The 266,633-nt window shown below is 38.6% G+C and overlaps 2 protein-coding genes and 3 pseudogenes across 15 annotated transcripts; 1 reads left to right on the top strand and 4 right to left on the bottom strand.

The window, feature by feature from the left end:
• Nucleotides 1-28,458: 28,458 nt before the first annotated feature.
• Nucleotides 28,459-29,518, bottom strand: LOC100425827 (beta-glucuronidase pseudogene; annotated as a pseudogene).
• Nucleotides 29,519-35,154: 5,636 nt separating this feature from the next.
• Nucleotides 35,155-75,695, bottom strand: SMARCA5 (SWI/SNF related, matrix associated, actin dependent regulator of chromatin, subfamily a, member 5). Its single transcript, NM_001266324.1, is given in 24 exon segments — nucleotides 35,155-35,439; nucleotides 39,066-39,173; nucleotides 40,987-41,199; nucleotides 41,666-41,784; nucleotides 42,259-42,391; nucleotides 43,134-43,256; nucleotides 43,594-43,707; nucleotides 44,323-44,433; nucleotides 45,002-45,121; nucleotides 45,318-45,466; nucleotides 48,436-48,568; nucleotides 49,966-50,118; nucleotides 50,191-50,312; nucleotides 52,514-52,740; nucleotides 54,233-54,342; nucleotides 58,309-58,377; nucleotides 60,135-60,266; nucleotides 60,831-60,986; nucleotides 62,405-62,584; nucleotides 63,319-63,419; nucleotides 64,405-64,505; nucleotides 67,220-67,386; nucleotides 71,673-71,747; nucleotides 75,051-75,695. Coding segments are annotated over 24 exon segments (3,159 nt in total). The 5' UTR covers nucleotides 75,228-75,695; the 3' UTR covers nucleotides 35,155-35,373.
• Nucleotides 75,696-116,174: 40,479 nt separating this feature from the next.
• Nucleotides 116,175-248,011, bottom strand: GAB1 (GRB2 associated binding protein 1). 14 transcript variants are annotated; one of them, XM_078001618.1, is made up of 14 exons: nucleotides 247,577-247,959; nucleotides 239,720-239,788; nucleotides 169,141-169,435; nucleotides 152,197-152,422; nucleotides 151,741-151,821; nucleotides 147,128-147,729; nucleotides 145,827-145,912; nucleotides 145,332-145,635; nucleotides 132,157-132,246; nucleotides 130,464-130,557; nucleotides 129,077-129,200; nucleotides 128,079-128,240; nucleotides 121,648-121,770; nucleotides 116,175-120,480 (listed from the first exon to the last, which is right to left on the bottom strand). In XM_078001618.1, the coding sequence occupies exons 3-14, from the start codon at nucleotides 169,196-169,198 to the stop codon at nucleotides 120,322-120,324; spliced, it is 2,109 nt and encodes a 702-aa protein (XP_077857744.1). In that variant the 5' UTR covers nucleotides 169,199-169,435; nucleotides 239,720-239,788; nucleotides 247,577-247,959; the 3' UTR covers nucleotides 116,175-120,321.
• Nucleotides 158,983-160,077, bottom strand: LOC144340846 (small ribosomal subunit protein uS2B pseudogene; annotated as a pseudogene).
• On the top strand, nucleotides 247,647-248,546 carry LOC106998520 (uncharacterized; annotated as a pseudogene).
• Nucleotides 248,547-266,633: the final 18,087 nt, after the last annotated feature.

The raw sequence follows: 266,633 nt of genomic DNA, 5'->3' as shown, positions 1-266,633 counted from the left end.
AAAATCACTCTTTTTCTTTCTCACTGTATTTTTTGTTACTTAGGTACATTCAGATGAATGCAGTGTTTAGGCATTCATATTTTTGGAGGGAGGATATCACAAACAGTGCTTTTTATAAAGTCTGTTTCATTCCCAGTTTCTACCCATTAAGACGTGCCAGAGAAGCAAAATTACATTTTTTAGGCTTCTAGGATAAAACCTGGTATATTCTAGTTATGACTTACAGCATATTCTACAGTTCAGTAATGAAAGTAATCTAGTGTCCTGAAAGAGTGAAAAAATACCTGATTTCCTACCAAGAATGGAATTGCACACTATTGAAAATTGGGCTCATTTGTCATCCCTTATATACTCTTCCCTAGGCTAACATTTTTATAGAAAAATTAAATATTTTTTTCTCACTTAATATTTTAGTTTTCTCAGAGCTGGCAAGTGTAATGGAGATATACTAGATGTTGCTATTCTTGTGTAAACTTTAAATGGAAAGGTGTTGTATATTTTATTTCAGTACCCAGGGCCCAATTTAAGGGGTCCACTGACAGGGTGAATGAAAGAGGCAGCTAAGGGCCATCATTTACTGGAGCAGAGACACCAGCCATAGGTCCTTGGTGAAATGCTGTACCCACCAGGGCTCAGCCCAGGAGACTGAACTATGGGGAGCAACCCAACACTGATGACTCCACAGTTGGTTTTCTGCCAACTAAGCATTCAAAAATGTGTTCGTCACTAAGGCAGCACAATGTTGCTGCTCCTAACCTTATTTATAATAATAAATAATTATAAGCAGCCCAGTACTCAGGAAATGGTTAACTGAATTATAGGATATCTACGTGATAGAATAGTATGAATTCTAGAGTATCCGCAACCATGTGGCTATTGCAATCCTTAAACATATGGAAAACACTAAAAGAAAATGCCTGGAAATGGTAATAACTTTCTATTAGGGTAATGAGATTATCAGTCATTTTTTTTGTGAATGTACTCTAAAGTTATTTAATCGGTAAATATATGTGCTCATTAGGAAGTTGTTGCTATTTATGAAATTAAGGAAATTAAACAGATTATAATGACCTCATTCTGTTATTATTATCACAATTTGCGATGAAGTCTCATAGAGTCCCTGCAGGAATGTTTAGTGCTGACTTGTCCTAATCCCTGGAACCTATGGATTTTACCTTATATAGAAAAAGCATCTTTGCACGTGTAATTAAGGATCTTGAGATAGGAAGATTATCCTGAATGGGCCCTAAATGTAATCACAAGAGTCCTCATAAGAGGACGTGAGATGGAGGTTACATACAGAAGAGGAGGATGCAATGTGACTATGAAAGGCAGAGATTGGAGTGAGGGGGCTACAAGCCATGGAAGGCCAGCAGCCATTGGAAGCTGGCAGGCAAGAAGTAGATTCTCCTGCTGGAGGCAGCACAGCCCTGCCAACACCTAGGCTTTGTTCCAGTAATACTGATTTTGGACTTCTAAACTCCAGAACTAGGAGAAATTTCTGTTTTTTTTAAGCCATCAAGTTTATAGTAATTTGTTTTAGCAGCCATAGGAAACTAGTACCACAGGCAGGGAGAGATCAGGAGAGTTTGCTGGTATTGGCAACGAAGTAAAATGAAGAACACTAGAAAGCACGCTCAGAGAATACAGACAGAGGCGACACTCAGTGTCTGCTGTGAGGGGATCTTTCTGTACAGATTCAAGGCCCTGTCCTGAAGACATAATGCGGTTCATCTAACAGAGGTAATACTTGGAAGCAGCATCAGCAAATATACAATGTCCTGAAAGCAATGGGAATTCCAATCTGAGGCTTTAGTAGACCTATATTTAGAAAGAAGCTGTAGGCAGTCCGGCATTAGCCTAATCTACCAATAATGTAATAATTAAGAAATCTAATGAAATAAAAAGTATTCCTTGCCTGGGCATGGTGGCTCACACATTGCTGGTGTAATCTCAGCACACTGGGAGGCCAATGCGAGAAGACTGCGTGAGCCCAGGAGTTTGAGACAAGCCACTGCAACACGGTGAGACCCTGTCCCTATAGAAAACAAAAAATTAGCCAGGTGTGATGGCCTGAGCCTGTAGTCCCTGCTTCTTGTGAGGCTGAGGTGAGAGGATTACTTGAACCCAGAAGTTTGAGGCTGCAGTGAGCCACTGCACTCCAGCCTGGGCAGCAGAGCAAGACCCTGTCTCAAACAAAACAAAACAACAAAACAAAGATAAAACTCTGATTCTATTCCTCTATTCACAACATTTCTTACATGAAATGTGTGGGTTCTTCCCACACCAATAACCAATTCTCCCACTCTTGGGATACCAACTGGGTACCCTACGATTCCTACCTGGAGTTAGCATCAGACCCCACAGGCGAAGGGCTCTGTCCCTCAAGACTGCCCCACTTCAGACACCATACTTCTGAACAACTTGGCTGCAAATTGGAGATGCCCATAATCACCTGTCAGCTTTGATAATTTGCAATAACAGCACAGAGCTCAGGGAAACACTTTACTATTACTGGTTTATTATAAAGGATATTACAATAGATAGAAATGAACAATCAGATGGGCCAGGCTCAATGTCTTACACCTGTAATCCCAGAACTTTGGGAGGCCAAGGTGGGTAGACCACTTGAGGTTAGAAGCTTGAGACCAGCCTGGCCAACACAGTGAAACCCTGTCTCTAGTAAAAATACAAAAATTAGCCGGGTGTGGTAGCATGTGCCTGTAATCCCAGCTATGTGGGAAGCTGAGGCAGGAGAATCATTTGAACCCAGGAGACAGAGGGTGCAGTGAGCCAACATTGCGCCACTGCACTCTAGCTTGTGTGAGAGAGCAAGAGTCCATCTCAAAAAAAGAAAAAGGAAAAAAAAGAAAAGAAATGAACAGCCAGATGAAGAGGTACATAGGGCAAGGTCCCAAAGAGTCCTGAGCACAGGAGCTTCTGTCCCCTGGAGTTTGGGATGCACCACCCTCCTACCATGTGGATGCATTCACTGACTTGGAATCTCTCAAAACCCTGTCATTTAGGGTTTTTATGGAGACTCTATTTTATAGGCATGATTTATTAAATCATTGGTCATTGGTGATTGACTTAATCTCCAGCTCTTCTTGCCTCCCTCGAAGTTGGGAAGTGGAACTGAAATTTCCAGCCCTGTAATCACATGGCTGGCTCCTCGGGCAAGCAGCCCATCCTTCACCTCATAGGGCATGCCCAAGATGGCCAAATAAGAACAGCTCCAGCCTCCAGCTCCCAGCGTGAGTGACACAGAAGACGGGTGATTTCTGCATTTTCAACTGAGGTACTGGGTTCATCTCACTGGGGAGTGCTGGACAATCGGTGCTGGTCAGCTGGTACAGCTCAACTAGCGAGAGCTGAAGCAGGGCAAGGCGTCACCTCACCTGGGAAGCACAAGGGGGAAGGGAATCCCTTTTCCTAGCCGAGGGAAATTGAGACACACAACACCTGGAAAATCGGGTAACTCCCACCCTAATACTGTGCTTTACCAAGAGTCTTAGCAAACGGCACATCAGGAGATTATATCCCACACCTGGCCCAGAGGGTCCCACGCCCACAGAGCCTCCCTCATTGCTAGCACAGCAGTCTGAGATCTGACTGCAAGGCGGCAGTGAGGCTGGGGGAGGGGCGCCCGCCATTGCTGAGGCTTAAGTGGGTAAACAAAGCCACTGGGAAGCTCGAATTGGGTGGAGCCCACCGCAGCTCAAGGAGGCCAGCCTGCCTCTGTAGACTCCTCCTCTGGGGACAGGGCATAGCTAAACAAAAAGCAGCAGAAACCTTGGCAGAGGTAAATGCCCCTGTCTGATAGCTTTGAAGAGAGCAGTAGATCTCCCAGCACAGAGGCTGGGATCTGAGAACGGACAGACTGCCTGCTCAAGTGGGTCCCTGACCCCTGAGTAGCCTAACTGGGAGACATCCCCCACTAGGTACAGACCGACACCTCACACCTCACACAGCGAGGTACACCCCTGAGACAAAGCTTCCAGAGCAAGAATCAGACAGCAACACTTATTTGGGTAGCAATATTCTATCTTCTGCAGCCTCCTCTGCTGACACCCAGGCAAACAGGGTCTGGAGTGGACCTCAAGCAAACTGCAACAGATGTACAGCTGAGAGTCCTGACTGTTAAAAGGAAAACTAACACACAGAAAGGACACCCACACCAAAACCCCATCAGTATGTCACCATCATCAAAGAGCAAAGGCAGATAAAACCACAAAGATGGGGGAAAAGCAGTGCAGAAAAGCTGGAAATTCAAAAAATCAGAGCACATCTCCCCCTCCAAAGGAATGCAGCTCATCGCCAGCAAGGGAACAAAGCTGGACGGAGAATGACTTTAATGAGTTGAGAGAAGAAGGCTTCAGTTGATCAAACTTCTCAGAGCTAAAGGAGGAATTACGTAACCAGCACAAAGAAACTAAAAACCTTGAAAAAAGAATGGATGAATGGATAACTAGAATAATCATTGCAGAGATGACATTAAAAGAACTGATAGAGATGAAAACCATAACACGAGAAATACGTGACAAATGCACAAGCTTCAGTAACCGACTCGATCAACTGGAAGAAAGAGTATCAGCGATTGAAGATCAAATGAATGAAATGAAGCATGAAGAGAAGTGTGGAGAAAAAAGAGTAAAAAGAAATAAACAAAGCCTCCAAGAAGTATGGCACTATGTGAAAAGACCAAATCTACATCTGATTGGTGTACCTGAAAGAGATGGGGAGAATGGAACCAACTTGGAAAACATTCTTCAGGATATTACTGGAGAACTTCCCCAACCTAGCAAGGCAGGCCAACATTCAAATTCAGGAAATACCAAGAATGCCACAAAGATAGTCCTAGAGAAGAGCAACTCCAAGACACATAATTGTCAGATTCACCAAAGATGAAATGAAGGAAAAAATGTTAAGGGCAGCCAGAGAGAAAGGTCGGGTTATCCACAAAGGGAAGCCCATCAAACTAACAGCGGATCTCCCAGCAGAAACTCTACCAGCCAGAAAAGAGTAGGGGCCAATATTCAACATTCTTAAAGAAAAGAATTTTAAACCCAGAATTTCATATCCAGCCAAACTAAGCTTCAGAAGTGAAGGAGAAATAAAATCCTTTACAGACAAGCAAATGCTGAGAGATTTTGTCACCACCAGGCCTGCACTACAAGAGATCCTGAAGGAAGCACTAAACATGGAAAGGAACAACAGGTACCAGCCATTGCAAAAACATGTCAAAATGTAAAGTCCATCGATGCTAGGAAGAAACTGTATCAACTAGCGAGCAAAGTAACCAGCTAATATCATAATGACAGGATCAAGTTCACACATAACAATATTAACCTTAAAAATAAATGGACTAAATGGTTCAATTAAAAGACACAGACTGGCAAATTGGATAAAGAGTCAAGACCCATCAGTTTGCTGTATTGAGAAGACCCATCTCATATGCAGAGACACACATAGGCTCAAAACAAAGGGATGGAGGAAGATCTACCAAGCAAATGGAAAACAAAAAAAAGCAGGGGTTGCAATCCTAGTCTCTGATAAAACAGACTTTAGACCATCAAAGATCAAAAGAGACAAAGAAGGCCACTACATAATGGTAAAGGTATCAATTCATCAGAAAGAGCTAACTATCCTAAATATATATGTACCCAATACAGGAGCACCCAGATTCATAAAGCAAGTCCTTAGAGACTTATAAAGAGACTTAGACTCCCATACAATAATAATAGGAGACTTTAACACCCCTCTGTCAACGTTAGACAGATCAACAAGACAGAAAGTTAATAAGGATATCCAGGATTTGAACTCAACTCTGCACCAGGCAGACCTAACAGACATCTACAGAACTCTCCACCCGAAATCAACAGAATATGCATTCTTCTCAGCACCACATCGCACTATTTCCAAAATTGACCACATGGTTGGAAGTAAAGCACTCCTCAGCAAATGTACAAGAACAGAAATTATAACAAACTGTCTCTCAGACCACAGTGCAATTAAACTAGAACTCAGGATTAAGAAACTCAACCAAAACCGCTCAAGTACATGGAAACTGAACAACCTGCTCCTGAATGACTACTGGGTACATAACAAAATGAAGGCAGAAATAAAGATGTTCTTTGAAACCAATGAGAACAAAGATACAACATACCAGAATCTCTGGGACACATTTAAAGCAGTGTGTAGAGGGAAATTTATAGCACTAAATGCCCACAAGAGAAAGCAGGAAAGATCTAACACTGACACTCTAACATCACAATTAAAAGAACAAGAGAAGCAAGAGCAAACACATTCAAAAGATAGCAGAAGGTAAGAAATAACTAAGATCCGAACAGAACTGAAGGAAATAGAGACACAAAAAAACCCTCCAAAAAATCAGTGAATCCAGGAGCTGATTTTTTGAAAAGATCAACAAAATTGACAGACTACTAGCAAGACTAATAAAGAAGAAAAGAGAGAAGAATCAAATAGATGTAATAAAAAATGATAAAGGGGATATCACCATCGACCCACAGAAATACAAACTACCATCAGAGAATACTATAAACACCTCTATGCAAATAAACTACAAAACCTAGAAGAAATGGATAATTTCCTGGACACTTACACTCTCCCAAGACTAAACCAGGAAGAAGTTGAATCCCTGAATAGACCAATAACAGGCTCTGAAATTGAGGCAATAATTAATAGCCTACCAACCAAAAAAAGTCCAGGACCAGATTGATTCACAGCCGAATTTTACCAGAGGTACAAGGAGGAGCTGGTACCATTCCTTCTGAAACTATTCCAATCAATAGAAAAAGAAGGAATCCTCCCACCTCATTTTACGAGGCCAACATCATCCTGATACCAAAGCCTGACAGAGATACAAAAAAAAAAAGAGAATTTTAGACCAATATCCCTGATGAACATCGATGCAAAAATCCTCAATAAAATACTGACAAACCGAATCCAGCAGCACATCAAAAAGCTTATCCACCATGATCAAGTGGGCTTAATCCCTGGGATGCAAGGCTGGTTGAACACATGCAAATCAATAAACGTAATCCAGCATATAAACAGAACCAAAGACAAAAACCACATGATTCTCTCAATAGATGCAGAAAAGGTCTTGATAAAATTCAACATTCCTTCATGTTAAAAACGCTCAATAAATTTGGTATTGATGGAAAGTATCTCAAAATAATAAGAGCTATTTATGACAAACCCACAGCCAATATCATACTGAATGGGTAAAAACTGGAAGCATTCCCTTTGAAAACTGGAACAAGACAGGGATACCCTCTCTTACCACTCCGATTCAACATAGTGTTGGAAGTTCTGGCTAGGGCAATGAGGCAAGAGAAAGAAATCAAGGGTATTCTGTTAGGAAAAGATGAAGTCATATTGCCCCTGTTTGCAGATGACATGATTGTATATTTAGAAAACCCCATTGTCTCAGCCCAAAATCTCCTTAAGTTGATAAGCAACTTCAGCAAAGTCTCAGGATACAAAATCAATGTGCAAAAATCACAAGCATTCTTATACACCAGTAACAGACAAACAGAGAGCCAAATCATGAATGAACTCCCATTCACAATAGCTTCAAAGAGAATAAAATACCTAGGAATCCAACTTACAAGGGATGTAAAGGACCTCTTCAAGGAGAACTACAAACCACTGCTCAGTGAAATAAAAGAGGACACAAACAAATGGAAGAACATACCATGCTCATGGATAGGAAGAACCAATATCGTGAAAATGGCCATACTGCCCAAGGTAATTTATAGATTCAATGCCATCCCCATTAAACTACCAATGACTTTCTTCACAGAATTGGAAAAAACTGCTTTAAAGTTCATATGGAACCAAAAAAGAGCCCGCATTGCCAAGAGAATCCTAAGTCAAAAGAACGAAGCTGGAGGCATCATGCTACCTGACTTCAAACTATACTACAAGGCTACAGTAACCAAAACAGCATGGTACTAGTACCAAAACAGAGATATAGACCAATGGAACAGAACAGAGCCCTCAGAAATAATACCAAACATCTACAGCCATCTGATCTTTGACAAACCTGAGAGAAACAAGAAATGGGGAAAGGATCCCCTATTTAATAAATGGTGCTGGGAAAAATGGCTAGCCATAAGTAGAAAGCTGAAACTGGATCCTTTCCTTACTCCTTATACGAAAATTTAATTCAAGATGGATTAGAGACTTAAATGTTAGATCTAAAACCATAAAACTCCTATAAGAAAACCTAGGTAATACCATTCAGGACATAGTCATGGGCAAGGACTTCATGTCTAAAACACCAAAAGCAACAGCAACAAAAGCCAAAATTGACAAATGGGATCTCATTAAACTAAAGAGCTTCTGCACAGCAAAAGAAACTACCATCAGAGTGAACAGGCAACCTACAGACAGGGAGAAAATTTTTGCAATCTACATATCTGACAAAGGGCTAATATCCAGAACCTATAAAGAACTCAGTCAAATTTACAAGAAAAAAACAAACAATCCCATCAAAAAGTGGGCAAAGGATATGAACAGACACTTCTCAAAAGAAGACATTCATACAGCCAACAGACACATGAAAAAATGCTCATCATCACTGGCCATCAGAGAAATGCAAATCAAAACCACAATGAGATACCATCTCACACCAGTTAGAATGGCGATCATTAAAAAGTCAGGAAACAACAGGTGCTGGAGAGGATGTGGAGAAATAGAAACACTTTTACACTGTTGGTGGGACTGTAAACTAGTTCATCCATTGTGGAAAACAGTGTGGCGATTCCTCAAGAATGTAGAACTAGAAATATCATTTGACCCAGCCATCCCATTACTGGGGATATACCCAAAGGATTATAAGTCATGCTGCTATAAAGACACATGCACATGTATGTTAATTGTGGTACTATTCACAATAGCAAAGACTTGGAATCAACCCAAATGTCCATCAGTGACAGACTGGATTAAGAAAATGTGGCACATGGTATGTGTGCAAGATGGCCGAATAGGAACAGCTCCAGTCTCCAACTCCCAGCGCGAGCGACACAGAAGACCAGTGATTTCTGCATTTTCAACTGAGGTACTGGGTTCATCTCACTGGGGAGTGCCGGACGATCGGTGCTGGTCAGCTGCTGCAGCCCGACCAGCGAGAGCTGAAGCAGGGCGAGGCATTGCCTCACCTGGGAAGCGCAAGGGGGAAGGGAATCCCTTTTCCTAGCCAGGGGAACTGAGACACACAACACCTGGAAAATCGGGTAACTCCCACCCCAATACTGTGCTTTAAGCAAACAGGCACACCAGGAGATCATATCCCACACCTGGCCAGGAGGGTCCTACACCCACGGAGCCTCCCTCATTGCTAGCACAGCAGTCTGTGATCTACCGGCAAGGCAGCAGCGAGGCTGGGGGAGGGGCGCCTGCCATTGCTGAGGCTTAAGTAGGTAAACAAAGCCGCTGGGAAGCTCGAACTGGGTGGAGCTCACAGCAGCTCAAGGAAACCTGCCTGTCTCTGTAGACTCCACCTCTGGGGACAGGGCACAGTAAACAATAACAAATGTAGCAGAAACCTCTGCAGACGCAAACGACTCTGTCTGACAGCTTTGAAGAGAGCAGTGGATCTCCCAACACGGAGGTTGAGATCTGAGAAGGGACAGACTCCCTGCTCAAGTGGGTCCCTGACCCCTGAGTAGCCTAACTGGGAGACATCCCCCACTAGGGGCAGTCTGACACCCCACACCTCACAGGGTGGAGTACACCCCTGAGAGGAAGCTCCCAAAGCAAGAATCAGACAGGTACACTCGCTGTTCAGAAATATTCTATCTTCTGCAGCCTCTGCTGCTGATACCCAGGCAAACAGGGTCTGGAGTGGACCTCAAGCAATGTCCAACAGACCTACAGCTGAGGGTCCTGACTGTTAGAAGGAAAACTATCAAACAGGAAGGACACCTACACCAAAACCCCATCAGTACATCACCATCATCAAAGACCAGAGGCAGATAAAACCACAAAGATGGGGAAAAAGCAGGGCAGAAAAGCTGGAAATTCAAAAAATAAGAGCGCATCTCCCCAGGCAAAGGAGCGCAGCTCATCGCCAGCAACCGATCAAAGCTGGACGGAGAATGACTTTGACGAGATGAGAGAAGAAGGCTTCAGTCCATCAAATTTCTCAGAGCTAAAGGAGGAATTACGTACCCAGCGCAAAGAAACTAAAAATCTTGAAAAAAAAGTGGAAGAATTGATGGCTAGAGTAATTAATGCAGAGAAGGTCCTAAACGAAATGAAAGAGATGAAAACCATGACACGAGAAATACGTGACAAATGCACAAGCTTCAGTAACCGACTCGATCAACTGGAAGAAAGAGTATCAGCGATTGAGGATCAAATGAATGAAATGAAGCGAGAAGAGAAACCAAAAGAAAAAAGAAGAAAAAGAAATGAACAAAGCCTGCAAGAAGTACGGGATTATGTAAAAAGACCAAATCTACGTCTGATTGGGGTGCCTGAAAGTGAGGGGGAAAATGGAACCAAGTTGGAAAACACTCTTCAGGATATCATCCAGGAGAACTTCCCCAACCTAGTAGGGCAGGCCAACATTCAAATCCAGGAAATACAGAGAACGCCACGAAGATACTCCTCGAGAAGAGCAACTCCAAGACACATAATTGCCAGATTCACCAAAGTTGAAATGAAGGAAAAAATCTTAAGGGCAGCCAGAGAGAAAGCTCGGGTTACCCACAAAGGGAAGCCCATCAGACTAACAGCAGATCTCTCAGCAGAAACTCTCCAAGCCAGAAGAGAGTGGGGGCCAATATTCAACATTCTTAAAGAAAAGAATTTTCAACCCAGAATTTCATATCCAGCCAAACTAAGTTTCATAAGTGAAGGAGAAATAAAATCCTTTCAGATAAGCAAATGCTTAGAGATTTTGTCACCACTAGGCCTGCCTTACAAGAGACCCTGAAGGAAGCACTAAACATGGAAAGGAACAACCGGTACCAGCCATTGCAAAAACATGCCAAAATGTAAAGACCATCGAGGCTAGGAAGAAACTGCATCAACTAACGAGCAAAATAACCAGTTAATATCATAATGGCAGGATCAAGTTCACACATAACAATATTAACCTTAAATGTAAATGGACTAAATGCTCCAATTAAAGACACAGACTGGCAAACTGGATAAAGAGTCAAGACCCATCAGTCTGCTGTATTCAGGAGACCCATCTCACATGCAGAGACATACATAGGCTCAAAATAAAGGGATGGAGGAAGATTTACCAAGCAAATGGAGATCAAAAAAAAGCAGGGGTTGCAATACTAGTCTCTGATAAAACAAACTTTAAACCATCAAAGATCAAAAGAGACAAAGAAGGCCATTACATAATGGTAAAGGGATCAATTCAACAGGAAGAGCTAACTATCCTAAATATATATGCACCCAATACAGGAGCACCCAGATTCATAAAGCAAGTCCTTAGAGACTTACAAAGAGACTTAGACTCCGATACAATAATAATGGGAGACTTCAACACTCCACTGTCAACATTAGACAGATCAACGAGACAGAAAGTTAACAAGGATATCCAGGAATTGAACTCATCTCTGCAGCAAGCAGACCTAATAGACATCTATAGAACTCTCCACCCCAAATCAACAGAATATACATTCTTCTCAGCACCACATCGTACTTACTCCAAAATTGACCACGTAATTGGAAGTAAAGCACTCCTCAGCAAAGGTACAAGAACAGAAATTATAACAAACTGTCTCTCAGACCACAGTGCAATCAAACTAGAACTCAGGACTAAGAAACTCAATCAAAACCGCTCAACTACATGGAAACTGAACAACCTGCTCCTGAATGACTACTGGGTACATAACAAAATGAAGGCAGAAATAAAGATGTTCTTTGAAACCAATGAGAACAAAGATACAACATACCAGAATCTCTGGGACACATTTAAAGCAGTGTGTAGAGGGAAATTTATAGCACTAAATGCCCACAAGAGAAAGCAGGAAAGATCTAAAATTGACACTCTAACATCACAATTAAAAGAACTAGAGAAGCAAGAGCAAACACATTCGAAAGCTAGCAGAAGGCAAGAAATAACTAAGATCAGAGCAGAACTGAAGGAGATAGAGACACAAAAAACCCTCCAAAAAATCAATGAATCCAGGAGTTGGTTTTTTGAAAAGATCAACAAAATTGACAGACCGCTAGCTAGACTAATAAAGAAGAAAAGAGAGAAGAATCAAATCGACGCAATTAAAAATGATAAAGGGGATATCACCACCGACCCCACAGAAATACAAACTACCATCAGAGAATACTATAAACACCTCTACGCAAATAAACTGGAAAATCTAGAAGAAATGGATAATTTCCTGGACACTTACACTCTCCCAAGACTAAACCAGGAAGAAGTTGAATCCCTGAATAGACCAATAGCAGGCTCTGAAATTGAGGCAACAATTAATAGCCTACCAACCAAAAAAAGTCCAGGACCAGATGGATTCACAGCTGAATTCTACCAGAGGTACAAGGAGGAGTTGGTACCATTCCTTCTGAAACTATTCCAATCAATAGAAAAAGAGGGAATCCTTCCTAACTCATTTTATGAGGCCAACATCATCCTGATACCAAAGCCTGGCAGAGATACAACAAAAAAAGAGAATTTTAGACCAATATCCCTGATGAACATCGATGCATAAATCCTCAATAAAATACTTTCAAACCGGATTCAGCAACACATCAAAAAGCTTATCCACCATGATCAAGTGGGCTTCATCCCTGGGATGCAAGGCTGGTTCAACATTCGCAAATCAATACACATAATCCAGCATATAAACAGAACCAAAGACAAGAACCACATGATTATCTCAATAGATGCAGAAAAGGCTTTTGACAAAATTCAACAGCCCTTCATGCTAAAAACGCTCAATAAATTCGGTATTGATGGAACGTACCTCAAAATAATAAGAGCTATTCATAAACCCACAGCCAATATCATACTGAATGGGCAAAAACTGGAAGCATTCCCTTTGAAAACTGGCACAAGACAGGGATGCCCTCTCTCACCACTCCTATTCAACATAGTGTTGGAAGTTCTGGCTAGGGCAATTAGGCAAGAGAAAGAAATCAAGGGTATTCAGTTAGGAAAAGAAGAAGTCAAATTGTCCCTGTTTGCAGATGACATGATTGTATATTTAGAAAACCCCATTGTCTCAGCCCAAAATCTCCTTAAGCTGATAAGCAACTTCAGCAAAGTCTCAGGATACAAAATTAATGTGCAAAAATCACAAGCATTCTTATACACCAGTAACAGACAAACAGAGAGCCAAATCAGGAATGAATTTCCATTCACAATTGCCTCAAAGAGAATAGGAATCCAACTTACAAGGGATGTAGAGGACCTCTTCAAGGAGAACTACAAACCACTGCTCAGTGAAATAAAAGAGGACACAAACAAATGGAAGAACATACCATGCTCATGGATAGGAAGAATCAATATCGTGAAAATGGCCATACTGCCCAAGGTAATTTATAGATTCAATGCCATCCACATCAAGCTACCAATGAGTTTCTTCACAGAATTGGAAAAAACTGCTTTAAAGTTCATATGGAACCAAAAAAGAGCCCGTGTCTCCAAGACAATCCTAAGTCAAAAGAACAAAGCTGGAGGCATCACACTACCTGACTTCAAACTATACTACAAGGCTACAGTAACCAAAACAGCATGGTACTGGTACCAAAACAGAGATATAGACCAATGGAACAGAACAGAGTCCTCAGAAATAATACCACACTTCTACAGCCATCTGATCTTTGACAAACCTGAGAGAAACAAGAAATGGGGAAAGGATTCCCTATTTAATAAATGGTGCTGGGAAAATTGGCTAGCCATAAGTAGAAAGCTGAAACTGGATCCTTTCCTTACTCCTTATACGAAAATTTAATTCAAGATGGATTAGAGACTTAAATGTTAGATCTAAAACCATAAAACTCCTATAAGAAAACCTAGGTAATACCATTCAGGACATAGTCATGGGCAAGGACTTCATGTCTAAAACACCAAAAGCAACAGCAGCAAAAGCCAAAATTGACAAATGGGATCTCATTAAACTAAAGAGCTTCTGCACAGCAAAAGAAACTACCATCAGAGTGAACAGGCAACCTACAGAATGGGAGAAAATTTTTGCAATCTACATATCTGACAAAGGGCTAATATCCAGAACCTATAAAGAACCCAGTCAAATTTACAAGAAAAAAACAAACAACCCCATCAAAAAGTGGGCAAAGGATATGAACAGACACTTCTCAAAAGAAGACATTCATACAGCCAACAGACACATGAAAAAATGCTCATCATCACTGGCCATCAGAGAAATGCAAATCAAAACCACAATGAGATACCATCTCACACCAGTTAGAATGGCGATCATTCAAAAGTCAGGAAACAACAGGTGCTGGAGAGGATGTGGAGAAATAGGAACACTTTTACACTGTTGGTGGGATTGTAAACTAGTTCAACCATTATGGAAAACAGTATGGCGATTCCTCAAGGATCTAGAACTAGATGTACCATATGACCCAGCCATCCCATTACTGGGTATATACCCAAAGGATTATAAATTATGCTGCTATAAAGACACATGCACACGTATGTTTATTGCAGCACTATTCACAATAGCAAAGACTTGGAATCAACCCAAATGTCCATCAGTGACAGATTGGATTAAGAAAATGTGGCACATATACACCATGGAATACTATGCAGCCATAAAAAAGGATGAGTTTGTGTCCTTTGTAGGGACATGGATGCAGCTGGAAACCATCATTCTCAGCAAACTATCACAAGAACAGAAAACCAAACACCGCATGTTCTCACTCATAGGTGGGAACTGAACAATGAGATCACTTGGACTCAGGAAGGGGAACATCACACACCGGGGCCTATCATGGGGAGGGGGGAGGGGGGAGGGATTGCATTGGGAGTTATACCTGATGTAAATGACGAGTTGATGGGTGCAGCATACCAACATGGCACAAGTATACATATGTAACAAACCTGCACGTTATGCACATGTACCCTACAACTTAAAGCATAATAATAATAAATAAATTTAAAAAAAAAAAAAAGAAAGAAAATGTGGCACATATACACCATGGAATACTATGCAGCCATAAAAAAGGATGAGTTCATGTCCTTTGTAGGGACACGGATGCAGCTGGAAACCATCATTCTCAGCAAACTATCGCAAGAACAGAAAACCAAATACCGCATGTTCTCACTCATAGATGGGAACTGAACAATGAGATCACTTGCACACAGGAAGGGGAGCATCACACACCGGGTCCTATTGTGGGGAGGGAGTTGGGGGGAGGGATAGCATTAAGAGATATACCTAATGTAAATGATGAGTTAATGGGTGCAGCACACCAACATGGCACATGTATACATATGTAACAAACCTGCATGTTGTGCACATGTACCCTAGAACTTAAAGTATAAAAAAAAGAAAAAATAAGAGTCACCTCATTAGCATAAACTCATATATGGTTAACAGGGGTGTATTAGGAATAGCAAAAGACTCTCCACTTACTTCTATCACTCAGAAATTCCAAAGGTTTTACTAGCTCTATGACAGGAATCAGGAACAAAGACCTTAAATGATATTTCTTATTATATCACAATATCGCACTAATAATTTCAAGACTATAGAAAAAGACTCCAAATTTGGAGCATGACTAGAGAATATATATATATTCTCTCTCTATATATATATATACACACACACACACACATATATATTTATATATACACACATAAGCGTGTGTGTCTTTATAGATAGATATCCCCCTCTATATATTCCTCTATAAATCAAAATAAAATAATGATCAGATAAAGAACAAATAAAATTTGTTAATAAGAATCTTTATACCTTTAAAGAGTATTTTCAGAGCAGGGTCCATATATGCAGCTGTATCTCCAATTTTCCTTTTGTCTTCACTTATTCACCAATCTCACTTCTTGACGTGAAGTTCACGCCGTCAGTTGATGGACCAGGGCCTCAGACTCCTCCATTCTCGGTATTATGGCATATATTGACACTACAGTAGATCAAATGAATTTTAATTCAGAGCAAGCACAAATATGTTGGACTTTTTACAAAGCTATGTCCTTTGATTCTACAATAGAGCATCGACAAGAAAAAAGTATGATAGGAAGTTATGAATCATCACAAGAGCTTACCTTCTCCACCATACCCCCATTAATTTCATACATTTTAAATATTTTAAATGTAACAAAATGTAATAAAAATCATATATATATACTTCCCTGGATTAAGCACCGTGACCATTTTATCACATTGGATTTGTCTCATTCTAAAGCTCCAGTTCTTTCCAGATCACTCTGGTCCTCGATATTGTATTGTGCCATAATAAAAAGCAAATGTAATGATGTCCCCCAAGTACTGTAAGATCCATAAGTGCCTTCTTATGGATAATTTTTATTGCTCTTACAATATCTGAATCAATATATATCTCATGTATATTTTAATATATTACATAATATATAATATGCATATTAAGAGGCATCTTGAATTGTAAAAGTATCTGTTTTGAACAGAAGTGCTTAACTTACATAGACATAATGCTACAAGAAATATACTAACTAAGGAAGAACTTTGAAATTAAGCAACTCTTATACTCATTCAAAGAATGTTAAAGCAAAGGTATAGGCACATCCCCTCATAGAATGCACTCCTAGTGTCGCTGAGTGAGGTCGACAGCAACCTTTTCTAAGACAGAACACCCCACTGGTGAGACAGGGCCCAAGTCAGAGCAGAATGGAGTGGGGCTCCCAGTGAGGAGGAAGCCTGTGCTAACATTCATTAGCCCTAATGAATGTTTTTCACTGGGTCCAGACCCCGCCTCAGCTCTCCCCGGCTGGCTGGCCATGGTAGACACTAAGTATACTTGAGCTTCCACTTCTTTATTTTCTTAGGCCATTCTGAATAAGTAAAAATGTATTGTATTTTTTAACATAATAGTTAACAAATATGAAGTAATTTCACTAAATATGTGTTGTGTGCATGTGTGTGTGTTTATGATTTTTTATGTCCACAATTACATCTTCCAAGGACTAAAATAAATCTCATCAGAGGGTCTCCTAAGCACAACCATTGAAGGAAGAGCTCCATATGTTTTCACCTTGTTGAAGCAACAAGAAATTAGGCCACATTTGAACAAGGAGCTTTTTGAGAGAAGTACATTGATATCTCAAAAATCAGTAATTGATTATTATTAATCAATTTATTCCAAGTCTTTTTCCCTTATAATATAGAAGTCAATAATTTACAGAGATAATTGTGTCAAGGACTCAGTTTTTCGCCTGCAAAATGAGAATATCTCCTTCACAGGATTATTGAGAATCAATATGATGATATATGTACACTAGTGTTCACTAGGCACTCAGCCAACTGTAATTACTGTTCCTTGTTTTATTCTTATTATCCTGGAATGGCCAGTCCCTTATGTTTTCATTAGCATCTGTTCTCCCAGGTTTCTGTCAGTCTCATCTGTCTGACACAGTGGGAGCTGAGCCTTTCTCAGCCAAGATTCAATATATGGTGCCCGATGATACTGTTTACCTCAATTTTATCAAAATCACTGTGATGATACCACACATGAATGATAGGTGTTACCACAAGACAAAAGGCACAAGCATGCATTCTCTGTGAGGAGAAGGGGGACCTCAGGGCCATGCCTCAGGCCACTGTAACAACTGAAGATACAAGTAGGACCCAGTCACCCCATCCCTAAGCTCTGCCTTAGGCAGCTTGTCTCCCTGGGTTCCCAGAATGCTGCCTGTCATGTCCGCATGGCCTCTTGCCAATTTTGAGCTCCCTCTCAGCCCTGATGGCAGGCCATGGTAGACACTAAATATACCTGAGCTTCCTTCTCTTGGGCAGACACTAAGTATATTTGAGATTCCTCCCATGTGGGCAAACCCAGTGCTCCAATCTTCTGGTGACAGCAAGCTCCACACCAAGGATGGCTTCACCACAAAGCACGCCAAGCACCTGGAAGTGCCCAGGCAGAGCCCCCCACAACAGTGCAGTACCTCCCTAAGACCTGATGGCACCCTTTGCTTTCACTAGAACCTCAACCTGGAGGCCTGCCCCTGTGAATTCAGCAGATATTATGACATGCCCAAACTGCTGACTGAGTGTGCTCCAGTGGCTCCTTTGGCACTGATGGCCAGGTATGCTTCTGACAGGAGGACTGATAGGGATGGATGGTGGGGGACAGCTGGAGCAGAGCAGCAATCTATACTCATTAACTGGGGACAGAATAATCCATTAAAGGCTTAGAGCAATCCTAAATGTGAGTGTAAATGTGAATGAACTCCAGATAAATCAAGTAATTGAAGAGGCAGCTCCACATCTGAAATTTCAAATGGAGCTTTAGATACCATCATATTCACTGTCAACAGTTTCCTTACTTGGAATTTACAAGATGCCTTCATATCCTTTTCTCATTTAATCATCCTTTGTCCAATATGAGCTGTTTATTAATATCCCATAATAGAAACAAAAATACTCCTGAGTCATTCAGGTATCAAGGGGTGGAGCTAAGATTTGAGCCCACATCACCTGACTCCTAATTTTACATTTCTTCCACATCTTGCCATAAAAGCGTGAATTGAAGTACCTGTGATTTGTTGATGTGCTTATACTCATAGCTGGTAAGTATAGAATTATACAAAGAATCATGGAACCTGAGGAAACAGAGGCTTGAGTTGATTCAACTGAAATGTACAAGCAAAAGTGCTTTAAAATGATGAGCCCCTAGCTGAGTGTTGTGATTCACACTTGTAATCCCAGCACCTTGGGAGGCCAAGGGAGAAGGATGGCTTGAAGCCAGGAGTTCAGTAACAGCCAGGGCTACAAACCAAGACCCCATCTCTACAAAAAAAATGTAAAAATTAGCTGAGTGTGGTGTTGTACACCTGTAGTCCTGGCTACTTGGGAGGCTGAGGCAAGAGCATCTCTTGAGCCTGGGAGTTCAAGACTGCAGTGAGTTATGATTGTGTCATTGCACTCCAGCCAGCCTAGTTGAGACCCTGTCTCAAAAAAAAAAAAAAAAAAAAAAATAGATGAGCTCCTGTTCCATGCAGCAAATTATTTTTCCCAGCATCACATTGGCTGTGATAGGGCTGAGACGATAACTCTATTCTCCTGGCTGCTAGCTAGCCCCGTGCTTACTCCACCTAATGGAGGGTGATTTGAAAGATTTTTCCTAAAGCCTTTTTAGACTTCTTATCCTCTTCTTTTAAATGTAAAGCAAAGTATCAGATTTCTTGGCACCTTTTTAAAAGTGATTTAATGTTGATAGTTGCTATGGATTGGCTGTGTTCCCACTCAAATCTCACTTTGAATTGTAGTAATCCCCATGTGTCAAGGGCGATTACTTTGGACTGTGGACTTTTGAGTTAATGCTGAAGGGAGCTAAGATTTTGGGGGATTGTTGGTAAGGCATGATTGTTTTTCAAATGTGAGGACATGAGATTTGGGAGGGGCCATGGGTAGAATGACACGGTTTGGCTGTGTCCCCACCCACATCTCATCATGAATTGTAATGATCCTCATGTGTCAAGGACGGGGCCAGGTGGAGATAATTAAATCATGGGGGCAGTTTCCCCCAACTATTCTCACGGTAGTGAATAAGTCTTACAAGATCTGGTGGGTTTATAAATGGGAGTTCCCTTGTACAAGTTCTCTTGCCTGTTGCCATGTAAGACATGAATTTGCTCCTCATTCGCCTTACACCATGATTGTTAGGCCTTCCCAGACATGTGGAACATGAGTCCATTAAACTCCTTCCTTCATAAATTACCCAGTCTCAGGTATGTCTTCATTAGCAGCATGAGAATGGACTAACACAGTAGTAAAGCTTTCTGATGGGTTCAAGTGTAAAAGTCAATGGATAGCCTCACCTGATCCAGAAGTATCATTACTGACATGTACCTATGAGCATTAACATGAGCCCAAAGTTTCTCTATATCTTCCTTTGGGGCAAATAAGAAGCAGGTTAGACAGCTATAGAAGAGAAAACAGACATACAACCAAATGTATAAAGCTTTGAAAATTGCTGTCTTATTCCATTTGTGTTGCTCTAAAGGAATACCCGAAGCTGGGTAATTTATAAAGAAAAGTTTATTTGGCTCACAATTCTGCAGGCTGTACAGGAAGCATGGTACCAGCATCTGTTTCTGGTGAGGCCTCAGGAAGCTTTCAACCATGGCAGGAGGTGAAGGGGAGCTGGTGTGTCACATGGCAAGAAAGGAACAAAGGGGATGGAGGTGCCACACTCTTTTAAACAACCAGCTCTCCTGTGAAAAAACAGAACAAGAACTCATTCATTCTGTAAGAAATGCACCAAGCCACTCTTGAAGTATCCGCCCCATAACCCAGACACCTTCAACCAAACCCTGCCTTCAGCACTGGAGACCAAATTTAAACATGAGATTTGGAGGGAACCAATATCCAAACTATATCATTCTACCCCTTCCCTCCCAAATCTAATGACCTTCTCACACTGCAAAAAAGAATCATCCCTTCCCAATAGTCCCCCAAAATTTTAACTCACTCCAAGCATCAGCTTAAAAGTCCAATCTGAGACTGAGCATGGTGGCTCACAACTGTATTTCCAGCACTTTGAGAGGTCAAGGTGGGCAGAACACTTGAGGTCAGGAGTTCGAGACCAGCCTGGGCAACATGGTGAAATCTGTCTCTACTAAAAATATAAAAATTAGTGAGGTATGGTGGCATACACCTGTAATTCCAGCTACTTGGGAGGCTGAGGCAAGAGTATCACTTGCAACTAGGAGGAAGAAGCTTCAATGAGCTGAGATCGTGCCACTGCATTCCAGCCTGGGAGACCAAGTGAGACCCTTTCTCAAAAAATAATAATAATAATAATAATAATAAATTTTAAAAGTCCAATCTGAGACTCAAGGAAAGTTCCTTCCATCTATAAGCCTGTACGATCAAAAACAAGTTATGAGAAATAAAAACAAAAATCATGTGATCATCTCAACAGATGCAGAAAAAGCATTTGACAAAACCCAGCATCCCTTTATGATCAAAACCCTCCGCAAAATCGGTATGAAAGGGACATACCTCAAAGTAATAAAAGCCATCTATTATAAACCCACAGCCAACATTATACTGAATGGGGAAAAGTTGAAATCATTCCACCTGAGAACTGGAACAAGACAAAGATGACTACTTTCACCATTTCTGTCCCATTTCTATTCAACATAGTACTGTAAGTCTAGCCAGAGGAATCAGACAAGAGAAATAAATAAAGGGCAACCAAATCGGTAAAGAGGAAGTCAAGCTGTCACTGTTCACCAATGATATGATCATATACCTAAAAAACCCTAGAGACTCATGCAAAAACCTCCTAGATCTGATCAATGAATTCAGTAAAGTTTCAGGATAGAAAATCAATATACACAAATCAGTACCACTGCTATTATACACCAACAATGACCAAGCTGAGAATCAAATCAAGAACTCAACCCCCTTTACAATAGCCACAAAAAAAAAAAAAAAAAAAATCATAAAATACTTAGGAATATACCTACCAAGGAGATGAAAGATCTCTACAAGGAAAACTACAAAACACTGCTAAAAGAAATTGTAGATGATACAAACAAATAGAAACACATTCCATGCTCATGGATTTGAAGAATCAATATTGTGAAAATGATCATACTGCCAAAAGCAACTTACAAATTCAATGCAATTCCCATAGAAATACCATCATCATTCCTCACAGAACTAGAAAAAACAATCCTAAAATTCATATGGAACCAAAAAAGAGCCCACATAGTCAAAGCAAGACTAAGCAAAAAGAACAGATCTGGACATATCACATTACCTGATTTTAAACTATAGTACAAGGATATAGTTACCAAAACAGCATGGTAGTGGTATAAAAATAGGCTTGAAGACCAATGGAACAGAATAGAGAACCCAGAAATAAAGCCAAATACTTACAGCCAACTGATTTTCAACAAAGCAAACAAAAACGAAGTGGGGAAAGGACACCCTATTCAACAAATGGTGCTAGGATAATTGACAAGCCACAAGTAGGAGAATGAAACTGGATCCTTATCTCTCACCTTATGCAAAAATTAACTCAAGATTGATCAAGAACTTAAATCTGGCTGGGCGTGGTGGCTCATGCCTGTAATCTCAGCACTTTGGGAGGCCAAGGCGGGTGGATCATGAGGTCAGGAGATTGAGACCATCCTGGCCAACACGGTGAAACCTCATCTCTACTAAAAAAAAATACAAAAAATTAGCTGGGCGTGGTGTCAGGCACCTATAGTCCCAGCTACTAGGGAGGCTGAGGCAGGAGAATGGCATGAACCTGGGAGGTGGAGCTTGCAGTGAGCTGAGATCGTGCCACTGCACTCCAACCTGGGTGACAAAGCGAGACTCTGTCTCAAGAAAAAAAACAACAACAAAAAGAAAAACAGGAAAAGAACTTAAATCTAAGACCTGAAATCATAAAAATTCTAGAAAATAACATCAAAAAAACTCTTCCAGACATTGGCTTAAGCCAAAAACCCAAAAGCAAATGCAACAAATAGAAAGATAAATAGGTAGGACCTAATTAAACTAAAAAACTTCTGCAGAGCAAAGAAATAGCAGAGTAAACAGCCCCAAGGGAAAAAAAAATACTACTGTCAAAAAGTGGACTAAGGACATGAATAGACAATTCTCAAAAGAAGATATACAAATGGCCAACATGGGAAAAAATGCTCAACATCACTAATGATCAGGCAAATGCAAATCAAAACCACAATGCGATACCACCTTACTCCCACAAGAATGGCCATAATTAAAAAATCAAAAAATAACAGATGTTGGTGTGGATGTGGTGAAAAGTAGAACTACTGTTTGATTCAGCAATCCCAGTCTTGGGTATCTACTTAGAGGAAAAGAAATCATTATATGAAAAAGACACTTGAACATGCATGTTTATAGCAGCACAATTCACAATTGCAAAAATATGGAACTTGCCTAAATGCCCATCAACCAATGAGTGGATAAAGAAAATGTGGTATACAGATACCATGGAATACTGCTCAGCCCTAAAAAAGAATGAAATTATGGCATTCACAGCAACCTGGATAGAATTGGAGACCATAATTCTAAGTGAAGTAACTCAGGAATGGAAAACCAAACATCATATGTTCTCACTTGTAAATGAGAGCTAAGCTATGAGGATGCAAAGGCATATATAAGAGTGACATAATGGACTCTGGGGACTTAGGGGAAGGGTGGGAAGGGGGGTGAGGGATAAAAGAGTACACCTTGGGTACAGTGTACACTGCTTGGGTGACAGGTGCACAAAAATCTCAGAAATCATCACTAAAGAACTTTTTCATCCAACCAACCAGCACCTGTTCCTCCAAAACTATTGAAATAAGAAAACAAAAACGACCTGAGCATGGTGACTCACACCTGTAATCCCAGCGCTGTGGGAGGCCAAGGTGGGCGGATCACGAGGTCAGGAGTTCGAAACCAGCCTGATCAACATGATCAAACCCTGTCTCTACAAAAACAAAAAACAAACAAACAAACAAACAAAAACAAGTAGTATCTGTTGATATTGTAAAGAGCAAATCAAACTACTGTTATAGCACATCTGGTTTTCTAATGAGAAAATGCTTATAAAGTATGTCTAGAGGGGGAAATCCTGCTCACTTAAATAGGATAAATTATATCTTCCAGAGGTCCTAGTAAGAGTGAGTGAAGAACAATGAGTCAGGGACCTAAAGAAAATACTGAGTTATAATTACAATGTCCACATTAACAACATAAAAGAACACTTATAATTTCAATGACTAATAAGGCCTTTCATTCTCTCCTACCACTTTCCTGTTTCTCTTACTGTTTCTGGGGTGATAGTGTTGAAAATAATGATTCCTAGGTACTTTTACAGAATAGCAATATTTAGTAACCACGATTTGGTATAAAAGGATTATCAGGTTAATTTATATACAATTTTGCAAGAAAAGTGTGGTAACTTACTGATCTTTTTCTGAAGCATACACCAGCCACAAGAACTGCTAACAATTCTGTATAGTATAGCAGTTCGCCTCTCAGTTGTGTCTTATGCACTGCCATGTTTATACATGGGATCCTAACCTTTTAGACTGAAATACATTTAAAAAGTTATAATCTTCAGGTCTCAGAAACTATATATTTAGTTTACATATTTTCATTCCATTAAGAAAAGGTTTAGCATTTGAGTAAGAACATGACACATTGTGCTTTCTTAATATCATATTGTCTTTAGCATATAACCACCTTTAGATTAAAAACCTGGAGGAAAATGGTTATCTGCCAAAAAGTAATTTTCTTCCCTCAATATTTAGGTGAAAACAGAAGGGACAAAGTGAAATACAGCCTGGAAGAATATAGGTTATCTTCAGTAATTAACTACACAAATATCAAATATCTATCTATCTTGAACCTGTGTAGACATGGCTTTAGATAAATTTAATCTTTCATCTGATATGAAAGATAGAATTGTATAGCAAGGGATACAAAGACAGGTATAGAAAGACAGAATTGCCTGACATAAAAATTATTCTAGAATATAAAACATAATTTTAGAAAATGATAAATATGATGGGGTATTATTTATTCATAATTCTGGAAAAGTAATAAAAATACATTCACTATAATATTTAACCAAAAGCATAAACATTCTTTTTAAAAGTAGTACTTGTTATTCATTATGTGCCTTTTTAAATTAATTCAGTTATCTTTACTGTATATGATTTTCTCTATATAGATTTCTATTTTGTATGTTACATTCTATTTTTTACTTATAAGCAAATCATTTTTTAAACTTAAATGTGTTAACTCTCTTGAAGTCATGTGCTATCAATAAATAATAAATAATATTGAGAATATTACCTTGAAAAATAAAAAAAAAGTTATGTTCTTCCAAGATACGATGATGAAATAAAGATTGATAAATATTTCCATTCCAAAATCGAGAAATAGGCCAAAAATAAGGGGCAACAGGTTCCACAGAAATCTGCAATCCAGTAGAGCAGACATTAAACCTTAAAGCTCCAAAATAATCTCCCTTGGCTCCATGTCCCACATCCAGGCCACACTGGTGCGAGGGATGTGCCCCCAAGGTCTTGGGCAGCCCCACCCCTATGACCCTGCTGGGTGCAGCTCACACGGCTGCCTTCATGGGTTGGAGTCGAATGCCTGCGGCTTTTCAAGGCTGAAGGTATAGCTGGCTCTTCCATCCTGGGATCTGGAAGGTAGTGGCCTGTTCCTACAGCTCCACTAGTAGTGCCTCGGTGAGGACTCTCCATGGGGGGCTTCAACCCCATATTTCACCTCAGCACTGCCCTATCGAGTCTTTCTACAGGGCCTCGACTCCTGCAGGAGGCTTTTTCCTGGGCACCCAGTCTTTCTACTATATCCTCTGCAATCTACAGGAAAGTTGCCAAGGCTCCACCACTCTTGCCTTCTGCCCGCCTGCAGAACTAACACCATGTGGAAGCCTACAAGGCTTATGGCTTGTGCCCTCCAGAGCAGTTGCCCAAGCAGTATCTGGGGCCCTTTGAGCTGAGGCTGGAGCCAAAGCAGCTAGGATTCGGGGAACAGTGTCCTGACTCTGTACAGGGTAATGAGGGGCTCCAGGCTTGGTTCCCGAAATCATCTTTCCTCCTAGACCTCTGGACTTGTGAAGGGAGAGGCTACCTTGAAGATTACCTTCAATAATGTATAATATAAACAGGATTCAAATTTCTTATTACCTTTCTTCATGGGTTTTCTGGCCTCTAAAATGGAAAAAAGATTAATTCTGTTCCTAAAGATATGTATCTAACAAGAAGATCTGTAACAAGTCAGATACCAAGCAGAGTTAACCACACAGTAGAAAAATGTATCCGTACATGCTGTCATTGGGTGCCAACATCAAGCTCTAAGGTGAAATTTAAGTAATAGAAAGAGGAAAAGTATTTATTTAAAGGTACCAAAACATGAAACGTTTTATTGACTGGCAGAGGTAAAGTTATAGACTTACCAGAAGGTAGGAATACTAGTTGAGGGTGTTGTTTCCCCCACCCTCCTACAAAATGCTGCTTCCACAGTTTCTCCAGAATTTGCAGTTACATTCTGACTCCACATATTCCCTACTCCCTGGTTTCAGAGGAGGGTCCAAATCTCTTTATTTTCCAAATTGATCACTTTGAACCCTGACATTTTTGGGTCCCAGACTTTAACAATAAGCCTCAGTCCTCTTTACTAGCTCAATCATTTCTGCCTGCCATCTTTCATTCTTCTCAGAAAAAGCTCACTTTATGGGCTGATACCTGAAATCCTAGTGGTCATCAGAAAATGGGTTTTAATACTTGGCAGTCACATGCATGCTTGATATTTCCCAATCTCAATGCCTAGGATGACATATGCCCTCTGTCTTGTAACCAGAAAAATGTCATTTGTCCTCAGACCAAAGAGATCATGGAGAACTGTTTCAGCAATAGATATGGAGGAAGGAAGCATTATTCTTTCCTATGCCTGCATGGAACAGCAACTGAAGTTACAGATAATACTCCCCTGTTTTCAATCTTTCGATGGCTTTCTATCATAAACTATTTTGTGGATTTAGGGAAAAATCAAAACATATTTCCTGTCTACAGGATTGCAAAAGCTCTATTCACATGATGTGGCCCTCACTAAGTCTCCATTATTATTTCCCACCTCTCTCTCCCTCCCCCACTACACTCCAGCCATGGTGTCTTACTGCTGTTCTTCAAACATAACAAGCACTTTCCCATCACAGGGCTTTTGCACTTGCTGTTCCCCCACTCCTCCTAAAGATCTTCACACAGATACTTGATGGTTAACTCTCTTACATTATTCGGTTTTTCATCCAAATGTCACTTCCCTGGAAACAATTTTGCTGACCACCCTAAGGCAACAACCCAATATCAGTATCTGCTTACTCTGTGTTGTTTGTCTTCACAGCAGTAATGACTTTCTGGATTTTTATATGTGTTTGTTTATGCATATGTGTTAGCATATAAACTCCATGAAGGCTGAGGTTTTGTCAATTCTCTTTATTGTTGTATCTATGGTACCTAGAATGGTGCCTGACAGAAAGGTTCTATATAAATGTATGTTAAATGAAGGATTTGACCAAGTAGTATCATCAAAATTCCTGTTGCCTGAGGTCAGCCAGTAGCTGACTTCTCTGTTGCCCCTTGCTTTCAAGCAGCTGGTTGAGTAATTGCATTATACACATTGGGTGGCCAAGTGCCATTCTGAGAACTAATTTTCTAGTTTTAAAGAAACTATAAAATTGATCTGAAGAAACTGCTAGAGCCAACAGTGATTCAGGAATTCATCCCACCAGCTGAGCACTAATTTATTGACTTTCCTCTAAAGATGGGTGCTAGACCTTTGGCAAACAATGGCAGCAAATCACAGCAAGAGTTAAGACCTATCTTGCCTTAGCACTGCTATATTCCTATGGTCAAAAGTGTTTCATAGTATAATCACATCCTCTTGTTTAAGTGGCATATATTTAGGATTGTTATTTTTCTTTGGCATACACATAAACAGGGGCCAAAATTGAACTCAACTGCTGTATATTGGCTACATCAAAGAATGGACAAACTATATTACAATTTTCCTCTGATATTTTACAAATAAACTTTTCCATCGATGAGTCTACACACACTGGTTCTACATTTTTTTACCATCAAATTCTGTTTTGAACATTACCATGCCATTGAAGAAAACTGTTCTCTCCAAGGTCATTCTTCACTCACCTGTATCAGTCATTAAAACCAATGCCTCTTTCCAAATTTTCCACAACAGCTTTCAAAACTTGTGACATTCTGGGTCTCCTCCCATAACTGACTGCCACTTTACAGGCAGTACAATGTAGAATAAAATGCATGGAAAATAAAGTCATACCATTCTGGATCAAGCAAATCTGTTCCAGTTTTGAATTCTCACTCAGCCACCTATTCGCTACACAACTTCAAACTAGTGGGTTCACAAACCTCTAAGCTTTACTTTCCTAACCTATATAATGGAAGTCATCATATCCACCACATGTTGTGGTTATAAAAACTAAATAATAATATTGTCTTTGGCATATGGTAGACATTAAATGAATGTAAGTTTTCATCTTTCTTTTGTATCCTCTATCACTTCCTTGACTATTTTGTCTTCTTTCAACAAAGTCACTCCTGTTATTTTCATTTATTCTATTAACTATCACTTTTTGAAGGGTTCATGTAAATATTCAGCTCCATACTTCTCACTGAAAATGTCTTAATTACTTACAAAATTTGTAAGTCACTGATATGTTCTTACATTACCCTAATGTAATGCCCCACGGGATGGGGCAGGAAGGTGGGCGCCTGCGGTGGAGGCAGAATGGTACCCACGTGGAGGTGTCGGCCATGTCGAGGATGGTCCCTGGTGGCAGGGTGGAGGGGGTGAGCATATTGTTTATGGTGATAGTGATGCGGAGGTGGGAGGGCAGCGGCCCCACCTGGAACAAGCTGCTGATGTCGGTGTCGAAGGAGAGGTAGACCCCTCATGCTCTAGCGTGTCGACCCCATTCACCCACGCAATGGCATAGGAGTGGGCACTGCCAATCCTCAGCACCACTCTTGTGTGCAGGTCCTGGGTCCATTGCTCTGGCAGGGTCACCTCCCGTTCGTACCACGTCTGGCCTAGAAAATGCCGCAGCCGCCAGTCCTGGCCAATGTCATTGAAGCTGGAGGGAACCGGCATGTCCAGGATGGGGTCCGACTCTCGCAGCAGACGCGGATACCACTGCTCCTAGAAGCCACGGCACCGGTTGTCGAAGAAGTCGGCGCAGAAGCTCCTCCAGAGGCCGTCCAGCTTCTTGCGCTCCTGCGACGGCCTCTCTAGGGGACACAGCATCCCGCCCTGCAGCGCCAGCACGCAGCCCCACAACAGTGGCCAGAGCGCCGACCAGGCGTCCGCCGCCCCCCAGACCATGCTTTCCGCTCCTCCGCTGGGCCGCCGTCTGCCGGGCTATGAGCAGCGCAGGAGGAGCCCTGCGGACTGGTCGCGCGCGACGTGATGCACCGGTCGCGCCGAGGAAAAGTATTTTTTAAAAACCAAGAGATTTGAACTGAGGAACAATTACAAATACCCAAAGGGATGATTTGTTCCCCTGTGTTTAAAAGTCTTGGTGCTAGACAATCAAGGATGTTTCCAACACATACCTAGAAGACTCTGACCTTCTAGCACCACTGTTCAGGTTAAACCCGGCCCCGTCCTAAGTGACTGCCTGTGCCTCTCTGTATTCTAGTCTTTCACTCCCAGCTGCAGCTGGTAGCTGGCAGCGTTTGACCTGCAGTGGGAGCTGCAGCTCACCTTTGTTCATAACACCGCCATTCGTCTGCAGCCTCCAATCAGAGCTTCAAGGTGAGCCTGGGGAGACCTCTACAGGTGCCTGTGGTTTCACTGTAACTACCTAAACTATTCATTCTCTTATCAAGCACCCAGTCCCAGTACTGTCCAGGTACAATAAGGAGCCCAAAGATAATTTTTTTAAGATTAATTCCTGCTATGAAGAAACTAAACTCAGCGTGCTCTTGAAGGAGCTCCCTCTAACTTATGACTATTATGGGTAAGAAAGCACTGTGGCATCTGCAGCACTTAGATTGGTAGGAGTATTCTGCAAGACCTGTGCCATTAATTTTCTCAAGTTTGCTCCCAGGGAAAGAGGTGACTGGGGAAGAGGGGGAGCACAAAAAATAGGGGGCTGGGGGAAAGCCAGTAACCAGAGAAAAGACCTTTCTACAACTGGAAAGCATACTAGGAAAGCAGACCTATCCATCTACTGGGATTAAAGGGAATACAAAATGAAAGAAAAAAAAAAAGTTATTCCTTGCAAAGCTAGGATGACCAGATGGCCCCTCGCCACCTTGTAGAAAGGAGTCTGAAAGTCAGCTAATCACCAGCCTGTTTGTGAGGAAGAGCCGGTAAGAACTCCGCCTTTGCACAGTAAATCTGTATCATCTATATTCTTCTTTTTCCCTCCACTCAGCATCCCTACACCCAGCCAGCATGCGCATCAAGGAAAGCAGGCTGGTGGTAAACTTCAGGGCAGAGATCCTCTTCTGAAGGCAGCTAGTACTGTCTCACCCAGCTAAGTCTTGCTTCTAGACAACAGCACTGCCTCGCTCAAGAAATTATCCCTCTGCATCAGGCCAGATGCAGTGGCTCACACCTGTAATCTCAACATTTGGGAGGTCGAGGCAGGCAGATCATTTGAGGCCAGGAGTTCGAGACCAGCCTGGCCAACATAGTGAAACCCTCTCTCTACTAAAAATGCAATAAGTAGCCAGGTGTGGTGGTGCATGCCTGTAGTCCCAGCTATCCAGAAGGCTGAGCCAGAATTGCTTGAACCCGGGTGGCGGAGGTTGCAGAAGTTGTGGTGAGCCTAGATCGCACCACTGCACTCCAACCTGGGTGACAAGAGTAAGATTCTGTCTCAAAAGTCACTAGTCTGCATGAGACACAGAAGCTTTCCCCAAAATTCAAACAGCCATGGAGAAATACCCATGGTCTACAGAAGCAGTGCTTAGTCCACGCTAGAATTCTCTAGAGTTTTGAAATACGGGAAGAAGTAGAACTTACAGTGTGTCTGATGAGTAACCGTGGTGTTTATTGCAACTGAGCTCTAGAAAGAGGCTGCTGTTGTCTATGATCTATCCTTTCCCCAGCCGCCCAGGCATCTCTTTGTCCACTCCAGTGATGTCTGCAGACCACCCTAATGTCACCTCTTGAGGGGTCAACCAACCTTCCACTGGCCAGCATAATAGCCCTGGGGTTTCATCTCAGATTTCACAGTGAATTCTGCTTTCAGGGCAGGATTTAGTTAGGGATGAAAAAGTGTTTCCATTAAGTATTGTATTTGAATCCTGGGTTCTTCAATGATTGAGGAAGACTAATAAAGAAAAATTTACAAATAATCACATGAACTAAATTAGGACTTCAAAAGTTTAACGAAATGAAATAATCTCTGCTTATCTCTATTTCTTTTCCCAATTTATTCACCATCTCTATACATAAAAACTCCTTTGGGTTGTATCCAACATCAAAAACAAGAATTTCTATAGTAAGCAAACTATATGCATAATTATTAATATTTTTGTCAATGTAGTGTTTACATTGTTTGTATTACAAAGTTTCCAACATTAACTAAATTCTGATAAACTTTCTTCTCGTACTGGAGATACATGATATGCAACATTAAAAATATTGGTGTCCTAGAGATAAGAGCGACACACCTTTATGCTGTAGAATTAGAGGCAAGCACCTAGATCCTCAATCTTCTCATAGCCTCATTACCCGCCCCCCCCCCCCTCAAAATCTGTCATTAGAGCTAGGGAATCTCTCAGGACACAACCTCAGTGATAACAAAGAATGAAGACCCATGTTGCCAGTCTTGAGTATCTCAGGTGAGGTGCCAGTCCACTTCTGAAACAATGCTTTGCCTCCTATGCCTTTGGAGAAACTATTCCACTTCTTTATTTTTTTCATTTAGAATCATATCATTTCGGTCTTTGTTCTTCAGTTTTCATTCTTGTAGCATAGCCTTTTCTGGTAACTACTGTGAAGTTAATCCTGCAAAAGCCTATTAAATCATTCTAATAAAAACCTTAGCAGATCCAAAATGATTCTGGGATGTACACAGGGAAGTTAATTCGGCAGCACTGCTCCACACCAAGAATATATTTTGCCCATTATCTGTCATCTGTGGGATGCCATCACCTTTGATCTTCACGTCAGATTCCAACAAGCAAGGATATATTTTGGTAACAGCTATGTACCTCAAAGTTTCTACTGTTAATACATGTCTTCTAGCATTCCATTCATTAGGATTTATGAGTTCATCAATCCTTGTGTCATTAATCTACTTTGTTTAAATTACCCTCCTTAGTACCTGTTTTTTTAGCAATGTTCTACTCCAAAACAACTGGCTTGAAATATAGTAGCACATTCTTTCAAAAAGATTTGTTTTTAGATTAAAAGGGATAGAACAAGATGAAATTTCTTTTTCACTCAATTTTTTCTGAAAAACCACAGGGGTGTTTCATAATGCTTTTTAAAATTGAAATTTTTAAGAAAGGCACTAAGCCAAAGATCATTTATGTAATTAAATCTTGATCAGTTTAAACAATCAGCATATATTAAATACTCAAAGGGCAAATTGAGCAATCCTTATCTGAAATGCTTGGAACCAGCAGTTTTTAGCATTGTCCAGACTTTAGAATACTTGCATTATACTTATCAGTTCAGCATCCCTAATCCAAAAATCAGAAATGCCCTAAATAAGGATTTCCTTTGAGCATTCCAATTTTGGAGCATTTCCGATTTTCGATTTTTTGATTAGGGATGCTCAACCTGTACTCTATGCTTAGGATTTGCTTCTCTCAACTTCATGAAAAAATTAAAATGTAGGCCAGGTGTGGTGTAGGCTCACACCTGTGATCCCAGCACTTCCGAATGTAGGCTCACACCTGTAATCCCAGCACTTTGGGAGGGAGAGGCAAGAGGGAGAGGCAAGAGGGAGGAGTGCCTGAGGTCGGCATTTGAGACGTGACCGGGCAACATAGCAAGGCCCCATCTCTACAAAAACTAAAAAAACTTAGCTGGGCATGGTGGTGCACATCTGTAGTCCTAGCTACTTGGGAAGCTGAGGTGGGAGGATCACTTGGGCCCTAAAGTTTGAGGTTGCAGTGAGCTGTGATCGCACCACTGCACTCCAGCCTGGGTGACAGAGCAAGACCCTGTCTCTTAAAAGGTAGTAATAGTAATTATACTTTATAAGAGCCACCAGCACTTTGTCAGATGTACAATTAAGCAATCTTTCATGCTTTGTTAAATTAAAAAAAAAAGACATTTATTCAGTATCATGACTAGACTATTAAAACATTTAGCAATCAACAGCATGGGTACAAAACAAAACAAAAAATTCTGCATTGAAGCCGTGTGTTGGAATGCTTTATACTTTCCACAGAACAGAGACTAATCTATTATATAATTAGTCACAAATACAGCCATCAAGTTCTGTGATCGTGGTAGCTTTGGTGGCAGCCATGGTGGTCGTGGTGGATATGGTGGCAGTGGGGATTGCTATAATACATATGGTAATGATGGAAGCAATTTTTGAGGTGGTGGAAGCTACAATGATTTTGGCAATGGCAACAATCAGTCTTCAAATTTTGGACCCATGAAGGGAGGAAACTTTGGAGGCAGAAGCCCTGGCCCCTATGGTGGTAGAGGCCAATACCTTGCCAAACCATGATACCAAGGTGGCTATGGCAGTTCCAGCAGCAGTAGTAGCTGTGGCACTGACAGAAGATTTTAATCACTGCCAGGAAACAAAGCTTAGCAGGAGAGGAAAGCCAGAGGTGACAGGGAAGCGACAGGTTAAAACAGATTTGTGAACTCGGTCAAACACAGTGGCAGGGCCTAGCTAGTTCACGCTTTTTTCGAGTTAGTTTCCCTTCACACAGTTTCCATTTGAGTCCCTAAGCATTCAGGGCTAGCACTACACTTGATTCATTTTGCATTTCCCCTGTGTATCTCCCTCCCAGTTTCTCTTCTTGAAAACATCACTTTTGTGACCTCCGTTTAAGTTTTCTTCAGCCTTACATTTTTTCAATTTCTTCCAAACTGAGGTCATAACTCGTACAAATTCTTCCTTTCATGAAAAAGGTAACCATTCCTCACACATGTATTAGACCTTTAACTGTTAAGAATCTAACACAGTATTTAAAAAGTTAATTTTGAGGGAGCACTAAATTCAAATTACAATTTAACACTACGTTTTGCTTGACATTAACAGCAGCAATTCCACATTTCAAGAAATTAAGCAGTATTAGTAATACTGCAGGTATCAAATTTTTTAAAAAATCTTCAATTACATGTGGGCAGATGAAAACAACTACTAATAGAAATTTAAGGGAAAGATATCCAATTAAGGGAAATGTGTCCTAAAGGAAAAAGTGAATAAAAATTGAGAAAAAAATTAAAGAAATGGAAAGACCACTTTACAGATTATAAAAGTTATATTTATTCACGATGCTACATTTATTGCATTCCCTTAGAAAAATGGAGAACTGTTTATGTACCCAATCTGCACATATAAAATTTTATACAAATTATGTGTAGCACATAAAGGCCTCTGGTACAGCTAAAATCCTGACACTGTAATTTGGGTATTCCTGCTTTAGGGTCTCCAGTTTATCAAGTCTGTTCATAGAAAACAGAAACTGGAATTACAGTCAGTCTTGCTAACACTTAGAAATTACTTTAAAATACAATAAAATTTTCATTTACCCTAAAACTCAAAATGGGAGGGGATACATTTTGTTACCAATTTCAATGTAACAGTATGACAAATTCACACCTCATTTTGGCTGGTTCTTTCAAAATTAAAAAAAAAAAATCACCTTAGTTCTGACATTATCTAAGTTGTGGCTGCTTCAGAAGGTCATATGACAAAATATTTACCAAATAATTAAAAATAATAATAATAATATTCCTTTTACAAAATGGTACAGTAATACCTTAAGGAACCGGAAAATACTAAATGTCTTTGGCTATACAACTAAAAGGCCATTCTTTCAAAAGAATAGGGCGTATTCATTTCAGAATCAACTAAAAAAACAGAAAGCATAACAGAAATATGCATAGAATTTAAGTATACTTTGTCTTGCCTTCTCTTCCCATTCTACCCACATAAGCAAGGAGAATGCAATTTATATAATCTTTCCAGATGAGACTCAATAGCACTACAAAGAAAATACCCAAATTTCTGCAAAGGCAAAGTGAATTAAAATAATTATACAACTAAATGAAGACTGAAAGGGACAAATGTTATTTGCAATTTTCTTTTTAACTTGTTTTTAAACCTTACAAGTATAGAAATTATAGCTAATAAACAAAAAGTCACAATCTTCACAAATGGAACTACAACAGAAAAATAAATCAAATGAAACACTTAGTAATAAATGAAGCCTATTTTATTACTTCAAGTGTTAATGATAAAAAAATTTCAGCACAGCTGTTGCATTTAAAAAAGTGAAACTACATACTATGTTTCTAGCTCAGTAAACAGATGAACCTGATGTCTTTAAATGACATAACAATTGAGCATTGTACAGTACATCTTATGAAGACCCGTAAATTAAAGAACTACTGGTTTAAAGTTAGTGATTATGAAACAAAAACATATTCATAGTTTCAGCTTCTTTTTTCTTCCTCGACCGTCAGGTGCTCCATCCATTTTACGTTTCTGTGTCTACAAACAGACAAAAGGATTACTTTTCACAAGACTCATATAAACATGAAATATAGTTGCAGACACATTATAACACTTTAGTAATAACAACTACTACAAAGTAATAGGTATATGAGATTTTTCTCCCAGGCTATATAAATCTTTCAAAGCAAACTATAAAGCCTCGAAATAATCTTACCTACTTATTTTACTTACAGAATAAAAAAGTTTAATGTTAATAATGACATTATAAAAATAATGCACAATTAACAGTAGTAAATCAGCATCAAATAAATGCACACTTCCCAAAAGAGTAATAAGAAACACCTGAGTTTTTAAAAGGCAGTTACATAAATATGAAATATTATCCAGAGATATTCATTTACTCATGACTTTATAAAGTAACCATTTTTTATTAAATTAACTATTATTAAATAACATTTTTTCCCTTAAAGTATTTGCCTTCACGTTGCTAAAACATCACTGAAACAATCAATCAAAGCTTAGAGACTAACAGTAAAAGTCATAATACCACTGCTTTTCCAATGTTTCCTATTCTTTTTTTTTGTTGTTGTTGTTGTTTTTTTTTGAGACGGAGTCTTGCTCTGTCACCCAGGCTGGAGTGCAGTGGCCGGATCTCAGCTCACTGCAAGCTCCGCCTCCCGGGTTTACGCCATTCTCCTGCCTCAGCCTCCCGAGTAGCTGGGACTACAGGCACCCGCCACCTCGCCCGGCTATTTTTTTTTTTTTTTTTTTGAGACGGAGTCTCGCTCTGTCGCCCAGGCTGGAGTGCAGTGGCGCAATCTCGGCTCACTGCAAGCTCCGCCTCCCGGGTTCACACCATTCTCCGGCCTCAGCCTCCCGAGTAGCTGGGACTACAGGCGCCCGCCACTGCGCCCGGCTAATTTTTTCTATTTTTAGTAGAGACGGGGTTTCACCATGGTCTCGATCTCCTGACCTTGTGATCCGCCCGCCTCGGCCTTCCAAAGTGCTGGGATTACAGGCGTGAGCCACCGCGCCATTTTTTTAGTAGAGACGGGGTTTCACCGTGTTAGCCGGGATCGTCTCTCGATCTCCTGACCTCGTGATCCGCCCATCTCGGCCTCCCAAAGTGCTGGGATTACAGGCTTGAGCCACCGCGCCCGGCCTCCAATGTTTCCTATTCTAAAATTATAACTTGTATTCCCAATGAGATGTGTACACACTTGGCATTTACGAGACATACATTCCCAGATTTTTATGAAGCCCCATATTAAGGACTACCATATCATCAAGATGTGATTTTTTCCCACACAACCCAGTCAAGCTAAATTTGTACTTTTTAAGTATTTCAAGGAAGTCCTAGTTACAGCAATCAGACGAGAGAAAGAAATAAAGGACATCTAAATTGGAAACAAAGAAGTCAAATTGCCCTATTTGTAAATGACATAATCTTACATTTGGAAAAACCTAAACACTCCATCAAAAAACTATTAGAACTCATAAACAAATTCAGTGACACTGCAGGATACAAAATCAACATACAACAAACAGTAGCATTTCTATGCCAACAGTGAAAAATGTGAAAAATAAAAAGTAGTAACTACATATGAAATAAAATACCCAGGAATTAATCAAAGAAGCGAAAGATCTCTACGATAAACTACAAAACACTGATGTAAGAAATTGAAGACACAAAAAAATAGATATTCCATGTTCATGGATTAGAAAATTCAGTACTGTTAAAATGTCCATACCACCCAAAGCAATCCACAGATTCAATGCAATCCTTATCAAAATACCAATGGCATTCTTCACTGAAATAGAAAAAAAAAAACCACTAAAATTTATATGGAACCACAAAACACTCAGAAATAGCCAAACCCACCCTAAGCAAAAGGAATACAACTGGAAGAATCACATTACCTGACTTAACTTACAGCACAGAGCTATAGTAACCAAAACAGCATGGTGCTGGTATAGAAACAGATACATAGATCAGTGCAACAGTGGAAAAGAACAGAGAATCCAGAGATAAGTCCATATATCTACAGGGAACTCATTTTTGACAAAGGTACCAAGAATATACACTGGAGAAAGGACAGTGTCTTCAATAAATGGTAATGGGAAAACTGGATACCCACAAACAGAAGAATGAAACCTGACCCCATCCCTAATCATATACAAAAATCAAAACAAAATGTATTAAAGAGTTAACTCCAAGGCCTCAAACTATGAAACTACAAGAAAACACTGGGAAAACTCTCCAGAACACTGGACTGGGCAAAGATTTCTTGAATAATACCCCACAGGCAACCAAAGCAAAAATGGACAAATGGGATCACATTAAGTTAAAAAGCTTCTGCACAGCAAAGGAAACAATCAACAAAGTGAAGAGACATCCCACAGAATGGGAGAAAATATCTGCAAACTACCCATTTGTCAAAGGATTAATAACCAGAATATTTAAGAGCTCAAACAACTCTACTGAAAAAAATCCTAACAGTCCAATTTAAAAATAGGCAAAAGATCTGAACATATGTTTATCAAAGGAAGACATACAAATAGCAAACAAGCATATTAAAAGCTATTCAATATCACTGATCATCAGAGAAATGCAAATCAAAACTACAATAAGGTAACATCTCACCCCAGTTAAAATGGCTTTTATCCAAAAGTCAGGCAATAACAAATGCTGACAAGAATGTGAAGAAAAGGGAACCCTCATATACTGTTGGTGGGAATGCAAATCACTGTGAAAACAATTTGGAGGTTCCTCAAAAAACTACAAATATAGTTACCCTACAATACACTAATCCCAACTCCTAGGTATACACCCCCCAAAAAATCAGTGTATCAAAGAGATATCTGCACTCTCATGTTTACTGCAGCACTATTCACAGTAGCCATGATTTGGAAACAACCTAAGTGTACATCAACAGACAAATGGATAAAGAAAACATGGTATGTATACACAACAGAATACTATTCAACCATAAGCAATGAGACCCTATAATTTGCAACAACATGGATGGAACCAGAGTTTATTATGTTAAGTGAAATAAGCAAGGCACAGAAAGACAAACTTGGCATATTCTCACTTATCTGTGGGAGCTAAAAATTATAATAATTTAAACTCATGGAGACAGAGAGTACAAGGATGGATATCAGAGGCTGAGAAAGGTAGTGGGGTGGGGGAAAGTGGGGCTGGCTAATGGATATAAATAAATACAAAGAATGACTTAAGACCTAGTATTTGATAGCACAACAGGGTGACTACAGCAATAAATAATTTAATTATACATTTTAAAATAACTAAGAGTTAAATTGTAACAGAGGATAAATGCTGGAGATGATAATACCCCATTTACCCTGATGTCCTTATTACTTATTGCATGTCTGTATCAAAATATCTCACGTAACCTATAAATACATATACCTACTCATAACAACTAAAAATAAAAAATTTATGCCACTACTTAAATTTGAAAGTGGAAGAATCTCAAATTATGACTTTGGGTTCCCCCTTAAGGGAAAAAAAAAAAATTAAAGGCAATGGATGGGGTGCACAACAGGGACTAACACATCAATGACAGCCAAGCAGTGTTAAATACTTAGAAAGGAGAAATTTACATTATCCACATATTTACATATTCATGAATACTTACTGAAGGCTTTGGTCCTCGTTTCTTTTTCTCTGCCTTCTCCTTTTCTTCTAGTTCCATGTTTTCTCTTTCAATCAAAGTAATTAAGGTATTACATCTCCTCTGGAGCTCCTAAATTATAAACAAACACAGTACATGTACTTTCCATCTACAAGTTTCATGATTTCAATTTTAAAACAAAGTATGTTTTAATAGGATAGTATAAAACCACTAATATACCCTAATTTAAAAAAAAAGATTTTCATACACAATTCATGCTATGAAGATTAAAAGCAAGATATTTGTAAATAATGTTTTTACTCCATTCTTTAAAGCCAAACTACTGTGTGTTCTTCAAAAATTCTTCCTTCACTTAGGAATTAAAGCAATAAAAATGAACATCTCATAACATATGCAATACTGCTACTTAGTGTTTATGTCTGATAAGTACTGTGCTACTCATATCCAAAACTTAAATAGATTAATAGCGTACGTATGTGAGGGTCAAAAACAAGAACTTTAACAGGTGTGTATAATCTTTCCCTTCAAAGTATCACTAGAATTATGGTGGTCAATCAATCACATGGCACCTTTCCCAATTTTGGAAAACCAGCCATGGAAGTCTACGATGAGTTCTACCTCATCTCTCTCTGGCAAACTGGACATACAGTCTCCAGAAAAGATTTAAAGTATAACCTAGAAGTAGCAGATAACCCTGAAAGAAAGAGAAGTCCATTTGCATGGCTAGCATGGTTAGCAGCTCCCTTTCTTATAGGGCAAAATTATTTTTTTCTTATAGTAAGTGATACTACTACACACACAACTACAGTAAAATAATTTTAAAATACTACTCTATAGAATACACCACACAAGGCTTAGAAATAGTATATAGAGATAGAAAAGTACATTATCATTTTTTGTGCATCTTAACATGGAACATGTTAAGAAGTAACAGAGTTTTAAATTATGGTACTGTACTAGGTAAATTAACATGGCACTGTCTTGTTACAATCACTATAAAATTATTCTTTATTAACTCTATAACTGTTCCCACTTAAGAAATAAGCTTCAGCAACTGGATCTTTTCTCTAATTATATATTTACACAGTGTTTTATCTTCAAAGTAGCTTCATGTATTTAAGTTTAGTACATTTCCCAAACCTGGGTATCACAAAATAGTGATGTCTAGTGAAATAAAAATTTCAGTGGTCAAACACGAAAATACTGCTTACTATCCACTGTCTTACAAAGTGACATTTTACTTTAAACATACAGAGAAATCTTACTATAAACAAAAAGATGTTTAAACTTTGTTTATCCCAGAATATCCCAAACTTAAGACTACAGAACTTATTAGCATTATCCTCATCTGGCAGAAAACAAGTTGAAGCTCAAAGTTCAATGGTGGTGAAATAAGGAAGAAAAGGAGCAATCCATCAAAGCTAAACTTTTCTGTATTCAAATTTTAGGTTATTAGAAATGGGGCTATTTGGTCAGAAATGGTTAGCCAGACATTGGGAATAAAAACAAAACCTAGCATTAAATCAGTACAAAAATAGTGTTTACTACAATAAGCCATCTTAAAATAATCCAGACTCAGCATTCTGGTATGCAGATGCCTGAATGCAAGGACCATTTTTCTTTATAGAAATATGTTCGTTTGAAAAACCAAAAAGTCGTAACACTCAGAAGTTGAAACTGATACTTCCTCCCACTTAGAACTTGAAAAGCTAGTCTTACCATATAGTGACGTTTAAAGATGTAAGACATTAAAGGATGGGATCAATAAACTTGTAAGTTATCCCTGCTATTAGGTTTTATGATACTAACAATATTGTAACAAATGTCTACTTCATAGATTTTTTTAAGGTCACCTTAAAGAATACCAAAGATGACACTTACTCTGAACTTGGCTATAGTACACAAAAAAGCCCTGAGCACTCACCATTGCAGTTCTGGACTTAAGAAACCAGTCAAATCTGAACTGAGGAGAGTTGCGAATACACTGTCGTAATTCATCATAAACATTTTCTTTGTCAAATCCAAGTTTGTGAAGCATACAAATCAGAAAACGATCTTCTTCTTCAGTATAGTTTTTTCCTTTGTTAGTACCGTATGATATTCTCAGCTGATGAAAAGGTGCTTTGTACCGTCCAATCTATGAAAGTCAGATTTTGTATTATATAAAATACAAACGCTATATAATCTGTATTTCAAACACAGCTTTAGTATAATTAGCTGAAACGTTGCATTTCAAATCAGAATTTTTTATCCAGAGCACCTCAATTGCTTTATATAACCTTTGTCCTGAAAGACCTTTATAGTCTTTATTATTATTATAAAGAGAAATACAGACTAAGACTTTCTGATTCTACTTAGTAAAAAGCTAATCTTAGTGCCTCTGACTCAGATCTATTAGTCTAGCATATAGGTAAATTCTGTTGACAGCACCATATTTGAATGCTACTCAAAGAAATTTTAAATTGTGAACCCTTACCTCTTTTCCTTTTATAAAAAGTCACTCTCTAAGTGACTGTATCACTGACTACAACACACTATATAAAAGTAACTCTCAGCTAGGAGTTATTTTATTAACTACCCTAACTTATTAACAAGCAAATTACCTTTGTGTCAAGTGCTTTCTTGATGCTTATTCTTCTTTGAATTCTCGCCTCTCCCCTTTCAATCTGAGCCATAATCTTCTCTATGTCCTGGAGCTCATTGCACCTTTCCCAGAACACAGCTGTAAAAATTGGACAAAGTAAACAAATCATTTATATTTTTATTTCTTTAGTGTAAACAAAAATGGGATCAACTAGATTATTTATCTTCTAATTCTTAAATTTCTGCTATTCTAAGCAGACTCACCACAGCATACCCTCACATACTAACCTGATAATACAACAGACTTCAGGAAACACAGCACATAATACTTGAAGTTATGGAGAGAAATTAAGATAAAAATGCAAGGGCAATTATCCAGTGACTTATTCTGATTTTCTCTGCTGTAGATAGAGTTAGCTAGGGTTAAAAAATTTTTTAAAAGGAAACCATTACGCTATTTTTGGGAAGGGGACATTTTCTAATTTGTAAAAAATAACGAAGGTACTAATTACGTTGTGACAAAATTAGTTAATCACAACATAATTCAGAGTAAGAAAACAAGAACCTTCCAACAGCTCTTACTAAACTCCAACAGCCTGGTTAAAATTATTACCTGAATATTCAATGACTTCTTCTGGAGTTTTGCCTTCTACTTCTCTTGCTATATTTTCAATATCATCACGACCCCACTTCTCATTAGCCTTGATAAACTGATTAAAATCTCTCTTATTCCAATTGGTAAATCCCTTCACAGGAACAGAAACAAAATATTTAATCACAGCACATTAAACTGGAAAACATGCTATGAAAACTTTAGCAATCCTTCTAAATATTACAAAAACAAATTTTCAATTGCTGCTAGTTTATTTATTAAGTTCTTTTAGAGTGGTAACTTTTCGTGTACGTAAATGTACACTTTTGACAACACATTATACATTGCTCAAATACCCAAGCAATTAAATATGAGTGGGAGAGAGTAAGGAACACTGTATGAAAAGGTGACAGTTTCACTGAGCTTTGAAGGATTATTAGCAGTTGGCCAGAAAGAGTGAAAAACATAAAGGGCAAAAATATGAGCAAGTAGAAAAATGGAAGGAAAATAAAGCTTTAAAGGTAAGTCAAAGGCCAGATTCTGAAAGACCTTGATGAACACCAAAGGATGTTTAAAAAATACCAAGCCAAGATTTATAATTGAAAATGGTGACTGGGTAGCAATGTGGAAAATTCATAGGAAAGATGGGAACATTCAAAGTAAGGTGATAAAAAGGATACCCACTCTACCGAGGCCAAAGTAATAAAATCCATAGTCTTCTCAACTACCTCAACTAGTGACAATCAAACGGAGCATTTATCTCCACATGCCCATAATTGTCTCCAATTATTCCATCTTTAAAAGCACAAACTTATTTATGTGTATGCCCCAACATAACCTAACACAGTCCTTTACAACAAACTGTTACTAAAGTTTGTACTGATTAAAGGCTATACCTGTGTTAGAAGCTTCTCTTTTTCCTCTAGCTCTTCATCATTAAGGGATTCAGCTTCATCAATTTTAAGCTGTTCTTCTTTTTGTGCCTGTGCTGCATTAGGCAGCTCAGGATTTCGAGGTACCTAAAAGATATTTTCCTATGCCATTAAATCAGTAAATTTTAAAGAGCATGTGATAAACCAACTAACTGACATTTCACAAGTTTCGATTCAACCAGGAGAGAAAATACACTGATACATTGCATTTATGACATTAAAAACAAACTAGATTAGTCATGAAGTCTTATTTTTTCTTTTTAAAGAATAACAGACCCAAGTTTACATATTTCACATATACAACTAGGCTAGGCTAAAGCAATTATTTTTCCCACTAGGTCCAAATTAAATATTTATAACTAATGTTTATACTTTCCGTAATTTCTGGATAGGAATGAACAGAAAGGTGGATAATTTCAATTACCTTGTACCCAATAGTTTTTCTGTAAAACAGAATTTCTTTTTCCAGTAACTCAAATAAACGTGGAGGAAAAAACTGGAAATCCTGAACGTTGGGTTGTTTTGGAGGTCGAGGAGCCTAAAGAAAAATAAAAATAAGTGTTATCCATAAAAAAGAAATTTTGTTTTAAATGTATTCTTAGTCCTCACTTCAGAAACCATGAGAGCCAATTCTGCAAGTAACTGAATGCATCTTTCAATAAAACTGAATTGATATCTTAATTTTAAATGCACAGATTCAAAATTAATTTTTTAAAAATGATAACTAAAAACAGAAGGGAGTACACTCCAAAGAAATACAGAACGTAGGCCAGAGGCGGTGGCTCACGCCTGTAATCCCAACACTTTGGGAGGCCAAGGCAGGCAGATCACGAGGTCAAAAGATCAAGACCATCCTGGCCAACATGGTAAAACCCCATAGCTACTAAAATTACAAAAATTAGCCAGGGGTGGTGGTGGGCGCCTGTAGTCCCAGCTACTCAAGAGGCTGAGGCAGGAGAATTGCTTGAACCCGGGAGGTGGAGGTTGCAGTGAGTTGAGATTGCGCCACTGCACTCCTGGTAACAGAGCAAGACTCTGTCTCAAAAAAAAAAAGAAACACAAAATGTAATTATCAATCTTTTCCAAAGAATATAAGAAAAAAATTACATTTTCAAAACTTTTAGATATTTTTATGCTGTGTCAGTCAACTCACCTTGGGTGCTTTAGGTTCACTAACACGAAGAGCTTCCCTGAAATATGCATCAACAGCATAGTTGGCTTTTCTTTCTCGTTTAGGTGGTTCAATCCATTCTGTGAATGCAATCTAGAACATGGGAAACAACTCAGATCACCGACTTATTCCACAGTAACAAATCATCATCAAGAAGGATGTTTGTAAATGGAAAGATATTCACAAAATCCTAGGCTATAAGCTATGAGGGTGGGGAATATGATACTTTGCTCAATATTATGTATATAATTAACACATGAGACAGTGTCCAGTCAACAGTGTAAGCATTCAGTATTTCTTGCTTAAAGAAACAACTGTTAAATGAGGGAGAAACGCTACTGAATGTTTCGTATAAATCTAAACTAGGAGAAAAGTGTAGACACAAATTAGCCTAGAAAAAATTCTGAAGATATAGACCTAAATGTTAACACGAAAAACATTGGGTAGAATTACTTCATTACAAAAACTTTAAAAATATTTCAGAGCTTCCCAACTGAAAAACTGGCATTAAATTTTACATAATGATGAAAATATTCAGATGTGAATAAGCAAAAATGACTGCTGTTTTAAGCAAAATTACAAGACATTACAGTAACACTTAAAATTCCAGGTTTCCAGTAAAATAAAGCTTTCATGTAACCCAAACCTATTTCTAAATTACCTTTTGTTTTTCCCTATAGTCTTCTCCTTCGAAGTTATAAACACTTGACTCTGTATCCATTGTAAAGTTTCTAAGTGAGCTTTCGCCCATCTTGGAGAGCTTTTCATTCATCTCTGCAGTCTAGAGAACAAAACAATCAACTTCTTAGATTCACAACAAAGAAAACATGAAACCTGCAGTCAAAATAAATTAACTTCAGGTACACAAAAGCTTTTTTGTTAGGGAAATAAAATTATTTATCATCAATGTAACAAATATTTCCTGTTTCTGGTCTAAAACATTCTATATTAAAAGCATTATTTAATCTACATCTCACCTTCTTTGCACCTCTTTCCAAAATACCATCAATATCTTCATCAGTGATCTCACTTTCCTTTGAAGCAAACACATGTGTTGCCCCATGTCTAATCATTTGAAGCATTTCATCTTTCCCAATTTTGTTCAGATTCTGATCCACAAGCCTCCCTGAAAAAAGATTGTGTTGTATAATGTTAACTGAACAGACTTTATTTTACTGGAAACTTGAAATTTTAAATGTAAGGTTTAATGCCTTATAATTCTGTCTCAAATGTCAATCATTTCTGTTTACTGCTTATTCACATCTGATAATTTTCATTTTTGCACTAAATTTAATGCCAAATTTTCAGTTGGTAAGCTACAAAACATTCCTAAAGCTGATGTATTATATAATGAACCCTACTGTATACTGTGTCAATGAAATATAATCTTTTGTGAAAGCTGCATATGATGAAGTTTTCAAAAACCTACAAGTTTCAACAGATGGAAGCATTATGTATTACACAAGTTTCTGATGAGCAGAAAGGTGTTATTACTAATACTCCTCAAATCAGCTTTTTCTCCTTAGAAAAGTAAAGTGAAAAATCCTTCCCACAGGCCAAACTTTACACAGAACTAAAATATGTAACATCAGTTTCTTTTTAAAGAAAACTTCCAGAAGAACTGGAACTCCTAAAAACTTATTTTATTCGTTTATTTCTTTGAGATGCAGTCTTGCTCTGTTGCTTAGGCTGGAGTGCAATGACAGGACCATAGTCACTGCAGCCTTCAACTCCCTGCTCAAGCCATCCTCCTATCTCAGCTTCCCAAGTAGCTAGGACTAAACGCATGCACTACCACACCTGGTGAGAAAATGTATCTGGATCATCAAAGAAACTCATCATTAATAAATTACTAAAGATTTTCAGTTGGCAGGAATTTGGACAACCTTGTAATTTGTGTTTTCAAAAATACAGACATAAAAACAAAAACAAAAACCCAGAAAGACTTGTTTTCACCCACCTCAAGGGTCATTCACATACATCTAAACAAAGCTTTGATTTTTATACGCCAACCAACTTGTAATTAAGTGGAAAAAGATCCAAGTTTTCAACAACTTCTTTAAATACTTGTATCATGGTTTGGGGCCCATAACAGAATATACAACCAAACATCTGTGACTTTGAAAGTGAGGCAATATCCAGAAAGTACGTTTCTTTGGATTAGATGCTGCCATTGCTACCAAAATGGTCTCATGCTTATACAAGCTACTTCCAAGTTGGGCAGAGAGGGAACCTTCAGATGTAAAGTGCTTGTGTACTCTCATTTTCAATTATGTCCCTCAAATAAAAAACAGTAACACAGAGGTATGTACTTAAGGCTTGCTGTTTGACTAACATGTCTACAAATGGCACAAGAAAGCTATTAGCCTGAAGGTTTGCTCCAAAAATTGCCACAGTAAATATGAAGTAAAAAACCTCAAGATTTCTAAATTTATGAATCAATTAAGGTTTTTTAATCTTTAAAAAAAAAGTGTTTTCAGACAGGCGTGGTGGCTCACACCTGTAATCCAGCACTTTGGGAGGCTGAGGTGGATCACCTGAGGTCAGGAGTTTGAGACCAGCCTGGCCAACAAAGTAAAACCCTGTCTCTACTAAAAATACAAAAAAATTAGCCAAGCACCACTGGTGGTGGGCATCTGTAAACCCAGCTACTCAGGAGGCTGAGGCAGGAGAATTGCTTGAACCCAGGAAGTGGAGGCTGCAGTGAGCCAAGATCGTGCCATTGCACTCCAGCCTGAGTAACAAGAGCAAAACTCCACCTCAAAAAAAAGTGTTTCATGGATGAAAATAACTGAGAACAAGAAGCATATGGCAGGTGTTTTTCAAAACACACAGATGTGTGAAGAAAAATAAAACATTAGCCATTTTATCACCTATGAGATAACCTCATGGGTTGGTAGCCTCGAGAAGCCCCCAAAGGCCTTCCTAATTAAATACTTAATAGTTAACAAAGTTCTTGATCCCCCTTGAGTCACTTCCCAGCTGTATGTACAATGAACAAGTAATTTAACCTCTCAAAAGCCTTTACCTCTGATGCTAACATCTCAAGTTGGCATGAAGACTAAAGGAGAAAATGAAATGTTCACACTGCCTGGCACAAAGTAAACACTTTATTAACGGAAACAATTTGTAAAAATAAGCAATAATTTATTGTCTTTAGGTATGCAATAGCATTAGGGATACCAAAGACATGAAAAATACTCTCTTACATGGAAATAAGAGACTGACAAAATCAAGACACCTACATAATCAGTAAACAATGTAACAATATGCCTTTCAGCTTTTTAGACAGATAGTAAATATACGCTCACAATGCAATTACAAAGGAAACTAATGAACATTTGAAGTTATTAAGTTTCCCACCCCTTTTCTTGAATTTTATATTTCCCATCATCAACTTTACAGTAAGTTTCATGAAAACATAAACTATGTCATCCTTAAAAGTTAATCTGGAATGAGAACTTAAGTTTCCTTCAATCAATTCAAAATAAAATCCCACTCTCACCCCCTACTCCTACTTATACCTTGTTTACTTCATCTGCCCTCCCAACTAAATTGTAAACTCTTTTAAAGTAAGAATACTTGAATGTTCCATTTACCACTGAATTCTCAACACCAAGAACAGTGCCTAGCATCTGGTGGGTACTCAATAAGTTGCAGATAAGAAAAAAGAATAAAATCAGGCTCTTTGATTTTTATTTCTTCAGTATTCCCCACAGTAATCAAGAGTAATTAGTACATATAAATCATTAACCACCACACTGAATATCAGATATCTTATATACATTATCCCCTTTAATCCTTTAAAATCCTTAAGTGTATTTTTATCCCCACTTAACAGATGAGGAAATGGGTTCATGTAACGAGAGAGAACTGCTAACTGGCAGAGTCATTATTCAAAACTCAATTGTCCTGAGCTCAAATAAATCTTAAGGACAAAACTAAAGTTTACTGTATTTGCAATACAAGTAATCTCTACTGGCTGCAAGCTTGACTCAATGGATGCTTAGTAACAAGAATCTTCTAAGACGATGTTCAAACAAAAACAGGTTGTGTCAATCCAGCTTGGTAAAGTTTTAAAGTTCCATGGCTTACCTTGTTGAATGACTATTGAATCCAGTCTGAGTTTCATCTCAGCACGTTCTACTATTCTTTCTTCTACAGTGTTATCAGTTATAAAGCGGAACACCCTGACTGTCTTGGTCTGTCCAATTCTATGTGCTCGGTCCTAAATAAATTACCATGTTATTTTGAATTGAGTTTAAAAGTCACATAAATAACACTGAAATGGGTACATTGAGAAACAAAATTAAAATATTCTGAAGTATAAAACTTTTAAAAATTTGTAGTAACAATGAATCTGTAAGAATCAGATGAATTCTGCTAGGTTACAGAGATAAAACACACACAATGTCTCCAAACAATATACAAAATTATAATTTTTAAGTCTGATGAGAAAAGATTTTAAGTCTTTTTCCCTAGGTTTAAATTCAAAATGTTTTTCTATCTATATCAAACCCAAATTGTTACTGTATCAGGCAAAAAAGTGACATGAAACAATGAACTTATCAAACAACATAAAAATTCTAATCTTTAAATATTACCCAATTAACTAAATACAAGTAGTCAAACTAGTTTGAATAGGAATTTCTGTTTCACTTTTGCTAACTACATTCCTAAAAAACTCCTTTATTTCTAATAATCGGACAATTTTCCCCAGTCAACCTTAGTAAGAGCACAAGATGAAAGTGACTAACGGGCTGGGCGCAGTAGCTCACTCCTGTAATCCCAGCACTTTCGAAGGCCGAGGTGGGGGGATCACCTGAAGGTGAGGAGTTCAAGACCAGCCTGACCAACATGGTGAAACCCTATCTCTAATAAAAATACAAAATTAGCCAGGCGTGGTGGTGCACACCTGTAATTCCAGCTACTTGGAAGACTGAGGCAGGAGAACAGTGTGAACCCGGAAGGCGGACCTTGTGCTCCAGCCTGGGCAACAGAGTGAGACTCTGTCTCAAAAAAAAAAAAAAAGAAAGAAAGTGACTAATTACAGTTGGGTTTATGGTCACCAGTATCACGGGTCAGGCCAATCTGCAGTATCAATTCTCTCAATCTAAAAATAATATTCCTGATCTGACTGGTACTTTCACACAGGTGTATCTTTTAAATATCTAAAGTGGCAGACAGGCTAGTTGCTCATCAAACTCAATTCTCTTTCGTCCTGTGATACAACAACAATATAATTTACCAATCCCCTTGCAGTCAGTTATGCTACATGATTTGAGTTCTGTCCAATTGTCTGATCAAGAGGGTGGAGAGACAAGGAGGCTCTTTCAAGGTCTGACCCATAAATTTCCTGGAAAATCCCCAACTCTATCCTTTCCCCCTTCTGCCAATAGGATGCAGAGGATATAGCAGAGGACTCCAGGGTCCTAAGATATGGCAGATCTCTGAGATGGAAATACCCTTATTTAGATGGAACATCAACTCAATATACTCTCACTGAACCACTGGATTGGAGAAAAATAAAATTCTATTGGGTTAAGTCACCGATATCTGAAGAATTACCTCACCCTAACTAATTCATCTACTAAGCACAGAATACATTTATTTGTTATCTCTTACCATAGCCTGAAGATCTACTTGGGGATTCCAATCAGAATCATACAAAATTACTACATCAGCAGTCGCAAGATTGATGCCAAGACCACCAGCACGTGTGCTTAACATGAAAACAAACTTTGTGCTGTTTGGTTCGTTGTATGCATTGATGGAGTCCTACAGATAAAATAAAATGATTGTCAAAAAATTTATGATTCTTTTTTATCTCCCTCCCCAAATTTTACTCACTTGTCTCTCATCATGGGGCGTCTGACCATCCAACCTGCAGTACTCATAATTTCTCCACATGCAATAATCTTCCAAAATGTCCAATACCCTTGTCATTTGACTGAAGATTAATACTCGTGAACCTGTTAGTGAATATATTAATATATTCAAAAGTAGAAAAATTTAAGGGTAACCAAAAGTAAGACTAACCAATTATCTTTAATTCCAAAGTTACCTACTTGGTTACAAGGGGGCAAAAAAATCTACACATTATCATCCCAGTCAGTCATTTCCCACTTTTTTCTCACCATGGCACAAATAAAAAAGGATAACATTTGTACAGAAAAGCATATTTGCCTCTGGTCTGGAAGGCTTTCCCATCTCAAAGGGTAAGATAATCATTATCTTGTTACCTCACGTATGTTTAAAAATAACCTTCCACTACTCCACAACTCCTCTTCAATGCGTATGACTCCCCAAACCCCCAACACACACCTAATACTCCAGGTTTCAACCTGGTTCTGAAGACCCATTCCAGATCAAAGGACCATAATATGTACCTCATATATCTACAATGACTATCCTTCACTTATCTGACGTGATTCAAACTATCTGACTGTCTTCCACTTCTTTAGGCAACTACATAATACTTTCAGTAGAATGCATCAAGACAAAGGATCATTTTGAAAAGTAATGATTATGAAATGATCCCGTCTTATAAGTGGAGGCTGACAATCTGCTGTTGTCACACGTTCCTGCACCTCAAATGTGTAAGAATATTTTTTTTTTTTTTTGAGACGGAGTCTCGCTCTGACACCCAGGCTGGAGTGCAGTGGCGCCATCTCAGTTCTGCCTCCCAGGTTCAAGTGATTCATCTGCCTCAGCCTCCCAAGTAACTGGGACTACAGGTGCATGCCACCACGCCCAGCTAAATTTTTTGTATTTTTGGTAGAGATGGAGTTTCACCATGTTGGCCAGGCTGGTCTTGAACTCCTGACCTAAAATGATCTGCCCACCTCAGCCTTCCAAAAAGTACTGCAACATGAGAACATTTAATAGTCTCCATTTTCCTTGCAGAGTTTAATATACTTTACATTAATATCTGAATATTCCCACCAAGTTCCTGCCACTCCTCTCCACCAATTCAATTCCTTTAATTACTTTGCTTTCAAGGAAAGCATTTTTTAAAAATCTATCTCTACAAAAAGGTATAAAAAGGAAAAAGTAAACCCATTCACTGACAACTCTTACAATATGCTTTTGATAGTATCATAGAGGAGATTCATCTACTGGTACAACTGTCATTCTTATTAAAATACAGAGAGAAACACAAACAAACTTGAATCTGTACACTTAATACTGTATCAGTGATATTTCTTATCTTTAAGAGACAGATAATAACTTATGAAATGCTATAGTGTCTGGCGTTTGCTTCAAATAATCTGGGAGGAGGAAACGTATAGTAGACTAAAAACATTTTTTATTAGTTAAAATTGGAAGCTGGCTTCTAAGTTCTTTCTACATTCGTGTAATTTAAATATACCCAAACACACACCACAGCATACCCCTTTTCTTTTTTTTTTTTTTTGAGACGGAGTGTCGCTCTGTCGCCCAGGCTGGACTGCAGTGGCCCGATCTCAGCTCACTGTAAGTTCCGCCTCCCGGGTTTACGCCATTCTCCTGCCTCAGCCTCCCGAGTAGCTGGGACTACAGGCGCCCGCCACCTCGCCCGGCTAGTTTTTTTTTTTTTTTTGTATTTTTTTTAGTAGAGACGGGGTTTCACCATGTTAGCCAGGATGGTCTCGATCTCCTGACCTCGTGATCCACTCGTCTCGGCCTCCCAAAGTGCTGGGATTACAGGCTTGAGCCACCGCGCCCGGCCGACATACCCCTTTTCATATAAAAAGTCAACATACTATAGATAAAAATGTTTCAGGTCCATGTACATGGTACCTAATTAAAACCCCACATAAATAATTAAAAAACAATATCATGAACACACCACCACTGTCTAACAATGGATCTGGGAACCATGTGTGGGAGGGAGGTGCAATCTTCACATTTTATGACAGAAAGCTGTAATTTCTAGGAAAGTATATATAAAGTGTAAACTCTTTCCAAAATCAAGGGAGTATGGTTGCTCTAACTATTGCTTACCTTCTAAGAGACTTAAGGCCTAAAATCAGGAGTGGGGGTTAGAGCTCAGATAATGAATAGGTTTTTTTAATGTTCTACACTTCAACTTTAGAAAGCATCAGAGCAGTCATTTCAAAGTATAGTGCTCCTTTGTTTTAACATGAGCATTTTAAAACAGTTTTGATAATTTGATACGGGTAATAGATACCTTGTTCTTTTAACTTAGGGAGCAGCTTGTCTAAAACCACCATTTTGCCACTGTTGGTTACTAGATGCATATCTGTTGTATAAGGTGGACCAGGTTCCGCTCCATCAAAGAGATATGGATGATTACAGCACTTTCTCAACTGCATCAGGATGTTCAATAACCTCATTTTGTCCATCTTGCCTGCTGAGTTGAGTATATCTATATCCTTCATTAATATCCGAGTATACCTATTCAAAGAAGAAAAATATTTTTAGAGCTTAAATGTTCCTTGATCAACCCCTGCCACTTTACATACTTAATCCCCTTCCCCACCTGAACCCCCAAATATCTGTAAGAAACTACTCATCAACTTCTAGGGATGGTTAGGAATTTAACATCTGTAACCTCTTTCTTTTTGCTTCCATTTTTCTTTATTGTACATAGTGTTATAATGTTCACACTTATGCCTTGGGCCTTGAGGATATTATTTTAAAAGTACAAAAACAGTTCCCTTGGGTAGAATTAAAACAAAGCAGTAAGATATTATATCTTTAAGTAATAAAGCAAAACTTTAAAAAATGTAAGTTTTAAACATAATTTTAGTTTGTAGTTTTTTGCAACAGAAAGTGCCACTATTCGATTTTTATATACCCCATAGCTAGTGCAGTATTTAGGTAAGAACCCTAACATCTGAGAAGACAAGAAGACTAATGAAATGGTAAGGCATGATGATGAGAATAATATGAATACAACGTGATTTACATATATATATAAATACATAGGGGGAGGGAGCTATGTCTGTGAGGTAGGTCTGTGAAGCTACTACAGCCATAAGCTAAGGCCAGATTATAAAAAGCCTTGAATGTATACTAAGAATTTAGACATTGTTATGAAAGAATGAGTAATTTGTCTAAGCACTAAAGTTTTAGAGCCTTGGATCCTTTGAACAAAATAAGTAGCCTAAGCAATCTATGCTTAAACAACAAGGCAGATCTTTCCATCTCAATTCTGATATAAAGTTCACTCAAATGTTTAACTAAAAAATATTTGTCTTCTCTTAGCACTGACTCATTTTAGTTCTGTTTTAGAGCCATCCAAGCTAAGCCTAGTATCTGCTACTCTTTCAAAAGTTTTCAGGACATTTAGGACTGACCACCTTCTACAGATAACCTCTTACCCAGATAACATGCCCAGTTCTCTATATGATATTAAGTCCTTTAACCAAACAACTCTGGTCTCTTGCAAATACTTATCAAAATTTAAGTATGCACTTAAATATACATGAAATATAATGAGACCACTAAAGAAAAGGGTAAATTTATTTCCCCTCCTTTGAACACAAAACTTATATAACAGTATCTTCTTCTGCAGCCACTTTACACTGCTGACCTAGTATTTATGAACTACTAAGTGAACTGTGTATCTCCCACACTGTGCTATCACAGTTTCTTTCGTAAAAAACCCAAATAGATGGCTTCATATGAAACCCATTGATTTAAATCCCAATTTTAATTTTGGATTTATAAGCCTTCCATCCTGATTCTGTCATCTAGTAAGTTCAAAATTTTCTATAACGAACTTAATGAGCAAGACCTCTACTACATGACGAGAAACCTCTTTTCAGGTTGAGTTCAATCCAGCAAACTGCAATTCCATGAAAACACAAATGAGGAAAACAAAATACAAATGAAATTTAGGGAAGAATCAATAGTGCTATCAACTACATCTGAGAACACATACCATTCCCTTTGCATTTTGCTGAGGCCCACATAGATTTTTACTTCCTTCTTTGGAGGCAAACTCTTTTCAACATCAGCCTTAATTCGACGAAGCAGGAATGGACGCAAAACCTTAAAAAGGACAAAAATAAATAGGTAATACCAATATTACACATAAGGTCATATTTCAGCATCTTAGAATTGTATATAAAATATATGAAAAAGAAATTTCTCTTCATGAGTATCAAGTGATTTCTTAGGACTTCTTCCTGCAAATACAGTCATATCTCAGTATCTCTGGGAGACTAGTTCCCCTCCCCTTCCCTTTGAATATCAAAAGCCACAAATGCTCGAGTCCATTATATAAAATATAGTATCTGCATATAACCTACAAACATCCTTCCATATACTTTAAATCATCTCTAGATTACTTGTAATAACAGTTAATAGAATGTAAATGCTATGTAAATACTTGTTACACTATACTGTTTAGGGAATAATGACAAGGAAAAGGTCAGTATCTTTAACACAGATGGAACCATCCATTTTATTTTTATCTTTTTTGGGGGCAAATATTTCCAATCCATAGTTGATTGAATCTATGGATGTGGAACCTACGGATATGAAGGGCTAACTGTATATAATTTATTACTACAGGGTTCCTGAAGGGTAATAATACAAGATCATTACTTATTCAATACAGGCATACCTCAGAGATATTGTAGGCTCAGTTCCAGACTACCTCAATAAAGCAAGTCACATTTCCCAGTGCACCTGAGAGTTACATTTACACTATTAAGTGTGCAATAGCATTATGTCTTAAAAAAAGTACATACCTTAGTTTAAAAATACATTATTACTTTAAAAATGTGATACATTATTTAAAGCAATACATTATTGCTTTAAAAACAGAGTAAACACATGCCTTGGGAAAATGGTGTTGATAGACTTCCTTGACACACGATTGCCACAAACCATCTATTTGTTTTGAAAAGTAAATTTTTCTTAAAAATACAGTATCTGTGAGGCACTGCAAAGCGTAATGAGATGTGCCTGTATACATAATGAGTATGTACCTGTTATACTACCATAAAATACTAAAAACAGTAGTAAATTTTTAAAATGATGTTTTCAACAATTCGCTGCCTTTCAGGTCTAAAACTAGTTACTTGCATGCAGACTGTCTAACATTGCTTAAGAATGGGCAAGGGTCTCATTAAGATCTCTTTTATGGTTGGTCTTTAAACTTACTGTCCTAACTTACGGAAGGAATATACAAGTATACACTTCAATAAATCATGAGTGTACAGTTCTAGAAATTTTATTCAAGTACTGTAAAAGTACCCATGTTATTACCTAAATAGAACACTCTAGAAATCATTTTTGTGTCCCTTCCAGTCACTATTCCCTCTTCTCCTTCCCAAGGGTAAGCAATATTCTTACTTTTAGACACCATAAATTAATTTCGCCTATCATTTTTAACTTTATATACATGGACTCACTCAATAAGCACCCATTTATATCTGGTTTCTTTTATTAAACAATGAGACACTTCCACGTTATATGTAGTAGTAGTTCACTCATTTTCATAAAACAGTAAGTTTTAAAATTAACTATACAACTAAAGATACACTTTTTTGTACCTCTCTTCTATCTACACTGGTTTTTAAAAACAGTGACTATATCACAAAACAAATTAGATATCACTGGGGAAAGTATCATCAACATCTCTCTAATATCACCATGTAGAAAAGCTAGTTTAGCCCTAGTTGACAGGCGCCAACAACTGCCAGATGTGTAAGTGAAGACCTTTAGCTCCAAATGGTTCTCTTCTGGCATTGTCCAGCTAAATAAATCTAACTGGATAAACCCAGCTGTAACCCACAAAGAAATCACCCGGTCAACCCATAAATTCTAGGGTTGTTAATAAACTATTAAGTGTTTTGGGGGTGGGGGAAATAAGGGAGTCTTATTTACCCCTAAAGGGGGGGTTAAGGTGTTTTTGGGGGGTGGAGGGAATAAGGGGTTCTTTTGCAGCATTAGATAACTAACGCATCAAATAAGAGTTATCTCATTCCTAAGCATATCCATACTGACTTCTAAACCTTCCTTTCATTATGAGACCACAGGTACTACTGTAGAAACTTCAAAGTAAAGAGCAGGAGAAAATAGAGAGGTAGCTACAAGACCTCTTCTCCCTGACTTCATAAGCATTTTCAAAATACCCTGTGAACAAAACAGTTTCCAAATCTGGTTGATTCTGCTCTGTGGGTTATTTGTTTGCTTTACCTAGATGTACCTACGTATTTACTACAGGAAAGCCAAGAGCAGAAGAATAAGGGAAAAAAAAATGCATGAAAAAAATCATGTTCTTCTGCCTCCTTTTCTACCCCCAAGATTACATATATACTCCACAATCCTTGGTCTAAGTAAACACGAAGAGAGTGCTCAGACGTATGAATGCCATCTGAATTGAAATAAAGGTAGCTAGGAAATTACTACCTTCAAATATTTAACAAAACGCTCAGTATTTAAGAATTTTAAAGTACTTTATAATGAAATATTTGAACAATTATGAACTTAATTTTTTTTCCCTGCTCAAATATCCACTCTAACTAGGCATTGTGCCAGGTATACAAAGACAAATAAATATGCGCTTCCTGCCTTTGTGCTTACAATCCAGTATAGAAAACACTTGTGAATCATCTCAATATCCTCTGCAAAGTCCTATAACGTTAGGGTGCTCAGATTGTTAAAGATGGAATACACAGATGACTAGGCCAGCCTCAGCCTGGCTGGTTCAGTGGAGGTGATGTCACTGAGTCTTGGACTAGGTATTAGTAAAGAGACCAGGAAAAAGGATTCTAGATGTAGCAAAAATGATAAGCAAAAATAGATTAAAATTACCACAATGTTTACAGAAAACTGACAGTGGGGTCAGCAATCTATCAAATTAAAGCTCAATATATTAAGTAAAACAGATGCCAAAGAACGTTAAAAAGGTTAGGTCATGGAGGGGCACAATTTTGTTCCCCAGGGGACATTTGCAATGTCGAGAAATTTTTGGTTGTCACAACTGGAGGAATGTTACTACTGCCATCTAGTGAGTAGAAGTGTCAGGGATGCTATTAAAACATACAACACCACACAGGACAATCACGTTCTCCCCTCTCTCCTTACCCCTCTCAAAGATATACCCAGACCAAAATGTCAAAGGAGGCTGAAAATTCCTGAGTTAGGTCATTAAGGGCTTTATATAACATTCTTACAAGCTCCTGCTTTAACCTGCTGACCAGGGTATTTTAATTTGGGGTCTGTTAGAGAAGTTTCTCTACCTACCAACTTTTACCTGTGAACCGTCCCAGGAAGCTGTATGTAAAAACAAAGCTACACGGCAAAGCAAAAACATACCAACTCTGCTCATTATGCAAGGCAGTTGCTTACACACAATGTCACTAGATTTAAGAAAAAACAGATGGATCTTTCGCCCTTTCAAAAGTGAACCTGTTAGATTCTTCTACGGAATGTTAATTGAACTAAGCTTTAAAAACTTGTCTATAAGGCCAGGCGTGGTGGCTCATGCCTGTAATCCCAACACTTTGGGAGGCAGGTTGATAACTTGAGTTCAGAAGTTCGAGACTAGCCTGGGCAACATGGTGAAACACTGTCTCTGCAAAAAATACAAAAATTAGCTGGGCATGGTGGCGAGTGTCTGTAATCCCAGCTACTCTAGACGCTGAGTGGGGAGAGACTGCTTGAGCCTGGGAAGCAGAGATTTCAGTGAGCCAAGATCAAACAACAACAAAAACTTGTCTATATTAATTATTATGCAATTCTTCTTTCCCCCACTGTACTTTGTATAACTGTAAGAGATTACTTTTTCCCTTAAGTCAGGATTCCACTCTAGGTTCTAACACTGAACAACCACACATCATCCCCTACATTGATTGTAAGATGTAACAGTTAAGTGTCAGAATTCAAGCAGATCTGATTCTTAAGCCATTGAGCTTTTTATTAGCAGGAAAATAATCTACTAATTTAAACCTTTATCCTTTTTCCCATCAGAAATATGCTTTAACACTACTCCAAAATACTTACCATATGAAGCCTCTCAACTAGTTTTTGATCCCCAAGGCAGTTGTTTGTATCAAACCAGGAATCAAAGTCCTAGATTAACAAAAAAAAATACTCAGATCAGAGATAATATTAATAAACACCCTATAATACCAGATACAGAAATGATTTCTAGAATTAGTAGTTTTAATTGTAACCCACAAAAAAAAAACACTTAGTCCAACCCCATTTCTCCTGTGTCACTGTTATCAACAAATTTTAAAACAAGTAGATCAGAAATCACACTACCTTCTAAATATTCTTCTCAAAAACATCAAAATAACAAGTTTCACAGTAAAAAGATAACTTGGAAAGCAAGTTCTATAGAATTAGAAAATTAATATTCTTGAAAAATATCTTTCAATTTTCATAAAAGCTTGAAAATTAAAACATTTTATAGTTTGTTCTCTAAGACCATTCAGACTTCTCAAATACCAGTTTACAGAACAATGTCAATTTTAATCAAACTTACTAAATGAAATTGAAATTACCAGCATTTCATTAATATTTGGTTAGGATACAAGGACAGTTTCTCTAACCTCATCTCTTGAAAATACGTAGTATATATGTGCTTTGTTTTTGAGTAAACATAATCTTAGAATTCACTGCTTTAACTAAAGTAAATGAAAGTGTCAATGTAGTGAGAAAAAAGGAATTATCTCAAGAACATCGAAATATGTAAAATCGAAACTAAAACTGCTTTTCGAGTTTGATTAAATATCTTTTTACAACACAAAATCACTATTCTTTCAAAATAATCTTCAACAGAAAAAAACAAAATTAATACCTTTTTATAACTTAACTGTAGAAAAATATACTAACGTGGTGCTCTTCAAATCCCTCCAACACACACAAGATGCCAGCTATGCAAACAAAGTTTCAAAAATAAACGCTGGTCCAGCAAAAAAAAAAAAAACAAAACTGCAATTTCTAATAGCAAAAACTCTTGACATAGCTATTATATTACTATTAACAGTTCAAATAGCTAATTAACGATTGCTATCATTTCTATGACTACAAATAATCCATAAAGATTAGGTTATATTTGTTTGTTAGACTATAGTAAAAGAAAAGCCAGACGGATTTCACTAAATTTGACAGTCACCCTTGGCACTTAAAACATAAGCAATGTGAGGTATACAAATCACTTCAGGAATACCTTGAGCAGCACCTTAAAACCATAACCAGTCAACCTAGAGCCACTGAAACAAAATCAGGCTAACATGACTTACCAAATAGAAGTGCCAATTTATGCCATTTCAGATAGAGAAAACAATGATTTAAAGTAGACTGAGGCCTGGCGTGGTGGCTCACGCCTATAACCCCAGCATTTCGGGAGGCCGAGACAGGCAGATCACTTGAGGCCAGGAGCTTGAGACTAACCTGGACAACATGGCAAAACCTCATCCCTACAAAAAATACAAAAACTAGCCAGGCGTGGTGACACACACCTGTAATCTCAGCTATTGGGAAGGCTGAGGGACAAGAATCACCCAAATTCCAGAGGTGGAGGTTGCAGTGAGCCAAGATTGCACCACTGCACTTCAGTCTGTATGACAGAGTGAGACTATGTCTCAAAAAAATATAAAATAATAATAATAATGAAGTAAGATTGAAACTAAAGGCACAAAAGTAAATTCCCATTATACAGAGACAACCTAGGAGATAACACCAGGCTAACTATACAAATAAAAGCATAAAAAATTAATAATAATCTCAAGCCACGCTAAAAGACAGGCCACTTTTATTACAAAAATATATAGCATTAAGCAAAATATTATTATTACCAGAAAGCATCAGGAAATACTTACATCCGCTGAATTAAACACATCTGGCAACAGAAAGTTAAGAAGTGACCACAGCTCATGCAAGTTGTTCTGAAGAGGTGTTCCAGTCAATAATAGTCTATTTGTAGTCTTGAATTCCCTCACTATTTCTGACAACTGAAAGAAAAGAACCAAATACACCATTAGAATATTCTGCATATTACATTATTTACAACAGCAAAGACCTGGAACCAACCCAAATGCCCATCAATGATAGACTGGATAAAGAAAATACGGCACATATGTATCAGGGAACAGTATGCAATCATAAAAGAGAATGAGTTCATGTCCTCCGCAAGGACATGGATGAAGTTGGAAGTCATCGTTCTCAGCAAACTAACACAGGAACAGAAAACCAAACACTGCATGTTCTCACTCATAAGTGGGTGGTGAACAATGAGAACACATGCACACAGGGAAGGGAACATCACACACCAGGGCCTGCTGGGGAGTGGGGAGAAAGCAGAGGGAGAGCATTACGACAAATATCTAATGCACGCGGGTCTTAAAACCTAGATGATAGGTTGCTAGGTGCAGCAAACCGCCATGGCACATGCATACCTACGTAACAAACCTGTACGTTCTGCACGTGTATCTCATAACTCAAAGTTAGACGAAAAAAAATCTGTACTTCAATCAAATTCTTACATGAAGGCTTTTCACATCTAAGTATCAAATTACCTTAGATTTTTCATTTTTGATCCTGTGAGCTTCATCTATTACTAAGTATCTCCAATTAAATTTTTTGAACACAGACTTCTCTTTAATAAGCATTTCATAAGATGTTACACATACGTCCCATTCTCCTGGTAGTAAAACGTCTCTGACAAAAGCAGCCTGTGTAACAAGAGAAAAAAATTACATCACACAGGAATAAACCACGCATTAAATTTACTGATGACAAGTAATCTAATATGTAAAAGGAGGTGGGAATATTAAAAAGGAGTAGAGTAGCTATATTATGCAAATGTTTAGAATCAGCTTTCTTAACACTAAAGTAACATCATTAATCATTTAAATGTCAGAACCATTAAATTTTTAAAAACTGACAAAGTTAACCCGTGCAAAATTCAATAGACACTTAAAATGGCTTTCTGCAATTCCACTAGATATGGAAATCCTTAGGAGACAGGTTTAGACAAAAAAGAGGGAGGTTTTAACATAAAGAAAGGAACAGGGCGGAAAGATAGTTAGCAGTAGTAGGCATCTGCATTCCTTTCAGGTTTATAAATGTATTAACACATTCCTAATAGTATTATTTTAAAGGTAAGAAAACTGAAGCAAAGAGTGGTTATTAAGTAATTACCACTCTCTGGGCTCCCAAACAAACAAACAAAAATTGATAACTTAAAATACCCAATGTAACTAGAAAAGGAAAGAAAAAAATCTAGACTTCTCACTCACAGGTGAATGAACGGGAAATAAAAACAAGTACACAGCTATTCAGCAGAGTCTGAATAAATTTCCAAATCTGAGCTTTATATACTAATGTTATTATTTCCATCTCTTCTTCCCACAAGGATGTTGTTAACTGATCGAAATTTTAACTTATTTTGTTAGATATCATAATAAATCACCAAATAACTATATATGACTCAACTGTCTTTAAAAACCGTAATTCTGCGACTATTACCACTACACACGTTCATCTAAAAATGTGGCTCCTTAAATTTCCAACCAACTCACATTTCAAAACATCTTTTAAAAACGAGAAAATACTTCTAATGAGAGCAAAACCACTGATTTTATACAACCACTCCCAAAAGGGAAACACTATATATTCTTACAGCTTTCTACAGTTTCTAGTGTCTTCTTTCCAGTATGATTTTCTTTTTTTTTTTTTTTTTTTTTTTTGAGATGAAGCCTTGCTCTATCGCCCAGACTGCAGTGCAGTGGCGCCATCTCGGCTCACTGCAACCTCTACTTCCCAGGTTCAAGAGATTCTCCTGCCTCAGCCTCCCAAGTAGCTGGGACTACAGGCCACATGTGCCACCACACCGTTAATTTTTTATGTTTTTAGTAGAAACAGGGTTTCACTGTGTTAGCCAGGATGGTATTGATCTCCTGACCTCATGATCCGCCTGCCTCGACCTCCCGAAGTGCTGTTTTTTATCCATCAAGACGATGCTACATTTGTAAATACTAATATTTGCGAAGATCCCGTCTCTTTTATCCTTCCTCCCATTATACCCATACTCAAGCCTGAATTCAAATTATTTTAGCATCAAAAATGTAATGAAATACTAGAAACTTACTCTTTGTTCTTTATCTCCTATCAAACAAACAGATCTAAGTGTTGGTACCCATCTCTTGAATTCACTCATCCAGTTGTGTAATGTAGACTTAGGAACCAAAACCATATGAGGACCAGGAATGTTTCTATAATGTTTCATGTACCCAAGAAGAGAAATTGTTTGAAGAGTCTTTCCTAGGCCCTAAAAGATTTCAAAATAACCATGAAGCAATGAAAAACAAAAACATTATTTCAAAATTATACCTCCCAACAAACAGAGATAAATATTTAAGAGAAATGCCACATATTTATAATAGTTAATAAATGGCAAAAACTTAACATATGTCAAAGTTTGTAAGTGTTATGTCATATAATCTTCACAAGTCTCTAAAGGAGGTATTATTATCACCCGCATAAGGCCCAGTTGAAGTGACATTCCCAAAGCCATCTAGCACAGCTAGCATTGAAACACGTTTCTTTTGACTTCATACTTTCTCCAACCAATTAAACGTTTTAGCACTATAGCAATAAGGAAACTTTTTAAAACATTCATTACATAACTAGCAGTTAACAAAAGATAAAATGTTTTATAAGAATTGTACAAGCTACCACCTGGAAAAAATTCTTATCATTTATAAACAACTAATGACCTCACTTGTGTTTTACAGAACTGGAAGGAAATAAATCAGTGTACTATAAAAGTCATCCAAAAACATGTTTCTCAAATGTATTGTTTTTAAATTTATTATATTTTCACAGATGGAAATTTCTCACAATTAAAATACAGATCACATGCAATTAAGGCAAGCTGCTTACACTAGTTTCAGAGAGGATCCATTTGCTAACAGTTGTAGACTGTAAGAAACTTTTGTCAATTTAATGTATAAGATATTTTAAATACAAAACATACCCTTCAAAAAATCTACCAACACATACCATTTCATCTGCAAGGATACCATTGATGCCATTCTCATACAAAGAAATGAGCCAGTTTAATCCTCGGACCTGATAATCTCTCAGTTTACCCCATTTTACATCTAAGAACAAAAGAAAAGCACAATATGCATTTTAAGACAAGAAATACAAGGCAATCTCTTCATCTGGGCCTACACATATATACTGACTTCATTTTCATTACTAAGGGATTCTTGAAGAATAGGAACTCTGCAAGTTCCAAACTACTAGAGGTAGCTGCCATGGTCTGAAGTAGATACGCTGGACATGGAAGATAACCAAGTACGGGAAACATGACTGCAGGAATAAGAGTACCCACTCCAACAACTCAGTTCTTATGTTACCCATATACTGGTCCAAGAGACTCTTTGGCCTCTTGTCTTTTTAATGACAACCCAAGTATTCCTAACCAAGTATTTTCAGCTTTCATAAAGACCAGATACAGGTTATCTGCAGATTTTATTTTCTTTCTAATAAAAAAAGGAAATAGGAAATTCCTAAGTTACTTTTCCAATATATCTTATACATTCCAATGTGCTCTCTTTCAGGGTATACTACTTATTTTGCTCCCCAGAATAATTACCAAATATACATAACAGTCACCTGATTTTTCTTTTTTAATATGTACACAGCGTACCCCCCATTTCCTTTTGAAAAACACTTGAGGATAAAAAGCTAACCAACAAACAAATACATTTCACAAAATATTAAAACAAATTAATATAAAAACATCAGAAAATAACTAAGCAGATGTGTTCATGAAGTACCTTTTTTAAAATAAATTAGTTTTCTTATCTGGGACAAATATAAAGCAAAATGATCCCTAGTTTTACATATACTTCAGGGCAATAACAAACACAATGACATTTTATGTAACTTTGAAACATAGCACTACTGTCCTATAATATGCTCTCATCTCCATCAAAATCTGAAGTTTATTTCACAACCAATAAACATCTAAGATTACTAAAAATCTGCTTCACAGATAGTAGCCTACACAAATCCAAAACATTAACCAAAGGATGTCTCAAAGGGCAATTTTTTAAAAAACAACTGTGTTTAACATACATGATGGAGAGTCTTCAAATCGAGTGCAAACATTGGTTGCTTTGGAGCTTTCTGTTAGTAGTTCTTCATCCTCCTCCTGCTCTGTTCTACGGTGTCGGTAACTGTTAAGATGAAAACAAAATTACCTGATTTGAGTTTTGGTTTTAATTATCAGCTACTATTTCAACATCATAGTCAAGTGGCTGACCAAGATTCCACAAAATTAAATTTCTAATAGGCATCAACCAGTGGACAGTAGAAAATATGAGTAAATTTAAATCTCCAACATTTCAGATAATTATTTAAAATATACATTAGTTATTAAAATACAGCAGTACTATAGATTAACCAGAACCCAATAAACTCAAATGTGATAGTCAAATTTCAAGAACTATGTAGTCAGAAAATCTCAATATTTGAATTTTAAAGTGTACCTTTTTAAAAATCTTTCTGCCAAAGGAAAAAAAAGTTCCAGAAACCACATGTTTAAAACTGCAACTTTGAGCAAAAGGGGCACCATGAGGACTCAGAAATTTAAGCAGTGACCAGGGATTAATCAAAAATATTTTTAAATACACATCTAAATTCTACATCCTAAGAGAATCAGACATACCCCCTTAAAAACTGATTTTCTCAAGTTTTAATACTGCCAATTAATCTCTAAAGGGCTCGGTTCAATAAAACTATTAATACTTACTCCCCAGTTCTGACACTTTCAACAAATATTTTCATCTTATTTAGAAAAAGGCAGGTTATGCCCCTACTGAGACCCCTGAATCTAATTTGTAACTTCATTTCTACCAAAACTACATGCTTGGTAAAAGGATAACTGGCCTTCCAAGATAGAAGCATTCCTCAGAAATTCAAGGGCCTTCTTGTTTGTTATATATGCTTCTAATCATAATCAGTACATCCTAGTCTGTTATTCCTTGTACTTCTCTGCATTCTGAGCCTATGAAATTGAGTACAAAGATCTACTTCCATCCCCAATTTATTCTCCATAAACTGGGAGATAATTTTAACATTTTTATAAAATATCCTTTATAGTTACTCTCAAAATGCTTATTACAGTTGTAAAACTTAAAAGCTGAGTTGTCATTTATTGTTAAAAACTGAATATAATTGTGAATGCCTTAAAAAAAAAACAAACAATGTATTCCTGGCCAGGCACAGTGGCTCATGCCTGTAATCCCAACACTTCAGGAGGCCGAGGTGGGTGGATCACTTGAGGTCAGAAGTTCGAGACTAGCCTGGCCAACATGGTGAAACCCCATCTCTACTAAAAATACAAAAATGAGCTGGGCTTGGTGGCGTGAGCCTGTTATCCCAGCTGAGGTACAAGAATCGCTTCAACCCCAGAGGCACAAGTTGCAGTGAACCGAGATCACACCACTGCACTCCAGCCTGGGTCACAGAGTAAGACTCTGTCTCAATATAAACAAACAACAAAAAGATTTTTAAAAATGTATTCCTGATACTCAAAGACAATACTATCACCCTCATTACTTTAGGTAAATTAGCTTCCCATTTAAAATGGTTTGAAGAGTAAAGAAATCTGTTAACTAGGACTCTTTTTCCCCAATAACACTATTTAATACATCAAGCTGAACAATGTATTATGTATTTCCAATAGAATCTTTATCTTATAAAAAAGATAAATTAGGATAATAATAAAATAGAAAAGAATAACAGAAGTGTTTCTTTTCGAGACATCATATTGACTATCCCATAACAATATTCATTAGTTTCCAGTTTCACACCATGACACTAATGATATTTAAATATCTGCAAACTTCTGAAGTCTGAAATATTTTAAGAAGTATTAAAATAGTGTTTTGGTCACAATGGATGAGAAATAAGATATACTGAATGAGTGGAATACCCCAAATAAAAGGTATTATGCTTACAACGATAACCCCTTCAAGATGAAGCTCGTACTTTCCTTTCAACAAACTGTGTAGTGAATTTAACCTTGTTGATATTTTAGACAATCTTTTGTATTTTAATTACTGATCACAGTTTTCACTTTGGGAATTTTACACAAAGCCATTTCAGGGAGCCAAGACTGCCCTAAATCTACTATTACTAATTAAACATCTTATTTATCCAACCAGGACAAAAATTCTAGAGAATTTCCAAATTCAACATCTAAGAATTACTTTCAACAACCACCAAAGGATGGCATACAACCTGACACTTCAATTTATATAAAAACAACTAAGTATGTAACAAAAAGTTTAAACAAGCTGCTGTGATGTAAGTCATCACAATATCCCATACACCACACTTTAGATAAAATATCGTCAACATCTGTATGTGATGGAGGAGCCTAGAGCACACCCAAGTCAGATTCAAATTCAAGTCTGGATCATTTTTCAATGTGATATTAAACAAGCCACTTAACCTCTGCATTTGGTTCCTCTCTGAGGAATGACATGACATCTAAATTCCATACTCAATATGATTGTTACAATTCATAAACTATGTAATGCTACAAAAAATAAGACGTTATACAGTTTTACTGTTCTTTTTTTTGGTAGAGATGGGATCTCCCTACGTTGCCCAGGCTGCTCTCACACTCCCGAACTCAAGCAATCCTCCCACCTTGGCGTCTCAAAATGCTGGGATTACAGGCAAGAGCCACTGTGCTCTAACCAATATGCATATTTTTATATACTTATGCACTTATGGCTAAATCATGCCAAGCCAAGCAGGGCCAAATAAATAATGGCACTAAAATAATTTTTTAAGTTATTTATCATAGTGATTTTATGCTTCTACTGAAGACAATCAAAAATAAGTTTGGTTGAACTATGAAGTTGGAACTATTACTCACTCGCCAACTGATAGTAAGTTCTGCTTCTCATCTTTTTTTATTCGTGGGCGTCCTGGTTTCATCTTCAAAGGTGAAGTTGGAGTCTTCTGAGCAGCAGGCTGAATGAAATGTGCAAACAGTTCTGTCTGCTTTAATAAATACTCGAATCTATTTGCCCGGTCAGTTTGCTGAAAAAAAATTTAAGATACATTTTATCAGAGTATCAATTAAAACTTCAGAAATCAAAAAGTTTCAGCATGCCTCCATACAATGAACTCAGCAAAAAAAAAAAAAAAAAAAAAAAAGGAACTACAGATACATGCAACAACATGGATGAGTTTCAAAAGCACTATGCAAAGTGAAAGAAGCCAAACACAAAAGACTACATGCTGTATGATTCCACTTAAATGAAATGCTAACTAGTGATAGAAAGCAGATCAGAAGTGGCAAGAAGGTGGGAGCAAGAACTGATTACAAAGGAACAGGAGCAAACTTTTTGGGGATGATGGAACTACTCTGCATCATGATTGTGACAGTATTTAAATAAATATTTGCTAAAACTCATTGAATTGCAAACTTAAAATTATTTTATGTCAATTATACTTCAATATAGTTGATTGGAACAATTTTTAAAATATTAAGAGGCATTGTGCAACACTGTGAATTTATTCACAAGCTGGAAAAAATGTGACAAATTTTAAAACGATATTGGGCTTGATACTATTCCTTCCTTTTGTATCTGCCATCTGCCCCTTTGAATGTTCCCTATTTTTATAAAACCAAGAGAATGGAAGACATTTACTTGGGTAAAAAAAAAAAAAAACCCTTAAGAGTCTTGAAGACAAATTTTCATAAAAATAATGAAATTGAGAGCCATCAGGCAGCCTTTATACAGAAACAATAATAGTTTGATGAAACAAAGGAGAAGCAAGACAAGAAAAGCTCAATAAACAGGGAAACCAACTACTCAACATCTCCGTCTATAAATGTCTAAAATGTCAGTTTGGGAATGAATTACAAAAAGACATTTGCCTAAAAACACAAGAAGTATCCAAATGCCATAATGTTGTAACAACTATGTATTTTTAAAAGGAACACAATCATTTTTTAAGGTCACACCAATGTAAAAACTGAAACCCAACTTGCTATTAGGAAGGCACATGGTTATAGTGTTTCATTGGGTCACAAATGGCAGTCACAGCAGCAAATGAATCTGCACAATAACAAGACTGTGAACATGCTAGAACCCCTGTAATGTCCTACAGATGACAAGCCTCCGCTATTTATGTTTCCCAAGATTACGGACTGTTTTTACAGTACTGAACAAGATACATATGTGAATCCAAATTTTACGTAATTACATTTCTTAATTTATAGATAATGAAAGATAAGCCAAGAGCATGCATCTAGAAGATGTTTGGACTGAAAAAATAATTATTGTGATTATGTCTGGAATCAAGACAAACTGTTTGAGAGAATTAAAAGGTTAAAACTGAAATGTCTTGAGGGAGAAAAACTAACAGAACCTAAAAAGCAGAAACAAGAGAGTATGATTAGCAACCTGGAAGAAATCAATTACAAAATCAAATGAAAATTAAAGTGAATAGCTTTGGATTAGCTTCTTTCTCTGAGAGAGGAAGAAATGAGGTAGGACAGCAGAGGCTATACATATGTTTGAAAAGAGAAAGAAAATAAAGACAGGCCTGCAATTCTTTGTGGAGGAAGACTGAAAATGAGGGCATGGGAGAAATGGAGAAGGAAGACTGATCAGAGTGGGCACATTTTAGAATGGCTAAATGAGATTGACAGGCAATAAATACTCAAAGTCCAAGAAAATAAAAACCATAAACTTATTCTGACACTGATCAGCACTAGTATTTAGTTTTCTGAAGTAGTACTCAGCATTCTGGGTTCAAGAATGAAGAGTGGATAGTGAACTTATCTATGGTTAGGAACTAGCAGATGACAAGGGAGTTTGCTTAGGAAAAAACTGTTCAGGTGAAGATCATGATGTCAAAAAACGAAATGATGCTGGGAGACTGAAAAACCTGGAAGAAATGAGAAAAGTTCCAATAAAGGCCACTAAGAAAACGAAAAGCATTGTAGAAAACCACTGAAAAACCTCCATTTCACAGTCAAATTTGTGTCCCAAATAATACTTTGCAAAAATGTTAAGAAACTCGGAAGGGGGCCGGGCGCGGCGGCTCAAGCCTGTAATCCCAGCACTTTGGGAGGCCGAGACGGGCGGATCACGAGGTCAGAAGATCGAGAACATCCTGGCTAACACGGTGAAACCCCATCTCTACTAAAAAAAATACAAAAAACTAGCCGGGCGAGGTGGAGGGCGCCTGTAGTTCCAGCTACTCGGGAGGCTGAGGCAGGAGAATGGCGTAAACCCGGGAGGCGGAGCTTGCAGTGAGCTGAGATCTGGCCACTGCACTCCAGCCTGGGCGATAGAGCGAGACTCCGTCTCAAAAAAAAAAAAAAAAAAAAAAAAAAACTCGGAAGGGGCCAGATCATAAGAAAGGGGGCAAATAAAGAAGCACAAAATAATCTATGCAATAATAGAAAAATAATGAACGAGGGTGATATGGAAAAGAGAATAAACTTGTAAGTAAACTTATTATTAAAAAGTATGCAGTAATGTCATGGACATCTTGAGTACACCCGAAGAGGAGCTTTCATTCACTGAGGTAACGCTAAGGTATGTTAAGTAAAAATTATGAATACAGTTTTGGATATTCTCAAGTAAGAGGTATGAATAGGATTTTAAAGTAAATGAAAATATTGATTACAGGCTTCTGGGCTAGAGGTTAAGTATCTGAAAATATTCAGTTTAAAGATACCAGGTAAAAACCAGTAAGAATCAAACTGTCTAGGAAGAAACATTCAAATTTTAATAAGGAAAGACAAAGGAATAAAAAAGCAAAGAGGATATTATCAAGGGAAAAAACGTCTTTCAAGGCAAGTCAAGATTTTTGAGGAATGGTCAACAATATCAAGCACAAATCAAGAAACTAAAACTAAGCCTCAGAATTGGCAATTAGATTCACTGGCATAGTGTCAGAATCTAAACTATAAAAAGTTAAAGCAGTATTAAAATATGTAGACTGTATTCAAAATCGTATTCACTTTAAAAAACAGAGGCAAATCTATTTTTTCTCTAAGTTTGATAGCAAAAAAGGTGACAGTTACATATATACATATGTAAACTACGTAACAAATCAAACCTAAAGATAAATCATTTATAATTTACATAGTATTATATGCCCATAGAATATACATCATAATTTTAAGATTTTGAAGTTATTTAAGAGATTCAAAAATATTTACTGATTTGGAAGAGAAAGTCAAAGGACAAGAAAAAAGTATGTTTTAAAAAATACGTAAGATCTGCTATGTGCCAGATATTGTTCTGGGTACTGAAGACAGAAAGATTAAGACACTGTTCTTACCCTACAGGAGCACACTGTGTAGTGGTATTCTTATTTAATACATTGTTATTTTAACTTTTTTAAGATTTCAATACAATTAAATGAGTTTAATTCATATAAAGCATTCAGAACAGGGCCAGATACGGCATACATTCACTGTTACCCACTACTACTATTATTAAAACTGAATTTAAATTTAAAGTTCTGTGTAGGTACTGTTTAAGTCAAGTCATAGTTTTGAGAAGTTTCTTAGACGATACGGAATGTGAACTGGGACTTGAATGATTCCAGTACAATGTCATGTTCTTTTTGTAAAGATCGCATCTATAATGTAAAAATGCTGTGAGCAAGGAGCGTATTTCTTTTTTTGGTAACTAGCAGAGTATAATGCTAGCCAGGTGCAGAATAAACATACATTGAGTAACTATTCTGGTCACCTCACTTTCAAGGTTAAATTTTCAAAGGTGTTGTTAACATAACCAGATAATAACATCATATTATGTTAATTCATACAATACTTCCATTTGGTTTACATAGACACATAAGATATGGAAGTTATAGTATTCCACATTACACATACTTCAAATGGATATCCGTGCCCTAATTATAAAATTGAACAGATGTTGCTATGGTTTGACTGTTTTCCCCTCCAAATCTCCCACGTTGTAATTTAATCTCCAGTGCAACAGTGTTGGGAGGTAGGGCCTAATAAGAGGTGATTAGGAAAAGATTACTGTCATTATCTCAGGAGAAGGTTATCACCAATGGGCTTGTTATAAAAGAAAGCTCAGTCCTGTCTTGCTCTCTTCTCTTGGCCTTCCTCCATACAATGACACTGCAAGAAGGCCCTCAGCAAATGCTGGCCTTGACCTTGGACTTCCCAACTTCCAGAACTCTAAGAAATAAATTTTCTTTCTTTATAAATTACCCAGTCTGTGGTACTGTTGTAACACAAAATGGACTAAGATAGACGTTTAGTACATTTAATCACCTAATAAAAAGTTTTCTTTACAGACTCTATTCATAAGCCTAGAACATACCATTTTTTCTTCATAGGTAGGATCTGGTTCTTGGATTTCTTTTTGCTTTCCAGGTGATGCATCATCAAATACTTCCTGGTAGAAAGAAAACATTAAATAGAATTGGTCTTCAAAAATAGTAAACATACCATTATAGACCAATTTCTGCCCAAACCACATCTCTAATAATATATTCTCACCTCAAACTTCCTAGAAACTTAAATGGTTGTCATCTAAACTAACAGAAAAACTGATAAAATGATATTAGATACTATGGGGATAACAACCTATTTAACCTATATAAACTGTATGATTGTTGCCAAGATTAGAACACAAGATTATCTTCATCATCCTAAAAGAAAACTACATTTAATACAAGCCAATCTGTTTCTCTTTTCTGTAATAACCATGAAACCAAATTAAACAGTATAAAATATGGGGGAAAGTTCCCTTTTTGTCACAAAACTACAGTATCTACTGTGCTACTACACAAATGTATACAAAGAAATCAGGATTAGTTACCCTGATTTCCATCTGGAATATTACAAAAACTTTTTCTCCCGGCCTACACTGAATAACTACAGTCTGAGTCCTAAACTAGTAATAAATGTTACTCTTGCAAATGTATTTATCCTGACATTCATATGTGACAAGCAACAAAATCAACAACTTCTACACTGCAAAGTTCTATTCATCCACTAAAAAAAATTGGCAGAAGTATAATCTTCACTAATGATGCACAAATCTACGCTTAGCAATACATACTATAATAAAACTATCTGTGACCAAGAGGTTGTGGGGAGGAGACCTGGTATGGTACTGGAATAAAAGGTAAAATGACCTTAAGTGAAGTCTAACTTCATTGTTAAGACCCTTGGCACTTGTGTGACCCTATGCTCTTCATAAATCTCTGGTCTCCATATATAAGTGACAAAGCCACCTACCCAGTCGTTTACAAAATTCCAAAATGTCATGAAATGCAACCTACAAAAATAAAATGTGCTTTCCAACGGTAGTCATTATTTCTTCCACAGTTTAAAAAAAAAAACCAAAAAACCTGACTTCCAGGTTTGACATCATCATTATTGGCATATCAATCTAGTCAATAAAGATGAGGATGAACACAGAAGAGTTCCACATTGCCAAAAGGATAACTAAAAAACAAGTTGCTCCATTGACCTGTTAGTATCATGCAAAAAGAAAAAAAGTAACTGAATACATAGGGAGGCTATTTCTGGGAAAATCAGCTTTGCCACACACACACACACACACACACACACACACACACGCACACAAAATTCATGAATGCTGAGTTTATTCTGTGATTTTAGAAAAACACCTTAGATCATACTTCCAAACAAGAAAAAGTCATTTATAAAATATTCATTTTCCAAGTGCAAAACAGATTAAGTTGTGACATATATTAGGCATGTGTGCTCAAACTTAGTTTTGATCATGAATTGCAGTGATTCTGAACAGGAAACTGACGGTGCATTTTAAGACAAAAAAAATCACACTGTCAACAACAACAACAACAACAACAAAATGAGTCAGTGATAAGATGGATAAAAAATAAAATTCCTAATATTTCTATACTAGGAAGGTAAAAATAACTATGTTATTCAATAAATTGAACTGCCAAATACGTTTTTTTGGTAAGAACACGGCAGAGTAAGATGGGTGGGAAAAGACTCACTTTTAAAGGCAGACCTGAGTTTTATCACAGGTTCTACCTAGCAGAACTCAAATTCCCCATCTGGCAAATGAAAATATCACTAATTTAATACGGTAGTGACATCATCTATACTCATATTTAAACTTAAAATCAATTTTCATTTAAAATAACAACTTCAAGTCAAAAAAGTTGACTTGCTTTTGGCTTAAAATTACTGTGTTCAGATATTAACAAGACCTCTGGTGAAAATTTATTTTTCCAAAGTTTGGATGGCAGACCCCCCTTTGAGAGGCTGAGGATAACTATGAACAGATTTTTGTCCAGAACTGCACATTTACACACAATTGCTTTGTGTCAAACCCCTTAAGCCTTGGAACCGGAATTCAAGTTAAAGAGCCCTGGTAACCCAAAAGAACCATTTCCTTAAGGGGAAAACAGGCAACACTGAATATATTTTAATTTGAAAGAAATCTTATCCTAATCACTCAAAACTACAGGAACCATCAGGAGTTCCTATGTCACTAAACCTACCCTCACACTAAAAGTGCTTTAAAAGATTACTAACATTAATGTTACCTAACCCCAGCTACCCAAATAAAACTACTGTGCCAAATGCCTCAATGGTAAACTACGCTCCCATTTCCCCACTGTACAACGATTGTGCGTCAAGACTCATCTTCGGAGCAGTATTACCTTCATTCTAAGGATAGGAAAATCCCAGAAATCTTTGGGCTCCGACTTACAAAATATTTCAAAACAGGTCGAAGGCCAAGAATAACAATTGGAAGGAGCAATTACTTTTTCCCCAGATATTGCAAAGCCTGGAGGCATATCCAATTTACCCGCCTGGCAGCTTCCCCATCTTTCCAGCCCCCTCAGTACCGTCAGCATCCTCTGGACAACCCAAACCCAGAAGTCTCGGGAGCCGAGTGGTACTAATTTTTTTTTTTTTTTTTTAAGGCGAGAGGCCAAAAAGAGAAAAAGTGCCGGACTGAGAGCCAATCAACTGCGCCTGGTTCTCTAATTCATTCCTACACTTACTCATCCCCCCTAAATTCGATGGGGGATCCGAGACAGCTGCTGCTGCCTTGGTTGCTTCCCTTCCAGTGGAACAGTGCCTGGGAGGGGCTTCCTCTCCCTTCACAGAAGCAGCTGCGCCCCGCTTATCCCCACTGCGCACTCGGCCATCCAGCTCTCGCCATTGTTTCTGCCCAGAACAGATACCGCCCCCGCAAGGACCGGGAAGAAGAAAAAGAGGCCCAAGTCCTCGGACGCGCTGCTTTTAAATGCCTCCTTCACCCTGCCCGTGCATCCCGCTCCTAAGGGGTCATCTCCTCGCCCTTCCCCGAAGTTTGGTGGAAACTAAAAACCACATTCAGAGGTAGGAGAGGGAATTATGGGAGTCTAGTGCGAAAAAAAGATGGGTCCCCCTGGGCCACGGTAACCAAGAACATCTGTTCATTGAGAGCATTCAAAGATTTGTCAAGATTCACGAAAGAGACAAATAATTTCAACGTGAGGAGCCGGAAATCCATTTTGCTTGGCTCCAATAGGTTAAGAACAAGGGAGCAAGGGTGAGAGCATCATTTCGTATCCACAGGGTGTGAAGCTGAGTCTGGTGCAGAGAGAGAAGCCCGGCTCTGCGTCCGATCGCCACGATCCGGCGAGGGAGCCAGCTCCTCCTCCCCGCTGCGCCCGCTCCCCACGCCGCAAGCTGCCCTCACCTCCATCTCGGCGTCTGCGGGACCCGCGCTGGCCGCAGACGCAACCGCCTGCGCAGCGACGCCCTCGGGGCCGCCTTTGTTGCTGCTGTTGCTCCCGCCGCTGGCGGTCGAGGCTGCGGGCTTGGAAGGCGCGCTCTCGGGAGGCGGGGGTGGCGGAGGCTCGGCCGCGGACGACATGATGTTCCGTCTGCGTCACCCGCTGCTGCCAGAGGCCGAGTCCGGCGGGGATGGACGGGGAGGCCTAGGCCCGGGTGGCTACGTCGCAATAAACTGGTGGAGGAGCGAGACTCCCACCCGAGCGCTCCCCCGCGCCGCGCCTCCGCGACGGGCCTGAGCCGGGCCCAGGAGCTGCACACTCCCAGACGTTCTGCTCTTCCGCGGGGCTCTAGGTTCCACCGGCGCTTACCTCACGGCGGGAATCACGTCGACGAGGATGGGCGGGGCCAGACGGGTCACTGAGGTCAAGGAAGGCGGGCTGATTTAGAGAAGGGCGGAGGGTTGGGGGAAGGGAAAAGGAAAACGAAACAGAGACTGAGGCTGGGAAAACGCTTCGCCGCCTCCTCCTCCTCTTCCTCTGGCAGATATCGTCTATCTCGCCAGCATCCAGGACGACTACCTACGCCACCGACTTTCAACCCTCGCGAGATTCCTTATTGGTTCACTGACTGGGTACTGAGTGCGCATGCTCATACTGTCCTCCTTACCCTTGGCCCCTCCTCCTCACCCTTGGCCCCTCCTCCTCCAGACCTCTAGCGGGCTCGGGAGAGAAGAGTAGGCGGGACCTCGAGGGAGCGCTCGGAGGCGTAGGTTTGTGCGTCTGCTGTCTGGCAGGACGCGAGCTCAGTGTTTTAGGCTTTCGTAACGGCTCACGGTTCTCGTTGTGTCTTCCGGGCCTGGCTGGGATCGGCGGCACTACTGGAAAACTTACCTGAGTTTTGCGCTGCCCATTCAAACTTGGAAGTCTTGTGTCTGACCCCAAAACTTCTGCCGTATCCGCTTAGAGGCGTGACGCCACAGCCTTGACGACGTTATGGTTACCCCAAGTGACGTCTCACTGTTTTGTTAAAAAAAAAAAAAAAAAAAAAAAAGTCCGTTAGTTTTTTCTTTTTTGGTTTTTGTTTTGTTTTTTTTGCCTTCTCATGTTAGCTGCGTCAGTTATTTCTAAATATCCTCTTTAAGCACAGAGTTAAATGCTATTTCTTCTGAATTTATATGCTAAAGGTAAGCAAATAACATGCACACTACCATGTAAGTGAGAAACACAAATAGTATGTGGGGAAGATAGGTGGTATGATGTAATCTTTTCCTCAAGCATCAAACATTAAAATTAAAACGCACTTTCTCAAGTGTTCAGCACTAATTTTGTATACTGCCTTAGGCAGCCTTCAATGTAGTTTAAGGGCCTTGTGCATTCATCTCCTGCAAAATTTAAATACATTGTAGTCTATTTGATAACAAATCTGCATACTACAGTAGATTATCTGCCCAGCACAGGGTCTTATTTATCTTTTTTTATTCGTCATATCCAGTATTCTATAAATGTTTGTTGAATAAAGGAGGCACATTTTTCAAGAGTTGAGGTTTGAGCTAACTGGTTATGTTGAATTCCAAACAAAAGGGATCTCCTTTGAATATATAGCCTGCAAATTTTTTAACTAATGGAATAATTTTTTAATTGACATCTGGAAAAATGTCCCCACTCCACTAGAAATGCTAGTTCTTAGACTGTAAGGAAATGTCTAAGGATATGTGCAAAGATAAATACCTACAATGATGTTCATCATACTCTTCATATGTAACTGCAAAAAGCTAACAGCAGTAGGCTGAATCCAGTATTAAAAGTTACGTCTTTAAAACTATCGTACACCCAGAAAATGAACTATTAACCTTTAACAACCGTTAATGTAGAATAATGGTTGTTTTGTTTTGTTTTGTTTTGTTTTGAGGCAGAATTTCTCTGTCGCCCAGGCTGGAGTGCAGTGGTGTGATCTCGGCTCACTGCAATCTCCAACTCCCGGGTTCAAAGGATTCCCATGACTTAGCCTCCGTAGTAGCTGGAATTACAGGTGTGCACCACCATGCCCGGCTAATTTTTGTATTTTCAGTAGAGACAGGGTTTTGCTGTGTTGGCCAGGCTAGTCTCAAACTCCTGGTCTCAAGTAATCTGCTCCCCTAGACCTCCCAAAGTGCTGGGATTACAGGCGTGAGCCACCACACCCAGCCCCGAAGAATGTTAATTTATAAAGTGTTAACTGAAAAAAAATTTTTAACAGTTCAAAAATGTAGGTAAAAGTTGGAAGCATATTTACAAAAGTATTCAAAGTGATTGTTGCTGGTATTTCCTAATTATTTTTTGCCTGACTGCATGTTTTTCATTTGTATAAAATGAATTTGCCCTTTTTTTTTTTTTTTTTTTTTATGACAGCAGCTTGCTTTGTCTCGTAGGCTGCTGTGCAGTGTCACAATCATGAGTCACTGCAGCCTCAGCCTCTGGGGTCCAGCAATTCTCCCACCTCAGCCTCTCAAGTATCTGGGACTGCAGGTGCATGCCACCACGCCCAGCTCATTTTTGTATTTGTTGTGTGTAGACAGGGATTGCCATGTTGCCTATACTAGTCCTGAACAACAGTTAGGGCTCAAGCCATCTACCTGCCTCAGTCTCTCAAAGTGATGGGATTACAGATGACAGCCACTGTGACAGACTGCTGAATTTGCCTATTATTAAGAAAACTTTTTTTAAAAAATTTCAGCTTTGCTAAGGTATAATTGACAAAAATTTTATATAAGGCATACACTGTGATGTTTTGATATGTAAACACGTTGTGAAATGATTACCACAATCAAGCTAATAAGCATATCCATCATCTCTTATATTTACTGCCTGCCAGCATGGTGAGAATATTTAAAATGTACTCTCAACAAATTTCAACTATGCAAACAGTATTATTAGCAATAGTTACCATGCTGTACATTACATCTCCAGAAATTATTCATCCTGTATAACCAAAACTTTGTATCCTTTGACCAACATCTCCCCATTTTTAGAAAACTTATTTTTAATTTTAAAAAATGTTCTTTCACTGAAAAAAAAAATTATGTGGAAGGGTAAGAAAGTAGCATCTAGGGTGGAACCTGACACGTAATAAATGCTTGATGAATAATTTTTTGTATTTACATTAAATAGACTAAAACATTAGTACTCAAAATATTTCTTCACTTTTTATAGTCTTAGGTAGAAATCTTGGGTCTTGGTCTGGAAACCCTAAAGTTATACGTAGGTATATAAATGGAAGGATCTTAAGTCTGATAACTATTTAAAGAAAGCAATAAATAGCAAGGAAAACAATACACATAAATAAATAAAAATTGCATCAAAAATGGTGATTGTCTTTTAACATGTGCATTTATATGTGAGTTTCTCATATGATCATATGAAAGCTGTGTCATATTTGGGGGGAAATTATAGAGAAAAGATAGAAACTAGAAAGAGGACACAGAATGTTCGGACTCAGTTATCTAGCATGAGTGATAGAGAAAAAGATTTTTGGCAGAGTTTAGAACCAGAAAGGAAAAGCAGAGAAGAGCTACAGAAAAGACAGGAAGCCTAGAAACAGCTACAGGGACATTAGCTGTGTTCCTCAGGCAGATAGCAGTACTAATGTGGTGGCCAAATCACAAAATCCTGCTAAAAGGCTAAATCTAGCAGCTAGTTGTTGAAGTGATCACAAAATACGGAATTCATGTGTTGGTAAAAGAGTGGGTTGGGGAGCAGGCAAGCCTAGATTCCAGTGCAGGCTCTAAAACTTAGTAGCTGTGTGAATGCAGACAAGTTATCTAACCTCTTTGAAATCAGTTTTCTCATCTTTTTATTATTATATTATCCTAGCTTTATTTTGAGATAATATTCTTACTATGATGTCATAAAATTAAATGAGACAGTACAAGGTGCATGATACAGTGCCTGACATATAGTGAGCTCTGCGTTCAAGTGTCAGATAGTCTTATCCTTGAGAATCATAAGCCTAAGGTTCAGAGTCTAATTGAAAGGAGGAACCAAAGAAGAAGGAGGGTAAGGGGTTTGGTACCAAGAAAACACCAGAAAGGATTAGAGCTTTAGCCATGTTCCCAGCAACAGAATGCTACAGTGTAAAAAATGTTAGTATTCTATCTCCAATATGTATATACACAGTTTACACCTAAAATTTCCTCTGTTAGATTTAATGTGCTAGAACAGCATGTACAGTACAGAAAGACAATGGAACAAAGAGATGTTGCCAGAGGACAAAAATGTGCCAAAGAGCCAGGGCTCTCTCAGCATTGTGTCCTTGAATGGTAACAGAAAGGAGTTAATGTTTTCTCAAGGACAAAGAAGAAATGCAGCACCTCTCTTTGTTGCAACTTCTTTTGTCAAAGCCTAAGAAAATAAAGTCTGATTACTGCAAGACAATAAAACCATATTCAGTTTGTATCTAAGAATGGGTATTTCCAACACTGGATACCAATGTTTACACCTTGTATGTATCTTTTTTAGAGTTCTCCCACATAGGTCATTTGTCAGTGTACAGAGATTTCAGTTAAAGAGAAACAACAGCTGTACTGTTAAATAGGTAAGGATATATTCCCTTAATTCCCCTCATATTTAGTCACCAACTAAATAGTGGGAGACTTTATAGCTGCTTGGTATGTACACATATGTTTATGTAGTCAAAGTTTTTCAGGTTTTCTCTGCATTTCTTCCTGCTCATGAAAAAATAATTTCTTTTTTGTTGGACTGGTTGTAGGTAAAGTATTCCTAGGAACTCAAATATTATGATCCAAAGTTAAAATTTTATCCACCATCTTAGAAACATTTTTGAAAGAATAAACTACAAAACTTCAATTAAGAAATTAGAGATTTTTATTTAGTTCTTATCTCATTTATTAAAAGGAACTTCAGACAAAGGAAATTAGGCAGTCTTTTGCTCAAAATATTGAAAGTAAAATGATAGAAAAGATTAATCATTAAAACATTAGTAAACAGAAAACAGGAGTGGCTATATCATCAGATAAAGTGGACTTCAGAGCAAAGAAAATTATGAGACAAAGAGGGACATTATATAATGATGAGAGTATCAAACGAGAAATCTTTATGTACCAAACAACAGCTGCAAAATATGTGAAGCAAAAACTGACAGAACTGAAATTAGAAATAACAAATCCACAATTATATGTGGAGACTGCAGCATCTCTCAACAACTGATACTACAACTAGGCAGAAAACCAGCAAGGGTATAGAAGAACTTAACAACAGCCAATAGGATCGAATTGACATTTATAGAACACTGCACACATTTTTTTTCTTCTACGAAAGTAGGACTACACATATTCTTTTCAAGAACCCACAGAAAATATAGCAAGATAGACCATAAACCTTAACAAATGTAGAAGATTTGAAATCATACAGAGTGTGTTTTTTAACCACAATGGAATCAAACTGGAAATCAATAACAAAATGTTACCAGGGATATATTCAAACTAAATGACATGCTTCTAAATAATCTGTGGGTCAAAGAGAGGTCTCAAGAGAAATCAAAAAGTACATGGAACAGAAAAAAATACAATATATTAAAATTTGTGGAACACAGTTAAAACAGTGCTTAGAGGGAAATTATACACTAAATGCTTACATTCAGAAAACAGAGTAGTCTAAAATGCAAGCTTTCACCTCCAAAACCCAAAAAAAGCAGAGCAAGAATAAATCCAAAGTAAACAAAAGGAAGGAAATAATAAAGGTAAGAGCAGAAGTCAATGAAATTAAATATGGAAAATAAAAAGCAAAAACTGGTTCTTTGAAAAGATACATAAAATTGGCAAATCTCTAGGAAGTCTGACAAGAAAGGAAGAAAGGAAAAAAGAGTGGGAAAGAAGGAAGGAAGAAACAAGGCTCAAATCACTAATATCAGGAATAAAACAGGACCTATCATTGTAGACCCTGAAAACATCAAAAGAGTAGTAAGGGAATACGACACACATAAATTTGACAACTTAAATAAACTACTTCCTTGAAAAATACAAGCCACTTTAACTCTAACAGTATAAAAGTCATTTGAATAGCACTATAACTATTTAGGAAATTAAATTTAGAAATTAAAAACTCCCAAAAAAGAAATCTTCAGGCACAGATGCTTTCAATGAAAAATTCTACCAAATATTTAAAGATGAATTAGTACCAATACTATGCCACCTCCTACAGATAATAGAAGAGGATGATACACTTTATAATTAATTCTATGAAGGTACTATATCTCTAATACGAAATCAGACCGGCACTACAAAAAAAAGAAAAGAAAATGACAGACCAATATCACTGATGAATACAGACAAATCCTTAACAAGATATTATCAGATACAATTAAACAATGTGTAAAAATAATTATGCAGCCTGACCAAATGTGATTTATTCCAGATATTCAACACTGATTCAATATTTGAGTATTAGTCAATGTTGTCTGCCATATTAACAGGCTAGAGAAGAAAACTCACATGATTATATTGATTGATGAGGAAAAAGCATTTGACAAAATTCCAACACCCGTTTATGACGAAACTCTTAGAAAAAAAAAGAGAAATAGAGCAGAACTTCCTCCTCTTAATAAGGAGCATCTGCAAAATACCTACAGCAAACATTATGTTTAGTGAGATTGAATCCTCTCCCTCTAATAAGGGAAGGTTTTCTGCTTATACCATTCATATTCAACACAGTGCTGAAAAGGAAAAATAGAGATCACTGAAATTATCTTCAAACTGACATAAAATAAAACTTTTGTTGAAAATCAGAATAATGACTCAATTTGGCCAAATACAAATTTATATTTTTCATAATCTTTAACCATGAAGTGGAAGTAATGCTATTTTATTTGATCAATAAATCAGTATTAATTTAGGAAAAACATTCCCAACTAAAATAAGTATAGGATTGCATTATACTTAACATCGATAAATTAGATAAGACATAGATGACTTTATTAAAACAAAAAAATTAGTCTTGTTTGCCAAAGATTCACCTAAACTTTGTGAACATGGCTTCTCTACTTGTTAGTTTCAGTAAGAATACTTTTCTTTTAGATTTTAGCACACTTAAATTATTAGAAGTTTATTATTTTCTGGGAATTTTTGGATTACCAATCTGTGTAAGTGTCTCTATTAATCAGAACAGGCCCCTTTAACAGTTTGTAATTGAACTTACTGATAACATCCTGAGATGGAAAACATTACACACCCACACAAGGAAAGTAAAATTCTTTCTGAATTATAGACACATACACAGACAGAGATAGATAGCACTTAGAGTTTTAATTCTAAAATTTCAGCCATTGGGCAAGAGTAAATACAGTATCACAATAACTTTCCAGTTCAGATACTAAAGAGCTGTTCTCTTTCTTGATAGGAAATTCTTAATTGATTTGAGCCCTAAATAGATAAATTGACAAACCGAAAGACTAACAAATCCAACACTTCGTTCTCTCGCACTCAGCAGAGAATAGATCTTTATCAGCCACAAATTCTTCTACAGAAATCAAATGGTCAGATCATAAAAACCAAATTGCCAGTTATTGCTGCCACTAATGGGAAATAACTTATCAGCTGCAAAAGAACAAAAAACAAAACATAAAATTAGTAGAGAAGAAAACTAAAAATAGAAAAACATCATCAGCAAATTTCTATTGCTGATTTGGATTTACCTTAGGAAGCCAAGACATGCTAGGCTTAAACTACCCATCAGATGCACTTCTCTGGTGACAGTTTACCTGGTGATATGGTTTGACTGTATCTCCTCCCAAATCTCCTCTTGAATTGTAATCCCCATAATCCCCTCATGTCTAGTGAGAGACCTGGTGGGAGGTGACTGGAACATGGGGGCAGTTTCCCCATGCTGTTCTTGTGATAGCAAGTGAGTTCTCACCAGATCTGATGGTTTTTATGAGGGACTCTTCCCCCTTTGCTCCTTTCTCTCTCTCTCACCTGCTGCCATGTAAGATGTGCCTTTTCCCGTTCCACCATGATTGTAAGTTTCCTGAGGCCTCCCCAGCCATTCAGAACTGTGAGTCAATTAAACCTTTCCTTTATAAATTACCCAGTCTCCGGTATTTCTTTATGGCAGTGTGAAAACAGACTAATACGCCTGGTCTTGTTAAGTGAATCCACCGGACATGGTCGTGGAAAACTCCCAAAACTGTTAAAAGAAATTTTTCAAAAAAGTAAAAGCATGATTCTCATACATATATAAAAAAGAACACTTGTTAAAGATATTATTTAACTCACTAATAAGGAAGTTAGTGAGGTGTTACAACCAGTTTAAAGATTAAAAAAGGAAAAACACATTTATATTGGGTAAAGAAAAGTTGAATGTGGAAGTGGAGGTAAAATTATCTTCTTCCACACGAGGGGAAGGAAGTCAATTTACCTTCTAATGCATAGGAGAACACTCGCATATGTACAGACAAGAATTATTTTGCACTTGTATAAATTATTTACAATTTACTGAGTTGTAAAATAGCTCCCATAGAGTCAGAAAACCCAAAAGTTTGTCCTCTGGAGTCAAAACAATTCATGATTTTGTATTTAAGCAAATGTTTTCCCCTATGTGCTATTGTTTTAGTTTTATCGTAAATAATTCTCATTTGGACTCTTAAGTAACCCACTAGTTAATTTGCCTTTATTTTACACCAAGCGAAAGAACTGAAATTCCACCCATATGCAAGCTTGTAACCACTGCGGCATGTATTTTTGTCATTCTGCATCTCTCCAGAATAGCTTTCTTTGTTTTCTCTTGGTTTCTCTGCTTCTAAGTAAGTGCACTGTGTTTAGTCTGTTCCAAATCCAATTGGCTGTGCATTATGGTACCTCATAGACAACAACCAGTGTTTCAAGTACAAATCTCAAGGTCGGGAGACAGATAGTTCAGTTTAGGTCAGGTGCCAATTCCAGATTCATTAGGTGTAAATAGAGATCAGGCCACTAGATATAAACATGGCTACCTAGGCCACCCCTTGAGCAGCAGCCAGGAATGGAGGCTTTCTTAGAAAGAAGAGTAGATTAGTGCAAAGCATTGACTGGCATCTGTAGCATATGTTTATGATCTATTTATGTTGCAGAAAAGTAAACTATCTGTGATAGAAAAATTTATTAATGTTCCCATTCAAGCATTATGATCCTTTTAATTTTCATTTCATGGTTCAATTTTCATCCAAGTTGCCAATTCTAAGCCCAGTTGCACTTGAAATTGAGTTACTCAGTTAAAATGTATTTGAAGTATGTTTTTGTGAGAGGTGGAGATTAATTTTGGCCTTTTGAAAATTTCATAACACTTGTAGGTATGTAATTATTATTCTATAATAACTCATCATGAAAGATGATATGGACTTAGTATCTTACAAACTCAAAGAAACTTTTTTTAGTTTCTGATTCATCTCAAAGTACCTGTTCTTCACAACTGTTGAACTTAATCTTCTCTGAATGGTAAGTGCTCCAGAACGCATGTAAGGAGGAAGCCTTGTGACTCTGTTACTGGTCAGAAGACCTACTGAGTTGTGTTCTTAAAAAAAGTGCACTTTTGGTTTTGCCCTATCAAGATAGGCTACTTCAGGGTCTTAATTAGTGGAAAGAAGTGGAGATTTTGTAAGTCTCACTTTCAGACACAAGAGAGAAGGATGTTACGTCAATGGAATTTTCCACTTACTATTTTGGAAGAGAATCAGGAATTATAGAACAGAGACCTTGACAGTAATAAGACTAACCTTTGCAGCTTGCTCTTGCTTGTCACTTTTGTCACAGCTTGTGCTGAACATTTCAAACCTAAATTCCTTATTGAATTTTCTTTTATTACAGTTCTCTCAGTAATATGAATTGATGAATAATGATATTTGGAAGTAGACTGAATTTTAATTCTAGATTTATAATTGAACTCACAATGAAATATTTATGGAGCTGCAATTACCTTTATAAAAAGAGTATATCTTATGCACTTTGATTCTAAACCAGAACCTATGGTATAGATTGCAATAATATAATTTAGCTGTTTTGTATTTTATTTACATATTGTGTTTGTGTCCCCACAGAAACAGACAGCAGGACAGGGTCAAGCATGTGAGATATTTACTGGAGGGACTAACTGTTAAGAATAAAGGGGTTAGGAGTGGTGGCTCCGGCCTAAAATCCCAGCACTTTGGGAGGCAGAGGCGGGTGGATCATGAGGTCAGGAGATGGAGAGCATCCTGGCTAACACGGTGAAACCCCATCTCTACTAAAAGTACAAAAAATTAGCCGGGCGTGGTGGCGGGCACCTGTAGTCCCAGCTACTCGGGAGGCTGAGGCAGGAGAATGGCATGAAGCTGGGAGGCGGAGCTTGCAGTGAGCTGAGATCGCACCACTGCACTCCAGCCTGGGCAACAGAACAAGACTCCATACCAAAAAAAAAAAAGAAAAAAGAAAAAAAGAAAAAAAAATACATGAATAAAAATAAAGGGAGGAAGCATGAGTAAGGAGGGAGCGACTTGAGACAGAGATGCAGAACTAACATTTGTAAAGACAAGGGAAGGATGGAGGATTGTGAAAGAAGAATTTCAGTTCGTAGCAGAGCTCTGAGAAAGTTTTGGCCAGGCTGATGGGGCATCTTTAAGCCAAAGTCGCTCATTACATGAGCCGTATGTTCCATGAGAATGTTCCTGCACTAGTACCACTGCCTGCTGGGAATAACCTGAGAAAAGTGGGCCCTAAGCACAAACATGGAGTAAGTGGGGAGTAAGGATGAGAGGATGGAGGGATGGAGAGGTGGATCCAGAGGGGCTACCGCTGGGACTGCCATAGTAGATCTGAGTGTCATAGTTTCATGGTCACCACAAGAATATATAGACATATTATAGAAAGAGACAGAAGTATACTTTCAACAAATTCATCATCTTTTAAATTTAATTAATTTCAGCTAATTTTACACACACACACATACACAGACTATACAATCTTCAGGGTGAAAACTAAAACACATATTTATAATTGAACCCTGATTTTGGACTCACAGAGATCCCAGGTACTCAAATACAATTTAGATGAAAGAAGATTTGTATTTTGATGATCACAGTGATGATAATGATAATGATACCTAAAGTTTATTTGCTGCATGTAGTGTTTGAATTTTTTTTGTTTTGACTCATTGGCCCTCACATTAGCTCTTATGAAGGGGATAATAATTGTCCCCATTTTGCAGACAGAGAAACAAACACAGAAGATGGAGTGGCTTACATAGTATTATACAGTCAATGTATGATATGGCAGATTAATTAGACTAAATTGCATAAGAGTAAAAGATGAAACCTGTAGCTCAAGGATGGTAACTTATTGAGATCGTGAAAATAATTGAAGGTCATCCAGACAAGAACAAACAGATGCTATTTATTCAGAACTTGTTATATCAAGGGACTTAGCCACCGTCACTTGCTCTTTGCAAAGTAGAACAGTGGTAGAGTGGGAACTGGAAAAGCTTTATAGTGTTGTACTCTAAGTAGAGCTCATTGGCATGGAGGAACTGGAGGCAGGCTAAATACAAATAAGACATCTAGGATGACTAGTTTGGGAAGTATATTTGGCTTTCTCTAGTTGATCCTGAGTTGAAAGTTGTCCTGATGCAAAAAATAGAGAAGTAAGCAGTCATTGACCAAGTTGTGACCATACTGAGCTGTTGCTGCAGAGGTTGTGGTATAGCTCCTGCTGTGGTTTGAATGTCTGTGTCTCCTCCAAATTCATATATTGAAATTCTCACTCTCAAGGTAATGGTTTTAGGAGGTAGGCCTTTTGGGAGGTGATTAGGTCATAACAACTCCACAGAATGGGATTAGTTTTCTAATAAAGTAGGCCCAAGGGAGCTCGTTTGTTTTTTCTACCATGTGAGGACATAGTGAGAAGACTCCATTTGTGAACCAGGAAGCAGGCCCTCACCAGGCACTAAATCTGCCAGCCCCGGATCTGGCCTTCCCAGTCTTCAACACTATGATAAATAAATTTCTAGTTTTCTTTTTTTTCAGTCTACACAGTTCATGGTATTTTGTTATAGCAGCCCAAAGGGACTAAGATAGTTTCTGCAACTAGTTGCTACAGAGTTGTGTGTCACAATTCTGTGGTCGCATAGAGTCAGTTTGTATATTCAGTCCCTCACGGGGAAAATCACCCAACTTATCTTAATAATTCTGCTGACAATAGTTTGCTTCTATTTAATAGTAATATCAATAAAATGCTATTTAGTTTATATTAAATGCCAATAAAATTTAATATACTGTTTAATTTTTAATAAAAATGTTTAATAAAATATTAAACAAATATATAAATTATATATACATATGTATATGTGTGTATGCTGTACCATTTGTACATATGTATATATGTACTATATATACAATGTATAGACACACATATGTATACATACCATATATGTGTGTGTATGTATAGTGTATGTAAATACAACAGTGAAGAAACCTGGTTCTATGAACACTCAAAAGGTTAGTGCCTCTGCTAGTTCCTATATTAAATTTTACCTGATAAAGTGTTTTACAATGTGTGATTATGAACAACTGAGAGCTGTCCTTCAACAACCATTCTCCAGTACTCTCTCAGTTAACCAGGCGTCTGTCCATCCTGAATAAAATCTTCATTTCTCATCCTCCCGTGTTGCCAGAGGTGGTCATGTATATTAGTCTGTTCTCACACTGCTATAAAGAAATACCCGAGACTGGGTAATTTATAAAGGAAAGCGGTTTAATTGACTCACAGTTCCACATGGCTGGGGAGGCCACAGGAAACTTACAATCATGGTGGAAGGCGAAGAGGAAGCAAGGACCTTCTTCACATGGTGGCAGGAGAGAGAAGTGTGAGTAGTGAAGAGGGAAGAGCCCCTTGTAAAACCATAGATCTTGTTAGAACTCACTCACTATCATGAGAACAGCATGAGAAAGCTACCCCCATGATCCAATCACCTCCTGCTGGGTTCCTCCCTTGACACATGTGGATTATGGGGATTACAATTCCAGATGAGATTTGGATGGGGACACAGAGTCAAACCATGTGAGTGAAGGATGAGTGCAATTCCTCATGCAATTCCTCAATAATACCATGTTTAATTTTTCTCCTTTGAATAATGCTAGCCTTTGAGACTATGATTTTCAAAACTAACTGAGAAAAAACTATTTAGAAACAGAGACTGAAAAATGTTTTTGCACATACAGCAGGTGCCCTTTAATGGAAAACAAAAGGACATCATTGACACATAAAAGTCATACTTCTCAAGCATCCAACAATTTTCTTTTTAAAAATAATGCTTTATAGATAAATGTGTCTATGTCACCTGTCCAGACACAATGGCAAATGTTTGTTTAAAATAAATTTAATGTATCATAATTAAAAGATTCATCAATTCCAAAGGTGACCCACTGTTTTTATATATACTGAAATCAAACTGTATTCACACTATACCAAAATATTAGATAACTTGCTATTTCATATATAATTTTAAGTAAAGATTACTTTGACAGGCTGAGATAAGTAGGAGAAGCTAAGCACATGGCTGGAAATCACCAATTGTTTAAGTCTTGGAGGAAAAAAAAACAGTATAATGGCTTATATTAGCTTGTGAGCTTGCCCTGTGTCTGTGGCTTCTGTGGACTTAGAGATGGGGAAAATGGAGTTGGGGATAGGTAGAATTTTGAGACTGTCCCTTCCTCTTCTTCAGTAAATGATGGAAAGGTGTTAAATGACCAGTACTAAAGAGAGGAAAACAATTTTCCAGTTCATTAACAAGGTATTATTACAGATTGGAGCTCTGCTACCAGAAACCTGAAAGAGGAATGAGGCTCTGGAGCAAGCTTGTGCCTTCCTACTATGGGTTGGAGCTCCAAGCATGCTGTAGGGTTCCTTGCCCAGCTTCGTGCCACATAATTAGAAAGGACATGAAGTAGAAAATGTGTTTCCAGGTTTTGGTGACAGAAAAATTCAAGCACCAGAATGAGGAGGGTAAAAATACAGGCTCAGAAGAGAAATCGCTGAAAACAAGCACATTCACAAGGGCTTATCAACTGTGATCCAATTCAGAGTGAAGAGGGGACCCAGGAACCTGATCGCACGCTGGGAAATGTGAAGCTCTTTGTGAAATGACTATTAAAATGGCCTGAAGAGGTTGGGTGTGGTGGCTCAAACCTGTCATCCCAGGAGTTTGAGAGGCTGAGGAGGGTGGATCCCTTGAGTCCAGGAGTTCTAGACTAGCCTGCGAAATATAGGAAGATCTCCATCTCTACAACAACAACAACAACAACAAAAATTAAAAATTAACTGGGCATGGTGGCATGCACCTTTAGTCCCAGCTTTTTGGGAGGCTGAGGCAGGAGGATTGCTTGAGCCCAGGAGTTCAAGGTTGCAGTGAGCTATGATCCCTAGTGCACTCCAGCCTGCGTGACAGAGCAAGACACTGTCTCAAGAAAGAAAGAAAGAGAAAAAGAAGGGAAGAGGAGGAGGAGGAGAAGAAAAGGAAAATTAATTGTAAGGGTATCGGGGCCTAACTAAATGTAGTGTAAATTTTTTTTTTTTTTTTTTTTTTTTTTTTTTTTTTTTTTTTTGAGACGGAGTCTCGCTTTGTCGCCCAGGCTGGAGTGCAGTGGCCGGATCTCAGCTCACTGCAAGCTCCGCCTCCCGGGTTTACGCCATTCTCCTGCCTCAGCCTCCCGAGTAGCTGGGACTACAGGCACCCACCACCTCGCCCGGCTAGTTTTTTGTATTTTTAGTAGAGACAGGGTTTCACCATATTAGCCAGGATGGTCTCGATCTCCTGACCTCGTGATCCGCCCGTCTCGGCCTCCCAAAGTGCTGGGATTACAGGCTTGAGCCACCGCGCCCGGCCTGTAGTGTAAATATTAAATTGCAACTGAAATATCACATAATGAGTATGTATAGTTAATGTATCTTATGTTAACCCTTATGGAACCTAAGCAGTGTTCCAAAAACAGACCCACCAAATTTGTCCTATTTAACTTTTTTAGATCAGGTTTTTTGAAAAGTCTTTGATGGCTCTTAATATCAATTAATACTTGATCTCAATTAGTTGTGTTTATGTATGCTAACTACTTAGTTGACATTTAACAGTTGAGCCAGCAGAGTGATAAGATAATAGATATCTGGATTTAAAATAAAGGCCTTTTTAAAAACTTGGAATTCAACAACAATGCCACTGATAATAAAAGATAAACGAGAACATCAGTGTCCATAAAAATAAAGAGTTAAATTAGAACTTAAGGCAAAATTTCAAAGGCTTGTTGCCTTTTTGGCCATTTCATTTCTATTTTATGTTAGTTTTATGGATTTCTATCTAAAGTATTGCTATGGTCTGAATGTTTGTGCCCTCTGAAAATTCATATGTTGAAACTTAATCACCAGTGCAGTGGTGTTGGGAGGTAGGGCATCTGTAAGGTGACTAGGTCATGAGGTCAGAGCTCTCATGAATGAATTAGTGCCCTTATAAAAGAGGGCAGAGAGATCTTGTTTGCCCCTTCCTTCATCTGAGGATAGACAGAAGGTGCCATCTATGAGGAATATGAGGATTCAGACACTGAATCTTCTGGCACCTTCATATTGAACTTCTCGGCCTCCCTAACTATGAGAAATAAATTTCTGTTGTTTACAAATTACCCAGTCTAAGGTATTTCGTTATATTAGGTTGGTGGAAAAGGAATTGTGGTTTTGGCCGTTGAAAGTAATGGCCAAAACCATAATTACTTTTGCACCAACCTAATAGCAGCCTGAGTTGACTAAGACAAGTATTTTCTGTTTTTGAATTCTCCAGTGTGCTCTGTGGGGAGAGAAACACATTTTTCTATTTTAAAGTATGGGATGCTGTCTTTAGTTGCTAACAGAAAGCAAAACCTTGACCAATATGCTGAGAATCTGATTCCAGGATAATTTGGATTAAAAGATAAAAATGTAAAAAGCCTTGGCTGATTCAGGAACTAAGGCAGTAGCCTTTTTCTCCCTTCTCTCAACCTCTATTTCCTTGTTAAAAATAATAACACAAAGAACAGGCAGTTGAAACATTAGCGAAATTCATATTAGTAAGGCCAAATCACATGCAATGTATGAGAAGGACAGATGAGTCGATCTTGTTGGTAGCATTTTAAATAATACTCTTGATTACATTTATGTTTTATGCCGAGTAGCTCTTTCTTGCCACCACCTCTGCCTAAATACAGATGTCTTCAGCCAAGTGGCACTGCTCTGACTGCAAACAACCCTGCGTCTTTTTTTTTTTTTTTTGAGATGGAGTCTGTTGCCCAGGCTGGAGTACAGTGGCACGACCTTGGCTCACTGCAACCTCCTGCCTCTCAGGTTCAAGCGATTCTCCCACCTCAACCTCTGGAGTGGCTGAGATTACAGACTCTTGCTACCACACCCAGCTAATTTTGGGTTTTTTTTTTGTTTTTTTGTTTTTTAGTGGAGACAGGGTTTCACCATGTTAGCCAGGCTGCTCTCGAACTTTTGACCTTCAGTGACCCGCCCACCTTGGCCTCCCAAAGTGTGGGAATTTCAGTCATGAGCCACCACGCCCAGCCAACGCTGGGTCCTAAATATAGTGAAAAGGCCCTTGGCTTGATCCAAAACTTGCCCCAAACAAGTGTTATTTCACACATCATATTTCCAGAGCTGATTACTGGCTGGAATATTGCACTGCCCACTCTCTTGTTAGAAGCCTTATTCTCTTTTATTATTTTCTTCTTGAGTTAGTGCTCCAATACCTTACTAGGTGATTTTTTTGTAAGTTAGGCAACTGAGTGTTCTGGTAACCACCTCTGATTGGGAAAATAATCTATTGCTTTGAATTAATAGGGTTTAATTTCACATTACAGACAATTTTTATTAGAAGAGTGAAAACTGTAAATAAAAAATACACTCAAAGATACAATTGCAACTAAATCTTAAATTTCTATGAGTTTTCATGTTTTCCCTAACTCTGCTTTCAGTTCAAGGGGAATAGGAAGACAACTTGTTTTATTTATTTTGTTTTATTTTAATCCTGACCTAGGCCACTATAACTTCATAAAACTAAATAAAATTCTGGATTTGTGCCCATGGTCTAGCTCATATGGATCAAGGCATGTTTCTTATCACTTCACTAGCCACATTCTAAGTCTGGGACCTAACTTCCTAGGTTTTCTAAGTATTTTGGTTTGGACTAAGCCACCCTTTTCTAAACAGTATGATATGACCTGTTATGAAGACTTTATTTTATAATTCAAGCCTCTAGATTTTCATCTCTAAATTAATTATTTACATGTTAAATAAAATAATAGGAAAGCACTGTAGGAATATTCTGCTTGCTTTTCAGCATGATGCCACAATGTTAGGACACTTAAGCTGACCTAAGTAGAGGCCCATTGGGTGAGGTACTGAAGCCTCCTGCCAACAGCCATGTGAAGGAGCTGTGCTGGAAGCAGATTCTCCAGCCCCAGTCAAGCCTTCAGATAACTGGAGCCTAGGCTGACATCTTGGCTACAATCCCTTGCCCTCTAAGAGACTTCCAACTGCTGATCCCGAGAATCTGTGTAAGGTGCTAATCATATTGTTGTTTAAGTTTGCTAAGTTGTCAGGTAGTTAAGGAACAAGATGACTAATACAGATATCTTAATTATTTCAGATGATTTATATAATTATAGTGATAATTTTCCAACAGATGGTACTAATGTATCTTATTCTAACAAAATCAGTGTATTATAATTTTCTAACAGATGGAAGGGCCATTTTCTAATCTGATTGATATTTTGCTTGTAAAAGAGGAACAAATTTGATAAATGACAAATCTCACTGATTTAATATCTAAAATATCTAAAATAACCCATGCTTATAAACAAAGCGCTATTTTTCTGGCTAATGTAATGATTATCAAATGTCTTGAAAACTTAAAACAATCTCCTATTGGTACTGGCATACTGGCTAAATTTGACATTTTATATTGCAGCTCAGATTTTTTTCCATTTCTTTACTATACCAATATCCTGTTGCTGGGTCCCAGCAATAGTTTAAATCCATAAGTACTTCATGTAAAACAGATCATGTTATCATATTACTCAGGAGGCTGAGACAGGAGGTTCTCTTGAGCTTAGAAGTTCAAGGCCAGCTTGGGCAACAAACCAGATCATCATTAATGAATCAAAATGTAACTATTATATCATTGATGGAACAGGCTAAGAATTTATTTTCTACTTTCATATCAACTATAATAGAAGAATATAAAGAAAAACCTCATAGCAAAAAAAAGCCTCAGAGACTCTATTAATAATCTTTCTAGGTCATGGCCAGTAATTTGAATGTTAAACAATGGTACACTCTCTTTTTTTTTTGAAACAGAGTTTCGTTCTAGTTGCCCAGGCTGGAGTGCAGTGGCGCAATCTCGGCTCACCGCAACTTATGCCTCCTGGGTTCAAGCGATTCTCCTGCCTCGGCCTCCCAAGTAGCTGGGTTTACAGGCATGCACCACCATGCCCAGCTAATTTTGTATTTTTTAGTAGAGATGGGGTTTCTGCATGTTGGTCAGCCTGGTCTCGAACTCCCAACCTCAGGAGATTCATCTGCCTTGGCCTCCCAAAATGCGGGAATTGTAGGCATGAGCCACTGCGTCAGCCCTGGCCATTGCTGAAATGACACCAGCCCAGGCTCCATGTGGTTCATGATTCAAGATAGCCCCTGGAACATGGAAACAGAGACCTTGTGTCTCACACCACTTACACATGCCTCCCATTCCACCTTCACCTTTTTAGTCCCCTCTCCTCAGCCTAAAGTTTGGAATGGTCTTTTAAGGACATAAGCGTGGCCATTCCCCAACTGCTGGCACTTAAATAAAGTTGCTTTTCTTTCACCAAAACTTGCCTCTCTTGTTTTTAGTCTCTGAGCAGCAAGTAGCCAGACTTGAGTCTGTTACAGTGTAAGAAACTTTAACTTTCAAAGGATAGCTCAGACTGGGATTTTTCAGAAACTTATTGTAGATAAACTCTTCCTATTGGTGAGGGGACCAAGCAAGGATAAAATCTTGTTCCAAACAGGTTGAGATATCATGGATATGACAATGCCAATGCCATGTGTATTTGTGGGAAACACAGATTTCTTTTTTAAAATTTTAAAATGTACAATTAAGTGATTGACTATAGTCACCCTGTTGTGCTATCAAATAGTAGATATCCATTCTTTCTAAATTTTTTTGTACCTATTAACCAGCCCCCACCTTCCCCAACCTCCCTCACTGCCCCAGTCTCCCACTACCCTTCTCAGCCTCTGGTAACCAATCTTCTACTCTCTATGTCCACCAGTTCAATTGTTTTGATTTTCAGATCCCACAAATAAGTGAGAATATGTGATGTTTGTCTTTCTGTGCCTGGCTTATTTCACTTAACAAAATAATCTCCAGTTCCATCAATGTTGTTGCAGATGACTGGATCTCATTCTTTACTTTTCTTTTTTTTTTTTTTTTTGAGACAGGTTCTCACTCTGTCACCCAGCCTGGAGTGCGGTGGCATGATCATGGCTGTCTGCAGCCTTGACTTCCTGGGCTCAGGTGATCCTCCCACATCAGCCTCCCAAGTAGCTCAGACTACAGGTGTGCACCAATTTGCATGGCTAATTTTTCCATTTTTTGTAGAAATGGGGTTTTGCTATATTGCCCAGGCAGCCCTTGAACTCCTGGGCTTAAACAGTCTGCCCACCTCAGTCTCCCAAAGTGCTAGGATTACAGGCCTGAGTCTGTTCATACCTCTGAGCTGCACCCAGCCTCATTCTTTTTTATGCCTGCGTGGTAGTCCATTGTATCTTTGTACCACATTTTCTTTATCCATTCATCTGTTGATGGACACTTACGTTGCTTCTGGATCTTAGCTATTGTAAACAGTGCTGCACCCAACATAGAATGCAGATGTCTCTTCGATATACTGATTTCCTTTCTTTTGGGCCTATAACCAACAGTGAGATTGCAGGATCAATATGGCAGCTCAAGTTTTAGTTTTTTAGGAACCTCCAACTGTTCTCTACAGTAGTTGCACTAATTTGCATTCCTACCAACAATGTATAAGGAAGGGTTCTCTTTTTTCCACATCCTCATCAACATTTATTATTATCTGTCTTTTGGATATGTTATTTTAGCTGGGGTATGATGACATCTCATTGTAGTTTTGATTTGTATTTCTTTGACGATCAGTGATATTGAGCACCGTTTCATATGACTGTTTGCCATTTGTATGTCTTCTTTTGAGAAATGTTTGTTCAAATCTTTTGCCCATTTTTTGATAGAATTATTAGGTTTTTTTTTTCCTATAGAGTTGTTTGAGCTCCTTGTATATTCTGGTTATTAATCCCTTTTTTAGATGAGTAGTATTTCCTTATTTTCCCATTCTGTGTGTTATCTTTTCACTTTGTTGATTGTTTCCTTTGCTATGAAGAAGATTTTTAACTTGATGTGATCCCATTTGTCCATTTTTAATTTCATTGTCTGTGCTTGTGGGGTATTGTTCAATAATTTTTTTTGCCCAGACCCATATCCTGAAGATTTTACCCAATGTTTTCTTGTAGTAGTTAAATGGTTGAGGTCTTAGAGTTAAGTCTTTAATCCATTTTTATTTGATTTTTGTATATGGTGAGAGATAGGGGTCTAGTTTTGTCTTCTCAATATGGATATTCAGTTTTCCCAGCACTCTTTATTGAAGAGACCATCTTTTCTCCAATGTAGGTTCTTGGCATCTTTGTCGAAAATGAGTTCACTGTAGGTCTGTGGATTTGCTTCTGGATTCTCTATGCTGTTCCATTGGTCTATGTGTCTGTTTTTATGCAAGTATCATGCTGTTTTGATTACTATACCTCTGTAGTATAATTTGAAGTAAGATAATGTGATTCCTCCAGTTTTGTTCTTTTTGCTGGGACAGCTTTGGCTATTTTGGGTCTTTTGTGGTTCCATATAAATTTTAGATTTTTTTTATTTCTGTGAAGAGTGTCATTAGTGTTTAGATAGGGATTGCACTGAATCTGTAGATTACGTTGGGTAGTATAGACATTTAACAATATTTATTCTTCTAATCCATGAACATGGAACATTTGTACATTTTTTGCTGTCCTCTTCAATTTCTTTCATCAGTGTTTTATAGTTTTCATTATAGGGATTTTTCACTTCTTTGGTTAATTTCTGGGTATTTAATTTTATGTGTGGCTATTGTAAATGGTATTACTTTTTCACATTGTTTACTGTTGGCATATAGAACAGTACTATAATTGCTACTAATTTTTATATGTTGATTTCATATTCTGCAACTTTACTGAATTTATCAGTTCTGTTTCTTATGGAGTCTTTAGTTTTTTCTAAATGTAATACCGTATCATCTGCAAACAAGGATAATTTGACTTCTTTCTTTCCAATTTGGTTGCCCTTTATATCTTTCTTTTGTCTGATTTATATCATTCTCTTGTCTTGTTATCTTATACTATGTTGAATAAAAGTGATGGCAGTGGGCATCCTTGTCATGTTCCAGATTTTAGAGGAAAGATTTTCTTTCCTCTAAGCCTTCTAGCTGTGGGTCTGTTGTATATGGCTTTTATTATGTTGAAGTATGTTCCTTCTATCCCCAGTGTTTTTAGGGTTTTCATCATAAAGGGATGTTGAATTTCATCAAATGCTTTTTCAGCACCAACTGAAATGATCATATGGCTTTTATCCCTCATTCTGTTGATATGATATTTCACATTCATTGATTTGTATATGTTGTACCATCCTTGTGTTCTAGGGATAAATCCCAGTTGATCACAATGAGTGATTTTTCTATGTATTGTTGAATTAGCTTTGCTAGTGTTTTGTTGAGGATTTTTGCATCAGTATTCATCAGATATGTTGGCCTGTCGTTTTCTTTTTTTTGATGTGCCTTTGTCTGGTTTTGGTATTCAGTAACACTAGCCTTGTAGAATGAGTTTGTAGGTATTCCCTTCTCCTCTATTTTTCAGCATAGTTTGAGTAGGATTGATATTTGTTCTTCTTTAAATGTTGGATCAAAATTAGTAGTGAAGCCATGAGGGCCTGAACTTTTTTTTACTGGGAGAGTTTTTATTACAGCTTCGATCTTGTTACTTGTTATTGGTCTGTTCAGGTTTAGGACTTTTTCCTATTTTGATTTTGGTAGATTGTATGTGTCTAGGAATTTGTCATTTCTTCTGGATTTTCCAACTTATTAACAGATAGTTGTTCATAGTAGCCACTAATGATATTTTGAATTTCTGCAGTATTCGTGGTAGTGTCTCCTTTTTCATTTCTGATTTTATTTATTTGAATCCTCTCTCTTTTTTTCTTAGTTGGCTAAAGGTTTGTCAATTGTGATTTAACTTTTCAAAAAATCATTTTTTTTTCATTGATCATGTGTATTTTTTTATTTCAATTTCATGTATTTCTGCTGTGATTTTTATTATTTATTCTACTGATTTTGGGTTTGATTTGCTCTTACTTTTCTAGTTCTTTAAGATACATTGTTAGGTTGTTTATTTGAAGTTTTCCCTCTTTTTTGATGTAGGCACTTACAGCTATAAAATTTGCTCTTAGTACTGCTTTTGCTGTATTCCATCGGTTTTGGTACATTGTGTTTTCATTATCATTTGTTTCAAGAAATGTTTCAATTTTCTTCTTAATTTCTTTATTGACCCACTGGTTATTTAGGAGCACGTTGTTTAATTTCCATGTATTTGCATAGTTTCCAAAATTTCTCTTGTTATTAATTTCTAGTTTTTATTCCATTGTGGTAAGAGAAGGTGCCTGATATAATTTCAGTTTTTTTTAATGCTTTAGTGTGACCTAACATGTGGCATATTGTTGAGACTAATTCATGTGCTGAATGAAAGAATGTGTATTCTGCAGCACTTGGATGTAATGTTCTGTAATTATCTATTTCATCCATTTGGTCTACAATGCAGATTAAGTCTGATGTTTCTTTATTAATTTTCTGTCTGGAATATCTGTCCAATGCTGAAAGTAGGATGTTGAAGTCTCCAGCTATTTTTGTATTAGGGCCTATCTCTCTCTTTAGCTCTAATAATATTTCCTTTATATATCTGGGTTCTCCAGTGTTGGGTGCATGTATATATTTACAATTATTATATATTCTTCCTGAATTGACCCCTTTATCATTATGTGGTGACCTTCTTTGTCTCTTCTTATAGTTTTTGTCTTGAAACCTATTTTGTCTGTTATAAATACAGAGACTCCTGCTCTTTTTTGGTTTCCATTTACATGGAATATCTTTCTTCATGCCTTTATATTCAGTTTACATGTCTTTACAGGTGAAACATGTTTCTTGTAGGCAGCAGATCAATGGGTCTTTTTTTTAATTCATTCAGCCAGTCTGTGACTTTTCACTGGAGAGTTTAGTCCATTTACATTTAATGTTATTATTGATATTTATGGATGTATTCCTGCCATTTTGTTATTTGTTTTCTGGTTGTTTTGTGGTCTTCTCTTCCTTCTTTCTTTTCTTCCTGTTTTCCTCTAGTGAAGGTAATTTTCTCTGGTGATATGATTTAGTTTCTTGCTTTTTATTTTTTGTGTACCCATTGTATGTGTTTTGGTTTGGGGTTACCATGAGTCTTGCAGATGTTATCTTATAACCGTGATTCTAACCTGATAACAACTTAACACTATTTGCATAAACAAACAAGCAAAAAGAAAACTAATAAAAACTCTATGCCTTAACTTTGTCCCCCTGCTTTTTAACTTTTTCTTGTTTCTATTTATATCTTATGGTATTGACTATGTCTTGAAAACTTGTTTTAGTTATTATTTTTGATCAGTTCATTGTTTAGTCTTTCTACTTAGGTTAAGTGTAGTTTACACACTATAATTACAGTGTTATAATAGTCTTTGTTTTTCTGTGTACTTACAATTTTTTTTTTTTTTTTGAGACAGAGTCTCACTCTATCACTCAAGCTGGAGTTCAGTAGCATGATGCCGGCTTACTGCAACCTTTGCCTCCTGGGTTCAAGCAATTCTCCTGCCTCAACCTCCTGAGTAGCTGGGACTATAGGTGCACGCCACCACTCTCAGCTAATTTTGGTATTTTTGGTAGAGATGAGGTTTCACCATGTTGACCAGGATGGTCTTGATCTCCTGACTTTGTGATCCTCTTGCCTTGGCCTCCCAAAGTGCTAGTATTACAGGTGTGAGCCACCATGCACAGCATAAAGTCAATAACTCTTATGTTTGCCTTTTAGAGGCTATTTTCTAGATCCTGTAGGTGTGCTTCATCGTTTTTTATTCTTTTTCCCTTTGTCTCTTCTGACCTGTATTTTCAAATACCCTGCCTTCAAGCTCACTTATTGTTTCTTCCCCTTGACCAAATTTGCCACTAAAGGACTCGGTGCATTTATCTGCATGCCAATTGCAATTTTTGACCTCCAGAATTTCTGCTTGACTCTTTTATTTCAATCTCTTTGTTAAATTTATCTGATAGAATTCTGAATTCCCTCTCTGCATTATCTTGAATTTCTTTGCGTTTCCTTAACACAGCGATTTTGAGTTCTCTGTCTGAAAGGTCACATAGCTCTGTTTCTTCAGAATTGGTTCCTGGTGACTTACTTAATTCATTTGGTGAGGTCATGTTTTCCTGGATGGCATTGATGTTAGTAGATGTTCTTTGGTGTCTTGGCATTGAAGAGTTAGGTATATATTGTAATCTTCACTGTCTGGGCTTATTCATAGCCATCTTTCTTGGGAAGTCTTTCCAGATATTAAAAAGACTTGGTTGTTGTGATCTAAGCTATATTTGCTCTTTGGGTCATCCCAAGCCCAGTAACTCTGTGGTTCTTCCAGACTCATAATGGTACCGCCTTGATGGTCTTGGACAAGATGCAGCAGAATTTTCTGGATTACCAGGCAGTGACTCTTGTTCTCTTCCGTTACTCTCTCCCAAGCATACAGAGTCAATCTCTCTCTGTTCTGAGCCACCTGAAGCTGGGGGTGGAGTAACACAAGCACCCATGTGACCAACCACTATGACTGTGTTGGGTGAGACCTGAAGGCAGCATAGCACTGGATCTTGCACAAGGCCTGCTATAACCACTCCCTGGCCATGGCCTATGTTTGCTCAAGCCCTGGGGCTTTACAATCAGCAGGTGGCAAAGCCAACCAGGCTTCTGTTCTTTTCTTCAGGGCAGCAAGGTCCCCCAGGTGCTGGGTGGGTCCAGAACTGCTGTCCAGGAGTCAGGGACTAGATTTAAAAACCTCAGAAGTCTACCAGGTGTTCTATTATATTACAGCTGAGCAGGCACTCAAACCACAAGATGAAGTCCTTCCCACTCTTTCTTCCCCTTTCCAAAGACAGAGGAACCTCACCTCATAGTCACTGCTACCCTGGCCATGAGGAGTACTGCCAGACTACCACCGATGTTCCCTTAAGGCCCAAGGGCTCTTGAGCCAGCTCGTTGTGAATGCTGCCTGACCTGAGATGCATCCTTCAGGGCCGCGAGCTCTCCTGAAGCCCAGGGCAGGTCCAGAAATGCTGTCCAAGAGTTATGTCCTGGAACTAGGGACCCCAAGAGTCTGCTTGGTGCTCTACCCACCTGTGGCCAAGCTGGTACCTAAAGTGCAAGACAAAGTCCCCTACATTTCCCTCTGCTTTTTGAAGGAGAAGTTCTGTCCCATAGCCACCAAGGCTGGGAATGTTCTGAATCTCACCTGAAACCAGGAAGTCTCAGAGGCTCACCCAAGGCCCTCAATGTAGTACCTGTTTATTGCTACTGATTATTCAGGGCCTAAGGTCTCTTCAGTTAGTGGGTGAATGAATGCCACCAGGACTGGATCCTTTTCTTCAAGGCAGCAGATTGATTCCCCTGTGGCCCAGGGTGTGTCTAGAAATGTTGTCTGAGAGCTAGGGCCTGGAACAGGGGCCTCAAGACTTTGCCTGGTGCCCTTTCCTGCTGTGGTTGATTGAGCTGGTATCCGAGATGCAAGACAAAGTCCTCCCCACTTTTCCCACTCCTCTCCTCAAGTGAAAGGAAGAGGTCTCTTTTGAAGCCATGAGCTGTGCAGCCTGGAGTTAGGGGATGGGTGATGCCAGCACTCCCTTGGCTGCCCTAGCTGTTGCCTCAGTATGTCATGTGCTCCCCTCACAGTCCACTGTTTCTGGAGCTAGTTCAGCACTAGGACTTGCTCAGGGCTGCAGTCCTTATGGCCTAGACTGCCTTTTAAATGTACTTGGATACACAGAGTGCCATAGCCCTTGGCGTTGTAGTTTGCAGGAACTCAAGTTCAGACCACTGGGATGGGATCAGTGATTTCCCTGTGGCTAGGGCCTGGTTTAAATGCTCACTCCCTGTCAGCTGAGTTTGGTCTGGTTTTCCTTTCTGTTCTAACAGGACAGCACTGAGTTCAATGCCTCACAATTGCTGTGTTCTCCCTCCTCCAGCACCCAGAGTTGCTGTTGCTGGGGGGTGGAGTAAGGGTGGTGTTGGTGACTCAGGACTGTTTTTTTCTGTCTCTTTGGTGCCTCTTTCTGTGATAGAAAATTGAAACCAGGTGCTATGAGTGCTCACCTGACTTTTGGTTCTTATGAAGGAGTTTTTTCTGTGTAGATGGTTGTTAGCTCGGAGTCCTTGTTGGGGGAATGATCTGTGGAGCTTTCTATTCTGCCATCTTGCTCTGCCTCCCTATCAAACACAACAGAGTTCAAAGCAGGATCCTCCAAAAAACATTCTAGAGATTCTATACTCTTTGTTCTATTCACTCTTTAAACTTGGTAATGGATGAAGCAGCAGAAGAATCTGTTTTGACACTAAATTTCTTTATTTTACCCAATAACTATGCAATTATTATAATAAACAATACATTTTTGTTTCAACATGTTGAAATGTGTCAGAGAAAACATTTATTGAACACAAATTTGAAGCTATTGTCAATATCTGTGGGAAAATTGAGAAGATGCCATCAGGCCACTAAGAACTGAATTGTAGGTAGTATAAAATCCTTTTGTGGAAAGTATTGATAATATTAATAAAGATGTAGAGTCTAGAAGTCAAGATATAGGCATAAATTGAAAATATCCACTTTAAACCTATTTCTTAGGACTAATTTGGCATATTTTAAGTCAAAATACAGGTATAATGAACATGATGCAGGACTAAGTTCAATGTAAATAATGGCCTTGAAAGCATCAAAGAAACTAAGATATTCTATAAAGATAAATAAAGTGATAAACTTACAAAAGCATACGTTATTGTGCTTGCTTTGGCAGCACATATACTAAAATAGGAATGACAGAGATGCTGTTTAATGTGTATACAGTTGCAAGATGAAAAAGTTCTGGAGATCTGTTTCATAACAATGTGAATATACTTAATATTGAACTACACATTTTAAAATGGTTAAGATGGTTAATTTTATGTGTTTCTTACCACTTTAAAAAACATATGTTACAAATTCTAAATAAAGTCCCTTGATATTGATACCGCAAAGACAATCTAGAAGACTAAGAAGTCTCAATTTGACTGCAGATGTCAAAATCAAGCCCTCTTTGATCCAGCATCAAATACATGCTCTTTTCTGTGTTTCTACATTAGCTAAAACAGTATTATCGTTATAAAGAAGATTGTAATGGTGATTTCCTAGACGTGTACATACATTGAAACTCATCAATTTATACGCTTTAAATACATGGGAAGGAGTTTCATGTTCATGAATTATATCTCAATAACGTCGTTTTATTTTTTCAAAATAAGAATAAACAATACTGAGGCATCACGACTTTTCTATGTCAGTGCTTCTCAAACTTTAATGTACACATGAGTCATCGGAGGGGGTCATGTTATAATAAGAAGTAGGTTCTGATTCCATATATGTGATAGCTGTGGTTCATTGATGTATGAGTATCTGGAAACCTTATTTTCCAAAGACTAGTATTAATTCTATTTAATTATTGTGATATATTTATGGAGATAATTTACTGAACACATTCCAAAATACTTTGAAATTCTCAAAGATATATTTTGTTTTCTAGTATCATTTTGTGCTTGAAAATGTAGACTCTCAAAATCAAAAAATTTTTAGAACCACTTAAAGTCTACAATATCACAAGAAAGACTGGCAAATCTGGTGATTATTTCTGAAGAAAACAAGATATTAGAGTAAGCACTGGAATGATCCTAAAGAACTTTACTTTTTATAATTTTAACAAAGTTTTATTTTAAAAATTGATTCCTTCATAGTGACTTTGAGTTCCTGCTCATTATAATTCATTTTTATCAGTTTATGATGACTTTGAGTCCTCAATGATTTTGATAATTTTAAACTTCCTATAATTTCATGTTTACATCTGATACATATAATTTATTCAGATGCTATATTGACTTTACATATAACATTTTTTATCATTGTTATTGTTGAGAATTAAATAACGTATTGACTTAAAATTTATTGTTACCCAGAGGTGCCTACCCAAAGGCACCCAAAGGTGCAGCTCTAAGTGTAGGGTTTGAGGAAAAAGTTAATGAATGAATTGAATTTTACTTTGAAGGCTGCGGGAGCCTCTGAAGGGTATTAGGCAAGTGAGTTATGAGATCAGATTTGTGATGGAGAAAGATTCATTTGGCAATCATGAAGGTGAATAGAGATTGTGGATTCAGAAGGCGCAGGAGACACTGGGTGGGGAACTAATTAGAGATGACGGCAGTCAGGAAGTTACCAGCAGTGATCTATGTGATAAAAGAGGTAGGAGCAAACTAAGGCAGTAACAGAAGAAAAGAGAGAAGAGAATGAGAATATTCATTATCTGAGGAGAAAGAAAAGACTGAGGGTCATAAAAATTTATTAATAAGAAAACATACACTGATAAGTATGAATGTGTCATTAATATATTTCTATTCTTGAATACTTTTCCATCTTCACCACTTCCCTGCCCATCAGTCTTACCTCCCTCTGGGATCACGCACCAGACTTGCTGTGTGCTGCCTAGCCTCCTTTCCAACTTTTCTCCATCTTTTCGCTGGTGCAGCGTTTTTCAGCTACAAGAACAGAACGATCAGATCAGAAACGAATTGCACATTCCTTAAAAGCTGTTGTGAAGATGAAGTAACACTATTCAACTAAAATGTCACAGGAAATTATCAAAAGCTATTAAATCTATCCCATCCAATGTGGAGTACAGTGGTAAACTTTATTAATAGTAACAAATATTAAAGTATATTCTGCCAATTGTTCATTTAGTGAATTGGCCTGATTCCACAAGTTCTAGGGAAGAAACTTCACGGTGGCTGGCTGGCTGTAGTAGGTGGAGGAAAAGGTCATTGGAGTTCAAGGAACACGGAGAGGCTGGTGTGCTGTACACATTGCCCTGAAGGATGTTAAAGTTACCCAGAAAATTGCAAGAGATATAGAAGAAGGGAAGGCATTGAGGCATGGGGGATGAGAGAGAGTGACCTCTGAATGAGAGGGACTGAACAGACGTCACTAGAATATAGCGACGAGGGTGGTGGTGTCTTAAGCTCCTCTAGTTACAGTTTGGGGATGAGGATTGAGAACTTGTTTGAAGTAGTGTTGGAAGAGGAGGAAGGGGACTCATGTCCTGCTCTTAGGGTCTAGGGTATGACAGGAAAATACTTTCATTTGAAGGAGATGGGAAGTGGTATCCTCAGGAGAGCTCACGTTTAGTGAAAAGTCAGTTTGGGAATAAAATTGAGATAAAGCTCTTCCTTTAGAGAACCAGAGGAAAGGCTTAAGGCTTAGGAAGAGGTGGGGGACTGTGGCAAGTGATGGGATGGTCATTTTGGGGGTGAAGAATTAGAGATGATAGATGACAAGACGTAGATGAATTGGAGATGTGGGGGATACCACTGTAGTTGGAGTGCTTTTGGTAATGGTGGTGGCGATGGGCAGTCGAGTCCTCTTTTTGTGAGCTTCTGATCATCTCAGCTCAGGAGAGTTCCATCTTTGCAGTTGAAAAAGGAGGGCAGCTGGGCACGGTGGTTTACGCTTGTGATCCCAACACCTTGGGAGGCTGGGGTGGGAGGATCACCTAAGGCCAGGAGTTCGAGACTGGGCTAGTCAACGTGGTGAAACCCCATCTCCACTACAAATGCAAAAATTAGCTGGGCTTGGTGGCTCGTGCCTGTAGTCCCAGCTACTTGGGAGGGTGGGGCAGGAGAATTACTTGAACCTGGAAGTGGAGGCTGCAATGAGCCAAGATCGTGTACTGTACCCCAGCCTGGGTGACAGAGCAAGACTCTGTCTCAAAAAAAAAAAAAAAAAGGCCAGGCACAGTAGCTCATGCCTGTAATCTTGGGAGGCCAAGGCCAAGGCAGCTGCATCACCTGAGGTCAGGAGTTTGCGACCAACCTGACCAACATGGTAAAACCCCATCTCTACTAAAAACACAAAATTAGCTGGGCATGGTGGCGCATGCCTGTAATCCCAGCTACTGGGAAGGCTGAGGCAGGAGAATTGCTTGAACTTGGGAGGTGGAGGTTGCAGTGAGCCAAGATCGTGCCATTGCACTCCAGCCTGGGTGACAGAGTGAGATGGAGTTCATATTTTAAATGTGCTATTTGTGCCTAAAATGTCTTAAAAAAATAAAATAAAAAGGGAGCCAAATGTCTATAGCAGCGTTTATTCATACTGCCTTGAAAGTGGAAACAATCCAAATGTCCATCAACTGATGAATGGATAATTAAAATGTAGCACAGCCATAAAATGGAATATTATTCAGCAATAAAAAGGAAAGCAGTACTGATCCATGCTACAATATACATGAACCTTGTATACAGTATGCTAAAGGAAAGAAGCTAGTCATAAACGGCCATGCCACATGTTGTATGGGTTCTACTTTTATTAATTGTCCAGAAAAAGAAAATCTATAGAACCAGAAAATAGGTTCATGATTGCCTAGGGCTGGGGCAAGACTGGGGGAATTGGTAGTGATTGCTAATGGGTATGGAATTTCTTTTTGGACTGATGAAAATGCTCTAAATTAATTGTGGTGATGGTTGTACAAGGCTGCAAATACACTAAAAATCAACTATATAGTTTAAATGGGCGAGTTGTGTGGTATGTGAATTATTAACATATTTCAGTGGAAAAGGAGGACAATAATTCAGGTTGTAATCAAACAAAATATAATGGATGTGAGAATGTTTTGGAGATCAAAAAACACAAAATGTATGTGAAATTGGTAAGGCAAGTGTGCGGACACCTTCTTCTGAAGATTTAAAAGAAAATGACTAATACTTTTAGGGCTGGCCATAACTGATTTATTGAAGGTAAGAGGGCAAACCATATGGCTTCAAGGAACTTTTACAATTGTAATTCCATGAGAGAATATTCATGTAATTTATTCTACTTTTTGTCAGAGTTCCCTTGAAAATTCAGTTCATGCACAAGAGGGTGCTGTCCACCAAATAACAACTTGTTCATGGCTGCTGGCAATGTGCATATATAATCTTAGGAGAAAAAAACAAAGTAAGGTCAAGGAGAACCTAAATTTAAAAGTCCCTTAATACATATGAACTAGTGTATATGAGTTTGCTTATGAGTGTACAGCATATCTCTGGAAGGACATGTAACATAGGCATAGGAGAGAGGGGGACTTTTTTCTGTAAAATTTTTTATGCTTTTTATGTTTTGAACCCTATGATTATATTATTTATTAAAAACATTGTATAGAAAGAAATAATACCTTATAAAAATTATTCTGTGATGTTATTTAGATTAACATGTGAAATTGAGAAACGGGATGTGGAGAACATATGCAACATATAGAGATATTATTCGACTCAATTTTTTAAAATCATTGCCAATTCATAGTAATGGCTTATTTTGTTTACTTATTCTTCTAATGAATCCAAGCGTTTTCCCATGTATTATATGTGTATTCTTTCCTTCCTTTCTTCCTTCCTGACCGCCTGGCTTCTTGCCTGCCTTCCTCCCTTCCTTTTTTTTCTCTTCCTCTCATTTTTTCCAGGTATAAAAAAGATAATTGAATTGTTCGACTACTTTTCAACTTTCTACTATAAAACTCTTCAATAGAAAATTTGAAAGAATAGTACAATAAACATTTACCACCTTGATGGAATAATTATTAATATTTTGATTTTAACTTATATCTTATTTTTTTAAGACACAAAGTCTCACTATGTTGCCCAGGCTGGACTCAAAAACTTCTGGGCTCAAGCAATCCTTCCATCTCAGCCTCCCAGGTAGATGGGACTGCAGGCACATGCCAACTATTTTGCTTTATTTATCTCTGTACATATATGTATATGTGTGTGCATTTTTTTCCAATATTATTTTCAGATGTTTTAACCCTACAAAATTCAGCAGCCATCTATATAAGGACATTCAATTACATTGCCATAATGTTATTACACCAGAAAAATTATAAGTAATTATTTAATACCATTTATTATCTAGTTCATATTTTAAATGTGCTATTTGTGCCTAAAATGTCTTAAATCACTTTCTTCCTCCATGAAGTATTGTGGTTGCTATGCTTTTGTCTCTTTTGTTCTGGAACGTTCCCTCACTTAAGAAAACAAAAAACAAAAAACAAAAAAACCACTTAATCTTTTTGTAGAGACCAGGCAAGTTGTCTTATATAGAATGTTCTATATTTTCTGTTTCCTGGTGGTGTCAATTAAATTGTCCCTCTGTCTTCTGGATGTTAGATTCAGGTCAAACATTTTTGGCAGTAGTTTATTTTTAATCTTTTCGTTATGAAATAAAACACACACAGAATTCACAAAACAAAAATATGCAGCACAATGAATTATTACAAAGTGAACACACCTAGGCAACCACCACCCAAGTGAATAAATAGAACATTGCCACCACTCCAAAAACCACATGCGCCCTTCCCAACCTTTTACCTGTCCTTCCCATCCAGTGTAATTACTATCCTCATTTTTAGGAAATTAACTCCTTACTTCCTTTATAGTTTTGCCACCTAAGCATGCATTAAACACCATGGTTTAGTTTTTGCACTGTTTTTGAACTTTATTTGGGTAAAATCATATGTTAAGTATTCTTTTTTATCCAGCATCTTTTAGTCAATCTTGTATTTGAGAAATTCATCTATATGCTTATGAGTGGCTGCAGTTTATTCATTTAACTATCTGAATTATTAAAACATAATTCACTTATCCTTTCTACAGTTGATGGGCATTTGGATTATTTTGCTCATTTTGTTTTTATAAATAATACTACCATGAACATTCTTATGTCTGTCTCTTGGTACACAGGTGCATGCATTTCAGTTGGGTCTAACTTGGTAGTATGATTTTTAGGCCATAAGGTATTCGTATGTCTAACTTTTGTAAATAATGAGTCTTTCAAAGTGATTGTATTAATTTGACTCCTACTAGCACTGCATGAGATTAACTCTCACATTCTCGGCAGTGCTTGGTATTGACAGTCTTTTTAATCATTTGATTGGATGTGCAGTAGTATAATATGGGTTTTGTTTGCATTCTCGTCTCCTGCCCCTTTTTGAGTTACTGCATTTTTGTTACTGATCTATAGGAGTTCTAAATATAATTAGTTTATGAATCCTTTGTTAATTTTCCCACTGTGTGTTTTGCTTTTGGTTATTGTAACGGTATCTATTGATGAGTAGATGTTCTTAACTTTGATATAATTCGTCAATCTTTAATTTTTGGTTAATTCCTTTTTTGTCCTCTTTAAGAAACCTTTTTTTTTGAATCATAAGATTATCCTGTATAAGCTTTGTTATTGCTTTGCCTTTCACAATTATATCTACAGTTCACTATGAATTGATACTTGCTTATGATGTGAGTCACAGGTCAATTTTCTTCTTTTATTTATATGGATATCCATGTGGTCCACATTGCTTTTCCACTGCTCTGCAGCTACTATGTCATAAATCAGTGTCCATATATATGTAGTTCTGTTTCTGTGTTCTCTTTTGAGTTCCATTGGCATACTTTTTCTTCCTGGTACCAATATTACTTGCTACATCTTTATAATAAGTTGTAAATCCTGTAGAGTACTTCTTCCACATTGTAATTTTTCAAGAATATTTTGACTATACTTGGTCTTTTGCACTTCCATGGACACTTAAGAATCAGCTTCTCAGGTTCATTTAAAACAAAAACAAAATAAAAACAAAAAACTAAAACCTCCTGGGATTTTGAATGAGATTGCATTGAACTTAAAGATCAATTTTGGGGAAAACTGGTATCTTCACATCATTGAATTACCCCACCCATGCACATCATATACACTTTTTTATTCCTCTGTTTTGACTTTATTCTTAATTTTTATAACAGAGGTTTTGCACATACTATTTTAAATGTATTTCTGATCAATTCTTTGATGCTATCAAAATTTCATATTCAAATTGTTATATACAAAAATTGATTTGTGTATGTTAACCTTATTTCTAACAACCTTTTACCTGTATATTTGTTTCAGCTTTCTACATACACAATCCTATTGTCTGTGGATAACAGCAGTTTTATTTTCTCCAATTCTTACAATTTTCCCTGCATAGGTCCTTCAGTACAATGCTGAATAGAAGTGGTGATAATGGATGTATTTGTCTTGTTCCAGGTCTCAAAGAGAAAGGTGTCAATATTTCACCATTAAGTGTGAGGTTTGCTGATAAATGTTTAAATATTCTTTTTTTTTCCATAAATTTCCCTTTTATTTCATGTTGCTAAGAGTTGTTCTTTAAATCATGAATAGATGTTGAAGTTCATTGACAATTTTCTGCATCAATTGAGATCATCATGTGATTAATTCCCCTTTTTTATTGATAAGAACCTTGCATTCTTGATTTATCAGGATTTATTTTTTATTTCTTAAATATTTGGTAGAACTATTTGTTTCTTAAATGTTTGATAGAACCCGTTGAGATGTTACCTAAACTCAGAGTGTTCTTTGGAAAAAGGTTTTTAATTATAAAATTCATTTTAGCTGATATAGAACAATTCAAATTTTTTTTCAGTTTTAGTGAGTTGTCTTTTCTAGTGATTTGTTCATTTTATATAGTTTTCAAATACATTGGCCTAAGGTTGTCCATAATTTTTCTTGTTATCATTTTAATGTCTGCAGTATCTGTAGAGATATCCTGCTGTTTTAATCCTGTTAGTTGTATGCAAAAACAGGATTATACTCAAGTTATATAGTCTTAATTTTTACACCAATAGTCTTGAAGAACCATTCATGACATCAAATATTCTTTTATTGCAAGAGTTAACATTTTTTTCAAGTAGTAAAACCTATTTTCCAAATAAAATCTTAAACTTATCTTCCAGTGTACAAACGAAAACATGAAGGTAGTGTAATTTAAACAAGGATAAGGTGGGACTGAATCTCTCAAATACTTGATCTACCTTTCTTTTTTGAGGTCTCCTCTGTTGGAAGGACATGCTTTTAAAAATTATTATTCTGTATTATAAATTGCTATATACATGTGTATGTACAACTTAATTGCCTCTCCATTGTTGGATAAGCCCCTGATTCATTGGAGACAATTTTTTTGTGATTAATTATTTAATGCTAATTGCTTGAAATGTAATTGCTAGGTTAAAGGCTAACTACGGTTTCAAGACTTTAAAATCGTGTGTATAAACTGCTCTTTGAAAAAGTTGAGGCTGGGCGTGGTGGCTCACGCTTGTAATCCCAGCACTTTAGGAGGCTGAGGTGGGTGGATCACCTGAGGTTAGGAGTTTGAGACCAGCCTGGCCAACATGGTGAAATCCCATCTCTACTAAAAATACAAAATTAGCCAGGTGTGGTGGTGCATGCCTGTAATCTCAGCTACTTGGGAGGCTGAGGCAGGAGAATGGCTTGAACTTGGGAGGTGGAGATTGCAATAAGCCAAGATCACGCCACTGCACTCCAGCCTGGGCAACATTAGTAAAGTTCCATCTCAAAAAAAAAAAAAAATTAAAAATAAAAAAAAAATTAAAAAGTTGTACCAATTTATGCTCCTAGTGGTGTAGATGATAGTGTCCTATCACTCACATCTATATCAATATTGGATATTATCACTTAGTATTTCAAAATATTTGAAGGGATATTATGCAGTCTTTAAAAATAATTCAGATGCTTAACACCAGGAAAGCATTTATGATAATAGTTAATGCAAAAAGTAAAGTTCAACTGCACATTTAGGCAAAGGTAGGGAAGTAACACGGTTTGTGGGCATTTTTCTTGTTACTCTCCCAGATTGTCTTTAATTACAGTTTTACAACGTGAAAGTAGAAAAAAAAATTCAGAATGCAACAAGCTTGGCTCAAGAGAATTAATCCATGCTAGTAATTTTTAAACAACAGATAATTTAATGCAGATTAAAATCACACCACTCACTGGTAGGTATGAAGGCTCTTTAGGAAGGATTCTCAGAACAATGCTACAGAACTGCTAGACATGGGAACAATCAGGAATCTGGGTTTAGGAAACCACTGAACCAATGGTTGAAACCATAATACCTTCAGGATACAGTAATCTACCATGGCAAGTATTGGCTTCAAGCATACACCACTGCAGGAATTCCTTAGCAGGAATCTATTACTTCACATCCTAAATGCAAACTGTGAGATTTAATATTGATGCCTCACAGACTTGTCTCTCCACTGAACTCAGTTTCTGAGTTTAAGCAAGTATCACTGGTGAAAATTAATTACAAGCAGTGCCCTAGTTGCAAGGAAGTCTGGGAAATGTAGTTTTTATCTTTACAGCTTAAGTACAGGATGGTACTCCAGAGAGAGGTTGATCAGCTGTTAAGCAACCCAATCTTCTACAGATGCTTTATTTCCGTGAGGATGATCAATAAAAGATTAATTGACTTATTGGTCTGACATGATGACAGATACGAAGATTGTTAAGGATTTTCTGTTTGCTGTACCTGATGTGTCCTCCACCCTTCTCTGCCTTCCCATGTGCCCTGGGAGACTGACTTCTATGTATTACATATTCTGGGTTCCCAGGCTCTCTGGCTGCTGGTTGGTTTTAGCCAATGGCAAGCTGTGAGAGAGGTACCCTGGTTTCTTCACTGCTGGTCAGCATTTGATAGTGTGTGTGTCCCTTTACCTAAGATTAAAGTGTCTGTTGGCAAACTGTCTCCACCTGCTACAGCTCTTGCTGGGTATAACAGCTTCCTCCACTTGCCTCCGTAGTTCTAGAAGTGGTAATGGCTTCTCACTGCTGCCAGTCACTTACCGTTGCTCAGGATTTTATTTTTTAAGAGCTGAGGTCATTTTGCTCTGTCACCAAGGCTAGAGTGCAGTGGTGTGATCATAGCTCACTGCAGCTTTGAACTCCTGGACTCACACAATCCTTCTGCTTCAGCCTCCTGAGTAGCTGGGACTATAGGCATGCACCACCACATGCAGATTACTCAGGGTTTTTAACCAATCCTTGTTGGTTCCCTTAACCTTACCAATGCAATAGTCCCTTCATTCAACTCTCCTCAATTACTCCTTTGAGTGTGCCATCTTTTCCTGCTGGGAAAAGTTAACATAGCCAGGTAGATGAGACATAAACATAGCCACAAGCTCAGAATGTGTCAATTTTTTGGAGATGGGGTCGTTAAAGAAGTAATTAAGGTAAAATTATTCATTTTACCTAATCTAGTATGACTGATGTCTTTATAATGAGAGCAGAATCAGGGGTGTCAACACAGAAAAAAAGACCATCTGAGGACACAGTGAGAAGATGGCTATCTACAAGTAAAGAGACCTCAGAAGAAATCAAATCAACCCAGCCTTGATGCTTGACTTCTAGCCACCTGACCTGTGATAAATTTGTAGTATGAGGACTACATATGTATTATATCGAACAGCAACTGTTCAATAGTTTTATAAGAACACACAGTGAAACTCACAGACCTAGGTTTAGAACTGCCTCCTGACTTCTTGTGGCCTACTCTTTCCATGCTTTGGGTTATTGTTCTGACATTTTCAAAGGTCTTCCAGCCTTGGCCTCATCTCTCAACTCTTAATTCTGCCTTTTTGACAGCTAGCATCTTTGTGACAGCTAGCTCCCAGTGATCCTTGCTTCCTGGATTCATACCCTTGCAAGTCTCCTCCCACAGTGAATCAAGGAGTGAACTGTAAAACCCTTTACTGCACAGCAGAGATGACAGTGTGTGACCTCTAAGGCTAGGTCATTTGTTTGGTCTCTGGGATCACTAGCTTTGGGGGAAGCCAGCTACAAGGATACTCAAGCAGCTCTGTGAAAGTGCTACGGGAAGTGCTACAAGGATACTCAAGCAGCTCTGTGAAGCAGCCACATGAAGAGGAACAAAGGCTCCCAGCAACAGGCGGCACCAACTTGCCAGCCATGTGAGTAAACCACCTGAGGCAGATCTTTCAGCCCTAGATAACTCCAGTCACAGCTGACTTAACTGTAATTTCAGTAGAGGCTCTGGATCAAAACTGTTTGGCCAAGACACTCCTAAATTTCTGACCATGGAAACTATGAGAATAGATGACTTTTTAAAGTCACTACATTCTGATTATACAGCATAACTGATACAATATCTCATAAGCCTCCACCCAATACATAGTTCTCCATATTCTGCTTTTGTCTTTTTCTTTACCTCTTCTCATGAAACAAACCAACAGCAAGCTAACCTTCTTGCAAATCCTCCAATGTCCAGCTCAATCTCCATCTTTATGAAGGTTTTCTTGACTATAGAACTTTTTCTTTGGTAGCTCATAGTTGGTACCTCAGAAATAATTACTTACTGTCGTGTATTATTTTTTCACACATATTTGTAAAGATAAAGATGAGGTAGATTTATTTCATGTTTCCCAAAGCACCTTGAATAATTCAACATGTGTAGCAGCTACCTTAGTGAAATGACAAAATTATTAATAAACCACCATCAAGTAGAAACAAAATTTGGGACAACAGTATTTTCTTCTTAGTCTGACTTCCAAAATTACTGTTTTGTCTAAGGACTGGAATAAGCAACTTTCAAATGCAGTGTTTTAACAAGGCTGACTAAAAAACAGCTTTAGAGGTACACAGGGTAATATGTTTTACAAACAAAATGGAAATTTAAAGCAGGGAAAACTAAATAAATGTGTAGGGTCATAGCATGTGACAAAGGTGAAGAGGTGAAGACTACATCCCAGTGTTACAAATGAAATTCTGTCCTTAATAGTATCCTGTACCCTATGTGAGGAGAATCCAATAATCTGTGTTCTTCTTAGAATACTGTTTTCCATCATTGGAGGTGTTGATTTGATGGTTCCTAGAAGATAAAAAGTTATGGCCAGAAGTGGAAACATGGTTCACTGTCGGTAAATGGCTTCAAAAGAAACTTTTGGAGCAGACTGCTAATACATTGCAAATTAAACTTCAAAACCATTGCTTGGTATGAGAGGCACACAGATTAATGATTCAATGTTTATCAGTCATGTTTCTCCAGAAAAACAGAACCAATAAGATACACTATCTGTAAGATATCTATATATTCTTATATACCTATATGTTTTATATGTGTGTTTGAAGATATACACACACACACAGACACACACACGGGGGAGACAGAGAGAGAGAGAGAGAGAGAGAGAATTAGTTTTAAGAAAGGCTCCAGGATTGTAGGAACTGACAAGTCTGAAATTGGTAGGGTAGGCCAGCAGACTGGATCAGGTAAGAGGTGATGATGGAGTCTTCAGTTCAAAATCTACAAGGCAGGTAGGCCAGCAGGATGGAAACTCAGGCAGGATTAATTTGTTACGATCTTGAGGCTGAATTACTACTTTTGGAAACCTTGGCTTTTGCTCTTAAGGCCTTTAACTGATTGAATGAGGTTCAACAACATTATGGATGAGAATCTGCTTTACCTGAAATCAACTGATTGTAAATGTTAATCACATCTACAAAATATATTCACAGCAACATCTAGGCTAGTGTTTGACCAAACACATGGGTGCCATAGCCTCACCAAGTTGACACATAGTATTAACCATCACAATACCATATCTGATAAAGTGGGCTTTTTTGGGTATTATTTGATTTTAATTTTTAAATTTCCTATACCACTGTATGTCCCCCGCACAAAGTACTCCAAATGTTCCAAGCACCACATGGAACACAAAATCAGAGGAGACAGGTTAAGTGTTAATCACCACCAATAACCGTAAGGAATAGTAATAAAATCTTTTCTAATGAAGTATAGAAACATCTTAGAAACTTAATTTTCTGTAGGTGTTCCTTTATTTTATCAAAAATAGTTATTTTGTATAATTTTAAATCAGGAATCTAAGGGGACATGTTACCCAATCACAATAGTTAATAAAATGCCTCCCATTACAGACTCAGCTTTTTAAACATTCAATAATATTCACAGAACTGGCAAGTTAGTCTCCAAAAAATTCTAATAGAAACTGCAACTCAAAAAGTGTGTCTATATCAGAGATGGTGTTAACTTCCTCAAAGAAGTTACATGCAAATACCCAGGAGTCTCATGGGTTAGAAGGTGATAGACATATGAGAAAATAATCTTGAAGAAGAAAGCCTCACCCTACCCAAACTTCCCAAATATGATTCAGTGATAGTCAGAGTTGCAAGTGGGCTGGGTGGGCTGAATGGACCAAAGTACTGACTTACAGCAATTGTTGGGATTTTATAAAGTACTGGAGACATTTGAAACTCTCACAGAAATGAAAAATCCCAGCCAGTTAATAAACAGAATCATTTCCCAAGTTATATTTTACATATAAAACCTAGTTTCTGAAGATAAAGGTTGCATGCTGGCCCTTATTTATTTGGCCTTTTACTCAATAACATGCTGGCAGCACTGGCTGGCTGGAGGAGTAACAGGGCATGTGCATGTGGCAACAGAGTTTTTCCGGGGAGCTTTTCCTATTTAGTTAGAGAGGATCATGACTTGTGTTTCAACATGATTTAGTGAGATCTTTATTGCAGAAAATGAGTGACATACAGAGGTGGGACTGGGAAGCACAGTTAATGGCAGAATTGGGTTTTTGATGCAGACAAAGACTCTAAGGAAGGATTGGAAATACAAATTTAAATGTCCTTATCAGTTCACAATCTTAGTATCCAAATTGTCTATTTAAGGTCTTGAAACCAAATTGTTTGAAAAGTTTTATTTGGTAGCAGAAAAGATCTACAATGGACCTTTACAAAAGATGATGAGCAAGAGGGAAGAAATAAATTTATACATATGATTTTGTTGTCAAAATTTGGGATGATCATCAGTAATCAAGAACTTACATAAAACCACATCTTTTTAAGTAAAGGAAGTAGAAGTTATGTTAATACCTTGACCAATCAGTTTGCTGAAACTCTGTTAACAGAGATTACACTGAACCGGAATAAAATTAAGTCTATAGAAGACAAATTAAATTATTTTTAACTGTAGTAATGCATAAACTATTTAGACAGATTAAAAACAACTATCTCAACCTGACAATTGATTTCTATCATATCAAGTCCATGATGTCTACAATATTCATTTATACCATGGCTTCTCATAGTTCAGTTTTTAAAATTATATATATATAAATGTGCATGTAACATCAGATGTTATTGACAGTAGTTGTTACCACAGAATGTATGTATCTTTCTCACTGTGTGTACCCACTTAATTTGTTCCTATGTCCAATCCCTGTCATGGACCTGATTGCTTACCTGACAATGGAGGAGGAGACCTACCAGAATGATCCGAAGACAGAAACAGGAAGGATCAGCCCACCTCAGCATTATTAGAGGGCCAAAGGCTCTGTAGTGAAAGTAGTAATACCAACACTTTCAACGGGCTAAAAAAAGAGGCACTAGGAGTGTTTGTGAACACCCAAGAATTATGATCAGTATCTACAGCATAGTGTGTAGGCATAAAGTAGTTAATATTTTAACAAAATATAAAAATACTGTTTTCTCTAAAGGGGGAAGCAGACAATTCCCCATAAGTAGAAAAAGAAAAACACTGGTGTTCAATTTCCGGTTTAAATGCATTTATGAAGGAAGACTATAATCCCCATTAATTAAATATAAAAGAGTCCAGCAGAAATTATGACCTTAATGTACAAGTAATATTTCTATATCAAATTAAATTTAGTCTATGATTAAATACAATGCTATATATACACACACATACAGACACACTCATAGTACCTTTATGGAATTCTCTAAAATGCTCACAGTAACTTATATAGTATTGATAATGATAAAGATGTATAAACTGAAGTGTAGATTTAAAAAATCTTTTACATCTTACTAAATGATATCTTCCATGGGTTAAACAGCTTTTTCAAGTTTGAATTTTAATGTTTGAAAGCAGAACTGTGCTTTGGTATTCAAACCTTCATAAAATCTTACAATTTTTCAAAATAAGGAATTAAGGTAAAGAACTCTAATGTGGAAGAAAGATTTCCAATCTCCAACATCGTAACTGTCACATGGTGAACCAGTGGTTTTTAGCCCATTCCTGGCCAAAGTGTAGCTTCTTGGAGGTGAGTTAAAAGGGTTTGATTCAAATTTAGTTTTTATACTTACATATTTTAAAACTTAATAAAAATGCACATTCTGATGTGTTACATACCCTACTTTACCATACTGGAGACTGCTTATGTATTAACTTGCACTACCAGGATAATTATCTTTGTATAGATCTTGAATAACTTTAGCTATCTCTAATTAAAAAATTTCCTGAGATGTATGTTTAAAACCTATTATTTTTGCTTACATTTGTGTGAATCAAAATTTTCTTGATTAAGTATACATATAAAATAGGGCACAGCTATAAATTGGCTGCTGGTTTCATCAACTATGTATAACTCCACATTTGTGTTAATTCAGAATCTTATTATGCTTAGTAATGAGCCAAAATGAATAAGCATAATGTGAACCTAAAATACATTTATATTGATAAAATTGAGTTTTCAGGCTTTATGTATTGGGGCTATACATAAAATTTCATCTAAAGAAGATTCTAGTGCTAAAAACTTTTGGAAAATACTGCTCTGTAAGAAACTTTTAATTTAATTCTTGAATACAATGTTCAATGCGATTTAGTTTTCTAAAGCAAACTGCCTTTCTAATACATCACCATTTAAAAATTATTCAGAATGAAAAATTTTCTGAAAATCAGAGTGCTACAGATCTTCAAATATGGTGACTTGTAAAAAGTCAATGATAAATTAGACTAAAAACATTCATAAGTGCTTTAGACCCTTCTGATAGGCAGCTGTAAAGATTTTTATTTTTGAATGAATCATGTACTTATTATTGTGTTTTAAGTCTTAAATATATTCATCCTCCAAGTAACAGCATTTAGTATCTTTACACATTAGCTGTATCATGTGTTTTGATAGTTTAGGCACATTTCAGTGATTTTAGATTTTATTTTGTGGTTTCATTATAAAACAGCTTGCACACCAAACTCAATCTTGTTTATTTAAAAATCCACCTAAAAATTCACTTCTGGGTTTTAGTTTTTGTTTAAAAAGAAGCAAATATTTAAAAAATTAATGTTAAAGCAAATATAACATTTGATGTTTTAACATCAAATGTTTTAACATCAAATGTTACTAGTCTACAATTCATCTTGTTATGAACATTTTTAGTTTGTGGATTGGGAAAATAAACCTATTACAGTGATTAGGCACAGTACTATGGCCAATGGGCCAGAAATCAGGGCACATCTGTGTACTCAGGCAACAGTTAGAGGTCTGAATGGAGGGAATCATGCCTCAACTGTGGGCACTCCTTTCTCTATGCCCCCTCCAAAAATTGTTGTAAGTCTCAAATCAGTACATGAGATTGTATGTAACTTGGTTAAAAAACAACTATATGTGCTTTCTAAATTATGTTGGAAAGCCAAGACAGATGAATATAATTGTAGCCTCACTATAACTTGTGGTCTTAATATCTATGTCACAGGACCATGTTATAGGTGAGACAGAATTATACCATCCCTCTGGTGGTTTCCGAAATCTGGTTGGAAGGAGTCCATGGCTAACATTTCACATTGTAGCAAGGCTCCAATATTTCTTGAATTGGGGCAGTGAATATAAATCACAGTACAAAATCTGTAATTCTTTTAGTGGAAAAGCAACCGGTGCTACATATAAGAATCACTTATATAACATCTATTTTTTTTTAAAAAAATGCAGATATAAAATATTAATTGCATAGGGATTTAAATATAAGGCCAAGAAGAATATTAAGTAAAAAAATCATAGAAAGGGCACTATGGTGTCAAGACAGAATTTCATAGAGTAATAAATCTGAATTACTATCTAATTAAAAATCACAGTATGTTGCTGTAACTAACAGTGAATGTCAACTGCTTTATTAATTCCAAACTGAAAACCAATATTAGGACTAACAAGAACACAACCAAAGCTCATTGTCTAAACCTGATCAGTGTATTAGCACATCACTGCCTGGTACGTACCTGATTAGTTACATAATCTACCTTTTGCAAATAACACTTAATACATGTTAACAAGTGTAAGAGCACATCATCACTGCATGCCATCAATGATTTGCAGGCTTCCTTGGTAGTGTAATTATTCAGTCTTTCAAAGGTGCAAGATCCCACCCGGCGGAATCTTCACTCAATGAACCAAAAACACTGTAATTAACAAAATATAACAAAGTTCCACCATTAAAAACTAAACATACATTAACCAGAGAACTAGGTCCTGACACCAGTACGTACATTATCCTCAGCATTTTGGAAGGCAACAAATGATGAGTCCAAGTATAAGCTAATGGTTATCACCTGAAGCTTCAGTTAGAAAGTTAACTTGTGAATCTACCTCTCATTTTAATGTTGTTAGACTGTAGTTTAAACAGCAATTTCCAAATCTAAAAGTAGCTTAGTTGACTTAGTATTGTTATATAAAGTAGTGTGACAACAAACAAGAACTCCCAAAGGAATTATGGTAAGGTACACTGGGAATACCTGAAACAATGTTTTAGATGAAAAAGTGCATAAATACAGTAATACTACGAGTGTGTTAACTATGGAACAAACGTTTCTCTGGGAGCTAAACAATACTATTTTCCCACATTATTTACATGTTATGAATTGTTCAGATACCACAAAGCACCACTTAAGTCTAAATTGCTTGATTATGTCAGAAAGGTCCTTTGACTTCAACTCTATTCATTTGAGGATCTACCTACAGTAGAAGTGTGAAGTCATTCTTCAAAAGGGATTTATCTTTACAATTCAGTTTTCTTTTGTTCAGAAATGGCAAGGCAATATTTTCATTTCACACTCTTTGTTGGCGTTTCTGATTCTGTGGACTGTCTCCCATCTGTCCAGGCTTCCCGGGTACTCTTTAGGGCCAAGGTCTTCTGTTGGTCAACAACAACATAATCCACTCTCTCATCTGCTACACTGCTGCCTGAGCCACTGCTCTTTTGCTAAAACACAAAGAAAAAACAAAAAATCCAACATATAAAGGAGTGTTTCTGAGTACAACTCAGTCTTAAAACACAAACACACATGCACTGCGAATACTATTTTTTTTTTTTTTTGGAGAAGGAGTTTTGATCTTGTTGCCCAGGCTGGAGTGCAATGGCGCGATCTCAGCTCACTGCAACCTCCGCCTCGTGGGTTCAAGCAATTTTCCTGTCTCAGCCTCCTGAGTAGCTGGGATTACAGGCATGTGCCACCATGCCCGGCTAATTTTGCATTTTTAGTAGAGACAGGGTTTCACCATATTGGTCAGGCTGGTCTCAAACTCCTGACCTCATGATCAGTATTTCCCTAGAAGTGTCCTTTCACCTTCCTTTCAGGTGGAGGGAAAATTATTGCAGAAGGAAAGTCAGAAATAGTAAGGAATGATAAGCTGGTAAACATGTAGGAAAATGTAAATAAACATTGTTATATAATAAGAGCAGTAATAATACTATCTAATTTGTGGGTTTAACAAAAAAGATAACATTAAAATTTTGGACAAAAATAGCACATAATTTGAACATTTTAAGGAGAGTAAAGACACTATACCGGTTAACATTAGAATTCATTAAATTATGGACGCAGTGGCTTCCGCCTGTAATCCCAGCACTTTGGAGGGCTGAGGTGGGTAGATCACTTGAGGTCAGGAGTTAGAGACCATCCTGACCAACATGGTGAAACTGTGTCTCTACTAAAAATACAAAAATTAGCCAGGAGTGGTGGTGCACATCTGTAATCTCAGCTATTTGGGAGGCTGAGGCAGAAGAATCATTTGGACCTGCGAAGCGGAGGTTGCAGTGAGCCAAGATCACACTACTGCATTCCAGCCTAGGCAACAGAGCAAGACTCTGTCTCAGAAAAAAAAAAAAAAAAAAAAAGAATTTGTTAAATAACTATTTCAATAGTAACCACTAAAAGAGTAGAAAGTGTAAAATTTCTAACTGTCAGAAAGGAAAAAAAAAATCACTCTCCATAACTATGTTATTTGTGGTTTACGAGACAGCATCAAGTAGCAGACCAGACTAAATTTATATTAAACATAACTTAATAAAATTATCCCAAAGGAGATAATTCTTCAGGTTTGAAGTGTGAACTGTATACACAGAAGAGGCACGTCACATGTCACTCACCTTACGTGGTGGTGTGGATTTCCCAGAATCCAAGTCGAGATCTAGGTATTCCACCTGTTTGTCTCCTTTGGGCTTGATCATAGGGCTGCTTCCTCCATCAAGACTGTTACTGCCAAAGAGATTCTGAAAGTATTAGACAACAAAATCAACGGTCAGACATTCACCAGACATACCACTCATACTGTTGGACATCTACGGAAGCCTAAATCTTTGCTTTCAAGAGGACATAGCTTAAAAAGTTAAACAACCTTTTAGGATAGAAAGAAAATAAGTAATATTTAAAAAACTGATTAAAGCCTAGCTTAGAGCAAGCTAAACGTAGTTTCAAAAGTTAAACTTGGTTCACACTAAGATTGAGACATCAAGAGATAGTCTGCTATGATAACCCAACTTGAACATTATTAAAATTATATCTGTACTCAATTATGTGTTTACAGGATCTTTATATTCCTTGCTTTCCAATTAAATTTTTAAAAAACTTTCTGCATTTTATTTAAAGGCTTTCACACTAAACTTTGTTTGACTCCATTGGCTAAGTCTATTTTGTTTCAATCATCTGGATTTTTTTACCACTTAATTTCCTTAGCCTGATCTTTTCCTTCCTGAAAGGCATACATTTTAAAGTACGTATTTAAGAGAGAAGGAAAATTATTACCTAAGGAAGGCCTGAGATACAAGAAGAAGTGATAAAGAAGCCGCTAAACATGCAGAAAAACGTAAATAAGCATAGTTTATATAATAAGAGCACTAATAATACTAACTTGTGGGTTTAAAAAGAATTAAAATTTTGGACAAAAATAGTGCTAAGATTTTAAAGAGAGTAGAGTGAAGACAACTCTGGAATTTGTAAATAACCATTTCAGATGATTTGTACAGTAGGACTACTCTCTAAAAAAAAGGTAAAGAAGGTGGGAAGATAGATGACAGCAATAAACAACAGGACCAAAAACCTTGAGGCAGAAAAATGAAAGATCAATGCTAAATAGAAAGAAAAAGCTGGCATGAACCTAAGTCCCTATATATTCCCTCCACTCTAATTACAACAGGGTTCTATTATACATGTGCTCAAACAAGTGACTTGTTTCCATGCCTTACTCCTTTTAACCCAATCTAGAAATGTTCTTGGCTTCTCATATGCAAGACTGTATTTCTCATTAGGGATTTTCATCCTTGTGCACTGTTGATATTAATGCTTATATATTATCTCATACTTTTGAAGAAAACCATAATGATTTAACAAAGTTAAAAATTTGTACATGTTATGATGAATAAAACAATTTGAAAACTGCATACATCTGGTGGTTCTGTTGATTCTTTTTATGTTGCTACTTCATTTCTTTTTGCTTAGGTTAAACAGAAAAAACTGTGCCTTAGGGAAAAGACACTTCTAGGGAAATATTGACACTATTCCCTCATTTTGTAGCAAGGCTGCTAATAGCTGGTATGGAACCTTTTTGCAAATTATTAAAAGGTGGTGCTTGCACTGGGGTGACACAGCTCTGTGCTGTGGGCGAGTGCAGCGTGGTGAGCAGCACATAGCCTGAATTTCATATAATCAGGTATGCAGTATGTTTATGCAGTAAACAACCTGCACAACTAAATGTAATGTTCCTATTTGAAGAAACAGATTTTTTAAACCAAATGTATCAATTACTGCAAATAAAACATTAAAAAAAATACAGAAAACGGCTAGGCGCAGTGGCTCAGGCCTGTAATCCCAGCACTTTGGGAGGCTGAGGCAGGGGGGACCACCTGAGGTCAGGAGTTCGAGACCAGCCTGGCCAACATGGTGAAACCCCATCTTTACTAAAAACTACAAAAATTAGCTGGGTGTGGTGGTGGGCGCCTGTAATCCCAGCTACTTGGGAGGTTGAGACAGGCTAATCATTTGAACCCGGGAGGTGGAGGTTGCAGTGAGCCAAGATCGCGCCACTGCACTCCAGCCTGGGAAACAGGGAAACTCTGTCTGAAAAAAACAAAAAATCAAAAATAACATGTAGAACACAAAAAATGTAAGCAAGTTTTGGTCCTCAATATAAATAGCAATCCCTCCCTTTTTTCTAATTCATGGAGAAACTGAAATCATCATGAAATTTTTTACCTGAATGACTCTATACATCATTGTCACATAAAATCAGCCATGTGCGTGTGGAAAATTCTATATTCAAATGTGATCAATGAAAGACCCATAACCTCCATTTCTCTGATTAGAAATATCTAGAAGTGTTCACAGTATTACAAGGCTATAAAAGAAATGTATGCATTCAAAAGACCTGCATGCATTATACCAGTAAGCTGCTCTTAAACAGAATTTCTCAGGGTGGCTAGTTAACCTATTTTATGTCTGCTATTACTAGAACTGAACATTTTTCCATCTTTAAGTATTGTTAACATTTGTGTGTCTACAAGGAAGTCTATTTGCTCTTGATTTAATCTCCAGTGGGAACAGCCTGTCTGTATTCTAGCCTTTCACCCAGTATTTTCCCAAAACAGTTTAGAGAAACTCTAAGATTCTACAAGGTATTATAAGTGTTCTTTGAATTAAATAACAAACCAGTAGTGCTAGATTTTTTTTTTTTTTTTTTGAGGTGGACTCTTGCTTTGTCGCCTGGGCTGGAGGGCAGTGGCTTGATCTTGGCTCACTGCAATCTCTGCCTTGTGGGCTCAAGCAATTCTCCTGCCTCAGCCTCCTAACTGGGATTACAGGCGTCTGCCACCACACCTGGCTAATTTTTGTATTTTTAGTAAAGACGGGGTTTCACCAGGTTGGCCAGGCTGGTCTCACACTACTAAGCTCAGGTGATCCGCTTCGGCCTCCTAAAGTGCTGGGATTACAGGTGTGAGCCACCACACGTGGCCTAGATTTTTAAAAAATTATGTGAAATCATTTAACATATTTTTGTTATTATCACATAACAATATGTCTGCCTTTAGTTATGGTTTACCATCATTTGAATTTCAGGTGTCACATTCAGAATTCACTTGATAATGCATGAGTTTTGATCCAAAATTAAAGAAGTTTGTTAAATATTTGCTATAATTCTCATATTCTTTTCTAAGGGAGAGTTGAATGGACTATGATGAGTCCTTGTATTTGGCAGCATGAGGAGATGGAATTGGCACTGTTAACTTTTCTGTTGTACTTGGTAGATAGGTATGTCCTCCTGGGTCACTTGTGCTTTTTTCTAATACATAGGACCTAAGTACTTCAGAAATTCATCACAGGCCAGGTGCAGTGGCTCACGCCTGTAATCCCAGCACTTTGGGAAGCCAAGGCAGGCAGATCATTTGAGGTCAGGAGTTTGAGACCATCCTGGGCAACATGATGAAACCCTATCTCTATCAAAAACACAAAAATTAGTCGGGAGTGGTGGCGCAAACCTGTCATCCCAGCTACTCAGGAGGCTGAGTCAGGAGAATTGTTTAAAACCCAGGAGGTGGAGGCTGCAGAGAGCTGAGATCATGCCACTGCATTCCAGCCTAGGTGACAGAACGAGAATCTGTCTCCGAAAAGAAAAAAAAAAAAAAAGAAATTCACCACATTGTGTTTATTTAGACACCTCTACTGGTGACAAGTAAAAGTACCTTTGTGGCTTAATGGCATTAGGTGTAAAAAAAAAAAAAAAAGGCCGGGCACGGTGGCTCAAGCCTGTGATCCCAGCACTTTGAGAGGCCGAGGCGGGCGGATCACGAGGTCAGGAGATCGAGACCATCCTGGCTACCCTGGTGAAACCCCATCTCTACTAAAAAATACAAAAATCTAGCCGGGCGAGGTGGCGGGCGCCTGTAGTCCCAGCTCCTCGGGAGGCTGAGGCAGGAGAATGGCATAAACCCAGGAAATGGAGCTTGCAGTGAGCTGAGATCCGGCCACTGCACTCCAGCCTGGGCGACAGAGCGAGACTCTATCTCAAAAAAAAAAAAAAAAAAAAATTGTATTTTGATTTCCTTTGATTTCTGATTGTAATACTCTTCTTTTTCATCTTTTCCCTTCATCTAATACTTACCTATGACAAATCACATTTTTAAACTTTCCTATTATATGGGCCTTTCCAAAATTTTTATGGCTATTTACTATTTTGGGCAAAAAGACACAGTCTTTAGTACCTCCGAAAATACTCTAACTACTTTACAATAAAAAAACAGTTCACTTAACTACCCAAAGTTGGAAATAGGTGACAATATCTACTCTGACCGAGAATTTAGGATCTAGGGTTTTACTAGAGTCAACTTACTATACTGAGGAAAACTAATTAACTTAAATAATAATAAATTGAAAAGTAGCGAATACAAAAGTCAATAAAAATTACCCTGCCTTGAAATATCAGTGAAAATATTATTGATATATTGATTATATTATTTTTGAATACTTTTTTCTTTTCTTTTTTATTATACTTTAAGTTCTAGGGTACATGTGCATAACGTGCAGGTTTGTTACATATGTATACTTGTGCCATGTTGCTGTGCTGCACCCATCAACTCGTCAGCACCCATCAACTCGTCATTTACATCAGGTATAACTCCCAATGCAATCCTTCCCCCCCCGCCCCCTCCCCATGATAGGCCCCGGTGTATGATGTTCCCCTTCCCGAGTCCGAGTGATCTCATTGTTCAGTTCCCACCTATGAGTGAGAACATGCGGTGTTTGGTTTTCTGTTCTTGTGATAGTTTGCTGAGAATGATGGTTTCCAGCTGTATCCGTGTCCCTACAAAGACCACAAACTCATCCTTTTTTATGGCTGCATAGTATTCCATGGTGTATATGTGCCACATTTTCTTAATCCAGTCTGTCACTGATGGACATTTGGGTTGATTCCAAGTCTTTGCTATTGTGAATAGTGCCGCAATAAACATACGTGTGCATGTGTCTTTATAGCAGCATGATTTATAATCCTTTGGGTATATACCCAGTAATGGGATGGCTGGGTCATATGGTACTTCTAGTTCTAGATCCTTGACCAAAACAGCATGGTACTGGTACCAAAACAGAGATATAGACCAATGGAACAGAACAGAGTCCTCAGAAATAATACCACACATCTACAGCCATCTGATCTTTGACAAACCTCAGAAAAACAAGAAATGGGGAAAGGATTCCCTATTTAATAAATGGTGCTGGGAAAATTGGCTAGCCATAAGTAGAAAGCTGAAACTGGATCCTTTCCTTACTCCTTATACGAAAATTAATTCAAGATGGATTAGAGACTTAAATGTTAGACCTAATACCATAAAAACCCTAGAAGAAAACCTAGGTAATACCATTCAGGACATAGGCATGGGCAAGGACTTCATGTCTAAAACACCAAAAGCAATGGCAACAAAAGTCAAAATTGACAAATGGGATCTAATTAAACTAAAGAGCTTCTGCACAGCAAAAGAAACTACCATCAGAGTGAACAGGCAACCTGGGAGAAAATTTTTGCAATCTACTCATCTGACAAAGGGCTAATATCCAGAACCTATAAAGAACTCAGTCAAATTTACAAGAAAAAAATAAACAACCCCATCAAAAAGTGGGCAAAGGATATGAACAGACACTTCTCAAAAGAAGACATTCATACAGCCAACAGACACATGAAAAAATGCTCATCATCACTGGCCATCAGAGAAATGCAAATCAAAACCACAATGAGATACCATCTCACACCAGTTAGAATGGCAATCATTAAAAAGTCAGGAAACAACAGGTGCTGGAGAGGATGTGGAGAAATAGGAACACTTTTACACTGTTGGTGGGATTGTAAACTAGTTCAACCATTATGGAAAACAGTATGGCGATTCCTCAAGGATATTTTTGAACACTTTATACATTTGATATTTAAAAAATTTTTATAGACGAGGTCTCACTATGTTGCCCAGGCTAGGTGTGAACTCCTAGGCTCAACAGATCCTCTTGCTTCAGTCTCCTGGGTAGCTGGGACTACAGGCGCATGCCATTGTGCCTGGCTAAGATTTGGTAATATTTTAAAGTCAAGTAATTTAAGCACAAAATCAAGTTGTTCATATCACTTAATTATGTTTCCTGACAACATATAGTTGTAAGAAACCTGGTTCTGCCTAAAGTCTATAAAGGATGAAAAACCAATTCATTGATAGAATTGGGCTTTCTATTTTATACCTCTAAATAGGGCTATTTTAAATAATATAGGGCCACTAAAATGTTACTGATTCCAAATTTTGACATTAGGTATTTGCTTATCCTGGTAGATATGGCCTGACTGTCCCTCAATACCTGCTCTCCCTGCTCCCATATGCATGGGATTTTCAGGTGGGCTCACTGTTTCTCGGATCTAAGGCCATGTTTTCTAGCTCCTTTGTGTCTCAGTGTGGCCACACAGGCTAAGTTCTGGTTAATGGTTTGTATACAGCAGTTTCGAGGAACTGTCCTTATGAGGCAGTTGGGCTGTACCCTTCTTTTTCTCCCTTTCCTCCACCTGGAGTTGGCATGTGGCTCTGTTGGCTGGAGCGTCATCTTGTCCAATGAGCATATGTGCCACACCGAAGGAAAGCAGACCGGAGAGCTGGAAAAGGTCTGAATCCCTGAAGACTCTATGGAACAGAGCTGCCACAACAGCCTTGGATTGATTCTCTCCAGACTTTTCCATGAGAAAGAAAGAAAATTCTCTCTTGAGTCACGAATATTTATTCTCTTTTATTCAGAGGGAAATTTAATCCTAACAGATATACTTATCTACTAAAATACAAATAACAAAGCAAACATTAAATCTGACTTAAGGAAAAGCTAAAGCCAAATATTTTTTAAAACTAAAATTGGTTTGTATTCTTAAACATTTGAAGTATTTTCTGGCAACTACCTGATTTCTGAGGAACAAAATGCTCACTACCATTAGAAAATTCTCATGCTTTATGATAGTATAGCCAACTAAACATGTTATGTTTATAAGAGGTCTTCTTTAATCTTTACACCTATCTAAGGGTATATTACTTATTTATAAGACCATTTCACCACTAGAGTGCTGTGACACGGCCTTAGAGAACTGTATTATAAAATGCTGCCAGTGTATTTTCTTGAAGAGTATCAAAAATCAAGTATCTCTTATATGAGATATAACTGAAAACTTTATTTTTTTTCTATTAGACATGGGGTGACATGTTGCCCAGGCTAGCCTCAAACCGCTGGACTCAAGGACTCAAGTGATCCTCCCACCTCAGCCTCCCAAACAGCTGAAACTACAGGGTTGTGCTGCTGTGCCAGGCAACTTTTTTTTTTAAACTCATTTACAGTTTACTTTCACCTTTTATTGTTTTTAGAGTTTATGACATTATTTTTAATAAGCTTTTAAAAAGTTGTCTTTTATTGCTTTTTCTTAAGTATATAAAGATATGAGGATAAAATTTATAGACAGAACAGTTCTAGCTTGAATGACTGAAAAGGGCTGCTCAGAAAAGGAGAAGTTAAAACTTTACATACTGGGTCTTCACTGGACAGGTTTGGGTTCATGGGAACATAATTCTCTTCACTGTCATGTGAGTCACTGCTTGAAGTTGTGCTATGCACTGAATCCGGTCGGGGGGACATGGGAAACCTAGAAGAGCTAATTACAGAAACATGTTATCACAAACATAAGCCTTGACAATAATACCTAAAATTATTCCCCAAATAAAAATGATAGTCTGCATTCTTTCAGAAATATTCCCTTATGTTTACAATCATTCATTGTACAAATTTATAATGACATAATTTTTGTGCACAAACACATAACTAATATTTATAACTGTTTTATAAAAGTGTATTTTGGACAGCAAAATATTTTGTGTAAAACAAGTCCCCCCCCCCAAAAATACCCACTACCAGTGACTTGGTGATAAGTAGAAAGTTACAGATATAAAACGGAAGACAAGAATTTCTATTTTTAAAAAAACTATATATAATATATAATACATAATATATAATATAATATACATAATATATAATATATATACACACACATGTAAAACATGAACATATGTTCAACGTAGGTTTGTAACTTCATAAATTCCTCTCATTTTCCTATATACATTTAAATAAGTCTTGGTGGCCAGGAGCGGTGGCTCAAGCCTGTAATCCCAGCACTTTGGGAAGCCGAGACGGGCGGATCACGAGGTCAGGAGATCGAGATCATCCTGGCTAACCCAGTGAAACCCCATCTCTACTAAAAAATACAAAAAACTGGTCGGGCGAGGTGGCGGGCGCCTGTAGTCCCAGCTACTCGGGAGGCTGAGGCAGGAGAATGGCGTAAACCCGGGAGGCGGAGCTTGCAGTGAGCTGAGATCCTGCCACTGCACTCCAGCCTGGGCGACAGAGCGAGACTCTGTCTCAAAAAAAAAAAAAAAAAGTGGCAAATAAGTCTCGGTTACATAATCTCCACAAGAGACGACCACATTTTCAAGATTAGTAATCCTCAGAAATGTTTGGTTTCATAAACCTTTTATACTCTTAAAAATTATTGAGAATCCCAAGAAATTTTTGTTTACATGAGTTGTACCTATTCATTTTGCCGTATTAGAAATGAGAATAGACTATTTTTTAAAACACAAGTAGTACACAAATACACACATTCTATTGGGTGTCACAATGATATCATCACTTATCATGTAACCTCTGGAAAACTCCACTGTACACTCAGTAGGAGAATAAATACAGGAAATAACATCTTAATATATTAATGAAAATGGTTTTGACTTCACAGAACCCCTTAAAAGGGGGCTCTTCAGATCATCCATTGAGAACCACTATTCTAGATATTTTCCAGGATAATGAACAATTCTAGATAGTCACATTATTCATACAAACTACATATTTTAGACAAAGGACTTACTCTCGAGCAAAACTCCTAGTGATGGGAGATCTAACTGGGGCTTGTAATTCTTCCCATTCTGGCAAAGGTTTTATTTCTAAAGGTGCTGGCTTGACTGAAAAAAAAAAAAAAAGAGAGAAAAAGAGATTTTTAGTGTACAGAACTTTGGAAAACAAACAAGATTCTCTCTCTGTAACTCTATATTTGATAGAGCAAACCTAAGACCACCTAGTTACACATATGAAATGAGGTTCATGAATGTTACATGATTTGCCCAAGGTTACATAGCTAAGTAATTAGTGGTAAAAGCTAAATCAAATGTTTCATGATTGTTACCTCAAAGCCTAAACCTCTATTACAACATGTTGCCTAAGTACATGTTTTATGAATATAAACTAAATGAGATGAAGAAAGAGTAATGTGACCCAGTTTCTCTATGGTTGCTTTATACGTTTCATTATTTGATAAATTATTTCACCAATTTCATACTCAATAAGGAAATTTAATCATCTATGTAAAATCATTCCTATTCTTCAATACTGAAGTATATAACTATATATATAAAATGATGCATAGAAACTATTAAAAACAAAACTTTGTTAAAACCCCAAACCAAAAAAATGTTCAAATCTTTTAAAATAATTCATGTCCAGTCTGGAAACAAACAAAACGAAACAATATTTATATCTTTAGATCCAAACTCTACTCTGAAAAAAGGCCACAATTATTTTACTTCAAATTGTTAGTGTAATTTAACCAACAAATCTCTTCCTAAATTATATACAATTAAGTAAATGCTAATAATAATTTTCATTTATAAGTGATCTTTATTTACCTCACATTGCAGTAGACAATTAAACCAGTATATACCAGAGTTCTCAGCCATTTTCTTAAAGTCAAAACTGAGATTTTTTCAGAAATTTATGGAGTGAGCAAAAGAACTAAAACAATACTATTTAATACTAGATATTTTAGGAGACTACCTAAACATATTAGGTAAATATTTCAGTTATGTTTCATTCTGCCACTCTTAACAAAAAATTTCATCTTTCCAGATTTATTTATAGTCTTTGCCCATGTATATTCAATTTTAATCAATTATGGCATAATTACCATTACACTATAAAATGAATGGTCATTTTAAAGGACCATACACATTGAGGCTCATAAGTATTTTGTCAACTCATATATAATGAAGACCAAATTAACTTATTAAATTTTAGCTAAAACCATTTTGCTTGTCTATATTCTTAAAATAGACAGATACAGAATATTCTGCTGACTGAAAGTATTTCTTTAACTGTTAATGTTTTACTTTTTGACACCCAAAGGCTAATAGCAGTTTAGCTGTTAGATTTTAAATAATGGCACAATTAATCCATGGAAATGATTCTTTTGTGTCAGAACAGAATACATATACATAAAGACAGAAGACAACAGAAAATCACAAACAGTTCACAAATTTAAAGGATAAAATGTTGTCTAAAAAGTTAAAAGAATAATGCAAAAGGAGAATGAATATCATATATTATCAAATATTTAACATGCTGTTGTTAATGGCATACATGGGAAGCATTCATTTTAGAAATAATGTGCTGGAAAGTTCTATTTACAACAGCAATAGTATTTAAGGTTCTTCTTTTAGAAAAAAAAAAAGAACATTACAAAATAAATTCCCAATGCCCCATACCACATGCGGTGCTAAAGTACATACCCTTTCTTCTTGTAGCAAAGTCACCTATGGTTTGTGAATCAGTTCGCTCTAAACCATGGGGTTTGAGTCTTAAAATTTTAGGACTTTGACCTAATTGGTAAAAAGAAGACTCTCTTAATATAACGTTATTTATTAATTGGAAAATGGATTCTGTAAAAAATGCAACAGAGCCCTGTGCAAAAATGTTACATCTAAAAGCATGAACAAAAGTTTGTTGTGGAGAATATTTCAGTCTTGCTACATAAAATTCATGCTCATGCTCAGCACAACGGAAAAGAGGAATTTACATGCAACGATGTAAGCAGCAAGGAGGTATAAAAGATGGTAGGATTTTAGTGCGATAATCAGCCTGGTTAGTTGTTATCTTCATTTGGGGGAACAGAGGGAAAATATGTGCCATGTTAGTTTTTCTTCTAACATGTCTTAGAAAACTGGATCAAATAAAAAATTTGTAGAATACCCTAGTCAGATCTCAATTACATCTTTCTTTTCTTTGAAATCTGGTGTCTCATATGAAAGCCTGAAGGCCTATGTCCTTGTAATATTACTTTTCTAATTTGGTAGAGATGTTTTTAAAACCTTAATCTTTTCCTGCACCTCCTAACCAAGATTCTTCTAGAGAAGCAAGTGGCCACTACTATATTTACTAATCTAAAACCAATAAAAGACCAACATTTCTTTCCTCTGGATACTAACTGGTTGCCCAATGGCTTCATCTGCAAGAATTAGATGTTTAGATTCTGGTTATACTGATTGCCTAGCTTCAGTTTAATTAAGTATATGAAAGCATAAATTCAGTTACCATCGTCTTCCTTTCATTTAATGTCTGCCACATAAAAGCACTGCTGAAAAGCCTATGAAAGGCATCTTTCCCATTAGAAGCCTGGATGCCAGAGTTGCAATATCATTTGAATCAGTGATTTAAGCTACTCCATTATTAGTGGCACTAAATTTTCTTTTTTCTTGGAATTTACAAAGTTGAGTTGACATCTATTAGGTGGCAGAATCAGAATTTGCTGGTTAAATGCTGATATCTAGCACCTTACCTACCGAAATCTCAAAGCTTCTTAAAATATAATTCTGTAGAGGTTATAAAAAATAAAAATTTCCTAACCAATTTTCTAAGTTAGACAATACATTCAGTTTATTCAGAAATGAGGCAGCCTGATTTTAAAAGGTAAATACTAAAATTTTGGGCAAGATTCACTCCCTACCCCTAAAACTCCCTAACCCAGGGCCCACAGCGGCAGGACCCTTTTCTAAAGCAAAGGAAGATGACAACTTTTTTTTTTTTTGAGAGGGAGTCTCGCTCTGTCTCCCAGGCTGGAGTGCAGTGGTGCCATCTGGATCTCGGCTTATTGCAAGCTCCGCCTCCTGGGTTCACTCCATTCTCCTGCCTTAGCCTCCTGAGTAGCTGGGACTACAGGCGCCTGCCACCTCGTCTGGCTAATTTTTTGTATTTTTAGTAGAGACGGGGTTTCACCGTGTCAGCCAGGATGGTCTCGATCTCCTGACCTCGTGATCCGCCTGCCTCAGCCTCCCAAAGTGCTGTGATTACAGGCGTGAGCCACTGCGTCCGGCTACGATGACTTTTTAAACTCCCCCAAATAGTGTGCTACCCTTAAAACAAAACAAAACAAAACAGAGGCAGAGGGTAAGTCTTAGTACTAAAATAATATGATTATTTTGGAGTGAAAGGCCCTTACAAATCTAGTTTCTTCATTTTATGAATGAGATTCACCCAAAGAAAGGGGTTAAGTGATTTGTTCAGGTTACACTTTAACCGGAGGCAGAGTTAAGACTTCCTCTAGCCTGCCACTTGCTGGTGTGGCACTCCTGTTCTATACCACATTGTCTTACCTTTCCAGACCTTTAGGGATACAGAGAATCTTAGGAAATTCAGCTGGATACTATGTTGGAGCTGCTTGGAGTTCAGTTTTGAACTCTCCATTGTGGCTGACTCTGTGCTACACAGTCACAAACTAAGGAACCCAAGCAGAGGAAAGAAGAAATGTGCTCATTCCTACACTTATGTCTATCTACTCTGGATTTACAGATGTGGCTTGGGGGGATGTCAACGTGAATGCCACAGAGAGTTGACACATCAGTAATGTCAAGTTTAATTACAAAATGCTCTTAAAACTACTTTTGGTTTGCTGGTCTTGACCTAATATGTGAGACACACTCCTCCTTTTCTGAAGGATCTGTTTTCATTAGCTCTGCAGCTCCCTCCTGACTTTTTTTCACCATAGTTATCTCCCAGTGGTCACTCTTTGTGTTTCTCAGCTTTGTGCCCCCAGTATCTTATCTATGTTTGTGGTTAAATAATCAAGGTCACATGACTGCTAAATCTTACCAAGTTATGGTTTCTCACCTTTTTCTCTAGTTCTACCTTCCAACTGCCTGACAGGTCACCTCCAATTATCCTTCTGAAGCTGAAACTAATTGTTTCTCCTCCAAACCAATGCCATTTTCCACCTCCAATGCCCTTAGTAATGACACCATTTCCTGGATCCTTAGGTACAAATTCTCAGAGTTATGTAGTCCATCCCCTTTGAGCATCTGCATTTGGTCTCAAAATGCTAATAATTTCCCAATATGACAACAAAAAGAGCTTTTAAAATGGGAATGACTGAAATGGAAGGAGCAGGGAGTCAAGGTCAATGAGAAAGTTACCCGAGCCTGTGTGAATGCTGGTGTGATGACTATAATCCAGAATGCTCACGGCCTATGAAAAATATCATGGAGGGTCTTTTAAAATATATTTCTAGAGGAAGAGAAACAAGGCAAGAACAAACGTGTTTGGGAAAAAAAAACTAATAATAATAGATTAAAAAAAAAAAAGCGAGAGAAACTCAACTCCTATCTTGCTTTAGTCTTCTCTAGCTAGGAGAATGATTTTCAAACTGAAAAGGACAGAAGAAAGATAGCAGCCATTAAAGGTCCATTAAGTGAGAAAGGTGTGTGAAAGTTGATTATACAAATTGGGTCATTCTTGTTGTAGCCAACTAAATTAGGGTTGAGGGGCGAGGCGGGAAGCACTCAGGGCACAGGGCAACTGATCCAAGAATTAGCGAGACGGGCGGATCACGAGGTCAGGAGATCGAGATCATCCTGGCTAACACGGTGAAACTCCGTCTCTACTAAAAAATACAAAAAAAAAAAACAACAAAAAAAACTAGCCGGGCGAGGTGGTGGGCACCTGTAGTCCCAGCTACTCAGGAGGCTGAGGCAGGAGAATGGCGTAAACCTGGGAGGCGGAGCTTGCAGTGAGCTGAGATCCGGCCACTGCACTCCAGCCTGGGCGACAGAGCGGGACTCCGTCTCAAAAAATAAAAATAAAATAAATAAAATAAAACATTTCCACACCCCCTGGTGCTGAAACGGCCTGCTGCAACCCTAAGACCGGTTTTATGTAGCGGCTGCTGCATATGACTTGCCATGACTCTAAAACTGGTTTCACCTACCACCATCATTCACCAATCAGATCTTGCCAGCTCCCAAGAAATTCTCTAGTGCCAGTGAGCTTTCTTTTAAAACAATACGTAAGATTTCGCTTTCTAATAAAACTCCCAACCTCCTCCTTGTTCTTCAGACATAACAAAGACCACTTTGTCTGTGTATCTCAAATTGCAGTCTTGCTTCCCAAATAAAATGTTAAAGATTCATCTGTATATTTTTATTCTGACTTCAACAAGTGCAACATAGTATCCAGCAACTTTAGAGTGTTCTATTCAATGAATTACATTTCAAGATAGCACTGATTTTACAGACAAGAACACAGAATACATATAACTTATTTGGAGAAGTCATGGAGAATATGGAAATGCCACAAGAATAAACTACGGATGTGTTTACATCACATTCTTCCCTTGAATTGTGCTCTGCTCTGGCTAGACCATTCTCTATTTCTCATGTACATCTTTAAAATTTCAGCCCTTTTCTACATTCTTTCACTATCAATATCCATCACTGCTTTATCAATCAGTGACTTTAATTTCTACACAAAGCTCAAGTTAGAACACATTCTCTAAGACTGCCCAGAGAAATGCCATTACACTTAGTTATCAATCATGAACATTTATTGAGAAGTTATTAGGTATTAGACATGCTAACACCTCTTAACAACCACATCGGGAAGGTACAATTTAAAAGAGATTTTAATAATTGTATTACCACGCTGGTTGGGGCTTATAGAACTTAAGTAACTTGCCCAGAGTCACACAGATGATGACTGGTAGAGCCAGAATTTAAATCCTGTGCATCTACAGAGAGGGTTCATGTTCTTAGTCCCATATCCTTATTTCAAACCTACAGTCTTTACTATAGTTACTCTTAGAAGAGTATTTGTATCGCTTTGCTTTTGTATACAGTAAGTTATCTCAACTAAATTTTAAGTACTTCCAACATTAGAGATGTAAAATCGTTACATTTCTCTGAAGGGTTTACCTTCATGACCAGTAATTTCCTCTTGGTGACAGTGAAAACATATATAAAATGTAAGTGATTGTAATGATGAAGATAATGTGGACTAAGTAATTTTTAAAGATGTCGTATGTTCCAAGGAGACTCGTATGAGTCAAAATCAGATGCATGAAATCAGTAAGCCTTTCACTCAAGTTCTTCCTCATCTCCATTACCTTTTTTTCTGGGGTGGGTACTAAAAGGATACTCCTTTTCTAGGGTATTCCTTGGTTTTCTTAATAGAACAATATGATATAATCATATAGAGATTTTTAAAAATGCATTTATAAAATTTACATGTATTTTCTACTCTGTGCAAAGCTTAAGGTTAATTTTAGGGCAGAAGCTACAATGTGGAAATGTTGCACTGAATTGTACTATGTCACTTAGGCGTTTTGTTAGCTTGATTTCTCTATGCTTCCAAACTCAATTTGACATTTATGTTCCAGACAGACATGAAAATCATACCCAAAGAATAGCCCTATATTACTTGAGAGAAAGGAAAAAAAGAGTCCAAGGTGTAAGGAGGACTGTCTTAGCCTTTTCTCCTCCTTTACTGCCTGTATAGGCCAATGTTTTACTGATTGCTGAAGAAAAGTATGAAAATAGATAATAAGAAATAAGAATATTAAAGCAAAGGCAAAAATAAAACAACTTTGGTGATTCTCAAATTGTGAGTAAACAGAGAACTCTTGTGAACCTGAACCTTTAAGTCCAAGGCAGCTACAACTTGGCTTTTGCTAGACTTGGTTTGAACAAAGAGTGCAACATAATTTAGTGAAGAGCACTGACAACTGGGGAAATTTCTATCTGTGCTTTAATTCTTAGGAGGGTTGTTAATGTCAGTCTCTTGATCATGTGATCTGCTCCCTAATTGGGAGTATGATTAGAGATGATCTAATTTTACATTTTAAAATAAGAAAATTTATGTGAAGAAAAGTCAATGGATTTGTCCAATGTCATTTAATGGGAAGGAGTGGTTGTTAATAGTATTACCAGAAATGAATTCTGGCTTTTTGTATTCTTGGTCTAACATTTTTCTAATATACTGCTGTATACTGTAACCTCATCACTGTAAATTATTTTAATGGTTTTTAAAAGAAAAAACTGAAAACACACTAACTAGAAAATATATGCCATTCTAGAAGAGCATGCAGCATATGATTCATACCCTCCCTTTGCTTTGCTCTCTTATATCATGTGAATTCTAATGGAGGAGGACACTTTTAAACCCTCAAAAGCTAAAGCCCTTCAAAAAAAAAAAAAAAAGAAACAATTTTAATTCTAAGGAATTATCCCCAAGTATGCCAAAGAAAACAGCACTGCAGGCCAGGCACAGTGGCTCATGCCTGTAATCCCAACACTGTGGGAGGCTGAGGCGGGAGGATCACTTGAGCCCAGGAGTTTGAGACCAGCTTGGGCAACATAGTGAGAACCCGTCTCTAAAAGAAAAAGAAAGAAAATATCCTTGCAAACTGCATAAAATCTTTCTGTGCAAACACTGATGTCAAGGCAAAATGTAAAGCTAGTCTTAATGTAGCACCACCATTTCATGAAACCCTAAGAAACAGAGCAGCAAAGAGCGGGGTGCTCTTTTAAAATGAAGGCCCTGACATGCGTCAGACATTCACACCAGAAAACAAAAAATTGTTTGTCTGATATCTTTTTTAAAAAATGAGCACTTCATTTACCTGTTCTGTTTCTCTGAAAGTGATGAACTCGCACTGCATGGCTATATGAGTTCCGCTTATACTCCAAGTGCCTCAAAACTTCCAAAAATCACTGTAAGTTCCCCAAGTTGAGGGAGCCAGACAGGGGGACTTTTGCTATGCCTTTCCTATTTGCCAGACAGGCCGACTTTTGCTATGCCTTTCCTATCTGATCCTGTCTTAAAGTCTTCAAGAACCCTGGATTTTGGAAAACTGGGCAAAGCACTCTCTGAGAAAGAAAAGTGATTTTTATAACATCTTACATTAAAGAATACAATTATTTTCTCTATTGTATTCTTAAATCAGAATGAGCTTTCTAGGGCCAACCTGATTATGTTATGTGCCTGCATAAAATTCTTTAATGGTGCACTCAGAATAAAGTCCAAACTCATTACCATAAATTAAAACTCCTTCAGGATCAGGCAACTGCAAGGCATCTGGCATTCGTCCCTCCTTTGGTACTTTCCTCCCTCCTTTTTGCCCGCCCACCTACCTCCCCACGACTCTGGGCCTGTCTCATCTCCCCTCTTTTTAAAGGACCTGGGCATGTTGTTTATTCTAACGAGAAGATACTTTGCCAGGCTGCCCTCCCCTAGCATCATTTAATTGCCACTCACACTCTCAGACTTTCCTCAGGGGAGCTTCCCTAATAGTGCCAAGAGTTTACTTCAACCACAGCCCCTTCCACGGTAATGATGATAATGTGTTTACTTCTCCACATCCTCTCCTAGATGGTGAGCTTCTTCAGGGGAGCAACCTTTTCCTTGTTTGGAGAATTTATATCCTATAACCCATAGGTGCTTAACTCTGTGTTGTATGAATGTTAATGAACTGGCTTTCTCTTAAAGTTAGTGGTGTTTAATCTGATCAATCTCACACACACACCAAAGACATTTCTGCTTGTCTTTTTTTTTTTTTTGAGATGGAGTCTTGCTCTGTTGCCCAGGTTGGAGTGCAGTAGCACGATCTCAGCTCACTGCAACCTCCAACTCCTAGGTTCAAACAGTTCTCATGCCTTAGCCTCCCGAGTAGCTGGGATTACAACAGGCACGTGCCACCATACCTGGATATTTTTTTTGTATTTTTACTAGAGACAGGTTTCGCCAGTGTTGGTCAGGCTGGTCTCAAACTCCCGACCTCAGGTGATCTGCCCACCTTGGTCTCCCAAAAGGCTGGGATTACAGGCTGAGCCACTGTGCCCAGTCATTTTTGCTTGTCATTTAAATGGAAAAAGGGAAGAACTAAATTCTAAGGGTATTTCAAGTCGGTCATCTCAAATACAGTCAAGGCAGTCATGCGAGGTCATATTTCAAATAAACAGATGTGATCTATTAATGCATTATTCTAATAGGTAACTACTTACATAAATTCCACACAAAGTAGACATTCTATTTTCTGTATTATTACAGGCTTTACAAAGCCTAAACTTTTTTTAAGCCTAAATTTTTTACTCTTCCAAAAGTTTTGCAGATTATTCTCCTACTTCCAGTAAGCATCTCCAAAATCAAGAAAGAGTAAAAGTAATTCACATTATCATTTGTTAATTCCAGAAAGTAATCAAGGCAGAGAAGTGAAAAACTGTTATACGTTTTAATGGTCTCATAGTATAAAGAGAAATGTAATAATGATAATTATACTTTGAAGTCAAGAGAATATTGAGAGAAAGAAACCCCATGTTAAGGCTATGCTGTAAAAATGCACTCCATAGTTATTTCCTTTAAATGGTAACAAATCTAACCCAAAGCTTGACTTAAGAGTTAAACTTTAATACCTGTTTATCAAAATCTAGTTACATGTACTGGTATTACTCATACATTCTCCAAACACTGATTATTGTATACATGTAGTTTTTAAAAAGCATGTTAATGATCAAGTAGGCTTTACTCCTAAGGTGCAAAGTGGTTCAACATATACAAATCAATAAATGTGATTCACCATGTAAACAATTAAAAACAAAAAACATATGATCATCTTGATATACACAGTAAAAGCTTTCGATAAAATCCAACATCTTTCTGATAAAAACCCTCAAGAAACTAGACATTATGACCAAGTCTTCAAAAGCAATTGCAACAAACCAGAAATTGACAAGTGGGACCTAATTAAACTAAAGAGCTTTTGCACAGCAAAAGAGACTATCAACAGAGTAACCAGACAACCTACAGAATGGGAGAAAATATGCACAAACTATGCATCTGACAAAGGGGTAATATCCAGAATCTACAAAAAACTCAACAAGCAAAAAACAAGTAACCCCATTAAAATATGGATGAAAGACATGAACTGACAAATCTAGAAATGAGACATACAAGTGGCCAACAAATATATTAAAAAAACACTCCATCACTAATCATCAGAGAAATGCAAATCAAAACTACAATGAGATACCATCTCACACTAGTCAAAACAGCTGTTACTAAAAAGTCAAAAAACAATAGATGCTCAGGAGGCTGTGGAGAAAAGGGAATGCTTATATACTGTTGGTGGGAATGTAAATTAGTTCAGCCACTGTGGAAGGCAGTTTGGAGGCTTCTCAAAGAACTAGAACAGAACCACCATAAAACCCAGCAATCCCATTACTGGGTATACATCCAAAAGAATACAAATCTTTCTACCAAAAAGACACATGCATTCGCACGTTCACTGCAGCAGTGTCTACAATAGCAAAGACATGGAATCAACCTAGGTGCCCATCAACAGTGGACTGGATAAAGAAAATGTGGTACATATACACCATGGAATACTACACAGCCATAAAAAGAATGAAATCATGTCCTTTGCAGCAACACGGATGCAGGTGGAGGCCATTATACTAAGCAAATAAATGCAGGACCAGAAAACCAAATATCACATGTTCTCACTTATAAGTGAGAGCTAAACATGGACATAAACATGGCAACAACAGACACTGGGTACTACCAGAGAGGGGAAGGAGGCAGGGGGAAAGGGTTGAAAAACTAACAATTGGGTGCTATGTTCAGTTTCTGAGTGACAGGATCACTCATACCCTAAATCTCAGCATCACATACTATACACAGGTAACAAACCTGCACATGCACCCCCCTGAAACTAAAATAAAAATTGCAATACAAAAGAATAAAAATTTTAAAAAGTGCATGTTAATTTTTAATCACATTCAGAAACTTTAAAGGATCTCTTGAAAAAATGTTTAGAGCAAATCCATCACTGTGCCGAAAGAGTCACCCAGGGAAGCTCTCAGGATTAGTCTTCTGTATGCTCCCCACACAGTATTAAGGATCTAAGCCTGAAGGTACTTTAACCAAACTGGTGTATAAAAACACCATACAAAACCTTGCACTGGCTTAAAAAAAAGTCAGTACAGCAATTAATGTTCAGACTGTTGCAGAAAGGAGTGAATGGACAAGGCCAAACATAACAACACAAAGACACCACGTGGGGCTCACACAGCTGCTGCATCATGCTAGACAGGGACTAGACAGAGATGGGGGCCTTAGATAAGTTTAGCGATTAACTATAGTAGATTTATGTCATGACATAAAGAGAAGTTACAACAGATAGATAAATTTCCCAAACTTTACAAAATCCCCTTTCCATCAGAAATATAAAATTTTCAATTGAAGAGGTCAAAATATAATTTGTCCTGTATTTCCAGTGACTCATCTGCTTTCCCAATATTTAATACAGTATGTGTAAAATACGCTTCTATTAATACAGACAACATGTAGCTCAAAACAAACACTACAGTGACAGAAACAGTGTGATGAAAATATCACTATTATGAATTGGGTGATAGGCAAAGGGTCTAAGATAATTATGTTTAAGTGTTCAGAACATCTATGTATTTCTGCAGCTTCAATTACTCAGAACTATTTGAAAAGTTCATCTGTACGCAAACTACAGCAGCTGACATCTATAATTGGGGATATAAAGAAGACCAGAATGTTACCGGTTTCTTATAGATCCTTCCAAAGACAATCTCAAAAACCAGACATACAGGGTAATGAACTAGTTATATGGAGCTCTGAAACTAATCAAGCCATATTTGATAGAATTAGATTTGCTTATTATGAGTTACATAAGAGATACTGAAATAATAGATTAAGTCATTTATCTGACGTCATGAAATGTGAAATTAAAATAGATTCACCTGATGCTATGAATACTGATAAAAATTATAGGACCAAATGAGACATTATTTTCGTTTAAGTGTTTGTGGGTAAACTGCTTTGAGATCTGAATTTGGATTTTAAAATGTGTTTTTCTTGAAGTTATAGCTTTGTAAAGTGAGTTTATGAAGTCATAATTTTGTAAAGTGAGTTTACAAAGTTTGCCTTGTAATGTTAAATACATTCTCAAGCCTCCTCTCCTGTATCATAACTATTTAAAAAGTAGAATAGTACTAAAGAAAAGCAAATTTTTTTGAATACTATGACTTTAGGAACCTCTTTACTGTTTTGCTGAGTCTATTCTTGATTCTAGCAAAAATTATATGGGTATTTCAATCTGGGTGCTCTTTTTTAGTTCATTTTGTATCTAAGCAATATGCCAAATAAATAATGTGGCCAGTGAACTCACGATAGACTCTTATCAGTTCAGTTAAATTTTAAAAGAATGAACACAATCTCCAGAAATAACTAAGAACCTACTTTGTTCTGTTCTATTAAGTTCCTTTATGTTAAAGAACTAGTGCAGTTAGTCTCCAGTGTACTAGAATAATAGTACTTTCACTAAATCCATAGGGATGTATAATTATAAAATATGCAGTATACATGATATGTAGTATATATTGTGATATATACATAAAACGTATATCATAATAATGTGGGACACTTGAGTGATATCAGACTTGGAGGATACTAAAAGCTAATCATTATGATCTCAGGTCTTTTCTAACTTATAAACAAGGATGTTTCCTGATTTCATATTATGCTTACCACTTGGAATCACAACTGTGAAATATACTGGAGTTTTCAAACTGTGTTCTACAGAGCTCAAGGGGAGAAAAGAGCAGCAGAGGAGCAAGGGAGGTAGGATTTAAGAGCTTTGCACCCTCACCCAAATCTTACTCCCTCCACATTTATGCGAGACCTCAAAATATAAAACTGTTAGGTTTGGAGTTGAAAAGTAGAGATCTGCCACTAACATGCACTCGTTACTGGAAAACAAAGAAAGCACCAGTTTAACATTAAAAAAGATATTTCAATATTTCAAAGAGTTCATGACACTTGTATCTCAATCCTTCAGTGATCTGTGTGAACCAATTATAAAGCTATACATGTCCAAACATATTTTTGCAAATTATATGCAAAGAAAATGACCAGTAGTGTCTAAAATAGATTTAGAGCCAAAAAGAAAAAGAAAAACAAAAGGAAGCATTATCCAGTAGAAAGTCTCTGATGCTCACTTCCTTTCTGAGACCCATATCACAATCACAGCCCTGCTGCCTGGGCAGACTGGGTCGTCGTGGGTGTGACACACATAGACCAATCACATAATCTCTAAGCAATCTAAAGTGAGTAAATAATAAATAAGGCAATGAGAAGCTGATGCAGAAGCTGCAAGGGCACATAAAAAGGAGCTAGGAGGCAGAATTGAGGCCACAGAAGGGGAGCATTGGAGGCCAAAGCTCTTGGAAAGCAAAATCCATTTAAGTAGGGGATACAGAGTAAGAAACAGAAAAGAATCAGAAAAGAAAACAGAAAAGAAGGTAAGAATGTGAAAGAGAACAAACCAGATGCAAAGATTTCCTGTAAAACAGAAATGCACAGAGAGAGCAGAACACAGCAACAGTCCCCTGGAATTGCCTCAGTTCCTGATAACCTCTTTGTTGAAGGAGGTTAACCTCCTATTGAAACAAGGAGGTTATCTTTACTTACAAACAAAATCAAATCCTTTTTCTTAAGATACTCTGAGCCTCAGTCTCTTTTCCTCACAACCAGGACTTAATTAGAACTACTATTAATGATCTAAGCCCAGGTTAAGGAGAAACTGACACAAACATTATGCGGTCTTAAAAAGCTACATATAGCAGGAGAGTTTTCAAATGTGCTGAAACACCCTTAGGTAAGCCAGATATTGTATCATCCATCACATTTACATTTACACAAATTTACTTGGTTGTCAAGATTAAGCCACACTAACAGCATAGTGCAACAAATCAAATTGTCTGTGTTTTAACTACTTAAACCCCAATTTTAAAAACCTGGGTAGATATTACCCAATTTGGCTGAACAGTTTCCTTTACAGACTTCTTAACAAACTATGTTACCTTAGAACTTAATGTTACTTACGCAGGCCAGCATGAAAAAAAAATGATAGACTAGAAGCATTTATTACCCCAGCAAAGGCAAAGTAATTCTTAAGAAGTTGTTATAGGAACAGAATGGAAAGATTATACAGTCTCACTGTTCTTAAATAATTATGTCAAATACATTAATAATCTTAAGTCTGATTTGATATGATATATTCTAGAGAAGAGGTTACTAAATAGCAGCTGAAGGCCATTATCTAGCTTGCAGAAGTGTTTGGGTTGGCCTGCAATATTTTCTTAAAAATAATTAAATTAGTTGACAGAACTTTAAAAATCGAGAGATAATACATATAAAATCTGAAATCTCTGGCTTCTCCTGAAATACCAGAAGATTTGCCTGAATGGGTGCATCACTTCACAAGTCAACAAAGGATTGTAGCCGAGTAGATTAGTTACTCCCATTAGATGGGGCTAGGGCAGTCCAGTTTCTTCTAATTCTCCCCAGTTGTCCGCTCACCCTATGAGTATTTTAGCTTGTAACCTCTGCTCTAGAGATAGGAGACTTATAAATATCACCTCACATCAACATGTGATATAGAAACTGTTAATTTATAAATGGCAGTACTGCTTTGCTTAAATAAGTTGATGGCTATGGAACTATGAAATATTTCAGAATTTCTAGTCCAAATTCTGTTTTGGATTTAATGGCAGTTAAAAACAGATCTAACTTGGCACTCCCCAAGCCTTTTACTTTGCCATGCTCTCCTTACCTTTTCTGTCTGGCTTGAGGTTCCTATCCACGGGGGGTGGTTCACAGTCTGCAACAGGAACTGGCCTTCTGGGAGGGGTTTTTGGGCTGGACCTGAAGCCCATATGAGCAGGAGGAGGAACTTGCATTCCAAATGAGGAAAAATCAAATGTTCCTGGAGTCATTGGCACATAATTGGCTTCCTGAATTGGTTCTGTAAAACTGCTGGAATGTTGTCGTGGTGGTGAATTGGGATTCATTGGGACGTAATTTTCATCCAGTTCTTCACTTGAAACACTTCCCACTGTCAACACATTTTTGACTTTCTAAAACACATATATATTTATTTTAATAAACAAAAACTCTTCTCACACATGAAAACACAATTGTAAGTCAAATCCATTCATATGGATCTCAGCGTACTTTTATTTCATGATATCACTTAGTCCCATGGCACTAATTATGAAGATTTAGACAATGAAATACACTTGATAATGCCAAGGTCAATTATACTTACAAAATGGTTATGGAAGCCTTCAAGTGAACTAGATCTATCACTTGGAAATGTCCGTGGAATATCATAGCAGTCTTGAGAACTAGTATCTAAAATAAAGAACAAACTATCAACATTTCTTCCCATCTTTGCCAGCTCTCAGGGTCATTGGGATGACCTATTCTCTTTCTCTCATTATACATATGCAGACACATATGCACACACATAGATTTTAAAAAGGATGCTCACAGACTTGTATCTTGAATCGGCATATTAAACCACTAGAAAATGCAGACACTCACTCATATGCTAACCAACACCAATATCTAATTTTGAGTGTGAGTGAATGTCTAAGTCTGGGATAAGATAGGTTATCTAAAGATGAAGAGAAACACCTCTATTTTCTCATTGTTTGCACCACCTTGGACCTAACTTACATTTCACTAACTTATAACCAGGTTATACAGTCACTTCAAGAAAGGAGTTAGAAATTGTTATTGAATGCTGAAATAAGTACTGATTTAAGTAGTAATCATAGATACATTAAATATTTATCTTGGAGATAGCTGGGGAAAAGTCTACCACAAAATACAGAAATTTTAGCACATAGTATTTAGAATATGTGCATTAAAAACTTTAGCTTTCTATTTTTAGGACTTTGAGAATCTCAGAGAATCACCCAGACTCATTTTCTCTTCTCCTCTCAAGGTCTGTAACTTTTGGTTCAGACTCTAGGAGAGAGTATAGGAAAGTATACTCACTAACAATTAGTGAAGTGAGTAGTGATAAGGGGAAAGAAGATTCAGCTCTTTACACACAAGTAAAAATCAAAGAGAAAGCAGAATGGCTCGACTAGAACAGAATATCACCTGTTAGACACAACACAAAAACTGCTTACATAGGAAGGAAGGAAATAGGGCTCAACAGATGTGACTTAGAAGCGGCCATAATGGCACACAAATACAGGAAAGGGTATGACTCGGAGAGGCTTTGTGGCTGGTCCATTTCCTGCGCTTCTGTCCCAACAGAGGGCCTATCCACCCAGGATTATAGAAAGTGGGAGAGAGAAGAGAGAAGGGCACACTTCCTGAGGCAGGAAGGCATTACTAAGGCCATACTTCTTCAGGGATGAGAAACTCCAACTCTCTTTTCCTTCCAGCAGAGCATGAATGCACATATACCCTTCCAGGTAACTGTAGAGCTGAAAAAAAATGGACTGTATTTTGTAGCATAGTATATTTAACTACACTTAAAAGAATAAATATTCAGAAAAATCGATTTTCTATCATTAACCTCTAATAGAGAAGAAGTCAACTAGAGCTGACCTTTTCGCAATTTGTTTAAATCCACAGTGGAAATGGTATTACTACGTGATGGCGGCATCCCTGCTGTAGGGATACAGTAACTATTGTCAGTGTCTGAGGCGGTGCGTGGGATACTACACGTTTCCACAGGAGATCGGTCATGAGCTGGATGTGGTTTCGGTGGCCGAGGTGGAGGAATATCTGGAATAGTGTCTAGCTTTGATGTCTGTCCCAAGGTTCCTTCTGGAAATGTTCGTGGAATCTGATAAGTATTACCAGGTGTTGGAGGAATGTCATAACTAATAGATACATGCCTCATTTGAGTCTCTACACTCGATGTCCCAGATGGGGTATTAAAAACATAGAGTTCTCCATCTGCTTCAGTACTTGACGGAGACACCTTTGGTAAAACATCATGGGAATAACTTCTGGGCAGGTTATAAAGGCTGGAGTCAACTGAAGCAGATGTGGCACGTGAAGGTGGAGAGTCGTATATCATTTGCTGCTGAAAAAAGCCATTCATTCCATGTTTGCTCTGGGAGGAAGCAGGATTTTTATGAGAAGGGACGTTATCATTGCAGTCTGTTTCAGAAGAGGTGGATTTTGCAGAATCAGCGTGTGTTCTAAATAAAAATTGTTAATGACAGAATAAACAAGGTGAAGACTAAGAATACACTTTTTATAAACATATTTATAGCTTAGCAATCAAAAGATAGGGCTTTTCTCATTAGATTTTTCGTGTGATCCATAGGATTTAAAGCACAAATGTTCTTTAGCTTTTATGATTATACACCAGACAACAAAACCGCCACCACAAAACCAACAGAAGCATTCTCTCTAATTCTGTCCTATATCTGCCCACACCCCCAACTCCACCTATTAAATTTGCACATAAAAACACAATCCCTGAAGCACTGGAATTAAACATTACAAAACTCTGGGAAAGGTAAATGATTAATGCATAGACACAAGGAAAAGCATTTCCTCTGAAGAGCATGCAAAAACCTAGTGCTAGTACAATTTATATAGTTGATCCATTGGTCTTAAACCTCCCCGTGGCAAATTTGTTGTTCTGTAAAATTAAAAGTCTAATGATTACTTGGTATTGAATAAGGTCAATGTGACTTACAAGAAGGTGACATCTAATTGTTTTTCACATATCTTCCTTTCCACTACTTTTCTTTAACAAACATTTAGCCAACATTAAAGAGGATCGAAATACACGATACAGAGTTAACCAACTCCAAACAATAACACACTTTGAGAAATCTCATTAAAGTACATTTATGTACATTTTCAGTCTCTGCATTTTGAGGTATCACAAAATTTGGGTATATGACAAGATGAAGCTAACAACACAAGCACACTCTCACTTCCTTAATGCTAAACAAGATACCTGAACTACTTCTGCATGTTATCCAAAGTCCTATAGGAATTTAAACAATATTTCTTTAAATAACTATGATTTTTTTTAAGGGCTTACCTTCCCTGACTTCTTAGTAACATCTGGCACTATGCACAGTAAAGTCTCCCCCTTTACTATCAGAAAACCCACACTGTGCCACATTGTGCTTTTGTTTTCTCCATCTTAAAAACATCTTAAAACCCTCCATTTTAAACCCTTCTCCCTCGCTGATTACTTTCTTGTTTCACTTACTGGCTCCTTCCTGTCTCTCTCCCAGGGAATGGCCAACAGAGATCAGTCCTAACCTTTTACCACACATGCTATTAGAGATCATCCTCCTTTTTCAGAACTTCATTTTCTTCTCTGAATGCTGACAACTTCCATCATCTTACCAAATTCCAAGTCCCATGTTCTCGAACTAATATTTCTACTTGGTTACTCCAGTATTACCTTGCTTGTGTGCCTCAAATTCAAATCCATTTACTTAAGTTGACTGCTTTTCTGGCTTGCACTGAAAAAAATGACTTTATCCAGATTCCCTAGGCTCAAAACGCAATCAGCTTGATTCCTTCTCTTTGATCTCCAGTCATGCAGGCACCGAGCCCTTCTTCTTAGCCACGTATTTATTATTCCCTTGCTCTATTCCCATTGCCACAATCCCAAGTTCAGGTCCCTGTCCCTGCTGAGATCTATATGACTGAACCCTCCTTAGTGGAATTTCCTCTACTCTCTGCCTCTTGCAATCTATTCATGGGGCCAGACTTCCATAAGATCAATATTTTCAAAACACAGTTGTTATACCACTCATGTATTCAAGAGAAAAACCTAGTAAGGGCCCCTACAGGGTGTGGGAACTATAAGGCCTCACACGAATCCACGCGACACTGAGGCTACTAATAACCTGGCTCCACCTTCGCCATCCTATCCTCTGAGATGCTCTCTTCCTCCCACCATGCTCACTCACATCTTTCCTTTCCCTCAAGCTATTTTTACACAAATTACTAATGATTTTCTTCTCTTCTCTCACCAACTAGGTGTAGTTCACATCCTATTCTTCCTATGAAGCTTTTATTTTCTCCATCTTAAAAACACTTGCACTGTCCCTTTGTGGAATTTTTTTTTTTTTTTTTTTTTGAGAGGGAGTCTCGCGCTGTCGCCCGGGCTGGAGTGCGGTGGCCGGATCTCAGCTCACTGCAAGCTCCGCCTCCCGGGTTCACGCCATTCTCCTGCCTCAGCCTCCCGAGTAGCTGGGACTACAGGCGCCCGCCACCTCGCCCGGCTATTTTTTTGTATTTTTTAGTAGAGACGGGGTTTCACTGCGTTAGCCAGAATGATCTCCATCTCCTGACCTCGTGATCCGCCCGTCTCGGCCTCCCAAAGTGCTGGGATTACAGGCTTGAGCCACCGCGCCCGGCCCTTTGTGGAATTTCTAATGCGCCTATGCATATTCTAAAATTTGTACTTCATTTAATTCAAATGCAAAGTTAAGAGAAGCTAGAGGAATTATGAGTAGTAAGTAAAGCTCCTTGCTCTGACTAGCTTACAGTTAGTGAAGAATAAGTAAAAACATCAAGCCGTTTCTAACACTGGGATAAAACAAGATATGAAGGCATAACCGGGATACTATAAAAACCCAGAAAGATATTTAACCTAACTTGGGAGTTTGAGAGGAATGCTTCCTAGAGGAGCACATTCTAACCAAAGTCTTGCAGAACAAACAAGAGTTTGCAAGGCAACTCTGGTGTATTATCTTCATCTCTAAATATTTAATGCTTGCATGTTTTCACTTAACTCTTACTTGTAAACTCCAAAGGTGACTATATCTGAGTAGACTCTATTTTATATAGTTTGTACCTTCATAGCACCTAGCATAATATTGGGCACATAGTGGTTACCTCATAAATATTTGCTATATAACTGTCACTTTTGCAAAATATAGATAGCAAAATACATCTGGGTGATGATTTTGAGCATAAGTTGTACTGCAAGAGGAAAGCTGTGATACCAGTGAAATTATGAAATACCCTATATAAAAATAAAATATAGAACTGTCACTCAGCTGTTGGCTTCTAAAAAGTTGCTACTGAAAAATAATTGTGAACTTTTATAAAATAAAATATTAGTTAGTAGCATAGGTAACAAAGTTGCCAGTGTATAATTTTTAAATACTCACAGCAAACAAGCAAAATCAAGTTAGAATTTGATATTAACAAATGTTGATTTATAAATTTTTTTCTGCTCTTACAGGTAAAATCCCATTACAACAAATACATAGAAATCCAGCTTTGGAATGAATGTGAGCTGTTTCCATCATCTCAGGGCATGGTTCAGAGAAACTATTTCGTGAATCTTAACACATTCTACATCAAAATTTTTGAACAAGTACTTTGTCTGATCCTAGTCCAGTAATAATCACTTTCTGCATTTAAAAAAATCTTTTTGTCATAAAATAATGCTTAAAAACTATAATAATCTTGTTTTAAAAAACATTTTTCATGTCTATCAAGAAATATAGTCTCTATCCAGACCCCAGCTGATTAATACATAAATAAAATATACTCAATTGACTGGTATCACTAATTGTCACATAGCTATTAATGGCAGAGACTGGCCTCTCAATCATTTTTCTGCTCCTTTTAAAAACAGTAAAACAACTGCTTCTTGACTCTTTACTGCCTTAACTCTTCCAACTATTCAACGTCAAGGAATAAGGAGGATCCAATTAAAATGCCTTATAGCTTAGAAGAGGAAAGGGGTGTGGGGGCAGGGAAGGAGATGGTAGAGAAACCAAGAATTTGGGACAGGCTTGATGATTCCTTCAGTCAAGTGCTGTACTCCATATACTTCTTTCTACTTAAAAATTTGTAAAGGGGGGCCAAGTGCAGTGGCTCACACCTGCAATCCCAGTGCTTTAGGAGGCTGAGGCGGGAGGAATACTTGAGCCCAGGAGTTTGGGGTTACAGTGAGCTATGAGTGTGCCACTGTACTCCAGTCTGGGCAACAGAGCAAGACCTTGTCTCTTAAAAAAAAAAAAAAAAAAGTTAAAAAAAAAGGGTAAGCTCTGCTTCACTGCTAGATATGAAGACTAAAAGTTTCATAATTTTTTAGGAATATATTTGATCAAATTTCACTAACATCCAATTTGTATATTCCATGGAATTTGCTATATCGGGATTTTACCTGTATGATTAATTTCTCACACAGATCCAAACCACCACAACACACTCACTGCAATGGAATCGTTTTGCTTTCAAAATCTTCTAGTAGAAGGTATTCCTCTCCTTCTTCAGAAACAAAAGATGACCCTTGGCTGGTTTACAATCACATAAGAAATGGAGCAAGATCACCATTTATAAATCAGTGAAATCTGTTAAGCAAGTAATACTGTGAGTCTGTAACAAAGACTACAAAATAGTAGACAGACTTCCAAAAGAGCCTTGTAGGGAAAACTGCTCTTTGTTAAAGATGGCAGAGATTGTGTCTCCTGGATACAATCTCCTGAATATCAGAAATCAATAGGGGAATGTAAACCTGAAATATAAAGCCTAAACATATGCCTATACAGATGGTTTCTTTCAAGCCTGCAAGTCAAAATTTAAAAAGTTTAAAAGGTAAGAATCTTAATGTGTACACACAAACATACGCCTCTGTCTATGTCTCTCTCACACCGGCATGTATAATTTACCTGGTGGGTTCGGGTTTCTTGCTTTGACAGTTGATGAGCAACAGGTAGTCTTGAGGATCCTCCTGAATGCCAAGAGTTTCCAGGTGTGGTGGAACATTGATTAGCTGATATGGAGGAGGTAGAGTAGCAGAGGATGAATCCGCCTGGGTGGATGGTGGTGCTGTATTTATAGCTAAAGGTAAATCAGCTGGTGCTTGTAAGGAGCTGCCAGGTGGCTTTACAGGATCTGCAACACAAAGTTAACTATTACGTCTATCACAGTTCAAGAATTTTTGGAAAAACAAAGCTACTTTGGAGACAAACTGTTTCAACACACAAAAACAGAATAAATCATGACAATGTCAGCTAAAAAAACACTACCTAAATGGCGACCTTTATACAGCAAGTATTTTTTATTCTTGTCAAAGAGATCTAAAGAGTAGGACTCTCTCTATATTCCAGCTCCTCTAAAAAAGCCACGGCTAACCTTGCCTTGAACAGTCTTCAGTTTTGAGGCTACGAGAAGGAAGCTGTTCTACAACCTTAGTGGAAGAGAAAGATACTTTAAAATTCCATGATAATAAAGTGCTTCCTGAGCCAACCCAACCTTCCAAGGAGACCCATTTAATTACACGTTTTCTTTTTCTTTTTTTTTTTTTTTTTTTGAGACGGAGTCTCGCTCTGTCGCCCAGGCTGGAGTGCAGTGGTGCGATCTGGGCTCACTGCAAGCTCCGCCTCCCGGGTTCACGCCATTCTCCTGCCTCAGCCTCCCGAGTAGCTGGGACTACAGGCGCCCACAACCGCGCCCGGCTAATTTTTTGTATTTTTAGTAGAGACGGGGTTTCACCGTGGTCTCGATCTCCTGACCTTGTGATCTGCCCGCCTTGGCCTCCCAAAGTGCTGGGATTACAGGCGTGAGCCACCGCGCCCGGCCGGCATCTTTTTCTTTTCTCCACCCTGTTAGTAGTTAACACAGCCTTGCATTTAAGCTGTCTTCCTCTTCTCCACCAGGTCCGAAGTTAACTTTAAAGTGAGGCCCTTTTTTTTTTTTTTTGCAGATATTTTACTAGACCAGGAATAAGGATAACTGTTTATTTCTCTGTAAAGTTTGAATTATGAAAAAGGGTTTGTGAGGTTTGTCTTAAGCTTTAGCCAATCTGGTGTGCTTTGCTGCCATAATATACCTGCCAAAAACAAAAATTATCATGATTTGTTTTTAACAAAAACGAGTCTTTCTGTATGGTCAGTAGCAGGCCTCCATCTTGTTTTACGTCCTTGGAAGTGTGACCTGTAAACATGTGGCAATGCTTTCTTTAGCCTCTGCCATTTTACAGTGGCAGCCCAGGCTCAATCCTGGCTTAGGCAGAGTCCTTTCTGGTTTGATATCTATGTGACTTTTGCTATTTGTTTATTCTCTTCCTCTCCACGAACTGCCTTGATTTTCCTTTTCTGAGCCTTTAGTAAAGTTTGAAAGCCAGAAATACTGACCACTTGGTGCAGCTAAAGTTGGACAACAAGGAATTTAAAAGAATTTTCTTAAACAGCACTCGCTTAATTAAAAATGGATATCCAAATTACAGGTATATTTAAAAGGCCTTTATGTTTTTCTCTTCCTGGATCTTGCTTTGCTGGAAAAGGGTTTTTTCTAGTCACCTGAATTATTTTTCTCCATTTTGCCTTGCTACCCTTAATGCTTGCATGAGAGGGGATAGACCTCTATTTTCCTCATGAAACCCCAAGAATTAAAAGTGAATAGATCTCTCTCAAAATCTGTTTTTGCCTCCCAGTTATGCCTGTTTATTAGGCCTTAAAAGCTGCATGTTTTCCTAACCCTGTCTCTTTATGGGCTCAACCCGTAGGCAAATCATCCAATTAGGAAGTTGGCAAATGAAAAACTTGTGGTTACTGGGTTTTCTTCTGCCCGTGTGTGTAGTTATATATGTGTTGTTATATGTGATGTCTATAAAAAGAGCTCTAATTAATTATAGAGAAGGATAGGTGCTTGGATCAAATATTGAAAGGGAAGATAAAAGCTGTGGTACCTTTTAGTTCACGTGACTTTAATCTTTGAGACATAGAAACAGCCTAAATATCATTGGTAAAATGCAGATGTCAAAATGTAAATTTTTGCCTGGGGTTAAAGGATTATTTTGAAATTGATAAGATAAAGCTAAAAGTTCAAACAAGTTGTGAAAGGACTGTAAAAATTAATCTTGCAAAATAAATTCCAAGTGTGAACATGTTAACTGAATTCAAGAGTATAATATGGTTTTTCTGTAAATTGAGCACTGAAATAAAAGCACAATAAGGTACTCTTAAGGCACTAATCTCTGGCAAAAGTTTTAAGGGGTTATAAAAGGTTTCTGCTTTTCCAAAAATTTCTGAGTCATCATTTTGGCAAAATAAATAACTTAAGGTAATCTGGAATTCTATTTCATAATATCAAGTGCTTTAACCCTCTAACATAATTAACAGGCTTCCCAAAATCAAACTTCAGTTTCAAAATTGTCTTTGCTGACACCTGGCTTTTTGGATGCTACAGAGGGCCCCTGGAGCACCCAGAAGAGAGATAAACAGAACTATTTGACATGTTTGGGTACATGGGATTGCCAAAATGATGTTTAATCTTCTTCAGGTTATATCTTAGGGAATAATATTATTATATGTTCCAAAAGTGTATGGGATTTCTAAAATTCTAATGTCTGAGTATATGTTATCAATCACAATTAAGGTTGTTATGTTATTGTAAACCAGAGATAACCAAATTTCTTTTTCAATTGTATTTCTGACTGTAACTACCCTGACATTTCATTACTCACAGACAATTGTCTTGTTTTGATCCTCTTCAAAAGATGGCTTATAATCAGCTACAGAACTTTGACAAGTGCTTTCAAATGTAAGTTTCTGATAACTTGGGAGATTGTGACATTGGAATAAAGGAAAAATGTACAGGACTCATGGAGAGCTGAAATGTTCACGAATACCGAGCAAAACAAGAGTTAACTAAATGGACTGAACTAATAGAAAACTGAAGTAACCTTTTTTACTTTTGCCTGGAACACTGCTGATCCTTGTTTATCAGATTCCAAGGAAACTTATTTTGAGCTATTCACAGCCTTTAATAATTGAGTAAGGTATAATCCTGTGAACAAAATTTGGAGCATATTTGTCTCTCTGCCTCTCTTCTCCAGAATTTGGAAACTAGTTGTGAGTATTCTTAACTTATGGCAATATGATTGTTTGCATCAGTGCAATAAGAATCCATTTTCTTTGCAACAGGATGCAATTGGAGAAACTAGTTGTTTTACCAAGGCTTTGACTGGAAGGGTATGCTTCCCTTTAAGGAGTCAAGCTCTACTTGTGGAGCCGAATAAAGCCCCTTGGGAAAATTGGCTTCATAGCTCATCTACACAGTCCTGTACAGGGTTCCTAACCTGTGGTGAGTAGAGAATGTCACTTTCCAACAGGCCTGGGAACCACATGTTCTTGGGATCTCAAGAAGAGTGGAGTTTACCCAACTCACAGGTATTTGAGGGTACAAACTCATGGGTGGACTTGGCTTTATAAAGTCCTGAGATTCCTTGTGGAACCAAGTTCCATCAAAGTCAATCTAAAAGGCCTATGTTAAATTAATTATTTGGGCTGGGCACAATGGCTCACACCTGTAATCCCAGCACTTTGGGAGGCCGAAGAGGGCAGGTCACTTGTGGTCAGGAGTTCAAGACCAACCTGGCCAACATGGTTGAAACCCCATCTCTACTAAAAATACAAAAATTAGCCAAGTGTGGTGGTGCGTGCCTGTAGCACCAGCTACTCAGGAGGCTGAGGTGGGAGAATCACTTGAATCCAGGAGGTGGAGGTTGCAGTGAGCCGAGATCATGCTACTGCACTCCCACCTGGGCAACAGAGTAAGACTCCATCTCAAAAAAAAAAAAAAAAAAAAGTGTGTGTGTGTGTATATATATATGTATATATTTTTTTTTGGCTGCACTTTATGCAAATGGGGCCAAGTATAAGACTAAAGTCTATTTTGCAAACAACTCAGTACTATCATGATTTGTTTTTAACAAAAACGAGAACTGGAGAGAGAGAAAATGTTTCAAAACTTGTCACACGTTTGTCATTATATTCTAGACTCACTAGTTGTTTTTAAGTTCTTGTCTACATTTTAAACTAATCCTGCTTATTCCTGTGAACCAACCAGCAATCTCTGGCTGCAGCTCAGAAGGAGCTAAGGGGATGGATAATGTAAAAATCTGGATCAATATTCTAGTTCTCAGCAATTATCCTGCAATTCCTGTCAAGTGATGGGAACAAACAGGATGCCCATCACCCGGAGGTTTCCTTTTTGGGAGAGTAAGACCAGGGGAGCTAACCAAAGCCAGGTCCCATGCACCCAGATCTCAGCAAGCATAACTATAGCCATCAGTTATCTGGGTGTGTCACAAGACATCCTTTTCTCTCTCTTGTTGGAGGAGGACTAAATTCCACAGCTTCACCTTAGCATTCGGCTTATGATAAGGAGTCCACACAACCCCTAAGACACATTTTTGTCTCAAACTCAATTCTAAGCTTTGGATAAAGGCCCTAGGAAATAAAACTAGATCTGAGAGGTCCACAAGCAGACAATAATGGAAGTTAAAAAAAAAAAAAAAAAAAAGGCACAGCTCAGGTGAGCATGACTTATTACTACCAATTAAGCCAGGCTTCTCCTTTTATGGATAAAGGCTATGCCAATATTCATGGCATAAATGCAGTCTAGGGAATTCAAAGGCTACTGACAGCAGGGGGGATAGGGCATATGTGGGTAAGAGCAGATATTCCCACCCTCCTAGGCCCCCCTGTTAACATAGGTGAAGGCCACTTTGACACCCATGGGTGGCACCCTGTAGAGGTTGCGGGGACTTGGGGGTATAATGATGGAAGAAAGAGATGCTTTACTTTCTCTCCCTCACACACCCTGGGTATTCACTAGGAAGAGAAGGGAACTTGGGATGCTTCGCCCCCCTCTTTCTAGATGAGTAGCCATTCACCTTTAGTCTCTACCCCTTTCAAATGCATTCTGAATCCCTAGGACTTCTTTGAAAAAAAATCTTTTTCCTCCTCTGTCCTCCCTTCACTGATAGGTAATTGTGTCTCTGTACTACGGGACCCTCCCCTCTGATGCATCCTCCAAACTGGGAAAAGTTAATTTCCCAAACCTTAAACTAGTTGACTTAGGATTGCGCTTGGGGGAAGGGAACACAGAAGCCTGACATGCTGGAAAAAGGGTAAAAGTTGTTTTTTTTTTTTTTTAACCAGTCGGGCTTTGGCCTCCCACTCCCTGTGCAAACCAATAAAAGGCCTTGGGATTTTTGAGCTGTCCTTACCTGCTACCCCGTTCTGTTCTGATACATGTTTTCTAATAACCCGGTTTGTTTATTCTCACCTTCAGGTCATCAAACTCCAAGCAGTCATGCAACCGGAGCCTTGAATGATGGCCCCTTTTGCCAGGGACCCTAGATGGCCTCTGAGGGGGATCTGACTGCTGTTTTCCCAAAACAGGTACCTTTGTCAGCAGGAAGAAGTTAAGATTGGTCTTCGTCCTTATCCTTACTCTAAAGGCAGGTAGATGTACTTCTTCAGAGCGGGGAGTGATAGATACGGGGAGGAGCCTGGCCTTTTCAGTTCCTGGGTGGTGGCCTGGAATTCAGTCTGTGAGGTGGGGAGCCTATTAGGAGGACCCCCTCTCACGTTACTGAAGGTACTTTTTTTCTTCTTTTCCTCTTTGGCCCAATAAATTCCGTTCCCCTCACCCTTCAATGTGTCTGTGTTCCTAATCCTTCCTGGTCTTGTGACAAGAGCCTGGTTTAGCTGAACTAGGGAACAAAGTTCTGCATCAGTAATGCATGTCATTTGGCTTGTTAATTTACCATAGAGAGGTTAAATATCTGCTGTATTTTCTCTAGATAATAAATTATAAGAATAAATCCACATGCTTTTGATAATGCCTTTATGTATTTAACTGTAATATTCATAAATGTGCCACAATCATATTTATTTAGCTCATTTTACAACCTCTTGGACTTAAGAAGTCATATCCTAATTATGAAGCCTGAATAATCACACATTAATATGGCTAAATATGACAGTGTATATCTAATCCCAATAACAAACAAGAAAGGATCAGAACTCCTATGCATTGTGTTACATGTTGCAGATGCTGAAAAAATGTTTCATTCACAGGGCAGACACTCACTGATCGCTCTATTTGTTTTATTATTTATTATTATTATTATTATTATTTTGAGACAGGGTCTCCCTCTGTGCCCGGGCTGGAGTGCAGTGGCACCATTTTAGCTCACTGCAGCCTGGAACTCCAGGGCTCCAACGATCCTCCCCTCGTATGTAGCTGGGGCTACAGGCACACACCACCACACCTGGTTAATTTTTTAAACTTTTTGTTGAGACAGTATCTCACATGTTGCCCAGGCTGGTCTCAAACTCCTGGGTTCAAGAGATTCTCCTGCCTCAGTCTCCCAAAGTGCTGGGATTACAGACTTTGTGTCAAGTCAGAAGAAATTAAGGCAAGCAGCACTTCCAAATCTGTTAAGACCCATTCATCTGCATGTGCAGTTTTGGGATTTGCTCCTCAAAAATTCTGAGCACTCCGAGATGAATCAAGTTCAAAAATTTTCTGTTAGAGAATCTGGCCTGAGTAAAGAGAAGTTGAACCAACTTCTAACTTTTTATCTTTACTATGCTCCAAGTAATGTCAAGTCTTCATAGCTCATCTAACAAAATCTAACACCTTATGCCAGGAGTTAATTTTTTGTTTTTTTAAATTTTTTTTATTTAGATACTGATGTTTATTTTCCATGTTGCTTAAGAGTCCGTGCAAGAACAGCTTAAGACCATTCAGTGGTTGCTCCTACCCATTCAGTGGCCTGAGCAGTGAGAGCTGCAGGCCAGTCTTCTATGGCAGGCTGAGTGCTCCAGTCTTTAGTAGGGAACTGCTGAAGAGACACAGAAGGCACCTACACGCCTTCAGACCATTGTGCAACCTCAGGCTGAGTAGCAGTGAACTCAAGAGCTGGAGCAGTCCATTCACACTGAAATTCCTCCTTGGTCACTGCCTTTTCAGCAGCAGCCTGCTCTTCTTTTTCAGTCGCTTCAGGATCTCTGTAGAAGCAGAGCTCAGACATGACCTCCAATGGGTGTTCATGGGAAATGGTGCCATGCATGCGCAGAACTTCCTGAGACAGCATCCACATCAAACCCACAGAGTGAGCTCCCTTGTTGTTGCATGGGATGGCAATGTCCACATGGCACAGAGGAGAATCTGTGTTACACAGAGCAATGGTAGGTAGGTTAACATAAGATGCCTCCATGAAAGGCTGGTGGTCAGCTCTGGAGTCAGTAACCACAAGAAGCCGTGGCTCCCAGGAGGCTGCTTGCATCTGGTTACTGAAGGTTCCAGGAGTGAAGCAGCCAGCAATTGGATTGGCTCCAGTGGCAACAGCAAACTTCAGCATGGCCCTCTGGTCGGTATTCCTGGAGGATATAACACTGACATCCGCAGGGTTTTCAATGGGAACAATGGTACGAGCTGCCAGCAGAAGCTTCTCCCAGGTCCTCTTCAGATGTATGATGTAGATGCCATCACTTTTCCTTTTATAGATGTACTGTCCCATCTGGAAGTCAAGATTAGTGCCACCTAAGTGGTTCCTGCTGCAAGGAACTTAAGGACATCTTCCTCCTTCATCCATAGGCCATCAAGGTCTCTGGACATTGTGAAAGTTTCCCTTTAAGTTATGACGGGAATCCAGAACAATGCCATATGGACCCCTCTGTGGGTAGCACAGAAATGTCTTTTTCTTTTCTTTTTTTAAAGTCGGAGTCTTGCTCTGCCACCAGGCTGGAGTGCAGTGGCACAATCTCGGTTCACTGCAACCTCCAACTCCCTGGTTCAAGCAATTCTCCTGCCTCAGCCTCCCGAGTAGCTGGGACTACAGGCATGCGCCACCACACCCACCTAATTTTTGTATTTTTAGTAGAGACAGGGTTTCACCATGTTGGCCAGGATGGTCTCAATCTCCTGACTTCGTGATCTATCTGCCTCAGCCTCTCAAAGTGCTGGGATTACAGGGAGCCATCATGCCCGGCATTTTCTTTCTTATGCATAAACACAAGAATAGAAAAATGAATTTTTGCATATTTATATGACATAATGCCGTAATTTCAGTGGATGCTCATAAATACCTGTTGTGGTATCTAAAAATGTTGATTATAAAATGGTCATCAGACCCTACCCTGTGAAATGTTTTACTGTTTTGATTCAGTTGCAAATATACAGATTTATTTAAAAAGATTTAAAATACCACAAATTGTGACTCAGAGTTAATCCTTGAGGATTTAACAGAAGTATGAAAAATATTTATCTTTTAAAGAAGAGCTTAAGAAAAATATGTACAATATTGAGGAAAAACGAGCAGCTCACTCAGAAAAGTGTTAATGTATCCTACCAACTGTATTCACAAGTGTATTCCATATACTTCCCCTTTCCTCTACAGTACAGGCATGGTAAAATGGAATAAACCAGCTCAACTTTTAGTTCTGACCAAAAAACACTACTCGCTGGAAATACTTCTCTATATGAAATAGTATGAATTCTAGCTTTTCACTGTAACTACTAAAATAACTTTTTCAGGTGGTTGTTTTTACAGATACACTTTTAACACTTTTTATAAACTTCATGGCTATCCACTAAATGCACTGAGTAGAAAAGAAAATCACCTAGCCAGGCAATTACGTTTGTCTGACTTTGTTTTATTAACACAATGGGACCATCTCATTTTTAACCTTCCACTTCTCCCACCTGTAAATGACAGAAGTATCTTACCCTCTTTATACCTGCAAGATCCTCTCAATTTTCTGAAAAGAGGACAGAGATTCAAAGGTTCCTTTTTTGAAAAAAAACAAAAAACAAAAAAACAAAAAAAAAACTTTTTCATAGCACATGAAGACATATATATATATATATATTTTTTTTTTCTTTCTTTTTTTTTTTTTTTAAAGACAGAGTCTCGCTCTGTCACCCAGGGTGGAGTGCAATGGCATGATCTCGGCTCACTGCAAGCGCCCCCTCCCGGGTTCACGCCATTCTCCTGCCTCAGCCTCCCCAGTAGCTGGGACTACAGGCGCCCGCCACCACGCCCGGCTAATTTTTTGTCTTTTTAGTAGAGACCACTCCAAACCACATTAACATACAGAGGACTTTAAAAGGGAAGAGGGAACCACTCCACTACTTTGGCTCAGACAATGGACTATCTTCAAAGTTGTAGTCTTTGGGATCATTTTACTCATGTTAATTTGACTATTTACTCAGCTCTGCATATTTTAATACAAGCATTTCACTGTGTGTAAATATTCTCTAACACTATATTTCTGACCAAAGCTAAGCAACTGGTCTGAAAAAATAAACTTCTGTTCTATTTTATAATGACATGTGATTTGCCTCTATTTTATACTACCATACCGGTAATGGAACAGGCCATTTTGCTTTCTGCCTTGAGTTTCTGACTTACTGCTCTTTCTAAGTAATGCTGGTATCAAGTTTCTAAGAACCAAACATTAGTTTAGGGTTTGCTTATGTGTGTAAAGTTATTTCCCATTTCTTAAAACAGAAGGCATGAAGAGTATAATTAACATACATTAAAGGCCAATAAGCTGTGGGAGCAAACTCCTAACCGAAATTTACTTAGGAAGTTATTAAGTACTGCTAGGGAAAGCCTTTCAGTGAACAAGCTTCCAGTGAAGAGAAGATTATCATGTGATGAAATCCACAAATAATAAACTGGCCCACATGACCCCTAACCTCATGCCCGGTTTATCCTATTTGAAACCATAATGCCCTCGTGTTAGTATCCCTCACAAAAGTTGGGGTGCCAAGACAATGACTCTAAACATTCAAAATAATTACTTAAAGAAACCCCAAATGGCAGAAGAGCTGAAGCCCGAGGAAACAATTCTACTCTTTCTTATTGGTAAGGTAGAAGGTTTCAAACTTGACGTGACAGGCTCTTTGATTTTGTAACCACTAACTTACTGTATCTGAGCATATCATAATAAAACTGTGGTGAACTCCATGTTCTTTTCGGGAGACCAGATAGGATTCTTTTCCCTGAAGATGGGCTATATCTACTGATAAAATAATTTTTTTGGTTTCTAGTGTTTACCTTCATGTTCACAATTAAATGTAAACAGGTCAGGGTTACTCTGCTTCTATTGATTAATGATTTATCTGGTGTGCTTAAGAATTTTTCTTTCTGTAAAGAGAAGCATTTTGAATAGAACTGTCTAACTTAGCAAATAAAGGTCTACAAAGAGCATGCATTATCATTAATTCTAACATACCATTTTCTCACTTCTAAATACACCATTTTTTATGGAAGAACATTTGAAAAAGGCAAATCTAACAAGTGGATACAAATAAGACATGGCAGTAGTTGCAATTTTCTGTGAAGCAGCCTGCATTGCAGTTTCTTCAATTTATTCACTCAACTACTGAAGACCCTTAAATATAGCATGATTTGTTTAATCTGTTTCAAGTAGAAAAACTTTTTATTTGTCATGAGTCTCTCTTTAGTAGATTGTGAAATATTCTTGGAGACTTTAAAATAAACCTTTAAGCAATGCTGACAAATGCCGTAATTCTTATCCAGAGGTCTGAAGGCCTAAGAATCACTTGTAGGGAATTGTAGATATCTAGTTGACTGGGCCCCACACCACAGGAGACTCAATAAATCAAGATCTCAGGAGCAGTGGCTTGGAAATGTGCAAAAAAAGAAAAAAAGAAAAAAGAAAAAAAGAAAAAGAAAAGAACTAAAAACTCTCTAGTTGAATTGGTTCTCAGGAAAATGCAAACTAACACCACAAGATACCACTAACATCCAATAGAATAGCTAATATTAAAGACTGACAACATCAAACATTGATGAGAATGTAAACTCTCACACGCTGCTGGTAGGTAGGCAACTGGTACACTAACTCTGGAAAACCAAACCTGTTCAACCTATTAAAGCTAAATATACGTCTGTACTATAACACAGCAGTCATACTCATGGGTGTATACCCAAAAGAACTAAGTGTTTCTGTTCATCAAAGACATATAAAGAAATGTTCACTACAGCTTTGTGTTAACTAAAAATTGAAAACAACCCAAACATCAATCAACATTCAAACAGATCCCTAATTTGTGACATATTCACACAATGAAATGCTACAAGGAATGAAGAACTGTTGTTACATGCTACAACATGGATGAATCTCACAGGCTTAATACTGGAGAAAATAATGGTTCCACTTATATAAAGTTCAAGAATAGGCCAAACTAATCCATAGTAATAAAAGCAATTTTTAGAAAAGTTAATTTGGGTGGAGGCTTTACTGGAAAGAGGCACGAGAAAATTTTCTAGGGGAGAGGGGAAGTGTTCCATTTCTTAATCTGAGGGGCAGTGCAGTTACACAGACATCTGTATCTACACGTAGATACAGATCAATATATAAAACTACATTGAACTGTATGCTTAAGATTTGTGCCCCTCACAGTAAGTTAGACCTCAATAAAAAAAAGCAAATAAAAAGAAATTTTAAAAAGCCCCCAATTGAGACAGACTCCTTTACAGGAAAGAAAGTGTATGTATATTCTTACATGTCAGTTTACACCTACTTAACTCAAGGGGAAAATATCAAACAGATAATTTTACTTATTTTTTATTAAGCCACCATGATCTGGGCATTTTGAGAAAAGCAACTCAGAGGCAACTTTATAATCTTGCAACTAATGAGACTAGAGGCCTTTATATGAAGTTAGTGAGCTGCTTCCCAATACTTGTTTAGCAGATCTAACAGCTTCCACCTTGTGTTGTAGAAACAAAAATAAATCTGTACATTTCCAAGAAAAACAAAGAAATTAGTTTCTACCCTCAAAACTACTAAAGAAAAGCATTCATAGGAATCACACACAGTTTAATGAGCTAGGACTTAAAAACAGATATAGCCTGCCAGCACTTTGAGTATTCAATAATAGCAGTGGTCACCTGGGGCAGCGGAAATAACATGGTAACGATATTTTGAGAGGTTCCTGGAATCAAAACACAGGTCAGATTTTTCCCTTTTCCTTTTGTTTTCAGGGAAAAATTAGTTATTCTCACAGGGATTGGGGATAGTTATTTTCTTAGACTGTGATAACCAGGCATGGTCTATTTCTTCTCACATCTAGTCTGAAATTAGCATAGTAAAAAAATTATCTTTTGCTGTTAGCTAATTTTCAAGCCAAGAGTAGGAGGACAGTCAGCTCTCTGAAACAGGAAGAGCAGAGGGCTTGGGACAGATCTAGATAAAAACAAAAACATCTATTATTTAGTGATTGGTGGTGATATCTATTTGGACACAAGAGAATATAAAGCAGGTAGTCAAGTCAGTGGAAGAACAAAGGCATTTTGATGTTTACCCTGTCCTATTAAACTGTATGAATATGATTACAAAGGATAATAGTAGTATTCTGCTGTTTAGAACTTAAATGTGTGAAATACTCTGAAAGTCTTTTTGCAGTTTTGCCATTATGGATCAAAAACCAAAATTACAGAATAAATATGATTTTGGCTGCTTAATACTACATAATGAAGAACTGTTCATGCTTTACAGATTTATTCCAAGAAACTCAACAAATACTTCAACACAGTATATTAAGACACTTCTAAATGTGGCTATTTGGGGAAATAACCAGGATGAAGTTGTGAAAAACCTCAATCATAGAATTTAAAAAATAAATGCAGTTGCATTTTGATATAGCTCATGACCTCAATGTAGAACGTATTGGCAGATTAAAGTCCTTAGATACTTGTTTTCTCTGTTAATGAACACATAAAACTGACTTGTGATTAACACAGCTGTACTTGCTAGCCAACTCACAGACTATATATAAGAAATCTGATTAATCATACTATGAATTTTCTTACAACCCTCCCCCAACCATGGATATTGTAAAGATGAAAAGTTCACAAATTGAGAGTTGCATTCAACCTAAATATACCTCTCATCTATTTTGTAAGGAACTGGGAGTTTTGCCACTGAAAGGATCACTGCAGCTTCTAAGTTTTGAAACTTCACCTCTATTTGGTAGATATTTTATAACATGAAAACAGACATTGGGAGAGACTGATTCTGACTTCTAAAATCGATGAAAATGTTCTGCTAAGTACAAAAATAAAGCTCTCAGTACATTATCAGTTATAGTCACAGAGCCACTGAAAACTACCTAGGCTTTTCCTGACCCTATTAAGATTAAATCAGATGCTGCTGCTAACTATGCTTATCTAGTTCTTCTTTAGCAGAGCGCTTATGAATCAGTAGTACAATTCCTGGATTATTTGTCTCTCCTCTAGACTGACTGTAAGCTCTATGAGCACAAGAACTATATTCATAAACTTCCACATAATTATACTTTTACACATATATATACACTGTATATATATTTTAATGCATAATTTATATATACATGTGTATATATAAACTTGCACTCATCAATTATTATTATGAATTCTTTTGGATATTTCTCTTAATGACTCCTCTCCCATTAGATGCTCAGTCTGTGATGTTTACCTTTTGTCTCCTTAACTAATCACCTAATGTATATCTGTTGAATGAATTCCCACAGCCTAGTAGAGTGTCAGCAAACTCAAATAATTTGTTGACCTAATCAATCCATTTTCTAAACGCACACCAAGCTTTCCTTCTCAGAGCTGAGTGGGTGTCTGTCAGGCTCCCAAACGATAAGAATCATCCTAAGGTGGCCAAATAGACAAGACGCTGTGCCTTAAAACTTGCAAAGTTAATCTCAGACACTTGAGAATTAGAAATTCTTATTCTGGGTTCTCAACTCTATCCACCCTTGAATGGGCTTCAAAAAATCAGACTCACATTCCTTGACTGAAGAATGCACATTCTCTATAAGAACATCCCATTTCCTTTGTAAATATATTTAGGAGCATTGTAAAAAGAAGTAAGAGCGGTGGAAGAACATCTATGATTTAACTTTTCGGATCAGCTCAATCTATACAGACAACCAACAAAGACAAAAGTCTGCCCTTATGTCACCCCAAACAAATTCTACATTGAAAAGGCAATAGGCAAACAACAAGAAGATAATAAAATGACAAATTATTTTAACTGAAAATCCATCACATAATAAAACTAATGTGCTGTCTAAATCCAATAATTATCATTACTGACTAGATGTTAACCATTAAAAAGAGCTATCTCATTTGTAATTTTAACTATGAAACCCTCTGCTGCACTCAAATACAAACTATAAATGCAAACAGGAAAGGAAAGGGTTTTAACTGAAGTTAGAAGTAGCACCCCCATGCCCACTTACACTGTGACCACATTAAGTAACTTCACAAAAACAACTGAAGCCTTAATTCCTCCTGTGAAACAATTTCTTGAGGTTTTTAATCACTAGAGCTCTGCTGAAGATCTCTATTTCATCAGCCCCTCCTAGCGAAGCTGGATCCTTCCTTCCCTCTTAGAGCGCTGTTCCCGTGAGATTCTGAACTCCCTCATCAAGGGGTTTCCCCAACCCCACTGGGCAAACCCCAGCCCTGGCAGGCTCCTTTCCCCAGGGCTGCTGACTGGCCAGAGAGGAAGTAGCAAGCTGGCCTGAGCTCGTTAGAGATGATTAGTTCTACTTCAATCCGAATCTTGGTGTTGATTATTAACACAATTTTCCACTCCTTATGGTATCTACAGCACTCCTAAATGTAGATGTTCGGAAATGCACACTTCTAAATATGAGTAACCACAAAGACAAGAAGGTCAAAGACCTCAGTTCACCTTTATTTCTGATTCTTGGCTCTACAAAGCTGCTTTGTACTGGAGTCCCCTACCTACGTGTTTAGAGTTTGTTTAAAAAGGAAGAGCAGAGAGAAGTGGTCAGCCAGCTATAAAAAAGTGCCTGGGGTCAGGTGCAGTGGCTCACGCCTGTAATCCCAGCACTTTGGGAGGCTGAGGCGGGCGGATCACTTGAGGCCAGGAGTTGAGACCAGCCTGGCCAACATGGTGAAACCCCATCTCTATTAAAAATACTAACAATTAGCCAAGCATGGTGGTGCACACCTGTAATCCCAGCTACTCAGAAGGGTGAGGCAGGAGAATTGCTTTAACTTGGGAGACAGAGGTTGCAGTAAGCAGAGATCACGCCACTGTACTCCAGCCTAGATGACAAAGTGAGACCCTACCTCAAAAAAAAAAAAAAATAATAATAATAATAATAAAGTACCCGAGGTAGAATTCCACTTGTAAAATTCTTCTTCAGCCCTCTAGTCATTCAGCTCTTTCCAGGATAGGCACCCCAAATCTCAGTCCCTCATTCAAGATCTGTAAGCAACTGTCCCTGGGCCTTTTCTATTCAGAGCCCTCCTGCCCCAGTAAAGTAAAATTCAGTTCCTTCTCTGGGTCTGTTCTTTCCCAAGTCCCTAAGCCTGGAGGGTTCTGCATCCCTCCTTTCATTTATGCAGAAATACTAGTTCTTTCAAAAGCTTACATTTTGCAATTTATTTTCCTTTCAGAAGCTTTCCTTCACTACCTCTTACCCAAACCTTGAACCCCTCTTCCTTCCTCCATGCTCCCTGTAGGACCTGTGCTAAGTAATTCATTTGTTTGGTACTTGTTCACTGTGTTTTGTGACTGATTCTCACTTGCATTTCACAGGTAATGATAATCTCCTTGGCTATTTCCCAATTTCATAACCCATTTATGCTTGAGGTTGCAATTTTTTGAATGTTTACAATCAGACCTTGGCGATGACCTTGAGCAGGAGGATATAAATAACTCCCACATGCTTGGCATTCCAATAATGGAACACTAGGCATAAATAGGATAATCTAATATAGTTTTTTGAGACGGTGTCTTGCTCTGTCACCCAGACTGGAGTGCAATGGTGCAGTCTTGGCTCACTGTAGCCTCTACCTCCTGGGTTCAAGCAATTCTCCTGCCTCAGCCTCCTGAGTAGCTGGAACTACAGGCATGTGCCACCATGCCAGGATAATTTTTGTATTTTTAGTAGAGATGGCGTTTCACCATGTTGGCCAGGCTGGTCTTGAAGAACTCCTGACCTCAAGTGATCCACCTGCCTCAGTCTCCCAAAGTGCAGGGACTACACGCATGAGCCACTGCGCCTGGCCATAATCTAATATAGTTTTTAAATACATTTTTAAATAGCACCTGAAGAATTGGGCTGAGCTCCATAAAAGTGCTTTTTTTTTTTTTTCTTTTTCTTGAGACAGAGTCTTACTCTGTCACCCAGGCTGAAGTGCAGTGGCGCCATCTCGGCTCACTGCAAGCTCTGCCTCTTGGGGTCACGCCATCCTCCTGCCTCAGCCTCCTGAGTAGCTGGCATCACAGGTGCCTGCCACATAGCCCGGCTTTTTTTTTTTTTTTTTTTCCTTTTTTGTATTTTTAGTAGAGACGGGGTTTCACTGTGTTAGCCAGAATGGTCTTGATCTCCTGACCTCGTGATCCGCCCGCCTTGGCCTCCCAGAGTGCTGGGATTGCAGGCATGAGCCACCGCGCCCGGCCAAATGTGCTATTTTCAATAGGTGAAAAATAGTAAAATATCCACAGTGTTATATGGTTAAACTGAATATTTATATTGGAACTCAATAAATGTTCTTAAAATGTCTTCTTGTCACCTTCTACCTCAGGATATTTAAAAACTGCCCCAATATGTCTAAGTCTGTCTCTCTAAAACTTGTAAACAGTTTCTCCCCAAACTAATTAAAGGATTCAGTGCTTTTTCCAAATGTCAAGTTCCCATTATAAAAATAAAACATTATATTGTGTAACTAAAATAACAAAGAATTGTATGACATTTCTAGAAATGTAGCAGGAAAGAATTCAGGTTGAATAATATCTTGAACTCACCTTCTTCTGTTGGATTAAACCCACAGATGTCACAAATACAACGAACCCACTTATTCATCTCCTCCTCGCTGTCTGCTACCAAGTAGAAAATCCGGTCAATAGTGTTGATATCAAAAATGTAGCTGTTTTCAAACTCTTTTTTGTTAAATGTCAATCCAGCATCTACTTGTTGACATAAATTTAAATCAATAATACGAATAGGCTTCTTGGCATGATCATTTTTGTAATATTCCAAAACATCTGGATCTCCAGTTAAACGGCCACTGCGTAACACGAACCATCTCCTCTTCCATGCCTAGAAACAAAACAAAAATATCCGTTCAGTATTAACTTGAGATAATATTTTCAAGAAGATGCACATTTATCAAACTGATTTTACAAATGCATTGTTTAGAGGAAGTCACAACACGTGTGTGTGTGTTTGTGTGTGTGTTTTTACCACAGGATATCTGCCACTCTGCAAAGCAATGTTTACTAATAACTCAATTAACTTAATATTGTATATATATTCAGTGTCTTCTATTAAATCTCCTGCTATATAATATCAAGGCAATAAATCAAGGAGGATTCAGTTTTTACTAAATATGAAAAAGTCATGGTTTCAACAAATGGTGTTAGGAAAACTAGAAATCCATGTGCAAAAGAATGAAGCTGGACATTATGCTAAGTAAAACAAGCCAGTCATAAAAAGACAAATATTGTATGATTCCACTTATATGAGGTAGTTCAAGTAGTCAAATTCATACAGACAGAAAGCAGAATGGTGTTTGTCAGCCCCTGCGGGGAGGTGGGGAATGGAGAGTTGTTCTAGAATTTAATGGGCCTAGAGTTTTAGTTGAAGATAAAGTTCTGGAGATGATGGTGGCCATGGTTGCAATGGCACTGTGATTGTATTAATACTTAATGCTAGTGAACTGTATATTAAAAATAGTTAAAATGATCAATTTTGTTATGTATATTTTGCCACAATTTTTTAAAAAGCAACAGATTTTCATGCGTTAATATCATTCCATAAAGAATACACATAAAGCTGCTTCTTCATAAGACTCCTACAGATTTTAAACATTTAAAAGGCTTCTCTTTTTTTTAGGTGTAGTGGTAAGGAGTAGGGAGGGGAAAAAGGTTTTGAAGCTTTTCTGGCTTCTTGCCTGGGAAGCAATCGATTGTGTCTCTCTTTTAGCCACACAGCCTGTTGTTCAAAGACTACACGAATAAGACCTGTATTCTTGAGTGTGGGATTTAACTCTTTTTAATATTTCCCCTCCTCTTCCCAACAAACACACATGGGCAATCTGTACTACACTCATCATACACCCCCTCCACAGGTTCTGGTAAATTTTGAGTTTCATACTACACATAGAGAAGAAGCCTAAAAATTATTTTACTATCACCCTCCCTAAATCTATGTTCACCAAATAATAAAAGCAGAACCAAATGACAAACTGTCTTCCTCACCAGCCTTTAACCCCAACATGTGTGCCTGGAAACAAACTTACACCTTACTCCTCTTTGAAATTCTTCCTCAGGGAGGCAGCTAGATAGAAAGAGGCCTATTTTAGCAAGTCTCAGTCATTTACTAAGATATTCTCTGCTCCAGATTCAACATTCTAGGTAAGATTGCCTCAGGAGGACACTCTGGGGCTGGGCACAGTGGCTCATGCCTGTAATCCCAGCACGCTGGGAGGCTGACGTGGGTGGATCACTTGGGGTCAGGAGTTCGAGACTAGCCTGGTCAACATGGTGAAACCCATCTCTACTAAAAAAATACAAAAATTAGCTGGATGTGGTGGCAGGTTCCTGTAATCCCAGCTACTCAGAAGGCTGAGGCAGGAGAATTGCTTGAACCCGGAGTCGGAGGTTGCAGTGAGCTGAGATCACTGTGCTCCAGCCTGGACAGAACAAGACTCCTCTCCTCCTCAAAAAAAAAAAAAAAGAAGAAGAAGAAGAAGGCAGGGCAGGGGGTAGTGGGGACACTCTGGGAAGTGGAAGGACTCAGAAACAAGACATCTCATGAACCCCAGTGGAATAAAACATTCCCTTTGTTACTTGTGGGAAGGAAAACACGTATATCATTCATTATTCCTACCTTCAAAGAATTGACTAATTGTGAAAAAAAAGTTTAACGTACATGAAAATACTTGAGACTATAGCAACCCAGGCAAAATGTCTGCACAGGTATTGCTAAATGAACAGGTATTCCTCTATAGAAAAATTTAGGCAATCCTTTAACAAGAGGATTACTAGAGAGATCACAAAGACCTAAAAACATTATATATTAATATCATCAATATTTTAAATTAACTTCTCATTCTTCGCTGAGCTCAAAGGAATATGTAAATAATTCGTGCCCAGGGGAAGGCAGGGTAGAATCCTATAGATGTTTTAGATAATATTGAAAGTCATAAAGTGTTAGATTCACATGATGTTCTGAAGTATAAAAATCCATTCATTGAATATGCATCTACTCACTGCAAAATAAATAAATATCCCCTCTTAGTAAAATTATGCCTCTATGGATACTTCCCTATCAAGCAGTAAGCTTTAAAAGGTAATGCAGAAGTAAAGCAAAAGAATACAGAATATGATGTTATTTATGCAGGGCCCTCAAGAAATCGTATCTTTCAGTAAGTGATTTTTCCAGATAGTGAAGCTTCATTTAAAGATGATGTATTTAAAGATACAGAAATGACTTTTTAAAACTTTATTGTCTTGCATGCAAATCTTTCTAAAATGCTTTACTACATTCTTCACCAAACATAATCCATTCCCCAACGATTCAGACTAAGCGTTATAAGCATCCATCTCTATATTGCACTTTAAGAGGCTGTCAGAGGCTATTGCACTGTATGGAGTGTCATTTGCCCCTAGACTGTTAAATAGTACCATACTGCTGTGCTTGTATAGCTCATCTTTTAAATACAGTTTCCTGTCTTTTTTCTCTCAATTTTTATCAACTGTCACTTTTCCCCTCCAACAATAGGGTTTATAGAAGGCTAAACTCTTACCTGTCTCAGGGACTTCGCACATGTTTTCTCCTAAATACATTTTATCCTTCCCCTCACTTTTTGCCTGGCCAACTCCAACCTTCAGGGCTTCTCTTCCCTGACCACCCTCAACGCAACCAACTCCAGTGTAAAGTAAAGTAATACCATAGTTTTGGAGATCCTATTACTTACCTACGTAGTGATTGTGTAATTTTGCAGTTCAATTTTTCCTTGTATTTATTTGTGTAGTATCTAACTCCCCAAACAGACTGAACAGTTTAGTAAGATAGCGACCATGTCTGCTTTATTTGCCATAGCACAGGGCCTGGTACATAGAATATCTGTACAATAAATAAATAGAATTCTTCTGAGAGAGTAGACTTGTAAAATTTTTGAGATTAGATTTGATACATGGGCCACAATGAAGAGAGTGCTTTCAAGGCAACTTCCATTTGAGAAAAAGAGCTCCAATACTGAACATATACATAATAAAATAAACATAAGTAAGATAACTTTACCAAAACACACGCACAAAACATCTTGGGAAAATGGCAAAAACAGAAAAGCACGGAACATGTCCTTTCGCTACAGCTTATGTGTCACTCTTTGTTTTCCAGCTAACTCTGGCTCCCCCCATTCAGTCCTTCGCTTCCCTATTGAAATCACATTGTTAAAAATCAAAAAGCCCTTATGAACTAAAATAAATAATCAAGAAATGAGTAGCAATGAATTGAGGTGCACTAGATATATTGGGCTAGCGATTAGAGGCTGAGTAGACATTATACAAGACGTGAACTCTTACGGCAGGAAATTACAGCATTAAAACACAGAACTTAGCCAAGCAGCACCTGCCATTTATTTATTTATTTTTAACATGGTCCAAATGTGACTGTTTGTCTCAGTCACAAAATGAGTCACCCTCATTGAATCTGGCACAGATTAAACTGGAAAACAAAAGCAATTACATAAACTACACACTTTAATAAGGCAGATACAAAGGTTCTCTGGATTATGGTACAAAGCACAATTTAGCCACAGAATAAAGCTTGATGCTCGACAAGAGAACTGACATCAGCACCCTTGCTAATCTCAGCACAAAAGCGTCTCTATGTTTTGTCAGAGCACAAAACGGGCCCACATAAATCAGTCTTTGTTATCTGAAAATATCTGAGATTCTTAAAGTTTGTCCTATTTTTATCCTTGCTGCCTTGGTAGCTTGAGAGAAAGCCATACACTTCCTTGCCAATCCTGCAGAGCAGTAGCAGACAAAAAGGAAAGGCTTTCTAGAAACCTTCAAAACCAAATACTCAAAGTAATTTTAAAAGAAATTCACACAAAATATCATTTTAACGATTAGACTTCCATTACGAGCAGGTAATGAAGAAGCTGAAATTTGCAAGATGTCTGCATAGTTGAGAAGGACTATGTAAAAACTTATTTTGTAGCCATTTCTTACATGCAATAGTCACTCCAATTTTGAGTTGAACAAATAATGTTGTTAACAAGAAGCAAACAGTTAAGTCTGGATTTGGGGGTAACTTAAAAGTACCAAAATCTGAAGCCAATTCCCTATGCTCCTGTGACTGCCTCCTGTGCCTACAGGATAAAAGCCAAACTCTGGCAGGGTACACAGGGCCCTCCAAGCAACTCGCGCCCCATCTCCACCCCTAAATCTTTCCAGCCTCATTTCTTGCCTCTCTGCCTTCTAACCACATTGGAAATATTTGTAGTTTCCCAAACACTCTGCTCTGTCCTGCCTCTGACCTCTTGGCACAAAATGTACCCCCTAGATTTTAGCTCAGCCTCTGAGCTCTCCATTTCCACCTTGTTCCTACATCATTTGACATCTCTACATTTGAATTGTTACTGAGGGCTGAAGGCATTTTAACCTTTCTTCTTTCCTTTCCCATTGCCTAGTGCAAAGGAGGTGCTCGGTCAATGTCTGCTAAAAACGCAATCAAAAATGTTTGAGGCAAGGATTAAAAATACAGAAGTTCTCATTATTATTTATGCATTACAGGGATAGTGATATAACTGCGATCTGACCAGTGCATTCAAGAATTGGTCAGGCAAGCATAGAGGTGTGTATTTTAAAACTCTACAGACATAAGAGAGATGTTTTTAAACATCATTTTAAAAGAACTATTCTTTTAAACATTTTCTGTATTTAGCAAATTGGATATGCTAACCTGTAGAACTGTCACAATGAAGCTGGGTCTTAAGACAGGCTTTTCACACACCTTAGAGTATGGGTAAGAAAGTACATACTGGCAAGAAAGTACAGATGGAGTCCCACTATTTGGTGGGAAGGAAATATATTTTAACCTGGATTAACCCCAAGCCATTAACGGCTGTAACATTACTAACAAATTCACAAATTTTGCCTAATTAACCTAACTAGCAAATTGCTTCAGCTTTAAAGAAAAACATTGTAACTGCTGTACACCCCATTTTGTGAGTTCTCTGTGGTATAAATGACAGCTCACATGCCTGGTGTGATGCTTGCCAGAATTCCCTAATCTTTTCCCTGTACCTTTACTGGAAGAGCTAATTATTGAGGAAGTAGCCAATATATGGGCAGGCAAGAGAGAAGATCAGAGAAGAGGTCGGGGTAGTCCATGGGTTCTCTGCCCTGAATGCACATTAGAAATATCCGGAGAGCTTTGCTTCAAAAAAAAAAAAAAAAAAAAAAAAAAAGGCTTGGGGTTTCACCTCAGGCCAACTAGATTATAATGTAGGGGGGTGGGGATGAAGGGAATAGGCAGCTTTAAACACTCAACAGATGATTCTAATGTGCCACCAAGATTGAGAACCACAGATCCAATCAATAGGATTATATTGGTCTTTAAAGTAAAATTTCAAAAACAAAACAAAACAAAACACAGGTCCTTTCAAGCCTACGTCTCATTCTTCATCTTCTTATATTAATACCTTCTGCCCATGTCAGTGCTGTCTCTATCTTCCTATTTTTGTTCACAATATTTACCCCACTAGCAAATATCTTTCAAACCCAATTCATTCTTCAAGGTTCTTTTTTCCCAACCTTCCCCTTTCCTCCCCATAACCTCCCTTTCTACCACTGACAATCAATTACTGCTCTGTAACACCTCATGCATTGCTGTAGAATAGATTGGAACAGTCTATTATTTAACATTTTCAAACTCTCCAAACACTTATGAATTATTTTCCCAACTGGACATTAAGCTCCTTGAAAGCTAATTCCTTTTTTTTTTTTTGTATCTGCAACAGCACTTCACACATTGTAAGTGGTCAAAGCCTTGGTGAGATGTTGTCCATCAGAATAATCATCACAGAGAGCCACTGAGATTAAATAAAAAGACTTCAGATGGGAAAAAAAAGTTCAAAGTTGTTATTGAAGTCCACACTCCTTCAGTAAGATGGCATACATGGTTCTTCCAAACCATACTTACCTGTCTCCTCTCTCCAATCTCTTACCTTCACAGATGGCCTCAGACAGCACCCACATGGTCTTTGTTGCTTTTTCAGTCTGAAATACCTTATCTCCCTCACCATGAGCTCCTTCTCATCCTTCAAGAACTAGCTCAAGACCTGTTCTTTAAAGCTTTCCTCAACTCCCCCTGAGATAAGGCATCTGCTCCTGTTGCTTTGAGCTCTCAGCAATATCACACAAGTAGTCCATTAACAAGCCCATTCCCTTAAGCACTTGAAAAAGAACTCTGCTGACTGCATCTTGGGGTCTCTTGGTAGTTGTTAAGCCGTAACAAAGTATACCTTGTCCAGATAGCTGAAGAGCAACACTTTCTACATTCCTGAGCCAACTTTCCTTCTACCAGGAAGCCTCACCACTATAATTTTACTAACCCCTTCTTTTCCTGAGAAAAAAGTACAGCAGAATTTTTTATTTTGAAATCTCTTAAAAGGTATTTCACAACGGATATTTAAGGAAAGACCATTGCTGTGACTTTTTTTTTTTTTTTTGAGACGGGTCTCGCTCTGTCGCCCAGGCTGGAGGGCAGTGGCGCAATCTCGGCTCACTGCAAGCTCCGCCTCCCGGGTTCACGCCATTCTCCTGCCTCAGCCTCCCAAAATTTCAATATACTCTCAGAAATCTGTAAAACGTTGGCGTTGAAGATGCGTGTTTCACAAGATGAAAATGCTATTTTTCATAAGATAGGTTGTAATCGAAATTTTATCAGCAGAATAATGGTCAAATAAATTATGGAACAGCTACACAATAAAGCTAGGCAAGTCATTCAAAAAGTGACACAGATCTATACACGTGAGCAATGCCCACAAGATAGCTGTTAAATAAAAAAAACAAGGTGCGGAATTGTACATACAGTATATAATTCCATTTGTGTGAAATAACTGTGTGTTTGTACAAACACACACTATGTTTAGAGAACAGGTCTGGAAGGACACATACTAAGTTGTTAACTGTAATGACTAGGAATAGGCCAGATGAAAGGGCCAGATGAGTCTCATATTTTTATTTTATATACTTTGTTTTTCCAAATGTTTCCATTTATTGCTTTTATAGTTTTAAAAAATTATATGTTTAAAATAATCTAGGAATGATGTGCACAAAACAAAAAGTTTGTGTGTATATGGAAATGCTATTTTATTATTACTCAGCAATTAGTGAATGGATATTTAACTTTGCTTTTAAATATAGAATTCCGGGATACATGTGGAAGGAGTCTTAGCCAGGAAATAGCCTAGACAGATAAAGAGTAACGACTTTAAAGACTGGCACTTAGGGGGTTAAACAAACAAACAAGGAAAGTTGGGAACACTTAAAATAGAGGAATTAATTTATTTTTCTTTCCTTAAAGTCATTATAATATATTGCTTTAATTTTCTTTAAAAACCATGCAGTTAATGGTAATACATTTAGATATTTAAAAATCTAAAATAAGCACTTTGGGAATTACTTTGCCTATTAAAAATATTTCCATAATACTATTACTAGGGTAAATAAAATAAAGAAAAACAAATTAACCATGAAGCAGGGACAAAGGAAAACCATTTGCTTTAAAATACTTGAGTTGTTTTCCAGGAAGCACCATCTTTTCTCATAGAGCAAAATAAGGAAAAAACAGGCTCGGTGGAAGTTTCCACTCCACTGGCTCTATCATTATGATCATCTGTTCCAAACACACAGAAGCCTAAAATTTCCTGTTTTCAAACTATTGTCATCATTTTCTAGCCTTGTGCTATCTGAGCTAACTTTAGCTTAGTAATATAAACAAAAGAATACACCGAAAATAATGCAGAACAATGCCTAGATCTAAGCTTTCAACTGTTCCATAAACTTAAGATATTAGAGTTTACATACATCGCCTGGATACAACAAATTAGTTGGAAATAAAACAATTTCCTAAGAGGAAAAAAGTCAAATTTGACTCAGAAATACTACACTAGCTATGGAAAGACTTCAGGAATTTTGACTTCTCAATAATAGTGCATATAATTTACTTGTTGAAACTACTGTTAAATTAATGTCTACCTCAAAGCCTAGGCATAAGCACTACATAAAATAAACAAAAAGCCAAAAACAAAAAAGCAATGACAAAAACCCCTTAGTATTTAATATACACAGGTGGTTCTTAAACCTTTTCTGGGTCATAGACTGCTTTGAGCATCTGATTAAAGCAATGAAAACTTTTCTTAGAAAAAAGGCATATAGGTAATATTGTACAGTTTTAAGGGTTCACAGGACCCCTGTTAACACATTAAGAACCCTGAAAATAGGACTTGACTTTTATACATCTTACTACCGAGAACAATTTGGTATGAGGCTGGTCTGCCTTGGACCCCAATTAGGGAAATTTATTTATTAAGTTCCACAGGAAAGTATGTCACCGCATGGCTATATTAATTCTCATTACAGCATTGTGGGGCAAGCTGAGTATATTTTTACTTGAAAGTACCATTTCATTTCTCTCCTCACATTCCCAATCGTTGGGGCTGTGCCCATACTCTAACTCCGGTGGTTTTGCAGGCTTCCTTACCCTAACCAAGAGGAGGCTGAAAAAGTGAGAAACTGGCTAGGAGCCAAACAAAGTTAAACATGCAATGTTCCATGTGAGTAGGATGGTGGCCTGGGGTGACTCACAGCTCAGTGTGTACTGGGAAGAAAGGCCACTGGCCTTGGGTCCACTGGAGCTCACCCTTTTCTTACCACCATGTGCAGTCAGTGAGCTCAGGTCAGGATGTGGGCAGAGGAAAATGGGGACACAGAGTTCACTTCATCTTTTGAGACTGGCTTTTGGCCTACTTCTGGCCAAGACAAGAGTTAGCTGGAGTTTACATGCAATTTGGCCAGCTAGAGATTTGGAACATGAGTTGCAGCTAGTGAAGAACAAGTCTTCTGCTCATCTCCCTAAGAACTTGTGAAGGCAGAAGTGGTGCAAATGTCCAGGCAGATTCCTACCAATCTAGCTGAATACAGCAAAAAATGCAATAAAGAACCCTGAGCACTGCCATGAGCTCCGAAACATGTCCACAGTCATTGAGCTATTCCATTTCCAGGACTCTCACCTAAGGAAATAATGGAAAAAAAAATATGTGGCTAAATACCTAGGCACCAAAATATTCAGCACAGTATTGTTTCTATAAGTAAATGTTTGAAATGATCTAAATAGTCAACAGAAGGTAGGATGATCAACTACCCCAGTTTTCCTGAGACTATTGTCGTTTTAGCTCTGCAAGTGCCACATCCTAGAAAATGGCTCAGTCCGGAGCAAACCCAGATGGTTGGTCACAGTAGGAAACTGAGTAAATAAACGATGATATACCACCATACAGGAGTCTTACACAGCCATCAAAGTGATGCTTAGGAATGTCTTTTTTTTTTTTTAAGAGTTTTTTTTCTCCCCATGGTTTGCAAAATTCCCAAAATATTGAGAGATCATGGTAAGGAACTCATATTTTCCATTTGGAGTAGATGGAATTTGGTGTGAAGGAATATTGACAACACCTTTCTTTCTGCAAATTCTGGCTTCCCTGTCACCTCGGCCAGGTCCAGCTGACTACTCCAAAATGTCCACGATACCTTGTGCAAACCTCCATCATAGCACTCTCCCTTAGCATTTCAATCAACCCTTTGCACAGCTGCTTTCCTCCCCCAAGACTCTGTCTTATTGCTCTTTAAGTGTTCAGCATAGTGTACAGCATGCAAGGACTTGGTGGTTAAAAGGCATGGGTAGTAACTGCTGCCTGAATAAATGAACAAATGAATGAATGTCTTAATTCATTTGGTAATGATGCTGTCTCTGTTCTTCACTAACTTGGCCTTCAGGTATAATGGATGATATAACAAACCAATAGTGGATTTTCTTATTGTTGTAAGAATTCAGCCATAAACTCTCAAATCTCCAGCCCACAAGGCTCAGTGAACAAAAAGTGAAACTAACTTATTCAGGGAATAAGTCAATATGAACCCTGGGAGACTGAAACCGTGGCAATATGTTAATATTAGGTGCCTACAACTTCACAGTGCCTACAGTACTATGAGAAGGCCCACACATTTTAGTCATTGAATATTATCTGATAGCATTTTTATGAATATATACATATGCAGTCTCTCTGTATATCCATACATTTGTGTGTGTGTGTGTGTGTGTGTGTGGTATGTACGTGTGCATGTGTGTGTGATAACTTCCCAGTCTCTCAGAGGGTAGAATGTAATGTCATCACAGAGAATAAGGACAAAATGGCATGTGCTATGAAGTATAATGTCAATGTCCATTTGACGTTTAATAACGTCTTGTTTAAATAAAGAATAAGACCATGAGAAAATAAATGTTGTTTTTTATGCAGCAGAAAATTCATGTCGTCTCTCAAATTAAAGACATAAAATCTTCCTGCACAGAGGCAAATTCTAATTGCAGTTTTAGAGCAGTGCTGTCCAACAGAACTTTCTGTGATAATGAAAATGGCTGTGCTGACCATCACAGGATCCATTAGCCACATGTGACTGCAAAACTTGAAAAGTGGCTGATGCAACTGAGGAACTGATTTCTAACTTATTTAATTTAAATTTAGTCACATGTGGCTAGCATCTACCACATAGACAATGCAGTTTGTTTTTGGTTTTGAAACAGGGTCTCGCTCTGTTGCCCAGGCTATGTGCAATGGTGCAGCCACAGCTCACAGCAGCATCAACCTCCTAGGCTCAAGCAATCCTCCCACCTCAGCCTTTCCGGTAGCTGGGACCACACGTGCATGCCACCACGCCTGGCTAACTTTTCAATTTTTGGTAGAGATTAGATCTCAGTGGGTTGCCCAGATTGGACAGTGCAGTTTTAAAGGATATTTCTTCAACTTAAGAGACAAGCAAGATCAACTGCTGAAGAAGGTACAGCTCTAATAATAAAATCCACAACAAATATTTAAATTGTGTGGCAGTTGTGCCTGAGATCCTAACAAGTATGTGGGTCTATTTCCTAATTTTACCGTGTTCCACAAACTTACTCTTTCCTAAAAATGTGTCTCATATGTTGTTATTATCATGATTAGGAAAGGAAATGCTTGCTTAAATAAAATTGATCATTAATAAAACACCAATGACAATCTAGAATTTCTCAATGAAAATTTATCTTCAAAAAATGAACTGATTCTAAATTATATTTCTTGTTCAGCTATCCAATCCAAAATAATTATTTCTGGGTTAGAACTACTGTTTTGAGTCTCCAGCAAAACAAAACATTCCCATTTTCTTTTCTGAGTTTCTTATTGAACATTCACCACAATTTACAACAAAATAAAACGCTGCTATATTAAGATTTGGATCACTGTTTAAAAACAACAATTTCACATTAAGAACTAGAGGGAAAGCACTGAAGTGTTACAAATCAAATTTCAAATTTCCATAATTACATTTATATGTAAAAAGCCAAAATAATGCTTAAATATCATTTTCTTCTGAACATAAAACTGTCTAAAGCTCCCAGAACAAGATATATGGCAATGAAAAGTTTCTTTAGAAAGACATCCTTCCAAGGAGATAAATTATGCATTCCGGAGCCACTGACTATAAACTACATTAAGTCCAATAAGCAAGAATGAATAACTTCATCTAAAGAGAAGGACTAAGTACAAGGTTGAATGCAAGAAAAAAATTATGGCACAGATAATAAAATCAAGATGTCTGATGCAAATGTGGAAGGCTCAGCCCAAGTGCCAATAATGACGTCTCCCTCTTTCCCCATGTGGGCTAGGGGTGTCACCCTTTCATAAAACATGATTCTTGGAGGAAAACGATTCTTCATGCATGCACTATGCAGATAATGATCTCACCATACAAGAAAAATGATGGCCTATTTATTTCTTTTTGTTTTCAATAAATCCAAGTGCCATCTTGCCTATTTTATGGTGTTTTGCCCCTAAAATGAGCCCAGCTTTCTTTTTTCTGTCAACTTTTCATCTCCCTCTACACTACCCAAGCCTTATAACCTTTGATCAACAGGAAATAGATACAATGGACTGAAAAGAACAGTGGTTGTAAGGATTTGTATTGTATATGCATGTTTTAATGCTTGAGGACAAGGAGAGAAGTGTTGAAGGAAAAGAGAAAATGACTTGCTACTTCTGCCAGAGAAATAACAGTGCCATCTGGCAGAACCCAACTCATCTTGTGCTCCAAGCAAAATTGTTACCAGTTCACAAAAGCTTAAAAAAAAATAAAGAAGAAGAAAAAGAAGAAAAAAGAAAACAAGTACACATATAATCACCCATATAGATAGGTTAGATTAGATTAGATTAGATAGACCATGTGCAGTTGACACAAGATAACTTACACACTCATCTGCTTTCAACATGTTACAAACCCAGTGAGACAACCCGAGTCATTCAGAAAGTGCTGGCATCTGAGGTAACAGACAACAACCAACTGCGTCTGACTTGCCAACTTGGAAGTTCACTAAAGTCTGTAAAAGCTAAAAATAACCACATAAACATGTTTACGGCATTTTAAAAATACAGGATCTGCACTGTCTTCTAAATATAAACCTTGAGTTTGGAGCACAGGGATTGGCTTTGGGTTTAAGGAGATGTCATCTGGACATCCCACATTTCACCACAGAATTTCACATTTCAGTATTTTACTTTAAATATACAATTGCTGGTATTTAACTAGAATGAAGAAGGGTAGAACAGGGGAACGTGAACAAGAAAGGAAAAGATGGTACCTATTCCCCCATTTAATTAGAGGGCTTCAAAATACCACAAATCTCCAACTCTTTGTGGTGGGACCTGACCTTCATGAAATTCTGAAGGAAGTTATCTGGCCTGTATTTTTCCACTCAACACATCTCCTCTCCAATCCAGTGATCTCTTCCCCATTCCTCATTCCTAAGACTGTAGATGCTGGTGAAAGAGAAAAGTAGGCCAGAAGTCAAGTGGAACACAGATACATATGCTATGAACACAGACAAAAGTCCTTATATCCCAACTGGTACATAAGGGTAGGCATGTTAAAGACAACAATTCTACTTGTTGTTCTGTTCCTGGAAGAGCTAGATAATTCTAAATCAAACACAGGGAAAATTTTCCAACTAAAATCCGTAATGTTTGAATCCACCTGGATTGCCTAGGGCAGTTATTCTAAGATTATGAAGGATTCAAAGGAATATTTTATTAGTGTAGACAAAAGTCTATTTGGTCTCTATAATTTATGTGAAATCACTCTTAGATATTAATTTTTGGATAGCATTGGTTTAAATTTTATCTCATCTTTAATTCTAAGAAATCTTAAAATTTTAGCAGCTGTTAAAAAGAAGAGAAAAAAAACCCCTGCAAACATAAGCTTAGCTTATACTTATATATCATAAATTTTAAATGTCTTTGCCTCTTAAAGTACTATGGTGGAGTCTATTATTTCTGAAGGTTGTCCGATATCCAAGCAAAGTGTTCTCCAGAAAAAAAAAAAATTCATGTAAGCTATATGGGCATTTACTTTAACAAATTTATTTTTAATAAAAAGCTAGCAACAACGTCAACTGAAAAGTGAGGGGGAAAATTATACATAATCCCGCCACCATTAAAAAATCTATTTCTCCATATTTTCATCTAATCTTTATTCATATTATACATACTTTTAAGTAGCTAGTTTTTAAAATAAGGATGAATATATCTTTGGTTTCATGAGCCACACAACCTTCTGAGGCAGGTTTAAAATTTTAATTCCTTAATTTTCCACCTATTGTGACTTTTCCCAACTCTTGCTTACCATGCTAGAATTATGGAGGAAAAGATGAAGCCCTCACTGAAATGCTTCCTGAAACCCATAAAGAAAACGCATTTCATGATTATAAAAACACTAGATATTTATTTACTTTCTAACTCAACAAAGCATCCCAAAAACATTCTAGCATTTAAGATATTTAATTATAACTCAATGAATGTTCTGTTAGGCCTTGCCCGGTCTGGTACAGAATGCAGTTGATGATCTAAGCAAATAATGACTAAAACAAATCTGTATAATCCTCTCAACAGAAATGTTATCCCCTTGTTTACCAACAATTGCAATCTCACAGTGTGTGGAATGATTTATTAAATCTAATAGATCAATAACTTATTCCAAAAAAAAATCTCTTGAAACTTCAATTTATGTTAAGCATTGTAACCTAAAGACAGTCTCAGAAAAAAAAATCAGCTTCACTCCTAGGCAATTTAAGTGTTTATACTTTAAAACTTTACTAGACAATCTACTTATAGTTATCTACAAAGATAACTGTTCCAAACTAGAAAGTTGAGAAAACAAAACACATCTGTAGTTAAATTTTATGATATAAAAAAAGAAATAAAAACAAAAACACCCTTCTGTATTTTGCTGAATAACTGACCACAAAGAGGCAAAGCAATGATTTTTTTTTTTTTTTTTTTGAGATGGAGTCTTGCTCCGTTGCCCAGGCTAGAGTACAGTGGTGTGATCTCGGCTCACTGCAACCTCTGCCTCCCAGGTTCAAGTGATTCTCCTGCCTCAGCCTCCCAAGTAGCTGGGATTACAGGTGTGTGCTGCCACACCCAGATAATTTTCTGTATTTTTAGTAGAGATGGGGTTTCATTGTGTTGGCCAGGCTGGTCTTGAACTCCCAACCTCAGGTGATCTGCTTGCCTCAGCCTCTCAAAGTGCTGGGATTACAGACGTGAGCCATTGCGCCCAGCCATTGCTTGACTTTCATTTAAAGAGTCTGTAACCCCAGGTTGACTAAAGTAAATACATTTTTGGTAACTGGAATTGGTTCTTGCTGGAGCAAAGATAAAGGAAGAATTAAAAATAAAAAATAAAAAGTCTTCAGCTAGCCTCCCAAGACATGGCATAGATTAAGAAGGGGAACTTACTCTCTCACAACTGAAGCCCCAACTCCAGCTCCAGATGGCATTCTAATCATTATGAGCTGTTATAAAGGAATAATTAGAAATAAAAACCACCCAGCATTAGCCATCAAGAATCTCTTCTGTTTCCTTTCACAGCCTAGTCTTTTCACCAAATGGCTTAGGAGGCAGCCGTAACTACCCCCTTTCTATATCCATCATCCAGGCTCTTTCTCTTCGCTGCTGTATTTTCAAAACTTAACACATGGACACGTGACTGACAAAAAGTAGAGACTCAGGCCAGGCATAGTGGCTCACGCATGTAGTCCCAGCACTTTGGGAGGCCAAGGAGGGTGGATCATTTGAGATCAGGAGATCAAGACCAGCCTGGCCAACGTGGTGAAACCCTGTCTCTACTAAAAATACAAAACAATGAGCCAGGCGTGGTGGCACACACCTGTAATCTGAGCTACTGGGGAGACTGAGGCATGAGAATCACTTGAACGCAGGAGGCGGACGTTGCAGTGAGCCGATATCACGCCACTGCACTCCAGCCTGGGTGATAGAGTGAAATCCTATCTCAAAAAAAAAAAAAAAAAAAGTAGAGACTGAATTTAGTGTGGATGGGTAAACAAAATAGGGATCGTCATTACAGTCATAAATACACAACTAAGTGTTCGTTATTAAGTGGTTCACTGGTAGACATACCAGAAAAAACAATAAAAAATTACTATGACAATGAATTTTAAAATTACCATTAAACTTGTGGAAACATGTTTATATTTTAAATGTAAAAATAAGTGTGCTAAAAATCACTTTGAGTGCCCTTATAAGAAGGATAAATGAAGGGAAAGACTTTCCCCCACAGTATGGAGAAGGAGCAGCAAACATGTCACGTAAATGTATACTGGATGCAGTGTATTGATATGGGTTTCTTTTCTTCTCTATTATTTTGTCTGCCCCCTAGTGGAGTGCTTATGAGCAGGGAAAATTTCAAAAAAGGCAAAATGTGGGAAAACAAACAAAAACACAACAACAATATAAAACACAAAGCACAAAGAGGTTACCTGTACTTTGAACTGCAAATCAGTCACTCAAAAATAGAAAGATTACTTATGAATTCCTATTAAACACTTTTGTCCTAGAAACAGAACTTTTGTTTCAACTTGGGTAGGTCAACTATTTCCTTGTGCACCTTTGGACTTTTGATCATTGCCTTTTAAGGAAAAGCTGACATCTTTGATTGCATCTAGGTAGTATATTGCTTTCTTAATATTTAAGAAGACAATTTACTGGCTGCTAGTTTCTAGATTGACACGGTCTGGCCACTTTTGGTTTTCAGATGTCCTAGACATGAATAACAAACAAAATCATTTCCATAAAGACAACTCTGAAAAATCTAAGATTTCATTTCCACAGTATTTCAAAATCAAAGAGCAGGTAAAGTAAAAGACACATGGTTCAGTGATGGCAGGCTGTGTGACTCCTATCAGAAAGCACACTCATCTAGACGGGGATCTTTCTGTCTAGAAAGGGTGTGGGTTTTGTCTGTCTCTCCTCTAAACCAACTGCCCATTTTACTTAATTTTTTTTTCTTGTAAAGATGAGATTTCCTCATGTTGCTTAGGTTGGTCTTGAACTCCTGAGCTCAAGCGATCCTCCTGCCTCAGCTTCCCAAAGTGCTAGGATTACATGTGAGTCACTGCACCCGGCCAGCTGCCCATTTTATACTAGAGTTTTGTACTAACATACACAGTTATTTAAATATGAAGATAACAGACACTACAACTAATTTATGTAAACAACCAATCAGATGGCCCGCCCACCCACCTACCCCCTACCATGATTAGTGACATAAATTTTCAAGACAGCCAGCCAGGGTTATACAAATGACACACACTGAACAAAACATCAGAAAATCATCCCGAAAGAGAGATACAAGTAGTGGATATAGTTTCTGGCCTTAAATGATTCAGTGTTCTATTTCTTGATTTCTAGAGCAAACAGAATGCATAACTCATGATTATTATAAACAAAATAATTGGAAAGGCGATTCTAGATTTTCTCTCATATTTAAGTACTTGAACATATAAAACTTCCCCCTGCAACAGCAGAAATTCTGCTTCTAAAAACTGTGTAAAAATCAAATGAGAGATCCACACAAAAAATATTCTGAAATGAATAAAGGTACTAAAATAAGCAGAGTTTATTTCCTTAATTACCATTTTAACACCCTTCATAAAAGTGCATTAGTATGGTAATTTTGGCAGGTTCTAAAAGCAGTGAGCTTCCAATGATTCATGACTACATCTTACATGTATATAGTATCAGCTTCAAACACCCTCACCAGCTTTTTCATGTAGGAAACAGAGTAGTCTGAATCAGAGTAGATGAAGTATTCAAAGGTTTATTTTATTTAATAAGCAAATGCTCAGGATAGAGGAACCCAGGACTTGAATGTGTCTGTTCTCAGACTGTTGTGAATGCTATGGAAGGTGGGAGGGATGAGGAATGAGCCTACATCCATCTTCCTCTGTTCATTTATCTTTTCCCTTTGGACAAAACCCTTCAGCCACAGGAAGTATCAAGGAAGACAGAATAAAACTCTTCTAAGTCCTTTTTCCTGTCTCTGCCATTGCTCATATCTCTATTAGAAAGGCAAGAAAAGTCAAATTTCATGCAGGGACCTCAGAAAGATATATTTTAATTATCAAGGTTCATATGTCAGGAGGAAGAAGGTGGGGGAATTTCACAGCTCTCTACACTTGGATATGGATGCTTGGGTTGATTTTTAGCCCTTGTCTGTTTTACTGCCAAAGTATAGAGGGTAAAATAGCTCAAAGAATTTGTTTTCTTAAAATTTCCTATATTTAGATAATGACATCACCACTAAGTTTTAAATACACCAACATTATGATATAATCCTTAAAGTATGTTTATACATCTAATTTAATGTTTTGGAGTCTGTTCAAATTATTCATTAAAATGAGTAACAGGAAAAAAACAGTGAAGCAGCAGCTGTTTCATCTGTACATCTGATTTGTAGCATGTAGTGTATTTATAGTTAAATAGAGCAAAATGGGCTACTCAAAAGAATTTTTCCCACTCCCAAATAATTAATTATATTGTAAAAATCACTGCAGTATCATTATTATAGAATTAAGTTTATACAAGCTGGACTAACCTTTTTGTGTGCTCTGAAATTAAATTACCGCATTAATCACAATGTGTAATCATATTTTTTGTTTTTTTTGCTAGTTTTGGTAGCATTTTGTCTTTCCAATCAGACTATAAGCTACTTGAGGGCAGAGATCTTGTTTAAGTCACTACTGGTCCACCAAGCTCCTGTCACATTAGATGAAATAGTAGGTGCTAGATGCAAATATTTACATTAAAATATTCCATCTCCTTGCAAGAGAGTATCAAACTGTATAGAAGAGTTTATCAGGCAACATAATAACCCCACCCCAAGTTCTACCTACCTTCCCTGCTAGTTATTCTTGTCTTACCCCTCCCCACTTTACCTAACCCCCACTCAATCTCTGCCTTTCTCTGTGTTTGGGCAGAGGTGGGAGCATTTATTCCCTGTGCTTCCAGCAGTGCCTCCTTACATCCCTGACCACTGCACCCCGGGTAGCCACTCTTACACGGTCTCAGGGCTCAATAAGCCTGTGGACACAGTTTTTAAAATTAGTATTTATTATTTCTTCCTCTGTCCCTCAACCCCAAGAATGTAAACCACCCATAATACCGTAAGTAGCCCATTCATTATAGTATGCATTTGAACTATCTGGGCTGAATCCAGTCTCTTATCAGGACACTGAAAGAGAAACCCCGTATTTCCAAATAATATGCTTATATATGACTTATCTCTTTTACATATTATCTACTGAAGTCCTGTCTTGACAGCTTACCCACCTCCTTTACCCCAATGTAGTGGCACCACACATTCTAGTCCCTCAACCAGAAGGACATTAAGCCACACGATCGAGCTGCTGTTTTTAATCAGTCTTAAGAGTACATCTTCTAGCTCCTTGGAACAATCAGTTTTCATCCTTTCCCCCCATCTTTCCTCATGCCCTTCCACTCCTAATTTCCATCTGCTGTATCTACAGTTCACATTTTCAAGGTTCATAACATTTACAGTCTGTTCTGTAACCAGCTCAACTTTCTATTGTTTTTCACTCCAAAGGGTGAGTTAAAGAGCTTAAAACCAATAAACAGCATTTACAGTATCATGACCATGGATGAGTCTTTCCTTAAGGTCCCAAGTAGGGTTAGGAGTACATTTGCTTCTCTCCTTGTCCAGGGTCAGTGTCACTACCCCATGCCATTTGGCAGAGAATGCTCCTAGGGTCAAGTTTTAGTGGATTCTCCTTTCTTCACCTCACCAACTACCTTTATCAGATCTTCAACTTTCCCCAAGCTTCCCATTACACTTCCTGTTGTCACCATCCCCTCCTTTCCTGGGTCCCCCCTCTGCTGGAATCCTACCCCCCTCATCCACATGCCCTTCTCCTTCAACAGGAATGGGTGCTGACAAGACTGGCACACAGATTTCATCCTGCAATTTCCTATGCTGCTCTCCCGGGGGCGGGGGGCAGTCCCTCAATCTCGGCAAGCTGTGCCTTCTCCTTTCTTGACTTACTCCTCATTTTGTTACCCGCAAGTCTTTAGAAAGGGTATGTGGAGGGCATGCTTTAAAAGAGGGAGCACAGTATAATGGGTAATAACAGAGTTCTATAATTCACTTCATTTAAAAGAACGTGGTTTCAAAACTTCGTATTTATTATAATCCCCTTTTATAATAGAATAAAGGGAACAACATTTTATAAGCTCTCACAAACATTTTAGGGAGAGTTACAATTAAAGGTCTTTAACTTCCAGTGCTATTTGCATCTAACAATCTTATTCACCATTTAAGCTGCAAAAATACGAATCCACGAAAACATGGATTTCATGTTCAAGGTCCCTTTTACGTACTTATCTGTGTATTTGTTAAATAGAATTCATTCAAATTTTAAAATATTCTTTTTACAAAAAGAAATCGAAAATGCCATCAACTGGCAACTTGTATGTCTCTGGAAAGGATAGTTCATTAAAAAATGATGATTATATTTAACCTGTTCATTCATTCACTTATTCAAAAATACTTATTGAACACCTACATGTTCCACTGTTCTAGCCGCTGGAAGGATAGTGGTTCAAGAAACAAAACTCTGCCTACCTCGGCAAACTTAAATTTTAGTGGAAGAAGACAAAAACAGGATTAATTTTAGAATTCTATAAATGCTAAAAATTAAAACTCAAGTTGATCTGAAAGTCCTAACCTTATCTAAACAATTGGGGAACTGTTCTAACACTCTCATACGATGTGTTTAAGTAGACTAAGCCACGACTGTTCTTAACACGGTCCCTATGGGCAATGACAATGATCAAGCTCTTAGGATCAAATCCTGGGAGCTGTATAGGCTTGAAAGCCCAGCAATCCTGTCCTCTCAAACATCTCCATCAGCTAATAAGATGAGGTAATCAATGTGCAGCTTTACTGTGTAATCTTCATGCAAAGCCATTACTTGAGTCCCCTGACATCATCAAATACCCATCCTAGAACACTCATCACTCCAGTCCAATATCCATCAATAAAATAAACAACCTGAGTACAAAAGAAGGAAAAAGAGAGAATGAATTACACTTCATTAAAAATTTTCCTGTTTTTTAACCATTGTCTACATTTTGTAAATAATTGTTTGTCCTTTCCCTACTTGAAAGAACAAGTAGAATAAAGAAGTATTAAACATGAAGAAATGTATTTAGGAACCCAACAAATGTTTGATGCTGACAATGATGATGATTAAATTAAGTGGCTAAGGGGGATAGAATTGCTTGACCTAAAAATAAAGATACAAAATATGATGCTTTTGTATACACATGATCAGTTTTCTGAGGGAACGCAAGTTACATATAATGTATATTCAGTTAATACTACTTGATGATAAAAATTTATTTCTGCAATAGAAAATAAACAATTCAGGCTTTTCTTCAAATGGAAGCATTTAAATTGGACACACAGATTAACTGAGGTGGGTTCCCAAGGGAAGGACGGATGTCAACACTGGACTTCCTTGAAAAACCTCCAGCTTCCCTTTTGATCCGAATCTTTCTCCTCTACTGCTGACTACCTTTGTTTTTTTGTTTTGAGACGGAGTCTCACTCTGTCGCCCAGGCTGGATGGAGTGCAGTCGCATAATCTCGGCTCACTGCAACCTCCACCTCCTGGGAGGAGTGTTTCTCCTGCCTCAGCCTCCTGAGTAGCTGGGACTACAGGCGTGTACCATCACGCCCAGCTAATTTTTTTGTATTTTTAGTAGAGACAGGGTTTCACCATGTTAGCCAGGATGGTCTCGATCTCCTGACTTCCTGATTCGCCTGCCTTGGCCTCCCAAAGTGCTGGGATTACAGGCGTGAGACACAGCACCCAGCTGCTGACTACCTTTCTTATTCCTGTTTCCCCTTCCTTCTAACATTATCTTCCACATCTTTTATTTCCACTTTATTTATTCTTCTGCTTGTCCTAAGTATATAAAAGGATTTTTGTGCTTGCCTTTTTTTAAGTGTCATTTAATTTAAAGAACTTTGACTGTCCTTTTCTTAACTTAAAAAGCAGCCGTGGTTAAACTTTTTTATGTTTTCAAGCATTTTTCACATTTGACTATGGGCCTGTCTTTTCTTTTTTTGGTAAAGCAGGCACCATTAAAAAGAAAATGACCCTCCACTCTTGATGCAGAAATCAGAAAAATGGTCTTTAATAATCTGGACATTCGCCACTGGAAAGCAAAAATTAGTTTAGATGATCTTTCAAGATTTTTTCCAATGCAATTAACAATTATTAACATTTGCTGAATACTTATTAAGTACCAGACATTGTTCTACGCACTTTATACATTAACTTAATCCTCATCACAGACCTATGAGGTAGGCTGTAATTTATTCTCATTTATAGATGAGAAAATGAGTCACAAAGACATTAAGTAACTTAACCAAGGTCATACTGGAAATAGTAAAGCCAGGATCTGAACCTAGTAGTCTGGCCTCACCCAGAGCCAGTGCCCTTAACCACTTAACACTGTACTATTTATCTATGACAGGGGACAGCAAACCTGTTTGTAAAGGGCCAGATCATAAATATTTTAGGCTTTGTAGGCTACACATGATGTCTCATATTCTTCTCTTTTTTTTTTTTTTTTTAAAAAAAAACCTTTGTAAATGTGAAGAACCTTCTTAAACAGTATCAGGCCCACAGGCCATAGTTTGCTACCCCTGGTCTACGATTTTATAATTTCATATGAGCCAGTCTGGTATTTATCATGTAGACAAATTTGGACAGAAGCAAAACTGAAAGATTCTATGTAGGCAGGCTTACAGCCCACAGTCCACAAATGCCCAAGAGCTACCAGTTGTGCGTAGTCACTGAAACAGTAAAGAAAATGCAAAATTCAAAATCAAAGAACTGCAGGTACTTTGTGGACATATACATGGAAATATAGCCCATAGACATGAAAAAGGTACAGCTATCACTAACAGAAAGTAAAAATCTCAGTAAGCTTTAACAACCTAGTAAGCTTTAACAACGTAGTATTTCAGAAGTGAAAAACTTCACCTATTCATCTTCTTTACAGATGGAGAGCGATATACAATAGTAGTTGGGCCCAGCTTACTACTGTAATCTGCTCAAACTGAAGTATAGTAACAGCATCTGTATACCACACAAACGCATTCTTCAGAGTCCCTTATAAACACAAATTCGTTGTTGCATTATCAAAATATTCATTATCTTCAGTGTCAGAAACTAGAGAGTAGGTTATCAACTTAGGACTCCTGAGAAATTCAGAAATCACAAACATATTAATGTCATCAACCCATATTCTTTCTCATCATCTGGCAAGATCCTACTCTTAACATGTCACCATCACCACTTACCACCCTCTTAAGACTTCCAAATTTTTGAAGTCAGTTTTGGTGGGTTTCAAATATCTTACCACAATCTAATTGTCTTTTAAAAATCAAAAGCTCTGTTTCAACAATGCAGCAATCATTTTGATGAACGCTATCAGAAAGTAGAAATTTAAGCGTTAAACTGGCTTTCAACTCTACCACATCAAATACTTCAATTTACAAACCCCCTCTCTCAGAAAGAGTACCTTAGAAAAAAGCATTTTGACAGAATTTGGTTCAAATTATATACTGTTAATTATTTTTACCATTCTTGTGGGGTAAAAATAAAAACTGGGGAAATAGACTCACTTCTACTTTCTTCCCTATTAACTTGGGACCATCTGTTTAAAATAACTGCAGCTATTTTCGGTAGTTAGGCAATGAACTACTTATAAAAACAAAAAACAGATGCCTCCTCTTTAAGATCACTCCGTTATCAAACATCTGAGCATTACTTGCACACAAAAGCATGTAGTGTATGTTACTTGTCAAGAATAAAATTGCAGATTTTAAAAAATATCATGTGGCAGCTCAGGACATTATTTCATTTCTTATAATTGTTTTTGGCAGTTGCTAAAAACACAAGAATAAAGTAATGTAAGGAGGTAATTCATACATGTATTTAAAAATACCTGTTTTCACACTAGCTCTCTGACTCACAACTTGGCTGTCCTTAAGAATTTGGGCATTTCTTCTGTTGAGAAAAGTTGCTTAATAGTTAATTTTTACCTGAAGTACTTTCTTCTGAATGCAGAAATTCATGTATTTTACCTTTGTTTTTTCTTTGGCAACAGTGACAAATCAGATAATCTCCATGAATATCTATGTAGTTTTCCTCTTTACATGGGACAAAGTTTATTTTTTAAAAAGAAAAGCCAAGATGAATGTTTTACCTGTGCAACTGCCCCCACCCGCACCTTCTCTGTGCCCCTCTGCCTTTTTCTGCGCTTTGAAATAACTACCTTGCTCCCAAGAAAAAGTTTCTTCAGAAGCCAGTGTACTTTGTCCTTGCCAGGTCAGATAAGGGGTTAAATTTATTTAACTTTAGCAAGCCTTTCTTGTTGCCCAGATGGCTGGCTGAGAGGAAGGAAGAGCATACAGCTAATTAGCATTCACTCCTTTTAACACATTCCCATCCCTTCTACTGCTTTTTATCCACTCTTTCTTTTCTCCCTCAAGGTTTACCTTGATTTGTAGTTCAATACTTAAAGGGCTCCCTTCCAAAAAATAATAACGCTTATGAGAGATATGTGGTATGTAGCACAGATTGTGTGTTACAGAAGCTCTTCGATTCCTCTTCCCCTAGAACAAAGACATTTAGACCATTACTTGAAATGTTATTTTGAATAAATAAATAAATAATGGTTGCATTTATTAAGCACCATGGGGCAGACCATTACCTGCTCACCCAAATCTGTTCTTCTGTTCTTCCACAATGAATGAATTGTAACTGAGCACATGGTCATCCAGGTAGAAATTACACTACTCAGTCTCTCTGGCAGCCAGATGTGGGCGGCCACGTGACTTAATTCTCCCCAATGCAAAGTACATGGCAAGGATGTGTGGCTTTTCTAGGTCTGAGCATAAAGACATTGGGAATGCTGCCTCCACACTTCTTCCTGTCCCCTCAAGCTGGGACACAGAACTACCGACCACCTATCTCTGACTATGTAGATGAACCCTGAGATGTAGGAAGGAGGGAGCAACAAGATGGAAGAAATCTGGGTCCCTGAATTTCTGCAAAGAACATGATTCTTTGCAAGCCTGAAATACTTACCCTTTTATATGAGCAATATAAAAAAAGTTGTGTGTCCCTTAATTCACTGTATTTTGGGGGCTCTTTGGCCCAGTAGCATAGGCTTAATCATAACTGGCATGAACACTATTATGTAGCACTGTTCTGGGTGTTTTACATGAATTATCTAATTAATGAGTCTCTGAGGAAAGTACTGTTACTATTCCCAGTTTCCAGGTGAAGAAATAAAGATTTGGAGGGTTGAGAGAAAACAGTAGTGAGGTTGGTAAAATAATCAACTGCAGGTCTCTATGATGCAAAGACAAAAACCTAATCACTACACCAGTGTGCTTCCTTAAAACAAACAAACAAACAAACAAAACCTACTTATTACTTTACAAATTATCTCACTCTGAGATTTTTCTTCTGTGATATCTCTTATATACCCAGAGCAGAAATATTATGAGCTCAAAATTAAGGGATATAAATTATATTTAGTTTGCCCACAAACACCCTTAATCTTATTATTAGCTGAACGCCTAAGTTCGTGTTAAACTCCAAAACTTTGAAAGAAATCAGACTGCAGGCCAATGAGAAACAGCTTAGTGGATGAAACTTTTTACTCTACTTCTAAAATTCTATTCTGTTGCACACAAGGCCTAGATCTGTACCTCAAACCAGCACTGTGAAATATTGGATTATTAATTCAAAATGAACTTACTTTGGCTGCGTCTAATATGTTTATTATGAAAGAGCCCATGAAACACTGTTACACAACACTAGGGTTTTTCTTTTAGTAATATGAGGACACACACCTTCACTCCTCCCGAACTTTTAAAGCTAAATCCAGGAGAGGTGCCAGTAAGGCATGTACTGAAGGGGGCTGGCAGAGTCAAGGGAGGAAGGGGACTGGAAATAAGCTTCTTTTATCTTTACATCATTTTGCTTAAGAATCTTTTCATCTTCCAAAAAGCTCTTATAATTAAGTGCCAGAATCCACTTATTTATTCATCCAACAAATATGTACTGAGCACTTACTGTTTGATGAGTACGCTGCTAGACACTGGATATGGAATAGTAAATAAAAGTAGAGTTAGGAGAGGGAGGTGAAGCAGCAATGTTCACACAAAGGTCATAGTTTTTATCTTAAGCTTGAGTAAAAATTCCAGAATAAATTCTTATGCTTTAGTAACTTCAAAATGCATAAACCACAAGAAAGGAGACCCCGGCACTTTCCCTCCTCATCTCTTAGACATCCCTAAGTCAGAGGTGGCTGGAAGCACTACTATATTTTATGCTACAAGCGCCTGCTGTTGAACTCACAGGTTCAACCCCCGACCACACTGCCTACTTAATATCTTTCCTACCAATCCTTTCAATTTTTCTAAACACACATTTGAAATTTATGCTCATCCATCTGCTTCCCACCATTGCCGCCAATCTCACTAGGTTTTAATGAAAAGGAGATGAGTGAATGACATCAATTCTTGTCCAGCGTAAGCAAGTATTAGATCATATATACTGGTCTCCTCATTCTATCCTTGTTTAAAAAGACAGAGGAAGGAAAAGGATTAGACTGGTACTCCATAAGCTAAATCATTCCTATAAAAATAAAAGCTCTTCTTACATTTGATTACCAACTGAGGAAAGATGAAGCTGTGAAAATACCACCTTCTGTGAGTCGAATGTGAGTGATTTTAGATGGATCTTTGTGCAGGCAGGTGTGTCCCTGGCAGGCTGGTGTGGAAAATGCTCCAATCCTTCTCTGCAGAGTGGACTGGGCAGTTTTCCTGCAGGTGGCCCAGCTCTTGCACTCACAGGGGGTTCTGCCCACATGCTCCTCCTTATGCCTCGTAAAAGCTCTGTCTGATTTCTGGCTCAGCCTTGGCTTTTCAAGGAACTGTTTAAAACTTCTAAATGTGAATATATTTAAATATTGCTTCAGGTCTGAAGAAAACAGTTAAACATATATATATGTGTATATATATATATATTTTTTTTTGGCCAACAACTACATAAAAATTGGTGTTTTTAAGATCTTTAAGTGGCACTTATTTTCAACACAGTTATTAGAACTCTAGGCTGGGCGCAGTGGCTCATGTCCGTAATCCCAGAACTTTGGGAGGTGGAGGTGGGTGGATCACCTTTGATCGGGGGTTCGAGACCAGCCTGGCCAACATGGTGAAGCCCCATCTCTATTAAAAATACAAAAATTGGCTGGGCGTGGTGATGCATGTCTGTAATCCCAGCTACTTGGGAAGCTGAGGCAGGAGAATTGCTTGAACCCGGGAGGTGGAGGTTACAGTGAGGAGAGAGTGCTCCACTGCTCTCTGGCCTGGGCGACAGAGCGAGACTCTGTCTCACACACACACAAAAAACTCTATTTGCATTTGTACTTAAAATCCTCCAGGTGTTAAATTACATTTTTAGTGAAACAGACTAAATTGTAGGTAGCACTGTTTGTAGACAGCATCACTGCAACACTGATCAACAAAATAGCCACTAGGCACCTATTAGACGAAACTGATCAGTCAGATCTGGACCTGGCCTCAGATTCTGTCTCTGCAAGATTAGAAACATATATGGAATAACTATAATCCCACACAGAAAGCAGTAAGTACCTCGGGAGTTATATATAGTGCTTGGTATAATTTAAAAAGGGGGCATTCAAAAACGGAGCACTTATCCTTAGGTTGTAAGGGTAGGGGGTAGGGGCTGGAGAGGGAAATACAGACGTTGAGAGGTGCCAAAATGAAGTCAGAAACCCCCTCTGCCCAGCCATGAACGTTCTACCATGTGCTAAGCCATAGTCCCAAATCCCCAAAGCCTTTGGACAGAAGCAAGGAGACAACAGCAAATACGTGCTGATGGCAAAGTACAGCGCAGGCACAAGGTGTTTCTGTTGGGCTGGAATCTATAGCGTGTGTAAGATTGTGAAGGAAGACAGGATAGGATCAAGATCAGGATCAAGGAGCAGGAGGACCTTAGGGGCTTGGCTTTATTGAGTAGGTAATGGGGACTCCTTGGAAGTTCTTTAGACCGGACTAATGTAAGAGCCACACTTAGAGGAGGTGACTGTGGAGGAGGGTGAACGTCCAGGCAGGGAGACCAGTAAGAAGTCAATGGGAGGAAAGAGTCTGACCTACCAGAGTGGCACTGCTGATAAGCAAGAATCGAATGCAAGACACAGCAGTGAGCTGCAGGAAGAGGGAAAAGTCCAGGAGTTAGGATGTTCCACTTTAAAGATGGAAGCTCACGTCAGTAAGCAGCCTTCTGTGCCTTCTTCCCTTCACCTCCATCAGGCTACTTCATGCCTGGCTCCTCAAATCTGTCCCTGAACCTTACTTCTTCAACAATCACTTGCCAGGCATGGTGGCTCATGCCTATTATCCCAGCGCTTTGGAAGGCCAAGGCAGGTGGATCATCTGAGGCGGGGAGTTCGAGACCAGCCTGACCAACATGGAGAAACCCCGTTTCTACTAAAAATACAAAATTAGCCGGGCATGGTGGCGCATGCCTGTAATCCCAGCAACTCGGGAGGCTGAGGCAGGACAACTGCTTGAACCCAGGAGGCAGAGGTTGTTATGAGCCAAGATAGCATCATTGCACTCCAGTCTGGGCAAAAAGAGCGAAACTCTGTCTTAAACAAACAACAACAACAACAAAACCCCCGCATACCAACTCACTGCCCCATGGGCCACTAGTATGCCTAAGTACAAAGTTCTCACTCTACATTTCCAAGGTAGTGATTCACCCTTCTTACCATTCCCTTTACTGTGGCAGAGACTACCAGTTGCTCCTCTCATATTCATTTCCCCATTGTCTATAGTAGACGTCAACAAAAAAATATTCTGTAAAGGGCAATATAATAAATACTTTAGGTTTTGCAGGCCATATGATCTCTGTAGCAACTACATGTTGTGTGTTACTAATCTGAAAAGCCAAAGTCTTCTAAAATCTGACACTTTTTGGGCACTGACACAACACTACAAGTGAGAATTCATATACCTGACCACACGTGACAGGTTGTAGTCAAAACACAATCAAAATTTGTTTCATGTAAAAAATTTTGTAATTTAAAATATTGTATAAAATTGGGCCAGGAGCAGTGGCTAATGCCTGTAAACCCAGCATTTTGGGAGGTGGATGGATTGCTTGAGCCCAGAAGTTTGAAACTAGCCTGGGCAACATAGCAAGACCTCATCCCTATAAAAAATCAAAAAATTAGCTGGGCATGGTGGTGCATGCTTTTAGTCCCAGCTACTGGGAGGCTGAAGTGGGAGAATCACTTGAGCTCAAGAGGTCAAAGCTGCAGTAAACCATGATCACACCACTGTCACTCCAGCCTGGGTGACAGAATAAGACTCTGTCTCAAAAATAAAAAATATTATTTATACAAAATTGCCTTCAGGCTATGCATATGGTGTACTTAAAACATATATTTCATATTAGACTTCACTCTCATCACCAAGATATCGCATTATGTATTCACAAATATTCCAAAATTCCAAAAAAATCTGAAATCAGAAATACTGATTCTGGTCCCATGCATTTTGGATACTCAACTCTTCCATTGTCATGTGAAAGCAAGTAATTTATACACAAATGGGCACACCTGTGTTCCAATACACTTTTTTTTTATTTATCACTCTATTACCCAGGCTGGAGTGCAGTGGTGCGATCATGGCTCACTGCAGCCTTGACCTCCTGGGCTAAATTGATCCTCCCACCTCAGTCTCCCAAGTAGCCGGGATGACAGGTGCACACAGCCACACCTGGCTAATTTTTTTAAAAAATTTTTTGTATAAACAGGGTTTCACCATGTTGCTCCGGCTTGTCTTGAACTCCTGGGCTCAAGCTATTCTCCTGCCTTGACCTCCCAAAGTGCTGGGATTACAGGCATGAGCTACCATAACCGGCCAATACACTTTTATTTACAAACTATAGTTAATTTGTAAATAATTTGTGGCTGGCTGACTTGGCACTCAGATCAGTTTGCTGATCTTGTTCTACAGTAATAGCAGGGTGTCTTCTAGCTAATAATTATATTTCCCAGCCTCCCTTGGAGCTCGCTGTGGTCATGTTCTGGCCAATAGGATGTAAATGAAAATGATCTGTACAACTTGTAGATCATCTCCTTTCCCTTGGGGTGAAATAAGAACATGATGAGCCATCTTTGACTGTGAAGATGAGGGCAACTCTCTCAAGATGGCGGAGAAACAAGAGGAAGGAATTTTTCTATTGAGGTACCATGCTAGTCCTGAATCAGTATGGATCCCTTGAGCTCTTCTGAGAGAAGGAAAGCACCAACAACCTCTTAACTTGTTTAAGTCACTGTATTTTGGGCATCTTTTCACAATGATTTGCATATTGGAGTTAAGGTCAGTACATGAGGCTGTAATTAATTCAGAAAAGAAAACACTGTTCCAGGGCTGCAGAACCCCAGTGATCAATCATAAGCCTACACAGCGAGGTCAGATGACTTGGCATCGATCTATCATTTTCATAAGAACTAATTAATATCTAGTGAGGAACTAATAACTGTGCCACACACTTATATAAAATACAAGCTCTCACTTATGTTTAAAGAATTGTGATTATTTTTACAGAGGAGATTCAGAGAGATTAAGAAGTATGTCCGAAGTGATACTACTCCTAAGTAGCTATGCTGATATATAAACTCAGGACACAGGACTCTCAAACATGTTCATTTCCCCAAATCAAATCCCTTGGGTCAAGGACAAGCCACTGTGTTATTACGAGTCAATGGCTCTGTGACTGCAGGTTTCCATTTTTAAACTGCAAACTGCCACTAAGAGCCACTGACTAATGGCTCCCATTGGTTTAATTACTACTCCCCCTTAAAAGCCAAGTAAACCAAAATGACACAAGGTTAAGTGACTTAGCCAGATTCCTTTGAAAGACTTCAGGGATGCCAAAATGTGGATTTCATCAGACAGCCCCACTAGCTGCCAACTCGGTCCCAGCTACTGCCATCACCTCCTCCTTCACTGCCCATTAGAAGTTAACTGCCTGGATACTTGCTACACCACACTGAACAGAGCCTGCAAAAACTAGCTGCAAAATACACCAGCAGAAGGGAAGAGTTCTCCCCTCTCCAGGAAAGGGTGAGCAATCACCCTAACATGTGCTGCTGCCCTAGTCTGTCGGGTGTAGCATTTGTCTCTGTCGGGAGCTTGGCATCCATCATGAGGACCATCTGGTTCCATTTCCCTGACAGCCACAGCCTTTCCTGTCCTATCAAGGAAAGTCAAGTTCACCCCAAAATTACAGCACAGCCAATAGCACCAACTTACCATGGCAGATGAACCCAAAATTTAGTTGCAAAAAACTTGAACCTTACTTCAAATTTAAAGGAAAGAAATGTTTCAAAATTATTTCACTTATTTTAAGTGGGATAAAAGTTGATGTTTTGAAAACTTCATGAACAACTAATTAAAAATTAATTATTATAACTAGTTATTGCTATGCCAAGGATTATACAGTTGAAGAAAATGTTTTGTTATAGAAATGCAGTAAAGAATAAACAAGCCTATCTTGAATAAAGCACAAAGTTAGCATGTTCTCAATTTCCCTTTTAAGCCAATTATTTCTATAATTTAGAAGGAAGACCTTATCACCAAAGTGGACTTTTGAATTTCACATATATTTATATATATATATGTTTTGTTGTTGTTGTTGGAGACAAGGTCTTGCTCTGTCACCCAGGTTGGAGTGCAGTGGTACGATCATAATTCACTGCACCCTCAAACTCCTGGGCTCAAGCAATCCTTCTACCTCAGCCTCCAAAGTAGCTAGGACTATGAGAGTGTTACCATGCCTGGGTAGTTTTTTCACTTTTTTGTAAAATAGGTCATATGAGGTTGACCAAGCTGGTCTCGAACTTCTGGCCTCAAGTGATCCTCCTACCTTGGCCCCCAAAAGTGTCAGAATTACAGGTGTGAGCTATTGTGCCAGGACTATTTGGCATATCTTGAACTTTTTCCACAGCCAAATTATAATGGGTACAAAACTATGCAGACATTTAAAAGAAATATTTTTCAAAAATATTTTGGGATGTGGAAAAATGTGCTCACATATATTGTTATGTTAAAAAAGCAGATTTCAAAACAGTTTATAGTCATTCTTACAAATGAATAACTATATATAGCTATATAAATATGTATAGAAAAATGAGTCTGGAAGTAAATACCTCAACATTTTAACAGCAGTTTTTCTCTGAGCAGCAGAGTTACAAGTAATTTTTCTTTTCTTACACTTCTCAGAATTTTCAAAATCTTCTATAACAAATGATAAAAGTATACATTTTTTAAGGACCTAAGTATAAAGAACATGACATTTAAGGCACAGCTTCCTCCTTTCATTGGGTTCTATAAGAGGACGAAGAATGTGGTTTTGGAAACAGCGCAAGTTATTCTGTGTCCAAATCATATATATAAATCTCAGAAACACACATTTTAAACTGCACATTAAGTCTCAATGATCTGATGGTGGCCATTTCAGAAAGATCAGAGGGGTCCCATAACATATTGAAATACAGAGCCTCTGGGGAGTGGGCCCAAACTCATTAAAACACATAGCTATTATCTACATTTTATCTCCACTAAATTGACTTAAAAATGGAGAAGAGAGTGTGTGTAGCACTCAAACATCTGTGACATATCATTATGGAAGAATATTTCTAGGAATTCTTATTCATAATTAGTACTTTCAAACTGAGAAAACAGCAGAAAACAACTGTTAAATTAAAAAGAAGTACATGCATGTCACAATTTAGCAATAGCCAAAGTCAACTAGCAATCAGTTTCTATTTCACAATAGCAGTTACAAAAACCATAAAAATCCTCACGATTAGGGAACAGAGTCAGAATAAAGTTTAAACCTGGAGAATGTTACTTTCTCTGCACTCTCACCCATCATAAACCATAACAGGGTCTGAGGCCACGTATTTACTTGCAGACATTGAACAAAAAAAAAAACTTAACTGCTCAAGCTAACAAATCAGTGTCCCAAGTTTCACACTATTGGTCATATGATCCTCCAACTGTTGTTTCTCAGACTATCTTCCTCTGACAGTCTCTTCTTTCTTTAAAGCCAACAGATCAACAAAATAACCTAAACTAACCAAGCTCTTTCATTTGTTGAATGATGGAACCTCCTAACAGAGCAAAACAGGACTTTGAAGGTAGTATTTCAGGAAAAAGAGAAGGTAGGGAGTTTCAGGAAAATGTCTGATAAAATTCCATTGCTTTTCCAAAATAACAAAAGCATAGTTTCCCCAAGTCCCAAATACAAAAGCGAAGCAGAAAATAAAAGCATGTTCTTTTTACACTATTCCTGGGGGAAACACAATTTCACTTGCTGTTTCAATGAATACTTTCTCCATAGTATTATTTCATTTCCACCAGAAAAAAATATGTAAACTGAATAATTCCTAAATGTTTTAGAATATATCTGTAATACCTAAAGAAATATACGGCTTCACTGAGGAATTCTACCTGCCTTAAATAAATATTTAGTTAACTGAAGAAGAGATGTTTCAACAATGAAATAACAATGAAGAAAGTGCATAACAAAACAGCATTAGTCTGTCTAACCAAAGAACAAGCAAAATGACAGCCCGGCGGCATAAAGGTTGTAGAGTAAAAGAAAAAATGCTACCAAGATACTGAATAATATTCTGATCTATTAGAATAAAAATGATGAAGAAAGCAAACACACCTTTCATGTGAGCGGCCTAAAAAGGCAGCTTCTCTGTACCTCTGACTTCCAACATCCTGTTCATGACTAGAGTCTAGGAAAGTAATATATGACCTCAGTAATGCTGGCCTGGCCTACACCCAAGTCAGTGACTTCAACTGCTCCACATCAATAACAAAAGCCATACAGAGCTGACGTGTAGGGAGGGTGGAAGAGATGGAAGACTCCAGGGCAGGCTTCTAAAAGCAAAGCCATCTCCTGTTAAAGAAACTAGCCAAGTACTGTTCAGAAACAAGAGCTTCTTCAAGTGGACATATCGGTTGTCTTTATAATGCCTATAGCTATTCCACTCGGTTTTAAAAAACGGTCTTCACTGAACTCTAAGAACAAAATGCTCCCCCTATAACAGACTGGAGCAAAACACCACCTCCCAGGGACTTTATATCAATTAAGGTACTTGATCTCCAACAACCCAATTAGGTAAATGCCATTAGTCTCAGTTTACAGATAAGGAAACTGACCTAAAAGTAGGAGACATTTCAAGAGCACAGTTAGTAGACCCGAACACAGGCTCTTGGGCTACAGAGGCCAAAGGCTGAACCACTATACCCGGTGATATCACGCTGAATCTTTCTAGTGCTTACATCCTGTCTGCCTAACACCTTAAAGAGGCTGCAGACACAGCAACTCCCAGGGCTACAGTCTTGTTGCTGTCACATGTTCCCTGGATTTGAAGGGAAGGGCAAAAGCTAACTTGCATTGAGTACCTACTGTGTGCTAGCCCTTTCAGAAAAGACAAATTCCCTGGTGATATAAGCATTATCATCATTATTCCTGTATTACAGATGAAAACTAGATTCTGAAGGTTTCAGTAACTTGCTTAATGCAAGGGAGAGGTAGCGCTGGCATTTGAACTAAATCTGTTCGTACGTGGCTTATGTACCTCCCACTACAGAAAGTGTCCTACCTCCTCAGTCACAGGTTGATCCCCTAAATGGGTGACTTCTCCCACAGTCAGAGATGATCTCCCATATTTTAACCAGTCATTTTACATGCGAATGCTATTTGAACTACTGGGAAGAACATCGAGAGGGAGGAAAGATAGGTCAGTAAAATTCCAACACAACAGCAAAAATCTTTCAACCCACAGAAAATCCCCACAATTAGTTAACGGAAAGCATATCTGGCATACACTCAGCACTGCTGCAGAGAACCATCAACTGTAAATATACGTAACTATTTCTTTCTGGTGTATATAAACTAAACATCTGCAAATCATATTACATTTTCAATGCAGTAGAGGAACTCACTATTGAAAAGAATTCTGTTGGCTAGGAGTGGTGGCTCAAGCCTGTAATCCCAACACTTTGGGAGGGCAAGGAAAGAGGATCACTTGAGGCCAGGAGTTGACCAGCCTGGGCAACCCAGTGAGACTCTGTCTATTAACAAAGAAAAGAAAACTGTGGTTAAATTCCTTTGTAGGGTCTAAAGTTCTTTTATAATAAACAATCCTCTAATTTACTTCCTAAGTCTTTGAATTTTCCAAAGCAATTATATTCTATTTTAGGCAGAACTATGGGAATATGTAATAATCCAAATTATTTTACATAAGCTTGGGATGTAGGTCTGCCTTAAAATTGAAGAAATGAATCATTATATATGTCCAAACTTTCTCTAGCCTGTGGTTACATGAATTGCTAAGTTGCCTGTCATAACAGCATATAAATTAATTTGATTTTATAGCTTGGCTAAGAATATCTTGAAATAAAAAGAGTACTAGAGATTCAAAATCTGATAAGTAAAATAAAGATAGTACCATGAGAATTTTATACACAGAATGTAAAAATAAGAGAGTTTCAAGATTCAATATTCTTATTTTATGAATTAAAAAACTGAGGCCCAAGATTTAAATGATCTCTTAGACTTAACCAGGGCCTATGTTAGAAATTCAATGGAAGAAACAAAACTAGAATCTAGTATGCTAACGCCTAATTCAAGGTATGGTCCAGAATGGACCCCCTCTGATGATCTAATACTGTATTGTAAGCCCCAAAAGAGCAGAAACTGTGTCATATTGCTGGTTCTCTCCAAGCTCCTACAAATTACCTTGCGTAATACATATTCCTGGCCAGGCACAGTGGCTCACATCTGTAATCCTAGCACTTTGAGAGGCCAAGGCAGGATAGCTTGAGCCCAGGAGTTCAAGGCCAGCCTGGGCAACATGGCAAAATCCTGTCTCTAACATACAAAAAAGTAGCCGGGCACTGTGGTGTGCACATGTAGTGCCAGCTACTCAGGAGGCTGAGGTGGGAAGATCACTTGAGCCCAGGAAGTCGAGGCTGCAGTGAGTGGAAATCACTGCAGTCTAGCCTAGGTGACAGAGCAAGACCCTGTCTCAATCAGTCAATCAATCAGCCAGTCAATCTAATTATCCCTGTGGTGGGAGAAGGGAATCAGAGGTGGCTGATATTGTAGGCTACCTCCTATTTCATTTCTAGCCTTTATAGTTTGTTAGCTCCTAGGGTCTCAGCACATAGTTATGCAAAATCAGTGTTAACTGTACCCAAGGAACAGAGCATGGCAAAACCCAGATGTATCATCTTAAGGATATCTTTAAGGACTCAGGATTGGAAGGCAGGAGACACCTGCAAATCAGTTAACCTATCCAGCTTAAGATTTCTCTGCAAGAGAATGAATAAACTGTATTTTTTGTATCTCTAAGTCCTCTTCTAACATTAAATGTTATTGCTGCGCCTGTTTCCTGAATTTTATACATTTGACACAAACATTAATACTTTAATAAACCCTTTTCAACTTGGCTCTTTGTTTGCTGAATTATATGCACAACTCTGTTACATACATAACTCTGAATTGTGGTCCCCAGCAATCCCTACCCCACCTCAATGAATGAGGCTTTGGTCTGCAATGGCCACTGAGTCTCCTTTTTTTTCATAACACAATTTTTACCAGAAAAGTTCCTTGGGTTTGGGGGATTTGGCCCCTATCACTTCTAGTTCCTGGCATCAGGGCCTAAGGCTAGGCCAGTGACATCAAAAATACTGTTGGGAGGCCATGGTCTCTCCAGAGAGGCTGCCTCTGTTTGGTCTCTAGTGAGACCTTGAGCAAATGAATGCTGCTCAGACTACTGGGAGATACAAAGGGTCAGCTGCAGGGTCTGGCAGTGGGGAGCTGGTCCCAGGCCAGAGGTACAAGGTCAGAGAGAGGTCAGGGCTTGGAGTATTAGCTCTGTTGTATAACCTGAAACTTGAGAAGGTGGTTAAGAAAGAGATACTCAGACAAGGAAAAAACAAGAGAGGTTTAGAGACTAGAAAAACGAGAGAGAGAGAGAGAGAGAGAGAGAGAGAGAGAGAGACAGACTGACTTTGAAAGTTCCAATAGGCTGTATCAAAAAAGCAAATGTTTGTATTATCCCTGTGAGTCAAAATAACATGCATTTATTATATTTGTGAGTGAAAAAGGACCTTACTAATTGTTGTTAAGCATAAAGATTTGTGTTACTAATGTACGAGTGTCAAGAAAAAGAAAGGCCAGGACACAGGATTTTCATAACTAAGAACCAGAACATATATTGTATATTTGCATAGGACTTTACAGTTTGCAAACCACCTTCACACAAATTCTGCTCTGATCCACACAACTATCCCCATGACATTAAAAGAAACAGGCTTGCGAGTATGATTTACTTGTCCAAGATGTCCACACTGCTACACATCTACACATCTACAAGATGCCCAAACTGCCACACACCTGCTACATCTTCAGGTCTGCTGGGAGTTCTTCTACCACACCACTAAGTCTCTTCAAAACTACTTTTCCTCAAAAACAACCCTTTCAGAGAAACAAAATTTATCCTTATTCATTTTTACAATTTTTCAATTTTATTTCATTCCTAGTATTGAAAGTTGCTATAGGTTTAGTATCATTAAACAGTGTTTTTATATGCTATGCATCATTGCCCCCTGTATGGCAAAGCGTGTGAGTATATGATGAGTTAAATAATCTTTGAGGGCTAATCTGGAAACTTTGCCACCACATGTACTATACTATTATTTCTATGGGACGTTCTGTACCAAGTTCCATTCAACAGACCTAAAAGAGATTGTTTAAAACACATGAACGTGGCTAAAAATAATCACCAGAAATTTCTTGGATTTCACTTCTCTTTTTCATTTCATTTAAACATATACAGGCACACACAGCCTGTTTTCACTGAGCAGCACATATGGCATAAAAAGCTAAGTATTTCAGTATAACAGAAGAAATTTCATAAAACTCCCACATTATGATGGTGGATTACATAAAGAAGTGGGAAAGTCCCCTCTTTTCCCAAACTGTGCCAAGACATCTGACATGCTCTTATCTGCCAGGACTATACAGTTATTCAACTTAGTATCCATTTTTTAAGATAAATTAGCATAATATCATAATGATCCAAAAAAGTTCAAAAAAACTTCTTGCCAGAATAATTAACTTCCTGAGGTCCTCCAAAATATCTGTTCTGAGAAAAATGTCTCCCTGCCAAGGGATTTCAAATACTAAAAGCAGAGTGGCAGGTTTTCAGTTATAAATTTCAACAAATCACCAACCATACATAGCTGAAAGTTTTTTCAATGAGAATCAAGGTGTCAAATTTAAGTTTAAACCCTCTCCCCACCACCCCCAACAAAAGCCAGCTTCCAAAAAGGAACTAATCAAAGTATTGTTGCAACCATTACGTCTATTAAAAGAAATAGGTGACTAGAACATTAGGATAAGTTCAATTAACAAGTTCTTCTGATGCTTTTTATAGTACTTGGCTTATTAAAAATGGATTCATCCACAACTTTTCGGAAACATTTTTGTTGTGTAAATTCAGATGTGACTGTATTGAGCTTAAACCAAAGCAAACAAAACAACAAGAAGAAAAAAAAAAAAAACCACCAGACTAAATCTAAATATTATTCTGGAAAAAATGCATCAGTTAGCTTTTACTCTACCTCAAAGAGCAGGTATGGTGAGGCCTGGTGGCTCGAGATCCTGCCATTTTCTCCTGTGCCCTCAACTCACGACAGTCCTTCCAGTAGAATATTTGAAAAGACAGACTAAGAATGATAGGGATCACAATAAAAGCAGCTTACATGCATGAGAAACTCTGAATTGCCTAATTTCAGTCCCAATGCGTCTCAGTCTTCAGATCCTCTATAATTTTTGATGAAGTACAACATAAACCTGTTTAAAGCTGTTTACAATCAAAAGGTACAAAGTGTGAGAACCAAATTCTCTTGGTTATTGAGATGAGTCTTAAAATAACCACGAGAGCTAATATTTAATTTGGTGTTCTTACCTTTATGTGAGAATTCTTAGTAAGACACAAAATGCCCTTATAAAACATAAGCTATAGAGGAAATATTAATATTTCGGCTATTTCTTCAGTATCATGATGGCTATTTTTCAGGTTTAGAAAACAAGTCATTTTTTGAAAAAGACAAATTATCATTACTTTAAATACTCTTCTCTATATATCTTTTTTGATGCACGTACTTAAAAATAGCCTCAGCTGAAGCCCAGAGAGCTACACAGGGCTGTACCAGCAATCCAGCCACATTCCAGTGAGTTCTTTTTAATCTGAAAAATGTTCAACATACACCTTGAATTCTTTTTTAGTGGTGCTGAACATTAGTTTTTCTGTGTTTTTCTCCCTGACCTATTTCTGTAAGCTTGTGCTTTCTTATTTTGAGTAACTTGAAAGTAGACACATGTTCATGATCTGTAAGCAAACTTAAAACAAATAACCCTACAGGCCCCAAACAGTATTAGCTCATATACTTGTATTTTTTTCTATTTTATATTCACTCCTTCCCTTAGGTTATAGTTCTGCAGGTATAAAGCATAGGTATAAAGGTGGGGTTGGGGGTGTAGGGGGTTGGGGAGTGGTGTTGGCACTGGTGTGGGGCAAGGAGTTTTCCAGGATACAACATTCCAGATAATTTCTAAGTTCCCTTCCAAAGCCACATTTCTATTACTTGCTGGTTTCTCTGGTCTGCATTTGTCCCAGACAGGAGCTCCTACACAGCAGCAGTTCTCAATCTCAATTAGGGGATGGCTATTTTGCCTCCAGGGTACATTTGGCAATGCCTGGAGACATTTTTGTTGTCACAGCTGGGGATGGGGTGCACTACTGGCATCTAGTGGGCAGAGACCAAGGATGCTGCTGCTAACTAAACACACTACAATGCACAGGGCAGGCCACACAACAAAGAATCATCCAGGCCACAATATCAACAGTGCAGAGGTTGAGAAGTCCCACTGCAGAGTAACAAGCTTAGGAAACTAAATGATTCGGAAAACTGCAGAGGCCATTTCCTAAAATATTTGCTTTCATTCTCCTAAACAGGTAGCTGAAGAGACTTCAACTCCTACAAATGAAGCAGAAAGCAATGGCTTATTCACAGCCCCCTTTCTTCCCTTACCTCCCTCTTTCTCAGCCACACCTACTACATGATCAATGTTGGGAGGCAAGATAAGTCAGCAACGATCCCTGACTTCCAGGTGCTACCATCTAGTGAAGGAGATGGAATGGTCTCCTTACCACCAGGTGGCAAGTGCTCACATACAGCAAGAAGCAATGGGGTTTGCAAGGCCACATGTTCTTTAAAAGGTCTGTTAGGTATAAAAACTGCATTTAATTAGCAGATACTACTAATGAGCTTTCACTGGCAAGTTTTAAAATAGATCAATTCAGCTAGAAAAGTTTAGTCACATTAAGAAAATGTGTTTTCAGGCCAGGTGCAGTGGCTCATGCCTGTAATCCCAGCACATTGGGAGGCTGAGGTGGGCACATCGCCTGAGCTCAGGCGATGTGGGCAACATGGTGGGCAACATGGTGAAACCCTGTCTCTAGTAAAATACAAAAAATCAGCCAGGCATGGTGGCAGGTGCCTGTAGTCCCAGCTACTCGAGAGGCTGAAGCATGAGAATCCTTTGAGCCCAGGGGGCGGAGGTTGCAGTGAGCCAGGATCACACCACAGCACTCCAGCTTGGGCTACAGAGTGAGACTCCAAGAGCATTCCTGGAGGAGCATTCTTGAAAAAGCATTCCAAGAATCACTGGGTTTACCAGCCTTACAAGTCATTCTGGATTCTTTTTGTAGCAAAGGTAAGTAAGGAAGGCCAGATGTCAAAGCAATAACTGCACAATGGGAACGACTTGCTTTCTAGAATACTTTGGGACATATCCATAGGAGCCATACAATTTTTCCTCTAAACCCAGACACTGGTGAAAGTAATTCTTCCAGGACAATGGTAAAACGTAGGACAAGTGTTCATGAGGGCCATGACTGTATGGCAGCACTTCAGAAGCAACTTTGGTTGGACAATGATGCCCATGTGAACCCTGTGATAGCCACAGATAGTAAACCTAACTGTGACTGCTACTTTTGTAGTCAACCAGAAGTCGGCTATTGTCAAAAGGAAAGAAATTTGACACTCAGTATAAAATACACACCGAACATACTCAAGCAAATGCCAAATCTAGCAAATCTGAACATACTGTGTTTATGAATCTAAAGTATAAGATTCCCACAATAGTGTGCACCAGATGGGATTTAGCCTTTTCTCTGCAGCACATGAAAAGCAAGAAAAATTGTTGAACAGGTTTTCCTTTCTTTGACTAATATCCTGATTCCCCAATCGGCACAGGCACATTTCTGGTACTTGCAACCAATACAAACCCTCAGTGACAAGTCACCTGACTTGATGTGTTTAATCACATTCTGATCCATGGACACTTTTGTACTAAGCAAGAGAAGCAAACCCTCTTGAAAGTCATGCTGCCACCAAAATGTAAGGGTTCTTGGGCATCTGAGTGGAGTCAAGATGTCATACATATAATCTAGAAAATCCTATAAAATACAACACCCAACTCCTTGGAAAACAAGAAAATCTCCAGGAAGAATGAGGTCAATACTCCCCCTGTCTTCACTCCAACTCATAAATAAGAAGGCATCTGACACAAAACCCACTGTAGTCTTACATGGAGCTTGCAAATTAAAAACTAAACCAAAAACATATACCAATGCTTTGGACACATAACTAAGACTGAGTGAAAAAGAAAGGTCACTCCCTGCAAGGTTAGAGAGGTAAATATATATATATATATATATATATATATATATATATATATATTTATTTATTTATTTATTTATTTACAGAGAAAGAGAGAGACACGGTTTCACTTCCGTCACCCAGGCTGGAGTACAATGGTGCAATCTCGGCTCACTGCAACCTCCGCCTTCCCGGCACAAGCAATTCTTGTGCCTCAGCCTCCCAAGCAGCTGGGACTATAGGCGCATGCCACCATGGCCAGCTAATTTTTGTATTTTTTGTAGATTTGCATTTTTGCCACATTGCTCAGGCTGGTCTCAAACTCCTGAGCTCAAGTGATCTGCCCGCCTTGGCCTCCCAAATGCCGGGGTTACAGGCATGAGCCACCAATCCCAGCCTCTAGTAAGTTTTTTGTTAAGCCTAGTACCAGATGGAAATGCCATCATGAAATGAAGACTGTATCTTCATTTTTCAAAATGTTTGGATAAAATGCAGAAATGTAAAATGGATGACATATTAAGGCTGTTCACAGTTATTTGAAATGTCATACTAAAACAGGATTAATTATTGAGCTGCTATAATCTGAAGGAAAGGTCTGGCGCTATTACTCTTTTTTAATTAAACAATTATATTAAACACCTAGATGAAGTTTGAGAATATGCTTGTTAATTCTGTAGATGACACCAAGTTAGATGAAAGACAATATTCCAAAGGATCTTAATGTAGAATATTGCATAGACAGCGATGAGATGACATTTTAATAGAGATGTTGGCTAATATATTTATGTATATAAATTGTATGAACGGAAGTGCTGGAGACCTGGCTTTACAGCCTAGCTCAACACTAAGAGTCAAGTAACACAGCTGGTTTTTTTTTGTTTTTTGTTTTTTGTTTTTTTAAGGAAATTCAATCCTCAGATGCATTAGTAAAATTAAATAACTAGATCAAGGGAAGAAATAGTCTAATAAGCATTACCCAAGTTGAAACCACATCTGGAAAGATGAGTTGAATTCTGGGAGCATCATTTTAAGAGGAAATTAATTATCTGGAGAAAGACCAGGACAGTTAAGAGTATAGAAATCATACCATGTGAGAAACTGCTGGCAAAACCAGAAAGGTTTGGCCTAGGGAACACTCTATGCAAATATGATGGCTTTCTTCAAGTGTTTACAAGGCTATCATGGGGATACCCCTGAACAAGTTTCCACTTGCCAGTGTCTCTCCAAAATGTAAACGCTATACACGAGGCTCAGCTTGACAATAAGAAAGCAAACATAACCTCCCTAACGTGGTCATTTGATTCAAACAGTCTAAGATGGATTTAGGCTTTTTGGCCACTGCATTACACCGTTGACTCAGAACGACTTCAGACCCAATTTAAGCCACAGTTTTCTCTTGTGACCACAGTTAACTGCTGTTAATCTCAGTAGTTATCACCTACAGAGATCATATTATGTATTCGCTCAATGTCTGTCTCTATCTACTACTATGTAATTTTCATGAAAGCAGAAGCTTTGTGTTGTTCACAACTGAATTCCCAGCACCAAGAACAAGTCCTGGCCCATAGCAAGCATTCAATAAATAGATGTTGAATAAATGAGTGCCTGTTAAACAAACACCAAAAATGTCATAAAGGGGTCAAAAGACAGAAGGCAAGAGAATAGCAAACGAAAGAACTAGCAAGTAACAGAAGGTACAGGAAGGCACATTTCAATGCAAGAATAACTTTCCTAATAATTACAGTTGTTCAACAACAGAACAAGATGCATTTTTTTTTTCTTTTTAAATTAGAGATGGGGTTTCACCATGTTGGCCAGGCTGGTCTTGAACTCCTGACCTCAAGTGATCCACCCCACCTGGGGCTCTGAAAGTGCTCAGATTACAGGCATTAGCTACCGTGCCCAGCCAAGATGTTTCATAATGTAAAACTATGTTCTCCATAATTGAATAAACTAGATGCTGAATGAACAGGAAGTCTGTATTTTTTGATGCTTCAACTGTAACCTCAAGTATTTTTGAAAGTCAATGATTCTTCATAAAAATTCGTTCTGTAAACAGCCCTCAGAAATAACACCACACATGTACAACCATCTGATCTTTGACAAACCTGACAAAAATAAGATATGGGGAAAGGATTCCCTATTTAATAAATGGAGCTGGGAAAAGTGGCTAGCCATATGTAGAAAGCTGAAACTGGATCCCTTCCTTACACCTTATACAAAAATTAATTCAAGATGGATTAAAGACTTAAATGTTAGACCTAAAACCATAAAAACCCTAGAAGAAAACCTAGCTAATACCATTCAGGACATAGGCATGGGCAAGGACTTCATGACTGAAACACCAAAAGCAATGGCAACAAAAGCCAAAATTGACAAATGAGATCTAATTAAACTAAAGAGCTTCTGCACAGCAAAAGAAACTACCATCAGAGTGAACAGGCAACCTAGAGAATAGGAGAAAATTTTTACAATCTAGCCATCTGACAAAGGGCTAATATCCAGAATCTACAAAGAACTTAAACAAATTTACAAGAAAAAAATCAAACAACCCCATCAAAAAGTGAGTGAAGGATATGAACAGACACTTCTCAAAAGAAGACATTTATGCAGCCAACAGATGCATGAAAAAATGCTCTTCATCACTGGCCATCAGAGAAATGCAAATCAAAACCACAATGAGATACCATCTCATACCAGTTAGAATGGCGATCATTAAAAAGTCAGGCAACAACAGGTGCTGGAGAGGCTGTAGAGAAATAGGAACACTTTTACACTGTTGGTGGGACTGTAAACTAGTTCAACCATTGTGGAAGACAGTGTGGCGATTCCTCAAGGATCTAGAACTAGAAATACCATTTGACCCAGCCATCCCATTACTGGGTATATACCCAAAGGATTATAAATCATGCTACCATAAAGACACACGCACACATATGTTTACTGCAGCACTATTCACAATAGCAAAGACTTGGAACCAACCCAAATGTCCATCAATGATAGACTGGATTAAGAAAATGTGGAACATATACACCATGGAATACTATGCAGCCATAAAAAAGGACGAGTTCATGTTCTTTGTAGGGGCATGGATGAAGCTGGAAACCACCATTCTGAGCTAGTTATCGCAAGGACAGAAAACCAAACACCACATGTTCTCACTCATAGGTGGGAATTGAACAATGAGAACACTTGGACACAGGATGGGGAATGTCACACACTGGGGCCTGTCGTGGGATGGGGGCTTGGGGGAGGGATAGCATTAGGAGATATACCTAATGTAAATGATGAGTTAATGGGTGCAGCACACCAACATGGCACATGTACACATATGTAACAAACCTGAATGTTGTGCACATGTACCCTAGAACTTAAAGTATAACAATAAAAAAAAATGAGTTCTGTAGTATCAATGAGGACAGCAGGGTTGTCCCATTCACTATAACATCTGCACTGGACTGTTTCAACTTAACTCCAATCTACTCCCCACCTATTTGTACTTTTTGAGTCTGAAGAGTCTGATCTGTCAAGGACTGCATCAATCCTTGTCCTCCACTGGTTAGGTTTGGTCAAAAGAGACAATGGATGGAGATAGAGGAGCCCAGGGTCGGGGAACAGAACTGTTGGCTGTGTCCCCATATGTTCTCAGTGGGCAGTCTCCCTTGACTGGAGACCTCAGCTCCTATAAGGCAGCCATTTGTACACAGCCAGTGGTTTGATAACATTTCCTCCACTTTCTTCTTCACGTACAGATACTAGCCCTTGCCCCATACCCTCTTACTTGCCCTTGCATATTCTTACTATTCCCTACATTTTTATTTTTTAAAGAAATGTTCCCCAAATTATCCAACTTGTGTATGCCATCTGCCTCCCACCAGGTCCCTGACCAATGCAACACCTAAGTGAGTGCTTATGCCATTTTTGTTTGACCACTTACAAGGACCAAGAGGGAGCACACTAGGTTTTGGAGAACTGTAATTGTTAGACATATCTCCTTTATATTCAGTCAACTCTGTAACTCTTATTCATTAATTTTAGTGCTGCTATGGAAATAACACTAGGCCTTTTGCTTATTTGAAGCCAGTTTTCAAAACAGTTATGATGATGGGGAGACATGCAGTAGGCACAGGTCACAATGCATGAGTCTCAAGTCTCAGCGCAACTGCACAGGCAGCTTGACTTCCTGTGCATTCTGTAATAGCAGCTTCCTGGTTTAGTAAGCATGTTAGCTTCAAATCCAGTCATTCCTTCAGAAGCAGGAAGCAATGTCAGGTGATCACGCAACAATATCAGATTTGGGGCACCAACAGCAGTTATGAGGAAATCATATATATATTGTGTTCCTTCTCCAAATATGAGTTTATAAAAGAGCAAACACCACAAAACTTCTTTTTTCATCTTCTATTATTGAGGCTGACCTTCTGTGGGAATTACTAGAGCAATAGGATATTTTCATCCTACATTGATTTTTATCTTATAAAAAGTATATCAAGTGTAAAAATACTGCCTTTTTTCACTATAGCCAGAGCAGTATAAAATGAATTAAAGCGCTTATAAGAGTTGGTATTTCTTGGCCAGTTGCGGTTGTTCACATCTGTAATCCCAGCACTTTGGGAGGCTGAGATGGGAAGATCACTTGAGGTCAGGAGTTCGAGACCAACCTGGCCAACATGGTGAAACCTCGTCTCTACTAAAAATACAAAAAAATGGCTTACACCTGTAATCCCAGCACTCTGGGAGGCCAAGATGGGTGGATCACCTGAGGTTAGGAGTTTGAGACCAGCCCAGCCAACATGGCAAAACCCCGTCTCTACTAAAAAATAAAACAATTAGCCAAGCATGGTGGTGTGCACCTGTAATCCCAGCTACTAGAGAGGCTGAGGCTGGAGAATCGCTTGAACCCAGAAGGTGGAGATTCCAGTGAGCAGAGATCACGCCACTGCACTCCAGCCTGGGCAACAGAGCAAGACTCCATCTCAAAAAACAAACAAACAAAAAAATTAGCCGGATGTGGTGATGGGCACCTGTAATCCCAGTTAGTCGGGAGGCTGAGGCAGGAGAATTGCTTGAACCTGGGAGGCAGAGGTTGCAGTAAGCCAAGATTGTGCCATTGCACTCCAGCCTCTGTCTTAAAAAAAAAAAAAAAAAAAAAGAGTTTGTATTTCTTTATATGGCCTGCTGTCACAGAAAGCACCAAGTATTTCTTTATACAGCCTTATATCGCAGCAAGCAAACAAAAGAGCAGATGAGAAAAATACACATAAAATTGAATGAGTTTAGACAAAAGGAAATAAATATAGCTTTATAAGGATTATAAGCAAGAGGAAAATATCTGAAGAACCCTATAAAATACGAAGAAAAATCTCCATAGGAATCCACTGCAAAGAACTACTTGTGTATTACAATTGAAATATTTTAAATTGCATATATTTATAGAAATTAGGCATATTTGTAGTAACTTGGAAGAGTGGGAATGAAGAAGATAATGAAAACTATAAAGCTTTTATAATTCCTACTCCAACAAGTTTTCAAACTGTTTAAATATCTAAGTTTTAGACAATCACCACCAGCGTCATCCACTCCAAATACAGCACAGTCTAAGAAAACTGGCAACTGTTATGAAGAAAACAGAAATTAAGTGATTCCCAAGAGTGTGGTACCAACACTGGGCTGCTGTCCTGCCTATGGCTCCCTTTCTCTGATCTTTAACCACATAAAATAATTATCATTAGAATAGAATAAATTATTTGCCAGGTAGATAGGAATGCTTATTTGTTTTTTTCCTCAAAAAACAGGACCTATCAATAATATCTTTTTTCCCTTTCAAAGACCTGTAGATGTGACTAAAAATACTAGTCCAGAATCAAAGTCCTTTCCACCTTGCACCTGAGAAGAGTGCTCTGTGGACCGCTCCATGATTTGAACTTAAGGACCCTGGCTGAGCAGTGGTGGCTCACGCCTGGAATCCTAGCACTTTGGGAGGCTGAGGCAGATGGACTGACTGATGTCAGGAGTTTGAGACCAGCCTGGGTGAAACCTCGTCTCTACTAAAATACAAAAAATTAATCAGGCATGGTGGTGGGCACCTGTAGTCCCAGTTACTTGGGAGGCTGAGGCATGAGAATTGTTTGAACCCGGGAGGCAGAGGTTACAGTGAGCCAAGACTGTGCCACCGTACTTCAGCCTGGGCAACACAGCAAGACTCTTTCTCAAAAAAGACCCTCACATGATTTGCACTTCTATGTCTGACTTAAGGTTGATCCAAATAGGGCATCAAAAAACATGGAAGACACACCCTCAGCCTTTGCACTTACAGGAGAATTTATTACAGACTGTTTCATTAAGGTACTGGAACTTACACCTCTGTAAAGAAAAAAAAACAAAAAAACAAACATTTACTGACCATATCCAAATATGGCATGTCCAATATAAAAGTTAAAAGTGATGGTTCTGGGCTTTCCTGCAAAGAGGTACTTTATATACATTTTCCTCATTTGACCAACGTATATTCTCACTCTCCCTTTTAAACTTAGGACTTCTAAGTATATGGTACAAATAAATATCGAATTTCCTTTCCAGGGACATTGAAAATGCCCCCAGTCCTACTACCAGATATTGGGTCCATTTCAATAAGCATTTATTGAGTTCCAACTATGTGTGCAACATTAGGTCACTGTACCAACGGTGGGAAGACAGGTTTTCTCCCAAAATGTAGTTACGCTCCTTAATTCCTGAGACAAAGTTTTGTAGCTTCCCAATTAGAAATAATAACTACCAATTACCCTACGTTACAGCCTTTGCAAGGCTGTTTCTGACACCAACAGAAATGTCCCTGTCTCATGGTTAGAATCTGAAATGAGAGACAATTATACAAATTACAAAAAGCACAAGCTAAAACTGTGGCCTGGACAAAATACTGTGAGAATACAGTAAACACTGTTATTCAATGAATCAAGGGAAAAAATCTTGGGAAAAAAGTACCATTTGAGATTGTCCTTAAAGAAGGAATGCACCCGGTCGGGCGCGGTGGCTCAGGCTTATAATCCCATCACTTTGGGAGGCCGACGTGGGCGGATCACGAGGTCAGGAGATCAAGACCATCCTGGCGAACACAGTGAAACCCCATCTCTACTCAACAAAATACAAAAAATTAGCCGGGCGTGGTGGCGGGCGCCTGTGGTCCCAGCTATTCGGGAGGCTGAGGCAGGAGAATGGTGTGAACCCAGGAGGCGGAGCTTGCAGTGAGCCGAGATCGCACCACCGCACTCCAGCCTGGGGACACAGCGAGACTCCGTTTCAAAAAAAAAAAAAAAGGAAAAAAAAAAAAAAAAAAAAAGAAGGAATGGCACCCAACAACGAAAGGCATGAGACGTGGACAGAGACAGGTAAGAGAAATGAGCCTGGGAAATTAAGGAGGGCCTTGAGGACCATGCGATTTTCAATTCAAAAATTAGTGTAATCCAGGCAGGCCGGTGCCTCACACCTGTAATCCCAGCACTTTGGGAGGCTGAGGCAGGTGAATGGCTCGAGCCCAGGAGTTCAAGACTATCCTGGACAACATGGCGAAATCCCGTCTCTACAAAAAACACACCCACAAAAAAATTAGCTGAGCATGGTGGTGCATGCCTATAGTCCTAGCTACTTGGGAGGCTGAGGTGGGAGGATGGCTTAAGCCTGGGAAGCAGACGTTGCAATGAGCCGAGATCATGCCACTGCATGCTAGCCTGGACGATAGAGCCAGACCATGTCTCAAAATAATAATAATAATAATTAGTGTAGTCCATTTTGGATAACGTGTGATATATCCATACAATGAGTTACTATTCAGCAATAACAAGGAATGAATGTGCCTGCATGTGTGTGTATGTATATGAGGTGATAGTGAGGGAATAACACATACCTATCACATAAACTTTGAAAACCATAGAAACGCATTTAGAAAAAAACACAAAAATATTTGCAATCCCAACACCCATATATATTATCCTTATGGAATACTTAAACTTTTAAAGTCAAGTCTCTGTCATTCTATTTTTACATCAATTTCATAATGTATGTGGCTCTACTCTTTTTATAATAAAAAGCTAGAATTAAATGGTTTGTTCCTGGGTTTTTCATTTTTATAAATAATAAATTTAGAATTACTTAAAAGCTATAATGGTGGGGTTACTGCTCTTAATTGTTATTAATGTAAATATGCTTTCTCTATTACCTAAAAATAAATTTGATAATAGGACCACATACAACAAGGAAAATATGCAAATGAATAGAGCATAAAAATCACAGAATTACTGAATTTCAGAGCTGGAAGTGACCTTGTGGATTATGAGTCCAATTTCGATTTAAACGGAAATCTGACTATGACCTCACCAGGATAGGGTCCCTATTTTATTTATATATGATTCCTCTGTACAACGCCCTACATGCGCCAGGCACTCTATAAATACATTTGAAATAAACTACCAACGTTTGTTGGATGAATGAAATTCATTTTAATGTAATGATTTATAATCTCAGAAGGAAAGACTTCTGGCTCTGGTCTTTCTCCAAAGAAATGGCTTATTGTTCATTTATATACTAGTAATGAATAAAAGCCTGACAGGAGAACACGTAATGGTAGACCCCAACTAATGGAAAAGTTTTAATCCAAAAGTTTGCATGTAAGTAGATTCATATGAACTCAATGCATTTTCCCATAAAAACAATATTGTATGTTACAGGTACTATGTCCAGCCAAGAAAGCTCCCTTAAGTATACAGTATAGTTCCAACAGATACTAACCACCATGCAGAAAAATGCTCTATGGGAAAATGTGTTCAGCACCCACTGTGGGAACCATCTTCTTGCTGCTCGCCAGGAGGCAGGCCCCTTCAAGATCAGAGACTGGGGGATACACAGGTGAAAAATCACAACTGGGTAAAGTTGTCAAGAGGGGTATAGAGAAAAACAGTGTACTCCCCCAATTCCCCCTTCATGCCTCACTCATTCACCAAGCAAGCATATCTTGGTGTCTTCTATATGTCAGGTCCTGTACTAGACATTGATGGGGCACATCAGAGACCAACATTGACATGGCTTTTATCCTTCTGGATCTTATAGTCTAATAGGGAAGAAAGATACTGAAGAATGAGAAAAGAGAATGGGGATGAGGGTAAATGGCGAGGGAGTAGGGGTATGATGAACAGAAAAGAATGTTAGTAATGTTAGGTATCATTTCCCCCTGCTTCTTCCTCTACCTGCATCTGCTTCACCATTGGGGTAGAGAGGATGAGGAACAATTAACTAAAAAGGAGATGCAGGGAGAGCTTTAATTTTTGTCTCCCCTGCTTCCACTCCTTTTCACAGATCTTGATGCCAACTAGTGCAGGGCAGAGTTGACTGGCATTGATGTGGGATGCAGGGAGTGAACAAGCAAACACTGGGGCTGTAGCAGTGAAGAGAAAAGAATGAAAGGAAGGAAATTCCCATCCCCCAGAACAAAGGAGAAACATGCTGTTGTGATAAGCATGCACAAGACAAGGCTGCACCTATGTCAGGAAAAAGCCATTCTGTTGAAGGCCCATCCAAGACAGACTCTACTCTGGACACCTAGCCTCACAAACACTGTCTGTTTCAACACATATCCAGTCTTCCCCACAATTTTAAGTAAACTACTCAGGTATACTCTCATTCTTACTTGCAACTAAATTTGTATGTCTATGCCTGTGTACTCTAGAAGTTCTCTAAAGAGGGAGGAATTAAATATCGAACCGCAAATAAGCTAAACTGTAATCACTCATCCTTTCTTAAGTTTAATTACCATGATGCTTCAAGGTGACATTAGGCTCTTTTGATTTGCAAAAAGACAAACAAATAGCATAAATGGTCAGGAGAATTCACAAGCCCATGCATGTAGGAAGGAGAGTGGCAGATTAGCATCAATGTGGGCAGATACAAAATAAAGACTGAGAGGGAATCAATCTAAGTCATTCTTTTTTTTTGTTTGGAGACAAAGTTTCCCTCTTGTAGCCCAGGTTGGAGTGCAATAGCATGGTCTCGGCTCACCACAACCTCTGCTTCCTCGGTTCAAGCGATTCTCCTGCCTCAGCCTCCCAAGTAGCTGGGATTACAGGCGCCTGCCGCCATGTCCAGCTAATTTTTGTATTTTTAGTAGAGATGGGGTTTCACCATGTTGACTACACCAGTCTTGAACTCCTGATTTCAGGTAGTCTGCCTACCTCAGCCTCCCAAAGTGCTGGGATTCCAGGCCTGAGCCACCATGGCCAGCATGAATTTAAGTCATTCTCAAGGGATGATGGCCTCTAACGCAACAGATGTGACTCTAGGGTGGGATGTGGGGAACATCCTAGTCCATCTAGGCTGCTCACTGCCTGGGTGAGGCCCCAAAGACCACCAGAGCCAAGGCAGCATTAAAAAACAAGAAACTAAAAATTCAAGCACAAAGTTGCATGTGTCCACTGAGTATCTGAACGTAAACTAGTGCAGGGGTTCTATCACTGCACCTCATGGCACTCTTACAGAGAAGGTAAAGATTCTGCAAATTTGATTTCAAACTACAAAGGCGAGCATAACTTCCCACTTGGCCATCCACTCCAATGGCCTATTTTACACCTTATCCTATTTTGGTTCCTGGCTCCCAACCACACTTTCCTTCTTCAGCTATGCTCTTGGGCTCCCCTAACAGGTTCCTGTTCAGGTTTTCCTTCTACCAGGTAAAAACCACTCTGTCTCTTTCTAACCCACCTCCAGCTCATGTTTTGTTAGGTCCTACAGCACTGCTTCTCTTACTCTGCAAGTTCCTCCCAGGACCACCTCACCATTGCCCACAGCACCCAGGAGCTCGTAAGGTCTTATGACTCCTGAGTCTGTAGCTCTGGTCCCAGTCACTCTCCTGAACCTAGCAGGATCTCACAACTCATGATAAATGATAAGTAGTGGATTATTAAGGCAAACAATTCAGGACTCTCAAAAATTTCTAGTTTAAATCAAGGAGGTTATCTGTGCTTTTCACAAAATTTCTATGAGGAGAAATGCTGGTATGATAGCAAGAAGAGAGGTGTTGAAACAGATACATGTGGGTTTGAATTTCAGCACTGCCATATGTGCTGTGTGATTTTGGGAAGTTACTCTGAGCATCAGTTCCTTTACCTTACAAAATGGGGACAATGTCTACTTTTCAAGGCTGTTGTATGAATCAGAGATAACATTATAAAACAAAGAACTATCAAGCACACAGCAACTGTTCAACAGAGTATTATGCCTATGTGTCAGAGGCATTTGAACCAGAGTGACTCCATCTTGAATGGGGCTGGGTAAAATAAGGCTGAGACTTACTGAGTTGCCTTGCCAGGAGGTTAGACATTCTTAGTCACAGGATGAGATAGGAGGTGAGCACAATATACAGGTCACAACGACCTTGCTGACAAAACAGGAGTCAGTAGAAAAGGCCAGCCAAAACCCACCAAAACCAAGATGGTTACGAAAGTGAGCTCTGGTCATCCTCACTGCTCATTATACACTAATTATAATGCATTTGCATACTAAGAGACACTCCCATCAGCGCCATGACAGTTTACAAACGCCATGGCAACATCAGGAGTTACCCCATAGAATCTAAAAGGGGGAGAAATTGCCCCTTTTCTGGGAATTGCCCATCCCTCAGTTCTGGGAATTGCCCATCCCTTTCCTGGAAAACTCATGAATAATCCACCCCTTGTTTAGCATATAATAAGCATAAAAATAGCCAACCAGCAGCCCTCGGGGCTGCTCTGTCTATGGAGTAGCCATTCTTTATTCCTTTACTTTCTTAATAAACTTGCTTTTCTCTCCACAGATTTGTCTCAAATTCTTTCTTACAGGATATCTAAGAGCCCCTCTCTTGGGGTCTGGCTCAGGACCCCTTTCTGGTAACATATGGATGCTGCTATTACGAAAATACCGAGAAACTATGGGTTCTGTTATAACATTTTTCTCATAACTATTATTAGCATTTTAAGTACTATAGGAAGGTAGCTGTTGTCCTTATTTTTCTATCCTTCCCCCTCCAACTCCAGTATGCCATGTATAGTGGACTTACGTGATTCTTTTCAGGTACCCAGCATCTGAACTTTCCTTCCTATGTTTGGAAAATCATTAATGACACTACAGGCCAGGCGTGGTGGCTCACACCTGTAATCCCAGCACCTTGGGAGGCCAAGGTGGGAAGACTGCTTGAGCCTAGGAGTTCAAGACTAGCCTGAGCAACATAACAAGACCATGTTTCTTAAAAAACAAACAAACAAACAACAACAAAAACACACACACACACACACACAACACTTCAAAAGCTGAAAACCCCAAGTCACTGCTTTTTCAACCACCCCTGCAACCAGAGTGCAGTCACATTACCAGGTACACTGGCTCCACCAAATAATCCATCCCACATTTAGAATCTCAAGCAGTTACAAATAGTAAGAACCGTACAGAAACCGGGGCCAGAGGCGGGGGCAGTGATGCAGTTCCCAAAGGCAGCGGGGGTGGCATTTGGGGTCTCACGTGACTGGTGCTGGTGGTGCAAGATGCAGGGCCTATGATCATGTGCCAGAAGGCAGTGGCAATATATTCCCTAGATCAGTTCAGCATCATTGATCCTAGCTGATAAGCTGCCAAGGTGGGTTCTCAGCTTTCCCAGAGAAACTGTGCTACCTAATATCCTTAATAAACTCCTTTTATGATTAAATTAGTCAGAGATGTCTATTGCTTGCAACTGAGAATCCTGACTGATATGCCAAGTCAGGTAACATTTCATTGCCTTTGGTCAAAGGCCACTGTAAGATTTGCAGAGCAAACAAGTACAATGAGATCTCCCTAGTAAGTCAGGGTGTCAGAGTGAGCTGCTGAGCAAGATGTTACTAGCATTTCTGAAATACATTTCTTAAAAGGAAGGACAAGATGAATACATCAGCATGCTATTTTAATAGTAATCTAAAATATGATTTATTTTTACCTATCAGATTGAAAGATGCAATACGACACTGGCTACACCCTAAAATGCATCCACAGTTACTTTCTGGCATGTCTGAAGGTTGTGTATTGCAAAAGAAGTCCCTCCAAAAAAAACTCCTTCCCCAAAATTTGAATTTTTTAACTCCCTGCTTAACTATTCTGACAGAAACAGTGATGCCATTCCATCAGGTTGGCTCAGTTAGTAGCAGCACTTTATGTTAGCTTGATATCAAAAATATGCCTCGATGGGGAAAGGATGAGGTAGAAATTGAAAAATGTAAGTTTTGAAACTGGAAATAAGCACTCACAGTTTATGTTTAATTAGAATTGATATTTCTCCTACAATAATCTAACTTCAGTTACCTTGGACAATGCATTTGATTTCCCCTAGTCAGTAAAACTAAATTGTATAGAAGTTCACCTTAAATTTTCCTTTTGGCTTATTACCAATAACTTTTACCCCGTACTTGAAAAAATATTTTCAGTGAGACCAAAATTGCTGCAGAAGTCACATGAAAAACAAAACTTTGGCACATGAAAAAAATTTTCATTAACAACAAGCATCAAGATTCTGAGAAAAATCAACCCACGAGACAACTTTTTTTAGCATGATGGCAAGAATTTTGGGAAAAGGGAACTTACAGGAAAAAGAGTTTGTTTTGCCAATTATTCATTCACCTTTTTTTTTCTTCTATTTTTGTAGTGTTCAAGTAGGATTCCTTATCCCAAACCTAATTTTATTTTCCATTTTGTCCTTTAAAGATCTCAATCTTCTGATTATAAAATCTAACAGTTAACCACTGAAAAGGCAGTAATTCCATGAATGCAGGTTTTTTAACCTTTAGTTCAAAAAACAAAACTTAGAATGGAAACAAAATATTTTTTATCTCAAATAATAAAAGCAAATTTAAAATAGGAAAAGAATGTAAGAAACAAAATCAGAATCAGGAGAATGTAAACTGAAAAATTTCCCAGTTCCTGAATTCTGACTTTTTAAAATTGATGTGCTATATATGGGATTATTCTCCCCCTCATTATTTCAGAGTAGGACACAGAGTGGTGAATCTACTTATACAAAAGAAACTTCTGTCTTCAAGCCAGGATTCATATAAAGTTAGATCATTTGCACAAGGCCATATAGTTTTATGCAACATCCAACAAAGAGCCATTTCCTCTTCTACTCTGTAAAATCATTATAAACCAAAGACTAAAAAATCAGGCAGGCTGCAACTTGCCCAACCTACAGAAATGAGAATCTCTTTTTGGGTATTTTGAACTAAGAGTGACTCATGGAAAAAGGCAGGTTGCTGTTAAATTGAGATCTTCAAAGTTAGGGTTCCCCAGCATCTTTGAACCAAGGAACCCTGAAATTGGAGCAAATGAGAGTGAGAGTCTGCACAGTATAACATGATAGGGAGAAATCATCACCATCACTTTAGGGGTTAACAAACACCCTTTGGCACTGGGAACCCCAAAAAATCTCAGCGAGACCAAGTAGGGAAGGACGAAGCATTCTAAGAAAGACTTCGACATCTACCATTAGATTCCAATCTTTGGCTGGCCTGATTATAAATGAATATGAAAAGGACATACTCAACAATGACCAGGGCACACAGCCTTACAGAGAGCTTACAGCACTCACACAGCGGATAAGGCACAACTTTTCATAATGTTAAACACTGAAGAGCAGTGGATGTTTTGGGAAACCCAATAATCCTACAACTGGACACAGTATGATGCAGCCATTAGAAATGGTCATCACAAAGCACATGGAAATGTTCTCTCATTATACATCAAGGGAGGAGGAGAACAGGACTCGTCTAGCCTTTAATGTTTTCATACCGGGTAAAGACAGAAAAAAATGCTTCCATGGGTTTTTTGTTGATTTGTTCCGCCTATATACAAAACTCATTAATGGAAATAGTTAATAATCTACTTTTAGTATCAAACATTTTCAGTATCAGATCCGGCATGCTGCATGTCATCTGGATGAGGGGGTCATCATCTGACCAGACTTTACTATAGTTTCACATTTATTTCCTGTTACTCAGAGAAAACGGAAATGGCCCCAAAGGAGGCCAACCCTGGGGCACCTGACAGCTGGGGTTCTTTACGACATCACTCCTTAAGTACTGTTTAACTTCTCATACCATTTAAAATGTTATCACACATTTACTTAGCTCTGCAGTTTATAACCAACCTACCAAACGGGACAAGCCAGTCTGGATTATACAATATGTAAATAAGCCAGGGAGCTAAGGAGCAAGCTGAGAGTAGGACAAGTTGGAACAGGGATACGAGTTAAACCTTACTACACCTGAAGGCAGCCTCTTCATTCACTTTCTCCTCATAGTGCTTTATAACTAAAACATGGAGAATACAAAAACCAATTCAAAAAATTCTACATATCCCCGCAAATACCAATTAGTAAGGCACCAAAATTAATTAAAGGAAACATACAAGTCAGTACTTAAATTTCATTTAGCTTTTTTAATCTGATGAACCTACTGAATACTCATACTTGGGCCTGAAAATATTAATGCATTCTAGAGAGATTATCAGTAATTTGTATCTTCTTCCCACACACACATGCTATCAGCTTAAATGCAGGCCCAGTGGCAGAACTGAAGTTTCACTAATGTTGTTTTAGGACTTGAATAAATTGTTTTAATTTCATGTATGTACTTGTTTGAAAAACAGATTTCGTATTCACCACCTTCAGAGATGTTGAATGCATATCGTGAAACTGGTAACAAACACTGCATGAGTATTCCTATTGTGTCAAATACAACAAACCGACACAAGAGAGAAGCTTCACAAATGACATATTTAACATTTTATAATAAAAAAGAAAAATACTGAAACGACATTCAAAGGTATTCATCAACTCACATTGCTTCATGAAGATTACAATTGCCTATAAATTTGTCTTTTAAACAGGCTGTAACAAATCAACTGGAAAAAAAGCTATGAAATTTAAAATTGTGTCTGTACAATTAATTATGAGTAGATGGTGATCGTGTAATGTAAGAATCACTGACAAAATTACGAGTAAATCATTTAAGTTCAACAAAAGAGAGCTGAAATTTAGTAACTTCAATCTAAAAACTTTAAAGGATACACACGCATGTACACACAATCGACGTATAAAATATATACTCATTAAAATGTCTGTTGAAAATTTAGGGCTTGATTTAATGCACTGGAGTTCTTTCCCAGGTTCTTAGTTTTTACAAGTGTTTTTTAAAAAATAGCAATTTACATAATAGACACATTTCTCAGCATAGTTGCATCCTCTTTCCCTTCCACTAAAGGAGAGATTTACAAAACATGTATAAAAAAAGGAATGCTCAAATTTATTCTTCCCTGTTTCTGATAATTCATATGTGTGTGTGTGTGTGTATATATGTATATATATATGATTTCAAAGTAAGTCTTAAGAATCATCTCTAAAGAGATAAAGAAAAGGAAAAAGTCCTCAGGTAGAAGGAATCATTTCCTGGAAATGCTACCAAATACACCCTTAAGGAGGGGTAAGAGTTGGCATCATGAGACTGTATCTTTCCATTCCAAAGGGTAAGTACAAGACAGGTTGCAAACTGGCCCAAACTATGGAAACTACCACCCTGTGGTAAGCACCCACAGCTTCCGCAGATTCCAGATTCAAAACGCCACCTCATCACACAGTCATCCCTACCCACCCTTCACCACAACAGGTAAACAGGAAAAAAATAATCAAGGTGAATATTTTCAAAGAGTTCCCTGGTGATTTTGATACTCCCCTCACTTGTCCCCCAGAATGAAAACTAGAGAGCTAAGTATATGCTGCCTCATGTTCTCACCCCTAAAACCCTGTATATTAAAATATCTGAGAACCCCTGGTTCCAATGGACTCCTCCCTTGCCCAGTTTTAGAGCCCAAGGTTGTGGTTTCAGCCAGACAGGTGTCAAAGTCAAAAAAAGTATTTCTGAACAGATACAGATGTCAGGCCACAAAACTGGAGGCTTGTAAAAACAATTTCTATACTATATAGAGTTGACCCAGGCTGGCATCTTTATGATCTGAGCATCCACTAGGTAGGAGTTTACAGGCACCCTAGTTTATCCCATCTGTCCTGTTCCAACCACTGGCATTCACACAGTAAGTTTGCAGAAGAGGTTCTCCAGATAGACTCACAGAAAGAGCTTCAGGACTAAATTCTGCAAAGACAAAAAACAGGCTGAGTAGAAACTCAAACCCACTCAGGATAGATTACCTAAAGGTATTTCTGAGACACGTCTTATGGTACCTCTTTTAAAGATATATAAAAGGGTGGTAGAAAGTCCAAAATTTCTGCAGAATTAAAAAAAAAAAAAAAGGGTGTTCTTTTGAGAGGGTATGGAAAGTATTCTAAATAGAATCTTCTAAAATCTTTCCTCTCAAGAAGAAAAAGTAGAAAGTTTACAGGATCAAATCTCTACACTCTGCTCAGAAACTCCCAATTCGTTCGGAAGGCCTTCAGATGGCCTAGCTTAGCTGGCAAATATTCAAATACAGTTATTCAAAATATGTTAATGAGGCTAACGTGGTGTTTGCATCACGTAACCCAACCCTCTCTTTCTTTGTGTGAACTGAACCTGTGCAGGTTAAAAAACAGGCGTGCCAAACACTTGCTAACTGAGATTACTGACTGTTGGCTGAGCAACTGCCAATTTAAAATAAGCATTTAGGGAGAAGGGCTTTGCTCAAATGCATACTGTATTTAAAAATGGATACAGAGTTTCATTTTGATATTCAAGTCAGTCCCACTCCCATATTCCTCTATGGGCATGAAAGCAAGTATTAACCATTTACATTCTTTAAGCACCATGTTCAAAGTATCCTAAAGATTCCAATGTACTTTAAAGTACTTTTTAAAAAATAATTTTCCAGTGAAATGTTTTTCATTCCACGAATGAAGAAATGGAAATAGCATTTATGCATTGTATAGATAGGGATAACTGGAATCAAAAGTAAAACTGTTATTTTATCTGAGTTAATATACCTATTCAACATCATCTTCAGCACAATATCAAGTATTTCTCTTGTGGGTAAAATAAAATCACAAAGTAATTAACTGCTCGTCTTTGGTTTGCACATATTTTCAAAATCTGAATGTTTCCCCCACAAGATCAGACTATCTTAACATTTCCATTCATCGTTCTCCCAGCCTCTCCCCCACCCCCCGGCCCCGACCCAAAAAAAGGCATTGGCTTGTTTCTTCATCCACACAGACATTCCATACATAGCCTGAATTTCAGAAGTTAGGCCATGCAGCTTCATGTTCAGCAGAACAGAAAGCACTGGTTCCAAAAAAAATCGCAACACCTCGCAGTCCCAAAATTAGTTTCCAAATCACCAGTCCTTATGTAGAAAAGCAGGATCCAGTAACATACATTTAAAAAATTAAAAGGGGGTTGGAAGAAAGGTATAAACGAGATTACACACTTACCCATGGTGACTCATTCTCATATGCTCAAGATTAAACAGAGCACTGAATCTAGGATCAGGAAAGAATTTTTTCCTCAGGGGAAGAAAGGGGTGTGGGATTTCCAAATGATCCGACAGTAGGATCATCTGTGTGGATCAGGTGAGCAAATCCCACATAATTAACTTCCTATTACTGTGAAGGAGCAAACACAGGTGAGGCACACGCCTTCCTGAAAGGTGTTTGCATAAAGCCCCTTCTGTTGTTTCCAATGCTACTGAGATTGAATGGAGAAGCAGGAGATATTGGGCTGGCACAACAATCTGAATACTTAACCTACTGTGCCATACACTTAAAAATGATTAAGATGGTCAAGTTTATGTTATGTGTTGCTGTTTTGTTTTAATTACAATTGAAAATAATAATTAAAAAAGCAGTCATTGGGATGAACTGCTCCATGAGACAGCTGACAGGCTCTGGAAATGTGCAACGGTTTGAATGCTGGAAATCACAGCAACCCACTAAAGATGGAGGTGGATATAGAAATGGTAATGAGAACAGCTCTGGCCTGGGCATCAGGAAGCGTGTTCTAGTCTCATCTCTGCATGCTGAAACCAGCTGGCCTTGGACTCAGGGTATTTCCTAGGCCTAAATTAAGAATAGAAAGAGTAAAAAATGTTTTTCTCCTTTCATTAAGAAAAATTAGCCTTTATCCTCTTTTGAGTCATGTTGTTCTCCTTGAGGTATTTCAATAAAAATCTCGAAGAAAATCTATTCTGCTTTGGAAGTATACGGTTTAGAAAAACAACAGATCCTGTTTGAAAACAAACAGATGTTTTCAAGGCTAGAACTTAGTTGAAGGATGAAAAATATTTCAATATCTATGTTTCAATTTCACTTAATAAAAGCATGGGCTTCTCAACATATAACTAATTCTCCAACTTGGAGCAAAGCACATTTGCTAAAAAATTTAGTGTGCATAAAAGCTACTATAAAGAGTATCTTTTAGTTATTTAAGAATCACTGGCATAAATAGGTAGATATTAAAGATTTGGAAATCTCTGGGTATTAAAAATTGTAACTTAAATAATGAATACCAATATACTATACATTTTAAGTAAATCTATGCACATTTTCTATTCAAATATAAACATAAAAATATTACAAAGTCAAATATATATATTATAGTTTAATGATAAATCTTCTACACCAAGTTTTTTTAAAAGAAACACTTCCCTTTAGTAACTTAGGCAAAGGGCAATAAATCTGCTTACCTAATATTTTATAACTCTTTTTTTCTCTATATGTTAAACTCAAAATGGAAAACTGTAAGTTAAAATACTTCCACTGAAAATTTATGTGATTTCCTAATGTTGCATTTTGATAGCTATTTAATGTTATGCTTCTAAGAGCATTTACACTTGTTTTCAGAAAATATAAAAATTCATTGGAAACACCCATCACTATGTTAAACAGTATATGAGTTAGAATAAATCACAAGGAAGAAAAAAAATCTGAAAAGTTAGGAATACTAAGAGGTTCATAAAAAGGAGATACACCAAGATATACCAAGTATATGATTTTAAAAACAAAAGAAAGCAAGAAAATAAGGTCACCTGAAATGAAGACAGCAAGTCCTGAGCCCAGTCTTCAAAGTGCAGGGTAGAAGACACAGGAGTCTCGCCTTTCTTGATTGCCAGAGTAAATGGAAGAAGCTGGTTTTGGGTCTCCACCAGCATACAGCAACAACCCTTCTATTCACTTCAGAGCAAAGTGATCTACTAACTACACTTACTTGGACTCTTAGTGCAATGAGAGGGTGTGGTAGACACTTCATACAATAACAATAATGATCCTCAACACTTACAATGCAGGTATGAAGATTCTATAAAATCTTGTGAGCAGATGGAAGGGAAAGAACATCAAAGATGGTAAAAAGGATTAGCAAGCTAGTTAATACACTATAGCGGTGAAAGTTCTAAAGTACAATCTGGGTTTCTAGAGCATGTATATGGAAAAGTGAACACTTTAATACAGAGATAATTAGAATAAAGAAAGAATGATTTAACAAATGCTGGCGATACTCATCACTTTATAATTATCTTCCAAAATTCTTTTTTTTTTTTTCTTTTTTTTTTTTGAGACGGAGTCTTGCTCTGTCGCCCAGGCTGGAGTGCAGTGGCCGGATCTCAGCTCACTGCAAGCTCCACCTCCCGGGTTTACGCCATTCTCCTGCCTCAGCCTCCCGAGTAGCTGGGACTACAGGCGCCCGCCACCTCGCCCGGCTAGTTTTTTGTATTTTTTAGTAGAGACGGGGTTTCACCGTGTTAGCCAGGATGGTCTCGATCTTCTGACCTCGTGATCCGCCCGTCTCGGCCTCCCAAAGTGCTGGGATTACAGGCTTGAGCCACCGCGCCCGGCCGACTATCTTCCAAAATTCTTTTCTTTTTTTGTTTTTCGGTCAGGACCTCTCTCCAAGGTTACTGAATCGAACTATAAAGTTCCTCTATGGAAATAATATGTCCAAAAAAAAAAAAAAAAAAAAGGAATAGCTGTCTAGAAGCAGAGTACATTCAATAGGTAGCTGGAAGTCAAGTACTTTATTCCTCTGCTAGGATTAAGTAACCATTCCCACCTGGTCCACTTCTTGACCAATTTTCTAAAGTGGAGTCAGTCTGTCTCTCTTGCTCTTTCTCTAACGTGGGCTTTAAAATCAAAGTTTAGGTTAAAAGAGATAGATTAGAAAATATAAATTTAACACACACATATACAAACACAGAGCTGGAAAGCAAGAGAGCTTCCTCAGTCAAGTAGACCCACTTTTGGTGTTCTTTTACACATCAACCACATCTCAACTAACCAAAAATTAGGGCAAATCAGACATGTATTATAAAAATAATGGGAAAGAATATTAGAAATGTGAACTATTCCAGGAAATCCGGACTATACTTTAATAATATGGTTTCAGATCCAATAACTAGAATAACCAGAACTTCTGGTGAACAGCTAATCCTCTTTCATCTCTCCTCTTCATCTTTAAGCCATTCATAAACTCTTGATTCAGGAATGCACATTCTTCTTTAAACAGACACCTACAAAATACTTTCTTTGATTTAATCATGTCTTTTGAGTTTTTCGGCGACAGTTAGGTACTTTCTCATATTCTAACCTTTCTAAAAATTCCTTTTCACTTTTGTCATCCTCTAAATATGTCCTCTTTGGAGGACAGTTTGATCTCGTTCACTGCCAGAAAAAACTAAACACTTATCTTTTTAAGCAGCACAGCATACTCACTCCCTTCATCTCACTGAAGAGAGATTAAAGTTACTCCCTCAGTTTTGGTTCTTGCTTTCCTATTCCACTCTTTATAAGTATTTACTTCTATTGGATTTTCTTTCTTGTCTCTTTTTCCCTCTATGCCCAACTCAGGATTTCTCCAAGAGTAATCTAAGGACCATCTACATCAGAATCAGCAGGGGTTCAAGTAAGAAACTGCAGTTTTCTGGACCTCTACCCAGACTTAATAAAAATATTAGAAGGAGGGTAGAGCCCAAGAATCTTCACTTTAGAAGTTACCCAGTGATTGTTATGCACACTGAAGTTTAAGGACCACTGACTGCTCTAGACCCTTGTTTTTTCCCAACCAAATGACACAAGGACTCTGCCAAGCTATAAGTATCTTAGGATCATCTGAAAAGAGAGAACACCTTAACAGTTCTCTCTTTGCATTCCTTCTATTTGCCTTCCTTCTAAAATACACATGGAAGAGGAAAGAAAGCTTGGAGAGTGGGCTGAATATGAGACATCAGCATAAATGCAGACTTGTCAGCCCTGCTCTGTGGCTGCTGCCAATTACAGTAGCCAGACCTGAAAGAGGACTTGATTACATGTAATTTATAAAAAGTAAACAAGCTGGGTGGCTTGTGAACAATGAATGGTGATATTGCAGCCAAGAGGTAAGAAAATGCATGAAAAAATGACTCAGCATCCCCCTACTAGACAACAATTGGCTGTACTCTAAGCTAGGAGAGTAAAGGAAAAAAATGAGTATTTTGGTAATGATTTAAATGACAACAGATCCTTGGAGAGAGAATTTGCCTATCACCTAAACCCTCTAGTGATCAAAGGCTCAGCCATCTCAATGACTGTTTTTCTCAAACATTATTTTAGTCAGAAAAATAAATGCTTGCTTCCGGTGCTATGACACAATCCAACTGGAAACATAGGAATATACTAAATGAATATTTAATGATGTCTCTTAATAAAGAGACAAGAAAGAAAATCCAATAGAAGTAAACACTTACAAAGAGTGGAATAGGAAAGCAAGAACCAAAACTGAGAGTAACTTTCATCTCTCTTCCGTGAGATGAAAGGAATATGCTGTGCTACTTAAAAATTGCATAATACTAAAAGAACCAAGCTTTATGAACCCCTCTACATGAGGATTTCTCAACTTCAGCACACTGATATTTTCAGCCAGATAAATATGTGCAACACAGCGTGTTTAGTAGCATCCCTGCTTCTTCCCACTAGATACCAGAAGCATTCCTCCTCCTAGCTGTAGCAACCAAAATGTCTCCAGAAATTGTTAAATTGATAGGGAAGTGCTGGGAAGGGAAGAGCGTGGTCCCTTTAAATGATCTCGAAGGGAGGAAGGCGTGGTCCCTGACTAGGGATCCACCCCCTCGATCCTAGGTGAGGCCTGGCACTCCAGCCTTGGCGCCCAAAGGTCGCCTTTCCCAAGACCACCCTGGCCGGCCACGCCCCCATCTGTGTCTATAAAAACCTCCCCCTCCAGAGTCCCTAGGAACAAGCGGCTGGAGGTCCTGACAAAGACGTTCGCGGGAGAAGACACAAGCGGCTGGTCGTCGAGAGAGCACACCGTGGAAGAGCACCCGCAGGCAAGCTGACCGTGGACTGGCCGAACAACTCAGAGTATGGCCGGAGAAGCTGGAGAAGAGTCAGGCGGCTGAGTGGCCCCACTCCAGGGGAAAACCATCTCCCTTCTGGCTCCCCCATCTGCTGAGAGCTATTTCTGCTCAATAAAACCTTGCACTCATTCTCCAGCTCCACGTGTGATCCAATTCTTCTGGTACACCAAGGCAAGAAACCCTGGGATACAGAAATCCCTCTATCCTTGTGATAAGGAAGGGGGTTTAACTGAGCTGGTTAACACAAGTTGTCTATAGAGGGCAAACTAAAAGAGCACCCCGTAACACACGCCCACTGGGGCTTCAGTTGTAAACTTTCACCCCTCGACACTGCGGTGGGGTCAGAGCCCCTCAGCCTGCTCGTCTGTATGCTCCCCTAGAGGTTTGAGCAGTGGGGCCCTGAAGAAGTGAGCACATCCCCATTGCATGCCTTGCGAGGGGGACAAGGGAACCTTTCCTGTTTCAAAATGTCCTGTGGAGGGGTCAAAATCACCTACCCACGTCTACTAAAAACTGTCGTACACAGAAACATCGTGAAGAAATTGTGCGTATTAAACAGCTCATAGAACACATTTTTTACATAATCAAATTTTGCTCCTATATATTTTTAAATATATTTTATATAAATCTATATATATACACATATATTTTTCCATTACCAGGGACTAAAATACAAAGCTTTTTTTTTTTTTGAGACAGGGTTTCACTCTTGTTGCCCTGGCTGGGGTGCAATGGCAGGATCTCGGCTCACCGCAATCTCCGCCTCCCAGGTTCAAGTGATTCTCCTGCCTCAGCTTACCGAGTAGCTAGAATTACAGGCATGCACCACCACACCTGACTAATTTCTGTATTATTAGTAGAGACGGGGTTTCACCATGTTGGCCAGGCTGGTCTCTTATCTCCCGACCTCAGATGATATAGCCACCCCACCTCCCAAAGTGCGGGGATTACAGGGGTGAGCCACCGTGCCCAGCCTAAAATACAAAGTGTTAAGAGTGTTTTAGTGAGCTATCTAAGCCATGATAACAGTGCCACATGACAAAATAACTGAGTAACTCCTCCCTTTTCTTAGTCCCAATCAATCAGTTGACATATGCTGTCAACTTTATCTTAAAAGTATTTCTGTTCATTTAACAGAGCCAACATATCCATCAGACAGAAGGCACAGTGCTTGGGGCCCATGATACTTTTAGGAGCACACAAAAAGTGTCTTAATACTTTCTTTTAAAAATCAAAATAAAAAATGAAAAATAACTACTCCAGGTTAGAATATATTCATCTTTATACTGACATAGCTGCAAAATAGTTTTTAATTTTTTTAACCTAGGAAGGGGGGGACCTATGAAGGGACCTATGTACCACTGGGGCTCACAAAAGTCACAACATGGCCCCACCATCGGAGGGGAGATAAGTAAACAAGCAAATATCAAGTGTGGCAAGTGCTATGCTATGAGAATAACAGAGCATGACAGGAGGACAAAACAGATGCTCCCAGCACAATATGTCTGTGTGTACATGTGGCAGTGGTGGTGGAGGTCAGAAAAGGCTCCCAAAGTTAGCCTGGTTGTGAGACGGAAAAGAGAGGGTTCAAGGACTCCTGGAGGAGAGGAGAGCAGGTGCAAAGGCCCGGAGAGAGAGAGATCTCAGAGCTGATCTGGACCATGAAAGTTCAGTATAGCTGAAGGGGAGAGACTGAGTGGAGAAGGGAGCAACAAACACTACTGGATGGATGTGCTGCTGCCACATAAAGGGCCATGCAAGCCAAAGGAAGAGGCAGAGGCACTCCGAAGAGCAAAAGAACGCCGCAGAACAGCTTCGAGCTATGGAATGGCATTATCAGATTGGTATTTCAGAAAAGTCATTCTGGCTGCCTTGACAAGACAGTTAAGAGGGGCCCAAGAGGAGGCAGAGAGCAGCAACTGCAACTGGCTATTGCAGCAATCCAGAAGAAAGGCAAAGATGGCTTAGGCAAGAGTGGCCAATAAATCGAGATACTTGGGAGGTAAAACTGACAGGGTTTGGTCATTGGGTGTGGAGAATGAGAGACAGAGAAAAGTAAAAGAAAACCTGGCTGAGCCACTGTACGAGGAACAGCCAAGAAGACCAGGTTTAAGGGAAAGGATGATAAGATCTGCTGTGGGCATTCTGACTCTGAGTTGCTGTGGGCTATATAAGCCATTTTGGATTTAAACCCTTAGATCCATAGATCTATGGAATGAGAATTGGGCTGAGATAGAGTACTCAAATTATCAACATATAATTCAGGACATTTAACTAGGTGTTAAGAGCCACAGATGAGTTTTAAAGGTCAGAAAACATCCAAGATTATAATAATGTTTGTGTCTAAGTTGGTAAGAATTCTTATGGTAACTGAGAGCCTCACATTTTCAAAGGAGTTCACGATCTCACAACAGATGAAGAACCAACTAACAAAGATGAAAAGAGGAGGAGACCAACCAGGGCTAGCACTGGAACCCTCAAGAACTCCAGCACTTAGGAACATCAGAGACTGGTGTTTAAATAAGGGTGATGGAAAAAGGACCCAGCTGTATTCCATTATGAAATGAACAGCAGGTGAAAAAAAGGGATAACCAAATGTAAACAGCAATGCAAGAGTCTGGCTGGGAAAAGGAGAAACAGAAATCAGATCTTACTCCAGCCTCATCTTTGAAAATTGAATCCATCTTTTAAGGTCCTGGTGAAACGGCTCTTGCCACCTTCATTAAGCCTTCACAGAGTACCTGAATTAACCTATCTTTGCTGGATTCTTCTACCAGAATGTCTCACACATCACTGATCATTATGTAATTTGTAGAACTAAGTGCAACCTGTGTCCCCTAGCAGCACACAGCTCTCAAAGGTGAAAGCAGTGTTCGCTTGGTCCTCTTCTTTTGCATTCTTCACAGTGCCCTGTTCACGTGAGCATTCACTCTGACAGAAAGGATTTTATCTGGGAGGTGAGATATGGGCCCCGACAGAACAATTGGTTAAGTAGTATGACTTTGGACTAATCAATTCATCTCCCTTAGGCTTATTTTCATTCCCCGTAAAAGGAGTGGGTTGGGTTCTTTTGGGTGGAGAAGAAGATAGTGTAATTAGCAAAAAGTTTCAATATAGCTATTGTTTTTGTAATGCAAATCATAGAAGATAAAACTGGATTAAAAGCCAAAGGACACGCAAACAATACATGAGAGAGGAGTGGGTTAGAAAAGGTTAAGAAATACTGGACAAGAGAATTTACAATTTTAGGCTCAAAATTCTACAATTATTTGATCGTGCTGTTTAACAGTATGTGCAAGGCACTGCACTATATATCTGAGACAGAGAACAAACGCCATCTCTGTCCTCTGGAAATTAATATCCTATTACAAACACCAAAGAATGATAAGTGAAGCCGTAATTTTCACAAATTCCTGTGTTTACACCTTTTTCTCTGTATACTGTGGGTCACTATGAAAATCAACTAGAAAAATATATTAGGCTTGCTTTTCCCATTTGAAACATTCAGCATTTATAAATTTGTCTCTCAACTATTTGACTGCTTAAAGGAATAGAAAGAAAAATAATACCGTTCAATAGCGCCAGTTTAATTGTGTGCCTTTTTCTTTGGAGGTAAATGACCTACATACCCAGCAAAGATTACTCAGAAGGCTTTGGTTTTATGTAACAGCATCACTAGGAACAAAGTACCTTCCCAAATATTTTACATTCTTAGGAGTTCAATATTTCCTTTTACCTTTTCTCAACACTTCAAACATGTAAACCTGAAACTGTCAAGAACATGTAAAGTAAATACTCCTTCCTACATAACTGTGGGGTCAATTATAACTTTGCCAGAGGGTAGAGGGTTCAAAAAATACCCCCCTAGCTGAATGAGGTAATCGTTCCTCATCAAGCTCTACACAACAGCACTGGAATTCAAAACGCCGAAGGTAGCTTTTACCTAGTATCTCTCTTACAAAAGTCAAAGATTAAAGCACTTCTCTCTCGATAATCAAGGAGTCATCATCCCTCCACCAGCACCTTAGTCTTGGCAACTCCAACTCTGGCCACAGCAGTGATGGGAATGTGCTAAGGACTGGAGCTGGGAAGGCACACAGGCAGGTAATTCTTTCATCAGGTAGTCATCTCAGGGAGGAGTTCTGCCAGTCAGAAAGTGGCCTAACCACATTTCCCAATACAGCAGTAACTAAAAGCTGCATTTCAGGAGAGAAAAACAATCTACATGCTGGGTGGAACATTATTATTTCTCTTCTTGATTACTACGTAAGAGTGACACAAATTAACGCTCTCTTTTTAGAGAAAAGGTGAAAGAATGTGTGTGTAAAGATTGGGACACAAATATTTTGTGATCTTGATATCTAGGCTTATATCACAGAGAAGCAGAAATGAATAGGAAAAGAGAGGGTAGGGAACTATGGCACAGAGTGCTTTTACCTTCCTCTCATTTAAAAAAGTTAGCAAATAAAATGTTACAGCAACTGGCTGGCTAATGCATTAAATACAACAATAAAAACTACAACAATGAGGCAGAAGATCACTTGGGGCCAGGAGTTCGAGACCAGCCTGGGGAATGTAGAGAGACCCTGTCTCTATTTCCTATTTAAAACAAACACTACAACAAAATGTGTTGAGTTCTTCCCATGCTTATGTCCAGGACTTCATTTCACAAAAGCAAATATGAAACTTGCTTAACTTAAATTGCATTTACCTGCTTATTTCACATTTAAATAGCTAAATATCTCTAGTCGATAATGATAAATAACCTAACCAAGCAACATAAAAGTAAGTTATAAAACCTTGGTATTATTTGACATTTTGCCCCTCTTCTGACAGGAGGATGGCCTCCTCTCACTTTTCTCTTGAAATGTGAAATGGAATTTTGATGCTTTCCCCTACGTGCAGTATTCTTAAGTATGTATAAAACTGTTTTTGAAATAAATTTAAGCTACATGAGTCAAACCAAAAGAAAATAAATAAAAAAGGAAAAGGAAAAACAATCAACAGGATAGTTAAAGCAAAGTTTAATATTTGTCTTCCTAAAAAAAGAAAGGCTTAATATTTTTTACATTGAAATGTTTGGACTCTTGGTATATTGTTTTTAATTCATGGGACAATGTGGCCATTTGTTTTTTTCCTCTTAGGACATTGTTTTTTGAACACATAACTTAAGAGAACTGCCTAGGCCAAGTATGAATTCAAAGTAGAAAGCTGGGAGAAAAGAAAACCACCATCAGAAAAACACTTGGTAAATGTGGCATTCTTTTGAGTATATAAAAATAAAAGAAAACTCAGTTTAGAAAGATAATAAACATTACTGAAACACACACTAAGAGGTGAGGAAAGAACGATTAAATGATAGAAAAAAGTTAACTCACATTTCTCCTTCTAGAAGTTCTATTCCTTTATAACTTATATCCTCCACGTGCAGTTTGCATATAGGAGCTCTGCTAAAAACAACCACATGGAAAATTTTTGTTCCAGATAATACTGCAGGACAGGGCTTGGCAGCTACAAGTTGTAATCAGAATGCTTCAAGAGCTAATGTAACAGAGATAACAACCAAACATGCATTACAGTGCATAGTCTTAATTCTTTTTAAAACCAGGCTGGGAGAAGGTCAAAAACTCTTAGGTTATAGTGTACTTTATTCGGCAATGAGAACTTTTAAACTAGGGAGAACTTTGCTCCATGAATAAGTGAATTGCTTAAAAAAGAAATGATTCTTTTTTCCAGTTAGGGCATTCTTCTATTATTTAAGATGCTCAAACATACAAGCCTAGAATGAGCAAAAATTTCCAGTTACTAAAAATGACTTTCCCCAGCAATTCTACAGGCCTAAATTGTCATCTACAATTGACTGAGGCTCCTATAGCCATCCCACTGGCAAAGGAAGAGCCTAGTTATTTAATAAATATGGAAATCCACAGTACAATGGGCCACTTTTTGCCAGGGGTAATATAAAAAAGAAAGAATGCTAATTTTATGGGTGTTATATCCCAAGAGGGGAGAATAAAGAGACCTGTGACTTGGTAAGTTTTCTGTATTAGTTGGCAGACTGAGATAAAAGGAGTCACAGAAAGATCGTGACTTCAATCCAAGTTCAAATGGCAAATTCAGATGGAGCTCTAACTTGGTGGAAATTAAGCACCATGTTGATGTGAGAAATGTGAAATGAGAGAAACCCCTCCATCCACAGTGAGAGGGGGTTTCATGTGATCCGTTGGTGTTATTCTCTCCCCCCCTCAACACAAGCTGGCACTCACACAGCTGGGCTAAGATGGCTTCCAAAGTCCGAAATAAGACGCTAGCCCAAGGCAGCCCTGGCCCTGCTGCTGGAACTCAGAAGCAAATGAATCAAAGGCTCTTTTATTCTCCCTCCCACCAGAACATGCTCCCTCTCTGTTGTAAACTAACTGCTTGCCAGAATGAATTACTTAGCTTAAAACAGACATAAAGAAATCTTAAACAACTCATGTCCCTTGGAATTTTAATAAGTTCAGGTGACCAAACAAGTTGTTTTGTTCATTTCTAGTTTGATGCAGAAAATTCACTTGTGCTCAGGAGCCCATGAGGAACAATAGATCTTAGCAGAAACAAAAACTTCTCAAACTAGAAGATACAGCTGACAGCCACACTCCACACATGAAACTGGGGTGTTGGGAAGCAGTTCTTTTTTCAAGAGGACATCTAAACTCAACACAAATGTTTGTTCTTCCTTTAAAACCAGCCCTCCCTTAAGATTTTGCTGTTGCTGCCGGCAGTACACCAGCTCTTACAAGAGCAAAGTGTAAAATTCATTTGCAGAGTCTTCCCTGGCATCTCCCACCCCTCCATCCCCTGTTGTCACTCTAAACTCTTAGGTAATAGTACTTCATTTGGCAACTAATCATATATGGCCGTATAACATATCTCCTATAAAATGATTGACAACTTGTCTTCACAAACAGATTAGAAACTCCTTAAAGGCAGGGAGTGGGCCTTTCCTTCCTTGCATTCCACACATGGCACATAACAAAAGCTCCTGCGATACTTGTTTATTATTCAGTCAACAGGCATCTGTTGAGCTCCTACTCTGAGCCAGGCATTGCACAGGGGCTCAAGACACAGCACCCAGCCCAGGAGCACAGCAGCCAAAGGCCCTGCACACAGGTCTGCCTTTAGTTAAAAACCAAGAGTCCCCAAAGAATACTGCTGAAGCAGTCACTAAACTATTTAAGATAAATAATAAAGATTTCCCCAAAAGGATGATGTCCCCCAAAAATGTATGTTGTAGCTTATTGAAGAGCTCCCCATTTGTCCCTTCCACCCAAGAAAATGTCTAAGAGGAATGCTAAACTGCAACAGAGCTTCTGCTGAAGATCTATAGCTCTTCCCTCACCCATTTTACAGATAAGGAAACTGAGGATCAGAATGGTCAAATGCTCCTGTGGGTGAGTAGTGGCAAAGCCAAGTAGAATTCGGGTCCTGACACTCAGTTTGAGTTTCCTTCCACTATAGCAAAACATCCCCAGTAAAAGCATCAGTGGTTGCATCAAATTACATTTTAAAACAAAATTCTTCAAAAGTAAAGTAGTAGCCCACCTACTACAATGCTCCTTCTGGCTGTCAGTATCTGTAAGAAAATTAGGAGTGCTGAGTACCTAATACATGTTTTCAATCTATCACCTCTGGCCAGGCACGGTGGCTCACGCCTATAATCCCAGCACTATGGGAGGCCAAGGCGGGCAGATCACCTGAGGTCAGGAGTTCGAGACCAGTCTGGCCAACATGGCAAAACCCCATCTCTACTAAAAATGCAAAAAAAAAAAAAATTAGCCGGGCGTGGTGGTGGGAGCCTGTAATCCCAGCTACTTGGGAGGTTGAGGCAGGAGAATCAGTTGAATCCGGGAGACAGAGGTTGCAGTAAGCCATGAGCCAAGATCATGCCATTGCACTCCAGCCTGGACAAGAGCGAAACTCCGTCTCAAAAAAAAAAAAAGAATCTATCACCTCTGAAACTTTCTCAGTCTGCAAATTATCAATAGCTTATCTGCATACTTTTATGTTAAGTCCAAAATATGGAATTTTACTTACTCTCAAAAAATGCTGTGTGTTTTACTCCTTACATTTTTAAGCAGATTATGGCAAAATACACTGAAATAACCAGTCACTTGTCAAACAGATTATCCAACTATAACTCTTGCCATCTTTTGTTCCAAGATGATCTCTTAAAAAAATAATTTTAAAGAGCCAGCAGAATTCTCTACCCTCCAAATTAATGCACCTTCCTAACAGCAATTTTGAATCTCAAAAGGTAGCAGTCAGCTTTAGAGATTCAGCAAGTTTCACATGGAGAGTTTTGCGCTTATCATTAAGCCCGGGCACAACAAATGAACTATCATTAACTATCGTAAAGGCTTAATGTAATTGCAAGTTGATCTCTGTTAACAGAAAAAACGTTCTTGCTACACTTTAAAAGGTAAAAACATTGGGAATCTGAATTATGTTTACTAACATGAGGATGGCAAGAACAAATTTCCTTCAACAGAATAATTATGCTTATTCAGTCACTGTAAGCAGAAACATCAGAATCCATTGATTGCTAGTGGTAATTGCCAAAAAGGTATAGGAAGAGCTTCTAGACATGACAGTCCTCTTTGTTGTAGTGACACTACAGAGCAGGGGTTTCATGCTTAGCACAGGTCCTGGGTTGTCCTTGAACCAAGGAGATGCTGACACTTGGCCTGCCCATGCCCCCCTCCTCCATGTCAGATGTCAGGTGCCCACCCAGTAGGAGAGGCTATTTCTGTTTCTAGGCCCATTTCCAGAACCAGGGGTGTGTTTTCGAAGTCCAGACAAGAGTTGTCCTGTTAATTGACAGCTGCAGAGCAGACGGAGAGCCCACGCTGGGTACAGATTACCCACCTAAGAACTGGCTGGGGCCTTGCTCCCAGGCTGACTGTGAGCTAACAGGCCACCTTGCTCTGGCCTCAGAAGCAGGTTCTCCTGCTGAGATTGTGCACCTGCCCAATGCTGACAGCTGGGCTATGGAGGAGCCCAAACTTAGCGTTCAGGCTTCAGGCAAGGAAGCTCCTCCTGTAGAGCTAGCTGTGGTAGCCAGCTGTCTTGAAACAATACTTTGTTTACAGACTTGCATCTTGTTTCAGCTAAAATTTCAGGTTCTGATGAAAATTCCACCCTTATTTCTTTAAATAATTCTTTAAAAATCTGAGCACCATTGTTGAGTGCATACTACCAAGACTTTACTTGTTTTCTGTAACCCTAGTGACAGTAATCTGTTTATGATTCCATCAGGTCCTTAACAAAGTAAAAAAGCAGCTGTTTAATATATAACACAGGATGAAAACAGCAACACCACAGTAGCAACCCTGAAAATAAGCATTAAAAATTTTCACCTACATTTTAAGTAGATTTTAAAAACTTCCAGGAGAATGAAACGCATACAAGAAAGAACCCTTTTGTGAATATAGAAAAAATTAAAAAGAGAAGGAAAAGCTGGGGAATCTGCTGACTACTCTTGACTTTCATTTTCTTTTGTGTCACTCTTTAGAAAATTCAAGAAAAGCTTACACATCAGACTAACACACTAGTGTGTGAAAAACCAATCTTGCTTGAGTTGACTATGAAACAGTAAACATAAAACGGAGTTGTAAATGGAATACGTTGGGGGCCATATATGAGATGGCTTTAAAGATAAAATTATAACAATTTAAGGCCAGGTGTGGTGCCTGTAATCACAGCACTTTGGGAGGCTGAGGCGGGCGGATCACCTGAGGTCAGGAGTTTGAGACCAGCCTGGCTAGCATGGCGAAATCCCATCTCTACTAAAAATACAAACATTAGGTGGGCGTGGTGGTGCATGCCTGTAATCCCAGCTGCTGGGGAGGCTGAGGCAGGAGAACTGTTTGAATCTGGGAGGTGGAGGTTGCAGTGAGCCAATATCGTGTCACTGCACTCCAGCCTGGGTGACAGAGCAAGACTCCATCTCAAAAAAAAAAAAGATTAATTTAAAAAAACTAAATTTTTTTGTCACTTAAAAGCCCTTATGGATCATCTTAATCAGTGTTCGGACTACCATAAATGCTGTAAACAGTGAGATAATTATCAAAGTCCCATGGGCCAAATATTCCAAACAGAATCATGATGCTCAAACTCCCTGAAGTCTCATTTAATAATTATAGTACCAAGAATTCAAGATACCTTTTCATAGCGAATCCATTCATTACAAATCATTATCCAGAAACATTTTGCCTACTGGGTGGCCAACAATGTTTTCTTTATCCAGAAAAATAAACATTCTACATGAAAAAAAACAAGCATAGGAAATGCATGTATACATGCCCATATCTTTGATGGTGAAAGCTACTTTAGCAAAAACCACCTAACCTGTACACCAATGCCAAAAGATCAATAATCTGGGAATGTCAAAATCTTCTGGGCCACCAACCTGACAGCTAAAATACAAGCCTTATTTAACCTGACAGTTAAATAAGCCTTATTTAACTCATTATACTCCATGCTGGTTTCCTCTATTCTGACAGCCACCCTGTCCACTGTCTTCCCAGACTATCTCCATCTACTTTATTCATGGGTAAAGAAAACACCAGTGCTACACCAGGCAAAGAAAATCCTAGTTTCTCCCAAGCTGTTAGGCATATTCATCCTCCTGTGGAAAACACAATGTAGTCAGCCCACTGTCTCTCTCAAATGTTCCCACAGTTTCAGTCTACACTGAACTTGTTCCTCAGAACAGCCAGAAAATATCCATACCGCTCAACTTAGACACAGTCATATACCACTTTGCATTGTTGGCTTTTTCACATATGCTTGTCTCATGGTCCTAAAGACTCAAAAAGCTACTTAAAGGTAAAGACCAGGTCTTAATGTTTCCTTAGCACTGTGCACCTGATCCATAGCCCACCTAATTCTTGTATTCTCAACTAATATTCAGAGTCAGGAAAAGTTAAAATCTGAAAGGAACTTTATTTTGTTGTTGCTGTTTTTGCTCCCTGTCATCTAGGCTGCAGTGCAGTGGCACAAACTCTGCTCACTGCAACCTCAACCTCCCGGATTCAAGCATTTCTCCTGCCTCAGTCTCCCCAGTAGCTGGGATTACAGGCGTACACCACCACGCCCGGCTATTTTTTTTATTTTCAGTAGAGACAGGGTTTCGCCATGTTGGCCAGGCTGGTCTTCTGACCTCAGGTGATGCACCGGCCTCGGCCTCGGCCTCGGCCTCCCAAAGTGCTGGGATTACAGGTGTGAGCCTGAAGGACCTTTAGAGATAACCTAGTCTAAGCTCCACATTTGAAATGAACGAGGTGAGAGTCATTAACCTTTTACAGTGAATCAATCAGGCAGATCTGGGTTCAAATGCAGGACTGTTTTCTGTGAAATAGAGATGACATCTACCTCAGAAAACAGTTGTAATGATCAAATTATACTTTCCTTTTTGTTTGTTTTTCTTGTTAAGACATAATCTTTTTGGCTGATTTTTTTCCTGGTGAATAGTTCAATTGAATTCTAAGCCCAGGATGCAGGGCTTTTCTCCGACTGTATTTTCTGACCTTATGGTTGGTGTCTAATACAGTGCCTCGCGTCTTTTGAGTTAGTCATGAATGAACCATGTGAAAGAATGAATTAAACCTATATTATCACTTTCTCGTTCAGCAAATGTCTTATTCTTTAGTTCCTCCAAGAATCTGTCTTTCCTAAGTTGGGCCTTCTCAAAACAAATATATTTATCTCCCTACCCCTTCCTCCCTTCCTTCTCTCTCTCTCTGTCACACACACACACACACACACCCCTTTCCCTTTAGAACAGCTGGAGGAAAAAAAACACTGCCTCCCTCATATTTTTGGAATAAAGTTAGCATTTTTACTAGGATATTCAGGAAAACTGATAGATGGGCAGGATTTGGAGGTATTACACATCTCTGGAGAGCTTTCTTATGATTTGTGGCATCGAGTCCTTCAATAAAATTACTTGTCTATAATAAATTCTGGCAGAAAATAAATCAGAAATTCACTGGTGAGTTGTCAGTGAAGTTAAATACTTCACTCTGTTCTATACAAGCAAACAGTGACTAATAGGATTAACCTGAGCTCTAATACTGGGTGTAGATATTCTTCAACGACAAACGGGTTCCATTAGTACAGGCATTAAATTTATATATTTAAGGGGGCATAAATTTTGCTTTTGCAAACACATTTTACTAGAAAAATATTTGGTCCAGGTGTCAGGACAAAAGTGTGATTTCTTTCCTTTGCAGGGGGCAGCAACAAAACCACCAATGGGAAGAATGAGATCCCAGACCTCTGAAGAGGACACAGGTTTCCACTAAAGCAAGGTTGATACTTTCAAGGAATATTTTTCGTAACAGCTAAAACGGTTTAACACATAGCATCTTGTATCAATTACACAAACACCATTAAAGCCACTCTGGTTCCCTGGGAAAGGACTGCAACTGAAATCCCTTCTGGCTTCAGCTGTCCCCTCCTGCCGAGTTTGACAGCACATCCAAGGCGCCCAAACACCAGCCACTAGGCTCCCCCCAGCGCCCTCCTCTCGCAGCAAACCGCCAAGGCTCCCGGGCCAAACTCCAAAGTCCCTCAATTCAAAACCGCGAAAATGTGAACCCTGCTAAGTAAACGGCAGGGCGCGTAATAACTTTTCTTTCTTTCCCTTTTGCGCGCATTCGATATGCTTGTCTCTACTACCAACTCCTCAGGTCCACAGCCCGCTTCCCGCAACCCATCTCGAGGGGCGGAGGAGAGGGAGCGCCCATCAAAAAGAAAGGGCTAGTGAGCCCTAAAACCTCGGCGGTTTTCCCGGTGCGGGAACTTTAGCACACATCAGCCCAATAATCAGATGCAGGGATAAAGCAGGAAGAAGGCTCCTCTCTCCATCGCACCCCATCCTTCCTAAGGAAGAAGAAAAGCACGCAGCAGTTTAGCTGGAAGTCTAGGCCCTTTTATGGGGAGAGCAGGTCCGCAAAGCAGGCTCTCTGGAACCTGGAGGAAGAAAGTTGTCTGGCCAAGTGGATGACTGGGGGTGAGGGAGTGCAAGGCACCCGGGTCCCGAGACCGTCAGGGGTAGGGGCCAAGGGGAAAGAGACCGGCATTTGTTTAAGAACCAACCCCGCGCTCGGCCAGCTGCAGCCGCCGGCGAGCCGACTGGGAAGGGGTGTGGACGCCGAGGCCCGCGGAGTGGTGCCCACAGCTGTACTTACATAACGCTTCAACTTTTTCTCCGGGGGGGACTTGCGGAGCCATCCGGAGCAGACCACTTCACCACCGCTCATGGTGCGCGCGTCTAGGGCTCCGGGCCGGGCAGCTGAGGGGCGGCGGGCGCGCTCCCGACACAGCCGACGCCTGTCGAGCGCGCAGCGGCGAGAACCTAGCTCTCCTTGTCGCGCACCCCGGACGGACTGAGCGGACAGGCTCCACGGTGCGTGGGTTCTACGAGTTCGAGTCTCTCCTCTGCAGGCCCACGAACCTGAACAGAACGCGAGCCGGGGCAGCGGGCTCGCCGGCCTCCTTTCAGTGCTCCCGCCTCGCCTCCAGACGTGCCGTCTCGCCAGCTGCCTCAGCAGCGCTCGGACTCAGCGGGACTGTGCCCCGACTCGGAGCCGGAGCCTCGGTCCCTGGCGCTCCGCCCCCTAGGGACAAGACCTCCCCAGAGCGCTTTCCGAAACAGACACAGTGCTGTTCACGCACACATACACACACACACACACTCACACACACAATGCCCCGCGCGGTGCCCACTCCCGCTCGCCCGCCCGCCCTCGGTTTCGGTGCGCCCGGAGCGATCCTCCTTCCCTCTCCTCGGGGGAGGGTGGGTCACTTCGCGGCACTCGGGGAACGCCGAGGAAAGGGGAAGCCACGAGCCGCCTACGGGCAGCGGGCGCGGGGCTGGTCCCGGGTCACAGAGGGAGCCGCAGGGTTGGCGGCGAAGCGCGGGGCGTCTCTGAGCGGCGGGCGCAGGGAGGTCGCAGGTCAAGCTGGAGGGTGGGTCCGCTCTAGCTGCAGCCGAAGAGGGCGGGGAGCGGCGGAGGAACGAGGCGCTTGGCGACTTGGCTCCTGGGAGGGATCCCGCTGTCCCGGCCTCTCGCGCTCCTCCCCCGCCGCCTCCCCCACCCCGGGGCGCGCGGCAGGTTCTGAGCGGCTCGGCCCCAGATCCCGATCCCTCCCTCTCCCGGCCTCCGGGATCCCTCTTCCTCCCTTTCCTCCTCCCCTTCCCACGTTCAGGCCCGGCTCCGGTTTCTGCCCAGACTTTCTCTGAAACTCCGCCGGAGCGCTTCCAGCCAAAACAACAAGGGCTGGGGGAGGAGACGGACGAAGGGAGGGAGCAAGGGAGGGAGGGAGCGCGAGTCCGAGAGGCACCCTGGGATCTGTAGTTCGGAAAGCAGGAGCAGGGTCCTCCGCCGTCCGGCGGCCCCCAGTCCGCTCCTCGCCCGGGAAGACCGCAGAGGCCTTGGCTAGGGCGGAGGCACCGGGGCTCCGGCGCGGGGAGGACCGAGGGACGTTCGAATGTTCAGTCCGGGGCTTGCCATCTTGACTCAGCCCGGTGTCGGTTCGGAGCTTGTGCTGTGCCCGAGATCAAGAGTTTCGGGGGTTTTCTTTACTTGAGAGCCTGAAAAACAAAACCGCCGGGAGACCACCATCCTGCCGGTCCCCGCCACGCGAGATTAAAGGACAGAACAAGAGGGCGCGGGAGCTACCAGCTTGGAGGGGAGGACAGATGGGAACCCTGGGCTGGCCTGGGCTGGTCTCTGGAGCTGTTCTGCCAGAGTGATGGGGGCGCTTGGCGAGGCCAGGGATTTGATTGGGTCCTATCTCTGGGACATTTTGAAGTCTCACACTCCTTCCATTTGTTGTCTATTCCACTTTGTATTTGTTTGAAATCTACTGTTGGGATGCTGGACTAAAAGAGGGAAACTCGGTCGGGCGCGGTGGCTCCCGCTGTAATCCCAGCACTTTGGGAGGCCGAGGCGGGCGGATCAACTGAGGTCAGGAGTTCAAGACCAGCCTGACCAACATGGAGAAACCCTGTCTCTACTGAAAATACAAAAATTAGCCTGGCGTGGTGGCGCGCGCCCATAATCCCAGCTACTTGGGATGGTGAGGCAGGAAAATCGCTTGTACCCAGGAGGCGGAAATTGCGGTGAGCCGGGATCGCGCCACTGCGCTCCAGTCTGGGTAACAAGAGCAAAACTCCGTTTAAAAATAGAGAGAGAGAGAAAGAAATTTACTGGGTCCCCTAGTTCTATTTACCTACTTGTGTGTTACACAATTATACCTGGTCCTGAGTTTAACATGATTCTGTAATAGAAACATCTCCAATTTATTTGTGAAAAAGCCCCAAAGCAAATTTCAGCAGATAATATAATCAGATAACAGTGCTAAAAATATGAGGAGATAAATGAGCATTTCTGGAAAGACATAACTTCAGTCATTTTCTTAACACAACATTCATATTCTGAAGCTCCTCTGAGTTTGAAAATGTTAGATGATTGTAATAAGAAATTAGGTGCTGGAGTAGTGACAAGACAAAGGTCCCTGCATATATGGAGGTGGTGGCATAGGGTAGTAAGCAAATAAAGCGTCAACAAAACTACAGATTGAGACTCAGTCTCAAAAAAAAAAAATCGGAGAAAGGCTGATTCCCATTGGGGTTTAGAGACCTTCATCTTTTGGCACGTACTTAACAGTATCACAAGGGCTGAACTTTTCAGGTCATCAAGTGAGTAGATGGATGCACTTTTCAGGTCATCAAGTGAGTAGTCGTGACCTTGGGTAAACTACACAGTATCTCTGAGTCTCAGTTTCCTGATATATGAAATGGGAATTGTAACACCGATTTTGCAGAAGTTTAATGAATAGAAATGGTAGTGTTGGCCGGCGGTGGCTCACGCCTGTAATCCTAACACTTTGGGAAGCCTAGGTGGGTGGATTGCCTGAACTCAGGAGTTTGAGACCAGCCTGGGCAACTCGGTGAAAACCTGTCTCTACTAAAATACAAAAAATTAGCCGTGGCGGCGTGCGCCTGTAGTCCCAGCTACTCGGGGGCTGAAGCAGCAGAATCGCTTGACCAGGGAGGCAGAGGTTGCAGTGAGCCGAGATCGCGCCACTGCACTTCAGTTTGGGCGACAGGACGAGACTCCGTCTCTAAAAAAAGAAAAAAAGAAAGAAATGGTAGTGTTGGTCGGTTGGTCTGGCGCTATGGTTCGCGCTTGTATTCCCAGCACTTTGGGAGGTCTAGGTGAGCAGGTCACTAGAGTTCAGGAGTTTGAGATGTGGTGGCCAACGTGGTGAAACCCAGTTTCTACTAAAAACACAAAAATTAGCCGGATGAGATGGCACGGGCCTGTAGTCCCAGCTACTTGGGAGGCTGAGGCAGGAAAATCGCTTGAACCCAGGACAGGGAGGTTGCAGAGAGCCGACATAGGGCCACGCACTTCAATTTGGGTAACAGAGAGAGACTCTGTCTCTAAAAAACAAAAACAAAAAAAAGGAAAATGGTAGTGTTGGTTGGGCGTGATGGCTTGCACTTGTAATCCCAGCACTTTAGGAGGTCTAGGTGAGCAGGTCACCTGAGGCCAGGAGGTCGAGACCATCCTGGCCAATGTGGTGAAAACCCAGTCTCTACTAAAAACACAAAAATTAGCCGGGTGTGGTGGGTGCGTGCCTGTAGTCCCAGCTACTCAGAAGGCTGAGATACAAGAATCACCTGAACCCGGGACAGGGAGGTTGCAGAGAGCAGACCCAGGGCCACTGCACTCCAGCCTGGGTGACTGAGTAAGAGTCTGTCTCGAAAAAAAGAAAAAAAAAAGAAAGAAAGAAAAAAGAAGTGGTAGTTTTAAATATCAGGCACATATTAGATATTGTAGGATTTTTGCTGTTTGTTGCTCTGTTTCTTAATGTTCTTTCTGAAACATAAGCAAGTGTAATTTTTATGGCAGCTAATAAACCAAAGCACTTCTTTTTAAGTATGTGAACATAAATCATGCCACAAATTTTCCAAATGAAAATAAACCATCAAATTTGTTTTCCATTTCTCCCATAGGCAGTGTGTATCTACATTGAGCCAAAAGTATTTATAATTAGCATTAGTAAGACTAGTATTGTTGAATAGTTAACTATTGGCTTTAGCGAACTGAGCACTTCCTACACTCGTGTTATAAAGTCCTTTGTAAATGGAAAATTGTAATATATCTTGTATTATTTAGCTTTGGGAATTTCCAATAACTTTTTCTTTATTTCAAATAAGGCATTCAGTTACCTCATTCCTATGTAAGAAATCTTTAAGTGTTTTTCCTATCTTCTACTGAGTTGTTTTAGGCTTGTATTTCTGGAAATTAAATCCAGGTTGAAGAGAGGTTGAAGATAGATATGTCTCCATGTATATATTTTAGAAATGAAATCATCATAACTAGTCTCCAACACATCTTCCTTAATCAAAATAGGAATCATAACGACACATTTTTGTCAACAAGAAATAAGTTTGTTTATTCCTGTAGCATAAAAATTCGTGCTTCAGGATTTGACAAACTCTTGGAAAGCATTTTCTGTCTCCTGCTGGTGTGGAAGCATTTTACCTGCAAGAAGTTGTTGAGATACTTGAAGAAGCTCGCCAGTAGTCAGTTGGCGAGAGGTCAGGTAAATATGGTGGATAAGGCAAAACTTCATAGCCCAATTCGTTCAACTTTTGAAGCGTTGGCTGTTTGATGTAGGGTCAGGCATTGTTGTGGAGAAGAATTGGGTCCTTTCTGTTGAGCAATGCCGGCTGCAGTCATTGCAGTTTTCGGTTCATCTCATCCATTTGCTGAGCATACTTCTCAGATGTAATTGTTTTGCCGGGATTCAGAAAGCTGGAGTGGACTGGCAGCAGACCACCAAACAGTATCCATGGCATTTTTTTGGTGCATGTGTGGCTTTGGGAAGTGCTTTGGAGCTTCTTGTCCGTCCAACCACTGAGCTGGTTGTCAAACGGTTGTCGTATACAATCCACTTTTCGTCGCACATCACAATCCAATTGAGAAATGCTTCACTGTTGCATAGAATAAGAGAGGATGACACTTCAAAATGACGATATTTTTTCATTTTCAGTCAGCTTATGAGGCAACCACTTATTGAGCTTTTTCACCTTTTCAATTTGCTTCAAATGCTGAACGACCACAGACGGCTCAATGTTGAGCTCTTCGGCAACTTCTTATGTAGTTGTAAGAGGATCAGCTTCAATGATTGCTTTCAATTGGTCATTGTCTACTTCCGATGGCCAGCCACTACACTCTCCACCTTCAAGGCTTTCATCTCCTTTGCAAAACTTCTTGAACCCCCACTGCACTGTACCTTCATTAGCAGCTCCTGGGCCAAATACTTTGATGCTGCAAGTTGTCTCCACTGCTTTATGACCCATTTTGAACTCAAATAAGAAAATCACTTAAATTTGCTTTTTGTCTGACATCATTTCCATAGTCTAAAATAAACATAAAATAAATAGCAAGTAATAATTAGCAAAAAAATAAATAAATAAATAAAGCGAGAAGTGCCCATTAAAATGATGTATAATATAGCCACATTTATTTAAGAATGTATTTCAGTATCAAATGGCAAATTCCAACAGTGCAAAAACTGCAATTACTTTTGCACTCACCTAATAATTATCTCTCAAAGGTCCCACCTACACTTTAGAATTTGAAATGTTTACACATTTAATCATTTATAAGGAAGTTGTGTTTGAATCTCAAAATGAAAATATCCTTGCAATAAGATTTATATTGGTATAATGTGAAAATGGTCCTTTGCAAAGGAACAAAATATTGCTTATTTTTAAGATATTTTTGAGGACTAAGCTCTGATTTTTTATCTTGCCCAAATTCCTACCTAAGGAGTCTAGGGAGTCATGCCCTACGAACCATCAATTCTCATCAGACAGGTTTTATTTGACCCTATATATTATGACTGACTTTTCAGTCTGACTCTGGGATAACATTATGAGACAAGGAAAAAAATATTTAACCCCCAAAATATATTTCCTTGCCATTCCTCAAAATTGCCTTGCAGAGTCTCTAGTCGGCAACATCCACATTCTATAGAGAATTCCCTTCCCTCTTTGTTTTCCTTCCTTTCTTTCCAGATCTACGAGATAATCAACTAAGAGCCAGGCACCCTTTTAGGTCCCATGAGAAACATTTTACTGCTGGGCACGGTGGCTCACGCCTGTAATCCTAGCACTTTGGGAGGCTGAGGCGGGTGGATCACAAGGTCAGGTGTTCAAGACCAGCCTGGCCAACATAGTGAAACCCCGTCTCTACTAAAAATAAAAATAAAAATAATTAGCTGATCATGGTGGCAGGCGCCTGTAATCCCAGCTATTTGGGAGGCTGAGGCAGGAGAATCACTTGAACCTGGGAGGTGGAGGTTGCAGTGAACCGAGATTGCACCACTTCACTCCAGCCTGGGGAACAGTGTGAGACTCCGTCTCAAAAAAAAAAAGAAACATTTTACAACCTGATCTCTCTCTCTGAAATCTGCTATCTGAGAGATTCCTCTGCACAATAAAACTTGGCCCCCACAATCCTTTATCTTAACCTGAACATTCCTTTCCATTAATCCCAGGTCTTCAGGTAAACTCAACCAATTGTCAACCAGAACATGCTTAAATTTACCTATAGCCTGGAAGCACCCCTTCTTACCTGCCCCCAGCTTTGAGTTGTCCCGCCTTTCTGAACAAAACCAATGTATTTCTTAAACATATTTGATTGATGTCTCATACCTCCCTAAAATATATAAAACCAAGCTGTACCCTGACCCCCCTGGGCACATGTTCTCAGGACTCCTGTGGGCTGTGTCACGGGCCATGGTCACTCATATTTGGCTCAGAATAAATCTCTTCAAACATTTTACAGAATTTGCCTCTTTTCATCAACATTTCAATTACCATCATTACAGGGTAGATTATGATAAATGTAAACAAATTATGGAATCACTGCCTAAGCTACATAATTTTGTATCTAAACTTAATTTCCCAAATTTAGGTTATGAAGTGGGCTAAAAGAAAGTTTTTATTTAAAAACATAAACTAATGCCTTTGTAATTGTGACATGAAAACACTATATATAAAATAGGATTAGAGCTATTTTATATAGTTATTGCCTTTTCACACTTCTTGAATTTAGACTATTCTTTTTCTCTTTTGCATAAGCAAAAATATTCCATTAAATTAAAACTTATATTTACTTAACTCAATTTTCTTTTAAACTCAAAATTATGAGCCAGACACGGTAGCTCATGCCTTTAATCCCAGCACTTTGGGAGGCCGAGGCAGACAGATCACTCGAGCTCAGGAGTTTGAGATCACCCTGGCCAACGTGGTATAACCCTCTCTCTACTAAAAATACAAAAATTAGCTGGGCATGATGGCACATGCCTATAATCCCAGATACTTGGGAGGCTGAGGCCCGAGAATCGCTTGAACTCAGGAGGCAGAGGTTGCAGTGAGCCAAGACAGTGTCACTGCACTCTGGGCGACAAGAGTGCAATGACACGGTCTGGGCAACAAGAACGAGACTCCGTCTCAAAAAAAAAAAATAAGAAAGAAAGAAATTTAATTTGGGTCTTCATAATGTCTTCCATGTCTCTACTTACCATGCTAAGTCATTCCTCTAGCTTTCTGAACATATGGGATATAGCTATAATAACTGTTCTAATGTTTTTGTCCACTAATGTCATCATCTGTAATTTCTAAATTGGCTTCTAATTTCTAAATTGGTTTCAATTGATTGATTTTTTTCCCCACTCATTTTGGGCCATATTTACCTAACTCTTGCTAATCTCTGATTGGATATCGTACATTCTACATTTTATCTTGTTGGGTGTTGGATATTTTTGTTTTTCTATAAATGTATTGAGCTTTGTTCTGGGACATATTTACTTGAAAACAATTTGATTTTACGGGGTGTTGCTAGTACGTTGTCAGCTTTTCTTAGGCAGGACCACAGCATCATTTAATCTAGGGCTAACTTTCCACCACTACTGAGACAAAATCCTTCAATGAACTCATGAATGCTCTGTGCATTATGGTATTTTCTGTTCTGGCTGGGGAGAAGAGGAGCTATTTCAACACTATGTGATCCTCAGTGAGGATTTTTTTGTACTAAAACTACAAAAATATATAAAGAACTATACAAATTCAGGCCGGGTGCAGTGGCTCACGCCTGTAATCCCAGCACTTTTGGGAGGCCAAAGAGGGTGGATCACTTAAAATCAGGAGTTCGAGGCCAGCCTAACTAACATGGAGAAACCCCGTCTCTACTAAAAATACAAAATTAGCCGGGCATGGTGGCGCATGCCTGTAATCCCAGCTACTCGGGAGGCTGAGGCGGGAGAATTGCTTGAACCTGGGAGGTGGAGATTGCAGTGAGCTGAGATCGCAACATTGCACTCCAGCCTGGGCAACAAGGCAAAACTCCGTCTCAAAAAAAAAAAAAAGAATTATAAAACTCAAAAACGTAGCAACAAACAATCCAACTTAAAAATGAGTAGAAGATTTGTATAAGCAACAACAACAAATACAAGCTGGGTGCGCTGGCTCACGTCTGTAATCCCAGCACTTTGAGAGGCTGGGGTGGGAGGATTGCTTGAGTCCAAGAGTGTGAGTCCAGCCTGGGCAACATAGTAAGACCTTGCCTGTACAAAAAAAAGTTTTTAAATTAAACAGGTGTAGTAGCATGTGACTATAGTCCCAGCTACTCGGGAGGCTGAGGTGGGAGGATTGCTCAAGCCCAGGAGTTAGAAGCTTTAGTGAACTATGATCATGCCACTGCACTGCAGCCAGGGTGACAGAGCAACACCCTGTCTCAAAAAAAAAAAAAAAAAAAAAAAAAAAAAGCAGATGGCAAGCATATCAAAAGATGTGCTCAAAATCACTAGTCAATAAGAATATGCAAATTAAAATCACAATCAGATATAATTTGACATGTGTACACATATTAGAATGACGAAAATTTTAAAAGATTGGTCATATCAAGTGTTACTGAGAAGACTGAGCAAGTAAAACTTTTGGGAATGTGAAATGGAAGACATTTTGACAGTTTCTTTTTTTTTTTTTTTTTTGAGACGGAGTTTCGCTCTTGTTGCCCAGGCTGGAGTGCAATGGCACGATCTAGGCTCACCACAACCTCCGCCTGCCACGTTCAAGTGATTCTCCTGCCTCAGCCTCCCAAGTAGCTGGGATTACAGGTGTACACCTCCGTGCCCGGCTAATTTTTGTATTTTTAGTAGAAACGGGGTTTCATCATGTTGGTCAAGCTGGTCTTGAACTCCCCACCTCAGGTATCTGCCCGCCTCAGCCTCCCAAAATGCTAGGATTACAGGCGTGAGCCACCATGCCCTGCCGACAGTTTCTGATAAAGTTAAACACACACCTACCATATGACCTAGACATTCCACTCCCAAATATTTACCCAAGGTAAATTAAAGCATATGTCAATACAAAGACTTGTGCACAATGTTCATAACAGCTTTATTTTAAATAGCCCCAAATTGGAGACAACCCAAATGCCCATCAGCAAGTTAGTGGATAAAAATGAAGTGTGGTATATAATGGGATGCTACTCAATAATAAAAAGGAATGAACTTGTGCTGCATGTAACAACATGAATGAATTTCAAAATCATGATGCTGAATAAAAGAAGCCAGACAAAAATAAGGACATATTGTAGGATCCCAGTTACATAAAATTTTAGAAAATACAGACTAATCTGTAATGACAGAAGATAGATCAGTGGTTGCCTGGGTTGGGAGGGATAGATATATTTGCTATATTGATTGTGGTGATGGTTTCGCGGTAGGTATCTATGCCAAAACTTATCAAATTATATGCTTTAAATACTTGCACTTTATTGAATGTCAACTATTCCTCGATAAAATTGCTTTAAAAAATAAAAAGATAGTCAACCCAACTAGGGGAAAAAAGGTAAAAGATTTAAACAGGAATTTTAGGCAATGCTACTCTCTGGAAATCTGGAGAATGGTTACTTTGGGTGTGTGGATGGGCTGGGGAGTTTCCCGATAATTCTTTAGCTATTTGATTGCATATAATAGGATGGTAATGTTGATCTCTTGATCTGGGTGCTGGTTACATGGGTTTGTTCACTTTTGGAAAAATCAGCCAGTCGAACACTTACGATTTGTGCAGATTTCTATATGTTATACCTCAGTTCATAATAAAAATTCAGTTGTATTTACGTCTGTGATCATGGTGGAGAATTTTGCAAATGTTGTCAGCTCTATTTCAGGGTAAATTCTCTGCCACTCCTATTCTGGGAGATGAATCCTCTCACTGTGCTTTTCCAGGTGGTAGAAAAATTTCCTTAGAAGTTTCTCAGAAAGCTGTTTATTATTTTTATAAGTGAAGGATGTGCCTATTTTAGCTTCAAAGAAATCAGCAACCTCTTCCAGACAGGAAATTGCTTTGGAAGTGCAATTAGATTGTTCAGAATGTTAATGCAGTTAGATTCCAGTGGGATGGTGCCTTGGTGTGCTAGCCAATTTGCCTGTTCAGCCCGTGTGTGTCCTCCCTCAGAGCTACCTCCCTTCACGACCCCAGCAGGGTGGACCCTTTGGTCATAGTTTCACTCTCTGATGCTGTTATCTCTGGTGACAGCATCACTTGAACTATGGGAAAGCAACTGATAAGCTGTGCCAAGCCAATCAGTGAATGTTGAATGTAACCATTGATCACAGAATAAGAAACTCTGAAACTTGAAGAATTTGGAATTGAGACACAGAGTCTAGTTTGTTATTGATGGGTCCGGGAGCTGGGAGGTCCTGTGGCTCTCCAGTAAGGAGAAATGAGATGTCTGCTGAGAGGAAGAAATGAATGCTCATGAAGCACCAGGACTGAGAGGCCCTCCTGGTTTTAGCCCTGCCAGGGAACACACTGGAATTTCTACCCCTGAGTCCATGAAATTTCACATGTTAAGTTAAAACCTCTCTTATTATTTAATGTGACCTGAGTGAGTTATCTTCCTTTCATGTAAGACATGTGGCAAGCAATAAATCTAAGCAAAAATCTGAGTTATGATGGAGAAGGGAAGAGTCCTATCATTATAGAATCTTAGATTTGCAGTAAAACTTTGAAGTTATCCAAGCCGTACTTCTCCCCATTTTAGGAATTCCTTCTCTGTGAAAGCATTTCCTTCTCTGCTCAACCACTTGCAGTCTTCTTTCCCTTCCTCTTTCCTTTGCTCTATTTTTCTGGCTTACTCTACTTTTCTTCCTCCCTCCCTCCAACACAGGTCCATTCAGTGTTTACTATTAGTCAGACACTATTCTAGGTGATTAGCATTCAGCAAATCAGACAACAGATCAATGGAGCTTACATTCAGGTTAGAAGAAACAGGTAATAAGCAAGACATCAGAAAGTAATTTACATTAGTATGTTAGAAGGTGATAAGTCCGGTGGGAAAAAGGAAGTGAGTAGAGTAAGGTGCGTGGAGAGTAACAGTGGTGATTGGGGAGGGGGATTGCAGTTTAAAATAGGGTGAGCCTCACTGAGAACATGCCATTTGCAAAGACATAAGGAAGTGATAGAATTTAAGGAACAGAGAGGAATCAAAACGAGCTGGAGGGAGAGTTACGGGAGATGAGGTAGGAGGCATAACAGAAACAAGTTCATATGAAGCCTTGTAGGCAAATGCAATTTGGCTCTTACCTTGAGTAAGCTGGACAGCCTTGGCAGGGTTCTGAGTAGAGAGACTTACTCTGACTTATGTTTTAACACAACTGACTTTTGAGAACAGATTATAGTAGGGCAAGGATAGATACAGGGACAATGTGATTATTCCTGAGACAACCAGTACCGTTGAGTCACAATCTGTGTTCTTGTTAACTCCACCCACTGTTCTAAACTCTGTCTAGGACAGTTAAAAACTTAGTTTCTTTTATTTAAAAAATGCTTTATCTCATTTTAAAAGTAGCCAGATATGTTCTCAGGAGTATAATTGGAAACCAAGCAAAAAAACAAACAAACAAAAGAAAATAGGAGTCATTCATTATACCACTTCCAGAGAGAACCACGTTTTCATTTTTACATAGCATTCCAGTTTTTGTTTTTAACTATGCATACATTTCCAAATTGTCATCACCTTTCCCAATAATTCTTTAGCTATTTGATTGCAGATAATCATATTTTCTCCCTTAAGTATTTCATTCTATAGGTCAGGGTTTCTTATTCTGGGATCAGTGAATACATTTCAAGGTTCTAGGAACCTGTTATAAAAGCATGGACAAAATTGTGTGTGTGTGTGTGTGTGTGTGTGTTTGTGTGTTTTGTGTGGAGGAAAAGATAAGTTTCTCCAACTTTTTTTTTTTTTTTTTTGAGACGGAGTATGGTTCTGTCTCCCAGGCTGGAGTGCAGTGGCACGATCTGGGCTCATTGCAACCTCTGCCTCCCTGGTTCAAGCGATTCTCCTGCCTCAGCTTCCCGAGTAGCTGGGACTACAGGCACCTGCACCATGCCCAGCTAATTTTTGTATTTTTAGTAGAGATGGGGTTTCACTATATTGGCCAGGCTGGTCTCGAACTCCTGACCTTGTGATCCACCTGCCTTGGCCTCCCAAAGTGTTGAAATTACAGGCATGAGCCACTGCGCTTGGCCTTTTTTTTTTTTTTTTTTTTTGAGATGGAGTCTTGCACTGTCGCCCAGGCTGGAGTGCAGTGGTGCAACCTCAGTTTGCTGCAACCTCCGCCTCCCAGGTTCAAGTGATTCTCCTGCTTCAGCCTCTCCAGCAGCTGGGATTACAGGCGCCCGCCACCATGCCCAGCTAATTTTTGTATTTTTAGTAGAGATAGGGTTTCGCCGTGTTGGCCAGGCTGGTCTTGAACTCCTGAGTGTAGGTGATCTGCCCACCTCGGCCTCCCAAAGTTCTGGGATTACAGTCGTGAGCCACCACGCCCGGCCAAGTTTCTCCAACTTCTTAAAGGGGCCTGTGACATCAAAGAAAATTAAGAAACTTATATAAAAAGTTTTGGGGTATTTAGCTGCCATGGAATGACTGTGTTAATCATCCCCATCTCAATCCACAGGAGTGGGTTTCTAGCAGCCATATTTACCTAAGGTACTCTACCCACTTGGCCACTGTTGATAGGGGAAGGCACTTGACCCATACTCTGCCAGAAAAATTCCTTCTATTGGGAATTTGGAACCAGGATTGAGTGAAAGCCAGGTTCTGACAAGCGGAGTAGGGTTTGGAGAAAGCTGTCTCATACAAACAAAGAAGAATGAAACAGAAGGGAGAAACCAAGAGCCAATATTGCCAGCCTTCCCAATGACATTCCGTTTCCTGGCTGTCACCTTTACTAAAGCTCAGCAATATTCCTAACTTGGATTGTACGAGACATTCCTGTTTCCAGGGGTGATAGTCAAAATATTTAAAGCCAGCACTCTATGGGAACCAAAGAACCAGAGCAGATGCCAGAGATAAACAACGAGCTCAGCAATACCTGTGCATTTCATCTGAATGGCAGCTCTTTCTATATCATTAGGATCCACGCTCCATTTTTGCCTAAACCAACTGAACTATTTATTGAACCAAAAGAGTTTTAATTTTGATATAGAGTCATTGCTCTGGCTAAACAGTTATCCCAACAATTCCCTGTACGATGGAAAGCCCAGACTTCTCCTTCCCCTGTGTTGTCTGTGGTTGTTAATGACCCTCTTGTAGAAAGGAGGTCACAACAGAATAGCCAGCTGCTGCCTGACCAGTTGAAGGTAAGTATATTGAGATTATTGCCTTACGTGATTTGGACACAATCCTATTAATGCAGCCTACAGGAGGATTAGCTTTTAGAGCAACTACGTCACTTTATACTGAACTTATGATCAACAAAAACACCCAAGCCTCTTCACATAAAATAGTCAAGCCATTTTTCCATCATCTGTATTTATGAGATGGTATTTGGAACCCAAACTCAGGGCTGTTACATTTCATTCTGTTGCTCTTGAGCCAGCCTTTTAAGCTCTCAAAAGCCTTTAAAAGTCTCCATCATATTAGCCATCTCTTTTAGCTTTGTTTCATCCACATATTTGAAAATTTTGCTCTATTGCACCCTCACATGAATATGCTTATTTGAAACCCAGTCTGGGGTTATACTCACTCAGTGACTAGAGTTCTAGTTGGGTATCAGATCTTGCCCAATATCTGGAAGGCTGCATTGTGGTGAGGCAGCTGAACTGGCAACAGCTATTCTTATGAAAGGCTGTTTATAAATCTATTTCTATTTTCTCGGAATTCCTTTTAAAAAATGTACTAACATCACTTAAACTGAAATAGGTTTTAGGAGGTATCAGAAATTTGTAGCCAGGAGCAAAGCTAAATTGCAAACCAAATGGAATAATTGAGATTGGGGTAATTGATGGTATAAATTTCAGTGACCCAGGAGGTAAGAATGGGGAACCCAGTTATACAGATAGAGGGCTCAACCCAGAGCTGCTCTTGTCTACTTGAGCAGGTGACCTCCGCTGCCTCTGGCCTCACTGACCTGGCCATGATGGCATAGCGCCTCTTGGATCATGGTGTGGACCCTTCTTAGCCTTCTTCCAGGTTGTTTAAAACAAATGCTGATCAGAATAGACCTGGATATTTGTGGACCTATAAATCTACAAAGAGCTGAGGTCAGGAAGCATGAGAGAAAATGAGATGATAATTCTAAATAGGAATGAGAATCCAAGGTGCAGAATGAGAATCCAGAAGTGCCTGCAGAAGATCCAGCAATATTTTGTTGCAATGGGGACACTTCTGAGTGGCAGCTCTTTCATCCCAGACTTCCAAACCCCCCTGCTTTAAAAAGTATAATTTCCTAAACCCAGTGTCTAACCGTCTTCACTGCAAAAGTTATTTAGCACTAATTAGAGCTAATGGCCGGGTGAGGTGGCTCATAATCCCAGCACTTTGAGAGGCCCAGGCAGGTGGATCACCTGAGCTCAGGAGTTTGAGACCAGCCTGGGCAACATGGCGAAACCCTGTCTCTACTAAAACTACAAAAAAATTAGCCGGGTGTTGGGGCACAAGCCTGTAATCCCAGCTATTTGGGAGGCTGAGGCATGAGAATCGCTTGAACCTGAAAGGTGGAGGTTTCAGTGAGCTGAGATTGTGCCACTGCACTCCAGTCTGGGCAAAGAGCGAGACCCTATCTAAAAAGATAACGAAACAAAAAAAAAATTGTAATTTATTTATATTTTGTCAGGATTTCTTTTTAAAATTTTGCTAAGGTCATTTAAACTTAAGCAATAACATATTCCACCAAATACCATTCTTTTTTTTCTTTTCTTTTATTCCTGCACTTAGATACCTAAATAAAAATGTCCAGGCATGGTTGCTCATGCCTGTAATCCCAGCACTTTGGGAAGATGAGGCAGGCAGATCCCTTGGGTCTGGGTGACATAGTGAAACCCTGTCTCTACTAAAAATACAAAAATTATCTAGGCATGGTGGTGCATGCCTATAGTCCTAGCTACTTGGAAGGGTGAGGTGGGAGGATGACTTAAACCCGGGAGGTGGAGGTTACAGTGAGCCAAGATTGCACCACTGCACTCCAGCCTGGGCAACAGAGCAAGACCCTGTCTCAAGTAAGTAAGTAAATAAACAAATAAATAAATAATTAAAATGTCTAGTGAGTTGATGGAAACACCTACAATACCAACAGTATACAAAGTCAAAGGAGATTCAATGAAGAGACTTGGTCCATCTCCTTTTGGTGCCTGGGAGAAAAGTAGGAACTCCTTTTGGAGTCTCCAGATTGAGATCAGGAATTTCCTTCTGGAGAACACAATTTATTCAGTTATTAATTTACTTTCTTGTACAAGACACCACCCTAGGCACTATGTGAGAAAATACCACAAGGAAATTTTATGAAATAGTTTCCATCAAGAAGCTTATAGTCTAGTAGGGTTAACCTCCAGGTTGTCTAAATTCTAGGGAATGTAAAGTGTGCCAAGATATTGGAAAAGGGGCCCATCTCTTCCTTGACTGATTTGTCCATGAGGCATCCACTGCTCCAATTGTTTTTGCATACAGATTGCCACTAAGATGTCCTTCATTCCCGAAGGCTCTGCATGGCCCCTTCAGACCCTACAAACTTCTGGAATACTCCTGTGCTATATTTGGAAGGCCCAGGAATTATTCGGCTTCCTTCTTGCCAAACCGAGGTTAAGAGTATTTGTGATGTTCATATCCTTATCTGCTCAGACACATATTGCAGACAAGTTCTCTGGGACCCGACTGTCTCCCTGGAGCTCTGTCCAGTAAGCATCATACAGACACCTGTTTCTTTCCATCCCCACACCTCTCAGAGGTCCTGGCCCCTCCCTAGAGATCTGCCCTGAAACAGGTTGAGAAATTGTCAGCGGGATGCATTGGTTTCTCTTGGCTCCGTCTCTCTCTTTCCTTACTTCTCTCTTCTCCACCCAGTCTGGGGGAAACTTCTGTTAGTCTCTTCCTCCCTTTGATCTAATTTTAAAAATTGCTCTGGCAATTCAGGCTTTTGTGACACAAAACACAGATTTTTTATTTTTTTTCTTGCTTCCTTCTCTGTGGCCAGAGCTTGGCCCTGACCGCGTTGCAAGGAAAGGAAAGAAGCAAGAAAATCTAAGGAGAAAACAGTAGTTAATTATTATACAATAATGTTCTCCACAACTGTGAAACAAGACGACCATGAACGCTAGGTGTGTTATCACTGGCATACACTTCTAGTGGTTTACAAAGTATTCAGAGAAGGGAGAAATTAGTGTTTACTGTAGGGGTAGGGCAGACTCCTTGGAGGAGGTTGAATCTGAGCTAGGCTTTGATGGGTGGTTCTGTTTTGGGCTGATAAGAGGCCAGAATCTTACATTCTAGATGGAGAAAATAATATCCCTGAGGCCCAGATGCAAAAAGATGAGACCAGGGATCATTGATTAGGAAGGCTGGGAAGATTCTGAAGAGCCTTGAAGCCAGATAAGGAGATTGGGCTTAATATGTGAAACTGTATATGTATATATACTTTTTTGTTTTGTTTTGTTTTGAGACAGAGTCTTGCTCTGTCACCCAGGCTGGAGTGCATTAGCATGATCTCGGCTCACTGCAAACTCTACCTCCCAGGTTCAAGCGATTCTCCTGCCTCAGCCTCCTGAGTAGCTGGGATTACAGGCATAGATCTCTTATGTACTTTGAAGTCCCACTTACAACAAGAAAGAACCCTGCATACCCTAGGACCTTAAGAAATATTCATAGGAATTTGTGAATTCTTTGAATTAATTTGACCATATAAGTAAGTCATTATTTATTTATTTATATTACCCTAACCTGTATTTAAAAATATTGTTTTGGCAGGGCATGGTGGCTCACACCTGGAATCCCAACACTTTGGGTGGCCGAGGTGGGTGGATCACCTGAGGTCAGGAGTTTGAGACCAGCCTTGCCAACATGGCGAGACCCCGTCTCTACTAAAAAATACAAAAATTAGCCAGGCGTGGTGGAGCTTGCCCATAATCCCAGCTACTCAGGAGGCTGAGGCAGGAGAATCACTTGCACCTGAGAGGTGGAGTGTGCAGTGAGCCAAGATCGTGACACTGCACTCCAGCCTGGGTGACAGAGTAAGAGTCCATCTCAAAAACAAAAACAAAAAAACCCCAACACATTTCAATTCCAGGGATGAATGTGATGACAGGAGACATGCAAGGGCATCTGTGGGAATCTATAGCCAGGAGATGTAATCTGACCTCCAGGTCATGGTTGAGGGAAGGAGATTTTCAACTGAGACCTGAAGGATAAGTTGGAGTTGGCCAGATAAAGGAGTGTAGGAAGAGTGGGCCAAGTGGGGTGAATGGTATACAGAAAGATGGGGAGGAGAGATGGAGCAGAACATTGGAAAATGTGAAAAGATTCCTGTGTGACGCATGTGGCATATCAAGGGTTTTAGGCCAGAGAAAGGGTCTGGGCCAACTTAGGGATTCTGGACTTTGTCTTAAAGGTTTACATAGTGAGGTGATTTACATATTTAAGATTGTTCTTGATATAGTATGGGGAATAGATTAGAGGAGGGAAAAGACTGGAAGCAGGTGAATCCAATGAGTTTGCTGCTGCAGAAGGGCTATAGTGACAGAAGCCAGGTGACAGGCAGTGAGGATGTAGAGGTGGGCAGAAATATAGTATGCGTGTGGCAGGGAGGGGAGAGGCTGGGCGGTGTGTCTGAAAGTTTCTGACATGGGTAATTGGATGGAAGATAAGATAATACCGTTTACTGAAACAGGGAATATTTTTTAAACATGCTTTTAAACTAAATTAAACCAAATTATTTGCTGAAGGCTTTTTGTGCACTGAAAGTATCAAGGAAGGGAGTATAACATGCTGTATTTTCTAAAGGCAATTGACCATTAAACCTTTTTTTGTTTTCTCTAGAGAATGAACAGTGTGACACAAAGCACCACCATCATATCATGATTTTCATTATCAACAGATACTAAAATCGTGCCTGACACAATAGTTCTATAAGAAAATAGAAGCAAGGATGCTGAGCAAAACTGGTGGAGAATTTCTGGGTCTTGGCCAAGTCAGGTGGCCTTTTTGGATCTCAGTTTATCCACCTCCCAATGGGTCATGCTCATTTTTGCTTCACCCAGAATCCAAGGTAAGGGCATGGAAGCTGGTCCATGGTTATAGGGAAGAGCTGAGGCCACAGAAGGAGCCTGACCTCAGCTTTAATCTTGGCTCTGCCACTTCCTAGCTGAGTGTCCCTGAGCAGGTTATCTAACTTCTCCGATTCTTGGTTTCTTAATCTATACCTTGAGGGTTAAGAATATCCACCTCACTGTTGTGAGGATAGCGTGATATAAAGAATATAAAGCTGCAAACACCTTCTTCTTTTAAAATAGGCAGTCAGTGTTATTTTTTTTCCTCCTTCTTTCAGGAAGAAAGGGGCTGTTTGAAGCCCTTTGAGGGAGTGGTAGAGCCAGTTCAGACCCAGAATTCTTTGTCCAGGGTTTATTTGACAGTAACTGCCTTAGAGGTGTTAAAAAAGTACCAGCTCAGAGTGGACAGTGATACTGAGACATGTTCAAATTCTACTCTCTAAAATTGGGAGAACTCTGTCAAATCAAGGCCTTCGTTTCCTGCCAATACCCTTTTCCCTCTATCTCTAAAAACCATATTGTATTTTCATACCAAGGAGATTTGACAGGTCCCCTAGATTCAGCTCTCTTCTGGCCTTTCTGGGTGACCCTTCCTTCTCTTAGGACTTCTC

Source organism: Macaca mulatta, chromosome 5 (assembly GCF_049350105.2).
Source record: "Macaca mulatta isolate MMU2019108-1 chromosome 5, T2T-MMU8v2.0, whole genome shotgun sequence".
Taxonomy (NCBI): domain Eukaryota; kingdom Metazoa; phylum Chordata; class Mammalia; order Primates; family Cercopithecidae; genus Macaca; species Macaca mulatta.
This window is presented reverse-complemented; position numbering and strand designations above follow the sequence as displayed.

Excerpts from the sequence above, each read along its gene's own strand:
- GAB1 (XM_078001615.1), bottom strand. The coding sequence starts at position 231,149 with ATGCTGGTGGAGACCCAAAACCAGCTTCTTCCATTTACTCTGGCAATC. Across the intron at positions 169,436-231,026 it reads ACTTGCTGTCTTCATTTCAG|GCATGGAAGAGGAGATGGTT; the intron begins GTGACCTTATTT and ends TTTTGTTTCTAG. Across the intron at positions 130,558-132,156 it reads CTTTGCTACAAGAAGAAAGG|TCAAGCCAGCACCTTTAGAA; the intron begins GTATGTACTTTA and ends TTTTTTTTTCAG.